Source organism: Schistocerca serialis, chromosome 5, assembly GCF_023864345.2.
Source record: "Schistocerca serialis cubense isolate TAMUIC-IGC-003099 chromosome 5, iqSchSeri2.2, whole genome shotgun sequence".
NCBI classification, from domain to species: domain Eukaryota; kingdom Metazoa; phylum Arthropoda; class Insecta; order Orthoptera; family Acrididae; genus Schistocerca; species Schistocerca serialis.
Genome location: NC_064642.1, coordinates 482504600 through 482744691, shown reverse-complemented (window position 1 = coordinate 482744691; position 240092 = coordinate 482504600). Strand labels below are relative to the sequence as shown.

General features: G+C 40.3%; 2 protein-coding genes and 1 non-coding gene across 9 annotated transcripts; 2 read left to right on the top strand and 1 right to left on the bottom strand.

Annotated features, from left to right (window-relative positions):
* Positions 1-3965: 3965 nt before the first annotated feature.
* Positions 3966-118640, bottom strand: LOC126482326 (actin-related protein 6). 6 transcript variants are annotated; one of them, XM_050106375.1, is made up of 8 exons: positions 118485-118618; positions 99912-100161; positions 89297-89414; positions 89017-89209; positions 61606-61798; positions 61309-61519; positions 6243-6508; positions 3966-4184 (listed from the first exon to the last, which is right to left on the bottom strand). In XM_050106375.1, the coding sequence occupies exons 3-8, from the start codon at positions 89393-89395 to the stop codon at positions 4055-4057; spliced, it is 1092 nt and encodes a 363-aa protein (XP_049962332.1). In that variant the 5' UTR covers positions 89396-89414; positions 99912-100161; positions 118485-118618; the 3' UTR covers positions 3966-4054. The 6 variants fall into 6 exon arrangements, with proteins under 6 accessions (XP_049962332.1, XP_049962331.1, XP_049962334.1 ...); XM_050106374.1 differs by lacking the exon at positions 99912-100161 and having other exon boundaries at positions 118485-118640; XM_050106377.1 differs by lacking the exon at positions 99912-100161 and having other exon boundaries at positions 89017-89156; positions 118485-118622.
* A 40-nt stretch (positions 118641-118680) lies between these two features.
* LOC126482325 (conserved oligomeric Golgi complex subunit 6) lies at positions 118681-239261 on the top strand. 2 transcript variants are annotated; one of them, XM_050106371.1, is made up of 10 exons: positions 118687-119015; positions 127469-127632; positions 143849-144068; positions 154288-154412; positions 155275-155495; positions 163235-163395; positions 171452-171688; positions 213782-213943; positions 223710-223871; positions 238935-239261. In XM_050106371.1, the coding sequence occupies exons 1-10, from the start codon at positions 118767-118769 to the stop codon at positions 239163-239165; spliced, it is 1932 nt and encodes a 643-aa protein (XP_049962328.1). In that variant the 5' UTR covers positions 118687-118766; the 3' UTR covers positions 239166-239261. The 2 variants fall into 2 exon arrangements, with proteins under 2 accessions (XP_049962329.1, XP_049962328.1); XM_050106372.1 differs by lacking the exons at positions 223710-223871; positions 238935-239261 and adding an exon at positions 222601-222683 and having other exon boundaries at positions 118681-119015.
* Trnas-cga (transfer RNA serine (anticodon CGA)) lies at positions 206306-206379 on the top strand. Its single transcript has one exon. It is a non-coding gene; the product is annotated as a tRNA-Ser (tRNA).
* Positions 239262-240092: the final 831 nt, after the last annotated feature.

Sequence of the window (240092 nt, the reverse complement as noted above, 5' to 3'; positions counted from 1 at the left end):
TAGTACCTTTATAACAGCAGAGGAGAATGCATTGCCCAGTCATCTTCCAATGAAAGACCGTCTCATATGGCTATTCTGTGTCAATGCAAGCAGCAATTTGAAAATTAAACCACTGTTTGCTTACCATTCAGAAAGTCCACAAGTCTTCAAAAAGTGTAAAGTCCAGAAAGCAGGTTAAATGTGATGTGGAGGTCCAACAACAAGGCTTGGGCGACATGTGATCTTTTTTGTGATTGGATCAATCAAATATTTGGTCCTTCAGTGAAAAAAATATTTGCTTGAGATGAATCTGCAACTCCATGTCTAGCTTGTTATGGACAATGCTACTGCCAATTCTCCAGGCCTACAAGACCACGTCCTTGAAGAATTTCAATTCATCATGATCCGATTTCTGCCTCCCAATACCACTCCGTTATTCCAGCCTATGGACCACAAGATTATTTCTAACTTTAAGAAGCTCTATGATAAATCACTCTTCGAGCATTGCTTTGAGTTGACTGAAGCTACCAATCACTCTCAGAGAGTTTTGAAATATCACTTCAGCATCATTGCCTGTGTGAAGATGATCAAAAAGGCATGAGAATGTGTTACCAAGAGAACTCTCACTTCAGCTTGGAAGAAGCTTTGGTTGGAGTGTGTTGTCGAGTCTGACTCTGAGGCATTTGAATCAGTATCCGATGCATTGGAATCAGTAACTGTGGAGCCTGTAGTCAATGAAATTGTGTCTTTGGTCAAGAGCATGCGACTAGAAGTGGATAACAATGATATTGATAAGCTTGTGGAAGATCAAAGCCAAGAAATGACCACCAAAAAGCTTAAGGAGTTGTAGTATGTTTCACAGCAGGAAGTTGTGGAGAGGAGGAGGAGGAGGAGGAGGCAGTAACAACAAAGCAGCAATCTTCTGGCACAATAAGAGAAATACTGAAAGCATGGGAATCAGTTGCACAGCACACTGAAAACCATCACTCCAATACAGCAGTGTCTACACATACTACAAATTTATTTGACAATAATGTTGTGTCACATTTTTGTCAAGTGTTGAAGCATTGGCAGAAACAAATGACTATAGACAGCTTCCTAATAAAAAGGAATTAGTAATGTACCATGAATAATAAAATACATAATACTGTATGTATACTTTACTTTGAATAAATGGCATGAATAAGATAACACTTTTTAGTACTTTTTCTTCATGGAATGCATTATTGTATTTTACATTAATTTATACGGGATTAACAATCACTTAATGTGTGTTTTGCACTACGAGTAAGATTCTGAAATGAATTATGCCTGCTATGCAAGGTTCCACTGTAGCTCCATATAACATTGCATAACAGTCCTCCAAAATAGTGTGTTCAATTAATGATTTGAGGCATAAGGGGAACCTGATGCTAATTTAAAATTTAATGTATTTCTTGGTAGCTTTGTGAGTATATTTGAAAACACTTTCCTAACAAAACAGTGTAAAATAACTGTCAGAAACTATCTAAAAAGTCGTGGCTTACTAATGGGATAAAACTATCTCAAAAGGGAAATGTACATAATAGCTAGAGGGAGAATAATCCAGAATCAGTCAAACATTATAAAAACTACAGCACTGTATTAATAAAAGGGAAAACAGGGCAACTGAGAGCACAGGAAAACTGTATTTCTATCAGACTCAATGAAAAGTTTGTTGACAAATAGAAGAATAAAATATTTTTAATAATCTTTTTTCAAGTGTTGTAGATAAAACAGGAACCTGTTGTTTATTAGTAAATGCAAGGAAGTATATGGAGAAGGCAATACCTAAGCAATTCGATAAAACTGAAATTCAACCCAACTCTCCTATTGAAATTAGGAAAATGATAAATTCACTCAAAAGTAAAAGCTCTCAAGGAATTGATGGCATTTACAGCAGAGTACTAAAAGCTTGTTCCCAAGAGATAAGTAAGATTCTCAGCCATGTATGTAGTAGCTCACTGTTATAGGCCATTTTTCCAGATAGACTGAAATATGCTATTGTTAAATTATTGCATAAAAAGGGGGATAGGTTTGATGCTAACAATTACTGCCCAATACACCTCTGTCCGCAGCTCGTGGTCTAGTGGCTAGCGTTGCTATCTCAGGATCATGGGGTCCCGAGTTCGATGTGTGGCCGGGTTGGGGATTTTCTCTGCCGATTCTCTCTGCCCGGGGACTGGGTGTTTGTGTCATCATCATCATCATCATCATCATCATCATCATCATCCGTGCAGTGGCTAAATTGGATTGTGTAAAAATTGGACTGTGTAAAAATTGGGTCTTTGTGTGAGTGCCGATGACCGCGGAGTTGAGCTCCCTAGAAACCAAACATCAGCACCCATACACTTCTGACAGCTTTATTCAAAATTCTTGAAAGAGTGGTGTATTTAAGAGTTGCTTCATATATCTATAAAATAAAGTACCAACAAAATGTCGATTTGATTTTCAGAAAGGCTTTTCAAGGGAAAATGCTATGTTTTTTTCACTGATAAAATATTAAATTCTCTGAATAACTGATCATCATTCATTGAGATTTTTGTGATATCTCGAGGGTTTTGAGTGTGTGAAACACGAAATTCTTCTAGATAAGCTTCGGTATGTGAGTGGAGCAGTTCACAAATCATTCAATACATAATTAACTGGAAGACTGCAGAAGGTTGAAATTAACAGTGCAGATAGGCTTCTAACTAGGGATGATATCAAGAACAGTGACAAACAAGGTTCAGTCGTGGGTCCCTTATTGTTCTTAAGATATATTACCAACTTGCCATTCTATATTCATGAAGATGCAAAGCTACTTCTTTTGCTGAAAATACAAGCATAGTAATTGCACCCAATAAACAAGAATTAGCTGAGGAAATTGCTAAAATGCTAATAGAAAGGATGAGTTTCACTGTTATGGGTTAAATCCGACTTTGGCACAGAAAGGGGAGAATTATGCTGCCACAAAAATGAACTGGGTGAATTTTGTTGCCACAAAAGTCTTTGGTTATTTATGAAACAGCATTAAAAGTCTGACAGATAGCCTACCAGCATTTAAAAATAAGGAACAAGTATTAATGTAATATAATGTGGTGTATAAACAGCGATCTCTAGTACCAAAGATCATTTCATATAAGTTACCACAGCCAAAGATATTACAAGATGATATCATAACATGAAGTCAGGTCTAGTGAGAAACAAACTATACACAAACGCTAGCCTTGACTAAAAATAACAAATAGTCACCTGGAAAATAAACAGTCGCCTGATACTCCAAAACAGTCACATGTTCAGTACTTTCTATTAAAAATAGTCATAGTGGTCTTAAGTAAAAAAAATATTAGCATTTTAATTGCATGTGGCAGCCCTGCCCAGTAATGGAGGAAAGTGCAGGAGCTATAAATTGTAGAGAGAGATCAAAGCTTGACTACAGTAAACATGTTCAAGGCTACACAGTTTGCAGCAGTTACACAAAGATGACGAGACATGTACAGAATAGATTAGCATGAAGTGCAGCATGCAGCATTAGTCATCATCAGACTGAAGACCACAACAAGATCACACTAATTCCCACAATTATTAAGTTGAGAAGATTAGCACCAAATGTAATTAATTATTAGTGTACTTTACAGAGGTAGCCTTCAGTGGCTGCTCCTGCCAGTTACTGTATAATTTGATGCATTCTCATCCTTAAAAACACTCTTTCATGATGGGCTATGCACAATGAAATGTGAATGAATAATCTAATTAACAAATCATCCTGAAATGATCAAGAACATTACAGAAATTTTCAGTAAAAGTAGCAGAATAGTTTTTGAAGAGTTCAATGAGTTATTTTTGGACTGCATCTTTAGCTGTAGTATAAATGAAAAATATATTTAAAGAACAATGTTTCAAAAAACTAAATATTCATTATTTTGTCAAATCTACATCACTGTTTGTTATTCAAGAAGATAAAGCGTACAAATTTCACATCAAAATAAAAAATATATAAAACCTTTATTCATCATTGTACAGATTTATAATCTTACTCAGTAGTTCACTGGACACACCACTTTTTATATTCACATCAAACATCAAATTTATCAATACAAACATTCATCCCTTCTTCCTCATATTCATCTCTCATTACAAGTGTAGTATTAAATTCTGGATCCTTTGTCAGCAGTGTGCCACCATACCATGCATACATGATAGGACTACAAAAGAAAATAAAAGGTAACTTTAGTAATGCTTCAGAAATTATTATCAGCATACAGTCATTGCCTGAAAATATACGAAACATTCACCATTAATGAAACAAAGAGAGAAATGAATACATACATAAATAAATAAATCTGAACATTTTTTTATATTACATATCCCTTCCAGATATCTAAAACATTTGTTTCTCAAATATTGTTTGTGTTTCACTACAACCTGCTAGTAAAGTGAATGGGAAACTCATTAACTCAAGGAGAACAAAGTCAGTGGTTCACTTTCATTTGGGCAATGGTTCAGAAAACGTTTAACAGTTTTGAACATAACGGATGATGTGTGTAAGAGTGTGAAATCAATGGCAAACAGTATGGCATGGGCAAGATTGTTTAGAAGTATGAGAAAATCATATACTAGGATTTTTGCAGCATCTAAACAAATTTCTACTACTACAACTACTATTTTGGTTGGATCTAGAAAGAAGGAAGATTAGGCTAGCTCAGTTGGCAAAGCAAGGGGAAAGAGATCAGAAATCACATCTTCCAAAGGACTGTCTCAACATCCATCTTAAACGTGTTAGTGAAAAAGATGGAAAAAAAATAAATCAGAATTACCAGGCAGGAATTTGGACCCCACTCAACCTGAGAGAAAGACCAGAACTTCAATGGTTGTGCAACTCCACTCACTACTTTGAAACTTGTGATGATCAGTGGAATTTATTTGATTAGATGTGCTGCTTGTGAAGTTGTTGTTGTTGTTGTGGTCTTCAGTCCTGAGACTGGTTTGATGCAGCTCTCCATGCTACTCTATCCTGTGCAAGCTTCTTCATCTCCCAGTACCTACTGCAACCTACATCATTCTGAATCTGCTTAGTGTATTCATCTCTTGGTCTCCCTCTACGATTTTTACCCTTCACAGTGCCCTCCAATGCTAAATTTGTGATCCCTTGATGCCTCAAAACATGTCCTACCAACCGATCCCTTCTTCTAGTCAAGTTGTGCCACAAACTTCTCTTCTCTTGTGAAGTTACAATGTACAAACCCTGGGAGGAAGACTCCAAATCTCATGTGTAGTGAAAGTCACATCAAGATCATGGTTATTGTAAGTAGTATACAGTCTCATTGTGAAAGTGAGACTGTGTACTACACATTATATTCTGACCACTGCTGCTGTTCCATGTCACTATGGCAAATATTACCCTAGTTATTGCGCTGCTGAATATAAAACAAGATCTGGAACACAGTTCTGCCAATTACAAGCATAGATCGGAGCCTACACACATTCACCCTTACTCAAGGCAGCTGGAAGGAATGAACCATATAACAAGAAAACTTGTTGAAGAGAAACATATGAAAGAACAATTATTTTTGAGATCAAAAAGACAACAAAAAGTTTTTACTGTTATATGAGGAGATCAGCAGGATCTATCATTACATAAGTAAACTGCCATCCTGATAGCAGTGAGCAATGTTAGCAGACACATTCCACATCAGATGAAGAAATGCCACATCTTAAATCTAGTAGTTCTTTTAGTTTCGTATTAGTGTATTGCTGTTATCTCATAAATGCAAGGTCTCTGCAGTGCAGTTGTAAAGATTGCTGTTCTGGTTTCCACATGAGTTTTGAATATAGTCTGACAATGTTACAAGGGAGACAGAAATGGAGAAATAATTTCTTGGTATACGTTTTTTTTATTACTGCCCATTTACACATCTGCCAGGACTATAAAATTAATAGTGTCAGGACACTTAAGCTTTGCAAGATGATTCAATAAAATTACAAAAAGTCTCATGTAACTGGTTATGCTGTGATTTACATCATCATCTTACTGACTGAAAGCCTGGAATGTCATCACAATGCCAGCTCCCCCCCCCCCCCCCCCCCCCCCAACACACATATTGCTTTCAATACAATCAAGGTCTTCATAAAAAGCAGCGATAAAAGTTTTTTTAGACTTAACATATGTAAAATAAATAAACAAAACAGTAAATGATTTTTGCTGGAAATGCAGCTTCAAAACAAACTGAAGAAAAAGTGGAATTTCAAATTTTTCAACTTACTCTGAAGGAAGTGTGACTTTAACATCGTAGTCAATAGGAGCTAGACAACGAACTTCCTGCTCCACACGTTCCCGAAATCCTGGGAACAGTGTACATCCACCGGTCAGCAGAATGTTGTTGTAAAGATGGGGATGTGTTTCTGGTGGGCAAGAAGATATACTATGCACAATAGCTTCTGGAATACCCATCTGGGTTATACCAACATCAGATGGGTGGAATAGAAGCTCAGGCACAGCAAATCGTTCATTGGTTAAACGGAGACATTGCTGTTGGAAATAAATGAATAATTGTGAATATCCAGAAAAATATTTTCATGAATACCAATATTAATTTCAATAGCAGATAAATTACAGCATTAAATGCGGAATGCAAATAACAAATTTAAGTTGATCTATTTTTACAGTTGATTTCAACAGGAAAATGAGTGTGCTCATCTATTTTTAATTAATAATAAACAATGTAGCAACAATTCTGTTGCCTAATAAGCTTATCTATCTTTTCAGTCCATCTTACTGCATCACACCAAACAAGTGAAAATGTCTGACACACATGCACCAACTTCTCTAAGGGTATATCACTATAAATATGTCAGCCAAAAATTTCTTTAAGTATTAGTGACACATCTCCTTGTCTCAAGTCTAATTTCACCTCCTTTGCCTCCACATACACTTTCTTGCCTGGACCACCATCATGTGGCAATGTCACAAGGTGCATAGATATTCTGTCAGCTCTTGTGGCACACCACATGGCAAATAAATTTTAGCCAACATTTTATATAAAGAAATATGTACAACAGATACATAAGACAAAAATGTTGTTTTATCAACATAGCATTTTCTTATCATGTACATCAGGATAGCTCTTACATGGTACCTTAAGAAAAATAATTTGACTCTCTCCCCTTCCTCCCCTCACTTTGATTCCATTTCATGATAAAATCAGTTTGTGTGGAATTTAGGCTGAGTAGGATACAGGGTAGGGGTGCCAATGCGTCTTCAAAATTGGGAAAACCAGAAAAATAAAAATCATCAAATTCATAAAATATTAATTCTGCCAGACAAATTCATTACCTATTACAAGTGGGCTATTTACTTTACTCTTCTGAAGTGGATGTGTTTTCATATCATAGGTCACATCGGTCAAGTACGTGATGGGTCACAGACAGAGAGTACTAATGTGACACAAGCCACTCTTTTTCAGAATCCAACCCAGATCATCTGTCATCTTTTGCTCTTGAGGAAAGGTAGCAGCCATACCAAATACAATGCCCTTGAAATAACTAGAAGCAATCTGCCATCTGACACAAAAAAATGTTAACAGATTTCTTTTACAATTTCTGGGCATGTAAATTAACAGTGTGTTAAGACATTAAGTTAGCTGTCACAGAAATGATGATTTGTTGGTAAAAGCGTGAATTCCAGAGTAGAAAGTGAGAAACTGCATTCCAAAATTAGAAAATTTGTAACAACACTGGAAACAATGAAAAAAAAAACATGGTGAATTGTTAAAATTAACTGTGATCTTTCTTGGAAAAGCACCACCTTGTGGAGCATCTTTCCATACTCCAGAGACAATCCACCATGTAAAAAGTGAATGGATAAAGCTGTAAGGCTTTGTGCCGATCTTTCAGCCAAAGCAAACTATCTGGATTTCACCATTTTTTCAAAATTTCATATACTGTATATCAGACTGTTGATTATGCTGTTTCTTGTCTGGCTTCAAATTGACTGAAAAAATAATTTATGTTATCTGTCACCTGAATCTACTGTCCTGGCATCAGCTCATTCTAATTTGTCATCCGAATCAAAACTGAAAACAGACTATGCATTCAATAGTGAGGCAGAATATCACACAAAAATATTAAAAGAGTTCAAGTAAGAACTGATTATATCCTAGAAATTTTTGATAAAAGGTTTGAACTATTTGTTTTCAACAAAACAAGACTAAATTTTGCCAGAATTGACTTGAGTGACATACTCCTTATGACAGTAGCCACATGCAAAATTGTACGAAAATTAAATGCCAGGCTGAGACTCATTGGAAGAATCATAGGCAATGTAATTCATCTAAAAATAAATAGCTTACAAAACAATCTATCAACCAATTCTTGAGTACTGTTCATTTGTCTGAGACCCTTAACAAGTAGGATTAATAGGAGAGGTAGAGAAGATCCAATGACAAGTGATACACTTCATCATGGCATCGTTTAGTAGGTGTGAGAACATTACAGAGAGCCTTAAAAAAAACTCCAGTGGCATTTGTTACAAGGGTAATGTTGTTTGTCATGAGAGAGTTACTTTTGAAATTATAAGGATGTACATTCGAAGAATAGTCAGATACATTACTTCCTCCCACATCTCTTGAGAAATTACCACAATGAGAAAATCTGAGAAATTAGAGCTCATATGGAAGCTTATTGACAGTCATTCTTCCCTCACACCATTTGTGAATGCAAAAGGAAGGGAGAAAGTGATAGTGGTACCAGCAATACCCTCTGCACACACGATAAGGAAACTAAACTCTGGCTGAACATGCCATGAAGGCCCAACAGTACTGACCAGCTGCAATGTCATCCTCCACCCACAGGTGTCAATGGATGCAAATATGGAGGTGCATGTGGTTAGCACACAGCTCTCACAGTCATATATCACATTACGAGACCACACACCTTAAGGAGGCTTGAGAAATATAGATGCACATGTAGAAAATGAATACTTCATCAATAATCTACATCTAGTTAATAAATTAATAAACCAGAAGTTGTAAATGATCTAGCTAGAGAGGTACCAAGCTAATGGAGGACCACAATAAATTATTTAAAAAAAAAACTAGGAAAAGAAGCAGTATATGCTTGAGGTAGTACTGAAGTGTCACCATGTGTTTCCAGAACATAAAAAAAAACTTTACTCACAAATAAGCATTTTAACAAAAAACGTGATTTCTTCATACTTATCTCTCAAATTTTGCATCTAGTAGTGTCATAGATTTTATTATTACAGCTAATGCAGCATATTAATAATTAAGTTTAAAGTAACTTAATAAAGTTCTTGATTAATAAATTACTTCTGACATTAAAAAGTGATATTTTTAGTTTTTTCCCCTAATATAGATAATGACACAACAATTTTTTCATGCAGCACAACCAAACAAGGGGTAGTGCAAAGAAACAAATAACCCTTTACACACCTACCCCCAAGATCGGGAGGGCCTGGTACGACTTCATACTATTTGTTCCCTGGAGCTAGAATGTAATTGCAGCCTGAAATGAACGATCGTGAGGGCTACTTTGGTTCATGTGGTACTGCCGAACGCCACTAGATCACAGCTCCGTCCACTCTGCTGTTTTGGCGGGCTTCTTTGTCTTCCAGTGTCGTTGCGTGATGTGTAGCGGGTTTGTCTTGCCTGCAGCAGTTGTGTTTGCGTGTGATTCTGAGGAATTGTTTGGATTCAGTCTGTTTCTGGACATCTCAAAGAATTTGTGTATTATTGAAACATGCATTTTGCGTGATTATTGTGGCTGTGGTGCTCGAAAGTGTCTCCACCATCACAATCGTGAGGGTTAGGCGTTGCTGCAGTTTTCACTTATTGAGGTTAGTTTTACTCAACTACTTTTTGTCGCATTCTTGCATGCTGATTAATGCAATGTATATGATGTAATGTATTGGAACATTTTTAGATAATGAAGAGACTTACTGAGGAAGATATTTTGAAGTTGCTGGATGCATCAGACTTAGAAGTAAGTGATGAAGACAATTCTAAAGATTTGTTTGTGCCAGAAAATATTGGTGCATCGAGTTCTGATTCTGCTACAGATGAAATGAAATACCAGTTCAAACTCCATCAGAATCATCAAGAAATAATAATCAACTGGAAGCAGACACTCTCAGTTCTCCACAATTTATAAAGAAGAAAAACCTATCAGGCGGAAAATATCTGTGGAAGAAGAAATTATTTAAAGCTAAGCATCACCCAAGACCACTGGACTTTTCTAGACTGCAGGTAAAATATATGCCTTCTCTCTGAGTTACTGTAATATATTTTGTTCTGTAAATGAAAATTGGGTCCATTGTAAGCTGTTTGTTCTGCTTTCAAATCAATTTTCTTTTCAGTTTCCAGATCCATTGCGTACTCCTCTCCAGTATTTTACCACATATTTTACAGATGAATTCTTTAAGATTGCTGAAGAACATACAAATCTGTATACTCTGCGGAAGCATGGAAAAAGCATTAAAACAGATGCAACAGAACTTAAGAAATTTATAGCTGCCAACCTGATTATGGGTTGCATCAAACTTCCTCGATTCAGATTATACTGGAGCACTGAGTATGGCTATACTCCAGTTTCGAGCATCAGGTCAAGAGACGGGTTTGTGGCACTCAGAAATGCTTTTCACGTGGTTGATGCTTCCTCTGCCCCAGATAATAGTAATAAAGTGTGGAAAGTACAGCCAGTTCTTGATGCAGTAAGAAATGTGTGCCTGAGTCTTCTACGGGATCATGTTACTTATTCAGATGACGAACAAATGATATACCATTTACGGGTCGCTGCCCACTGAGGCAGTTTGTAAAAAACAAACCTCGACCAGTTGGATTAAAGAACTTTGTACTTACTACATCAGCAGGTCTTGTATTAGACTTTGAAATATATCAAGGTGATTCAACTCCTCTACAGACTAAGGAGTTTGGATTAGGCCCTTCTGTGATATTAAGACTGGCACAAACTTTGCCTCAAGAAAGCTTCATCTACTCTAATAGATATTTTACATCATTGCCTTTACTGGAGAAACTGACTGAAATGAAGCTCTATGGAAGTGGAACAATAATGGCCAACAGACTAAAGGGCTTGCCTCTCACTGATGCAAGCAAGATGGTTCATGGACAGAGTATACAACATGTTGTTGAAAACTGTGATTTAGTAGTTGTAGAGTGGAAAGACAGCAACAAAGTAATTATGGCTTCAAACTGCTGTGGCTCCACACCGACTGAGCCTGTGCAACGTTGGTCCAAAATTGATTACAAACACATTGAAGTCGACTGTCCTTCTGTGGTGCGCAAATATACTCAAAACATGGGTGGAGTTGACGTTTGTGACCAGCAGATGGAATGCTACAGAACCTGGTCCAGAAGTATGAAATGGACATGGAAAGTAATTTTGCACATTGTGGACCTTGCTGTGGTAAATGCATGGAACCAATACACGAGAAGCATCAAAGGGAATAATATTCCAAGAAAAGAACAGAAAGATTTGCTCCACTTCAAATTGGAGGTAATGGATAATTTGCAATACCACATTATTTTATGTTTACATTAATGTTATTTGATATTGTGTTATTTGATATAGATATTTGAATTTATGTTATTTGATATTATTATATGTTTCTAGGTAGCAGAAGGACTGCTTGCAGTTCCACCTGAGGATATAAGGGTATTAAGTGACAGTGAGACTGAACAAGAAGGAGATGCACTTCCTGCGGCCAAAAGGTCTAAATTCTTTAATCAACCTGCAAAGCTTCCATGCAGTGACAATCGCTATGATGGATATGAACATTTTCCAATTTCTGATGATATTCCAGCACCACACACTTGCAGATACGAGTCATGCAAAAGTCGCAGCAAAAAGCGGTGCGAAAAGTGTAATGTATACTTGTGCCTGTCGAAGGACAAGACATGTTTTAAGGACTTTCATGTTCCTCCCAAATAGAAACAAAGAAGACAAACATCCATTTAAAACAGCTACAAGAGTTTTGTACATTTTTGTATAGTTTTACAAACACAATAAATGTTGTGTTCTCTAAAGTATTTTGTATTAGTATTTACCTGAGCCTCACGATCGTGACAGTACGCCCCCCTCCCCCCCCCCCCCCCCAAATTTTGAACTCCAGAAGTTTTTTCTTATTTTTCTAGTAACATTTAAAGCTAAACAAATATGGAAAAGCATTGGGAAATGAAATCACTTTTTAAAAAATCTTCAGGTCATAAAGGGATAAAAGTTGAAAAAATATGAGCCAGTATAATGTATGTAACCATGAGTTCTACCGTAGCAACATTAAGATGAATTAACTAACTGCCGCTACATATAGAAAATGTGCGCTTTTTTGGTTAACATTCAAGGCAGTTTCAATGAAGAAAAATATTCCAAATGTATCTTCTCATTCTAATAAAGTATCCTGACTTCTTGTCGCAGGCTACTACATTTCTCACTTCAGTGTTGCAATAAATCCTCTCTACATTTAACTGACCTTGAGCCGAGAAAACACCATTTAAGTGGGTGTGCCCAGAACAACATACTGCTAAAGCAAGAACAAACACAATTTATGAAATATAGTAATTTATAGAAAAACACTTAAGATACAATCGAGTGCAGGTTGTGCACAGCAATGAACACGTTAATTGGACTAACACGTGGACAAAAACCTCACCCTCACTCATCACCAAGTTTACTATAGCAAGAAAAAAATGTGACTTATGGAATGTAGTAGTTTACAGAGAAACATGTAAGACACAATGAAGTACAAGTTGTGCATAGCACTGACCATACACTGATCACACTGACTGGACTACAGTGATACAGGTTACAGAATTGGCCGAACACTCGTTTGTGTTCATTCACTTAAATAATACTTTTTCTTTGGCAGCTCACCAGAGGAGAGCTGGGGGCTGACCTTAGTGGTCTCAATAAGGCTGCGTTCACAGTGGCACCGACAACAGTTTCACACTCAGTCGCCAGAGGTTGACTGATAAGATCAGCCAACAGCATGGTCATAGTGCATCATTTCTCCTTTGGCAGTTTTTGACAGGATCAATGAGGTTAGGTTACGTTAGAATATATTCTATGTACGAAGGACGTTAGATTTTAACCTCTTGGGGGAGGGGGGGGGGGGGGGGGGGAGATTTCACGCTGCTTCTGTGCTTGGATGTGAGTGCTGCATAGTGGCTTCTGCTATTAAAGAGAAACTGAATTCATTTGAATGAGCTTTCCTGTCTTGTAAAGAACATGGCAAGTACTATACAGTCTGTCATCAGTTATCATAATAACCAGGCAAGTTTTATGAATATATAAGAAGACAGGAGAAATACTCAAGATAATTTGTGGTGACCTTGAAAAGGAGGTTATAAACTCTTCCATTTCACTGCATTTATTCAAAGTTGTGCAGACGTATATGAACTAACCTTCAATGACTATCATTTAGCACATGAGTGATAAACAAGCATATAATGTAGCATAAGACAGCCCAAAAACCTAAAGCACTTAAAGTGGAAATACATATCATACACAACATCTGCAAACCACTTCATATTAACAGAATCACTACCCTACTGACATAAAATGCCAGTAAGCAGTAATAATAATTTGTAGACAACCAATGATAAACTACCGCAAAAAAGATCCATTGCAGTAGCTATAAGCATATAAGATACACCAGCCTTTTCACTTGAACAAATTAATTGCCTATGCCTATGCCTAAAATTTCCAATAAAGATTTTGCCTATTTGAGGTTTCAAATAAACCTGTGATTTGAGTTCACAGACTCCTTACTATATCCCGATTACGATATTTTCATTCTCAGGATGCCACAAAGTCACTCTTTCTTAGACTAACTTATCAGTTTCTTATGCTTCATATTTTGCATGCAAAAACATTGGTCAATTTGACCAAAGAAAACAAACTGATTTGAATTTCACCAATTGTTGTCCATAGTGTGTACGTTCAGGATATAAGATCAGCCATAGTGTGACCGCACACATAGTGTCACATTGATTTGAAAACATCAGTCGTCTATGGCCAATGTCGGTCGTCGGTGGTATCTACCGATATCAGAGCCAGTGCGACCACAGCATAAGTGGAGCTATGAACTACACAGATGCACAATCTCTGAAATTGCATGTGTCATCAATGAAGGTACATCACGACTTTTACAGGAGTGGGAAAACTACATATGCACAGTATAGAAAAAATGCACTCGTACAAAATAAGTGCTGGTACTCTGGAGGGGGGAAGAAAGGGTTCCGAGGTGTGGCCCCAGGGTTTTTCCAGCCAACCGTGCTGCACAAAAGAGATCCAACTAAGTACACGATCTGCAGTGACAGTCAATGCTATCACGGCACTAGTGGTGGGAAAACCACTGACTGCATTATGGTTCTCAATATCTAAATAGAAACAAAGCAACTTATCCTGATCGAATGCCAGGTCCGGCCCGATCGGAAGATGAGATAAGGCATTGGCATTGGTATCTTGCGCCGTCAACTGGTAATGGGTTTGATGATGATAACGAGAGAGGAAGAGAGCCCACTGCTGCAAACGATGTGCTGCCTTGTCCAGCACAGAAGTTGAAGGGTTAAAAAGAGCAAAGACCAGCTTGTGATCCGTGACTGAATGGGTCTTAGAACCATACAAGAAGACATGAAATTTTTTGAGGGCGAACTCAGTCACTAAGCCTCGTTTTCAATCTGATAATACTGCTCCTGAGCAGGAGTTAAGTCTTAGGAGTGTAAGCAATGGGTTGTTCAGAGCTGTCCACGTATTTGCGCCCCAACACCATGCCAAGACCAATCTAAGACGGCTCTGTAGCCAACATGAGATGCTGACCTGGCTGAAAAGTGGCCAGGCACATGGCAGATTGAGGCACAGTGAATGCTTGGTTATAAGCTGGGGACCAAACAAAAGGCACATTTTTACACAAATGCACATGCAGGGGCAGAGCAACAATGGATGTGTCCAGTAAAAACTTATGGTAGTACACAACTTTATCTAGAAATGCCTGCAGATCCTTAATGGAGCAACAAAGTTTCACTTGCGTCAACATGGTCACACAGTGGCTTGATCCCTGTGTGAGAAACCTCAAAACCTAGAAACCAAGTTGACAGCTGAAAAAGTGGAGACTTGGCAAGATAGCACTTGAGACCCACAGACTGCAAAATAAAAAATAACCATCAGAGATTGCTAAGCTGGTCTTTGGTGGAAAACTCAAAACAACAGTATCATCGAGGCAATTGATGCAGCTGGGTACAGAGGCTGTCAGCTGTCCTAAAAAACACTGAAAAATTGTGGGCGCACTAGCAAGGCCCAAAGGCAAGCACTGATACTGGAAAAGGCCGAAAGGTGTATTGACAAACATTAGGTGCCTAGTGGCCTCATCCAAGAGGAGCTGGAAGTATGCTTCTATCAAATCAACTTTGGAAAAGTAGTGGCTGCCTGTCAGTTTTGTGAGCAAATTATCAGGTGGGTATGTATGCATCACAGACTGTGCATTAATCGTGAAACTGAAGTCGCCGCAGATGTGAAGCTTAACCACTGGCTTTGCAACGATGACCAGGGATGCAGCCCACTCACCGGAAGAAACAGGTTGAATGACATCAAGAGATGGCAAACAGTCCAATTTGACCTCGTCATGCCACAAAACAACTAGGGCAGGTGGACTCTCATGGTAAGGTCAGCCTGAAACGTAATAGCACAACCAAAGCTAGAGGAAAACAAAGATGAAAACTCAGAGCAGAGGGATTCCAGTTGCTGATACGGAACTTCATCTGATACAAAATTTACCTCATTGGCAATGGAGAAACCGGAAGCTTTAAACACATCTAACCCAAATAGGTTTGCAGTATGGGAAAGACCCATAACAAGGGAGGTGAGAGGCTCAAATGGTTCAAATAGCTCTGAGCACTATGGGACTTCACATCTACGGTCATCAGTCCCCTAGAACTTAGAACTACTTAAACCTAACTAACCTAAGGACATCACACAACACCCAGTCATCACGAGGCAGAGAAAATCCCTGACCCCGCCGGGAATCGAACCCGGAAACCTGGGCGCGGGAAGCGAGAACGCTACTGCAGGACCACGAGCTGTGGAGAAGGTGAGAGGGTGAACAACATATTTTAGGAGACAGGAGTGGAGAACCAACCTAGGATCGAAATCTGCAGCTTATTGTAGCTAACCAACTTCCATGAAAACTGTGTGAAAGGACTGGAGATCAAGTGCATGTATATTTGTGCATTTACTTAAGTCACAGCAGCTCCTGTATCCACTTGCATTTTTAGCAGTTTATTAAACACACACCAGTCAATAAACAATTTTTTTGGGAAATAGTCATTGCAGAGATACTGTTTATGTCCAACAGTACTACTGTGTGAGCCACATTTGACGAGGAGTTACACACCAATGCAATGTGGCCTTTCTTTTGATACCTGTTGCAAACTGCCCATTGCTTAGGGCACACAGCAGGCTCGTGTTGGACAAATCAGTAAGGGCAAGATGAAAGAGGGGCATGCTGCCACTGCTGTGATGCATCCTGTTACTGCTGTGGCCACAATAATCGACAGGGCCCCATGTGACACTGAGTCGAAAGTTGTACTGCTCCAACTTCCCTGTCATCCTGAACACATGCCACGTGCCTAACAGGGACTGACTGAGCAACTTTTAACATCTCCCCTCACACAGCAATCTGATCACCTGAGTCCCATGACACTTCAAAGGACTGTGCTATATTGAGCACATCTGTAGGCATTAGATTCTCACATTGAGTGCTTTTCCACTGACTTCCCTGTCTGGGGCCAGACGAAAAACAATATCACACTCCATGTCATCAGCGTACGACTCATGATGGGAACTTGTGACAAATTTATGACAACACATCAACCCATGTAATTCTGTAGCCTGAGCTTTGTAAGATTTTTTTGGGCATTTCTGACAATGGTAGCACATGTTGCAATGACATGTGTTGTGGCACAGTAATACGTTGAGAGCAGCTTGCACATTTCATCGAATTATAAGCTGGCTGGTTCTTGCAAAGGTGCAACTTGGCACAATAACTGAAAAATGCATGATGAAGGCCAGGAAAGAAAGAAAGCCCAACACAGATTTGCATTGTCCATGTGAAAAACCCAGAAATTTTGATGTAACCGTGTCTCGTAGGAGTCCCAATCTACAGCTGATCCATCATATGGTGGAAAGGGCACAGCTGCCCTGATAGGAGAGTAACCTGCCATGAACACAACACAGATGTTACTTGATTTAGGGCGGTGGTGAGAGCCTGCTGTTGTTTCGCAAAACCTTGCTGTTGGGTAATGATACATTGGAGTATTTCTTCCGTGTCGATGTTCATAGGGTGACTTAGCACTGACAAACACATGGAGAAAACCTAGCTCCCATTCATCGACAGGCTTACTATAGCAAGAAAAAATGTGATTCACTGAACACAGAAACATGTAAGATACAATGAAGTACAGGTTATGCATAGCACTGAACACACACTGAATGCATTTCTTGGACAACAAGAACACAGGTTACAGAATAGGTCGGGTGCTCATTTGCAATCACTTTAATAATACTGTTTCTGTGGCAGCTCACCAGAGCATGCCAAGGAGCCGACCCAGGTTGCCTCTACAAGCAGGCCTTTGTACTACAGGGTGTATCAAAAAGAATTATCCAATAAAAAAAAATCGTAACTATTATGTTATTTCAGATGGGGTGCATGAACAACATTCTGTTGGAAAGAGCAAACTCTCAAGTTTTATATGGGTCCTGCTATGTAGCAGCAGTGTGTGCCCACTTCAGTTCTAATAAAAATAATATCAGGGCAACACAGAGCATTTTGTGTTTTACGTTTTGTGCAGTCCAGGTCAGTATAAACTGTTCAGCATGACTTTCTTACTAGGCATGGTGTGGATACTCCTACAGCACAGAGCATTAGACAATGGCATGAACAATTCTGATAAACAGGTTGATTGTGTAAAGGCAAATCCCTGGGCCATCCTGAGTGTGTGATACAGATGTCGAATGCATCTGGCATAGTTTCACAAGGAGTCTACACAGATCCATTCGCCCTGCAGCTCGACAGCTCAATATGCCCCCAGTGTTCATCTGGCGTGTGTTGCGTCAACATTTACAAACAAAACCACACAAAATTCAGCTACTGCAAGCTCTTCGTGAAGGCGACAAACAACAATGTGTAGAGCTCTATAATTTTGTTCTTGGCAAGATGGAGGATGACAGTTTTCTACCATGCTTAGTGTTTAGTGACAAGGCAAAATGCCATTTAAATGGAAAGGTGAACCATCACAATGGAGAATATGGATTACGGAACAACTACATGAAGTTGTACAACATGAGAGGGACACTCCAAAATTTAATGTGTTTTGAGCAGTTTCACAAGAAAAGGTGTATGGTCCATTTCTCTTTGCTGAGAACAGTGTTACAGGAAGCTCTTATCTTGATACAGTATGTAATCAAAAGTATCCGGACACCTGGCTGAAAATGACAAGTTCATAGCGCCCTCCATCGGTAATGCTGGAATTCAATATGGTGTTGGCCCACCCTTAGTCTTGATGACAGCTCCTGCTCTCACAGGCATACATTCAGTCAGGTGCTGGAAGGTTTCTTGGGGAATGGCAGCCCATTCTTCATGGAGTGCTGCACTGAGGAGAGGTATCGATGTCAGTCAGTGAGGCCTGGCATGAAGTCGGCGTTCCAAAACATCCCAAGGATGTTCTATAGTATTCAGGTCAGGACTCTGTGCAGGCCAGTCCATTACAGGGATGTTATTGTCATGTAACCACTCTGTCACAGGCCGTGCATTATGTACAGGCACTTGATCATGTTGAAAGATGCAGTCACCATCCCCGAATTGCTCTCCAACAGTGGGAAGCAAGAACGTGTTTAAAACATCAATATAGACCTGTGCTGTGATAGTGCCATGCAAAACAACAAGGAATGCAAGCCCCCTCCATGAAAATCACAACCACATCATAACACCACCACCACCGAATTTTACTGTCGGCACTACACACCACTACACATGCTGGCAGCTGACATTTACCGGGCATTTGGCATACCCACACCCTGCCATCTGTTCGCCACGTTGTGTACCATCATTCGTCACGCCAAATAACATTTTTCCACTGTTCAATCATCCAATGTTTACACTCTTTACACCAAGTAAGGTGTCCTTTGGCATTTACTGACGTGATGTCTGGCTTATGAGCAGCCGCTTGACCATGAAATCCAAGTTTTCTCACCTCCCAACTAATTTCCATAGTACTTGCAGTGGATCCTGATGCAATCTGGAATTCCTGTGTGATGGTCTAGATAGACGTCTGCCTATTACACATAAGGACCCTCTTCAACTGTCGGCGGTCTCTGTCAATCAACAGACGAGGTCGGTCTGTATGCTTTTGTGCTGCACGTGTCCCTTCACGTTTCCACTTCACTATCAGTGGACCTAGGGATGTTTAGGTGTGTGGAAATCAGACATACAGACGTATGACACAAGTGACACCCAATCACATGACCACATTTGAAGTCCGTGAGTTCCGAAATGTGTTTGTAATCTCAGTTGTTACAAATATCTGTCTGTTTTTTCGGAAACATCACAATTTCTGAGTTGGTAGTTACGGGGTAGACCTATAGTTCAGATTGGCTGTGAATGAAATGAAATACCAACTACTTTGATTTATGAATGAGCAATGTGACTGGCTACCCACATCCGCCTTATCTCCATTCCCCCTTTTGATTCATCCTGTTCAATCCTTATTTTTCATAATATGAACCATTAACAGCAGCAGGGCATAGTGGGAAACACACAGATAACATTAGTGGAATTTTATCAGACCTCAAGTTGAACTGTAGATCTCCATATTTGACTAACAGGAACCAGTGAAAGAAGGTAAAGAATATGCTACACCTGAAGAAATACAGCCTCTGTCTTACAACTCCTGGAATTTTAATCATTCTTCATTAGTGTGACATCTATTGTATTGGATAGACCATACATACATTCGCAGGAGAGCTTCTGTAAAGTTTGGAAGATAGGAGACAAGATACTGGCAGAAGTAAGGCTGTGAGGACCGGGCGTGAGTCGTACTTTGGTAGCTCAGGTGCTAGAGCACTTGCCCGCGAAAGGCAAAAGTCCCGAGTTCGAGTCTCGGTCGGGCATACAGTTTTAATCTGCCAGAAAGTTTCATATCAGCGCACACTCCGCTGCAGAGTGAAAATCTCATTCTGCATACATACATTGTCAGGATGTTGTATGTAACACCAATGCCACATTAAACACGGAGATTTTGAAAAATCAGCAGCTGTTGAGTACTTCCTCATTTACAAGCATACAATTATGTTTAACAATATTCTACACACAAAGACACCAATGAGACCTGATTATGTGATAGTACCTTTACCTAATACAGCAGTTACACCCATTTTGGTGCATGGAAGTGGAGACTTGATCCTCCGAGAAATATTCAAAGTGCTTCACTTTCCAACCCAAAAGACGTGAAGAGCAGAACATTCTTAAGTCTGTTTACAGTAGCCAGTTGGTGAATCCTATGGTAGTGATCCACAAACCAAATCACTAACTGCTCATATGTGTAGAACTGGAAATTAACATTAGAGGAATGATTTTTTAAAATCAAGCTTGTTGTCATGCATGACCTGTTGAAACAGTTTTGTCAAAAACTTTGATATTTGCTGTGGTTATAGGTAACTCAAAACTGTCATTGTCAGTAAATAGTTTAAACAAAAATGATCATGACAAATTATTACTAAATATACATGATAATCCCATCATCAAAACACAGGAACATCAAGAAAAAAGTAAAAAGTAAGAATACAATTTCACTTATGTACAGCATATGTCTCAATATTTCAAACAAAGTCAGGGATGTTCAAAGACAGACCCTCAATTTTGGCCTATAAATTTCATGTAACAGGAAAGTTATCAGCTGAAAATTGAAGGGGAGACTTCACAACTACTGAAGATAAGGAAGTTACAAAAGCTATGAAGAAGGATATAAAAACACGCAGGTGTAAAGAGTGCCACAACTCAAGGATAAAGTCCAAAAGATGATATTTACCATTCAAGCTGAACACAATCAAACTGGAAAAATGCTGCCAAAAAAAGAAGACATTCTTTCACCCACTGAATACTATGACATCACCAAGATACTAAATAAAGATTTGGAAATAAAGAATCACCCATCGGATGCACTAAAAGTTCTAAGATCTAAGATGCCTTTCAAAGTAACTGTTCAACAAATGATTGCTTATGAAAAGTCAAAGAAAAATACATTGTCATCAGTTTAAGAAACTTATAATGGAAGTCCTGTAGAGGTTGAAGTACAGAAATCTAGAACTTGGGAACCTGGACATGAGGAAAGCAGCCACCTGAGGAAAGAATAATATTGTCAGCAAGGAGAAGAAAAACAATGGTTCAAAACACACAAGGCATTTTAATAGAGATGCCAGAAGGAGCAGAAGAGTTTTAGAAAGACATTATTCAATGTGATGAATAGATCTACTATTTAGTATTGGTGTAGCCAATATTTTGTATTGTATTTCAGTAATGTTTATTGTTACTTTGCACTTTTGCTTATCAAACATTTATAGAAAAATTATGATACTAAAGTGTTATATTGTAGTACATTTGTACTTCTCCACTAAATGAAGAATAAAGTAGCCTTCTTTGTAACTAATGTAAACATAAAAAAGAAACAATAAAAAATCACTCTGAATGTCTCCCTTAAAACCCACTTCCTTTCGTCTTTCCCTCTCCTTCCCTCTTTCCTGATGAGGCAACAGTTTGTTGCGAAAGCTGGAATTTTGTGTGTATGTATGTGTTTGTTTGTGTTTCTATCGACCTGCCAGCGCTTTCGCATGGTAAGTCACATCATCTTTGTTTTTTTATATACACACACAAACAAACACAAACATAATTCAAGCTTTCGCAACAAACTTCTGCCTCATCAGGAAAGAGGGAAGGAGAGGGAAAGACGGAAGGAAGTGGGTTTTAAGGGTGAGGGTAAGGAGTCATTCCAATCCCGGGAGCGGAAAGACTTACCTTAGGGGGAAAAAAGGACAGGTATACACTCGCGCGCGCACACACACACATATCCATCCACACATACAGACACAAGCAGACATATTTTAAATATGTCTGCTTGTGTCTGTATGTGTGGATGGATATGAGTGTGTGTGCGCGAGTGTATACCTGTCCTTTTAATATTTTAAATATGTCCGCTTGTGTCTGTATGTGTGGATGGATATGAGTGTGTGTGCGCGAGTGTATACCTGTCCTTTTTATATTTTAAATATGTCTGCTTGTGTCTGTATGTGTGGATGGATATGTGTGTGTGTGCGCGAGTGTATACCTGTCCTTTTTTCCCCCTAAGGTAAGTCTTTCCGCTCCCGGGATTGGAATGACTCCTTACCCTCACCCTTAAAACCCACTTCCTTCCGTCTTTCCCTCTCCTTCCCTCTTTCCTGATGAGGCAACAGTTTGTTGCAGAAGCTTGAATTATGTTTGTGTTTGTTTGTGTGTCTATCGACCTGCCAGCGCTTTCGTTCGGTAAGTCACCTCATCTTTGTATATAAAAACAAAGATGATATGACTTACCAAATGAAAGTGCTGGCAGGTCAACAGACACACAAACAAACACAAACATTCACACAAAATTCAAGCTTTCGCAACAAACTGTTGCCTCATCAGGAAAGAGGGAAGGAGAGGGAAAGACGAAAGGATGTGGGTTTTAAGGGAGAGGGTAAGGAGTCATTCCAATCCCGGGAGCGGAAAGACTTACCTTAGGGGGAAAAAGGGACGGGTATACACTCACACACACACACACATATCCATCCACACATATACAGACACAAGCAGACATATTTAAAGACAAAGAGTTTGGGCAGAGATGTCAGTCGAGGCAGAAGTGCAGAGGCAAAGATGTTGTTGAATGACAGGTGAGGTATGAGTGGCGGCAACTTGAAATTAGCGGAGATTGAGGCCTGGTGGATAACGGGAAGAGAGGATATATTGAAGAGCAAGTTCCCATCTCTGGAGTTCGGATAGGTTGGTGTTAGTGGGAAGTATCCAGATAACCCGGACGGTGTAACACTGTGCCAAGATGTGCTGGCTGTGCACCAAGGCATGTTTAGCCACAGGGTGATCCTCATTACAAACAAACACTGCCTGCCTATGTCCATTCATGCGAATGGACAGTTTGTTGCTGGTCATTCCCACATAGAATGCGTCACAGTGTAGGCAGGTCAGTTGGTAGATCACGTGGGTGCTTTCACACGTGGCTCTGCCTTTGATCGTGTACACCTTCCGGGTTACAGGACAGGAATAGGTGGTGGTGGGAGGGTGCATGGGACAGGTTTTACACTGGGGGCGGTTACAAGGGTAGGAGCCAGAGGGTAGGGAAGGTGGTTTGGGGATTTCATAGGGATGAACTAGGAGGTTACGAAGGTTAGGTGGACGGCGGAAAGACACTCTTGGTGGAGTGGGGAGGATTTCATGAAGGATGGATCTCATTTCTGGGCAGGATTTGAGGAAGTCGTATCCCTTCTGGAGAGCCACATTCAGAATCTGATCCAGTCCCGGAAAGTATCCTGTCACAAGTGGGGCACTTTTGTGGTTCTTCTGTGGGAGGTTCTGGGTTTGAGAGGATGAGGAAGTGGCTCTGGTTATTTGCTTCCGTACCAGATCGGGAGGATAGTTGCGGGATGCGAAAGCTGTTGTCAGGTGGTTGGTGTAATGCTTCAGGGATTCCGGACTGGAGCAGATTCGTTTGCCACAAAGACCTAGGCTGTAGGGAAGGGACCGTTTGATGTGGAATGGGTGGCAGCTGTCGTAATGGAGGTACTGTTGCTTGTTGGTGGGTTTGATGTGGACGGACATGTGAAGCTGGCCATTGGACAGGTGGAGGTCAACATCAAGGAAAGTGGCATGGGATTTGGAGTAGGACCAGGTGAATCTGATGGAACCAAAGGAGTTGAGGTTGGAGAGGAAATTCTGGAGTTCTTCTTCACTGTGAGTCCAGATCATGAAGATGTCATCAATAAATCTGTACCAAAGTTTGGGTTGGCAGGCTTGGGTAACCAAGAAGGCTTCCTCTAAGCGACCCATGAATAGGTTGGCGTACGAAGAGGCCATCCTGGTACCCATGGCTGTTCCCTTTAATTGTTGGTATGTCTGGCCTTCAAAAGTGAAGAAGTTGTGGGTCAGGATGAAGCTGGCTAAGGTAATGAGGAAAGAGGTTTTAGGTAGGGTGGCAGGTGATCGGCGTGAAAGGAAGTGCTCCATCGCAGCGAGGCCCTGGACGTGCGGGATATTTGTGTATAAGGAAGTGGCATCAATGGTTACAAGGATGGTTTCTGGGGGTAACGGATTGGGTAAGGATTCCAGGCGTTCGAGAAAGTGGTTGGTGTCTTTGATGAAGGATGGGAGACTGCACGTAATGGGTTAAAGGTGTTGATCTACGTAGGCAGAGATACGTTCTGTGGGGGCTTGGTAACCAGCTACAATGGGACGGCCAGGACGATTGGGTTTGTGAATTTTAGGAAGAAGGTAGAAGGTAGGGGTGCGGGGTGTCGGTGGGGTCAGGAGGTTGATGGAGTCAGGTGAAAGGTTTTGTAGGGGGCCTAAGGTTCTGAGGATTCCCTGAAGCTCCGCCTGGACATCAGGAATGGGATTACCTTGGCAAACTTTGTATGTGGTGTTGTCTGAAAGCTGACGCAGTCCCTCAGCCACATACTCCCGACGATCAAGTACCACGGTCGTGGAACCCTTGTCCGCCGGAAGAATGATGATGGACCGGTCAGCCTTCAGATCACGGATAGCCTGGGCTTCAGCAGTGGTGATGTTGGGAGTAGAATTAAGGTTTTTTAAGAAGGATTGAGAGGCAAGGCTGGAAGTCAGAAATTCCTGGAAGGTTTGGAGAGGGTGATTTTGAGGAAGAGGAGGTGGGTCCCGCTGTGACGGAGGACGGAACTGTTCCAGGCAGGGTTCAATTTGGATAGTGTCTTGGGGAGTTGGATCATTAGGGGTAGGATTAGGATCATTTTTCTTCGTGGCAAAGTGATACTTCCAGCAGAGAGTACGAGCGTAGGACAGTAAATCTTTGACGAGGGCTGTTTGGTTGAATCTGAGAGTGGGGCTGAGGCCTTTGGATAGGACAGAGGTTTCAGATTGGGAGAGAGGTTTGGAGGAAAGGTTAACTACTGAATTAGGGTGTTGTGGTGCCAGATTGTGTTGCTTGGAATTTTGAGGTTTTGGAGGGAGTGGAGCTGGAAGTGGGAGACTGAGTAGATAGGCGAGACTGGGTTTGTGTGCAATGAGAGGTGGTTGAGGTTTGCTGGATCAAAGGCAGAGCCACGTGTGAAAGCACCCACGTGATCTACCAACTGACCTGCCTACACTGTGACGCATTCTATGTGGGAATGACCAGCAACAAATTGTCCATTCGCATGAATGGACATAGGCAGACAGTGTTTGTTGGTAATGAGGATCACCCTGTGGCTAAACATGCCTTGGTGCACGGCCAGCACATCTTGGCACAGTGTTACACCATCCGGGTTATCTGGATACTTCCCACTAACACCAACCTATCCGAACTCCGGAGATGGGAACTTGCTCTTCAATATATCCTCTATTCCCGTTATCCACCAGGCCTCAATCTCCGCTAATTTCAAGTTGCCGCCACTCATACCTCACCTGTCATTCAACAACATCTTTGCCTCTGCACTTCTGCCTCGACTGACATCTCTGCCCAAACTCTTTGTCTTTAAATATGTCTGCTTGTGTCTGTATATGTGTGGATGGATATGTGTGTGTGTGCGCGAGTGTATACCCGTCCTTTTTTCCCCCTAAGGTAAGTCTTTCCACTCCCGGGATTGGAATGACTCCTTACCCTCTCCCTTAAAACCCACATCCTTTCGTCTTTCCCTCTCCTTCCCTCTTTCCTGATGAGGCAACAGTTTGTTGCGAAAGCTTGAATTTTGTGTGTATGTTTGTGTGTCTGTCGACCTGCCAGCACTTTCATTTGGTAAGTCACATCATCTTTGTTTTTAGATATATATTTCCTATGTGGAATGTTTCCCTCTATTATAACCATATATATATATATATAAAGGAAAAGCTTAAAGAAGGCAAACATACAATGAGAATCATGCCCACAAAAACAGTGTAAATGTAAAATTATCTCATTTATGTAATTAGTATTTTGGTATGAGATGTAAAAAATTAATATCCTACAATATTTACTTTTTTCTGTTTATCGACTTCCCAAAAATGCTTGTTTATTCTTAAAACACACCCTACTTCTTGACCAGAGGGGCTAGCCACCAAGGAACAACATTTATAGAATTCATGTCTACTCTCTGAAACATTACAGTCCAATGGACGAAATTCAACCTGAGTAATGTGGACTAAAATGCAACCTGTGTAATGTAGATTAAAGTGCAGCCTGTGCAGATGTGCATTTTTTCAACCACAGGTTAAATACTTCAGCCACAATCTAAGCTGAGAGGGTTTAAATTCCACTCGATAGCATGATGAGGCTATAACCAAGTTATCTAAACATATCAAACAATGGAAACTCCAGGATGGAATGTAACAATAGTATGAAATGGATAGTTGCTACTCGCAATATAGCAGGGATTCTGAGTCAGTTAGACATAACAAAATTGTCAGGAAGTGAACTTTCGGCCAACACGGATTTCGTCAAGTACACACACACACACACACACACACACACACACACACACACACACACACACACATCACGTCTGGCCTCAGGGGGCAGGAACTGTGGCTGTGGTCTTTTGTGTGTGTGTGTGTGTGTGTGTGTGTGTGTGTGTGTGTGAGACAAAGTCCTTGTTGGCTGAAAGCTCACTTATTGACAGTCCTTTTGTGTGCCTATCTGTGACTCAGCATCTCCGTTATATGGTGAGTAGCGACTATCCTTTTCATAATATTGTTATCTAAATCTATTAACCTCAAAGTACAACAGTCTAATAAGCGAAAGTTCCAATCCAACATGTCAAAACTTGCCCTGAAATTTTTTATTCAGTAAGAATGCACCAAAAGAGTCACAATTTCAAAATTTTAGCTGCTCAGACACGCTGCAAGTCTTTTTTTTTATGTTGAAAAGTGCCAAATTTGTATCTCTCCAGGCCGTTGAAGTAGTGCACCTTCCTACCATAGCTGCAGCAGACAGAGTGTGCATAACATGGCAGCACATACCCTTGATGACAGTAAATAAGTAAAATACAGGGCTATTACAAATGATTGAAGCGATTTCATAAATTCACTGTAGCTCCATTTATTGACATATGGTCACGACACATTACAGATACATAGAAAAACTCATAAAGTTTTGTTCGGTTGAAGCCGCACTTCAGGTTTCTGCCGCCAAAGCGCTCGAGAGCGCAGTGAGACAAAATGGCGACAGGAGCCGAGAAAGCGTACGTCGTGCTTGAAATGCACTCACATCAGTCGGTCAGAACAGTGCAACGACACTTCAGGACGAAGTTCAACAAAGATCCACCAACTGCTAACTCCATTCGGCGATGGTATGCGCAGTTTAAAGCTTCTGGATGCCTCTGCAAGGGGAAATCAACGGGTCGGCCTGCAGTGAGCGAAGAAACGGTTGAAAGCGTGCGGGCAAGTTTCACGCGTAGCCTGCGGAAGTCGACGAATAAAGCAAGCAGGGAGCTAAACGTACCACAGCCAACGGTTTGAAAAATCTTACGGAAAAGGTTAAAGCAGAAGCCTTACCGTTTACAATTGCTACAAGCCCTGACACCTGATGAAAAAGTCAAACGCTTTGAATTTTCGGCGCAGTTGCAACAGCTCATGGAAGAGGATGCGTTCAGTGCGAAACTTGTTTTCAGTGATGAAGCAACATTTTTTCTTAATGGTGAAGTGAACAGACACAATGTGCGAATCTGGGCGGTAGAGAATCCTCACGCATTCGTGCAGCAAATTCGCAATTCACCAAAAGTTAACGTGTTTTGTGCAATCTAACGGTTTAAAGTTTACGGCCCCTTTTTCTTCTGCGAAAAAAACGTTACAGGACACTTGTATCTGGACATGCTGGAAAATTGGCTCATGCCACAACTGGAGACCGACAGCGCCGACTTCATCTTTCAACAGGATGGTGCTCCACCGCACTTCCATCATGATGTTCGGCATTTCTTAAACAGGAGATTGGAAAACCGATGGATCGGTCGTGGTGGAGATCATGATCAGCAATTCGTGTCATGGCCTCCACGCTCTCCCGACTTAACCCCATGTGATTTCTTTCTGTGGGGTTATGTGAAAGATTCAGTGTTTAAACCTCCTCTACCAAGAAACGTGCCAGAACTGCGAGCTCGCATCAATGATGGTTTCGAACTCATTGATGGGGACATGCTGCGCCGAGTGTGGGAGGAACTTGATTATCGACTTGATGTCTGCCGAATCACTAAAGGGGCACATATCGAACATTTGTGAATGCCTAAAAAAACTTTTTGAGTTTTTGTATGTGTGTGCAAAGCATTGTGAAAATATCTCAAATAATAAAGTTATTGTAGAGCTGTGAAATCGCTTCAATCATTTGTAATAACCCTGTAGATAACAAAGCACAACACGATCATAATTTGCAAAGTAAATTTCAGTTTCCATTGATAATTTCACTGACAGTTGTTCACAGTTACAATTTGTTCTAATTTGCAGCTCATTTAATATCCACAATAACTGACAGCTGCCTTTGCAGTATCGCTAAATGTTACCAATGGAAGTAAAACTAAATTAATTTTCTTCGTGTTTCCTTTGTATATGCTTGCTAACGGCATCTGTCTTTGTGCAGGTTCCAGAGTTTCACAATAATTTGGGTTTCAACTTCACAAAGCTAAGAATGTGGTACACCATCGAATCACATACTTCTCCTAAAGACATGCATACATGCTATTTATTATTTCATTTCTTTAGCATTCATACAAATTATGATGACACTTCATTTGAAATTGTGAAAATATTAGAATAAAAGGAAACAACTCTGATGATTCCGTGAACTGGGATTCAAACAATGATTGTTGTGCTAACTAAAGTCTGCAGCAAAAAATAGTACCTTCCTAGCCCAAAGTAAAAAGGCTTAAAGGTTTTGGTTAAACAAGGAGAGGGAAAACACAAAGTTAAGCTGACTGCAAAGCTGGTTTTGCTTCGTAGAATCTGAATGTGAATTTTTAAATGGAAGATAGATTTACACGCAGTACAAAACACTCACCAAAATGAAACTCACAAAAATACAAAAGAAAAACTATTCAAAAAGTTTAGAACTGCTCATGAGAGTCAATGAATTGTTGCCAAGGGAGATCTAGAGAAATGGCCCTCTGAATTGCAAGTGAGATGAATGCTACTGATTTCCAGACTTCTTCGACATGGTTAAACAAATTCAGAAAATTATACAGAAAGGAAAGTCGCAAAATTACGAAGTTTACTTCAAGTAAATGTGTAGACAAGATAATGATAATAGATAATACTACAGACAAATTCACAGCCCCTCATTATCCCCTGAAATCCTGCGTGTAAAGACAATCATTCAGGTTTTGCAGATCTTGTGCAAGAACAACATGCAAGCTGCACTTTACCATTTTGAGTGAATAAAAAACAGAGTTGATTGTGTGGTCGATCAATACTGTGATATATTCATATTTAAGAATGGAAGTGATAAGTATCTATGGATTACTGTTTCCGAAGTTTTATATCTGTCTTTTGGGACCTCAAGACAAATTAAGCAATAAAGAGGAGAAGAGGGAGGGAGGGAGAGAGGGAGGGGGGGGGGAGAGAGAGAGAGAGAGAGAGAGAGAGAGAGAGAGAGAGAGAGAGAGAGAGAGAGAGAGAGAGGGAGGGAGGGAGGGAGGGAGAGAGAGAGAGAGAGGGAGGGAGGGAGAGGACTGTTTAGTTGCAAACATTTTGTAATTGATGTAGCAAAATCTGAAAAAATGTCAGAATATTTTTCAATACTACATCTGAAATGACTTCTTACCAGCTGTAGAAAATAATTCACTGCTTTTGTTGGATTCCTGGGCTGGATATAATGACACTGCTGTCTTCAGGAGGAGGCCGAAAAGACTGTTAATATAATTCAAATTCCACCCAGAACTAATGGTTAGAGTTAGACCCACAATACAGAAATTTTTAGACAATGTAAAGAATTTTTCAAGAGTTACCAATAACTCTTTTGTCATGTCAAGTTTTATCAGTGCAACATTACTGTTAAACTTCAATCATTTGTGCACTGTCAGTGTCTGTCATCATGTTTTACGAATTTGATCAAGAACGTCCAGTATGCAGCACAATGTGACCATTTCTTACTTCACCCCTTTTATGTCTAATAAAACTAGTAATTACTGTGATGTGCCTGAATGCACTGATTTTTCTTTTACCATGTGTACCTTCTGTAAGAATACACCCTTCGCATTTTTGTGACAATAATAAACATGGAACTGTTTCATTGTTAGTAAAATATACATTATTCAAAAATTCAAAATGTATCACAAGAACTGTGGTACTGGAATTTTTGTACAATATTTCATGTCAATAAATAAAAGTCCTGCCTGATGGAAATCATTGTAGTGTAACATAAGGCACCGCCAGTCATTTGCGTAACAATTTTATCTGCAGCAGGACAGCTGTCAATATGAACAACAAGTGTCCACTTGGCTAATTCTCAAAACAACCTACAAAAACTGACATCCAAAGTCAATGGACATCCCATTGTCAACAAGCCTTTCACCGTTTAACATGATCCCTTAAATCAGCAGCTAGTATGGGTATTTAGGATTCAGGTAAATACCTCAGTAACTGATTTATCAGAACATGAAATACTTGCTATCTTCTTACATAAAAATACTGATGGTTAAGGGAGGCCTGATGCTTACAAGTAAAAAAAACACAACTTTTTCACAACTAAATTACAGACAAATAAAAACCGGGTGGGGGGGGGGGGGGGGGTTCTTATGATATTTCACATCCACCTCCAACACTGGGCTCTTTGTCTATGCAGTTATCACCGTCACCTCTGCAACCATCCATCATAATAGCATGCACATGTGGATACCACGTCCTACCTGCCTAAGGCCCACAAATAGAGGTTCCACAGTCGGAGCACAGTGTTTTTACACCAACAAGGATAATTTTCAAACCCTGAATGGATTCCCATCACAGCAAAGGATATGGCTGAGTCAAACACAGTGGACACAGTTCTCAGAGCAATCATCTCTAGTGACCAACAAGGGGTGCCTTCAGACTTTCGAAGCACTCAGTACTTATAAAATTTACTTGGATAGATAAAAAATCTACTCACCAAGCGGCATAAGAACACACACATAAAAGATGGTTGTAATCGACAAGCTCTTGGAGCCAGTGGCTTCTTCTACAGGCAGAAGGGTTGAAGAGGAAGGAAGAGGGATGAAGGAAAAGGAATGGAGATGTCTAGGAAAAGGGGTCGATTCCAGGAAAGTCACCCAAAACTGTGTGTCAAGGGAGACTTACCATATGGGATCAGAAGGAAAGACTGATTGTTGGGGACTGCATCGGATGTGATTTTATTTGATTTGATTTGAAAACCTGAGAGCTTAAAGTATTTATTTTACCATCCCAACAGTGAAACTGTGATTGAGGTGTTCTTAGGACAATATACATCTGATAATGTTGTAGACCATTTTCCCAGTTCTACACAAACGCATCTTCAAGTTACTGCACCAAGATTACTAGAGGATAACCCGCATGAAAGAGCTGGCCCTTCATCATGACTACTGACAAAGAAAACATCTAGCAAGTAATCCGAACTTGCCAGTATGCAGCTTGCTAAACTTTGGCTCCATGCTGCAGCCACCCCAGCACCCATTGGTAATTGATTATACTAGCCATTTCCCAGCAAAATGTGGCTGGTGAATGTTGATGTATTCTCCAAGAGCTTACATACAGTTCACAACATATTTTCAACAACACAAGCAACACTCAAACTTATTAAGAAATTTATTTCCCCTGATAAGGACTCCATAAAGCCCAGGTATAGAATGGTGTCAACTTTTCACAGACCCATTGTAATTCTTTTACATCAGAAATGGGATAAACGTATCTGTGCACCGCCATTCCTCACTATTCACTACCTCAAATAGGGAATCAGAACGTGTTAACACCTTCAAAAATCAAATCAAAAATATCCTCACACCAACCCCTCCACATAAAGAAGATAGCAAAACACCTGGTATGGTGCTAGTGAATGGGCCTATGCAAATGGACCACATAAACAGGGGCTAGGATGGATACTGAGCATCATCACAGCTTGCAAGAGCCACTACGTGGAGACCAATTAGATGAAGCAACTGTGGCATGCCAAGTATCTTCATCCCTACAGCAGCTACATTCAAAGGACAATTTCTGTTACCCATGCCAAGCAGTTCTCCATAATAATCTTCAGCTATGTCTCAACATTTCATGTGAGCCTTCAAAACAAACATTGGAAGCCAATGGAGGTGAACCTCTGACAACCAGTCTCCAGCCAAGCCACTAGACCTCATCAGCTTCTGCACAATAACATGCCTCAACGAGAGTAATCTTTTACTTCTCAGGTTTTCAGTCACATGGCTTCATCCAGACGGCGTGATATTTCAGCAAGCTAACTTCTTATCATGATTAGACATTCCTGATGACTGACTGTTTTCTGTTGGACATCACCTTTATATACCCCCTACCTGCTAACAGCCTCCAGCTACGCAGACCTGGAGTGATGGTGGGGGAAATGCAACATCAGGGCTCAATTCGAGATCATCAGTCATGCCGTAGTCATCGCCAGATCTCTGCGGTGCAGTGACAATGTGGCAACGTCTTCTTCCGCTGCAATGACTGAAGTGGATTTCCATATAGATTGCCACCATGCATTGCCCGGGCTTGGATCTCTACAGTCACTTTTAGAATACAATCACAGAAGGTGTTGGATTGTTGCAACAACTTGGTGCCATAGCAATTCATGGCATATCTGTGAGAGATGCGGTGCTCTGCCACAGTGGACTTGGTCAGTGCATCTCTCCTTTACCATCCAGATAGCCTACAGCCTATATACATTTTACCACACAGGCACGGGATGCAGTAGCCTCCCAGTTTTCTCAGTCCTAGGTCTCCTTGACTGATCCCAACAAGGCTTTCATCATGACTGGTGAGCAGAACACGCATTCAATATTATGTTTCCAGGGTATTTTTGCTATTTTTGCTGATATGTTTCTAATGTATGGGATAATCCATCACAACAGGTTTCTCTTCGTCCTCAGTGGGCTGTGATCTCTGCTTCTTTGGTCTTAAAAGCCCAATGTATCTGGCAGTTGCTGTAACCATTCATACAGCCCATAGGTGCTGCAACTTGACTGCTATACTCTTATGGTCTGAGATTTCACATGCTGTGTGCACTAGTGCACTTAGAACACCTTCTCACTGTCAAGGGGCACGACGCTTGAGGCATTCAAGTACAAATCTGTTAGTGTCGATATATGATAGACGCTGTGATCTAGAGTGTCATCTGGTTTTTACCTCACAAATATATCCAGAAAATAGAAGTTTATTACTTTCTTCTGTCTCCATCATGACTTTGATGTTCTGGTGCAGTAAATTCAGGTGTTACGGGAAGTTTTTCAGGTGATGATGTCCAAGCAGGCACATCACGAATGTATCATATATGTTCTGAAAAAGAAACGAAGGCTTGTAGATTGCCAAATCGAGAGTTTCTTTTTCAAATTCCTCTATAAACATGTTGGCCACTAATGGTGAGAGAGAGAGCAACCTGTCGCTACTATATTGTCAGTTTGCAGTAATTTCTGTTGAACAGAAAGTATGTTGACAAGAGCACAACTTCAAACAATTTTGTTAGTGCTGACCCAAATTATTCTCCTAAGAAGTCTCTTACGGGTGATTTTGTAAAGAGGAGACCACATAAAAGCTCAACAAGAGGACTTCTTGGCCCAGCTGGAAGTTTGGAGCTACTGGATGAAATGGATGGAATTTCATATGTGGTACTGGCATTTTCTGCACAGAGTGGTGTACCAATGTTGCTGGCAACTGGGCAGAATGGCACTTCAGATAGACCATAAAATGAATGTGGTACAGCTGCTTGTGGATGAAGTCTCTTCATCATTGTCTTACCTGGCAATGTGTGTGTTGGAGAAGCTCTATGGTCTTCCTCTTCACTTGGTTGGTAGATTCATCTTCAGTTCTCCTGTAGGTGTCATACTCCTTTCCCAGTACCGACAAAATTCATGACGGCGATACAAAAAAATAATCAACTTCAATTATGCATGTGCTCATGACCAGACCAGATGGTACACTAAGACACAGCATCTACCATAACCTGACACATACAGATTTGTACTTACACACCTCCAACTGTCAAGCCCCTTCACAATGACAAGGTGCTGTAAGTACAACAGTGCAAAGAGCATGCAAAATCTTGGACCCCAACAGTCTAGCAGCTGATGATGATGATGATGATGATGATGATGATGATTGGTTTGTGGGACACTCAACTGCATGGTTATCAGCACCCATACAAATTCCCAGTCTTTACAGAGTCCAGTCTCACCAATTTCATGAATGATGATGACACCACAAACACCCAGTTCCCAGGTGGAGAAAATCCCCAATGTGGCCGGGAATCGAACCTGGGGCCGTGTAATCCAGAGTCAGCAATGCTAGCCACTACTCTAGAAGCTGAATTGCAGCTCCTACAGGCCTTGTTTCATATGAATTGTTACAGCAACTGCTAGACAGAATGGTCCTTAAGACCAAGGAAGCCTGCTGAGGATGATGAAGAAGAAGAAGATGATGATGATGATGATGATGATGATGATGATATGATGATGTTTGGTTTGCGGGGCACTCAACTGCACGGATATAAGTGCCCGTACAAATTCCCAACCTTTGCGCAGCCCAATCTCGCCACTTTCATGAATGATGATGAAATGATGAGGACAACACAAACACCCAGTCATCTCAAGGCAGGTGAAAATCCCTGACACCACCGGGAATCGAACCTGGGACCCTGTGCTCGGGAAGCGAGGGAAGAAGAGGAAAATGTTGCAAAGACGATTACCTCATGTGTCAGGAACACATCAGCAAAAGTTGGAAGAATACTCCAGAAACATAACATTAAGTATGTGTTATGCCCACCAGTCAAGTTTAAAGCCTTTTTGCGATCAATCAAGGGTGATCTAGGACTCCATAAACCAGAAGGAAAATGTATGTAGGCCAGACTATCCAGATGATACAGAAGAGATGCACTGAGCATTAACACCACACAGACAACGGACAGCTGACAAAGTCTGATCTGGCAGAGGACTGCACTCCCATGTGCATGCTACGGATTACGATGGGACCAAGTGTTGCAACAAACCAAGACCTTCTTGGGTTTATTCTAAAAGAGAATGTATAGATTTGACTAAATGCTGAACTAATAAATAAAGACAGCTGCTTTCAGTTAAGTATGTCCTGGGACTCAGTGTTGAGGATGGTCAAAGCATAGGGACAATCTATAAGGAAATCTGCTTCCATCACAGCAAATGAGGAAGACGAGGATCCAACTTAACCACAATGGCAGAGGTCTGCATCCAGCACTGGCTGCGACACTGAACTGAGCCCCAATGTCACACTTCCCCATCACCATACCAGGATTGTACCCAGAGCCAGCCGGCTGGGAGCTGTGGGCAGGGGGAAGGGGATATAGAAGCAGCACCCAGCAGAAAACCATCAGTCATCAGGATCGCCTGAAGATTTCAAAAAGTTGGCTTGCTGAAATATTGTGCCTTTTGGATAATGTTACTCAGCTGAATATCTGAGAAATATCCTATATTTTCCTAGGCTGCATAAACCTGAAAGTACACAAAGAGTAAGCTTACCCAAAGTTAGGACCAGAGTTTCTGCCTCTTCTATCATTTGATTTCACATTGGAGGAGCTACACATACCAGAGCCACTAGCTTTCATCCTCTCGCCAGTTCACCATCATTGTTACTTGACAGGACACTTCCAGTCATACAGGGACCTTCTATACCGGCTGGAGTAAAGCAGTGGCACAAACACAGATGTTAATACAGACAAGAAAGCCTCACGTCATGCCACTGTCAACACTAGGCAGTGAGCACTCAATCACAAGGGCATGATTTGCCTGCCACCTCAGAACAGTGTTCCACTCATATGCTATTATGACCATGTTGCCACTGTTAAATTCCAAGAGAGTATATGCCAAAAAGTGGTGGGTAATATATTACTTCACTCCCAGATATGAATCACAAAGGGATCAAAATGAGTGTGGTATCATCAGCGATCAATAACATGCAGGAGGTACCATTCCACTATGCAGAGTTGGCAATGGCAGTTATGCAGATTACTGTGAGAGGCAGCCATGACTGAGCACTTCTTCCAACTGTCGGCTGCCTGAAAGACATGCCCTTGGATCAGGGGTGCCAGCGTCATGTACCACGCCATACGAAGCTGCCGCAAAAAGTGTTCGGGCTTCAGCATTGTCAGATTTCAGTCTACATCTGAAGTCAGTTTAATTGAGATAGTGTTGCAAGTGAAACAGACTCAGGCCTCTGCTTGTTATCAGACAGCAATTAAAGTTCAAGTAGGACTTCTTGTTAGTAGTAATACCAGGACATACTTCACACTATTATCTGGATTTATGTAAGAACATTCAGTGCAATCACTGTACCAAACAAAAAGACTGTATTAAACTTTTACCAATAACTGTATTAAACTTTTACCAGTATAATTGTTTTTTCAATCTACATTTTCTGCTAAAGAACCCAATGTCATTCCTATGCAAACAACAATGAGAAAATTGCAGAAATTTGAGATAATATAGAGGCTTGCCTATGTTCATTCTTCCCAAGTAACATTTATGAGTGTAGGTGGGATTAGGATGAAGTGAAAGTGGTACCAGAAATGCCTTCTGTCAGCGGCTGTAAGGTGGCTTTTAGTCTGCCGGTGTAGCTGTTGATACCTCTCTGGGCTTTAATGATAAATGATTTACTGTTTGAATCAAATGCTTCTCTGATTAGAACACCAAGGCCACAATTCATGAACTCTTCTCTCACTCACTCTCTCTCTCTCTCTCTCTCTCTCTCTCTCTCTCTCTCTGAAGACACCAGAGAGCGGTGTAAGGAGTTGACAAATGTTAACTATAATGTAATAGTTTTAATCTGGTCTGTTTATTACAACACAAAGAATTAATATTTCTGCATACTACAACTTGCCTGACAGATCACTATTTAGTACTTGGATATCCTCTCCCCTATTTGGGAGTAGTGTTCTGGTCTTACCTTCATGGTTCACCTGGCATGCGCCATGAGAATAATCCTGTTGTGTCCCCAATGAGTCTGTAAGGCAATCACCGACATCATCGACAACAGCCAAGAGACCAAGAGGGTGCAGGATGATCTCCTATTCACTGCACTGGAGCAATGCTCTGATGTGTAACTATGAAGACTGACTCCCCCCACCCCCCACTTTCCAGCTGTTGAACCTCATTAGAAAGTTCCTCTTCCTCCATGGTTATTTTGACAATTTTACACACGACTCCTACATTAATCCATATTTACAGTGCTCTATATGACCCCTAGGTATCTTACGCTTTGAAGCTGGAAGTGTGGACAGCAAAGATGAGAGACAGTTTTCTCTCACTCGTTGCAATTAAGTTACCAACACTGCAACAAGTTCTCTCTTTGCATATGTAACACAGGATAATCAGTTTGCACTTCCAACTTTAGTCACACGTTCTGAAATGTGCAATGTCTTGCAAATCAAGAAAAAGAAAGAAAAAAAAATATTGTGGAAATTCAGTGAAACTACTTAGGGAAATTGCTTTATTTTCCCCATGTTGTTGTTGTTGTGTTGTTGTGGTCTTCAGTCCTGAGACTGGTTTGATGCAGCTCTCCATGCTACTCTATCCTGTGCAAGCTTCTTCATCTCCCAGTACCTACTGCAACCTACATCCTTCTGAATCTGCTTAGTGTATTGATCTCTTGGTCTCCCTCTACGATTTTTACCCTCCACACTGCCCTCCAATGCTAAATTTGTGATCCCTTGATGCCTCAAAACATGTCCTACCAACCGATCCCTTCTTCTAGTCAAGTTGTGCCACAAACTTCTCTTCTCCCCAATCCTATTCAATACCTCCTCATTAGTTACGTGATCTACCCACCTTATCTTCAGCATTCTTCTGTAGCACCACATTTCAAAAGCTTCTATTCTCTTCTTGTCCAAACTGGTTATCGTCCATGTTTCACTTCCATACATGGCTACACTCCATACAAATACTTTCAGAAACGACTTCCTGACACTTAAATCTATACTCGATGTTAACAAATTTCTCTTCTTCAGAAACGCTTTCCTTGCCATTGCCAGTCTACATTTTATATCCTCTCTGCTTCGACCATCATCAGTTATTTTACTCCCTAAATAGCAAAACTCCTTTACTACTTTAAGTGTCTCATTTCCTAATCTAATCCCCTCAGCATCACCCGATTTAATTTGACTACATTCCATTATCCTCGTTTTGCTTTTGTTGATGTTCATCTTATATCCTCCTTTCAAGACACTGTCCATTCCGTTCAACTGCTCTTCCAAGTCCTTTGCTGTCTCTGACAGAATTACAATGTCACCGGCGAACCTCAAAGTTTTTACTTCTTCTCCATGAATTTTAATACCTACTCCGAATTTTTCTTTTGTTTCCTTTACTGCTTGCTCAATATACAGATTGAATAACATCGGGGAGAGGCTACAACCCTGTCTCACTCCTTTCCCAACCACTGCTTCCCTTTCATGCCCCTCGACTCTTATAACTGCCATCTGGTTTCTGTACAAATTGTAAATAGTCTTTCGCTCCCTGTATTTTACCCCTGCCACCTTCAGAATTTGAAAGAGAGTATTCCAGTTAATGTTGTCAAAAGCTTTCTCTAAGTCTACAAATGCTAGAAACGTAGGTTTGCCTTTTCTTAATCTTTCTTCTAAGATAAGTCTTAAGGTTAGTATTGCCTCACGTGTTCCAACATTTCTACGGAATCCAAACTGATCTTCCCCAAGGTCCGCTTCTACCAGTTTTTCCATTCGTCTATAAAGAATTCGCGTTAGTATTTTGCAGCTGTGACTTATTAAACTGATAGTTCGGTAATTTTCACATCTGTCAACACCTGCTTTCTTTGGTATTGGAATTATTATATTATTCTTGAAGTCTGTGGGTATTTCGCCTGTCTCATACATCTTGCCCACCAGATGGTAGAGTTTTGTCAGGACTGGCTCTCCTAAGGCAGTCAGTAGTTCTAATGGAATGTTGTCTACTCCCGGGGCCTTGTTTTGACTGAGGTCTTTCAGTGTTCTGTCAAACTCTTCACGCAGTATCTTATCTCCCATTTCATCTTCATCTACATCCTCTTCCATTTCCATAATATTGTCCTCAAGTACATCGCCCTTGTATAAACCCTCTATATACTCCTTCCACCTTTCTGCCTTCCCTTCTTTGCTTAGAACTGGGTTGCCATCTGAGCTCTTGATATTCATACAAGTGGTTCTCTTCTCTCCAAAGGTCTCTTTAATTTTCCTGTAGGCAGTATCTATCTTACCCCTAGTGAGACAAGCCTCTACATCCTTACATTTGTCCTCTAGCCATCCCTGCTTAGCCATTTTGCACTTCCTGTCGATCTCATTTTTGAGACGTTTGTATTCCATTTTGCCTGCTTCATTTACTGCATTTTTATATTTTCTCCTTTCATTAATTAAATTCAATATTTCTTCTGTTACCCAAGGATTTCTATTAGCCCTCGTCTTTTTACCAACTTGTTCCTCTGCTGCCTTCACTACTTCATCCCTCAGAGCTACCCATTCTTCTTCTACTGTATTTCTTTCCCCCATTCCTGTCAATTGTTCCCTTATGCTCTCCCTGAAACTCTCTACAACCTCTGGTTCTTTCAGTTTATCCAGGTCCCATCTCCTTAAATTCCCGCCTTTTTGCAGTTTCTTCAGTTTCAATCTGCAGTTCATAACCAATAGATTGTGGTCAGAATCCACATCTGCCACTGGAAATGTCTTACAATTTAAAACCTGGTTCCTAAATCTCTGTCTTACCATTATATAATCTATCTGATACCTATTAGTATCTCCAGGATTCTTCCAGGTATACAACCATCTTTTATGATTCTTGAACCAAGTGTTAGCTATGATTAAGTTATGGTCTGTGCAAAATTCTACAAGGCGGCTTCCTCTTTCATTTCTTCCCCCCAATCCATATTCACCTACTATGTTTCCTTCTCTCCCTTTTCCTACTGACGAATTCCAGTCACCCATGACTATTAAATTTTCGTCTCCCTTCACTACCTGAATAATTTCTTTTATCTCGTCATATATTTCATCAATTTCTTCATCATCTGCAGAGCTAGTTGGCATATAAACTTGTACTACTGTAGTACGCATGGGCTTTGTGTCTATCTTGGCCACAATAATGCGTTCACTATGCTGTTTGTAGTAGCTAACCCGCACTCCTATTTTTTTATTCATTATTAAACCTACTCCTGCATTACCCCTATTTGATTTTGTATTTATAACCCTGTAATCACCTGACCAAAAGTCTTGTTCCTCCTGCCACCGAACTTCACTAATTCCCACTATATCTAACTTTAACCTATCCATTTCCCTTTTTAAATTTTCTAACCGACCTGCCCGATTAAGGGATCTGACATTCCACACTCCAATCCGTAGAATGCCAGTTTTCTTTCTCCTGATAACGACGTCCTCTTGAGTAGTCCCCAAAGCTTAAAGAATCATGGACTTCGGAATTTCCAAGTGCTGAGTGGCGCTGTATCCCGCCGAAGACAAAGACAGAGAAACGAAATTCCAAAATTGGTGGCTGCAAAAGAAGAATGCAGCACAATTCTCTATCAGGCTGGTGAACAGTGACTCTACAGGGTGCCTTGTTACAACTAATTTATTCAGTTCTTCAAAGTTTGTCAGTATCCAAGCCAATTCCCAGATACGACACTGCAATGTTTTGTGAAATGTATCCCCCCCATGAACCATGGACCTTGCCGTTGGTGGGGAGGCTTGCGTGCCTCAGCGATACAGGTGGCCATACCGTAGGTGCAACCACAATGGAGGGGTATCTGTTGAGAGGCCAGACAAACATGTGGTTCCTGAAGAGGGGCAGCAGCCTTTTCAGTAGTTGCAGGGGCAACAGTCTGGATGATTGACTGATCTGGCCTTGTAACATTAACCAAAACGGCCTTGCTGTGCTGGTACTGCAAACGGCTGAAAGCAAGGGGAAACTACAGCCGTAACTTTTCCCGAGGACATGCAGCTTTACTGTATGATTAAATGATGATGGCGTCCTCTTGGGTAAAATATTCCGGAGGTAAAATAGTCCCCCATTCGGATCTCCAGGCGGGGACTACTCTAGAGGACGTCGTTATCAGGAGAAAGAAAACTGGCATTCTAAGGATCGGAGCTTGGAATGTCAGATCCCCTAATCGGGCAGGTAGGTTAGAAAATTTAAAAAGGGAAATGGATAGGTTAAAGTTAGATATAGTGGGAATTAGTGAAGTTCGGTGGCAAGAGGAGCAAGACTTTTGGTCAGGTGATTACAGGGTTATAAATACAAAATCAAATAGGGGTAATGCAGGAGTAGGTTTAATAATGAATAAAAAAATAGGAGTGCGGGTTAGCTACTACAAACAGCATAGTGAACGCATTATTGTGGCCAAGATAGACACAAAGCCCATGCATACTACAGTAGTACAAGTTTATATGCCAACTAGCTCTGCAGATGATGAAGAAATTGATGAAATATATGACGAGATAAAAGAAATTATTCAGGTAGTGAAGGGAGACGAAAATTTAATAGTCATGGGTGACTGGAATTCGTTAGTAGGAAAAGGGAGAGAAGGAAACATAGTAGGTGAATATGGATTGGGGGGAAGAAATGAAAGAGGAAGCCGCCTTGTAGAATTTTGCACAGACCATAACTTAATCATAGCTAACACTTGGTTCAAGAATCATGAAAGAAGGTTGTATACCTGGAAGAATCCTGGAGATACTACAAGGTATCAGATAGATTACATAATGGTAAGACAGAGATTTAGGAACCAGGTTTTAAATTGTAAGACTTTTCCAGGGGCAGATGTGGATTCTGACCACAATCTATTGGTTATGAACTGCAGATTGAAACTGAAGAAACTGCAAAAAGGCGGGAATTTAAGGAGATGGGACCTGGATAAACTGAAAGAACCAGAGGTGGTACAGGGTTTCAGGGAGAGCATAGGGGAACAATTGACAGGAATGGGGGAAAGAAATACAGTAGAAGAAGAATGGGTAGCTCTGAGGGATGAAGTAGTGAAGGCAGCAGAGGATCAAGTAGGTAAAAAGACGAGGGCTAATAGAAATCCTTGGGTAACAGAAGAAATATTGAATTTAATTGATGAAAGGAGAAAATATAAAAATGCAGTAAATGAAGCAGGCAAAAAGGAATACAAACGTCTCAAAAATGAGATCGACAGGAAGTGCAAAATGGCTAAGCAGGGATGGCTAGAGGACAAATGTAAGGATGTAGAGGCTTGTCTCACTAGGGGTAAGATAGATACTGCCTACAGGAAAATTAAAGAGACCTTTGGAGAGAAGAGAACCACTTGTATGAATATCAAGAGCTCAGATGGCAACCCAGTTCTAAGCAAAGAAGGGAAGGCAGAAAGGTGGAAGGAGTATATAGAGGGTTTATACAAGGGCGATGTACTTGAGGACAATATTATGGAAATGGAAGAGGATGTAGATGAAGATGAAATGGGAGATAAGATACTGCGTGAAGAGTTTGACAGAGCACTGAAAGACCTGAGTCGAAATAAGGCCCCCGGAGTAGACAACATTCCATTGGAATTACTGACGGCCTTGGGAGAGCCAGTCCTGACAAAACTCTACCATCTGGTGGGCAAGATGTATGAGACAGGCGAAATACCCACAGACTTCAAGAAGAATATAACAATTCCAATCCCAAAGAAAGCAGGTGTTGACAGACGTGAAAATTACCGAACTATCAGTTTAATAAGTCACAGCTGCAAAATACTAACGCGAATTCTTTACAGACGAATGGAAAAACTGGTAGAAGCGGACCTCAGGGAAGATCAGTTTGGATTCCGTAGAAATGTTGGAACACGCGAGGCAATACTAACCTTAAGACTTATCTTAGAAGAAAGATTAAGAAAAGGCAAACCTACGTTTCTAGCATTTGTAGACTTAGAGAAAGCTTTTGACAACGTTAACTAGAATACTCTCTTTCAAACTCTGAAGGTGGCAGGGGTAAAATACAGGGAGCGAAAGGCTATTTACAATTTGTACAGAAACCAGATGGCAATTATAAGAGTCGAGGGGCATGAAAGGGAAGCAGTGGTTGGGAAAGGAGTGAGACAGGGTTGTAGCCTCTCCCCAATGTTATTCAATTTGTATATTGAGCAAGCAGTAAAGGAAACAAAAGAAAAATTCGGAGTAGGTATTAAAATTCATGGAGAAGAAGTAAAAACTTTGAGGTTCGCCGATGACATTGTAATTCTGTCAGAGACAGCAAAGAACTTGGAAGAGCAGTTGAATGGAATGGACAGTGTCTTGAAAGGAGGATATAAGATGAACATCAACAAAAGCAAAATGAGGATAATGGAATGTAGTCAAATTAAATCGGGTGATGCTGAGGGGATTAGATTAGGAAATGAGACACTTAAAGTAGTAAAGGAGTTTTGCTATTTAGGGAGTAAAATAACTGACGATGGTCGAAGTAGAGAGGATATAAAATGTAGACTGGCAATGGCAAGGAAATCGTTTCTGAAGAAGAGAAATTTGTTAACATCGAGTATAGATTTAAGTGTCAGGAAGTCGTTTCTGAAAGTATTTGTATGGAGTGTAGCCATGTATGGAAGTGAAACATGGACGATAACCAGTTTGGACAAGAAGAGAATAGAAGCTTTTGAAATGTGGTGCTACAGAAGAATGCTGAAGATAAGGTGGGTAGATCACGTAACTAATGAGGAGGTATTGAATAGGATTGGGGAGAAGAGAAGTTTGTGGCACAACTTGACTAGAAGAAGGGATCGGTTGGTAGGACATGTTTTGAGGCATCAAGGGATCACAAATTTAGCATTGGAGGGCAGCGTGGAGGGTAAAAATCGTAGAGGGAGACCAAGAGATCAATACACTAAGCAGATTCAGAAGGATGTAGGTTGCAGTAGGTACTGGGAGATGAAGAAGCTTGCACAGGATAGAGTAGCATGGAGAGCTGCATCAAACCAGTCTCAGGACTGAAGACCACAACAACAACAACAACATCCATTCCTGGAATGCAGTGAACTGAAAATAGAACCTCAAACACACGCAAGTAATTTCAAACTCTTAAGTCTCTGTTTTATTTCTGCAATTCTCGGTGAAAAATAATTGGGGGTTACTTTTAATGACAAAATTAAACTTCCGAATGTGATTCTTATGATAACAATTACATCTGAAGCAGATGAATTTTTCTCTGTTCTGAATACAACAAAAACTTTTACGCGAAACTAGTGAACACGTCAATGCTTCCCAATCGATAAAAATGCATGGAAATTGGATAACCGTCCTAATTCCCTTCTACCCCCCCCCCCCCCTTGCCACTCTGTTCATCTCCATTTGCTGTTCCTTCCCTCTATCTCTGTTCCCTGTACATTTCTTATCACACACTCATTCTATCCATAACCTCCTTCCCATTCTTTATACCCATTTCCTACCCCCTTTACTGTCCATCTGCTCCTCCCCCCTTTCTCTGACCTAAATTTTTTGGTATTTCAAACGGATCCATGCTTGGGAATAGAAGTCATAATGAATGGGTAAATCGGTTGGAATCATTAATACACGGGGTATCAGAGAGCCCACCCAGCAGCTGGATCTGTGAGGATAGTAGCTTTAATGGTGGCACTTTGCTTGGTTTTAATCTATAAACAGGTAGGTTTACAAAGTTAGCCATAAACATTTCTTATTCGATTTGCCTCCAAATGCTGTCTATGCTCTTCGTCAGTCTCATTGAATCGATGATCATGTAGTTGGCCTGCACTGGGCGTAAGCTGACCAACATTTCGATGCCTACCTGGTGGCATTTTTCCCAAATAAATAAACCACAAACTGAAATCAGTTAAATGTTTTCAAGACACCAAATTACCACCAACTGAGATCAATTCAATCATTGCAACACACCAGAGATATGACCACCACTGACAACACACTGAAATATTGTTTTCATTTGTACTCTCTTTTGCAAAATATCAATATTCAATGCAGAATTTGTTGTTATGAAAACATGCAACAGCAGAACTGTCCACACACACACAATCAGCCAAACTGGTTGAGCTGTTCTCAAGTGATGGTCTTGTACGCATGCTACAATTGACTTTTATTTATGTAGATACACTATCTGACAAAATAGTGAAACACCCAGAAGGGGAGGAGGTAAAGAAATGAAACTACATGGACTGAAAAGATACATGATGTTATTTTAGTGACTACAAAAAGAGTAAAATTTATGAACAACTTGGTAGTACATGCACACTTATCTATATGATGTTGCACTCCCTCTAGCTTGAATGTATGCATTGATTTGACTGGGAAGGATGTCATACAGCCATTACATCATCTACTGGGACAAGATGATCCACAACTTCTGTCAACTGGCTCTTGATATCTTCGATTTACCACAAGGATAGAGTTGGATTTCTGGTCATGAGAGTTCTTCAACGTCACACAGAAGGTTCAAGGAGAAATGTGCACTGTGTGAACAAACACTGTCCTGTTGAAAACTGGCACCACAATATTGACACATGGAGGTAACACATGTGGACGTAGGCTGCTGTGACATTCTAATGTGCCGTTGGAATTCCGTCAATCACTACCAGCTGTGACCTGCTGCTCCTTACACCAATCTCCAAGACACTGGAAGAATGAGATCTCCCATCAGCTCACCACTATACTCATCAATGATTGCCTTCCAGAGTAGTGCAGGACCACGATTCGTCACTGGACATAATGGAATGCCATTCATCAGGGGTTCACACTTTCTGTTTATGTAACCACCCAAAAGGAAACTATTTGTGTTGTATTAAGAGCAGCCTAGTCCCTGGTCCATCTGCTGCTAGCCTCAGACAGATGGTATGGAATGAAACAGAACATTGCAGGGAGTCCATTACTTGATTTCGAATGGTATGTTCATGTGTGAAGAAATTATGATGTGTTTTGTCCACAGTATGACAACTGGTCTATCTTGGTCAACCAGAAACTTGACGACAAATATTCCAGCCCTCAAGTTCCTGTGCTGTCCAACATACGGGCCACTGTCACATCCAAATGTCACACAAATCTGGATACTCCACAGTCTGATGAGATGGCCAACTGGAAATCCATAATGAGACTGCCCCCCCCCCCCTCTCCCCACACACACACACACACACACACACACACACACACACACACACACACAACACGTGCAAGCAAACACAAATGCAATTCACAAACACCACTGCAGCCTGTGGCAGCTGAAGCCCGGGCTGGGTAGGGTATATAAAGGGCACGAACAGCATCAGATGACAAGTGGTCACTGTGGAGATGGAGGTAAGGCACTTTCATGTGGGACACCATTATCAGCACCTAGCAGAATGCAGCACACAGAATACCGGACTTTGATCCGGAAACAGAAACATGGAAAGCTAATGATACTAAAGGCCATGTTTCAAGACCTTTGTAACCTTGAACTTGAGCAGGAGATAGATCACACTCATGGCAGAACTAATGACTGGCCATGGGAACTTTAAGAAACACCTACACACAATGGGTATAGAGGAAGAGGTCCCTAAAAGTAGGCTGTCTTCCACTGTGAAGCTCTGGCACAGATTATTTGGGTCCTACAAGGGAGCACTTAGGCATAAAATACTGAAAGTACATATCTGATCATAGCTTCAATTCCATGAAACAACTCAAAACACAAAAAAAATACCTAAACCCAAGGACTGCAATGCCAGACAAACGCAACAGATGTCCTGACACAAGGGAAAGCAAAACCCCACAAAAGGAGGAGGAGAAACACTTCAAATAAAAAGTGGAACACTCCCACAACACAACAATCAAACCAAAACAGAACAGCCAAATACAGGCGCACAGCTCAGACAGTGAAACTACTACACACGCCCCTCACAATAGCTGCCTCACAGATGTCAACAGATACAAATTGCACACCAAACACACAAGGCTGCCCACAGAGTGCATCTACACAAGAAAAAACAACCGAGCAGCACACACCCAGTAACTAACAAGCAGACACCAGCAAATCATCACTTCTTCAGAGTATTAGTGGCAACACTACTGCCCACCCTCAACTTGGAAACACTTCTTAACAAGATCATTGCCTTCGACATGCAGCTACTCATGGCCAGGAGTGGGCTGCCGCAAGGGACTTCCTCAGAACATTTGTACCACTTGTAAGCGGACAATATATTCCCCGCGCACGCAAACAGTACAACACAGCCACAGATCCTTTTCTGGAACAAAAATGGGATCTATCAAGAAAGGACTGAACTAGTGACATTCATGGAGCAGAAGGGTATCCGGATCACTCTTGTGGACAAGACACTGCTCAAGCCCCCACAAACAACAGACTATTGCATCTATCATACTGACCAACCAGGTGACAGAGCAGGAGGTGGGACAGCAATCACAATACACAAAGAAAATAAACACACAAACATCGAGCTCCCTGAAGTCTAAAGGTTAGAGGCCACTGCCCTCAGGGTTAAGTTTAGCGGAGCCTAGACAACACTGATGTTGCTGTACAATCTGCTAAATAACATCATAATGAAAGATATCAGCACCATACTCATTGTAGCACCACAAGTCATTACTGCTGGAGATCTTAACTCAAAACACCCTGACTAGAACTCACAAATATGAATCTCCAATGGTAAAAAACTGTATGAAGATTCTACAAACTGGAACTACATCATACTTGGGCCGAATGTACCCACACACGTGCCCAACCACAGGCAACAGAGGCCACACATGATAAACATAGACCCCATCAAAGGTATCACACAAACACTCAATGCTGCAGTTGAAAACAATTTGGCCTTCAACCACATGACAGTAATACTACACACAAAAGAGACACTGCAGAACACAGAACCATGCCAGACACTAAACTAAAAGCGAGCGAACTGGGAAATGCTTGATACTCGTATCCCAGAAATGCACAAAATTACTGAAATGACACAAATTGATGAAGCTGTTGGAGCACTTAACACAGCAGTTCAGAGCATAATAGCTGACGCCATTCCACTTTTCACACCATGACAACAGCCCCAAGACCAGGAGTGTAGGAGCTAACTTGACCCTTCACCAGAGAGTGACATACACCCACTCTCCAAGGACCAAACAGGCTGACTTACTCCACAGAGGAGTAAGTGGAACTATGGCCAGGAAATTAGCAACATTCATTTCTCCAACTGAATCTGGTACCTCACAGCCAATATTCACACTAGAAACGGACCAGGAGGTTACATGACTTGTAACCCAGACAAATCAGATGTGTTAGTGCACATGAAATCACTCCTCAGCTAGGGAAGCTCCTGCTCTCATGAAGGCATTCAAAACTATGTCCTCAAGTGGTTCACAGATATAGCCATAGGATACTTAACACACATCGTGAACGCCATCCTATGAAACCAATAATCCTCTGCCTTTTGGAAAGCAGCCGAGGTCCTGATGTTCAGGAAGCCAGTGGAAAACCAGTCCCTTCCACAAAATTACCGACCCATAAGCCTGCTGAGATGGTGATTCTAGAACAACTCACTAGGCACTGCATCAACAATGACATTCTGTTTGTTTGTTTGGTTTTGTTGTTTGGGGAAGGAGACCAGACACCGTGGTCATCGGTCTCATCGGATTAGGGAAGGATGGGGAAGGATGTCGGCCGTGCCCTTTCAGAGTAACCATCCCGGCATTTGCCTGGATTGATTTAGGGAAATCACGGAAAACCTAAATCAGGATGGCCGGACGCGGGATTGAACCGTCGTCCTCCCGAATGCGAGTCCAGTGTCTAACCACTGCGCCACCTCGCTCGGAATGACATTCTGATGCCAAAGCAATTCACCTTCGGGAATTACCTCTCTACAATGCAACAGCAATTCCTTGTAGTAGAATATATAACAAATTGTTGCAACACAAGCAAAGCAAAAGGGGCTGTGGTCCTGGACACTGGAAAAGTCTTCAATCATCTCTGACACAATGAGCTCATCCACTAACTCCATGATGTTGGTTTTCCTGACTGACTCATCTCTCATACACCTATATTATTTCACTAACAAAACTCCCCCCTCCTCGTCTTCTAGCACTAACAATCAACAAGACACATTATTCAAGCCAGAGCATCCCAAAGCAGTATTGTAGGGACCCTTGTGTTTAACTTCTACATTAATGATATTCCAACAACATGTAACATGATAGTTGCCATCTACACAGATGATACTACCATACTAGTACAAGACAGGAAACCATCAAATATTAACTTATGACTATAGACAGCACACAGAACCATCGAGCCTTGGATGGAGAAATGGTACATTGAGGTAAATGTCAACAAAAGTGAGGCAATTCTGTTTACATGTAGATTGAAACAACTGCACAAACAGCAATAATGTAGACAAATAACTCCACACACATGCCATGAAAAAGTCAGATACTACAGTGTTTGGATGGACTGGAAACTCACATGAGGGGACGACATACAACACATCATCAACAAGGCACACACAAGGCTCAAACAACTGTACTCAGGCACCGTACACTGAATATGGGGGTATTGAGGTCCTTATACATTACACTTATTAGTCCTGTGATGACATACATAGCTCCAGTCTGGAGTAATGCAAGTCCAACACGTCTGTGACACCTGCAGGTCATACAGACCAAGGTATTATATACCATAAGCAGTGTTCCAAGCTACAAATGCAGCATGGGTTTACATAATGAATTCCGCCTTGATATCTTGAATCTGGGAAACTACAGGTGGAAGCATAACCACGCAAAAACACTTTTCCTCAGAGAAAATTAACCACCTATGAAAGGTTTAATTTGAGCACACAAACAATGCTATATCAGTGTATCCACGTATTACAGCAAATGTGACTGGCACTTGTAGCTGTACTCCCAAAACAAACCACTCAGGTTAAGTAGGGAAGCCAAACATACAAGATACAAACAAACTTCACACAATGAGTGGCCAATTTTACTTACCACTCAGATGATGATTGGTATGTTACAGGTACGCTGATGCTGCAGCTGGCCCAGTAGATTTCATTGGAGGCCAGCTACAACAGTAATACTTTTCCACTAACATTTCGTAACACCCAAGCATGAGCTGTCATTACTGGCACAAATCCCCCAGTACCCCCACCAACCGACCAGATTAACAAAGATTTTTGTCCCCACAGGGCTTGCTGTGGCACCTTTTTTTTTCTCCTCTGCCCTTAAAACCACTACCTTTTAATTGCTTTCTGTGAACTATCTCCTCAATGGGATTGTATTAGTGGGTGATCATGTCCAGGCATATGGATATCATCACAAACTCACATCCTGTGACTACTCAATTGGAATGCTAACCATATTGAAGAGGTCACAATAGGAATTTTTGTGATGGTCACTACGCTAGTGTGGACATGGAGGAGCTCTCCACTACCTATTGAAAAAAACTATCATTAAAGCCTGAAGAAATCATATCTAATAAGGAACTATACTATTTTTTAAGGGTACTAATCATCTTTACTAGAATCACAGGAAGCAAAATAACACAATAAAATTAGTTTTGGTGTGGACAACAGTAGGGTAAGACCACTGTTGTTTTCATCTCCTTGCATTAATCAAAACAAATCAACGCTCTCTCTGTCACAAGCAGAACTTGAGAGACTCCATATTGTATGTGTAGTTTTCAGTTGTATTTATTTATTTATTTATTTATTTGTTTGTTAACTTATTTATGACTTATTTAACTTGACCAGATTAAGACCTCAAGGCCGTGTCTTACATCTGGCGGGTTTTATAATATAACATACACCCTATGAATATACGTTATTTCTAACCATTAGCACACTTAGGATCTCTAGAAAAAATGCATCACAATTTGTACAATTTTTGTAGTAAAGTTATGGGAAACATCATACTGGTGGTTAATGAATCATGTATTTTGTTATTTTTTTTGTTATAATTTGCATGTTATGAAAGTGTGCCAGTTTAAGGCAATGGCACATTGAACATTCATCAAATGCATTGTTCTTGGGAGAATTTGTTATTTTAACTGTGAGTTAATTACATTATCAGCAATTAAAACCTTCAGAAGATAGTAACTAAAACACTGGCTATGTGTCATAAAAGTTCAGCAAAGCATCGTTGCTCAAGGTGCCAAGTTACGGAACAAATTTTAGTGTTTTTGTGTCTTGCTGTATCGAAATCTATTTTCCAACCTTCACATTTTTTAAAAGAATGTGGGACCTTATTATATTAATAGAAATACTTTCTGTAGCATTCAATGTTATGTAATAAATATAAGTGTACTGTCTCTCAGGAGTGAATTTGTCTGCTTTTGAGAAGTTTCGTAAGCTAATGTCTTTGTTGACTGTATATGGGACTTTCCTTTTGTCTTATAATATGTTAATGGATATTGAAAATTTTATTTACATAAATTAAAAACAGGATATGTCTAGCTTATGGAGCATTTTAGCCAATGTAGGAATTTTACAGGCATCCATTTTCGTTAATAAATTGAGTGGCTTGGGAGCCAGATACAGCTGACAGCTGCCACTGGAGAGTGCTACAGTTGGAAATCACATAACTAGCACTGCAAATCACATTACTAGCCCATATAACTAGCACATCCCATGTGATGCTGGCACTGTGTTTCATGAGACTGGATATTCCATCCGTGTCCATATTAATATTAGATGCCTCATCCTGTGTGAGCATGGCGAGATTCCTCGAAGTTACTAAATATGAGTTTATAAAAAGATTTATTTCCTTTAATATAGTTCAAAATCCTCATTTCCCACGCCTTTTCACAATACGCACTTTTGACCAAATAATCTAATTAGAGCACAAGGACATCTATGAATATCTTTGGTCTCTCAATTACTGTAAACATGCTCTACATCAAGTGGCACAAAAACTGTGTATACTGTCTCCTTTCCCCACAACCCTACAATAAATTTAAGTCTTCCACCTGGCTCCTCCATAGTTAATTTTCTGTTCACTGGATTTCATATAGAGTACCTATCATCTGGTCACTGTAACTGACTACGGAGGAAGGTCAGTGAAGCCTCAATACAATATTAATACTTTTTAATCTGTTTATACAGGGCATTCATTTTAACTGAAGACATTGAAATGGCTTGAAAACTACCCAACACACCAAAAAAGTTAGAAATGCAATCTGTTTGTATTGGAGGGAGACATCCAATAAAACCATTCAACCCATTACCCCATCCCACACATGGGTGGTGGGGGGGAAACTTTGAAATCTTGAAAGGGAACTCTCATCTTTTATTGCAGATTATGATTCTATGCCAATATCTACATACATTTTCTCTAAAGCATTTTCTTTGTTGTGCCACAGAATGTACTGTAATTAGAAGAATAGAAATTTATGACATGCTGCTCAATGGTCTTGAATATCCAATTGCATGTGGTACCACACTTCCATGTTGCGAGATTACAACAGGCCAGTATTTCGCAACTTCTAATTGGAAATCCCATTTGCAGTGTTGTATTCCTCCAACATATCAAACAGGGGACTATTTGACATGCCACTATGGCCATGTAGCAAACTACAACTTGTCATAGCAGGCAGTACGCTGCAACTGGAACTCACGTATTGTGCAGACATAGAACAGATAGCGGCTCTAAACATTACAATACTTGTGCAATGTTTATTACCAGCACACCTACCTGTCATTTGGGTAACAGACTTGCAATTGGACAATGAATATTGCAACCACAGAAGAAAAAATTGAAATGATCCTGATTTACAGAGAATGTAGGGGAAATGTTGTGGCTGCTGTCGCCGCTATCTGTTCTTTCCAGAGAAAGCTCGCTCTCGTTCATTCTTCTACAAGGTTGTGAACATCTTTATGTTTGATGGCAGCGTACAGACCAGCAGAAGGAAATGAATTAAATGTGTTACAGGAGGAGATAATGAAATAGTTGTACTAGTGGCAGTGCACCACAACCCACAGATAAGCACCCAGCAAGTACACCATGATTCCAGTATGTCCTAGGTAGTATTGCCACAATACTGAATCATCATAAATATTATCCATACCACGTGTCACTGCATCAAGAACTGCGTTGTGCCGATCTCCATAATCCGGTAATGTTGTGTGAATGAGCACATCAACAAATGGAAATGACTCCCCATTCTTCACTGAGGTACTATTTTCTGATGCATCTATATTCACAAAGACTGGTAGCATTAACTGGAATAACACACATTACTGGAGTGTAGATAATCCCCACTGGTTACGGCAAGCTGACCATCAACATCCTTGGTTGGTTAACGCCTTGTGTGGCATCATGGGGAACAAACTCAATGGTCCATATTTTATTGATGGCATGTTGAATGGATACAAATATCAAATATTTTTGAATTGGAAGTACCAGTACTACTGCATGATGTTGCCCTGGACATTTGGCAATGTATGTGGTTTCTGCATGACGGCTGTCCAACATATTATACAACTGAAGCGGGAGAGGTATTAGATCGTGTTTACATTGGTCTGTGGATCAGCAGATGTGACCCTATTAATTGGTTCACTATGTTGCCAGATTTGATGATGCCGGATTTCTTCCTGTTGGGATATTTAAAAGGTAAGGTGTACCAGTAAGGGTGAATAGGCCATGAAGACATGTTCAACCCTATAAGGAATGCCTGTGCTGACATTCCCATAGATATGCTTCTGTCTTGTGTATGGTCAATTGAAAAGTGAATCATTAAGTTGCCTGGCTGGCTGGCTGGCTGGCTGGGTGAGTGGGTGGGTGGGTGGGTGGGCGGGGGAGGGGGGGGGGGGGGCTCGGTGGGTGGGTGGTAGGTTGATTTGGAAGAGGGGACCAAACAGCGATGTCATCAGTTCCAGGATCTAGGATGGCAGAAATCAAGGGAGGAACAACACAAACTGCACAGTCCAGTCAAGGGGAAACAAAGAGGGAAAAAAGGGACGTCAGGGCAGCAGGAAGAGAAGAGAACAAGAGGAGATGGATGGGAACAGGAAGAGGAGAAGTGGTCCAGAAACGCTGCATGCAGTGGGGTACCAGCACCACCACTGATCTGTCCCGACATCCACACAATACCATTATCACAATACAAATGGGACAACACCAGTTGAAGAAGACACAAGAAAAGAGGAAGCAAAACAGCACAACACATCAGACAAAATGTAGGGAAAAAGTGTGTGTGTGTGTGTGTGTGTGTGTGTGTGTGTGTGTGTGTGTGTGTGTTTGTTTGTTAGGGTTTACGGGTGCTCAAATTCGAGGTCATCAGCGCCCTGACACACATTAAAAGAAATGAATGTGGACAGACTTAGCAAAACCTAAGCAAACACGCAAAGAAAACAGGAAAAGAAGGAAAATGCCGTAGAAGAAAGTAAAACGTAAGGAAAACGAAAACAGAGCATCAAGAATGTCACAAGAAATTGTCATTGGCTGGGCGAGCGTCTCACCCAGTGAGCAAATTAAGACCCTCTCCATAAAATATTTGCAAAAACATTTGACAAGTCACAGAACTTGAAACTTTAACCACATTCATTCGAGTGTTTTCTAAAAGTGATGGCAGATCCACTGGCAAGTGAGCCACGGCCCACTGGTCAGAAAATAAAACACAATCCAATAAAATGTGGTGCACAGTGACCTGGACACCACAAGTACCACACATTGGAGGGTCCTCTCGTCGGAGGGAAAAGGCGGGAAGAACCCGGCAGGTGTGAAGGCAAGGTCAAGGCCTGCATAACCAATGTCTACAATAACTGAGGGACTCAAATGCCAGAGGAAAATTCAAGGACTTATACCTGTAAGTACAAACCACTTTCACGAAAGAAATTGAGGACAGACGTAACCAAGCAAGGGTCGTCCTCCAGCACCCAGGCCAAGGAATGTGGGAGGTAATATTTAGTGTGTAGGGCCAAAAGGCGGGGGCCATCTAGAAAAATATGGATCACCATGAGCGGAGCCCCACAACTACAGAGAGGGGTGGGGAGGTAGGGGTGGCCTCAATGCAGAGTTAAAAACCATGAGTCAACCTAGTATGGCAAATTTGAAGACACCAGAGGATGGTACACTCCTAGTGGGAGAGGCAGAGGGAAGAACAACACATCGTGGTAGTATCCTTCATTGTGCAAAATTTGTTGAATGAGGTAGCTTCCCAAGAGTCAGCCCATGATTGAGCAAAAAGTGATTTGATGTCAAGCTCCACGAAAAGGTCTTGGGAGGACGGGGGTAGGTGGTTGCCCACCCCAGCCAAATGATCAGCAAGTTCATTATCAGGAATACATACATGGCCAGGAACCTAAAGGAAATCATCCAAGCAGCATCATCACCAAGCTCAGTGAGAGGGTTGTGGATAGCAGAGACCAACGGGTAGCAGCAAAAACTCCGAGCGACAGACTGAAGGCCATTCATTGAGTCTGTACATAACAAAATTTAGGTGAGAGAAAACCATTTAATAAAATGGAGAGCCCAATAGGCGGCCATCATTCCTGCAGTAAACGCTCCACACTTGGCAGGCAAGAGGTGGTATTACATGCCAACAGAAGACATGAAGGCATATCCCATATGATCAGTGGATTCAGAGCCATCAGTGTAAAAAACAATGGCATCCTCGAACTCCTGTGGGAGTGTTCGGAACAAACAACGGAACACCATTGGAGTAATGGTCCCCAGAAGAGACCCATCCAAACCCATGGTCAAGGAACTAACAAAAGCAGGATGGTCAGGAGAGAATGTGGGAAAGAGAACAAGGAGCGGAAATGGAAGCCATGGTGGAGCGAAGCGAGACAGAACCCAACTGATAGACCCACCCAATGGTCGGAGATGGCCCAAAGCCGCGAAAGAAGTAGAAAAGGAAGGGTGAGAAGGGGAAGAGCAGGGTATTAATGGCATAAGAAAATAAGAGCTGGACTGCCAAATCTAAAGGGGACGGATCCCAGCGTCAACAAGAAGACTATCAACATGGCTAGTGTGAAAGGCACCATTGGCTAAATGGATACCACGATGTGAACCACGTCCAAGAGGAGCAGCATGGAAGGGGCAGCTGATTCATAAGCTTGACAACCATCGTCCAGATGGGGCAGAACTAATGCCTGGTAAAGGCGGAGAAGGCTCTGCACCTGCAGAGGTGTGGGCAAGAAAGTGGACAACATTGAGTTTATGAAGACAGCCAAACTTCAGATGGCGGATAAGGGACAACCAAGTAAGTATGCTGTCAAAAAGAAGACCCAAGAAACAGAACTGAGGGACCACGGTCAGGTGTTGAGCATCAAGGTAGAGCTTCAGATCAGGATGGACCGCCGTACGGTAACAGAAATGCACCACCCTTGACTTAAAGGGAGAGAACTGAAAATCGTGCAAGAGTGTCCATGTGGAAATGCACAGGATGGCACCCTGGAGCTGTCATTCCACAGAAGCCACCATGTGGGAGCTAGTGAACATAAAGAAAACATCCATTTAAAGAGCAGGGGGTGACCAACTGTCTGGCAAAGCCCACAAGACCATTAACAGTGATTAGAAAAAAAAGGACACTTAATATAGAGCCCTGTGGAACGCCATTCTCCTGGATCCATGGGGAGCTGAGATCAGTGCCAACCCAGACTCTGGGCAACTCTTGTGACTGGAACCTGTGAATAAAAATTGGGAGGGAGCCCCGAAGACCCCACTCATGGAGCGTAAGGAGGATGTGATGGCGCCAAGCTGTGTTGTACCTTATGAAGATCAAAGAAAACTGTGACAAGATGGCAGTGCTGGGAAAAGGCCTGCTGAACTGTGGTTCCCAACTGAAGCAGATGATCAATCAGAGACTATTCCTCCCAAAAGCCACACTGATAAGGAGATTAAAGGTCTCAAGATTCAAGGATCCAATTGAGCCGACAAGTCACCATTCGTCCTAGTAACTTGCATGGGACATCTGTCAGGCTGAAGGGCCAGTAATTATCATGGGACGACAGATCCTTGCCAGGCTTAAGGACAGGAACCACAATACTGTCTCTCCATTGAGGGTCGAAAATGCCTTGGGGCTAAATACGGTTAAAACCTTGCAGGAGATATTGCCATTGTGGAGGTTTGAGGTGTTTAAACCATTGGTTATGGATGGAGTAGAGGACAGGTGCTGAATCGTGAGAAGAGAGGACCAGAAGAAGCTCCCATTCAGTAAAAGGTTCAGTGTAGATTCTGCCTGACATGGGGTAAAACATAAGTGGAAAGCTTCAGTCTGCTGTTTCCAGTGGAGGAAGACAGCTGTGTAGGAGGCTGTCACCAATGCCGTTGCAAAATGGGTCACGAGGTGTTCCATGAGAACTGATGGATCTGTGCAAAGGCCACTTGAAAGGGCAAGGCCAGGACTGGAAGACTGCCACTGATAACCTTGGAGGGTACAGAGTGTAGCCAATACCCATGACAAAGGGACAAAAGAACTGGACAGGAGACAAAGCATTCCCAAAAGACACATCTGCTCTGTTTGATTAAGTAATGGGCTTTGGCACGAAGCCAACTACAGATACTAAAACCGGTGAAGAACGGGTGCCTCTTAAGATGTTGCAAAGCATGATAACGATCATGGATAGTGGTGCCAAAAGCCATGCTCCACCATGGAACTGGCCAACAGTGAACAGGGCCTGTCAAGCAGGGAATGGAAATTCTAGCCATGCAGATTATCTTATTGGACAGATCACAGATGACCTCATCAATACAATCTGACAAAGAAGGTGAAAACACGACCTGGAAGCATGATGGAAAGCCCAGTGGGAAAACCTGGTCATTGGGAGGCAGGAAGGAACAAGAGAATCAACCAGAAGTGGTCACTATCACAGAGGTCATCATGTGGCGACCAGTGTAAGGAAGGAAGAAAGCGAGGGGAAGATAGTAAAAGATCAATGGCAGAGAAAGTCCATATGCAGCACTAAAAAGAGTATGGGAATCATTATCAAGAAGGCACAGGTCATGGCCCACAAAAAATTATCAATGAGGAGCCTCCAGTAGATGAACAAACACTGCCCCACAAATGCTGATGGGCATTAAAATCCCTAAGGAGTAGGAAGGGAGGGGGATGCTGCTGAAGGAGGGCAGTTAAGGCAGTAGATGTAGGTGGCCTGTCAGGAGAAAAAGAGAGACTGCAAGCCATGACAGCAGATTCCACGTGGATCTGAAGAGCAAATGCTTCCAATGTGATGTAAAATGGGAGACATGTGCTCACATCTGTACAGGCTAATGTGCAGATGCCACTGGAAGCCCTCAAAGAGCTGAATGGTTCTGACAGAAAGCACAGAACCCATAAAGGGTCAATCAGTAAAATGAGTTCCTGGGAAACAACACAAGCTACCAAGTAAAAGGCAATAATGGATTGCAACTCTGGGAGGTGAAAGTAGTATCCATTACAGTTTCATTGAATAATCATGGAGCGGGTATCCAGATGGGAGGCGAACAGGCTGGAGCCAATCTTGCCACCAGAACACCGTCCATCACCAACGACAATGGGGTAACATCCACAAATAAGATGTCACACTCCGGTTGTGACAGGGGAGATGGCGCATCTGGGGACACTGGGCAGTCTTATCCTGGGACTTTTGTTTCTGCTTTCTCTCTTTCAAAGGTTGAGGAGGGCAGGGCACAGAGGGAGAGCAAGCTTCTGCAAGATCTGGAACCGAAAGAGAGTGGGCAACCTCGGGGTGCACAGACTGTGTGTCCCATGGCTCCATGGCTGAGTTCTGGTAGCAGGCCTCTGGCCTGAGACACACTGGGGGGGGGGGGGGGGGGGGGGTCGGGAGGAAGCCCCATCATCATCAGGTGCAGAAGAATGGGGGCACTTCTTCAACCAGAGAGGGAGATTGACAATCGGAGGGGAGATTGTGGGAACCGCAGGAGAGGGAGGGAGGGGAGAGGAATGGAACTGGGGTATGGAAGAGGGAGGAGGGGAAAGGATGTAACAGAGTCAAAAGTACAAATCATGAAATGGAGTCTGTCAGTGAAAAATAGATGATCCAAGGACTTATATTCTTGAGTCTTCTTTTCTTTCTTGTAATCTGGTGATTGTGACGACTTACACCCATTAGTAGTGGAACACAGAGGCTCCCCTCATGCAATGGGTGACCACAGTCACCACACGGAGGGTCCGCCATACATCGGGAAGACATTTGCCTGAAATGCTGGCAGTGAAAGCACCTCATGGATGGTGGGATGTACGGCTTCACGTCACACCAATAATACATAACCTTTGCCTTCTCTGGGAGGGTATCTCCCTCAAAAGCCAGAATAAAGGCACTGGTATTGGCATGGTTTTCCTTACGAGTTTTCTGCACACATCGAACAAAATGAACACCCAGTGGGAAGTTCCTCATCAGTTTGAGCGATGAAGTCCCAGTAAAAAATTACTCCCTGGACCAGATTCAGAGATTGGTGAGGTGCAATAGACACTGGGGAATAACCAAGACGATCATAAGCATAAAGAGCTGCAGACTGGGCCGCAGAAGCAGCTTTGATCAGCAGGAAATCCAATTGCATCTTACTGAGCAACTCCACTCCACTGAACTTGTCTTTCATATTTTCCACAAAAAATAGCGACTTCATGGAGGTGAATGTGTCCCAATCTGTCCTAGTACAGACCAGGTGGCAGGGAAGTGCTTAACTCCAAGCTGGTGAACCTGGACCTCCTTCCAGGGTGTAACCAAGGAAGGGAAGGCTGTAGGTCATAAGAAGCAGAGTTCAATGATCTGTTACCACCCGAAGAGATGGCCGTAGGAGAATGGCCAGATTTTTTGAGCTAGACACACTTCATGTGCAAAGCATTCACCCTGATACCACTCACTCCAATCAGGGGCTCACTCCATGGGTGCCACCCGGCCACAGCAAAGGCCATGTGGCACCGCAGCTGTTGCTGGGAATTCAATGCTCCAGAATGACAAGTAACCACTTCTAGGAACACATGGGGAGACAACAGTTCAGGTATCAGAAGTGCGATCCTTGTGTTGTCAGGGGGTAATCCAAATGGGTACATAACCGCCCCACAACACGAACTGGCTGCATGTGCTAGTGACCTAGTGGGGTAGAAGAGGGCTATGGCAGGGAAGAAAGTGGGGAAGGAAGGGAGGAGAGGAATCCACACTGAAGATATCAGGGAGGGAGTTCCTCACCAAATGGCTCACACTACAGACAGAATATTTAGAAGCAGATGTCAAATCCCAAAGAGGACCAAAAATGATGAAAGAGAAAAGGCAAGGGAAGCAAAACTGCAAAGAATACAGGAAATCAGGTGGATAACCAAGTCGATATAAGAAAACCGAGAGAGAGGTAGAAGGGGGCAGTGGGGAAGGAGCAGCAAGGATAGGGACAGGTGGGGAAGTGTATTGAAGTTGGTGGTACTACGTTTGAGCACTTACTCTAAATGGAAAAGAAGAGTAGTGTTTGTCTCAAGCCATAACCACAGTAGCACGTTGAGTCATCTCCTGCTCAATATGTTGGAGGAAAATAATGTTGTGAATGGGGTTTCCAATTACAAGTTATGAAATACTGACCTGTTCCACCCTCACAGCATGGAGGTGGGTTCCATGTGCCCTTGGATATTCAAAGGCCATTGAGAAGCATGTCATAAATTACAATTGTGTACCAATTTCTATTCCTTTGATAACAGCGCCATCCGTGGTGGAACGAAGAAAATGCTTCAGACAAAACGTACACACATTTTGTGTAGAATCATAATGTGTAATAAAAAATGCACAGGTTGGAGTGGGGGTCGAGTGTGGTATCATTGGATGGCCCCCCTTCGAGACAAACAAATTGGAATTATAATTTTTTGTGATCCAATGTCTAGTTTTCAAGATATTTCAATGTCTTCAGTTAAAATGAACATCCTATATACAAACATAAAGGTAATTAGAAATAGAATTCTAAGTAATTTTCCATCTTGTAAAACAAATACCATCAAAATGTTTCTGCATACCTGCTCTCCGTCATCGAGATTTTCACTTGGGGGCTTCAAGTAACCTCTTCGTAATGTTGTGTAATCAGGAAGCACATAGTCACGAATTATTGTGTTCTCTGGACCTCTTTTGCTTGCTATTTCCATATCTTTATAAAAATTTTGTGAGACAAAACATGAATCCTCTTTAACTTGATTCACAACATAAGTCTCATCCATAACATGAAGCTGTCTGTTGAAATAATAAGCAAAGGGATAATAACAAGTCAGAAATAAGGCCTTGCATGGAAATAAAAACCACATTCTGTATTTACTTACCTGTAAGAAATTATTTCCTTCAAATGATTTGTCAATACTTTTCCACCCACATCAATTCTTCTTATACCCTGCTTCAGTTTTTTACCCTTTATGTAAGGTACAACATGGGTAAAACTATAACCAGAATCTACAAGCAGGCAGCAAAGAGCAGCAGGGTTTTCTTTGCTGTAATGATAACTGCTCAGGTCACCAGCTGTAATACATGAATCAGTTCTTATCCAAGTAATCATAAACAAGTTGTATGCATTAAATAACCTAATCACTAAGTAGGAAACTTAAAACTAAATCTTTATCAAGGTGTTACCTAATTAAATGGGGTGTACCTCAAGGGTCAGTGATGATGCACCTCCACTTCATTTCATATGTTAATGATCTGTGATCTTAAACACAGATGTTTATAAAAAGCAAGGAAAAATTAACACTGCCACAAATCAACTGCACAACTGGGCACAGTGGAAAATAACATCCCCCCCCAATACATACATAAAAATTCACCAACGTACAAAACAGAGATCTCATTTATTTCTAACAATGATCAAGCAAATAGCAACAGTAGAGAAGCTAAAGTCTTAAGCTTATGCCCATCAAGCTGTTAAAATCAGAATGATATATAGACTAATGGAAAACAAAATAAAGCAAAAACTGTGATTTGCTGTCTATCTGGAACCCTGTAGTAATGGGAAAATGGTAATGGGTGCTTATTATGCTTACTTTCATACTCCGCTTAAATAGGGGTCATATTTTGTAGAAAGCAGCTACCAGCATTTCAAATTGTATTCGTTCACCATAGTCAAAAATTTTCAATCCCTCTTTCCAGCCATTGTGAAAACAGCGAAAGTTTCATCACTGATAGAAAAAAAAGTTGTTCTGATATAATATCAAACTACCAATCTGTGTCATGGGGAGTTTGTTTTAAGAAACTCTAGTAAAACTTCTTTATGGACGGCTCATAAACTCCATAAACAAGAATTCACGTCTTACCATACAACAACATGGCTTTAAAAAGTCTCAATCTATACACACAGCAATTTTTAGTTTCACAGAGGGAACCTTAAAAGCCCTCAATCAGCATAAAACAGCTGTAGGTATTTTCCTAGACCACCAGTGTCCTGGAATTTAAAATACTGCTTGAAAAACCAGAAAGACAGATACGAGCTGTAGCACACTACTAGTTGTGTTCATAACTAAAAAAACAGCAGGTGCAAGGGATGAATTCAGTAGGAGTTTGACACTCTGGATAAAACAAGAAACAACACTTTTCTTTCAGACTGAATTAGCAGTAATACATGGTGTACCTCAGGGCTCAATCCTAGAACCACTACTCTTCTTGATTTATGTGCACACCTTTTTTGAAACAAGCACCCAAAGAACTATCTCATTTGCGTACGACAACAGCATATTGGTCACTGGATCCAGCCCCACAAACACAAACTCATCCAAAATACTGGGAAAACTGTATGTGTTATTCTTCATTTACTTCCACTGTCTAACCAAATTTCTATTGAAACAAGATTAAAAAATGAACCTCTAGAAAACGTAAGTATATGAAAATTTTGATTCTGTGGGTTCAGCAGGACTTAAACTGGGTCATATGTGTAAATAACTAGTCCAAGAAACCATAGTATGTTTGATATGCTCTAAGAATATTAGAGTCTACAACAAGCAAAACAATAGCACTGCAGGCATACTATGTCCAATTCCAGTCATTGCTCCAATACGGGGTCATTTTTGGGGGACAATTTATGTAATAAAATTGTTATGTACCCAATATTTAAAACTAAACTGGAAACATTCCTCACAAAGCACTGTTTATATTCTGTTAGTAATTTCTGAAAAGGCATACAAAAAAGTTACTTAAGCAATTAGATTGCACACATAACAAAAATGAAAATTCCTAAAAGGAATAATATGTAAACTAAAGGAAAGGCAAACTCTCACTTGTAGCTGCCTTGATGTGTGGCACATAGAAACACAAAACATAAAACAGTATTTACACTAGCTTTCAAACTCTCACTCTTTCTCTAGCAAACACACACACAAACACACACGCACACACACACACACACACACACACACACACACACACTAGCAGCTGCAGCAAGAATGAAAGATGAAGGTAGAAAAAGAGTAGGAAACAATGCACGGGGCAAGGAGAGGCTAATAGGATAGTGTGTGGCAGCTTTTTTTGACAGATGACTCAGTGGTCGCACAAGATGAAAAGATTTCAGAGGGTAGAGCGTGCGCTGTTGTGCGACGACGACGTCGATATCTCCTGTAAGGCATGTTGGCGGCGTTCAATGCAGTTGCCTGTGCAGCAGCTACACACAGAATGAGCGTAGCGCGAGAGCGCTCACTTATATACTGTGCGTGGACTTAGCGTTTTCACAGTGGCCAGCGGGAGTGTTATCCTGGACGCGCATACTGGGTGTTCTAGGTATGCACGTCCCCGCTGGCGCGCCGCCAACGCCGAGCCAGAAGGCTTACGTAACCACCGTCTAGCCGATAAGCGGGCAGTCTGGCAGCTGGAGGCCGAGAATGGGGAACTATGTTTTATAATTTTTTCCAACTGTTGCATCCTTGAGCCCCCGGTTCAAGATGTACCCTTGTCCAATTAGTGGCTGACGCTACAGATCTTTATTTATGAAAATATACGGTACAATCACCAACAAATTTTACATATTCACATACACCTTTACCTTTAATCCAAATAAATACAGATTCATTAGGATTGAGTTTTCTTTTGTTACGTGTATACAATACATGTGCGCGGCTTACGTGCGTGCGCGCGACACACACACACACACACACACACACACACACACACACACACACAGAGAGAGAGAGAGAGAGAGAGAGAGAGAGAGAGAGAGAGAGAGAGAGAGAGAGACTGCATGGTTGGAGGGTGGAAAGAAGGATAAAGAGTGGTAGGAGAAAGCAGTACACAATGTGGACAGGGGAGGAGTGTTGTGCAGAGAAGGGAGAAGGTAATGTGAGGCTGCAGGAAACTGTCCCTGTCTGCCCTGTCTCTCCTTTCTTTTCCTCCTCCCCCCCCCCCCCCCCCCCATTCTCTCTTTGTTCTATATTTTCTACACTCTGAACTACTTTCATCTTCCTGTGCAATTAATGAGACATCTGTCAAAACACCTGCCCCACGCAATCCTGCTACCTCCTCCTCACTTCACGCATCCTTCCCTAGCCCCCATTTCCCCCTATCAAGGCAACAGCTCTCAATAACTATTAATCTACAGTCAGCCTCACTGTGGCTGCTGGTGTGTATGTTTGGGCATCTGTGCAATTGTGTCTACTTTTGCTACAGAAAGAGTAAGAGCTCGAAAGCCAGTTTAAATACTGTTTTCTGTTATGTGTTTCTTACACCAATACACCAGACATCAGTCAGCTACAGGCTTCAAGGACAGATATCTAATTTTAATCTGCCTACTAATTTAGGAGATATTGTGTATTACCATGACCTTACTTTGACATCTTCTAAACAGTTACTGATAAACTTAGATTACAAAAATATCCCACCTACATTCTTATTCTTTTTTTCTGATGTTGAATGTTAAATTGGAAAAATAAAAAAGTCAATCACAAATCAGCCACTTTATAAGTTAACCATCTTTAAACATGTATCTACATTAATGAAAAAAATTCTTTTAATTGAATGAATTACACAAGGGCAATAGTTCTATAAAATGTATTGTAATATTACTCCTGAGCTACTCTTTAATATATCTCTTTTTTTATTGCTACTGGTTTTGAGCATGAAAATGAGCAATGCTTGAAACCAGTAGCATTAATTAAAAGAGACATACAAAAAAAACAGCTGTGGTGGAATATTATTATACTGCATTTTATACGATTTTTAGCTAAGGGATAACATACACAAGATATGTATGGGTTAGAGACTTGGGACTCTAACCTCACAGTCAACAGAGGCAGATAGAAGTAGCAGACATGACACTCTTAAAACTGATACCTGATTACAAACCAATAGATCAGAAAAAGAATAGTAAAATTTGAAATGAATTGGGCATCAAAAGCATATTTCAGAAAACAGATGAGTGTGGAAGAAAAAGACATGAACACATTCAAACCATGTCAAATGAATGAATAATTAAATTAATAAACGAATATGAACCTAACTCTACATCTGTATTCCACAAGCCACCTCATGTTGTGTGGCTGAGGGTACTCTGCATATCCATGTCGCTTCTCGCTTTTCCTGCGCTAGTCACAAATTGTTCATGGGAAGAACAACTGCTGGTAAGCCTCCGTGCGGGATCAGATTTCTCCAATTTTATATCCTATGCCTTTTCGTGAGATGTAAGTATGAGTAGGCAGTATATTGGCTGACTCTTCCTCTATAGTCCGTGAGACGAGTGATTGGTACTGACAGTTCCGGCGGGTAGACGGCGCTGTTGCCGAACGTGGCTCACAGCACGCATTCTCTATCAGCAGAAATAAAAGCGAGACAAAATACAAGTCGTATTGGTACGCTTGAATCTATTTAAAATTGATGCTTGAAATATATTAACTCGAAAACTGATAAGAGCTATTTAGTACAAGTATCTAAGATGCTGAAACATAATAAAGTTATTTGTTTAACTTCACAACTGAAATGAAAACTATTTTCGCAAGTTGTTGAACATTAGCAGTTTTGGTTTCCATTGTTAAGTATTAGCATTATTAATTTGTCCTACTACAAGCTACAGAATAATTGGTCAGTGTATTAAGAGTTATAATCTGAAGAAAGTACTCACAATATGATGATCTGGTGGTAGATCGATAGCAAACTCCCTCCTTACATTCCTGAATACGTTGTAGTTACTGTAATGGAAAAACACTACTCACATCACTGTCAGAATCTGATTTGACATTGTCTTCCTCAGCACTACTCGAACTATCACTGCTCTCTCCCAGATGTATAATTAAATTTTCGATGCATTCTTCCACAACCCCTTTGGTTTTGGCCACCTCTCTGATGGCACTTGTAGTGCTGTTTACAAATTTAGCCCACCTCTCGCTTGTCACTTTATTGATAGCTGCTGGAAGGAGAGTTTCCACTTCAGAGATTGTGAATTTTTTATTGTTTGCAGTAATGTAATTTTTTATCTGCGCCCACACTCCTTCAATTGCATTGAAGTGACAGTGGTATGGAGGAAGCCGAACGATTTCATGCCCGTGCCTTTTAGCAATCTCGTCAATTACATATGTTGGAAATTGGGGTTTCTTTTGTGCCACAATTTCGAGCAGTTCCGCCTTCCTTAAATCTTCTCTGACATCTACTTTTCGCCGTTTCAACCACTGAATGATATCGTCTTTTTTTGTTGCCAAGGTTGGTGCCTTATCGTGAACAATGGAATGATAAGGCGCATTGTCCATAACAATCACTGATGGACTTGTCAGATTCGTCATAAGCGATGTCTCGAACCATTCTTGAAATACTACACTGTTCATTTCTTCATGGTAATCTCCCGTCTTTTTTGACCGAAACATTTTCAAGCAGTTTGGTACAAAACCTTTCGATGTTCCTGCATGTAAGACAATAATACACCCTCCTTTGCCAACAGGTACTGCCATTGTCCCCTCAGGCGTTCCATCATTCCAGCCTCTACGTAAAGAATGGCTGGCATTGACCAAGTTTCATCTAACCACACTATACTTTCGAATTCCACACCCACGATCCTGCGCAGAAATCTGCACCGCCATGCAACTACATCTGTCCTTTCCATTAATATTTTGCGTCCGTTAAACAGTGAATAGCTGAAGCCTATGTCTTTCAACACTGTACGCAATGAAAATTTGCTCCCTTTAAAAAGATCGTCTTTCTGAAGCGACACCAGTAATTTAGATAGAGTGGGATGTTCCCTTCTCTTATAATAGCTATATATATGATGACAAATAGCGTCTTTCTGAAAATCGTCCAAAGCTGTCACCTGCTTATTTCTCGGTCGCTTCTTTCCTGGTGTGTGCAGCTTTGTTGTGCCACTCTCGTCACAATCTACACTATACTGTTCTTTCCCTATCTTTACAACAGTGTTCTTACTTGTTTTCAATGCTGCTGCAGTTCTCTTCACAACCTGAACAACAGGAATTAAGGGCCCACCTTTGTCCTTTTCTTTCTCAAAGTAATCCCTCAAAGAGCACACGAATTCACGGGCCTGGATGTGTAGCACACTTTTCTTCCTCCGTTTCACTTCTTGTGTTGGGCTGGTACTACCCGCCGCACTAGACATTGTTTACAATGAAACATAAACAAAGAAACACTAAAAACAACAAAAACGAAATAAACTGCGAATTCAACTTCAGACAAACGACAAACGACCGCCCCGCCTGCACGTGAGACACTGGTAAGTTTCATAAGCGCGCGCGACCGGTTTTCAGAGCGGCAACGTGGCCCTTGCTACCCGCTCAAAGTCAGGCCGTCATTGGCTGCCTGCCTGCGGTCGCTAGGCAACGGAAAGATGCTACCGAGCTGTCAATACCAAGACTCGTCTCCCGAGCTATAAGAACACACACTCTCAGATCTTTAACAGTAAACCACACCATGAGGCACAATGCCTCTCTTGCAGCATCTGCCACCAGATATGGGAAAGCATATCTAAAGGCTTCTGCACTTGCTATATGAACCTGCAATGAAATGAAATAATGTTCTTTGCAATTTATCTATTTCCTCTATACATTCTACCTCATAATGATCCCAGACTAACAATATTCAAGTATGGTCAAATGAGTGTTTTGTAACATACTTCCATTGTCAATGGATTACGTTTCCCAATGAATTTCAGTCTGGCATCTGCTTTATTCAGGATTAATTTTGTGGTTCTTCCACTTCAAATAACTCCACACACACACACACACACACACACACACACACACACACACACACAAATATTTCATGGAAGTAACTGCTAAAAGTCTGTTCTGCAATCAAAGCATCAATCCTCTGTAAGTCTTCCTGCCTTTTGCTACAATCCACCACAGCCGCAAATTCTTTGTATAAAACAGTATTACCTGTAAAACGCCTTAAGGAACGTCCAGTGTTATTCACTAAGTTGTTTACATATACTGTGAAAAACAATGCTCCTACAGAGATCCCTCAGCACATGCCCAAGGTTAATTTCACGACTGAAGACCTCTCTCCGTTGAGAATGGCATGTTGTGTTCTGTATGCTACAAACTGTTCAATCAAGTCACACAGTTGGTCTGACATTCCACAAGTTTGTATTTTGTTCATTAGCTGGCAGTGCAAAGCAGCATCAAATGCCTTCTGGAAGTCAAGGAACACAGAATCTACATGTGTACCTGTTCCTACTTTGTTTTAGTCTCGTGGACAAACAGAGCGAATTGGGTTTCACACAATCATTGTTTTCAGAACCCATGTTGATTCCAACAGAAGAGATTTCTTGTCTCCAGCAATGCCATAATCTGTAGTTCTGTGTGTCTACCCAATGACTTTGCTTGAAAATGGAAATGACCTGTGGCTTTTTTTCCAATCAATAGGAATGTTTTGCTCCTCAAGAGACCTATGGTACATTGCTGCTAGGAGATGGGCAAGTTGTTTCACATACCTTCTGTAGAGTCAAACTGGCATCCCATCAGGTCCAGCGGCCTTTTCTCTGTTGAGGTATTTCCTTTGCTTTCCTGTTCCATGGTCACTTATTTCAGTGTCTGTCAATCTGTCACTCATGCAATGATTTAAAGGAGAAACTACAGTGTGATTGTCCTCTGCAAAACTGTTTTAGAGAAAGATGTTTAGTATTTTTCCCTTTTCTTTGTCATACCATTGTAGTCACAGAGCATCTGGACAGATGACTTCAATCCATTTACTGAATTAACGTAAGACCAAATCTTTCTAGGATTCTCTGTCAACTCAGTATACAGAACCTTACTTTCAAATTCCTTGAACACTGCATGCATGGCTCTCCTTACACTAATTTTGATTTTTTGTTTCGTTTCTGATTGTCTCTGAGGCTTTTCCTATGTTTAAATTTGCAGTGAAGCTCTCTTTGACTTCATAACAGCTTTCTAACAGTTTAGCCATGAGACGTCTTTTCCATCCCTCATAACTTTGCTTGGCACATGCCTATCTAAAGCGTATAGTAGAATGTTCTTGAATTTTGTCCACTGATAATCAACATTTTCATTCCTGGAGATGAAGTTTTCATGTTGGCAGGTCAAGTAATCTGAAATCTGTTTCTTGTAACTCTTGCTAAACAGAAAGATCTTCCTACCTTTCTTCCTATTCCTAGTTACTGCCATATTCACTGATGCTGTAACAGCTTTATGGTCACCGATACCCCGTTCTATGCTAAATGAGTTGGAAAGTTCAAGTCCATTTGTCACCAGTAGGTCTAAGACACTAACTTCACAAGTTGGTCCTCTGATTAACTGCTCAAGGTAATTTCTGGATAAGACATTTTTATATTTCACATGACTTCCTGTCCATATTTCCCACTCGAATCACTTGAGTTTTCCAGCCTATAGCTGGTAAATTGATATCTCCAACTAAAACTATAACATGATTATGAAATTTTTGCAAAGCATTCTTCAAGTTTTTCCTCAAATGTTTCACTTCTGCACCTGCTGAGGCAGGGGTTTATAAAAGCATATGTTGATCATGTTTTTTTTTTTTTTTATCTCATTTTGTTTGACACTGTTCACTGCATTAGTTCGAGGCGGATGTCCCATGACACTCGTATGAGTTCAGTGTTGAGCCATTGACTCAGTTTTTTATTTCAGAGGGTAGCTATCCCTCTGATCAAACACACTGAGCTACTATGTTTGATCAACCTTTAACATGGCTTCACCCAAATTATTTTGCATCCTGAATCTATACCAGTCTTATTAGATATTATTGTATTTTTTATGGCTATAAACACAACACCACCACTAATATTCACTCTCTTTTGTGATACACATTCCAGTTGGAGTTTAGAATTTCATTGCTGTTACATCTGGTTTCATCCAGCTTTCGGTTCCTAGTATTACACTAGTATTCTGTGGGCACTGTTATCATTGGGGCCTCTTCAAAGATGCTTCTGCATTTAACTAATGCTATATTAACATTTTATTTCTCTTATCTGCTATGATGAATGTTACTCTTCTGGAATTGGAACACATCTAATCAGGCCTGAGGAGGGATTTTTCTATTCTAACAAGGTCACACATGAATGCCACACCAACTCCACTACTCTAGTAACTACTACATGTAGTATATGCCTGACCAATAACAGGAGGTCCTACATTTCTCCATCCAATATTGGAGGTCAAGAAATCTGCATTCAAAATCATCACAGAGTCTTCAGAGCCTCTGGTTTAAGCCTTCTACTCAGCTCCATACCAAAGGACCAAGAACAGTTCTGGGAAATATGCTACAAAACGATAGCTCTGTTTCCACCCAGTAAGCAACACTAACTGTCTTCATGCAGCAGGTGTCATTCACGCCTAAACGAGCCACGATCTGTAGCCAAGTGCACCCAGTGCACTCAATCGCTACCAGCAATGCCTTGAATAGATATGTGTGGAAATGTAAATGGATTAATAATTGCTTGAATAACTGGAAAAATTTCAAAGGTAATTTATGAATCTGTGCACAATCTTGGTTGAACTTTAACTGATACCAATATCAACAGACCTTTAATATCATTACATTCAAGGTCAATAAACATAATATGCATTACATACTGCTGCACCACCGCAACCATTGAAATAGTCAATCTGTTACAAGATGCACAATATTTTTAGTATAATTAAACAAGTTCAGTAGGTGTCTATCAAGTCTGATTCATTACCTTCACATTAATTCCACTGTGTTTAGTCTTGATTGTGACAGTGTAGATGCGAATACAGTGTAAATTAGTCTTGTCTGCACCAAACCTCTCGATGCAGGGTCTTGTCAGCGAGTGAAATGATGAACAGATAGGAGTTACCTTATAACCATGTGAATAGATATTCCTTTTCTAATAACTTTTTATAATACAAGTATTTTTAATGAACGGTTAAAATACACGTTTTTAACAATGCTGGTATGACAGATCCAAGCATATATCCGTATGCTACCATTTCCCGGAAAAAAAAGGCGAAGATACATGAATTAATACATTGAAGAGCATATTTCTTACTTTGTTTCGTAGTGATATTTAACGATGTATCAAAACATTATCCATGCCACAAAACAACTCATTAATTTACCTTTGTCGGTGTCTATAACTCATTCAGTCAACATATAGCTTATATATAAGAAAAAAACGAAAAAATAATATGATTCAATACAATTGCCCCCCACTGTGCACTGACGTCATATGGAGGTGCACAGTGCCTGAGCTTATTTTCCTTTTTGAGGTTTAACAAACCTGGCTGGTATGGGCATAGCCTTTATTTTCGGCCACTGGAGTTATCCTGAATGGTTATCAATTTATATGGGCTTTCAGCTTCTTTTAAAGTTTTCTCTCCTAACAAAGTGCTTGCTGTAACCATATAGTCCCATTATTGTCAGTCAGCATCTGCAGTGTTTAGTTTGTGAAGTATGTGCGCGCAGCCCAACATCCGTTACTGTCACACAGTTCACACTCATGTTTAGTACAAGGCCAGTGTCCGTGTCATGCATTTGCATTGGCTTTCACTGGACAAATCTGTGAAGCTCGTTTTCGGCGGTGTGATCCTTTGTGAAATCTTCGATGCGGTGACAACTGGTTTCCACATCAGCAGCCCGAAGAATTTGTTTCACCTCGTTTCTCTCATTTATTCAGTGGGGAGACCAGCTGTAAGGTAAGTCCTTGCTGCTTTTACAATGTCATTGAGCACAGAAAATTCATATTACATGAAGTATTGCCATTTCTAGTTTACCATGCGAATACTATGTTTTGAGTGCCTTTGATACAGTTGCATTACATAAAGTTTCTGTAGTGTCCTTTTCACATACTGAACATGTAACATAATAAAATACAAATACAATTACAAAATGCATTTATCCTATTCATTTGCCGACAAGCCATTATCGTCATTCATATACATTATAGTCTGTATATATTCTCTCCCTTTTTATACATAGGGTCATTACTTGTCATTTGGTTTTAGAACATTTTGTCAGGTTTCATTTTCGTTACATTATGCGATTCCAGTTACATAAGTACACATTTTATTTTCGTTTAGTTACTCATGCTTCATATAACACTCATACAATAATGGATTCTGTTTTCATTTATAGCATAAAGTGATTCACATTTCATCTCAATTTACAGTGACTTCTTGTCAGAGCATATTTATCAATTAAAAAAGAATCAAAGAAGTAAACAATAGTCGCTACAATAGATTCTACATGCTGCTCAGATAACCACGCATGGCCTCGCCTCTCTAGCATTCTCCAGGAAGTATCTACACAATGCAGGGTTGAGAAAATTGCACGGAAAGGCATTTTGTGCTCAAGTACGTCTCGGTAGCAGACTTAACTGTGGTCCCAAGAACAAAATAGTTTGTTATTTATAAACACAACTTAAATGTGATGATACCAATTGTATCGAATACTTATTCAGTGTTTAAAGTTCAGCTCAATATTTACTTGTTATGTTGACTGCACAAAAGATAACCATTTCATATGCCGAGATACACAATCTGGATGTGGTTTTTAGGTGGTTTTCCACATCCCGATAGGTGAATACTGGGCTGGTCCCCACGTTCCACCTCAGTTACATGGCTTGCAGACATCTGAACACATTTGCACTATTCCATCGACTACATTTGACGCAGACAGTTGGGGTACACTAATTCTGTCCCGGGGGGGCGGGGGGGGCAGGAAGGGCATCCGGCCACCCCCTTAACCATTAACATGCCAAATCCGATTTACGATGGCTAGCCCTGCATAGCTGCGGGACAAGGCTCAAGCAATAGATAGATAGATACATATGGATATAATGTTTATAGCAGAGTAGCTTAAATAAATATCTCATAGTTTAGTGTCCCTTTCCTGTGTATATAATCCCTTAGCTTATTTTTATATGTATGTATTGTGTAGATAGTAATAGTTGTAGTATATATTCTCTATTAATTTTCTATTTCTCTATTTATTCAATAGGCTTTACACGTGCTAGTGGAGGCTGTAGCTCATCAGGTTAGTTTGTTCTGAGCACTCCAACATTTCCAGCTGTGGCTGCATGGCGCACACACACTTGCAGTTTGTTGACCAGCTTGCTTCCCAATACGCATGTGCTGCGTCGTTCTGATACCGTTTGTGTCATGGGGAGTTGTGTATTCCATTGCACGCTACCATGCATTTAAGATGTTCATTTATTTGTTTACAACTAGGCTAAGCGCAAGGTGAAGTGTTGTATTTAGAGTATCGTCATCTCTAGACACATAAAGTACAATTCTTCCTTCTTACAACCGCTCATCTTATCGTTTACATATTTGACATATAAGAAAAAAACATACAAACCATAGTTTTCCTTAACAACTAAAAACAGAAATTCTGGAATGTGACTTTCCAGCAGGCTAAATCTAATATTATTATACTTACATACAACTTAGAGGGTATACAGCCCTTCTTCATTATCTAAACATTCTCAAGTCTTTTGCAGGTAAAGGCCCTTGTCTTTACCTGTGTTCATGTCTATGCTCCTGCACAGGGGATTTTAGTAATTATGTATGGTCCAGTGTATAGTAGTTGCCACTTACGGTTCAGTTTTCCAATTTTTGTGGATTTGTGATGTGTTCTAAGTAACAACCTTTCATCCTATATAAAATTGTGTTGTATGTTTCAGCTTTCTGTCATAAATTCCTTTCCTGTATATCCTCATTACTTTGATACAGATCATCTTTCACAGCACTAGCTTGATCATATCTGATGAAGCAAGTGTCGATGAAGCAAGTGTCAATCAAGCTCGTGCCCCCCCCCCCCCCTCCCCTTTCCTCCCAGGTCACAGAAAGGGGGCCTACCATGACCAGTTTAAAGTTTTGTTGCACGGTGGCATCAGTGTCTGCGTTAGGTGTCACTTCTACTATGTGGACTGTTGGTGTTTGATTTTGCCAGTTAATATCCTGTGAGGCTCTCGACTGAAATTCTCTTTGCCTTTGCATGTTATTCGGCATATGTACGTTGCTTTGCTGGACGAAGTCCAGTGTCTGTGGATTATTCGGCTGTTTGGTATTGTTTTGTGTTCGTCAAGCGATCAGATGATTACTGCTGGTAGCTTGTGTCTGTATATATTGTACAGGCTGGCCATATGTTACTTGCCCATTATAGTTGTTTTTGTTAAATTTTTGCCTGTTTCTTTTATATCTGCCCTTGAATTTATGGATTTTGCCATTGCCACTGTGATTATCGTTATTATTACTATAGGTCCATGTACGGTAAGGTTGCCATCTGTGTTGTACTATGAATCCGTTGTTCACTTTTTGGTCTGTAAATCCCTGTGACACTACCTGCATATGGACAGGCTTGGGTTGTACTGATCTCTCTTCATATATCAAATCTATTGAGTCCAGGACACATAGAAAGTATTCGGTGTCGTGTTCCAGAATGGTAATGAGTTTTTCCCAAATGTGGGCAGGTAGACGGCTCTTTAAAATTTTCAGCACGTCTACTTGTGATACTGGGTTTGTCCCGTATCTGGTTTTTTCAAATATTTGTCAAAACAGCCCCTTAAGCTTCCATGTTTGCTACTGAATGGAGCTAGGTTGAATACTTCAGGTCTGAGCCTCTCTTGTATAGATTCAGACCAAAACTTATCCAGAAAGGCTCTCCCAAAGTGTTCATAGCAGTGGCAACGTTCCACCATGTCCGTAGCTCATAGCAGAACGTCACCCTGTTTGTATCCGACAACAAACCTAATTTTCTGATCTTCCGTCCAGGTATGAGGTAAAACATTTCGAAATGGTCTGATAAAGACCATGGGGTTTGTTCTTTTCCCAGAAATTGTCACCGAAGTAATCCTTCATCTGGTAGTAATATTGACACACACTCTGTGATGTCAGTGACAGGCGCATTTATGTTCGCTCGTGGCGGAACACTTGGCGACTGCGCTTGCTTGAAGAGTACAATTACCGGCAAGTGTTGTTGCATTCTGCAATCTTCACTCTTTTCCTTCGATGGTCTAGCCATGTATTGTAGGTAACCAGTGAAAATATCTAACTTCTCTAAAAGCATGGGTTTGTTTTCTGTCAAATATTGTTTTGGAATGTCAGTAGTTTTAGCAATACTGCCTCGTAACCTCTCCCATTCTTCCTTTAAACCTGAGTCTATTTTAGCTGGAAATTTACTTTCTTTCTCTTTTAGAGCTTGCTCCACTGTGTCTGCACAAATCCTGCACTCCAACACCACGCCTTCAGCAAGGGTGCTGCCCCTATCCAGCATCCCGGCTCCAGCTGTTTTGTTATTTCCTTTACATCTGCACATCTCTTATCTCTCTGTTTTTTGGTAAATTTTGACTCTGAACTTAACTGGGCCACTCTTAGACATAACTTTTGTAATTCTGTAGGCAAGTTTTTCCACATGTCTTGCAGCGCACTGACTGCGTCTGTCACACTTTTTATCAACGCATCCACTTGGGATTGCATCTCCTGAGGTTTTGTAACTCATCTGCAAGCTGCTCTTGTTTATCGTCCAAGAATGATACTCTTTCCATTAACGTATTTATATTGTGGGATATATTGCTAATTATTTCTTGTTTTAGTTGTTTACATGGCTCTGTCAACTTCCCGGATAGTACATCAGTTAATTCAGTGTGTATAGTTTTGCTCACCATACTTGAAATCGTTAAATGCCTGATTTTGCTGTGTACACCCATCTGATATTTTCCTGTTGTTTTGAGAACTGCTGTGTCATACCCTTAAGTAGTTGTGTCATTTATTGCACCAGTTGTTTCAAATTGTGTAGCTCACTAGTATTTACAATGTTTTTACGAACTGTTCCCTGTTCTTGTATTCTTAATGTTGTGAGCAAATAATCAAAGGAATTTTCTATGTTGCGCCCTTCAGTTTCACTATTTGGAAAAATGTTTCCTGATGAGAACTGAGAAACTGTCTCATCGAGTATCATAAAAGTGACATCATGATTAGTTATATTACCACTGTCATCATTTATTGATAGTGAAACACCAACCGTGTCGTTTAGGTTGCCATCGGCCAGTTCACAAGTTGGCGCATTACCTTCAACTGCCGCCAAGCTCAATTAAAGTAGGTTTAGCTGTGTATTCACAAATGAACCTGATTATTATCTGACACAGTCTTATAGAATATGAATGACTTATCTTGCACTTTAATGCTAACTTAGTACACATTTTCATCTTTTCTGTAGAAATGCACTTTCCGTAAAGGATATTAATTGGAAGGAAAAGAGATTATCTACTGCCAGAGAGACGGTGCCAAGCACGGCCGTATAAGCATACAGCATAGCAGCTTTCTACCTTTACCGCTGAAATCAGCATTCCCAGCTCGTCTTGTTTGTAGGCAGAATTTAATTTTAATTCGCTCCTTCAATGTTTTTATCATTCCCAATCTGGTGGTTATGTAACAGATACAACAAACATTTGTACCTTGTAAAACAATATGAATCATTTATCTCAAACATTTTATTTCAACAATTGAAAGATCTGTTCATATTTTGCTTGGCGCCGTCACTGAATAGGTATGTGGAAATGTAAATGGATTAATAATGCTTGAATAACTGGAAAAATTTTGTAGGTAATTTATGAATCTGTGCACAGTCTTGGATGAACTTTAACTGATACCAATATCAAGAGATCTTTAATACCATTACATTCAAGGTCAATAAACATAATTTGTATTACGTACTGCCGCTTCCAGTAGAGTGCAGTACCAAATAATCACCACTACCAATGGAACTGTCAATCTGTCACACAAAGCACAGTATTTTTTGTATAATTAAACCAAGTTCAATAGGTGTCTCAAGTCTGATTCATTACCTTCACCAATTCCACTGTGTTTAGTCTTGGCTGTGAAAATGTCGATGTGGGATGGTCTTCCGGATAACGCATAAACTATTCTTGTCTGCAACCAACTCCTCGATGCAGGATCTCAGCATCGAGTGAAATGATGAACAGATAGGAGTTGACCTTCTAAACATTTTACAATACTTTGAATGAATGGTTAAAATACACATTTTTAGCAATGCTGGTATCACGGATCCAAGCATACGTCCGTACGCTACCACTCAACGAAACAAGGGTGAAGATACATGAATTAATAAATTGAAGAGCGTATTTCTCCCTTTGTTTCATACAGATATTTAACAATGTATCAAAACATTATCCTGGCCACAAAACAACTCATTAATTTAGCTTTGGTGGGGGGTCTATAACTCATTCGTTTTACATATAGCTTATACATACGAAAAGAAAAGAATGAAAAAGTAATATGATTCAATACAGCCTCCTCCACACATTGAATGAGTCGCACCTGCAAGCAGAGTGGCCACTGAACTCCTTTCCCAACCTGCTCACAATTTCCCTGAGGGACACAATCACCTGCTTAACACTGGAGCTCTGAATGACAAGCAATCCCACCCTCTCTTCCTCACAAGGAAATGCATGTTGGGAATCTTAAGAAGAGATTGACAAATCAGTTGTAGTCTAACATGAAACTTGAACGCAAAGATGTATAAACCAAAACTGGACCTGACGATGATGGTAAGATCACCTGATTGCTAAACAATCTATGGTGTTGATTCAATGGGCTTAGTATCAAACATACCAAAAACTTGTATTTGGAATTTACAATGTAAAATAGCTTAACTCTCATTTCCACATGGGAGTTAAGCTGTATAACAAACTTCCCAAACAAATAAAATGAACTACTAGAGTAATAATCTTTAGTGTATTTCATGATTGCTGTTTATCTATTGACATGTACTTGACTGTATCATTAAAGCGCAGAAGCGCTGTAACAAATATGTATGAAAAGGTCGCGTGCTGAATCACGGCGGTTTTGGTTCGGGGCGGGGGGGTTGTCTTGGTGTTCAGTCTCTATTTGAACTAGAAACACAGGATAAAAAGTTCCTGGTTTACCCCAGACCAGCAGCCATTTCTATAGTCATTTGAGCATCTGTCTTACTGTACCTATGTTACAGTATATTAAGTAAGGTTTAACTGTAGAACCCGAGTTGCCGCAAAGCCAAAATGTGCAAGCTGGTTAACTCCTTTTGCAAAAGATTTTAACTAGGCTAAAATTAATGCTCAGCTAGTTGGACCATTTGTATGTGCATTGTTTGATTTTATATGCAAAAACAGATCCCCTTGTTTGGATTTTATGTGCAAAAACAGTTATCCTTAAATAAGCAAGGAATGGAGTGAGACCAACGGTTCAAATTTGGTCTACTGCTGTATCAGACCTTGGTCTACTGCAAGTTTTAACCATTTGAAAAATCTTGATTTGTTTAGAGTTTACGTGCAAAAAAGGATTTATATATATATATATTTATTTATATATACATATATATATATTTTTTTAAGCAAATTACACTTGTATGAATCAGTTCAAACTTTGTATAAAGTAGATGAATGTTAAGCTGAACCAAATTTTTTTCATCCAATGATCTTCATTTGTTGTCAAGCTACAATGGTTCAAACTAAAGCTAAATGTTGCACGTAAAATTCATTCTTATGAGAACTGAATACGCAGTAATGGTTCAAGTAAATCAAATAAATGAAAAATGCATTCTTATGATAAAACTGAAAACTTGCTTTCAGATATCTAGCTTTGTCTAAGATAAGTTTCAATCATTTGAAAAAACCTTGCTTCATTTAGATTTTATGTACAAAAACACATTTTCCTGGGAGGTTCTTAAAGCATGTCATTTCTGTAATTTATAATTATATTTTTCTCTGAGACATTTAAGTCTCTTCTTTATCTGTGATATTGATTGAAGCAGAAGAAATGGATTGAAGTTTGTGTTGGGGAGGGCTCTTAACTTGGGTAGTTCGTGCAGCAATATTAATCATCATGCTGTGGTGGTGTAATGGTTAGCATTTCTGCCAAGCAAGAAGACCCGAGTTCAAGTCCCAGCCGCAGCACAAATTTTAATCCATTTCTTTCTGCTTCAATCAATATCTGTAATTTATGCTTGTATGAATTGGTTAAAACGTATTGTGGAGGTAGTTAAATGGATAAAGTCAAAACGAATTTTTTTAATCCCATAACCTTTATCCATTGTCAAGATACAATGCCTTAAAGTCGAGATAAATGGAGTACATAAAATTCATTTTTACATGAAACATTAACTGAATGCAGAGAAATAGTTTAAAGTGAATCAAATCAATAAAAACATGCATTCTTACAGTAAAACTGCAAAACTTGCTTTCAAAAATCTAGCTTCGTTTGGATTTATGTGGGATTTTTTTTTTGAGTGCACTGCTTTTATGTTTCAAAGTTCTGCAAATCAGTTCAAATTCTGTAGGAAGGTAGATAAATACATGGAATTAATTGTCATAATGTTGTTTTGTGAGAGCTTTATTCATTGCTACGATCCATGATTTAGCTATCATAAGTAGGACATAAAATTCAGTTTTTCATGAATTGCACTTGCTGAGAGGGTTTAAAGTCATACAGATGATAAAAAATATATTCTCACAGTAATCATAAGAAACATTTACAAAAATCTTTCATCATTTGGGTTTTGTGTGTGAAAAATCACACGTTTGCACACAAAATTGTGCTTTGTACAAGTGTAATTCACTGTAAGTGCTGCATTTGGATATAATTAAAAACTAGTTATTATGGGTATCACTTCATTGTTTACACGTTTAAGATTGTATTTCCCAGTGGCTTAGAATCATTGAAAAATCTTTGGACAAGCAAAACAATGCCTGTACTAAACAAGAATTACATCCAGCCCTGTACAAAATGATGTACTGTTTGATCAAGCATTTACAACTTTATCAATGCCCATGCAGAAAAACTAACCTGAAATTTGCTACAAAAATAATTGTCAGAAAAAGGTCACCTTAATTCTAACCAGTAGAGAATGTTTTCTGTATTTTCTTCAAAAACTACTTGCTATCTTGTAGACATCCTATTTTCAGGCAAATCAAGCTTTAGTTCAATTTTTGTACAGCACTGAGAAGTTGAGTCATATTTTGTTGTGCACACATTGTTTTGTAGTTTCTCTCTTTATTTCAGCCAACCATATTCATACTTAATTCTGACTTGTTTTTGCAACAAAATGTTTGTGCCAAAATTACACACAAGAGGTTTTCTAGTGGCAGTTTCTTAATTTTCAATTTTTATTAGTGCATAATTTAAATAATCAATGGCAAGACTTTTAAGACAAGAGATAATAATTAAATGTATGCTTTTCAGTAGTTTATTACTTGTTGTGGGAATCATTCAGCTTGCAGTATAGCAAGTTTTTAAGGAAGTTCTCTAAGTAATACGCTCGTACCATAAGTTTATCCAGGTGATAGAGAAACAGTTGACACATTTTTACCATAATCTTCACATTATATTTAATATTTGATCAAATACCATATTCATGTTTACTGTTATTTTGCACACGGCATTAAGGATTTATGGTTATTTTTCATATGCATATATGAATAAAAATGTGTGTAACTATAAAACAAATTAAATTAAAACAAAAAATTAAAAAACAATAAAAAAATTAAAAAATATGAAATAAAAGAGCAAAATAATAAAAATAAAAATTATGAAAAACAAACTAAAAATTGTAAAAAAGGTCTCCTGCAGTTATGCGATCTGGACGTGATGGTGAGGCTTGCTTATGTGCTCCGAGTACTCAATAGGCTATACTGGACAGGTTCAATCATACCAGTCGGGTAACTGTACAGGAGCCAGACTAACAATGCCCAACCCAAGCAACACAGTTCAAAAAACAGTAAAAAGACCTATATCAGATCAGCCATCACCCGGGCCACCAAAAATCTACATCTGTTACCAAGCTATGGCAGTCTAATGTCAAAATTATGGCAGAGTAAAAACTGGGAACTACAATGAAAGCTCCTATCACAGTGCAAGAAAAGGTGAATATGTCCTGGACGGAGTTAGGGATGTGAAAGATGAGAACTAGCTTTTCGACTTATCTATATCTTACAATAAAAACATCTAAACATATTCACACCTTTTCATGAGTCAACACTACTTCCCTAGTACAGTGCGTCCTATTAGCTGCCAAGTGTTGGCACACCTGCATCTTGCAATGTACAGACAGGGTGTATACGAGGACAAGGAAAAAAATACACTTTCTCCCGGATTGAAAACACAGTTTTTCCGTGTTATTAAGTAACAGTATATTTTCCCTAGGAACCGTAAAATTTATCAATCCTTTGAATGGTTATGTTTTTATACACGGGCGTAGAATTTCCCGGCACTTTATAAAACGAAACTCTGGGAGGAAAACCCCTTTTGGAAAGATTTTTGATGTGCAGCAACATGTACGCTGCATATTTTTGTATTACGAAAGTATAAATTCGAATTCCACCAAACACCGCATGTTACTTTCCGAACCACTGTAATCGAGATTGCGACGCGTTTTTGTAAGCCTGTCATAGCTCACGTCACGTGATCCCGCCACCCGATGACAGCGGATATTCAGACCACAGGACAAGTGGTGTCAGTTAATAGTAACATCACTGTTAAGTAGCGCGGATACACAAACTGGAAAGGTAATGTTTTTAATTAATATAAGTTGTGTTGCAAAGCTTTCACACACAATATTGGTCTCTAAGGTTAATAAGCTGCATAAGAAGCTAAGCTTTCACATGTAATGTTGATCTTTTTGCGCGTGTTGCTCTTTAAGATATATCACACAAATGTGCCACTAAAATTTTTAGCCGAGCCCAGTGACTTGCCCTGAAAGTTTTCCACAAATTAGCTACCGCAGAAGAGAGAGCTTCCCGTAGCACTACATCAATTTGCTCATGATAACGACATGAATGTCTGGGCAAAAAATATTTCTAAATGGCTCGTCATCAAATGCTCTGTGATTTAAGAAGTTCATCGTACATTGTCGCACATGGTTCAACTTGCGTATAAGGAAATTTACTTTGAAAATAACTTTTTTTCAAACCACTATTCGCAAAATTTTCCCGTGACCCGTTGAAATAGGTTTCAGTAGTCGTCAGAGACCGCCAGATGACAGGCGCCGCCGCGCTTTGGCAGCTACTGTGACGCAGGAAGCCCGTATATTCGTACGTGTAAAACATTAAAAGATCTTACATTATGTCATAAAAGAAAAGACGTAAGAGTATACTCAAAGATCATCGGAATTTAGTGAATAGTACTAAAATGGCACATTTAAAGTGCATACTTAAAGAGCACATTCGTAGGTCCAGATTTCCAATGAAGTAGGCCTCGACCTGATAGTTTTCGGTGTGGGTTCCGGGATCTTAATTTTCTTAGAGTACCAGTACTGTACTAACTCATTTTTGATTCTATATTATGGCATAATGCCATACGTGCTAGAAGATGAAAACGTGCACTTGAAATGCAGCCAGCTGTTTAAATCAGCCAAGAGTGTGGAACTAAACACTTTGTTTCAAACACATTGACTGCCTCAGCGTAAAAGATTAATAAAAACCAAATTTCTTTAGCAAACCGACAAAAATAACTTCATTGTTGTACAAGGCGATTTATGCATGACTGTCAGAAACGTGGAAATAAAATAAAATCTGAAACTAATAACGTATATTAGCCTTCCGTGATTATGTGGATGTCTTAATTCACTTGATAGCTCCCAGCCACAGAAGTCCGTTTTGTTTTCATTTGATGTGAGCAGTAAACTAAGAGGAAACAGCAAACTTACTAGAGTGTAAACACGGGTCACGTGGAGACTACACACTTCCCCACTACAAATCAAGACTGCTCTGCGCATCAGCCCCGGATCTACGATAATTCCGAACCGGGGCAATACTACGATAATGGCGCCGCTCCTCCCAGCCCCTTCCCTCGAGCGTTTGAGATACGAAGTCAAAAATTTAAAAAAAATTGAATTTTCAAAAATGTTCATTTTGTACACACATCTATTTGAAGAGTCTGATACATAAAACATAGATGTTCGAGGAAATGTAAGAAATGTTATTTGGTATTAAGTGTGCCAGAGTGCAGTGCCACCCCTCTCCACACAGCATTCTTCTATCGCACGTCACTGTATTTCGCTCCGTGGAATTGTAAAGTGTATATTTTGTACTGGATGCGATCAAACTATATTCAGGACAGTGGAAGATGAAATGCCCTGTGGTGCCTCTCCTGCTCCCATTCAGACGGTTTGACAGCCTAACCCTCTTAAAAAATATCTCTCAATTAATACTGGATGGGAGTATTTGTAATCGTGAGAACGAGAACTCTTTAGAAAATTTGCACTCTGTATTGCCTGTTAGCTAATAACTTTGTTTTGGGTGACATACAGTTAAATACGGGATACATAAAACCAGTAAAGACAAGAGACAAACAAGACAGTAAACAGTTCTTCAATCCTTAGTTCCTAGCATTATTTTTTCTCTAATCTGCTACAGCTTTACATGGCGCGCTTTCCTTTCTGCGAAAGAATTCATTACCTCAAAGTTCGTGAAACGTTTTGCTGCATGAAAAATCGAAGTATTGTTGTCTAATACTGCGTAAGCTATTAATACAAATAGTACCCAAGACTGGTGTGGTTTCTCGATCTGATTACGGCTATTTTGTCACTGTCTGCTAGATAAAATAAAATAGGCCTTTCTAACGCTTGTAATTTTATAACACGACAGAATATAATTCACGAAGACCAACATAAAATGCCTATTAGGCCTACATCAATCAAAAAGCTTTGTTAGAAAATAGTTCCACATTTCATTCATACGCTCCTGTTTCTCGAGCATGAGATCGAAAAGCAGTAGCACGAGATTTTTATATAAATCTGGAATCGTCATATTCTTCCCTAATTTGTTTGATGTCCCCGTTTCTTTTCCTTCCTCGTTCTAACAATCAATCTTGTCATGACATAATTCTGGAACTATGTCAGCCTTTGTCAAAACTTATTCACCGGTTAACTTCACTAACCCTGCCAGAATCACCGGTTTAGTTATCTCTGATTATTCTCCGAATAAGTGTTATGTTCGTACAAACCATTTTCCGCGCTACTTCCAAAACAGAACTTCAGTGGTTGCTAGACGGGGACTGTACAAGTGCTAGTGTAGCGATCTGGGCAAAAATTTCCTGACAGTTTCATTTTCCCGAATACACCGAGAAGATAACACGTAATCTTTCTTACCTGTTATTCCTGTTAGTCGTTTATTTCCACTCTGGAAGTCTGAATCTATGGAATTCCCTAGTACGTACAACAACGCTGATCATTCGCAAACCCAATCAAGAACATAACAGACAGCGATTGCGTTCACTCGTTCGGCTTTACTCCGCACAGCTCGTATAGCCCGGTCTCCTTTTGCCTGCAGGAAAGTTTATTTCTAGATGCAACGAGGATTCCCCTGACAGAGACATCACGTACACTATGCACGCATTCAAAAATCAACTTATGACTCACTCAGAAATCAACTTACAGAGTGTGTCCGAAAACTAACAGGGATGCGTTTCAAAATCATATGAGTAATCGATAGACCAACGTGCGCTGGATGCTAAGCGCTTTGTGAACAAGGTTTTTCCTCCTCAAGAATATGAATTTGGGACCCCTCCCCCTTCCTCATAGATTCGGGCCTGCTGTGCATGCGTGAATCTGGCAGCTTGGGCGCGGCAGTAAAATTTTTCCCTGTTGCATCTAGCAGCTTGCTGCGACTGTTTACACAGCCAACAGCCACATTTCTGTAGCCAGAAGCGGGAGAAGGTACTACCCATACGCCACTTAACTGCGAATGCGCATGAGCCCGCTCGTAACTGCTGAAACGAATCTAATGTACACAGTTGTGACGTCACGCTCATCGGAGGCAATTTGTTGTTATGAAACATTGCATAGTCTTCCTAAAGCACACAATTTGCTGTTGGCAAACTCTTGTATGAGCACTGTGTTTTGTTGTACATGGCACATTTCCTTTGCAATTAATGTTTTATTTTCGTTTTTTTTCTCGTTCACGTTTTATTGTTGCAGTATTATTCTGCAATAGCGCGTTACAGTAATAACCTTTGTCAGAGTATCGATTCTTACCAGTCAAAATTACAACGAAAAATTCCCGGAATTCTAAAAAATTCCCGGTTTTCTCCCGGATGAAAAAATTCCCGGGTTTTTCCTGGATCTCCTGGTTGTCCCGGGTCATATACGCCCTGACAGACTAAAGTCCCTGAACTGTACCCAAATTCCAGAAGCTTCACAAGCTATAGTAGACAAAATATAATGCCATATGGCTGAAGAGCATACACATAGTAGCTAAAAGTTTTTATGGAGGTGAAATTGTTCAGGGGGGGGGGGGGGGGAGAATGCTGAAACTTTTTTTTTTATTCCTGAGTGGGGAGGGTTGATTTTCCCCCTATATGACCATTTCTTTCCCAAACCCACCCCATTACATGGTATGGTAGGGATGTAAGAACAAATGTGCTTCTAAAGAGTGGGAGGCACCTACGATAGGAAGTATCCAAATGTGGGGGTGCATCTGTAATAGGAAGTGTACCTCAGAAAGGGGATGTATGCATCCTAAACTTTAATGACACATTTTGTTATATTGCACCATAAGACAAATGATACACTGGTTAACATTATGGTGTGTATCATGTTACAGGATATGACACCATGTTTACTTGACATGACATATATGTCTGCTTGTGTCTGTATGTGTGGATGGATATGTGCGAGTGTATACCTGTCCTTTTTTCTCCCTAAGGTAAGTCTTTCCGCTCCCGGGATTGGAATGACTCCTTATCCTCTCCCTTAAAACCCACTTCCTTTCGTCTTCCCCTCTCCTTCCCTCTTTCCTGATGAGGCAACAGATTGTTGCGAAAGCTTGAATTTTGTGTGTATGTTTGTGTTTGTTTGTGTGTCTATCGACCTGCCAGCGCTTTCGTTCGGTAAGTCACCTCATCTTTGTTTTTATATATGACATGACATATAATATTACAGGGCATGGGTATTAATACTAACAAGTAAAAATGTGCGCATATGTCAGATGTTTTGATTAAAATGTCTTTGAAGTTACAAGCAAAATCCAAAGTAGGCACTGTAACATAAACATGGATTCATAAAAATATAATTATATGAGTAATTCATTGCATGTGTCAATAACTCACCTTTAGCTCTATTTGTGCATCTACCTTTTGTATAAATTAATTTGTCCAATATTTGATGCACAAGCTACTTATGTAAAGAATAGGACCAGTAACATAAAACAAAATATTAAAAAAAAGCATTCACTCCAACCACATTTATTTGGAGACCAAGTAGAATGAGCCACAATTAAAACATTCCACTATTGTTGGTTCACACTTCATGTTAAGCAAAGGATCTCCTCACAACTGACTAGATAGGCCAGTTATTAGGCTAGAGAAGCCAAGGGCATAGCAAACTGCAAACAGATCCATGTCTAGTAGTGTTGAAAACTAACTATATGTAGCTGAATGCTTGCTTTTACTGTAAAGTGGAAGGATATTCAATTCTGAAGAGACAAAGTCTATGAACAAACAAAAGTAAAAGGAGTGGCAGTATCGAATTTTGTCAGCTACTGACAAAGGGAGAGACTAAGAAAGGAAAAGGATAAAAAGTGAACATCAGCTATGAAGAACTAGATAAAAGCACTTACACACAATTATGATCTCTGGTGAATGGCTCTACATGACTCAACAACAATTTTTTTTTTTAAATGTAGCCCCTTATGGCCAGCTGTTCATTCTTGGAACAGTTTAAAACTCATCAACTACCTTTTATTAACACAAAACTTCAAAAAAAGTATGAATTTAGAAACAGCACCAGCTAAGGATTTGCACTAAATCTGTTACAAGGTATCAAATTCAAGCTGGACTCTTACATAACACAAGCCCTGCATAATTGGGCATTATTCTTCTAAATTCTTAGTTGTTTATACTGATGAGATCCTAAACTGGAAGTCATATGTTACATACCTTATTCAATGCCTAAGCTCTACAATTACTGCACTACAGATAATGTAAGATTTTGGAGATGAAAATGTCAAAAAGTTAACTCACTTTTCCTGTTTTTGCTCACTAACATCTCATAACTTCATGTATGGGGTAAATTGACATTGAGGAAAGAAGTGTTCATTGCACACAATCATGCAATAAGGGTGATACGTGGTGTCCATTCTAGAACCTCTTGCAGACAGCTCTTTAAATAGTTGGGCATACTGACAACAGCCTAACAGTAAATTTAATATCTTACAAAGTTTGTTGTCAATAATTAATCACTGTTTGAAAATAACAACAACATTCATTAAGGTAATACTAGTAGAAGAAATGACTTCCACTATTCATCAATCAGCTTTAGTGTGGCCAAAAATGGTCAGGTATTCAGACATAAAAATTTTGTCCACCTACCAAGTGATCTAAAGAATTTAATGGATAATAAAATAGACTTCAAATACAAACTGAAATCATATTGAATACTGTATGTCCAATGCATACAGTGCAATATCAAAACCACTTTGCCCACGACCACTGTCAATGTGCAGTGTTGCTGGCACACTGTGCACTCTTATACTGGCATGTTGCAAATCTCACGTTTCCATACTTTTCCACTACAGTATAGTCTGCACTGTACCATGTTTCACAGTGGACCCCAAAGATACTGTGATGGTGCAAAAAATCCTGTGGCGACACCAATGATCCTGTGATGGCATAGTTGTCAATTGCTCATTAAGAATCTCTCATATTATACACTTGCACAATACGAAACATACACTTTCAAAGAAAATTAGTAATCTGGTGCTGTAAGTAACATAGCACTCACAGTGCCTGAAGGGTTACTGTTACCTCAGAGCATGCGCAGTCGAAAACAGACAGTTGTGTACCTTCTCAAAGTTAATTGTAGTGGAGCTGACCATTTTGATGCTGGTTGCTTAATAGAAGAGAGAGGGTGCTGCGAAAATATGTGTTTTCTGTTTTATTTGCATGCAAGCACACACTTGAAGAGAAATGGAATAATTTTAATGTGTTTTATCCATAATTTTAGTGACATGTGCTGTAGCACATTAGCACATAACTGATCACCATTGATAAATATACTCAAAATCTATAACCAACCTCAGTGTTCCCTCGCTCTGCACACAACCCTCTCCACTCCCTCACTCCAACCAACCAAATGGAATAATTTTTATGTTGCACACTTTGTGCATACATACTAATAACAAAATTCTCAACACTCCTACATCACACGCAGCAAACCACAAAATAATAAGAAATTTCAAATCAGAACAACAGCAGCAATGTCACAAACACCTTATCTTACTACAAACCAACAGTTACCATCAACATGTAACCTACTAACTAAACAGTTCTTACACTTTTACATACCATTAATTCTCAAGAGAGCCTGGCACTCATATTCTTCAAAGAATATTTCAGTCATTGCTTCCTGGATGGAGCTAAAGTTCAGGTATGGTTCTGTAACTACCAAAGGTGTTTCACTAAAATTCACTGGGCAGCACTCATTACTGAAAATGTAATCCCACACATTCTTTTGTACATCCCAGTTGATTAAATATCCCTAAAAGATAAATAGCCAATGAAATCTACAAGCTAAAATTAAATGTAGACTATGGAATATCACATGTACACACAAATACTCACATACCTTTTGGAAAGGCAAAATATAAAAAAGTCCAGAAGCATCTCTGCATTCTTCAACTTGGGCACCAATAAAAGGCCTCCTTCGTTCACTTTTAGCCTTCATTATACAGTTTGGAACAATTCTGCAGATAGTAAATTTTCAAAAATTCATAAAATAATAGTGATAATGGCGCACAAAATTTAAAGTTTTAATTTTGAGAAAAATTGGTTAAACATGAAAACCCTTACACATGTAAAATATCTTATTCAAACAAAACTCTCACTTACTCACTCTCATTATCATCCACATTTCTCTATACATTCACAATATCATTCAAAATGTATAAACTACAACTATAATCATTGTTTTTAAAAGAAACCAGAAACCCAGATACAAGGGACGTCTTTTAAAGTTTTTTACATACAACCTCTATGTGGTGCTATTGAGATGTGATATTACTGCTGTTTTGAACTTTTGTCATTTGTATTATTAAAGTAATAGTATCTAAAAATATTGGCCAAATAGTTTCCTTATAGTGAGCATCTAAAGAAACAGGCTGTGGAAAAGTGGAAACTTCACATGAAGAATTTCATCAGATGATTTTTTTACAATTTCATACAGAACTCGGTCAACATCAATGTCTCAAACAACTTTGATCCATTTTTGATTCTCAGTCACCTTCGGGAAAGATAATTTACAATTAGTTTTCGAAAATTGTTGTGTCCGTGTTCTGCGAGTGGTGAATTTTCATGAAAGTCGACAAAAATCAGTTGTTCTTGAAAAATAAAAAAAATAAAACCCAATCAATGCTTCCTCAGGCACATTGAAGACTGCAGTACCTTCTTTATTCCCTGAACATTTAGCTATGGATTATTTCTGTTCCCAAAGGACTCCACATAATTTGATCTAAGCTCAAAACAAGCTCATGTTAGTTAAGTAAAAGTTAAAAAAATTAAAGGAAAAAAATGCAAAATCCATATACAATATTACACCAGGAGACAAAATTAGGATATAGTTATACAATCCTGAAAATACGCAGCAACCAAATGTTTCGATGTTCCAAGATGAACTGAAAACAAAAATAATGGTTTACTTGTCAAGCACTTCCAAGGAAATGATCACTTATTTCTTTGGTTATAGTGAACAGGTCACCATTGTTGCTTTACAGGATTGAAGAACAATTAATGCTGAACAGTATACAACATTGAAATCAGGAAAACCCATCAAAAATACATGTATCAAATTGTTCTTCAGTATAGTAATATCAGCTGGCACATAGCACATCAAACAAGTGATTATATGACTGCGAAAGACATCAAATTAGTCTCCCCCTGCTTGTGTACCCACTAAATGACTTATCTGATCTTCTATTCAGAATGTGTTGAAACATACCAAAAGTGTGTGAATTTCAAAGATGAATATTTGGAGAAAAAATACATACCAATGAAATGTTTTTCTTCCATCGTTCTTGTAAAAAAAAATTGAAAGGCTGCCCTCATGGAACAACAAACTGAAGGCAATGTGACAGTCTGGTCATTTATATATGAAAAAAAATCCAGAATGAACCCTAGTAGTTTAGCAGTAAGGTTGGACATTTCACAAAATATTAAGTTATACAACATACTTCTTTTCATCTTTGCACTTGTATCAACAAATGACACACAACTGTTAAAATTGGCATATTTAAATCTGTACACCACAAGTGGAAGATACTGGTGAGTCCTATCACTGGAGCATGAAGCCATGCATCATAATTTTATGCACTATTCATAACTGAGGAAGTACGACCATCTTGTCTGAGGAGCAGTGATGAGGTATGCCATGGCCAACTTGGTTCAGCCAGCCGCAGCTTAATGTCTGTCCACTTCCAACCAGCCACTATTCCTCCCAAGGCCATATGATTCTGTACTGCAACTGCAAGGTGATAGCACATACAGGACAGGAAACTGGGTCACAAGATTTTCAAATACATTTTTTCTTGGCCACCACATCCCAAATGATCATGCAGCCTGGTACCTAGCAAAATAACACCACCTCCCTCAGCCTTTGTAGACAGGGCCACCTCCATATGAAACCTCTGTGCTAAGGCTGGGGAGCTGCTACGCTAAGGTTGGGGAGCTGCTACTTGTCCTCATCAACAAATTCTCAAGATGTGGATCTGTTTATGTTTCTGACTAATCTAGACCCACCACCATATCAAGTCACTGCCTGTGCAGCTGTGAAATTGATTTTCACTACATTCTCCACAAGCAATGAGGGTGGCTGACAATTGTGTACAGCACACTCTAGTAATGGAGTAAGACCAATATCAATCCTAACCCATGGGTGGAGCAGATTGCTGCCATTCTTACTGAATTAGGCCCAGAGTTATTTGAGATTTATACAACCATTGAATGTTGCAGATATATGAACATTACAAATGTAAGATATTTCAAGAACCTCCCAGAAATAATAAATATGAAATACCTAACTGCCGATGGTCTGGTTTGAACCAGCAACCCACAGTGCGCCAGCAACCAACACTATCTATTACCCCACACTGCATTCACCAGAGCTCATGACATTGCTCCCTCTCCTGCACAAGCAATGACCCACTGTTTCAGAAGTCCACATTGCAACTGACTACAACACACTGGATCTAGATATTGTAAGTGATCCTTTGTATGGTAGCCCTGGAAGAGGTTTGTGTTCTTGTTCTATTGTTACATCCTCTTCACTATGATGATCATCAAAGGTAGGCCCTCCTGTCAAAGCTTCATGATCGATGAGTGGGTCTTCAGTTTTCCTGAACCTCCTATCATTCACCTGCACCCCTGGACTGTAGTAGTGCTTTATACAGAAAACATGGACAAAGTCTCTGCACTTTTGCCTTCTTGATGAAGGATCATAATCCTCGACGCAATAAGTGAAGTCTGACATGCAATGAAGGATAAGATAGAGCCCAAAGGTGCCACTTTTTGCACAGGCATAAAAATCCATACAAAGTCTGATGTGCTGTATTTCACTGGCCAATGCATTACAGTACCTTTGATCTTCCTACCGGGAAAATATATTTTTTAAGTGCAGCAATCTATATCATTTCTAATGTCCCGATCAGTTGTTTAGCACCTCCTCTAAATGCTATTGGAATCTTTGTTCTTAACTTTTTTTAACTAGCTTCCAGCATTATAAATTTTCTTAAGAATAAAACGCAGCATACAAATAGAGCTGTATTATCATCAAGCTGGCAGAAGTAAAACCATCCTCTTCAAATGATTATATTTTATCGGTTCCTCCATAACTTATGTATAATAATTAATGCAGAATTACTGTACATGATTATGGAATCACATGTCATGGACACCAATACAATATTTTGCTCGCTGTTTTGGTAAGCAACAGTGCAGCGCATCGTTCAGGAATATACATTGTTTTAGCTTAAATCAAACAATGAAAAGTCTAGGATGGAATAACAACCTCCTCTATGCAGTGAGTAACAACCTATCTTTATACAGAAAGGACAGATTATTACTCAATGTACAAAGGTGGTATGCCTGACTGCAACTCAATGCCTACTCTATGTGATGAGTAGTGATCAATCCTTTTCATATGGTTATTGTTTCAGTTTAATGTATAACTGTATGTCTTTATCTGTGGGGTAAATACAAACTGAACTGAAATGTGCATGGAGAAGCTTATCAAGCATAAACAGAAGATGAAAATTAAAGTAAATTTTTGTTTACTTTCTCTAAGTATTAGAGGGAGCAAAAGGTTATAAACAATTTGTATGGAAATCAGACTGTGGTTATATGAATCAAAGGGCACAAGAAGAAAGCCCTGGTTGAGGAGGGAGGGTGACAGGACCTTAGCCTATCCCTGATGTTATTCAACCTGCAGATTGAGCAAGCAAATTGGAAATGGAGGTGGTGTACTTGTTGCAGTAGACAGGAAACTCAAATACACTGAGACAGAAATTGAAGTCGCATGCAAGATTGTTGGACGAGACTTTGTATCAGGGTGGATATAAAACGATAGTTGAATCCTTCTATTGGTCACCAGATACATCTCCTGATGTAACCGAAAACTTTAGAGAAAACTTGTACACAAGTTCCCCCATCATACTGTAATCATCAGTGAAAACTTTAATCATCCAACAATCAAGATGGAAAATTAGTTTTTTTAGTGGTAAGCATCACAAGAAATTCTGTGAAACTTTATTAAATGCCTTCTCTGAAAAAAATCTAGAACAGATAGTTAGGAACCCCACTTATGTTGGAAATATATCAGCTCTAATGGCAACAAATATGCCTGACCTCTATGAAGATGTCCAAATTGAAACTGTGACCATGACACAGTTGTGGCAATAATGATAACCAAAGTACAAAAGACAACTAAAACAAGCAGAAAGATATATACACGCAATAAACTATATAAAAAATCAGTAGTGCCATATGTCAATGAGGAACTTGAAACTTTCAGCACAGTGCAAAAGCATGTACAGGAACTCTGGCTCAAAAAACTTACAATATTAGTTGACAACGCACTGGGTAAATATGTACCCAGTAGAACAGTTCATAATGGCAGGGAACCACCATGGTATACAGTCACTGTAAAGAAACTTCTAAAAAAAAAAAAACAGATTACTGCACAATAATTTAAAAACAATGAGTGGGGCTGTAGATAAGAGAGATGCTGAATGAAACACATTTGGCTGTCAAGAGAGCAATGTGTTATGCCTTCAATGACTGAAGTAGCAGAATATTGTCAAGTAATCTATCACAGAACCCAAAGAAATTCTGGCTGTATGTAAAGGCCGTTAATGGCACCAAAATTAGTGTCCAGTCCCTAGTGAAAGAGACAGGAACTGAAATTGAGGGTAGCAAAGCAAAAGCTTATCTCAATTTTCAAATGTTCCTTTACGATGGAAAAACTAAGAGAATTGACCCCATTTAATCCTCACACCACTGGAAAGATGAATGAAATATATATTAGTGTCAATGGTGTTGAGAAACAGCTGAAGTCTATAAAACTGAAAAAAGCTCCTAGTCCTGATGGAATCCCTGTCAGATTCTGTACTGGAATTTGCGACCGAGTTTGTCCCTTTTCTAACTATAATCTATCACTCACAAAAAACCATGTCTATTCTTGGAAAAAGGAACAGTTCAAACCTATCTGCAAGAAGGGTAGTAGAAATGATCCACAAAATTACAGTCCAGCATCCTTGACATCGGTTTGTGAAATCTTAGCACATGTTCTGAGCTCAAAAATAATGAGACCTCCTCAATGTCAACCAGCATGGATTCCGAAAACATTGATCATGTGAAACTCAACTTGTATTTTTTTTTTTTTTTTTCACATGACATAATGAAAGCTTTGGATCAAGACAATTAGGAAGATGCAGTATTTCCCGATTTTCGAAAAGCATTTGACTCTGTACCAAACCCACGCTTATCGTCAAAGGTGCAATCATATGGAGTATCAAGCAGAATTTGTGGCTCGATTGAGGACTTTTTGCGTGGAAGGACACAGCATGTTATCTTGAATGGAGAGTCATCGTCAAAGGTAGAAGTAACTTCGGGTGTGCCCCAGGAAGTGTGAGGAGACCCTTGCTGTTCATGTATTATATTAATGACCTTGCAGACAGTATTAACAATAAAATGAGGCTTTTTACAGATGATGCAGTTATCTATAATGAAGCACTATTTGAAAGAAGCTGCATATATGTTCAGTCAGATCTTCATATGATTTAAAAGTGGTGCAGGGATTGGCAACTTGCTCTAAATGTTCAGGAATGTAAAATTTTGCACTTCACAAAATGAAAAAAAAATTGTATCCCACAACAATACTATCAATGAGTCACTGTTGGAATCGGCCAACTCATACAAATACCCAAGTGTAACACTTTGTTGGGATATGAAATGGAATGATCACACAGGTTCAGTTGTGGGTAAAGCTAGTGGTAGACTTCACTTTATTAGTAGAATACTGGGGAAGTGAAAGCAGTCTACAAGGTAGATTGCTTAAAAATCATTCATGTGACCAGTTCTAGAATATTGCTCAAGTGTGTGGGACTCATACCAGACAGGACTAAAGGGGTTATTGAATCAATACAGAGAAGGGCAGTATGAATGGTCACAGGTTTGTTTTATCCGTAGGAAAGTGGCAAAGAGATGCTGAAGTAGCTGAACTGGAACACTCTTAAAGACAGGCGTAAACTATCTCCAGAAAGTCTGTTAACAAAGTTTCTAGAACTAGTTTCAAATTATTGCTCTAGGAATATACTACAATCCCCTATGTATCGCTCACATAGGGATTGTAAAGATAAGATTAGAATGATTACTGCACACACACAAAGGCGTTCAATCATTTTTCCCGCACTCCATACATTAATGAAACAGGAAAAGAACATACTAATTGGTACAATGGGATGAACCCTCTGCCATGCACCTCACGGTGGTTTGCAGAGTATGGATGCAGATGGAAATGTACACAAAAGGAAACCAGAGGAAAATATGAAGAAGAAATTAAAGTTCAAGGAGAAGAAAAAAAACTTTGAGGTTTGCCAGTGACATTTTAATTCTGCCAGAGACAGGAAAGAAGTTGGAAGAGTGGCTGAGTTTAACGGGCACTGTCTTCAAAAGAGTTTATAAGATGAACATAAAGAAATGCAGGGGATCAGATTAGAAACCGAAACACTAAGCATACTAGATGAATTTTACTGTTTGGGCAGTAAAATAAGTGATGATGGCCAAAGTAGAGAGAATATAAAATGTAGACTAGCAACGCCAAGAAAAGCGATTCTGAAGAAGAGAAGTTTAACATCGAATCATAGATCATTTCTAAAATGAAGCAAACACAAAAAAAAACTGAATCAGCAGTGTTATTTATTCAAAACACAATGAAAGAGATCTGAATAATCTAAAAGCAGTAGCCACTGAAGTAAAATAATTTCTCTTCAATGCAGCTGAAAATGTGGGGACAAGTAATTACACCCACACGAAAGCCATAAATGTTATCCAGACAGATAAACCAAACACGCAAATATTACTGTAGTTCTAACATAAAACTCCAAAATAAAATTACTGTATTGAACTCGTCAAATTGTGAAAGTCCTCAATTCTACTGGATTTTATGGTGCGCCATGCAAAATTATACAATTTCATGCATACCATGTTTTAAGGACTGTAAGACGCTATGGAATTTAAGACACACATTAATTTTTAAGCATTTTTTAATAGAATTTTTATTATTGGATTTCAAAGCCAGACTACAAGGAAATTCTTTGCTTAAAATACTGGACTGCCCTTAAAATTCCTGAATATCGTCATCTGAACTTCCTACTACTTCCACATTGTCATCATTGCTGTCCTCTTCACATATAAGATGGTCTTCACTGCTGTCAAGAACATTACTTATGCTGCACTTCTTGAAAGATTTAACAATAAAGTTTTCTCTCACTCTAGATCATGACACTCTTATCCACTGACACACTTGTTTGATTGCAGGTCATTTTAAAGCTCCCTTTGTGTGGCTTGATGTTGGATTTCATCCATTGCCCATTTGTCATATTCCTCTCTCATATACATGTTAAATGGTTTATTTATCAACACATCACGAGGTTGCACTCGTGAAGCAAGTCCTCCCAAAATAACAGCATGCTATCTATTTCCCTGACTCAGTTTCTCTTTCTCAGAATTTTTCAAATGACTACTAAAATTATCTGGCACAAGAAGAGAACTTTTCTTCAATAGAGCACTTTTCCTTCCCTCCCACACACTGTTACTCCACAATTTTATACCGGCCTCATCCATCCAACTATTTGTCATGTACGTGAACACCACCACCTGATGGTATTCCAGAAGGTTTTACATTTGAAAATGATCATTGGATTAAGTTTAATACCATCAGTACAACATGAAAGAACAACAGCATAGTGCATTTTTTCACGTCCATTTGTTTTTATAGTTACAGTTTTAGCACTGTTCACGGCGACATTTCTGTTACTCAGTACATCAAATGTCAGAGGAGTTTCATTCACATTGGCTATTTGGCTTAGTTTCACACTGGTTTTCTTTCGATGTTGACTGATAAAGTGATGGATAGATATCTTCTCTTCATACTCTTATGGCATTTTGTGAGGTGTTTTGGTTCGCTTGCTACCAAGTCCATGATGCTTCATAAACGTGTAGCACCAACCGACTCCACCCTTAAAGTCTGTTAAGTTCCACTGACCACTAGCTAGCTTAAATGTGCGTATTTGAATCATTTCTGTATTAATTCCAGTGTCACTTTAATGGTGTCCTTGACTCCATTTCAGTATGTTGTTACCTACTTTCGGCCATTTTGCATTCGGCCTTCTATTTGCACATTTAGTCTTCCTTTTTTATTCTGTTAGCGGAGGGCCGAAATACTGCTCAGCTGCTCTGCTTCCATAGAGTTCTGCATACGCTATTATGCATAGCCCATATCATATGAATAAGTTATTTTTTTTCCATTACGAAACTAACTACAAACAAAAGTATTGTATTGTTATCGATAACATTAATCACTTTCAATTCAAGTTCATTAGCACTGTAGACTACAATGACACATCATAGGTGAGAAAATGTTCAGTTTGTGATGACAGGACAGTAGGAAGGCAGCGTTAGCAGCTTGTGGATCCCTGCAATTCATGTTCATCGCATCGGTGCACTGCTGCTGCCAGTTGAATCCAATGTTGCCAGACGGAGAAGGGTTTTTCTGCAGCATTGAATATGTGACCATTTTTAAGACTGGTAGAAATTTTACATCAGAAACTGTACATTTTTGTATTAATTTCGAGTATGAGACACCTGAATTTTGGAGGCATTTTTTAGAAGAAAAAATGTGCCTTATATAATCCATAAAAAATGGTAATGTTACCTCCTTTAACATTAACTGAAAACTAGTATATTTTCTGATAGATTTTTCTGTAATGTAGCATCTTGTGCACCAAGCAATCCATTGGCATATTGTTTGAAGTATAACATCATTTGTTATGTAGAAGGCATCTGCAATATTTCTATTAGTGTTTTTCAGTGGCAAGTGTATCTGCCCATTTTGTTTTCAATATGTCATTTAGTACCTTTGTTTGTGCGCTAGTCCTTTGATTACATGATTGGTTCGTATTTGAATTATCACTTGCACTGGTTATGTGTATAAGCCATAGAGGTGAGGGGGCAGGGGGACTGTACTGTGGATGTGGCAATCCTCCTAAGCATTATTTTGATGACTTCTGAGTATGCAGAATATGGTGAATTGCAAGTTTTTGTTTATTCCTGCCCAAAACTCGCTATTACAATGGATGTTTCATTTGTTTATTCATGGTTGTTTTGAAAATATGTTTCTCAAAGCTATCAGCCACAGGTTGTTACTCAGGGCCATGTTGAGGGCTTCCTTGATATGTCGGAGCAGTGTCATGTTGGTTACCAAGATATAATGTAGTATTCACAACACTCAAAAGTTGAAAAAAAAGCATTAAGGATCCATTCAGTCATTAATTCACAGTTGTCATCATGTAGGACCTTTAAGATTGTGAAATTATTGACTAGTTAAGGGTTCACAGGCAACATTTAATGGCAGAAAATAAACTGTATGCAGTGCATTAACAATTAACCCACCTAATAAGATTAAAATGATGAACACGAGTTACGGTTCAAATGGCTCTAAGCACTATGGGACTAAACATCTGAGGTCATCAGTTCCCTAGAACTTAGAACTACTTAAACCTAACTAACCTAAGGACATCACACACACCCATGCCCGAGGCAGGATTCGAACCTGCGACCGTAGTGGTCGCGCGGTTCCAGGCTGAAGCGCCTAGAACCGCTCGGCCCCACCGGCCAGCTACAATGAGTTATGCTGATGTCCAGCAGAACTCTCAACATCTCAAGATATCAAGATTAAAATTTGTTACACATTCGATGACATTAAAAGACAATGTGCAGCTTCGTATTTAGATGATAACAATAACAATTAATTACTTCAGTGTCTACCCTTATCAAATATTAATAATAATTTAGTGTACTTTACTCCAAGTTTGACAATACTCCAATTTATGCGAAACTACAGGAGAGAAGGCGTAGTTAAGCCATATTTTCACTTTTAATTATTTTAATGTTTTTGCTATATGCTTAAAACAAAACCAAAACTGTCATGATAAACCTTGCTTTTTCCCATTACATTATGTGTTTAAAATATGAATACGAAAGTATGTAGCCACAAAGAAATTGTTGACAAAAATGCTTTGCACAATAGCACAAGGTTCTCCATAGTGGAGATACTTGATCCAGGTAGTGCGAATACCTGAGCGGGAAATAACACATGTAAACAATTATTTGTTTAGGACTTACACTCTCACGTTTAAACATTATAATATTTTTTTAAAAAATTAAGAAACAGGAAGTACTTCAGAAGTAGTTATAAAAGTGAAAGTAGTCACACGGTCATTTTTTATATTGATATTACGAGGCTAGAGAATCATTTCTGTTTTATCTTTGTCAACAACAGTGGAGTCTTCAATTGGAGGCTACTTAAACAGTCTGCAGTTCTCCTTACAAACTTAAACTTTCACTCCTTTTCTGGCCTATACTAATAAAATTTCCAACAAACTGCTTATTACTTTACTGCCCTCTAAACTTACCAAAAACCAATCACTGATGCTTGGCTTCCTGTCCACAAGCACTCTTCACTGCCCCTTTGATTACTCTGTGCCACTGAAGAGTTCGAGCTTTTTGTGGAATAATTGTTAGCTTATATATCAGATGTTTTCACTTTGGTTTTGTGTGGGGCACACTTCACTTTGACTTTTTTCTGTTCATGTGTAGACAGAAGTTTTTTCATTGACTTTTCCTGTTTCTCTTTTTTTTCCCCCTGCTCAATTTGTAGCCTTTCTGGAATAGAAGTCAAACTGACGATTTAGATCTTTCCACAAAGCCTTTCATCAATTGAGGTAAGGCTTTAGGGTAAGGTCTCAATTTCTGGCGAAAAAATGTTTCACATCCTGAGGGCTCATCAATGTACAACTTACAGCAACAAAAGGCTTAGGCCCGCCCACCCACCCATTGGCATCAATTTCCTCAGAATCTTTTTGGTTATTTGAAGAGACCTCAATACTTTCCACAGGGACATGTGAATGCCAGTGCCCTATCAGTTACATATGAGCTCAGAAATTTATAAGTGAAAGTATTTCAATTCAGGACAAAAATATCATCTAACTTGTAAGCCTTTGCAAACATTCACACGCACGAAAACTAGTGGATAAACCTTAGCTAATAACAAATTATGCAATTAAGTTATTTATAATTGCCTAAATGATTGTAGGAAATGTGGTAGCAGTGGGAGCGCATACGTAATAAAGGTACACGGAGTGTGGCAGACAAATCGTTGTATTATTTTGCTGGACAGAATTACATCATGGTCTACACTGCTCAGAGGTTAAACACCTAATAAACTGTCACAGATATTATTGTTCACTGTACTGAACAGAGCAGCAATGTTTATTTTGTCAATCAGAGGCAATGTAAAGTCTCTTCATCACCACGGGGCACCCCCCTCTACCCACCGTCGCCCCCCCCCCCCCACTGCCACTGTACGGAGCACAGGAGAAGGGAAAGTAATGAAAGGATGCAAGGAGGTGGTGTGCCAGTGTTGTTATGTGGTGGAAGTGACGGTCAGAGTGATGCCAGAGATCCTGTAGTCTGAGGTGGGCAGGAGGCTGGAGGGCACATCCATAGCAGGAAGTAGCCGGTACCAGTGTGCTGTCGTTGGCAGCAACCTCAGCTGTGGGCATTGAGGGCGGAGTGGTCAATGTTGTAGTTCTATTGCCTGCTGTAGCTAGGTCGAAAGCGCAGTAAACCGGGGCAGTTATGATGTGGGAGCCCATGGTATTGAGTTGGGACATCAATTCCACTGTGTCCACATTGGCTTGTATAGGCGAGGTGTGGTAGTAACAATGCGATATTGTGCTGGGTCTGGATCTCACCTTTGTGTTGGGCGAAGATGTCCAGGTTTTCATCAACAAGTGTCACAGACATATTCTCAGTGAGAAAGTCAGAGAGGTGGAGCTGCAGTGTGAAAGGATTAGAAGATGATTGGTCAGATGTAGGGCTAGATTGTGGCTGCGGATTCCATTCTGCAATGGTCCAAGCTGACTTCAGTCTACTAACAGATACTGTAAATTATTTGTCTCTGATCATGGTGTCAAATGTGTTTGTGCAGCGAGTAATTACTGTGTGAGGGCCTGTATACAGCAGGTACAGCACTGGCCTCACAGTGTCAATGTATAGCATCACATGCGAGCTGGTGGAAGGTCCTTGTGGACAAAGACCCATGACATTGCATGGTGTGATTAGGGGTGGGTGGGGCAGGGACAGTACGGCAGTCGTGATGGTGTGGGATATAGCCTATACGACAAAATCGGTTGGAAGAGATGATGTCCCACTGTACAGGATCTCGGTTAAAGATGCATCGAGGTCTTCCTTATGGACAATGCGGATGCCATGCAATACCCAGGGAAGGGCTTCAGTCCATGACTCAGGATGGCACACGAGCACCGTTTTTATTGTGCGGTGCCATCTTTCAACAAGACTGTTCAACTGCAGATGATACGCAGTAGTATGAAAACAGCGACAGCCGCAAAGATGACACAGTTCATGGAAGAGAGAGGACTCAAACTGCCTGCCCTGGTTGGTAGTGAGCAACACAGGGCAGCCGAAAGGTGCGATCCATGTGTTGATGAAAACTTTGACAATAGTCTCGGTGGATATATAAGCAGTATGTGTGGCCTCAACCACCACATAACTCTATCAGTCAGTGATGGAATGTAACACTGTCCGTCTGAGACTGGAAGTGGCCTTATTATGTCCATGTGCACATGTTGGAATGTGCCCTTGGGGATCAGGAATTTGCCAAAGGGTAGCAGGGTGGGGGGACTGAGCGTGGCAGCCTGTTTTACTATATTCGCATGGGATGTACATTCTCGCCCATGTGGCACAGTCTTTCTGGATGTCTACCCAGATGAAACATTTTGACACTAAATGTGCAAGATTGTGGCTGAGATTGAAGATTTGTTTACAAAAAGGTTCTAGGACGACCGGTTGGACCCGATCATCGCCAAATTAGTTTGGTGAAGCCAGGGAAGATATGTTGCTCAAGTTTGAGGCCTGTGTCGGGGTCATGAGGGAGGTTTTGGAAATCTTGATCCAAGTCTTGCACCTCAGCGCTCTGGTCATAACTGAGCCAGGCGAAGGAAGAGGTGATGCATGACAAATAGTTCCGACAATGTTTTCAGCATCTTTGACATAGGCTCAGATGGGTTGTGTAATGCATCAGCCAGGGGATGGTGATCTGGGTAAATAGTAAGAGGTCTGCCCTCTACCTCTTCTTGAAAGTAACAGATGGTGTCATAGATGGCGAGTAGCTCACAGTCTGAGTGAGCACTTAACTACGTGTCTTAAAGTTTACAAGAGAAAAACTTCGAGGGCTGGGGAATACTGGCTATCTACTGTTGTAACGTGGCACCAATAGCGAAGTCACGGGTGTCCACTGTTATAGTAAGGCTGGCATTGGGAGCCAGATGAGCCAGTGCAGTCACTTGCAGTAAGTCATCCTTGATTTTATCAAAGGTGGATTGCATAAGATGTGTCCACTCGAGGTGGCGTTTTCACAGAATATTCTTCCCGCACAGACTTTGGTCAGAGGAAGGAGAGTCTCAGCTGCATGTGGGATGTGTCTCCTGTAGAAATATGACACCTAAAAATTTGGGTAACTCTTGGTAGGTGGAAGGAGGTGGCAAGAGTCTTATCTGATCGGTCTTCTCTGGTGTTGGGCAAATGCCTGAGGCATCTACATGCTGGCTGACTAATGTCATGTGGCTTGCCATAACCAACATTTGTCTTCATTAATGATGACCCCATGGGCAGCTAGTCTGTCAAGGACTTGTGGTACAAGGTGTACAACTTTGCTTCCACCGTTTTTGCACCCAAAGTTTGAGGCTTTAGTGAAACAAATTGGTTACACATGTATCATTCAAAGTATTTTCCATCACTGGCCACTACTTTCTCCCATGTTTTGGGCAGTGTACGAATCCCACAAAAAATTGTTCATCTTTTGAAGCCATCCACAAATTGATCCAATTTGTGGCTTCTTCATGAGATTGGAAGTGTTTGTCAGCCAGGCCATGCGCCATTGATCTAAACAGGTGATAGTCAGAGGGAGCAATGTCTGGAGAACATGGTGGATGGGGTAGGACTTCCCATTTTAATGTTTCCATGTATGTTTTGACCTCTTCTGCAACATGGGGTTGAGTGTTGTCGTGCTGCAAAATCACTTTATCCTGCCTCTCGCTGTATTTTGGCCATTTGTCTTTTAATGGTCTGCCCAAACACATAAATTGTATTCAATAACAAGCACCTGTGATTGTTTCACTTGGTTTTAACACATCATAGTACACACGCCGAGCTGGTCCCACCAAATGCAGAGCATGATCTCAGAGCTGTAAATATTCATTTTGGCCGTCGACGTGGAAGCATGGCCGGCATATACCCATGACTTTTTGCATTTAGGGTTCTCACAATGAACCCTTTTTTCGTCCCTGGTCACAATGTGATGCAGAAATCCCTTCCGTTTTTGCCTCTGAAGCAACTGTTCACAAACTCACAAATGCCGTTCAACGTCTCTTGGTTTCAGCTCACGCGAGACCCAAATTCCTTTTTTCTGAATCACGCCCATAGCCTTGATACATTTTGAAGTATGGCTTGCTGTGTCACTCCCACTAAACGTGCCAATTCTTCTTAAGTTTGACGCGAGACTTCACTAAGCAATGTCTCGAATTCTGCATCTTGGAAAACATTCTCTTTTCCACCACTATGCCGGTCTACAATGTTAAAATCACCGTTCTTGAAGCGTTGAAACCACTCACGACACGGACTTTCACTAATAGTGTCCTTACCATATATACTTGAGAGCATTTGATGAAACTCGGCCACTGTTTTCTTCATAATGAAACAAAACAGTAACACCTCCCACAAATGACAAGAATTAGGCTCGTAAACTGACATTTTCAAACAAGAACAACTTTATGATGCAAACACAAATTGACTAATATTTGAATGAGATTATGTTGACCAAGGTCCAAGCTAACTGCCTGACGCCTACAATTTGCTTCTTTCGCCACCTATCAGCAAACGGCGGAAGCAAAGTTGTACACCTTGTACGTGAGCCTCTTGCTCTTCCACTGACATCAGACATTGGTCAGTGTGATTAATGCTGCAAAAGTTCAAGCCTGCAAAGCATGTTCGCACTGTACACTAAATGCACCCAAGACCCAAGGTGTGTGACGCTGGTTAGGTTATGCACGGTATGCAGCGCAGGAGGTGCAACTGGAATGAGCGTGACATCACTGTTCAATGCACCGAGACCACTTTTGAGCAGAATGAAGAGTGCAGAAATAGTTGTCACATAAAATTCAGACAATGTGGCGGGACTGGCCATCATAATTTAGAGTCCATACATTGGAGCAGACAGCGGCAGTATTTTTTGACAGTCCATTGTCAATGCGCTGTAAATGCACCATTAGGAGCATCCGTACAGCAATGTGGCTGGAGTATATCACTTGAAAAGTTGTGGAAAGATCCGGAAGTCTGCGGACAGGCACAGGAGCCATAATAGAGGAAAATCTAGGAACATGTGAGATAACAGCTGCAGGATACCCTAAACAGAGCGCCATTGTTTGTTGTTCCCCTTGTCATTTTTTCTATCTAAAACACTGCCTGAAGTTCCTCTATTCCAGATCAAACATTACATTGTACATTGTCACACAGTATGGGTGTATCACATCGTGGCTAAATATCCTTGGTGGCAATGCTGATGCGGAGAGATGATGCAGTGAACAATGGCAGCATTGTTGAATACCCAACCAGCATGGCAGATTTGCACAATATCACAGCACAGTGCTGTAAATGGGGGCACCAATACAGGAAGTGCAGTACCAGTGGGAGAGCCTAAGTAACAACGGTACACATGGTGTGGCAGACAAGTCCTAAATTAATTTTGCTGGACAGAATTACATCGTGGTCTACACTGGTCAGAGGTTCGTCACCTAAAGTGTCACAGATATTATTGTTCAATCTACTGCACAGAGCAGCGATGTTCATTTTGTCAATCAGAGGCGACACACAGTCCCTATGTTGCTACAGGATTTTACAAACGTGTTTAGGCCCACAAAATGTACCCTTGAATGTAATTTTGTCATAGGGATAGTTGAGCCATAGCTTAACTATCTCCATCCTGAGAGTCAAAAGTGTCACTTTCACCATTTAATTCCAAGTGTTTCTTTCTAGGTTATGTATGCAACTAAGCAAACTGCTACAGAACAAAAATAAGGTTCCAACTGCAAGTCTTTCCTTCTCATCCTCTCCCATAAGTCTCCCAGTATTCTGAATGACTTTTCTAAACTGTAACTCGTTCCCTAAACTTCTTTAGTCCTTTCCCTTCACCCGTCTTCCTTCACCTTCAACTCTTCTGCCAGAAGAAGGAGCCACTGGCTCAAAATGCTTGTGAAAGTTAAATCCTACTGCCACTTGGGGAGTAGATTTTTTTCTGTCCATTTATATTATATTATAATTAATTGATTATTTTCATTGTTGAATATTTATGCAGCTTTTTTCAGATAGTACTTCATTATAGATAACTGCATCACCTGCAAGAAGCCTCATTTTACTATTAATATTGCCTGTGAGGTCATTAATATAATACATAACAAGCAAGAGTCCCAACACACTTCCTGAGGCACACCCGTAGCTTTTTCTACATCTGATAATGACTCTGTGGGAGTCGCCAGCCGAACATCCGTAGATGCACAGTGAAGGATAGTATTATTCTGTGGCGGTGCGCACAAGGGACAGATTGTTTATTCTTTGATTATATATAATAGTTCTGTTGTTATTGATTCAATGTTAATATGAGCTTTTCGTTGCAATAAAAAAATTAAATATTATAGCCTAACTACTTCGTGAGTCTTTCTGAAGATTGTAATAAGTAGTATGTGGCTAAAGTGGTGACCCCCGTATAAAGAATTTCGTTGTGGACGAACAAATGTAGCCCAGTTCAATTACGTCTACCAGGAGATCGGCGAGTCCGCGTGGCACAGAGTGTTAAGGATCAGCGCGAAGTTTTGCTAAAGAACATTGAGGAATTACGACGCGAGATTGAAGAACAAGAAAATGCTGTGTTGAATTTTTCTGCACCATCAAGTAATGGCCTTTCGACAGAGAACAGTAGCAAGTTAAAATTACGCCCACCGCAGTTCATACCTGATAAACCTGAACTGTGGCTTGCAATGCTTGATCTGACTTTCCACCATCATGGCATTGTAAATGAAGAGACAAAATTTATGATCGCCATTAGTGCACTTGACAATAAAACAGCAACAATCAGTGCAGATATAATACTTCAGCCGCCTGCCATGCAAAAGTATATGCGTTTAAAGCAGTTACTCATTGAGCGACTACGTCGGTCGGTGGAACAATGTATCCAGCAAGTATTGCACAGTGAAGAGAGAGGAGTTAAGTCACCTTCGGAATTTTGGCAGCACCTGCGAAGTTTAGTCAAAGACATCGAGTTGTCAGATACGACACTGAAACATGTATGGCGTGTGCAGTTGCCAGAGGCAGTTAGAACAGCTGTGGCGCTCTGATGCACAAGATATCTCGTCATTGATCTCATTAGCCGACAAGGTCTACACCTCGTTAGACGCAGTGCATACGTTGACAGTGATGTTCGGACAACAGTACAGACTCACAGGAAACGGTGGCGATATGACGCCAACAGCCGGACATTTCTCAACAACTGGATGACCTACGAAAACAACTTGAGGGATTGAAGTAGCAGATATTGACGTTGCACGGAGGCAAGACAGGCACAAACAAGAAGAGCAAGGATGACGACATTGTGTCTAAGGAGCGTATCTGCTGGTACCATCGACGATTCGGAAGCAAAGCAACATGCTGCACATCACCCTGCAATCACCCAAATGGTGACAGCGGCCAGCGTTAGGCGCCGCCGGTCGCGAGTTCGAGCACCAGCGCCTACTGTTAAGAGGTGAGATCGACAAGGGGCAGCTACGGGTGAGTAACCTTTCTTCTTTACCTTCACTGTCCCATCGGCTGTTTGTTACAGACATTAAGTCTGGCCATGCTTATCTACTCGACTCAGGTTTGGACGTTAGTGCATTTCTTGTTAGAAACTGTGATGTGAAGCTCCCTCCATCTCAGTCGAAACTCACAGCAGCAAACCAGACGTCGATAGCAGCTTATGGAAAACGTCAGATACAGGTAGACCTCGGGTTCCATGAAAGTTTACCATGGACTTTCGTAACTGCCGATGTGTCAGACGCAATATTGGGTGCAGATTGCTTGTTTCATTATGCACTTGAGGTATCTATTAGCTCAGTGAGCATTTGACGGGGGACACAGTGCATTAGATGCATCCTAGGATGAATCCCTATGTCCACGTCTGACTGCAGACAAGTAGCAAACTGTGAATCCATGTCTGGTGGGCAGACAATAAAGCACAATATGGTACATCACATCAGGACTACACCCGGTCAAGAAGTGTCTCAACGCCCACGCCGGTTAGCTCCGGATCGTTTCGCTACAGCGAAGGCAGAGTTCGAGGAATTATTATGCTCGGGAATTGTCCGTAGATCCGACAGTCCGTGGTCATCGCCACTTCACCTCGTAAAGAAGAAAGATGGGTCTTGGAGACTATGCGGAGATTACAAGGCACTAAATACTCGTACCATCCCCGATCGTTATCAGATACCACATACCAGGGATTTTACGCACACAATTGCAGGCACAACCATTTTTAGTGTCACTGATTTGCAAAAAAGCGTATCACCAGATACCGGTCGCACCTGCTGCTATACTGAAGATGGCTGTCACAACACCATTCGGTTTATTCGAATACCTTCGTATGCCGTTCGGGTTAAAAAAATGCGGCACAAACTTGGCAGCGTTTCATTGACGAAGTCCTCAAAGATTTACGATATTGCTTCACGTACCTCGATGACATCTTGGTTTTTTCGTTGTCTGAGGAATTGCACGAACTACATCTAAGGACTGTTTACTAATGTATTGAGGCATATGGCATTTCGGTCAATGAATCAAAGAGTTTACTTCGACAACGTCAGGTGCCATTCTTGGGCTACTCAGTGACAGCAGCCGGTATCAGCCCACTGCAAGACAAACTCGACCTTATCGAAGAGATGACTCGCCCCATCGACTATCGCCAACTACGCCGGTTTCATGGAGCAGTTAACTTCTACAGACAACATCTTCCTAATGCGGTGGCCATTCAAGCACCTTTGATGTCAGCACTAGTCAGCAATGATGCAGTAGGCAAACGACCTTTACAGTAGACATCAGAGATACAGATAGCATTCGACAAGATCAAAACCTGTCTACATCAGGCAATAATGTTGGCACATCCGGTTCCTCAAGCTCGACTGGCAATTGTTGTGGATGTGAGCCAGCAGGCAATAGGTGCAACTCTACACCAGAAGGTGGGAGACAATTGGCAGCTCCTAGGTTTCTTCTCCCGCAAGCTTACATCATCAAAAGTAAAATGGAGTGCCTATGATAGGGAGCTACTGGCAATTTATGAAGCCATCAGACATTTCCGACCACAAGTAGAAGGCAAACCATTCACTGTTTTCACAGACCACTAGCCAATTACCTTCATCTTCAGTAAGAACAAGGATGGTTGCTCACCACGACAATTTAGACAACTCGAGTTTATCGCCCAGTTTATGACAGACCTGCAGCACATAAAAGGAGTTGAGAATGTTGTGGCAGATTTCCTGTCTAGGTTGGAAACAATCTCTCAGACTATTGAATACAAGGAAATAGCTGCAGCACAGGAAACAGACCAGCAACTTGCTAAATTCTCTCGTGATAGTACATCCGGGCTACGCTTGCAACAAATACAACCTACGGGTGAACACTTCAGAGTTTGGTGTGACGTATCGCAAGGAAAACAGAGACCGTTCGTACCTGAAAGACTGCAACAACAATTATTTGATACCATCCATCGGCTGGCTCATCCGGGAATAAACGTCAGCATCAAACTAATGACACAGATTCGTGTGGCCCGGTATAAATAGAGACTGCCGTAATTGGGCAAAAACGTGCCTGGACTGTCAGAGGGCCAAGGTGGTACGACATGTGCACAAAGCGGCAGGAAACTTCCCACTTACCACACAATGCTTCACACACGTGCACCTGGACATCGTGGGTCCACTTTTGCCGTCAGGAGGATACCGTTATCTCTTCACTGCGGTGGACCGCTTCACCAGATGGGCAGAGGCGATTCCATTATCGGATATTTCAGCAGAGAAGCCAGAGAGAAATTCTGCTGAAATTTTTACAAAGGCACAGGTGGTGTTTAGAAAGGATAGATTGCATGCGACCCGTGGTGGCATGTTTGTCGCTGTTAGTAGTACTTTATCCTGTAGTGCAGTAGCAGTGGATACTTCCTGTGAATTATTATGGGTGGAGGTTACACTCAACAACCGAGCTAGGTTAATAATTGGCTCCTTTTACTGACCTCCCGACTCAGCAGCATTAGTGGCAGAACAACTGAGAGAAAATCTGGAATACATTTCACATAAATTTTCTCAGCATGTTATAGTCTTAGGTGGAGATTTCAATTTACCAGATATAGACTGGGACACTCAGATGTTTAGGACGGGTGGTAGGGACAGAGCATCGAGTGACATTATACTGAGTGCACTATCCGAAAATTACCTCGAGCAATTAAACAGAGAACCGACTCGTGGAGATAACATCTTGGACCTACTGATAACAAACAGACCCGAACTTTTCAACTCTTTAAGTGCAGAACAGGGAATCAGTGATCATAAGGCCGTTGCAGCATCCCTGAATATGGAAGTTAATAGGAATATAAAAAAAGGGAGGAAGGTTTATCTGTTTAGCAAGAGTAATAGAAGGCAGATTTCAGACTACCTAACAGATCAAAACAAAAATTTCTGTTCTGACACTGACAATGTTGAATGTTTATGGAAAAAGTTCAAGGCAATCGTAAAATGCGTTTTAGACAGGTACGTGCCGAGTAAAACTGTGAGGGATGGGAAAAACCCACCGTGGTTCAACAACAAAGTTGGGAAACTACTGCGAAAGCAAAGAGAGCTTCACTGCAAGTTTAAACGCAGCCAAAACCTCTGACAAACAGAAGCTAAACGATGTCAAAGTTAGAGTAAGGAGGGCTATGCGTGAAGCGTTCAGTGAATTCGAAAGTAAAATTCTATGTACCGACTTGACAGAAAATCCTAGGAAGTTCTGGTCTTACGTTAAATCAGTAAGTGGCTCGAAACAGCATATCCAGACACTCCAGGAAGATGATGGCATTGAAACAGAGGATGACACGCATAAAGCTGAAATAGTAAACACCTTTTTCCAAAGCTGTTTCACAGAGGAAGACCGCACTGCAGTTCCTTCTCTAAATCCTCGCACAAACGAAAAAATGGCTGACATCGAAATAAGTGTACAAGGAATAGAAAAGCAACTGGAATCACTCAACAGAGGAAAGTCCACTGGACCTGACAGGATACCAATTTGATTCTACACAGAGTACGCGAAAGAACTTGCCCCCCTTCTAACAGCCGTGTACAGCAAGTCTCTAGAGGAGCGGAAGGTTCCAAATGATTGGAAAAGAGCACAGGTAGTCCCAGTCTTCAAGAAGGGTCGTCGAGCAGATGCGCAAAACTATAGACCTATATCTCTGACATCAATCTGTTGTAGAATTTTAGAACATGTTTTTTGCTCGAGTATCATGTCGTTTTTGGAAACCCAGAATCTACTCTGTAGGAATCAACATGGATTCTGGAAACAGCGATCGTGTGAGACCCAACTCGCTTTATTTGTTCATGAGACCCAGAAAATATTAGATACAGGCTCCCAGGTAGATGCTATTTTCCTTGACTTCCGGAAGGCGTTAGATACAGTTCCGCACTGTCGCCTGATAAACAAAGTAAGAGCCTACGGACTATCAGACCAGCTGTGTGGCTGGATTGAAGAATTTTTAGCAAACAGAACACAGCATGTTGTTATCAATGGAGAGACGTCTACAGATGTTAGAGTAACTTCTGGCGTGCCACAGGGGAGTGTTATGGGACCATTACTTGTCACAATATATATAAATGACCTAGTAGATAGTGTCGGAAGTTCCATGCGGCTTTTCGCGGATGATGCTGTAGTATACAGAGAAGTTGCAGCGTTAGAAAATTGTAGCGAAATGCAGGAAGATCTGCAGCGGATAGGCACTTGGTGCAGGGAGTGGCAACTGTCCCTTAACATAGACAAATGTAATGTATTGCAAATACATAGAAAGAAGGATCCTTTATTGTATGATTATATGATAGCGGAACAAACACTGGTAGCAGTTACTTCTGTAAAATATCTGGGAGTATGCGTGCGGAACGATTTGAAGTGGAATGATCATATAAAATTAATTGTTGGTAAGGCGGGTACCAGGTTGAGATTCATTGGGAGAGTCCTTAGAAAATGTAGTCCATCAACAAAGGAGGTGGCTTACAAAACACTCGTTCGACCTATACTTGAATATTGTTCATCAGTGTGGGATCCGCACCAGATTGGGTTGACGGAAGAGATAGAGAAGATCCAAAGAAGAGCAGCGTGTTTCGTCACAGGGTTATTTGGTAAGCGTGATAGTGTTATGGAGATGTTCAGCAAACTCAAGTGGCAGACTCTGCAAGAGAGGCGCTCTGTATCACGGTGTAGCTCGCTCGCCAGGTTTCGAGAGGGTGCGTTTCTGGATGAGGTATCGAATATATTGCTTCCCCCTACTTATACCTCCCGAGGAGATCACGAATGTAAAATTAGAGAGATTAGAGCACGCACGGAGGCTTTCAGACAGTCGTTCTTCCTGCAAACCATACGCGACTGGAACAGAAAAGGGCGGTAATGACAGTGGCACGTAAAGTGCCCTCCGCCACCCACCGTTGGGTGGCTTGCGGAGTATAAATGTAGATGTAGATTCTGGACCTTAGAGTGCTCTCACAGGATGAAGATACCATGCAGATAGATCTAAATGGAAAGAGTCAAATGGTATCATTGGAATGGCACAAACCTGCACATATGTTACCGACTGAAGAGGGCACAGAGGTCAGTCACCAAGCGCCACCTTCCACACCACTGGACCAGGATGACACCACCTCCCCACCACAAGAGGAAGCTGTACCGTCACTACTAGCAACAGAAGCTGAAGAAGTTCAACCAATGCCTTCAGTACACACACGAGCTGGGCATCGGGTGAAATATAAATACCCCTACATTCCCGGAGCTCCGCTCTATCGGAGGGGGGCTGTGTGGGAGTCGCCAGCAGAACATCCGTAGATGCACAGTGAAGAATAGCATTATTCTGTGGCGGTGCGCACAAGGGACAGATTGTTTATTTTTTGATTATATATAATAGTTCTGTTGTTATTGATTCAATGTTAATATGAGCTTTTCTTTGCAATTAAAAAAGAAATAATTATAGCCTAACGATTTCGTGAGTCTTTCTGAAGATTGTAATAAGTAGTACGTGGCTAAAACTCTCCATCCAAGATAACATGCTGTGTCCTCCGTACCTAAAAGTCATCAACCCAATCACAAATTTCACTTGATACCCCTTATGATTGTACTTTTGACAATAAGCATAGGTGTGGTACTTAGTCAAATGCTTTTCAGAAATCAAGAAATACTGCATCTACCTCAAAGTCTTAATCCAAAGCTTTAAGTATGTCACATGAGAAAAGTGCAAGTTGGGTTTCATATGATCGGTGTCTTTGGAATCCATGTTGGTTGACATTTAGGTCATTCTGTTAAAGATACCTCATTATGTTTGAACTCAGAATAAAGATTTCACAGTAATCAATGTCAAGGATACTGGATGGTAGTTTTGTGGATCACTTCTACTAACCTTATTGTAGCCAGGTGTTACGTGTGCTTCTTTTTAAAACTGGGCATGGTTTTTTGTTCGAGGGATGTATGATAGATTATAGTTAGAAGTAGGGCTAACTCAGCCGCAACTTCAGTATAGAATCAGACAGGGACTCCATTGGTTCTTGGAGCATTATTCAGTTTTAACAATTTCAGCTGTTTCTCAGCACCACTGACACTAATACTTATCATTCATCTTTTCAGTGGTATAAGGTTTAAACTGGAGCAGTTCTCCAGGGTTTCCCTTTGTAAAGGAACATTTGAAACTGGAGTTAAGCATTTCTGTACCATAACAGTTCTCCAAACATTATCATCATGGTAATAGCGTGCTGAAGTTTGGAGGATGTAGGTTCAAATCCTATTTTAGCACCCTGTTTCATATCTGAAAAGTTTATAAAGAAGGGCTCTAAGTTTTGTCCAAGAAAATTTTGAGCAATGTAATAGTATCACTGCCATCATAAAGAAACTGACATGGAACTCACTGGAAAGCCACAGAAAAATTTAAAGATTAGTTAACGTGTATTAGGTGGTTGTAGACTGTAGTGTGTGGGCTAATATGAAGAAGTAGTTGAATATGGGGTATGACAGAGGTTTGACCATTCCCATTAAACTAATGGGCAATTCCATGTCAAATCAACAAGTGCTACAACCTGACCCTCTCAGATTTTTTGAAATTAAGTAGGCATATGTTACTCTTAAATCATGACACAAATTAATTTTTTCACATTTTTCTGACGAAAAGTTACCAAGTAATGGACCTTCAAAAATTGAAAAGACGACAAATTTTTGACTCGCGGAACAATGTTTTTTTCCTTTACAACTCGTGTTCTAATTAAGCTAAAATAATAAAATTTACTTAATTGGAAAGCTCTTTTGAAGAGCTTTTGTACGATACCAAACATCATTAGTTTAATATATATACACAAATTGTTAAAACATTGTTGAATTTACCGAATTTTGAAAAACTGTATTTTTAAAATTCTCAAAAAAATATATATGAAAGATACACTTTACATCTACATATTCTGAAAGTTTCAACTTGGGATGAGCACGGGATCACTATCAAAAGCAATTTTACGTTAAGGGTGGTGCTTTAAAAATTCGTAAAAACTAATTTATTTTAGATATTAGGCCTAATTCTCACCAGCTGTATGTTGTTGTAAAATGTGGAAATTAAAAATAACTTATAATTGACAAAAGAACATGTTTTATGCTTCTGTAATTAATAAATACAAAATGAAAAGTTTAAAAAAAAATAAATAAAACACAGGAAAATGAGTGCCTGAGATCAGACCTAAATTCAGTTAGTAATTACTATTATTTACAAATAGGCATCCTATTAGTGCACTTCTTCATACTTCGAGCTAATCAGTCTGTTGCACATAAACATTTCTGCACTGGATAACTTAGTCCTATATGTTCACCCTGTAGCAGTTTGAGGGCTCACGATTGCCACTACTTCCTTACTGCTTATGGAAAGAATGTCTGAATGACTCGGACTGTCCACATCTTTTACATTTCCATGTGGATGTAAGAAACTAAGTGTGATTTCATCCTTCTCCTGATTTTTTTCAAGTACACAGGTTAACCATCAGTGTCCATTATAATCACAAGCAACATATCCTCTTATGCTTTTGAACGGTATTGTATCACTGTCAGAAACTGTCACCAGTTCAATTTTACTATCACCAGAGTCTGAATACACTTTTGTTATTATTTTGTCCTTGCTAAAAGGAATAAAAGTGTGAAGTTTCTGTGTCCCTACAATTTTACAGCATTTCTCAAATCTCTCCACAAGTTTCATTTCTTCATTTTTGTAATCTTCTTTTGTAGCATACTTGAAGTTCATTGCTTCTATGTTATCCTTGGCAAACATATAAAGTTGTTTTGGTGTCATTATTTGATCACTGTATGGCCTTTGCAGACTTGCTCGAGCTGCAAGTCGTTTAACTGTTCCACCAACACCATCACTAGTTCCCTTCCCATGCGAGGTGGCTGAAAACTGCCACTCAGCTTCAGTTTGGAAATCATCTTCATGATGGCACAGGTTGATAATGTTCTTCCTATTTTTATAATGAGCTGCTGCTCCATCAGAGAAATAATATATTTTTCTTGGTTTTCTACCGAATTTAACAGTCAGGAAGTCCATAAAGTACGATAGGAACAAATGCACAGCAACAGTGTCACGTGTTAGGCATTCTGATATGATTACAAGACTTGTGTGCTCGAGTTTGTTCCCATCCTTGTAATAAGAAACAATGGGATGAATCGTTGCTTGCATGTTTGTCCGGTAATAGCCTTGAACTTCGTCCTGGATGACAAAAGAGTAATTCTCAGAAAAGTTACAGATCGCTAAGACCTCGCCTTCTTCAAGTTCATTTCTCAGTCTCTTTTGGAAGGTTGATTGTTGACTAGCAACAAATGAATGTCGTGTAAGCGATTTTAATTTAACAAAACACCAATCATTAAAGTTGTCAGATGATTTTATTATTGTTTCTAGAGATGTGTGATCAATGGAAACCCATTGCTGATAAGTTATATTATCAATATCATTAGTATCCAACAAATCTTGTAATATGTCTTAAATGTTTCTGGGCCAGGGCAGAATTTACATTCACCAAAATTACAAGCAGGTAATGACGGATTACATACAACTCTTGCAATGCAGTCTTTGTAAGTTTTTATTGGATTATCTTCATACTTTTTCAGCTGAGGAATGTTACATTCAGTCAGCATGAATTTGAAGTTTTGATGGGCAGTACACACACACACACACACTCACACTCACACACTCTCTCTCTCTCTCTCTCTCTCTCTCTCTCTCTCTCTCTCTCTCTCTCTCTCTCTCTCTCTGTGTGTGTGTACCACTACTTCCAGCTAAAACACTATTTTTGGGATGTAGGTCTGCAAACTTCGAAAATCCAATGTGGAGCTCTGGGTGGTTGTCTTTAAAGTTCACATAAATTTCTTTCAGATTACTTAAAACTAGCCGCTTTTGTACTTGCAGTTTTTCTCCGTTATCTCTCACAAGCACAAAATCTTTTTTCCCAGGCATTGCCCTGCTTATCTCATCAGAACAATGAAAGTTTCTAACAAAATCAGCAGTTGTTTGATGAAGAGTCTTGCCAGGTTTTGGGTTTGGTGAAGACAAAATTTCTTGGCCTTCACCAAATCTTTTACTCTTTGACCCATGTAATTTGTTACATTAAATTCATCTTGAAGCTTCTTAACACTCCAGCTTTTAGGTAAAATGGTAAGAATTTCCATCTGTTTACTTAGAGATGTACATGTACGAAATTTATCTTTTAGCTGACTGATCATCTCAGATTCTGCATGATCATGTACCTCTTCTTCTTTTCCGGAAGGAAGCAATAATAGCTTTGTTTGAATTGTTGAAGTTCATTTAATTAGCTTCTCCTTCGGATATTTTGCTTCAGAGTCGTTTCTTCTTAATTGGTGATCCACCAACGGACTGCAAAGAAGCATTCAACCCTACTAAGGCCCCACTTGCTGCAATGTCTTGTACGTCACTATCACATAAAACCTTTTCACTTTCTTGTTTCACCACAGAATACAGTAGATCATCATCATTTTCTGTGCTAGACGTATCACAAATTTCTACATGTGCAATTCTTTTAAGGAAGTTGTCACACATTTTTTGATTTAAAGTTAAGAAAGGTTTTCTTGCTATCATCCATTGTGAAACAGGTCGTAAGTTTTTCTTGTGGTTTTTGTGATCCTTTTCATTAAATGTATTACAGCACAAAGCTGAAATTTTAGGCACTTTATATTTCTCAAGTGAACAAACTAATTAAAAAAAATGTTTTTGAAGTTGAATGCCCCAGCTTTCTATATTCAATACTCCACAATATTACTTCTCTATTCCTGCACTTCCTGAAAAAAAATTTTTTTTCATTATATTAATAGTATGCAAACATTAACTGGTTGTAGGCATACAAACTTAGTCTCTTATGAGGTTTGTACAGAAGTACCTTTACGCTAGATTCAAAACACATTTCAGATCACATAATTTCACTACAGCTGCCTCACAACAAAAGAATGTGTGGGTCACTTTCAACAATAGGTGAAAATTGCATACAATATTAACCAGAGATAAAATACTGAATAGATTGCAGATAGTAAAACCAAAGAATTATTTTACATGTTATCTTTAAAATGAGAAATAGTTTCCTTTTTTTCCCCCGTGGTTTTACAGCTATCAATAAGTAGTTAGCACCAAAGTTTAATAAGCAGTTATTCGTTTCAAAAGTACAATTTGTGGGCCATGTAACAAAATCTAACACTGTAATATTTTTATGTGTCGCAAAATAATAGAAATTCACCTAGGCCTATCTGACTGTGATTTTGGAGAATCGTGGTAAACGTAAAATTGCTTTTGATAGTGATCCCATGCTCATCCCAAGTTGAAACTTTCAGAATATATAGATGTAAAGTATCTTTCACATATATTTTTTTGAGAATTTTAAAAATACAGTTTTTCAAAATTCGATAAATTCAACAATGTTGTTTTTATAAACAATATAAATATTAAACTAAAAGAGCTTTCTAATTAAGTAAATTTTATTGTTCTAGCTTAATTAGAACACGAGTTATAAAGAAAAAAACATTGTTCCGCGAGTCGAAAATTTGTCATTTTTTCAATTTTTGGAAGTCCATTACTCGGTAAATTTTTATCAGAAAAAGGTGAAAAAATTAATTTGTGATACTATTTATGAGTACTATAGGCATTCTTAATTTCATTTAAATCCAAGAGGGTAAGGTTGAAAACGATGGTTTCATTTGTTGATTTGACGTGGAATGACCCTAACATACAACACTGCAACAATTCTGCGGACAAATTTTCAACAGTGCATGACGGGGAATGGGAATGAAAGTAAAGTAGTAGTTCATTGCATTTGTTTTTGTTGTAACACGGAGAAACAATATTCAGCGGTAATTTACATTCAATCCAGATATAATTTTGCTGAAATTTAGAAGTTTCACCGTTATTAATTCTTCATAATGGATCTGCGTAATTAAATCGGATGTTGACAAAAATTATGAACCGAAAACTAGTACTAAATCACATGAATTCAGACACCACTCTCACATGACAAACTTTGCAGTGCAAAAACGCCACGCACATGTCTACATCACGATTGAGAATATACAAATACTGAACAACCTAGTACCTTGGTTTCTCGCTATCCGAGAATTCTACTTTCGTGCTACATGCTCCATTATCCAATATATAAACACGATTTAACATTTTCCCCTACTCTCATCCAATCACTCGTTGATAATCGCACAGTCGCACACCGCTCGCGCTCACACTCAGTGTCACCAACTCACAGTTAACACACAATTGTTTCCAGTCGCAGCGCTCCTTTGCTGTAGAAGTGGAACTACTGGACGACAAAATACTGTCTGATGTTTTGATGCGTGGAAGCTGTAGCCGGGAGAAGTTCTGACTTATGAATATGGTTTCTGTTATTAAAGAACCAACAACAGGCAGTGCGGGTGATAGTCATAATGAATCGGACAAGGCTGTAAATAATTTATTAGCAAGACGTTTATCTAAAATTTTAGACACTCGCCTGGAAAATGACAAAGATACACTCGAAGCATTGAAAGAACTGTCATCGTTCTTCACTGAGAATACTCTTAAAGCTAGGCGTAATTTAAGAAGTAAAATAGAAAAGAGGAGCTTGGCCATAAACGAAGTAAGTACTTAATTTTATTTGATTATCGCGTATGGAAATTATTTCACTATCGAACATAATGGAGTGTTGATATTGCTGAGAATTACTTAGCGAATCAGTTAACCCACGCCAGCAACATGCGATGTAAAAACTGATTCAGGTATTTTGACATTTCTTTGTAGGACAAATGTCGAAACTGGCTTTGTTAAACGAAAGTACAATTATAGAGGCAATTGTTGTTGCAATCAAATAATCACTACCCAGTCTGACCTAGGCGTCACGCTAGGCCACAGATCAGTGTCTTACTATAGCCAAGACTTGAGGACACACACACGTTCTAGCCCTTTTGTCAATTTGACACTTAGTTTTATTTTCATGTCAACAGAAAGTTCCAGCAGATTTTGTAAATTCTTTGGTTTGTTAATTATTTACGTATGTACATTCCGGAAAATATGAATTTGTAGAGAATATGTATCTCTACCAACATACATATTCCACAAGCCACTCTATGATGCATGGCAGAGGGTTTCTCGTACCACTACTCACTTCCTTTCCTTTTCCATTCACAAATGGGCTGAGGGAAAAACTGTCTGTATGCCTGCATACAAGGTCTAATGTCTCTTATTTTTGTGGTTGGTTGGTTTTCATTGATTTGGGGGGAGGGACCAAACAGTGAGAACATCAGATTAGGGGAGGATGGAGAAGGAAGTAGGCCTTGCCCTTTTAAAGAATCTGTCCCAGCATTTGTCTGAAGCGCCTTAGAGAAATCACATAAAATGTAAATCAGGATGGCTAGACACGGTTTGAATCGTCGCCCTCCCAAATGTGAGTTCAGTGTGCTAAACACTGCACTATCTCACTTAGTATCTTTGTGGTCCTTATGTGAAATGTTTGTTGACAGCGGTAGAATCATCCTGCCATCAGCTGCAAATGCCATTTCTCAAAATTTTGTCAATAGTGTTTTGTGGAAACAACCTCCAATGACCTTCCTTGAGTTCCCATGGTGGGGATGCCAAACATTTGAGCAGTACTCGAGAATAGGTTGCACTAGTGTTCTATATGTGGTCTCGCTGGTAGGTGAGCCTCACTTTCCTAATCTTTTGCCAATAAACTGAAGCTGACAAGTCGCCTTCCGTACTGCTACTTCTAGGTGCTCGTTCCATTTCATATTGCTTTGCAGTATAAGGCCCAGATATTTAAACAAGATGACTGTGTCAAGTAGCAAACTGCTCTAATACTGTATTCAAACATTACAGGATTGTTTTTCCTCCTCATGTTCATCAACATTAATGTTGCTACATTAAAAGCAAGCTGCCATTAATCACAACAAATGGAAATTCTTAGTCATCCTATGTATGATGATGTAATGGGAATCAGGACCTAATTTCTCCCATAATTGAGAGATGCCATATCACGTATTGCATGGCCCCTCCTGCCAGAGGTTTGAGTCCTCCTCCTGGCGTGGATGTGTGTTTTGTTCTTAGCATAAGTTACTTTAAGTAGTTTGTAAGCCAAGGGACCGGTGACCTTGGCAGTTCAGTCCCTTAGGAATTCACAGGGTCAACGTAAAGGTGTTGTTGTTGTTGTTGTGGGGGGGGGGGGGGGGGAGATTGAGCTGGCCGACCTAGTTTGCAGTGCCAGAATTTGTTGGCAGTAAATTATTATTATTTTATTCTTCTTGAATTGTGATGTTTTGTGTATTTATGGTGTACTGAATGTGTTTTAATTTGTATAGGGGTGTTTGATTTGCAGATATTTGAGGTTGTGGTTTTCTTTTTCGTAGTTCTAGGTGTTGGTGTTTTGCTATCAATAGTTGTGGTTGACCTACATAGGTCATCGGAAATGACTGATTCTCATTTTCGTGGTTGTTGGTGTTGGTATTTTGGTATCGTAATCTGTGGTTCATCTGAATTGATCAAGGGAAATGTCAGATTCCAATTTTCATAGTTTTAATTGTAGGTATTGTGTTTTGGTATTGTCACCTGTGGTTGACCTATATAGGTCAAGGGAAGTGTCAGATTCCTGCAGATTATATTGGTGTAGTGGACTATTGTAATTTTTTTTTTCTTTTTGTTCATCATTTTGTGTTTTGGGATTGTGGTGTGTTTTTTTTCTGTTATATTTATCCTGTCCTCACCCTAAAACCCCCAATTTTCCGTGGTTGCCCCGTTAGTTTGATTGTATTTTTGGAGGGAGATGTTATTGTCTTATTTATATGTATTTTCGTGTTTGTTGCCGTGTGTATGTAGTGATGTCATAGGCGCCATATTGGAGATGCTTAGAATAACTTACAGCACACCCTGCCACAAACTCAAGATGCTACTACTGTCACAAAGATGGAGAGCAAATCAGTTAAGAAAAGTTATATGAATAGTTTGTATATTAGTGATCTTACATTCAATGGGAATGAAGCATCATGGTATAGAATGAGCATTATAAACATTACATTGAACTCAAATTATAATTTCGATAATATTTAGTCATCTCCTAATACCATTTTAGTTTCTCAAAAGACTTCTTGTGCAGGACAATAAGAAAGACACCATTTGTGGGAAAGTGATTGTACAGAATTATTTGGTTACGATCAGAGCAATAACTATACTGAAATTGTCGAAATAAATATAGTTGTATATGTAACTGAGAATAATATGCAAATGTCAACACATCACTGATTAAGCTACAGCTCCATACATCCAGTTCATTCCTGCTGTTTGAGGTTCAGCTGGGGGTATTGTACAAAACTTGGAGAAATGCAACTTTTTTTAATGAAGATCAGTGCAGAATATTGTAGTTTTTAGATAAAACCATTTGCTAATACACAATATGCATTGAAATATATATCATGCAAGGCCCACATCTAATAGAGTGCCAGAAGGGTGCAGCAGATTTAAGCCTGAAAGGGTTAAAGTGCACTTAAGGTGTCAGTGGCTCTTCCGCAGTGTGCTGCTGTTGGCGATTTGTTTCCATTGACCATAGCCAATCAAGTGATCAGATACAGTGGCCACTGAGAATCACTGAATCAATTACTTATTTTGGCAGAAGGTATGAATTGATTACTTTTGTTTTTGACATGAGTGGGATGAGATTTGCAATTATTGATTTGATTATTATAGATTATAAAGTCAGTTATTCATTTTCATATATATTTCTTGTATTACAAGTTAACTGGAATATGATAGGATTCCTTGAGGTATACTTTCATATTATAATGTTATAATTTGGTTATGTGTTGGCGGCGCCAACAAACGTGGCTGGCTGTGATAACTGACTGATCTATAGCATCACAATGAGAAAATGACTTGTGGAAAACAGACAGAAGTAATGATCCAGAAATACTTTCTTATTGTAAACAGAACTTTAATGCATTAAGAAAAGTTACAAATAATTTCAGGAGTATGCACATCTTAAATGAATTTGAGAAATCAGACAACAAAATAAAATCAGTGTGGAATATTGTTAAGAGACAGGCAAAGCAGTCATAGAAGTTGATATTATTTCTGTTAAAGAGAATGGAAACATTATATAAGACAGTTGATGTGTAATACATATTTTTAATAATTATTTTTTAAAAATAGGTGAAAAATGTGTGCATATAGTCAGAGAAGAAAGAAAATGTACAGTGAAGAAGTAATTCAGAGGACATCATTTCCTCAAATTTTTGAGAAGTTAATTACTCCAGGGTTGTCACCCACCTGTCTAGTTATGGCATACATAGCCAATCACAGTTTGGATTTCAAAATGGTTACTCTACTGAATCAGCTATTTATATATTTACTGAACAATAATATTGTATTACAGAAGTTTAACTTTTATGGAATACGTACTTTAGCAAATGCCTTGTTTAGTTCTTATTTAAGAAACAGAATGCAGGAACCTACTCTAGGCTGTTCAAATAATGCAAAGAGGGACACCACATCATCTGCATCGGGAAAAATACAGTGGGAGTCCCACAGTTTGTCATAGGGCCACTAGTGTCCTTGCTTTTTATTAATGATCTGCCATTTTATTTGAATCAATAGGTAGAATTAATTCGTTTTTTTTTTTTATTTATTTATTTTTAAAGTTATACAATCCTTGTTGTAAAGGCGAGCAAAGAAGCTTCAACAGAGAAAATTGTAAATGATGTATCTGTGAAAGGTACTGAATGGTTTTACACAAATAAGCCAGTTTTAAAGTTTGAAGAAACACAGTTCGTCCAGTTTTAAACAAAAAAAGGTATACCACCACCTATTAACTTAGTACCAACAAGAAGTAATTAATAGGGTAGAAAATTGTAAGTTATTAGGTGTTTATTTTGATGAAAACTGCATTGGGATATAGAAGTTAGCATATTCAAAATGGTGCACCCTGGGCAACTTCCTTCAAGAAAGGGACAGCGAAAAGTCTACCCAAACAACAACCATACTGGATCAGCGATCTCCCACGGTCCCCACCAGCAGCTGCAAAAGCAAGACAAAAACTGCATTTTTAAATGCCAACTGACAAGGCACTTTAGTTCCAAATTAAATATCTTACAAGTCGATGTAGAAGGAATCTCCAGAGACAAATGCAGATACCTAAGCAGATTGGCAACTGATAATACCATCGACATAATAGCTCTTCAAAAAACTCGCCAACCACCAGAAGCTCCTGAGGCAAGAATTTATATTACAGGATATAAGCTGGTAGCACACATACCATCTGCTAACCATGGGTCAGCTATATATAATAGGAACACCCTGTCACCATAGAAAAATTACAGAACAGCAGCATCATGACATTGAAACAATAGCCATCGAAGTTATGGTATAACTATCACGGCTACTTACAAACCACCCAAACAACCTGATGATTCCAAGGACCTGAAAACTTTCCAATCTGCAAGATGGAATACAAACACCAACCCAGACTTGTGTATGGTTAGCAAGGACACTAATAACATCCCTGTACCCCATACATAGAAAGCACTAAAGAACTTCCCAAACAGTCGGCACAGGCTTACACTAGTCACATGAGGATAGAATTCCCCCTAGTAAACACCATCAGGAATCCATGATGGAACTTTAACAAAGCAAATTGGCCATTATATACCAAAGAAATTGAAGACAATATTCAATGCATCAAATCTGAAGTAGAAAACTTTAAATGATTTATCAGGATGATTATCACTGCTGCTAAGAGAAACATACCCCGAGGCTATCATAAGGATTATATACCTTGCTGGGATGAAGTCACTGAAAAGCTATACCAAGAGCACAGCGAGAGCAGTGATAACAAAAAGGGAAAACAAATACTAAAATCATTAAACCAAAAATGGAAACAAAGATAGAAAACATTAAAATCAGAGCTGAACTTTACTCACCCAGCAGAAAGGCATGGTCACTACTATGGAAATTGGGCTCTGCTTCTACTAAAATCATCAGTGAATCAACCTTAAGGGCCTCACAGATAGCACACCACATTAAACAATGAGCTGAAAATGTTCCTCTCGACCGAACAGCTACAGCTGAAGTAAAGAAAGGGTTAAACGGAATGGCTAGAAATCTGTAACCTCACCCCTGTTACTCAAACACTTTCACAGAGTTAGAAATAAAGCCATTAGGAGCCTCAAAAATAGGAGAACCGCTGGCATGGACAAGATCTTCCCAGAATTCATCAAACACCTATGGAAGAACGGCACCACTTAGCTAAGAGATTTTCACAACAACTTTCTCAACACCGGGATGATCCCACAGCAGTTTAAAGTAGCTCACACTATAGCAGTATTCAAACCAGGTAAATCACCCAAAGATCCAGCAAGCTATCACCCAGTAGCATTACTGAGCATAAGCTACAAATTGCTGGAATGACTCATACACAACCGTATCTATATGGCTGTAGATGAAGTGATAGCACCATTCCAGGTAGGCTTCCACAATAACCGTAGCTGCTGCGAGCAAGTACTGGCTTTGACACCATACATAGAAGCTGGCTTTCAAAGAGGACTGAAACCATCAGTGGCATTCGTAGACTTAACAGCTGCCTACGATACTGTTTGGCTGGATGGGCTCATGCTGAAACGAAGAAATCGATCCCATGCCTTCGGCTCACGACTCTTCTGAAGAACACGCTCACCAGTCGCCACTTTAAAGTGACGAGTGGAATGGTCGTAATTAACTTTTTTAAAAATCAAGAATAGACTACCTCAAGGCTTAGTTCTAGCACCACTACTATTCAGCCTTTATATCAACAATATGCCTAACACAGTGAGCATAAAATTCAGATACACTGACAACCTGACCATAGCACTGCAAAGAAAATGTCTTGAACAAGGGGCAAAGACTTTAACAGGTGACCTTGAAGTTCTTAACAAATACTACATAAGGTGGCATCTGCATCCAAACCCTTCTAAGACAGAAGTCTGCGCTTTTCACCTCGACAATAAAGCCGCCAAAGAAAGTCTGACCATGTTATATGACCAACAGAGGGCGAAACACAACTTCCGTTCTAAATATTTGGTTGTAACACTGGACAGGATCCTGACCTACAAAGGACACCATAAAAATGTTGGTCAGAAGCTCAAAGCACAGAATAATATTACTAGGAAATTGGCGGGTAGTTCTGGGGGTCCAGATGCATCAACTGTGCAAACAGCAGCGACATGAATAGTCTACACCACTGCAGAATACTGTGCTCCTGTCTGAAAGAAAAGTCACCATACCAACCTGGTAGATATGCAGCTCCACAATACCATGCGTATTATCACTGGGACATTAAAATCTACCCCAGTACCATGGCTCTCCGCCATCTTCAACATAGCACTGCCAAAACTAAATGGCAAAAAATATCTGTTAAAGAATGGGAAAAAATTAACACAAGTAGATGACACAAAATACCTACCTATTCAAGACGTCATTAGAAATTTACCAAATCACTGATTGAAGACCCGAAACCCAATGTGAAATAACCACTACATAAGAGGAAAGGATAGCTTCAACCTTACAGATCCTTGGAAAAAGGAGTGGACGAACTCAGTCAGTAATTATCACTTTATAGTTCACCCCTCAAAAGCACTAAAAGGGTTTGACTTTGCGAGGAAAGGCTGGGTTAAGCTCAACTGTATCCGAAGTGGCCACACTAGATGGCAAGACCACTTTCTATAAATGGGGATTCGTAGATAACCCAAGCTGTCACTGTGGCGCACCTGAACAAACTCTGGACCACATCACAAGAGTGTACTCTACTACGAAATTCAGTGGATCAGAAGAGGGCTTCATCGAATCCATACCTCAAGTTATGAAGTGGATCCAAGACCTGTACATCAATGTGTAACCAATAGCTTCTTGTCTCGCATGATACGTGTCACGTACCTGTAATCATATCACATTGACCATTTGCATGTATAAGAAATATTCTATTTACTAGTTCATTATTTTAAATATTTGTGTATATATTCCTTTGCATTGTAATGACAATTTGTGCATATATGCTGCTGGCATGTCATACAATATATAGATCTTGCACATTGATGTCTTATGGAATAATATTCTGCAGTTACTCCTCACATGAGGAAACAGTATTCACCACACAAAAGAAAGTAATTATAATCATGGGTGGAGTTCACATGTGTACAGCTTACAGGTACCTCATTAATCAGCTGTGAATATTAACCGTGGGCGTAGACTACATTTATTCTCTTACAAAATTTGTTATCAAGAATCCATTTAAGTTTGAGAATAATAGACATTCAAAAGTACAACACTAGAAGGAAAAATAATCTGCATTACCCTTTTAGTGAATCTAACATAAATTGGTGAAAGATGCAATTATAAAACTCTTTAGCAATCTACCCATGGATATAAAATATCTCATAGATTGCAAAAATGTTTTCAAGTGTAGAAGAAAGATATTTCTCCTTAAGAACTCCTTCTATATCATAGAGAAATTCATGAGTAGAGATAATGAGTCATTAAAAACTCTAAATGGCCAGCACATTGCTATATAAATATTATTTTTTATATATTTTTAAATTGTGTAAAAGTGTTTAATGTTTGTCCTGTTGATATTTTCCAAATCATAATATTTATCATGAATATTAAGTATTTGACAGGGTACTAACTACATGATCTATGCAACATTTGCTCAGTTTGTGTTTCTTAGGACCTTTATACTCTTTAACCCTAAATAAACAGATAGAAAGATGAAAATAAAATACTGGCACTTGGTGATTAGTATTAGAGAGACTGGAGTAAAGTAGGGTGTTAGTAATTGTTTTGCGTATTTCATCTGTTGTAATTGTTTGTCGCTTGAAAGGGTGAAGTTTTCAGTTTGGATTGCCACCATTGCATAAAAAGGTCTCATGAACACTTTACACCAAAAAGCAGTTCCATCTGTTTTCTATATTTAGAGCTGAAGGTTGAATATGTGTCATACTTGTTAAAGAATTCTCAATAATAGCGCAAGTTGTTGACTTGCTTCTGAATGTGGGTTCCTCTTTTTTTTTTTTTTTTTTACAGGACTTCCTTTCATCATTTAGGGAAGTGAAAGAAGCATTAGATGCAATCCATAATGATGTTTCGGCTATGAATGATGCCGTTCAGAACATGACAGACCGTCTAAAAGCCACCAAAACAAGAACCCAACAGCTAATTGACCAGACTACAAAATTGCAGTCAGATAGGTAAGCATGTTCTGTATTCACCTCAAATTATTCACTGTAAAAGTAATGATACTCCAAAGATATAAATGTAGCTATTTAGATTAAGATCTCTTTAACGTGTTTTTCTTGAGTTTTTGTTCCAGTAATAATGTTGGGCAGGTGGGAAGTCTTTTTACAATATATCCTTCGTTCCCGTAACCCCCCTAGCCTCAACTTTCTGTATGTGGTGGACCAGCATTCTGAATGAGACGAGATTAATTTTTAAATAGAATATTTAGATTTTCAATTTTTGTTCTTGGTACAGAGTATTTGCAGTACACTAAAGAGTCATGACAAGGATTTGGCTTGTGCATTGCTGAATAACACTGCCAACCCACACCTGGTTCACATGCTCACCGTTCTCACAATCAGTTATGCTGATTTGGTAATGCATTGGTGAGGCATTGCTGATTTCAGTACACTTCCAAAGTACCCTCAAATAATAAATCAGAGAGCCGTAAATGGTAACGGGTGGCCGCAGGGCGGCCTGATGAGAGTTAGCAGGGACAGATCTTGGCCCCTCTTAGCACTCAGTCCTCGACCTACTCAGATATTCCTTCCCATCCCTTCACAGTCTGTTGGCAGCCTCCCTGGTGTCTCACTTCATACCCCTAGTGGAAGATTTTTCTGAATAAATGTTGCACACAGCCAATATCTGAAAAGTATCCTACCATTCGTATTTAGTAATTTTATACACTCATAGAAGATGCCCACTTCCTGCAGTATCATTGCCCTTGTCCAGTGCTGGACAATCTGGTATCAGACTGTGGGATCCAAATGCACTGTTCGATCTGGTATAAGAATGTATTTTCCATGGCAGTTGATTGCCGCACTAGAAACTCCCTCGGAGAGAGCTGATTTCACATCGTTGAGCCCTTAGCATCACCTACTTGCTGTAGATAGTGTGGAAAGCTGGGCCACACTATGCTGCAAGATGTTTTCCTCTTTTGTGTGGCAGTTAGATGCACCTATATATGCTGTGCTGCATGAAGATGTGTGCAGGTTGCAACATCCTTTGGCCGCAGATAGCCCTTTTATCACACCAGCAGATTCTTTTGTCAGCCAGACAGTGCCATGCTGTATATGCCATTTCCACCCAAGCCAGTGCCGCAGCTACCATGCCTGAAATCAAAGACAGTTGGAACCATTGCCATGGGTCAACACCAGACACTGTATTATGACCAAATCTATGAGAGTCCTGGCTGTTGAACCTGCTGTTAGTGCACCATCGTCAACTACCAATGCTGATGCAGTGCGTCAAGCATCAACAGCGTTGCTGTTCTCTTCGTCAAAAGTTAAAGTAAATCTTGCTGACCATATGTATTTGCACTTTCCACCGCTTCACTGCAAGCCATTGTTGGACATCATTGTGGTTAGGGTGTGGCTTTTGTTTGAGTACCATGATTTTTGCTGAAGTTTTGTGGTCTGTAAGTAACAGTTAATCCCATATTTTGTAACAATGCCTGACGTACGTCCTTAGCTGCAAAAGAAGCCAGAAGCTTCTGCTAAAAGTTTCAACACATACCCTGTTGATACTTTAAATGAACAAAGTAACAAACTTGCCCTCCAGAAACTGGACTTACAAGAATTGCGTTACAGATTGGAACAAAGGCACAAAACCAGACATAAAGCTAGCCAGACTAAAAGTTCCCCAGGGGCCTCTTCAGCTAGTTCTGCAATATCTGTACCAACCATTGTAAAGAGCTTTCCTGCTGTGACTTTTATCCCTACTTTTTCAGGAAAACTGAATGACATTGTCACTATTTTCGTACAGCGTTAAAGACTTAAAGCATAATTGCTCTTTGACATAGGGTGTAATTGCTCTTTGGCAGATGGGTTTCTGCAAGACATAGCGAGGTTAAAGTTTTCGAGTGACACATGCTCCTATGTCGAATCTGCTGATGCATTAAGAGATGCAGAAACATTTGAAGCCTTCGTGCTCAGTTTAGCAGAACACTCTTCACTCAGAAGAGAAGTCGATTACTATAGAGACTGTTTATCTACGCTATAGCAAAAGCCAAATGAAGATTTTGCCACGTCTTATCACACGTATGTACTGAGATAGGAGGCTACTTGGGATCAGCTGACAATTGAGTCAGCATCTTCATACACAGACTAAACCCATAGATATGTAGAGGGTGGCCTCACATGCTTCACTGCACAAAGCTCTAAGGTTAGCTAAGCGATGCGAGGAGGCAGGACAGTTTGTTTCTGCTCCGTCACAAAGCAATGAACCACACTCTGTTTTTGTAAATGGCATGCTCTGCAAACATTTTGGAAAACCTAATCATTCAACCAAATATTATTGACACTATATTGTACTATAAGGGGCATTCAAAAAGAAATGAGCCGGAGGCTAGAGTGCACAAACCTGTGACAGGAGAGTAATATCGTGGCGTGTGGAATGAGGTGTGGTTCCGACCAGAGCATGGAAGTTGACAGCCTGTCCGTAGAGGGCACACTTGCACATTACGTGACTATATAGAGCAGCTAGCAACAGCATGCATCAATCATCCAAGCTGCATTGCAAACTGTGATGTGGAGGCATAAAAAGAAGAGCAAAGAGGTGTTATTCGTTTTCTGACAGCGAAAGTAGGTGGAGGAACGGACATCCATCAACAAATGTCACAAGTGTACGACAAACACTGCCTGTCCCTTGCTAGGGTCAAGGCGTGACACAAGCGCTTCAGGGAAGGACGGGTGTCATTAGCCGATGATGCACTGTCTGGAACACCACACTGCCTTACCGATGACCTCACCCACCTGGTGGATGCACTCGTTACCCAGGACCACCGAGTGACAGTGAAAGCCTTAGCCACCGTGGTTAGATTGAGCATCAGAAGTGTTCACACCATCGTGAAGGAACAACTGCACATGTGCAAAGTGTGTGCCCAATGGGTGCTCCATAGTCTTCAACCACACCAGGAAGCACGTTTAATGGCCCACTGTCTTGCTCATCTGCAGCACTATGCTCGGGAAGGGAATGCGTTCCTGGCACGAGTGGTGGGCTCGGGATGCGTCATGGTGTCATTACCATAATCAAAACGACAAAGTCTCCAGTGGAAGCATCCAGGATCACCACATCAAATAAAGCTAAGGCCATCCACATGAGTGAAGGAAAGGTTATTCTAACATTCTTCTTTGACCAAATGGCCCCCTTCTGATTCACTTTGTATTGGTTCTGCCTGCTTTCTTTATTTCGTTATGTTGTCCCCAGCGTCGATGTACTACATTGCTACACTGGTTGAAATGTGGGTTGTGGAAATAGAACATAGGCTACTTTAAATAATGTAGCCGATAGATGCACAGTTGAGTTTCACTGTCTTTTACTTTCACTTTTCACAACCCCCCAGTAATAAACAGTTTTTATGTGGCCAGTGCACTATTGTTCTAACTTCCCATAAACCTCATTAATAGTTTGCAGGCAAATGCCCACATACTGCTACAATAGTTTAATGTTGAACATCTACGAGCAGTAAAAGCATAACCACATAATTCAGTTCTTTTGGAATAATCAGGTACGTATGGAACAGACACAGTCATTGCTTTAACACATGGCCTATTGTTGTAACACTTATTTCACTGTTAAGCTGATGCATTGTTGTTCTAACCAACACAGGCTTCTCGTCTGAAACTCAGTCGTGGACTGACTGTCTCTTGATCAAAAATCAGGCCCTTATATATCATCACAATAATAGGTACTGAAATTACACATTGTTCGAAGTTAAATTTACAGAAATGGCAATTAAAACGTAACTCATTAAATTAACTGAATACAACAAAAAATTTATTCTTTTTAACACTTTCTTCTACTACAAGAGTTAGGCCAAATTATTTGTTTAAATCATGAAATTAACAAATATAGTTGTGCAAACAATACTTTTGACAAAACTGTTAATTACTTTGGAATTAATTAAGGGCTGGTTTTGCTAACATGTTTCCAACTAGAACCAAATAGATTCTTTAAGAATACTAGCACTTCGTCTTCCAAATGTTTACAGTTATTACAGACTTTATATTTGTTTATATATCAACAGTAGAATTTAAGTTACAAAACAATTACTGATTTCACCGTATAATGAGACACTAACTAGGAATAGTCAAAGTAAATTAGAAAATCAATTACATACATAAAACTAAGCACAAAACTAGATCTGGTGCTCAATTCTTCAAAACTGAGGGCCTACCTTTCTCTTATACGAAAAGGCATATCACACTCGTGTATGTTAGTGGTAATTAGTTCAAATTAAAATAATTAATTTAAGGAGGCAGATGGTAAAACAAGAGGGGAAGTAAAAACGCATATCACACTCGTGTATGTTAGTGGTAATTAATTCAAATTAAAATAATTAATTTAAGGAGGCAGATGGTAAAACAAGAGGGGAAGTAAAAATATCCCAGCTTGCTTCATCACAACTTCCTGCAGCACGGGACAACAGTGAATGCCCAGCATTACTCACAAACCTTGACCACCCTTCGCCAAGCAATCAAATCAAAACGATCAGGCAATCTCACCCGTGGGGTCATTCTGCTCCACAACAATGCAAAGCCTCATACAGCTAGCATAGTCGCAGCACTCTTGCAGAAATTCAAATGGGACATTCTTGGCCACCCTCCATATAGTCCGGACCTCTCTCCCTGTGATTACGCCGTCTTTGGTCCCCTTAAAAAGGCTCTAAGGGGGGCAAACAATTCACCTCAGATGACGATGTCCACCTATATGTGGAGAACTGGTTAACATCACAACCTCGGGAGTTTTTTGAGACAGCCATTTACTGCCTAGTGTAACAGTGGGACAAGTGTCTTTAAGAGCCAGGGTCAATACTTCTCACATACGGGTACTGGTTTCTGTAATTATGCCTCCGGCTTGTTTCTTTCTTTAATTTTTTTTTTTTAACAGCTGCTCACAGAATTAGCAACAGTGGAATTTTCTGCAAAACAACACACAAAATGCAGGTGTCAGAATAAAATTTTCACTCTGCAGGGGAGTGTGCGCTGATACGAAACTTCCTGGCAGATTCCAACTGTGTGTTGGACCGAGACTCGAACTCGGGACCTTTACCTTTCGTGGGCAAGTGCTCTACCAACTGAGCTACCCAAGCACGACTCGCGCCCCTCTCCTCACAGCTTTACTTTTGCCAGTACCTTGTCTCCTACCTTCCAAACTTTACAGAAGCTCTCCTGCAAACCCTGCAGAACTAGCACTCCTGAAAGAAAGAATATTGCGCAGACATAGCTTAGCCACAGCCTAGGGGATGTTTCCAGAATGAAATTTTCACTCTGCAGCGGAGTGCACTGATATGAAACTTCCTGGCAGATTAAAACTGTGTGCCGGACCGAGACTCGAACTGCGGATCTTTGCCTGTAGGGTTCACAGGGAGCTTCTGTTAAGTTTGGAAGGTAGTAGACAAGGTACTGGCAGAAGTAAATCTGTGAGGATGGGGCGGGAGTCGTGCTTGGGTAGCTCAGTTGGTAGAGCACTTGCCCGCGAAAGGCAAAGGTCCCGAGTTCGAGTCTTGGTGCAGCACACAGTTTTAATCTGCCAGGAAGTTTCAAAATGCAGGTGATTTTTGAAACTGGAGATATCAGTGATCCAAATATAATATTTGAAAGTAATTATAACAGTATAGGTCACAAGGCATGTTTATTGAAGGGTGACCTGTTTCAAACCACATGATCATCATCAGACCTACGGCTGTAATATAATACAGGATATAAATTAAATGGATACATTATAAGAATTTAAAATTAGCTATAAAATTACAAAATGTAGATATACCCATCTGATGGACAGCAGTTGTGTATGGAGCAGGAACCACTGAATGACGATAGTAAACGGCTGGAGAGAGCTGTACAGCTATTTCTTAAATACTGTAGGCTCCACCTACAGCTGACAGCATGATGTGGGTGTTAGCCAATCAGGTATAATTCAAGAGAATTATGTGCAAAAAATGTACTTATTAGTAAATTAAACGTCAAAATTATCTAAAATAATTTTACATTAAAGCAGAAACAGTTCGTTAACATAGCTATTGTAAGGAAATATACTAAAAACTTTAAAAAGGAAACAAACTAACCACATTTGCTGTCTATAGGCTGCCCTCTAGGGGCACGCTGGAAAATAATAACAATGTTGTTGATTTCTATGGAGATCATGGATACCATACCAAAGATCACTGTGAATTCCAAAACTTTTTCACAGTAGAGCATGAAAATAAAAAGAATATCTATTTTCTAGTGCTTACAATTTCAGATCAAAACAGAAAACGCTGTTTTGCTATTTGCAGAAAACCAGCATCAACAGATATAATAATTAATGCTACTTCATGTCATATTACTGAAAATAAAAGCATCCTTCAAAACAATGATACATAGGTTATTAAAATTCTCTCTTCAACTTGATGCAGTCCAAAAAGAAACTGGTACTTCAAGACAATTTCTGTTGTCAATAACTGTAGTGCTAGTCAAGTCAGCTTTTTATGTCAAAAATTACAACAAACAAATAGCATTGTTACAAGTTCCAATAGGAAATATACTAAAATGACTTACATGGGACTTTATTGGCGAATCTAATAAATATCAAAATTCTGACATCTGTAAAATACAGTGCAATGACTGCAATAAGCAATATATTGGAAAAACTGGTTGTAACATTTTAATATATTTTAGATAGCATACTACTGGTACTGCACTTATCAAATCCTTGTTTGGACAGTGTCTTGATGAACAATATCACTCTGAAGGTTGCATTTCTAGCAATTTGAAAATTCTACATAATCTACCTAAACAGAAACTTCGTAATATGTTAGAAGAAACCAAAGTTACTTTCTTACATCTTAGTACATTGTTATTACAATTAAAAATAATTGGCATATTAGGTCAGTCATGGCAACGCATTTTTCATTATATTTGTTCTTCCAGAAATCATTTTAATTTATTTATTTTCGACATCACTCAATTTCACCAGGTTATTTTAGAAATATAGGCATATATTTTTCCTGTAGTGTTGGTAGCCTCTCATACCACTCTTGTTACTATTTGCTACAACATTACAATCTACAGGTATTAATATAGATTGATTCGTACATTAAGGCTACTGCTTATTTATATCCTGGGCCAGCATCTTTGGAGCATTATCTACTTCATTTATCAATGTTTATGGCTGCTTCAGTGGAAACCGCCTATCAGCATCCTCCGTCTCCATAGTAACTAACTGCTTCGTATATCTATGGAAAGTCATCTACTGGACATCACCTATCGATATTCACAGCCATCTCTTTAGAAATTTCCCTGATGCTACATCTTTGGTATGGCGTCCATCATCTCCGTACAAACCAACAACATCGTAATTATTTTCCAGCATACCTCTCGAGGGCAACCTATAGACAACAAATGTGATATTTATTTGTTTCGTTTTTGAAGCTTTTAGTATATTTATTTGACAATAGCTGTGTTAACAAACTGTTTCTTCTTTAATATAAAATTATTTTACATAATTTTGATGTGTTATTTATTAATAAGTGCATCTTTTTGTACATAATTCGAATCATACCTGATTGGCTAACACATCATGCTGTCAGCTGTAGGTGGAGCCTCCAGTATTTAAGAAATAGCTACACTGCTCTCTCCAGCAGTTGACTATCGTCATTCAGCAGTCCCTGCTTCCTAAACAACCATTGTTCATTAAAATGGGTATATCTATGTTTTGTAAGGTTATAGCTAATTTTATTACATTACAGCTGTAGGTCTGAAGACAATCATGTGATGATTGAAACTGGTCACCTTTTAGCAAATGTGCCTTGCGATCTAGACTGTTATAATTATTTTCGAAAATGCAGCTCCACTGTGGGAAAACATTAGTGGAGCAGGCCTCGCCAGCTATCCTCTCCTCTCATCAAGAGTAATTAATCCTGTCCAATATGGAAATGCGTATGAGGTGGCTAATGTCATTTTAAAAGGTAGGATGAGGGGAAGGCCTGTCAAAGTGTTTAGTAGGCACAGGGCTCAAATTAGAATATTGTTTTCTTATAGTGACAAGTGTGCACACCGGCTGCTTCTGTGGGCCACTTGAGAACACTGGTTCGTACCGATTCGGAATAGTATACTGTACTTGGTACCATAACCTACTGTGGTTACGCTTTCTGCTATAATCGTACATTTCTCTCAAAATTATCAAGTTACTTTAACTGACAGCAGACTTCTATTCAACAATTCTTCCACACCCACTATTAGGTTCATTTTACTTACATACATAATAAAAATTTTAAATCTTTTCTTCTGTATTTGCCTGAAATGCCTTTTGTGCTGCCATAATCGACAGCTTGCCTACGCTACCTAATAAACAAAAGCTTGCCTTCTGCAATCAATTGATAAATTATTAGTTCCAGAGCAAGGCCAAATTACTCTTAATCATCCCTCTGTGCACATCGCCAATTGGAATACACAAGAATACATGCATGGATTGATTATACCCAGTTTCATATCTGTCCCATCAACTCTTGTTTTCTGTGGACTGGCCATATGGATCACATATAACACGGGATATTGTTAAGCGATTCAAATCACCAAAACCAGCTGTACCCAAGCAGCAGTCATTAGGTGACTCTCATAACTAAAGACATTTTGAAATATGTTGCCACACCTGGGATCGTCTCCATGCCACCACACCATCCATCAGCACACCACTTCAATTGACCACATATTACCATTGTTGTTAACTAAAATTGCCCAGTTCAGATATCAAAATTTATTGTAATATTACTTGTAAAGAAGATAGAATTACTAACTTTGTACCCTTGCCCCTTGTTTTCTAACTTCAGAAATTATAATGTTTTTTAGTAAACACCAAGGGAGCACTTTCCATATATTTAATCATTCCAATCATTTGAATAGTTCAACCATTTTATTTGCAGTCTCGAAAGGAAGTAAACTGCTCCTATGGAAAAGTATGGAAATATACATGGTTGGCTAATAGGCTGAATGGAAGCAACTTAATTTTTCATACAATATTTCAATTTTTGTTTTTCTGTTTTTATACTCTGTACAGAGTAACTGCATTTTACTGAAGAGTCATGACCAGTCTCGGACTGGTATGGTACCAGATACATCTGCCAACCCATGCCTTATTCACATGCACACCATTCTTATAGTCGGTAATGTTGATGGAGTGAAGTCTTGTTTAGTCATTGCTGATGGAGGTACACTTCCAAATTACCCTCCAGTAACAAATCAGAGGGCTGCAAATTGTCACGTGAGGGCCCGCGAGATGTACTAATGAGAGTGGCCTGGTACAGACTTGTCTTCCCACCCCTCTCTCGGCAATATGCATCTCAGTCTGTTGGTGGGTCATTCCATAGTAACTCACGTTACATATTGATGTTTATATTATAAGTTTTGGACAACTAACAGAAGAAAATGTTTCTATTGAACAATTTATATGCCTCAAAACAGAGTTTATACAGAATGCTCTATAAACCTTCATCACAATAATTGTTACATTACTATATTTATAAAACCAAATCTTATAATTATTGTTGGTAACTGACGTTACATTTCCAAGAAATGGCTTTTGCATATGATAAAGAAAATAAACAGTCTACTCTGTTTTATGTGAACATCAGATCTGATAAGTACTTTAACAAAGTTCCAAACATTTAATCTCCAATAGAATAAATATTAAAACATAATGAACAGGTAACTCACGTTACAACATCCGGTAACTCACGTTACAACATCCGGTAACTCACGTTACAACATCCGGTAACTCACGTTACAACATCCGGTAACTCACGTTACAACATCCGGTAACTCACGTTACAACATCCGGTAACTCACGTTACAACATCCGGTAACTCACGTTACAACATCCGGTAACTCACGTTACAACATCCGGTAACTCACGTTACAACATCCGGTAACTCGCGTTACAACATCCGGTAACTCGCGTTACAACATCCGGTAACTCGCGTTACAACATCCGGTAACTCGCGTTACAACATCCGGTAACTCGCGTTACAACATCCGGTAACTCGCGTTACAACATCCGGTAACTCGCGTTACAACATACGGTAACTCACGTTACAACATACGGTAACTCAAGTTTCATTGTCACAGATCACAGTCAAACTTGAAATTACCATGGGAATTTACAACACATGGAGGGTTAACTTTTCTGACAACCTTGTCTTTAGTGTAGTATATCTCATCTTCAATTTCAGGCCACTTCCAAAACTTGCCATCTTTCATCATAACATCAACTTTAAACTCACCGTTTTCAATTTTAGTAACATTACCAGGAAAATGTGAATTGTCATATTTTACCACCACCCAGTCATCTACTTGTATATCTAGTGATTTTTCTGTTCTTTTAGTGTTTTCCTCTGCAGCTGATGAAGTGGTGTGTCCCACAACTTCATTATTATAGAGTTCCAAGTGATGAATTTTAGAAATGTTCAAGAAAGGCTTGCAGTTCTTGATTAAGGCCGAGAGATGTAGTTTTTTGCTTCTTTAGCTAAAGTCTTCTTCACCCATAAGAATTGCTCTCGTGTTAGAAGAAGAACTCAACAATGCTTTTACAAAATCTATTGCATTGTTTACAACACATTTCTGGCTTTTCACAAGAGACCAAACTTTGCGTTTGACAGCCCCACCAATTCCATCCACTGGCCCCTTCCCATAAGAAGCTGCAAAGTACTTCCATGTAATTCTTTTGGCATGACTCTTACTTAGAACTTTTATAGCCTGTGCAATATATCTGTTTTTAAACTGGGAAGCAGGGCCATCTGACCAGATTGTAAACTCTCTAATATTTTTTGGTAGTTCTTCAAGGAGTCTATCAACATAGAGAACGATAGTGTTATTTGTGTGTGGTCCAGATTATCAGATACCAACACATAGGGGTGAGAAGTACCTGAATGCCAAATAATGGCAGTAAAAATACTAATTTGATTCTGCTGCCAATGTGATTTCATCTTGACTTACACATGTAAAATTTTCAGAAAAATCAATTTGCATCATGGCAGTTAGCATCACAGAAGACAGTGATTCCTTATCACTCTGATAGTTCTTTGATTGTTCTCTCTTAAAGTAGCAGTGCTCTAAAAATTTAGGTCCTATGGTAAGAATATGATCAATAAGATTCTATAATGTACCTTCTTCCTCTGCTTTAAAAATTCTGCCATTACTCTCCTGCCACAAATACCATTTCACACCCTACTCTTGTACACCAGTACATAAATCAAGAAGTTTAACTGTCAATAAATCTTTACATTTCATGCACTTTCCCAACCAACAATTGGCTGTAGGCTCTGCACATAGAAAAAATTCTGTCCAGTTACTGGTGTACTTAGTTGTTTGAGGTACTATGCTATGAAGAGAGTTAAAAGCACAGATGAAATTCTTGTGATATCTGCAGACACACATGTTGTGTGGAAGTTTATTGGCAAGCGTGACATGTTTGGGTCTTAATTCTGCGAATTTGCTTTTACCGGTCACTTTGCAAAACATTACATGGGCTTCTTTCAAAGAAAACATAAAGTGTCATACTTGCAACTTACCTTACCTTTCTCATCTTTTACAGTCACAATGTCTTTGCGTCCAGGGGCCTGTCCGCTAATGTCATCCCTTTCATAGAATTTGGTCACTGTGCTGCTTATTTCATCACTTACTTTTTGTTTAGAGACTCTTTCTACTACTAAAGGTTCAACATATGTATGATACAACCTTCTAATAGCACATTTTTGTTTTATGGGTGATGCTAGAAGTATGTGTTTCACTTTTGATACAGCTTTTCCCAATGAAGACCTATTTTTATATGGTGGAGAGACAGAACTACTTGGTGTAGCTGAAGGAGCTTCCTTTAGCCACTTCCTGTACTTGGCAATGCTTTCTTTAACATTCCGTTTCCTGTCTGCAGCAATCTTTTCTTGTTCTCTTTTACTAAAACAGTTTTCCTGTTCCTGCTTCTTTTTCCTGAATTTTTGTGTAGTTTCCTTGTGTTTGATATTTTATACTCTTCGTACCTGCCTTCATCTTTCATTTTCTGCCATCTTCGTCTCATCTTTTCAGCTGCACTTGGTCATTCTGCAAAAATTGCGAATTGTTGTAACATAGAAATAGCTATTCCCTATGGGATTTTATGTGGCATATGGAGATATTTGTTGCAATATATTGTTAGTTGTGTTGTATGTAATTCAGAACCAATGTGACTGCTCAGAATTATAACTAATCCTACAAAAATTATGGTAACTCACATTACATACATAAAGGTAACTCACATTACATGAATTAAATATTCTATACCAGGAGAAGACTTCCAGGAGGAAATTTATTTGAGATACCAAATTGAGGTACACTTATGTGAAGGACAGCATGGCATATAAGCCTCTGTACTTAAATGTATTTTGTGAAAATCTTTAAAAAATTGGCATTTGATAACTCTTGTTATACATTTTGGGTTAGGTTATATAAATGTTTTTGTATTTATTATGCTTAAATTGTTTTTTTTCTAGAAATATACCAAAAAGAAGACGAAGTTATGCACTTTAAAGTGATGTACAAACCTTAAAGAATTATAATAAATTTCATGATTTTTTTCTTACCTTGAAATAGATCAAATCTTCTGCTTGAACAAACTCAACAATTTAATCTTCAAAACAATGGCTCCCACAAGTAAACAAAAGGTTTTAGAGGGAAAAAATCAATCTTGCCAACAAAATTCAATGCCCAACCTACATAAGTAACAGGGGAAAAAATTCCCACAGAAAAATTATTTTTTTTATAATGATTCCTCGTTTACATTGAATGACCCTGGTGCCTCCCTAGTGCTACACTTTGTACGTCATCCTGGTAGTTTTTTCTAAATAAATGTGGCACACCAGCCAGTTTCTCAGAAGTACACTACTGTTCTTATTCAGTAATTTCGTGCACTCTCTGGCACCCACTTCCTGCAGTAGCAGTATCCTCATCTGGTCCTGGATAATCTGAGGTCAGATCACAGGGTCTGAATGTACCGTTGGATCAGGTATAAGGTCTGTTCATAACATTCTGGAACTATGGCCACAAAATTTTTCTCCCCTTACCTTTTACTTATTGTGCAACATCTCCTTTGAAATACTCTCCTACAATTGATACACTGTGCCCAACACCATTTCCACTTCTAGAAACAATCTTGGTACTCTTTTTGCTGGATTGTGTGAAGCGCCATCTACAAATTTTCTTTTATCTCATATTGCAAATCTTCGTCCTTTCAACAGGGTTTTCAACTTTGGAAATAAAAGAAAGTCTGCAGGCGCCAGGTCTGGAGAGTATGAAGGATGAGGCAGCGCAATGATTTTGTTTTTTGTGCAGTAGTCATGCACCAGCAGGGATGAATATATATATATAGTGTGAATTGTCACAGAGGTACACAGTAAAAAAAATGGATGACCAGATGATGAGAGCATGATTCCCAAAATATGTAGACAAATGTTAAAATTTCTTTATTGTGCAACTGTTATTCACTAATCTTTGATAACAAGTAAACCTTTTGCATCAGTGAATGTGTGTGGTTGTGAGTACACAGAGATGAAGCTCACAGCTCTGATTATTTTCTGATGATATATTAAGAGAATACTGAAATATTTGTAATACTATGAAAAGATTACATTGCTACTCACCATATAGTGGAGATGCCGAGTCGTAGACAAGCACAACAAAAAGACTGCTAAACAAGTAAGTTTTCAGCCAAAAGACCTTCTTCTGTATTTGATAAAACACACACACACACACACACACACACACACACACACACACACACACACACACACACACACACACGACCACTGTATCTGGCTGCCAGAGCCAGACAGAAGGCCTTTTAGCTGAAAGCTTACTTGTTTAGCAGTCTTTTTGTTGTGCCTATCTGCGACTCAACTTCTTTACTATATGGTGAGTAGCAATATATCCTTTTTGTAATATTTTCATTATTCCATTCTGAATTTTCCATTGTTTGAAATATTTTTAGTTGTAGATAACAAGTAAGTGAGATGTGGTCAGTGTACCTATCACCTTCAAGATGAAATGATTGGTAGAGAAGCACTCACAGTGTGTTACAACTGTTAGGTTTATAAGCATTTCTTTTTCTCTAGAGTGGAAGAAGACACTATATATATGTAGATATCCGGGGGTGATAACTATATTTAGGGTCCATCAAAAATATTTGCGTACATGTGAATGGTAACAGAAAATTTATTTTTGTACCTACAAGTGTACTTTCTGGTTAAACTAAATGTTCCGTATGGTGGCTAATAGAAATAGTCATAACCATTGACCTTCAGCACTGATACATTTCTGAGTATGAGTCACAACAGATACCTTAATTCACACTAAAGTGTCCAATGGAACATCTGTACATGTTGCTTGAATCTCATTCAAAAGTGTGTAGAGGCTACAACATTTGACAGTATTCCTTCTCTTTTAACTGTGCCCCATTAGGAATAAATTGAGTAGTGTAAGGTCTAGGGAGCATGCAGGAAACTCAATTTATCCCCTGTATCCTACAGACAGGGTTGGCAAATTTTGACTCAGATACTCACTCTGCTTCAATGTCTACGGCGATGATGACAACAACAATAATAACAACAACAACAACAACAACAACACAGATTCTATTAAACACAATATACATACAAATGAATCACAGAAAGTAACAGTTCCTGACTCTTCTCAAAACACACAAAACAAAAGCTTTCTGGTGGAGGATACCTTTTAGTCAATACAGTACTCTGGAAGTTTTTTGGCTAACTCGCACAATAGTGCAGAACACTGTAGATGCAGCTGGGAAGCTCTCAAATACAAACCACACTCTCTGTTCTCACTTGACTTGGGTTCATTCACTGAAAACACAACAGTTGATTGAGTGATGCGTGAAGACAATACCGAATTAGGTAGACAGGCAAGTCTGTGTGCTAGCCAAACTTTACAGTATGTAACAACAAAATCCAAATCGCAGCGTAGCAGAAAATCACGTAGGGCTAGGATGACATCAGTACCCGCACCATAGGGCTCGCAGTGAACATTGGCTGGTTGTGACTTATGGATGTGTGCATAACTGTATCTGCTGATCAATTAGTGTGTCCCAGTATGATTAAAAGACACACATATCATATGTCGTTAAACAAATAAAGGAGAAAATGTAAACTGCAAGCATTGTTAGGTATCTTCTTCCAGTTACAGCACCTTCATAAAGGAAAACCCCAACAAGTCCTCTAGGAGCTAAGCCGCACTAAATCTCTGCTCAAGACAAATTCACAGCATTTTCAACTGTGGTCTTGGCTTGTTGATTGTATTTCATTTGACCAACCGCGCCCTACTACCCATAATACGTAGTTCACTTGTAACCATCCCTGAACCCATCCACAAAATTGTACCCTGGAATCTGGTTCATCTTCACTTAGCTGTTGCACTAGTCTTCAAATGAAATAATGTGATCTTCTGCTATTCAGAATGCGTCATGTACTGTTAAAGCTTACATCACTTTCATGTGACCCTTGCCGTGAACATTTTTGTGGTGAAAAGCTAAAACCATTTCAGTACTATATTTGAGAATTAATCATTTGTAAACATGTTGGGTCACCTTGGTGGGCCTTACTGCACATCACACACTGTTTGATCCACCTTGTTTTAGTCTCATAGACACACGCTTATTAACTTAGCAATCGCTAATCTTGACTTGTTCTACATTCCGGAAGGTACCCCTAAGTGGGATCTAAAGAACATGATGACTGGATGGTTGGATCAGCCCCTTATCAACTTCTCCTCTCTCTCTGAATTGCATCATCAATTTCAAACTTCCAGTACTACTTAATAACCTCCTTCCACTCTACAAAGCTTAAACAGACATCTGCCATATTGATGTTAAAAAAATGTAATGTTGTCAGTAGGAAAATAAAATTTCTGTGACACTTAAAAGTTTGGTTATATTTTTCCACATGCCCCTTATGTATCTTGATATTAAGCTGAATTCATACTGTGTCAAAGACTTTACATTATCATGATGTAGAGTAAAAAAGTACATTATTGTAATGTCAGTTATTTATTAGTGGATGTTCCAAACCCATTCACCAGGTGTCATTATTCTTGTTATCATCATCATCATTATTTTAATTACGACTTGTGTTTATTTTAGTACCTTGAAATGTCGGTGTCATTCTGCTTTCAGCCAGAAGTTGACTCTTCAGCAGAAAATGGCAGATGCATTTCTGAGAAGTTTCCAACTTTCATCTTCAGAGCAAACTGTACTGAGAGATGGTGCAATTACTGAAGAATTTTTTAGTGCTTTGGAGCGCGTGCAGTCTATTCATGGCAGTTGCCGTACCCTGATGCAGAGTGGCCACCAGACTGCAGCACTTCAGATTATGGAACAAATGGCTTTATATCAGGTGCTGTTCCATCATTTTCAAACATTTTTATATACAGTAACAACACTGGCAAAAAAGGTCACATGTGCAGCAAGAATGACCCGGTCACAGGATAATATTGTCCAGTTGCATATCAGGAATAACATGTAACTGATCAATTTTTTATAAAATAATTTAAATGGATACATAAAAATCTACTCACAGAGTGGCAGCAGAACACACACATAAAAGGAGGTTTTAATTAGAATCTTCTTTTAAGTATCTGTTCTGCCACCACTTGGTGAGAAGATTTTTTTTAATCTATCCAAGTAAATTATATAAATGATCAAGATTACTGCAATCTGCACTTACTGACAAACACCAGAGAACACTAGTGGCTCCTAATAACATCATTAGTAAGATTTGTGCAGATTCACAATGTCAGCAAACACAGCTATGGAATTCATAATGTGGCTCATAGACATGTAAATACCAAAAAAATGTCAAAATGCTCTCTCAGAAGTAACCTGAAATCATATTAATGCCTTCCCAAATCATTATAGCAGGTCCGGCTGTGGCTCTCTTCATAATTTCCTGGAATTACTTTGTATATTATGTACAGAATGCAACCTTACTGCTTACCATTCCAAAACAATATCCTAGTGCAGCCTTAGAACAATACATTTTCAGTTCGTACAATGACAGATGTGATTTCATGCTCTGGCGTAGGTAAGTAGTTGGTAAACTTTTGGCATGAAAGAGCTGTTACTGTCCATTGTAACAACTTCAGAACTATTTTGAGAGCCATAAATAAATATCTCCAAATAAAGAGGTAATTAAATAACTTTTTATAAAGTAGTGGTAATAATTATATCATTATTAAAGTGAAAGTTTGGTTAAAATATATGTCAGCATATATTTAAACAATGTGAACAATAGTTTTTCATTTACTTGGAAAGTTTCTGTATGTCCAGTTTGTAAAATGCCATTCTTAATTTTAGGAGTGGTCCTAAATAGGCATCAATAATTTAGTTCCTCAATTTGTATTTAATGTAATCACATTAGAAAAAAATACATAAATGCCTAGATCTCACGAAATTTCAGACAGAATGGGAAGATTTCTTTTAATTGGAAATGTTCTCAATAGGAGGTAGAGGACCTCTACAAAAACCAACAGAAACTAAGAAATTACAGTAAATTAATAACACGCTTCCAAGTGTTCTGCCAAGCTGTTGTTTCCTGTTCATGCAAAATATTTCAACAACCAACCAAACCATCTTCTTCAGGTCCCTGAAAGTTTTGCTATTAAATGTACTGCCTGGATTCCAATTTGGATTGTGAATTATTGTTTGTCTCACTCCACTGTTTACAGCAGAGTTTGAAGTCCGATGCCCAGTTCACCCTTTGACACTCTTTTGGTTTTCAGAGCTCACACTAATATTCCGTGAAACGCAAATTCTCTCCATGTTTTTCAACACTGGTGGATGTGATGTCAAACAGGTTTTTGATAAATTGAGTGCCTGACCCCAAGTATTATTAAAACTGAAACCAACCCTGATTATTAGGTTTTCTGATATCGTTATTTCGATACACTTATTAATTATGCTGTCCCAGAAACTTTGTGTGCGCTCAGTGACATTGGTCTCATCATAATTCATTTCATGATTATATTCAAGACAGTGCTCGGTGACAGCTGATTTGCTTGGTTGTTTTATTGAGGTATGTTGCTGATGTTCCCTGGCTCTCTCGACTCTTCTGATGACATGACACATTCACATGGAATGCAATATCCATCTGGCATAAAATGGAAACATCAACTTGGCAGAATGAAAGCACACTATTGATCACTCTCTTTGAGAAAACCTGAGACAAAATGGGAATGGGGAGTGTTAAAACAGAAGTAGGGGACAAAAATAACACTATACTTAAGTGGGGAAATTTTGTGGATGACTGCAGAAATAAGAAGACATTCATTAGTAGATAATGCTGAGAATAAAATATTTACCTCCTGCCTTCTTTCAGAACACAACAGTCAAAAATTGACTTGGCAGGGAACAAATGGAACTAAAACTAAAGCTGATTACAATTTATCAAATGCTAATAAATTGCACCTGATATTACAAAGTAGCCAGTATCTAACTTCAGAAGGCCCTGTCCCAGTATTGTGATAGAAGCACTTGAAAGAGAAAATAGTCCTTCTAGGTTTCAAAACTATACTTTCCTTCTACAGGAAGGGAATAGGGTCTAAGTAGAGGAGGTTGAAAGTTGGAGCAGGTCACTTGGATAATAGATTGAGAGGAACCCTTCTGTTGTGAGGATGTGAGTAGGAAGAGAGGCAAAGATAAAGATGTCGTCAAGTGGTTGTACGTCCATTAGCTTTCATCATTGTGGTCCTTGCCATTATTAAATGGTAACTGACAGCCATGCGATTGCTGCCCTGATCCTCACAGCTACTTGAATGGACTGTAGGAATCACAAGGCATGTGTGCAGTAGCAAGCTCTGTCGGTGAGACCACAGCCAATGCTGCCACCACTCTGTAGCCCACCACTGTTATAACCAATTGTGTTTTGAGTAAATACAAGGTTGTTTGCATAAGTTCTCGTTGGTGATAAATGATTAAGTGCAGAGTTATACTATGTTATCAAAGTATTGAGGGGCTCTGAGAGTATGTTCTAAATTGTTTTTGATTAAAAATAATGGTTCGCTGTGTAGTTGTCACTGCAGACAAGGAAAAAAGATGGAAATTATGTTTCATATGATTCCTTGGAATAATGATACGAAACAAGAGCAAATAAATGTTGTTAAATGCTCCGATTAATTTTTGATTGCTAATGCTTGTGTGTGTGGCAAATACATTTTGCTAATTCGGATTATGAAAGGAATCTGAAAAGTTGAATCTTTTTCTGAATCACAAGCTGAAGCCTGCGACTGTTCCAGCTCCATATTCCCATCCTCCTGAGTTGATTCACATGGTAGTAATGTGCATAACAGTGATAGAGAAATCATTAATTATGAATACAAACATTGCTGCAAATGCAATAGTGCTTATTTGTGTCAACAATTAGAACTTAGGAAAAAGATGTAGAAAAACTAAGACAGAAGTATACAGATGTAAAGGATCGTCTCTCTTCACATACGCCGAGTTACTTAAAATAAAACATTTTCAAAAAGTAGTTGAGGATTCTTTTTCTTACTATCAACAGTTGATATGAATGGACATAGTCCATTGTGGTTATCTGAAGGTATTCTACATCTACATTGATATTCCGAAATCCACCATACAGTGCATTGTGGAGGGTACTCTGTACCACAACTAGTCATTTCCTTTCCTGTTCCACTTGCAAAGAGAGTAAGCGAAAAATGGCTGCCTATATACCTCTGTACGAGCCCACATTTCTCTTATCTTCACGGTCCTTATGCGCAATGTATGTTGGCAGCAGTAGAATTGTTCGGCAACCAGCCTCTGTTGTCAGTTCTCTAAATTTTCTCAACAGTGTTTCTCTAAAAGAACATCACATTCCCTCCAGGGATTACCATTTGAGCTCCTGAAGCACGTCTGTAACTTACACATTGTTCAAACCTACCTGTAACAAATCTGTGAGCCGTCCTCTGAATTGCTTCAATGTCTTCCTTCAATCTGACCTTGTAAGGATCTCACACTTGCAGTACTCAAGAACTGGTCGCACCAACGTCCTGTATACGATCTCCTTTGCGGGTGAGCCACTCGTTCCTAAAATTCTCCTAATAAACCAAAGTCAACCATTCGCCTTCCCTTCCACAGTTCTCACATGCTTGTTCCACCTCATATCCCTTTGCAACTTTTCACCCAGACTTTTAAATGACTTCACTTAAAGCAGGACACTAGTAATACTGTATCTGAACATTGAACCTGCATCAACTTATACATTTTTCCACATTTAGGGCTAGCAGCCCTTCATGACACCAACTGGAAATTTTGTTTCAGTCATCTTGTATCTTCCTACTTCCTACAATCACTCAACTTGGAAAACAGCCAGAACACATCTTTTAAACAATTTGAAAAAAATAACCCAAAGGGATGTGGAAAAGGAAATATTGTCTCTAAAAAACAAAACCTCACATGGGTGGGATGAAATAACAACATCTGTAATCAAGTATGTGTATGATATTATTTCCCAACCACTGTCAACTATTATAAATCAATCTTATGAACAGGGATGCTTTCCAGAGGTATTGAAATATGGTGAGATCAAACCTCTATTCAAGAAAGGATCGACAGAAGATATGGGGAATTACCGCCCTATCTCTCTCTTGCCGGTCTTCTCTAAAGTGTTTGAAAAGATTGCAGCAAAACAAATTAATAACTTTCTTACTGTAAATGATATAATTTTTAAAAACCAGTTCGGATTCCAACAGGGTAAAAGCACTGCGAATGCTATAAATGAGTTTATCCAAAAAATATGCTCCACGTTAGATAAAGGTAGAAAGGTCACAGGTATTTTCTGTGATCTGACTAAAGCTTTTGATTCAGTGAACCATGCATTACTCCTCCACAAATTACAGATGTATGGAATCAGAGACACTGCTTTAAAATGGTTTAGCTCTTACCTGTCAGGTAGGAAACAAAGAGTAATTTTAACTTCAAATGGAACCAATTATTCATCAGACTGGAAAACAGTTCCCCAAGGAGTCCCACAAGGTTCGATATTGGGTCCCTATCTGTTTCTTTTTTACGTAAATGACCTACCACTTGCTATTGATGTTCATTCAGTCTTATTTGCTGATGATACATCAGTTCTAATTGAAAATGAGGTATCTGAAAATATTCCAGAAAAAGCCAAAAACACTTTAGAAAAACTTGAATCTTGGTTCTATCAAAATGGACTAAAACTAAATGTAACTAAAACCAAAATGATGCAATTTGAAGCTAAATCAGTAGAGAGGAGTGAAATAAAGATAACTTGCAATGATCAGGATATCACAGAAGCAAACCACGTGAAGTTCTTAGGCCTAAATCTTGACAAAAATTTAAATTGGAAGGTACACATAGATTTCTTAGCAAATCAATTGAACAACTTAGCATTTGCAATGTGTATTTTGTCAGGTGCCACAAACATAGATACCAGAAAGATAGTTTATCACTGCTACTTTGAGTCAGTTATTCGTTATGGCATAATCTTCTGGGGAAATTCAGCTAATGTCACTAGGCTCCTAGTATTACAAAAGAAAGTAATTAGAAACATGTGTGTTGCAAAAAAACGGGCATCCTGTCGACCACTGTTAAAAAATTTAAAAGTACTATCTATCCCCTCACTTTACATATATGAGATGGTGGTGTTCCTATATAGAAATCAACATACACTAGACAATTTCCATTTTGACCACAACTACAGCACTCGCCACAGAGATAACTTCAAACTTCCAACACATCGTTTAAAACTTTATGCCCAAATGCCAGAGTATATGGGGTTAAAAATTTTCAATAAAATAAAAGGCAGTAATATATTTAAAATGGAGATTGGTTCACTGAAAAGATTGCTCTTTACTCTCCTGGTGGAAAAGTGTTATTATTCTGTCGATGAATTCATTGAGGACAGCTTCACAATCTGAACACAGGGATTGTAATACATTTATTATTTTATGTACATGTGTAGCTGTAACTTAGAAATGTAAAATATAATGTAAACTTTTGTAGTTCTCTTAAAAAAGTGAAAAAAGTTTCTTTTGTAAACCTTGACATGTCTCCTGTACATCAAATCAAATGATTTGAAAATTGTATGTAATGAGATGAATAAACCACATAACATAACATAACATAACTTTGACACCTTACTGTACACCATGGCATCATCAGCAAATGACTGGAGCTTGCTACCCACTCTATCTGCTAAATCATTATGTATGTAGAGAACAACAGTGGTCCTATCACTCTTTCCTGGGGCAGTCCTGACGATAGCCCTGTCTCTGTTGTAAACTCGCTGTCAAGCACAACTTGCTGGATTCTATTACTTAAGAAGTCTTCGAGCCACTCGCATATTTGATTTTATTCCGTATGCTCGAACATTCATTAAAAGCCTACAATGAGGCACCATGTCAAATGCTCTCCAGAAACCTAGAAATATGGAATCTGCGTGTTGCCCTTCATATTTCTCAGTATATCATGTGAGGAAAGGGCAAGCTGAGTTTTGCATGAGCGGTGCCTTCTAAAACCATGCTGACTTGTGGACATAAGCTTCGCAGTCTCAAGAAAGTTTATTATATTCGAACTGAGAATATGTTCAAGGATTCTGCAGCAAACAGAAGTTTGGGATATTGGTTTGTAATTTTGCAGGTCCTTCCTTTTACCCTTCTTACATTTTGGAGTCAACTGCACCTTTATCCAGTCACTTGGGTCTTTGTGCTGGGCAAGAGATTAGCAATAAGTGCAAGATAGGTAAGGGGCCAATGACATAGAGTACTCTTTGTAAATTCGAACTGGAAATCCATCCAGACCTGGTGATTTATTTACTTTCAAATCTTTCAGTTGTTTCTCTATGCCAGGGATGCTTATTACTATGTTGTCCATTCTGGATTCTGCCTGATGATCAGATGACATTATGTTTGTATGATTTTCCAGTATGAACGAGTTCTTGAATGTTAAATTTAAAATCTCTGGCTTCCATTTTGCTGTGTTCACCTGCCACACTAGATTGGTCAACAAGGGACTGAATGGAAGCCTTAGACCCACTTAGCGATTTTACGTAAGACCAGAATTTCCTTGGGTTCTCTGCCACATCTTTTACTAAGGTGTGACGGTGGTAGTTGTTGTATGCTTCATGCCCAGATCTTTTCACGGACGTACGAATCTCTACTAACCTTCGCTTGTCATCATTTGCGTGTTCCCTTTTGAACCGAAAGTGCAACAGCCTCTGCTTCCTCAGCATCCTCCAAATTGTTTTATGAAACCACTATGGATCTTTTCCATCCTTTATCCACTAGGCACACAAGTCTCCAGACCATGAGTTAGAATCTGCGTGAACTTTGCCAATAATTCCTCTACATCCATCTTACTGGAAGTAAGTTATGCCAATTCACTGTCCAAGTGAGATGGTAATAACTGCTTATCTGCTCTATCTAGTAGAAACACACTCCTAGCCTTCTTGACTTATTTATTAACTTTTGTAATCAAAGTTGCTGTAATGACATCATGTTCGCTAATTCCCATTTCTATACTGACATTGTCGATAAGGTCTGACCTATTTGTAGATAAGGTCTGGCCTATTTGTAGCTACAAGGTCTAAGATATTTCTGTGTCGTGTGTAATGCTGAGCTAGCTACTCAAGACATGTTTTCAGAAAACATTTTCAAAGTATTTCAGACAACTGTCTCTCTGTACCCCCTGCAATGAATCCATAGGCATCCCTGTCAGTTGGTTAAAGTAGCCTCCAACTAGTATTGCATGATCTGGGTATTTACGCGCCATTGACCGTAGACTTTCTTTTAATAACTTTAGAATTGTCACAGCAGAATCAGGTGGCTGATAAAGCATCCAACAATTAACTTGGTTTCACCCACACCTCTGTCACATGCAACTTTGACTTCACTAGAGATAATATTTTTGTCAGCTGCAATGAACACTCCCCATCCTATAGCCTCTAATCTGTCATTCCAATATACGTTCAATGACTCAAAATATGTCAGAGCTTTCCAGTTCAGGTTTCAGCCTGCACTCGGTCCCAAGAATAATTTGAGCATCTTTACACTGCATGTCTTATAAAGCGTTATGTTTTTAAAGACAAATTTATTTGTTTATAAACTGATAAATAAGTTGATACTAATAATATACTGTGATATTAAAATGGTTGATTGCACACTCAACATTATGTGTGCGCGATGTGTCTATAAGCTTCCGTGTGGTGTGGTGAGGAGAGACTGTCGGTGGTGACAGCACATTGGCATGTGATACTACTGTGCATTCTGGTAACAATGCTCATCCTTATATAGCCCTGGTAGTGGTGTGATGTTACCAGTGCTCATTCCATCGCTATATAAGACAATGTTTTCATCCCGTGTCTGCTGCACTATATCATGGACATCACAATTCCTACTTGCTCTGTTATGCTATGCTCAGCTGCAAACTGCTGTCTTTATTGATGGTGTCATCATAAATTTTGCTTTTTTAGTCATATGAAGTTAAAAGTGGGTGCAGCAGACATAGGATGGAAACATTGTTTTATATGGCTATGATTCCAAAAACAGGGAGTGGGCAGAATTGTACTTTTACTTGCTGCAGCCAGTAATAGTTCAATGATCTGCCATCAATGCCAGAAACAATTATGCTTGTGCGCTGCACTATTTGAACACTGCGGGTGACTGACAGTTTGTGATGGCGCATTGGCAACACTGGACAGTTGGCATGTGAAGTTGAGAACTGTGATAGGATAAATTAAGCCCCAAAGTATGAAATGCGAACCAACAGGTAATATAAACCAAATTTTAGTGTAAAATCCTTCACCAACGAACTGAAGTATTTCATAGAACAAGTTTATAAGCAGGTCTAAAAACCAGGGTTAGGGTTAAAACAACACATAATCAAAGTATTTTAACAAAATAAATAATTAAAGAGTGAAATTAATCATGAGTGCATTTGGTAAGATATATACATTGCTTGTTTTCCAAATCCAAGCTTCTGTTGTATCTGATATAAGAAATGTACCACCAACTTTTAGTTGTATCTGCACAGCATTGGCTTTTAATACAAAAACCACCAAATATTATATGGGTTGATCAACCATTGGTGAAATCCTTTTTGGAAATTGCTAGAAACAATAGGCAAACAAATAAATAGTGAACAAACTGGAGTGGAAGACATATTTATGACTGTAATGAAACCAAACAGAAGGTGGGCAAGACCTGTTGCCATGTGAAGGGGTGGTTGATGAACCAATGAAGTTCTTCTTTGTATTCCAAGAGATAAGGAAAGACCAAAGTGATGGCCTAATGGAAAAAAGAGTAAATGACATTAGAAAACATGCAGAATCAATACAGATAAATTTTGTTGCAGTGCGTAATGTATGGAGAAGCCTGGAAAAGGTGATTATCAAGCAGTTATTGTCAGCTGGCTGGTAATGATGATTCAAACATATCTGATATGGGTACAAGGCATTTAAACTTAAATAACAGTTTGGAAGGCTGTAGTAACAATCTAAAAAATTTGGCTGTTATCTGTGGGTGTTTACAACAGTCTGGCTACAGTGTAAAAATGAGACTGCTTTCTTTCCTCTCTACTTTTTTATAGAGTTCCATACCTCAGTCAGTAAAAATGGAACCTTTACGGGATCACTTTGTTGTCTGTCTGTGTGTCTGTTCAACTATTTAAAACCCTTTTTTGCAGGAACAGGTAGCTATATCAAATTGAACTTTTCCATACATTGCGGTCTACAGTCCCTTGGTGGTGTAAAAAAATTGAAGCTTCTAAGTCAGTGCACTCAGAAGATATGGTCATTTATGTCATGTATTTTGATACTTGCAAACTCGCTCATGAAAATCTATAGGCTACTTCCTATTGACCTAGAATCATGATATTTAGCAAGAAGCAAAGTTTCACAGTATGAGCAAAGGAAAAAATCCGAAAATAGTTAATTTGTGACTATATAACACAATTTTTTTCTGCCCTTAAGACCCATCTTGCTTATGTTGGCACTGATAACAGGCAAAAATCATTGATATTCTTAATTGCTGGGGTGGATGAGCAATCTTTACACATAGTTAAATTTGTATGGAAACCCCAGTGCTCGAGCTCTACTTGCACTTACCCAGATTCTTGTACTAGTGCTAATATTTTGGAATTTGGGGATCCATAATTGTGTGTGTGTTCAGCCTAGCAACTGTGTTTCACAATTACCTCTTTCAATATGAAATGGACAACAATTCAGCTCTTTCTCATTGATAAGTGCTGTACTAAAAATTAGTTACTGCATACATTATGAATTTTTAAATACATTAAGAAAATAGTTGCTCCAGTTTTGAATTACTATATTGGAACAATGTTAGTGTTATAAGATAGTCATTTTATTGGTGATATTCATCCACTTTTGGGGATTAAAGTATGATTCCACTCTCTTAATCATCGTCAGACAAAATCAGTTTCTTGTCATGATCAAATATCTTCGTACGTTCGCAAGTATTATATGAAATAATGTGTTTTGAGATTGGAAGTTCCATTTAGAGATTTATAGTAATGAATGAATGAATATATGCTGTCTGTGCTGGAATTGAAACAGATTCTTATTATGCTTATAGGAAGCAGCATTAGAGAGGCTGTATCGGTGGGCACAAAACAATTGTCGAAGTATCGAGTCTCCAGAAATCAGTCTTTTGCTAATGCAGGCAATGACACGTTTGCAAGACAGACCTGTTTTATTCAAGTAAGTGTTTTATTCTAAATTAAAACTGTTACTCCATTATTATAGTTTTGAGCTTAAAAAATTACTTCCATTTTTAATTAAGTGATAGGCTTTGGTAACTACAGCTTACAGACTAATGTAGTACATGAAAAGAAGTATTACATGAGAAGGAAAGAGTTCAGTATTGCCTGAAGAATGCCATTGAAAATAAGGGTTAAGAGGTAGCATACACACCTTCGCTGGCATGAAAAGCTGTGACAGTGTGAGAAAAGGTGAATATGTTGAACAGCAGTGTCTTCATAGGTCTTCATATATAGGATTTGCATCATAGTAATTTGATATACTGTTAAAACAGCAATCACCATTGCTAATCATTCAGAGCTATTTGATCTTTACTGCCACTGTTATTTCCATTGCTCACACTAACAGACACGCTTTATCTGAACATCTCTTCAGTTTAATGTGGTTTCTAACTCCAGTGTCATTCATTTGTATACTGAATACTACTATTGTTGGGAAATGGTTGAGGCAACTGTTAATATTGCAGTGTTATTGAATAAGAAAATGTTCTTTGAAACTTCTTTCCTTTCATTATTTATGTATCTCATAATGACAGGAATTAGAAATTCGAAACCTATAGCACTTTCCCTCCCTCCCGAGTATCAACTTTCCTTTTCATAATATTTTTACATTCCATCCTGGATTTTCCATTGTTTTATTTGATGTCGATAGTATTGTGAGGATGTAGGCTGTTCTGTAATTCTTTTGTTTGTAATTTTGTACCAGTGTTCTGTATATAAACCTGCAGAGTTCATTAAATATATGCTGAATGAAAAAGATTGTTTTAATCAGAAGTTCTGTAAATTGAATTTGGAATTTGCAGATATATTATTGATGAGTACTGCACAGCTCGTCGATCAGTGTTAGTCCGCGCCTTTCTTGATGCTCTTACGCAAGGAGGTCCAGGAGGAACTCCAAAACCAATAGAAATGCATGCACATGATCCACGCCGATATGTAGGTGACATGCTTGCATGGCTGCATCAAATGATACCATCAGAGAAGGAGAATATGCTATCCCTACTTAGAGGTTGTGACAAGATAGGTATGAATAGGTTCTACTATTGTAATCTTAGCTTTGATTTATAATTTGTAATGTATTACCATATACTATGGATAACTATACAACAGTTCTTGGTTTCTTCAGAAATATATCATGGTTCAGCTACTTACTGCACCTTGTGGTGCCCATCTTTGGACAGTAGTGAACAAAGTGTTGAACATACGTTTGATGCACAGTTTATCTTGTTTGTGGTGTTCTTCTGTATATCTGACATTGCATTTAACTTTTACTTTGTATTCATCAAGACCTTAAGCTCAAATTTCTTGTATATTGTTTGGAACAGTACCCGTTCTTAGTTCATTAATATTAATTACTTTATCATCATCATTGAAGTTAGCCCCTGGTAGCTGAGTGGTCAGCGCAACAGAATGGTAATCCTAAGGGCCTGGATTTGTTTTCCGGTTGGGTCAGAGATTTTCTCTGCTGAGGGACTGGGTGTTGTGTTGTCCTAATCATCATCGTTTCATCCCCATCGACACGCAAGTCGCCAAAGTGACTTCAAATCTAAAGACTTGCACCCGGCGAATGGTCTACCCGACGGGAGGCCCTAGTCAAATGACATTTACATTTATCATCATTGAGCTTTTGTTATGAAGGTCAATCTAAGGAACTACTCTTAGGATTTTGATTTGGTTTATACTAATAAATAAATTCCCTCACAAGAAAGGTTTGCTTATGTAAAGCAAAAAATATTTCATGCAAATTGGCTGAATTATGATTATTACAGTCTGTATGTGAAGGTTAATCTCAGGAACTACTATATGGATTTTGATATTGTTTTCACGAATGGGTATCAACACATGAAATATTTTAAAATATTATACATGTTGTTGTTGTTGTCGTTGTCTTCAGTCCTGAGACTGGTTTGATGCAGTTCTCGATGCTACTCTATCCTGTGCAAGCTTCATCATATCCCAGCACTTACTGCAACCTACATCCTTCTGAATCTGCTTAGTGTATTCATCTCTTGGTCTCTGTCTACGATTTTTACCCTCCATGCTGCCCTGCAATGCTAAATTGGTGATCCCTTGATGCCTCGGAATATGCCCTACCAACCGATCCCTTCTTCTGGTCAAGTTGTGCCATAAATTTCTCTTCTCCCCAATTTCATTCAATACCTCTTCATTAGTTATGTGATCTACCCATCTAATCTTCAGCATTCTTCTGCAGCACCACATTTCGAAAGCTTTTATTCTCTTCTTGTCCAAACTATTTATCGTCGATGTTTCACTTCCATACATGGCTACACGTCATACATATACTTTCAGAAACGACTTCCTGACACTTAAATACCCCTGCGGGTCTGGGGTAAGAATAGGCCCGAGGTATTCCTGCCTGTCGTAAGAGGCGACTAAAAGGAGTCCCTCCCCCTCAAGGGGGTAGTTAGCGCCTGCGTCCAGAGACGGACGGTTCCACGACCTCTATTTGCGGTCATTTTGCTTTTTCACTTCTCGTTTCTTCCTTCCTTTGGTTGGTTCCTTTCTTTGCTCTTCTCCATCTCACTGTCTTCCTTACTCTTTCCCTTGTCTTCTTCTCCTTGCCTTCTCATTGCCTTCTTCTCCTTGGCTTCTCATTGCCTTCTTCTCCTTGCCTTCTCTGGTCACCGCCTCAGCGTTTGAGACAGTCTGTCCTTTCTCTCCCTCTCTTCCTTCTTTTTCCTCTTCTTCCTTCCTCCCTGTGCGCGCCTGAAGGCCGACCCACACGTTCGCACGCGTAGCCGGTGACGGGGTAACGCGTAATTCCCCACCCTGGGTAGACAAGTAAGGCACGCACGTACCCCCTGGTAAAGGCCAGGCCCGGGCAGGGGTGATTGCCTGAGCTGATACCTTCTGAACATGCCGATTGGTCCCTCCGTCTGTTTCTCGGGAGGTGTGACCTGAGGTGTAAACATTCACCTAAGGCGGGAGTACCCTCTGAGAGGGTCCCCACAAGGAAGGAGCGCACCATCGGAGACGCTGGCAATCGTGGGGGATTCCTCCGCAATGGATTTCTCTCCATCTCTCTCGACTTCTGCCCAAAAAAGGAAACTTGACCAGCCACCAGTGACAAAAGTACTACCGCCTGCCCCACAGTTCCTCTTCGTTTCTCGATCTGAGGACGGAAAGGATTTTTCCTCTGTCAACCCTTTCGTTATCCAGAAGGGCATAGATCATAGATGCCATAGCCGGATCTGTCAAGTCATGTACCAGGTTGCGTAATGGTACCTTGTTACTCGAAACTGAGAGCGCCTTTCAGGCACAAAAACTTCTTCGGGCCACACTCCTGTACACGTTCCCTGTCCGGGTGGAGGCTCACCGCACTTTGAATTCGTCTTGTGGTGTGGTCTATACTCGATCACTTGACGGATTGACTGACGAGGAGATTCAGTCTTTCCTCGCTGAGCAGGGCGTGACGGCTGTCCGTAGGGTCATGAAAAAGGTCAACAATGACCTTGTACCGACCCGGACACTTTTCTTGACCTGTGACAGTGTTCAGCTGCCGTTGCGTATCAAAGCGGGCTACGAGGTTATTTCTGTTCGCCCCTATGTCCTGACACCTACGCGCTGCTACCAGTGTCAGCGTTTTAATCACACTCGCCAGTCTTGTTCCAATGTGGCTAAATGTGTCACTTGTGGCAGGGATGCCCATGAGGGTGACTGTCCACCTCCGTCTTCTCGTTGTGTGAACTGTCAGGGTGACCATGCAGCGTCCTCCCGCGACTGTCCTATCTACAAGGAAGAACGCTGTATCCAAGAAATTCGGGTCAAAGAGAAAGTGTCCACCTCGGCTGCTCGCAAACTATGTGCTTGTAGGAAGCCCGCGCTGCTCCCAGCGGGAAAGTACAGTACTGTCCTTGCCTCTCCTCGGACTACCAGGGAGGTGGCGACGCAGACATGCGATCTGACCTTCGGCACCACGGTCGTCCGTTCGGCCAGTGCTAAGATCGCGCGGTCGACGTCTCCTCTTCTTCCCGTCACCCCTCCAACACAAGCACCTTCATCAGCTTCTGCCAAGATGAAGACCCAGAAATCAGATGCACGGGCCTTCAAGAAGGAACCGTCCCGTGCAGACTTCCTACGTACCTCGCACTCCCAGCCGTCGACCAGAACTTCCACTAAAAGACCTTCCAAGAAGGCTCATAGGAAGCACAGTTCTCCTTCTCCTCCACGGCGCATTTCTTCTCCTGCGCCACCCAGCGGTTGCCGCCCCAGGCCGTCATCTTAAATCGCCTGGCCGCACCGCTGGTAGCAGAACATCTGGCCATCCACCGGTGGAGGAAGCTCCTCCTCCCGGCCATCTTAACGAGATGGCCGATGAACCTATAGAACCAATGGACGATGGCTGTCTGCCTACTGATAGCAGCGGCAGTACTCGCTCGAAGCCAGGCCCTCAGCGGCCTTCGAGGTGACCCCTTTTTTCATCTTCCTTTTCTTCTCACGATGGCACTTATTCACTGGAATATTCGCAGCATTCGCTCCAACCGAGAGGACTTGAAGTTGCTGCTCCGCTTGCACCGTCCGCTCGTCGTAGCCCTCCAGGAAGCTCCGCCCATGCGATCACATTGCCTTGGCACACTACACCTCTGTGCGTTTTGACCTACCCCCTGTGGTAGGTATTCCGGCTCATGGAGGGGTTATGTTGCTGGTCCGGGATGATATTTACTACGATCCCATCACATTGCACACCGGTCTGCAGGCAGTTGCCGTCAGAATTACTCTCCTTGTGGCCCCTGAGGATATCTCCAATGCCTTCGGCCGGTTTTTCGCAGAGGTTTCGAGCTCCGCTCATTACCACCCTGCCTTCCTCCCCCGCAAACAGGCAGAGGAGGCTAGGCCACCTAACTTCCGCTCCTCGAATCGTGAAAGTTATAATGCCCCTTTCACCATGCAGGAACTCGAAAATGCACTTGCCCGGTCACGGTCCTCCGCTCCAGGGCCTGATTCTATTCATATTCAGATGCTAAAGAAGCTTTCTCCTGCGGGTAAAGGTTTCCTTCTTCATACTTATAATCGCATTTGGATTGAGGGACATGTTCCTGCATGCTGGCGCGAGTCTATTGTTGTACCGATTCCTAAGCCGGGGAAGGACAAGCACTTGCCTTCCGGTTATCGACCCATCTCGCTTACCAGCTGTGTCTGTAAGGTGATGGAGCGAATGGTTAACTCTCGTTTGGTTTGGCTGCTCGAATCTCGGCGCCTACTTACCAATGTACAATGCGGATTTCGTAGGCGCCGCTTTGCTGTTGACCATCTGGTTACCTTGTCAACCTTCATTATGAATAACTTCTTGCGGAAGCGCCCGACCGCGGCTGTGTTCTTTGATTTGGAGAAGGCTTACGACACCTGTTGGAGGGCGGGCATTCTCCGCACCATGCATACATGGGGCCTTCGCGGTCGCCTCCCTCTTTTTATTCGTTCCTTTTTAATGGATCGACAGTTCAGGGTACGTGTGTGCTCTGTCCTGTCGGACACCTTTCTCCAGGAGAATGGGGTGCCACAGGGCTCAGTTTTGAGCGTCGCTCTCTTCGCCATAGCGATCAATCCAATAATGGATTGCCTCCCAGCTGATGTATCAGGCTCCCTTTTCGTGAACGATTTTACCATCTATTGCAGCGCGCAGCGTACATGTTTCCTGGAGCGCTGTCTTCAGCGTTCTCTTGACCATCTTTACTCCTGGAGTGTCGCCAATGGCTTCCGTTTCTCTGCTGAGAAGACGGTCTGTATTAACTTCTGGCGCTACAAAGAGTTTCTCCTACCGTCCTTACAACTCGGTCCCGTTGCTCTCCCATTCGTGGAGACAACAAAATTTTTAGGTCTTACATTTGACAGGAAACTTAGCTGGTCCCCACATGTCTTATTTGGCTGCCCGTTGTATCTGTTCACTAAATGTGCTCCGTGTTCTCAGTGGTATGTCGTGGGGAGCGGATTGAACCGTCCTACTTCGCCTATATCGGTCGATCGTCCGCTCAAAGCTGGATTATGGGAGCTTCGTATACTCCTCTGCACGGCCGTCCATCTTACGCCGCCTCAACTCCATACAACATTGGGGTTTACGTCTTGCGAGCGGAGCGTTTTATACTAGTCCCGTCGAAAGTCTTCATGCTGAAGCCGGTGAATTGCCACTGCCCTACCGGCACGATATACTGCTTTGTCGGTATGCCTGTCGGCTACTGTCAATGCCCGACCACCCGTCTTATCGTTCCTTTTTTGACGACTCCCTCGATCTTCAATACGGGTTGTATGTCTCTGCACTGCTACCCCCCTGGAGTTCGCTTTCGTCGCCTCCTTCAACACCTTGATTTTTCACTCCCTGCAACCCTTAGAGTGGGCGAGAGCCACACGCCACCTTGGCTCCAGGCTCAGGTTCATGTTCACCTTGACCTCAGCTCGCTCCCAAAGGAGGTTACCCCCGGTTCGGTATACCGCTCCCGTTTTGTCGAACTTCGTTCGAAGTTCATTAATATGACCTTCATTTATACAGATGGCTCTAAGACCAATGACGGGGTCGGTTGTTCTTTTATTGTCGGGGCACAAAGTTTCAAATACCGGCTCCATGGCCATTGTTCGGTCTTCACAGCTGAGCTCTTTGCCCTCTACCAGGCTGTTCTTTACATCTGCCGCCACCGACATTCTGCTTATGTCATCTGCTCCGATTCCCTGAGCGCCATCCAGAGCCTCAGTGATCCGTATCCGGTTCACTCTTTCGTGCACCGGATCCAACGCTCTCTTCAGCAGCTGGTGGACGACGGTTCTCCGGTTAGTTTTATGTGGGTTCCTAGCCATGTCGGTATCCCTGGGAACGAAGCTGCTGATGCCGCGGCCAAGGCTGCGGTCCTCCAGCCTCGGACAGCTTTTTGTTGTGTCCCTTCTTCAGATTGTAGCAGGGTCATTTGTCGGCGCATTTTATCGCTGTGGCGTGCCGATTGGGCTGCACTTACGGACAACAAGCTTCGGGCCTTGAAACCTCTTCCCGCGGCTTGGACGTCCTCCTCACGCCCCTCTCGGCGGGAGGAGGTAGTTTCGGCCCGGTTACGAATTGGACACCGCCGGTTCAGCCATCGCCATCTGCTGACGGCAGCGCCGGCGCCGTTCTGCCCATGTGGGCACTTGCTGATGGTCCGCCACATTTTAACGTCCTGTCCGGATTTTACTACACTGCGTCTTGATCTTGGCCTGCCATGTACTCTCGATGCTATTTTAGGAGATGACCCAGGAGCAGCTGCTCGCGTTCTTAGTTTTATCAAATTGACCAACCTGTCTAAGGACATTTAATTATGCCGTTTTTTTAAAAAATCCTATGCCTGTCGATCTTTTATTGTGTTTTCCCTTTTAGTTGCTGTTTTAAACTTTTGCCTCGCGGTGCATTCCTAACGTAATCTGGGCGCTAATGACCGTTGAAGTTGGGCGCCCTAAAAAAAAAAAAAACTGACACTTAAATCTATACTCGATGTTAACAAATTTCTCTTCTTGAGAAACGCTTTCCTTGCCATTGCCAGTCTACATTTTATATCCTCTCTACTTCGACCATCATCAGTTATTTTACTCCCTAAATAGCAAAACTCCTTTACTACTTTAAGTGTCTCATTTCCTAATCTAATCCCCTCAGCATCACCCGATTTAATTTGACTACATTCCATTATCCTCGTTTTGCTTTTGTTGATGTTCATCTTATATCCTCCATTCCGTTCAACTGCTCTTCCAAGTCCTTTGCTGTCTCTGACAGAATTACAATGTCATCGGCAAACCTCAAAGTTTTTATTTCTTCTCCATGGATTTTAATACCTACACTGAATTTTTCTTTTGTTTCCTTTACTGCTTGCTCAATATACAGATTGAATAACATCGGGGAGAGGCTACAACCCTGTCTCACTCCTTTCCCAACCACTGCTTTCCTTTCATGCCCCTCGACTCTTATAACTGCCATCTGGTTTCTGTACGAATTGTAAATAGCCTTTCGCTCCCTGTATTTTACCCCTGCCACCTTCAGAATTTGAAAGAGAGTATGCCAGTCAACATTGTCAAAAGCTTTCTCTAAGTCTACAAATGCTAGAAATGTAGGTTTGCCTTTCCTTAATCTATTTTCTAAGATAAGTCGTAGGGTCAGTATTGCCTCACGTGTTCCAACATTTCTGCGGAATCCAAACTGATCTTCGCCGAGGTTGGCTTCTACCAGCTTTTCCATTCGTCTGTAAAGAAGTCGCGTTAGTATTTTGCAGCTGTGACTTATTAAACTGATAGTTTGGTAATTTTTACATGTGTCAACACCTGCTTTCTTTGGGATTGGAATTGTATTCTTCTTGAAGTCTGAGGGTATTTCACCTGTCTCATACATCTTGCTCACCAGATGGTAGAGTTTTGTCAGGAATGGCTCGCCCAAGGCCGTCAGTAGTTCCAATGGAATGTTGTCTACTCCTGGGGCCTTGTTTCGACTGAGGACTTTCAGTGCTCTGTCAAATTCTTCATGCAGTATCGTATCTCCCCTTTAATCTTCATCTACATCCTCTTCCATTTCCATAATATTGTCCTCAAGTACATCGCCCTTGTATAGACCCTCTATATACTCCTTCCACCTTTCTGCTTTCCGTTATACATATGATCTGAATTTTCTCAGAGTTTCTTCCTAGGTTCATTTGTAACTTTTTTTAAATTGTGTATGAATTAGCAGTAGGAATTTATTTTAAAATTTTTAGTTTCATTTAATGAACACAGTTCATTAGTGTATTGCTTTTGTTTCCATTTCAGATGTGATGGAACATGTACAGCTGGCACTTTCAAATATAACGGAAGGTGTATGCTACCCTCTTAGAGTTCGTGTAGAACAGATTTTATCAACGGACTCAAAGGCAACTGTTTTTTATGCTGTCTATTGCTTAATCTGTTTCTACCACCATATAATTGAGCAGGTAAGAAAATAGTTCAGTTTTCGTGCAACTAACTAAAGATATAGCCATTTAAAAATTTTATTTTGAATAGAGCTTAGTTGATTAAGATGGAAATTACCCATTGGACTGATGAAAATCTGAAGTTTTGCATGTATTGTGGGAGTATGTGCTTTTGTGTGGGCACCACGTTTAACACAAAAAAGTGACATTATGTCAAGAAAACTAGTAAATTATGAGAGAAAATTTCTGATCAGTACTTGCTTTAGTACTGCCTGTAGGGGCATTTAAAAGTAAAAATGATGACACGGTCCTGCCTTTCGAAATTATTAGTTCCTTCTGAGGTAGGAGACAAAAGTAGGTGTGGAAGTTTAAAAAGAAAGGATAAGTCACTCAGACTCCAGAATAAGAGGGCTCCTGCTGTAGTAAGGATAAGGGAGACAAAGATGATCTGCAGTGGTGCAGCAGTCATTCTCATAATGGCACTGAGCCATTGTTGATGAGTTGGATGTTGAGATGGCGCAACTAGCATTATTGTAGAAGACCATGCTATTTTTACAATAACAAATGAGGAAAATAGATAATGCCTTGCCACAAGAGATGAGATCAGTCTCAAAGGCCTCACAAAGAATGGAGTAAAAGAAATTTTGAGAAGAGATTTTTAAATTGGATTCTCGAGTGCTAAAAGTCAGTTTTGAGCTTCTGGAGTTAGAGAACTCCAGAGTGACTCAAAAATACACTGCACCCATGCCCTTGTACTTAGCTTCATAAAAACAAGCTCATTGTAGGAGACACTTGTAGCTATCTTGCATGACACTACATGCACGAAATTAATCAGTCACACTACTGCACTACAATAACTTTATTCTCTCTTCAGTAATTTACAACTGTCAAAGCTGAACAAAAAAATAATTGGCCGACAGAATAGAGACCACTCAAGATGAAGCAGCTGGGACATATATGTGAATAATTGGGGTGAAAGCAATGGAAAGGAAATGGAAGAGGAAAGAGATAGGAAGAAAATAATGACTTCAAGCTGCACAGGGCATTGCGGCAATGCAACAACAAGACAAAAAATTTGTGCTGGACTGAGACTCGAAACCAGATGCTCTGCTTCCTTAACCGCCTTGGCCATCGGGACACATTTTCCATCAGTTACCAACTTCCTGCTCTCTGTACCACCACAACCCCCACATATTAATCTCCTACTCGCAGATTTCTAATTCCAGTAATAGCTCAGACATTGCTTGTGCGTCTGTACTGAAACTTTTCCTCAAACAGCTGTCACGCCCATAGAATTAAACAAACAAAAATCACTTTGCAGTTTACTTTTCTGCTGACAATTTCCACTCAGACCCTGTGCAGTAGAACAGAGCTTCAGCAGTGTGCAGGCATTTAAACACTCATTGTCCTGCTCTGGTGTAAATTGCTGGAGTCTTAGGTGTCACCTCTTGGCTTGTCTGGAGCGGTTGTAGATGAAGCACCTCTGTGTGCTCCTTGTCTTATGAAACCTGTTTGGACATGGTAGATGCTAGTTTTTTATGGTTCTTTTGAACTATTTCATTGTCTGATGCTTCCTGTTACATTGTATGCACATAGTGTGTTCTTCCTGTCGTTAACTCTTTGTATGGCTGTTGCAGAGGGAGGCATACCACATCGGTCCTTAGCACTACATGTGAGCATGTTCACAAGTCCTTGTGTATGAAAATCTTGTTATCCTTATGCTGTAATATTAGATTTGCGCATAAGTTTTTAATTTAGCATTCCATTTTCTGAAGCAAATGTGGTAGTTTTGCAGCTTCTGGTCTGGGCCATGTGAAAGAAAACTGACGGGAGGCATAAAGCCTCTCCATACACCATCACCACTGTGGAAGTACCGATGTCTGACTTGCACATGGTTTGGATGCCCAACTAAACCAGTGGCTGCATAGAGGTTTTCTGTTTTGCTATTTTCATTTCTACTAAAAGCAAAAGTAATCAATTTGCAGCCCAAATATATGGTGAACAGTTTGGCTTCACGTATGGTCGGAAGTTCATAAATAGCTAGAAGCTTGTGGTCATACGTGCTCCGTATGACCTGCACCTCTGTGACCTTGCTTGAGGAAAACCCAAATGGTTGCCCTTTTGCACCAGCCGATGGAAAGCAGCTGCAGTTGCTTGTTGGTTGGCATCTACCACCAGTTGGAGCGTTGCATCATGAATGAATGGGATTGGCCAAAATAACTGCTTTTTGCAAGCTGGACTTTGCCTGGTCACAAGATCATTGCATTTTTGATGTCAATACCAACAGTTGTCTTGCCTGCTAGCACAGTCGTCAGTAGTGCTAGCACCTTGGCTGTTCCCAGTAGGTGTCAACAATAGAAGTTGAGGACTCCAGGAATCCTCTCAATTGATGATAATCCATTGGTTGAGAAATGTTCTTTACGACATTGATATTGCCTATTAGATGTCACATGCTGGCCAGTGACACTGAGTGACCTGGGAACATCACTTTTTTTTGCCAAAAATTACATTTTGCCTTGTTGATTACTATGCCATATTTGCCTATCTGGTCAGATACCACCTTGAGATGTTCAAGTACCATCAGGTTAGTGAAGAATACCATTATATCTTTGAGGTATACAAAACAAGAAGCTAGCCTTTAGAAGACATGACGTACGAAATGCTGTCATGTTTGTGCTGCTGTTTTCAGCATAACAGCATTTGTAACTGTTCAGATGACCCAAATGGAATTGTTACAGTGGTCTTTGGCACATCTTCTTCTGCCACAGGTATTTGATTGCAAAACTTCTAGCAATCTATGACACTAAAAATCATGGCTTCTGCTAGCTTACTGGTGAAATCTCTAATATTCAACACTGGATACCTGTCTGGAATTGCATATGCATTCAAATTGTTGTAATCCACGCAGATCCTCCAGATGCATCTTTTTTTGTGACAAAATGCAGTGATGACACCCACTGGCTGTCTAACCTGTGTGCAATCCCTGGTTGCATCTTATTCTGAAATCTCCTCTTTGCTATGGCAAAATGGTCATGTGCTAACCTTTGTGGCCACTGTGAAACCAGTTCCCAGTACAGTCCTAATGTGGTAGACTGTTTTTCCCCCGCACTCTTACTTCGACTCCAACTACTGTGGTCCTCCGCCTGTTTATCCACACTGCAGCTTGGTCCCATGGTGCTCACAGTGCTCTGTCCTAATGAACCTGTCTTGACCCCTCTATCCATCATAATGTGCCCTCCACTGAGGTCCGTCTTGAGCTGCTGGTGACTGTCGGAATCTGCACCTAATATGGGTTCCACCACATCCACTAGCACAAACTTCCTCTGGCACTTTCTACTAAACCCGAAATCCACTTCTTTCTTGCACTCTCTATAAGTTGCTATGGATGAACTGTTGGCCACCTTGAGATGGGCAAGACTGGTTGGTGTTTTGCTCATTTCATGAGTGGCTAGTGGGACAGTGCTAACATCTCACCCAGTGTCGACCAGAAAGCAACAACCTGTCCTACTGTCTCTCATGTACAACCTCCATGACCATGTTAACAATTGGATTGGTTTCTCACTTGGGTGGCAGCTGTAACATCCTCGATTCTCTCTTTGTGTTACTCCCATTTGCTCCTTTGAGCCACCTCACCTATTGTTGGCCACATGCCATTTAGATAAGTACACGGGGACTCACATCTTGTGGCCCATTCGCCAAAACATAGGTGGTGACAATCAACTGATTCTTGTTGCTTCTTTTGAATAATGTTATCTCTGTTCTTAATGTCCTGCTTGGGTGTAGCCTCCTTATCCCACACCATCATTGTTCTCTCTTTCTGTAGTGCATCTACCTGCTCTTTCAGACTGCGTAATTGCTTGATGTCTGTTTTTTTTTTTTGTTCTTAATTGATTGCTGCAGTCTCTTGGGCATTGCCTTCCCTGGTCATTTTCATCACACTCAATGTGGTCGCTAAGTCCAGCACTGCATACACCTTGCGTGTGAATAGGATTGTGATTTTCCTTTCCCTTTTTTATATATATATCGAATTGTCACTTGCACTCAGCATAACATAATACTTGCAAATCTATCATGACTCAAAAATCGGCTTGGAAATCTTGTTTATAAAAATGGGTCATTTTACCAATAGTCAGTAAGTTTTGGCAATACCACAACACACATGAGCAGAACTGTTAAAAAATAATGTACTTGTACATGAGACCATTTCTGCTACATAGTTCTTCTAGTTGATGCTGCATTACATTTCCGCAATTTTTTATGAGCATATCGGTTTCTCTCAGACTTTATGCTTCAAATAACACTATCAGTAAAACAGTTCAAGAAGAAATCCTAAATGTTTCTTCCTTTTACTAAACAATTGGTTCCAGAGACAGACTGAAATACTGGATGCTGAGGTTGTTCAGTGTGTTCTTGCCAGTCACCTGTATTAATTGGTGTAACACTACAGTTATACATGTTGCCGCAATACTTGTTGCTTGCTGCAGCTAGTCATTTAATGAAAACTCGTGAAACAAATTGGACAATTCTAATGTGTTTATTTTGTGTATTCTATGTCTAGATTTGTAACAAAGCTGAAAATTAAAGTGGAAATTGTTACTATATTCATTAGTTGAAACACTTTCTGGCTCATAGTTACTTCAATAGCAGAATCATTTTCCCAAAATAAAATGTCAAGAACTTAGCTTTCTTGAAAGCTTCTAATCATCATTTTTACTTAACAAGCTCTTGGAGAATTAATGAGGTTATAGTGCATGCCAATTAAAAATGTGTTCAGAGATTCTACATCTACATCTATACTCTGCAATATGCTATGAGGTGCATGGCAGATGGTATGTCCCACTATACCAGTTTTTCGGGTTTCTTCCCTTTCCATTCATGTATGGAGCACAGAAAGTTGAATGCCTCTTGGGTACAATAATTATTCGAATCTTATCTTTGTGATCCCTATGTGACAGATACATAGGGGATTGTAGTATATTCCTAGAGTCATCATTTAAAACTGGTTCTCGAAACTTTTGTTAAGAGACTTTCTCAGGATAGTTTACGTCTATCATCAAGACTCTGCCAGGTCAGTTCCTTAATTATCTCTGTGACATTCTCCCATGTATCAAACAAACCTGTGGCCATTCGTGTCACACTTCTCTGTACACAATCAATATCTCCTGTTAGTCCTATGTGGTAAGAGTCCCATACACTTGAGCAATATTCTAGAACCCGTCACAGGAGTGACTTGTAAACTATCTCCTTTGTAGACTGTTTGCACTTTCCAATATTGTACCAATAAACTGAAGTCTTCCACCTGCTTTCTCCATGACTAAGCTTGAGAACCCGTCACAGGAGTGATTTGTAAACTATCTCCTTTGTAGACTGTTTGCACTTTCCAATATTGTACCAATAAACTGAAGTCTTCCACCTGCTTTCTCCATGACTAAGCTTGTGTGATCATTCCATTTCTTATCCCTACAAAAAGTTACACCCAGATGTTTGTATGAAGTGGCCAGTTCTAACAGAACTCATTGTTATTATGGTTGTAGGATATTACTTTTTTTTTATTTTACATTTCTTAACATTTAAAGCAAGTTTCCAATTTTGCACCACTTTGAAATCTTATCAAGATATGACTGAATATTTTTGCAGCTTCTTTCAGATAGTGCTTCATTATAGATAACTGTATCATCTGCAAAAATTCTGAGGTTAGTATTAATATTGTCTGCAAGGTCATTAATACACAAATGAACAGCAAGAGTCCCAACAAACTTCCCTGGGGCACACCTGAAGTTACTCTATATCTGATAGTGACTCTCCATCCAAGACAACATGTTGCATCATCTCTACCAAAATGTCCTCAATCCAGTCACAAACTTCACTTGATACCCCATATGATTGTACTTTTGACAATAAGTGTAGATGTCGTACTGAGTCAAATGCTTTCTATAAATCAAGAAATACAGCATCTACCTGCCTGCCTTGTTTCAAAGTTTTCAGTATCTCATGTGAGAAAAGTGCAAGCTGGGTTTCACATGATCGATGTTTTGGAAACCGTGCTGACATTGAGGAGTCATTCTGTTCAAGATACCTCATTATTTTTGAGCTCAGAATATGTTCTAAGATTCCACAACAAATCAGTGTCAAAGATATTGGATGGTAGTTTTGTGGATCCCTTATACTATCCTCCTTGTAGACAGGTGTGACCTGTGCTTTTTTCCAAGAACTGGCAGGGTTTTTGGTTCGAGGGATCTTCGATTGAGTGTAGTTGGAAGAGGGGCTAACTGAACTGCAAATTCAGTGTAGAATCTGACGGGTATTCTGTTGGACCCTGGAGCTTTGTTCAGTTTTAACAATTTCAGCTGTTTAACACCACCGACACTAGTACTTATTTCATTCATCTTTTCAGTGGTACGAGGTTTAAACTGGTGCAATTCTCCTGGATTTTCCATTGTAAAGGAACATTTAAAAAGAGAGTTAAGCATTTCGGCTTTTGCTTTGCTACCCTTGATTTCAGTTCCTGTCTTATTCACTATGGATTGGACACTAACTTGGGTGCCACTAACAGCCTTTACATACAACCAGCATTTCTTTGGGTTTTGTGAAATATCATTTGACAGTATTCTGCTATGGCAGTCATTGAAGGCATCATGCATCACTCTCTTGATAGCCAGATGTATTTCATTTAGCATCTTGCTATCTATCAAAGTTCATCCCCACAATTCACTTAGCACTTCAGTAGCCTCAGAGAAGTTAGAAATTCAAATAAACTGACCTGTAATGGAGAGTAAAAAAGGTGTAAAGTAACTTCGTAACTTAGCAGTTGACACTTATGGTTTGGTTGGTGAAAATTGTACATTCCTGTGTAATGATACAGCCAAGAGTGTCTGATAGACTCTGAATGCTGCACATAAAAGGTGATGTTGAACAGTGGAAGGTAGTGAGTAGATAAGTGAAAATATTATTTACTGTGTTACCATCCCTATCTACTCTTCCAGTTGGCTGTTCCAAAAAGCACACTGATAAATTTTAATTGTGATGTCCTCTGTTCCAAACATTCCGGCACAGGCATAATAAATTAACATGTCCCTATTAGTTGATCGTATTCAACTCATCAGCTTCCATTTGGGAATAAGAGCACTAATTGTAGTTGTACTGTTGTAACTGCCTGTTAATTTGAAGTTATTTTGTGTGTGGCTGATCTCTCATTTTACCAGTGTTATTTATTCTAAAGTATGGAGCTGTGAAGTAAATATATACACAAAATTAATGCGGCTTTTGATAACAACAACAACAACAACAACACTGACAGTGCAGTGACAAAAGTCAGAATCCGTGACTACCATTTATAATTTTTTCTCAAATACTTTATTCCCTACTTTTAACTTATTAGAAATATGAAGAATCCAAGCTATTGGTGTTTTGTCCTCTGACTATTGTCACTCTTAGAGATCGAGCAAATGTATATGTTTTGGGAATCAATACATAATTTGTAGCAATCAGAACTACTATTGAACATGACAAGAAGGCAATATCAGTTACTTCAAACAGTTAATACCTCTGTGTGTGACTTGAGTTTTCAAGGATACTGTGGTATAATGACTGTACTGCTTGAACAGATGTTTTGTCCCAGCAGTGTAACCCCAGAGCTTCATTTTCCCAGCACAAACCCCCTCCTAACATACACATACACCCCATCCACCTCAACCCATGTTAGCACCAACCAAAGTTCACAGATAGTATCCATCTCCTTTTGCTTTTTAGTAAAAGCACTACTAGTAACGGTAATGGCTTGTGCCATGCAATCAAATTTTGGGCGTTTAGTTTAGTGACAGATCCACCATATTGGGGACAGTTTTGTGAAAAACATTTATGAAGGAATTGATGCTTTCTTTGAAGTGGAATGGCTTGCAATTAAATATCTGGCATTTAAAAAGCAATAGTATTGATCTCTTATAAACAACTTGGTTTGAACTTCACTCTGAAAACTGTTATTGTCAGGTGGCTCTGAAACTGAGTTTTATTTTAGTACAAATTACTGTTAGGGAAACTCATCCAGAGATTAAAATATCTATATAATTTTTTATTTCAGGTTGTCCAAAAGTGTACACTGGAGGGAACGTTGAAAGAGCTGCAGGAGCAGAGCCAGCAGGTGTTTCTGAGAACATTACAGAATAATGTTCAGAGCCATGTGAGGGAGGGTGTGGAGAGCCCACCATCTGATTTAACACCTAGCCCCGGAGTAAAGCAGATACTTGGTTTACTGAAGGAAGTCCTCTCTGTGGCAAGTGTTACAGAGACTGAAGAACGTCAACAAGACATGGCCAAAGTATGTGAAATGTGTCTGTGACACTGTGCCATATCAGTTCTTTGTGTTATTAATTTCCTTTAAAATGACAATGAATAGTGCTAGAATGATTATGACTGTATTATACAGAACAACGAGGTTTTCATTTGTTTCTCAACTGATTCTGATTAATTGAGAGTAGAATTACCATATGTGCATTTGCATTCTCCATTTATGACACCACATTATTTTTGACAAGTCTTTATTCTTTCCTTCAAGATTTCTGTCATATGTTTATTAGTTAATATTGACAATGGAATAACAGTGACAACTGTAATTGGAGTAGATTGTTACCATATGCAGGATGCATTGAGCAAATGATAGGTTACATTTAAAGTAGTCTGTTTGATACTGGTCAACTTTTGGACAGTCCTCCACAAAATCAGCAACAATTAAATTATTTTTTAGTTTTGGGTTAATGTACTTAGAAGCAAATACACTATGTGATCAAACGTATCCGGACACAGCTAAAATCATAAGTTTTTCATATTAGGTGCATTGTGCTGCCACCTACTGCCAGGTAATCCATATCAGTGACCTCAGTCTACATTAGACATAGTAAGAGAGCAGAATGGGCCACTCCACGGAACTCGCTGACTTCGAATGTGGTCAGGTGATAGGGTATCGCTTGTGTCATACGTCTGTACATGAGATTTCCACACTCCTAAACATCCCTAGTTTCACTGTTTCTGACGTGATAGTGCAGTGGAAATGTTGATGGGACACATTCAGCACAAAAGCATACAGGCCAACCTCAAATGTTGACTGACAGACTGCCCCAGTTTACGAGGGTCATAATGTGTAATAGGCAGACATTTATCCAGACCATCACACAAGAATTCCGAACAGCATCATGATCCACTGCAAGTACTATGACGGTTAGGCAGGAGGTGAAAAAACTTGGATTTCATGCTTGAGTGGCTGCTCATAAGCCACACATCACGCCAGTAAATGCCAAATGATGCCTAGCTTGGCGTAAGGAGTGTAAGTAAACATTGGAAGATTGAACAGTGGAAAAACGTTGTGTGGAGTGACGAATCATGGTACGTGATATGACCATGTGGTGGCAGGGTTTGGGTGTGGCGAATGCCCGCTGAACGTCATCTGCAAGCATGTGTAGTGCCAAAAGTAAAATTCGGAGGTGGTGGTGTTATGGTGTGGTCATATTTTTCACAAAGGGGGCTTGCATCCCTTGTTGTTTTGCATGGCCCTATCATAGCAAAGGCCTACATTGATGTTTTAAGCACTTCCTTGCTTCCCACTGTTGAAGAGCAGTTCTAGAATGTCAATTTCATCTTTCAACATGATCAAGCACCTGTTCAAAATGTATGGCCTGTGGTAGAGTGGTTACACGACAATAATATCCCTGTAATGGCCTGGCCTGTGCAGAGTGCTGACCTGAATCCTATAGAACACCTTTGGGATGTTTTGAAATACTGACTTTGTGTGAGGCCTCACCAACTGACATAGATACCTGTCTTCAGTGTGAAGAATGGGCTGCCATTCCCCAAGAAACCTTCCAGCACTTGATTGAATGTATGCCTGCGAGAGTGGAAGCTGTCGTCAAGGCTAAGGGTGGACCAACACCCTATTGAATTCTAGCATTGCCGATGGAGGTCACCACAAACTTGTAAGTCATTTTCAGCCAGGTGTCCGGATATTTTGATCACATAGTGTAACTAACAAAAACATTCATCATATTCACATTCACTCCTGGAAAATGGAAAACAAATCCATTGATGCAAATGAATAATACCCGCCGTACTTGCACTGGACACTACGAGAGAGCAGTGCATCGGATGATCAAATACACAGCACTGCAGACACACCAGGAACCACATTATAGGTCATGGAATGTTGCTAACTGCGCCGCAGTTGTTCTCTGCCAAAGCCAGTGGCAGCCAGTTTGCTCTGGCATACAGAGCTCTGTCTGTGTCTGCAGCATTGTTAGCATGCTGTGACAGCATGTACATGAACCGTGTGTGCAGTTGATGGAGTTTGAGCGAGAGCGTGTAGTGGGCCTGCGGAAGGCTGGGTGGACATACTACAGAATTGCGAAACACATGGGGCACGAGTTCTCCACCGTACATCCACATTGTCGCCAGTAGTCAGCAGAAGGTGCACATGCTTGTCAACCTGGCTCCAGACGGCAGCAACATACAGATGCATGCCAAGACCATCACATCCTACAAAGTACCATACTGGACAGCACCACAACTTCACAAAACTTAGGGATATTGTTGCTCCAGGTGTATCAGCGAGAACCATTCAAAACCATCTTCATGAAGCAGGGCTACGGTCCCATGTACCGTTATACGGTCCCATGTACCGTTAGGGTGTCTTCTCCTCATGCTGCAACATTGTTCATCCTGTCTCCAGTGGTGTCACGATAGGCATAATGGAAGGATGAATGGAGACGTGTCGTCTTCAGTGATGAGTCACTTCTGCCTTGGGACCAATGATGATTGTATGCATGTGTAGTGTTGTGCAGGTGAGTGCCAGTGTCAGGAGTGTATACAACAGAGGCACAAAGGGCCAGGATCCGACATAATGATGTGGAGAGTAATATGCTACGCTGCCCGTACTCCTCTGGTGATTGTCGAGGGAACATTGAAAAGTGCACAGTACATTCAAACCATCATCCAACCCAACATGTACACTGTTCATGGACCAGCAGGATGATGTACTTTTACAATAGGACAATGCAGTTCACGTGTATCCTGTGCCAACTAGCATGCTCGTGAAAGTGTACGTCAACTACCCTGGCCGGCACGATCACTGGGTCCGCCCCCCATTAAGCATATTTGGGACCGGATGAAATATCATCTTGAGCAGTCTGCACGTCCGGCACAAACTCTGGCCCAACTGAGGCACCAAGTGGAAATTGCATGGCAGGCCATTCCACAAGACTACATTCAGCAGCTCCACGATCGTCTCAATGGGAGAATTGCAGCCTGCACTGCTGCAGAAGGAGGGTGTACATAGTACTAGCAGTGACATTGTGCACACGCTGTTAAATGTACTTACGTGCATATGGCTCTGTCTGTGTGGTTGTTCTGTACATCATCAAGAATGTGTCACTAAAATTTCTCCCTGTTGGGATGACAAATTCATGGTGTTCATTTTTCATTTTCCAGGAGTGTACATTGCTACATGTTCTCAGATGGCTACATTGTCCCGGCACAGCAGCCTGAGTAGGCTGCAGGAATGTGTCATATGGAGTGGATGAAAGGAACAAGTTGGAGGGGTCTAACAGCTGAAAGGTTGGGGTACCAAGGGAGTGGGCTATGAATGTGGCACTGACTGGCCTACCCTAGTGCAGGCATGGGAAGTTGCTTGTGACACAGGAAGTGGAGGACTAAGCTGAGAAAGTGACTGGCACGAGGAGGGGGCACATAACAGAAGAAAAGGCAGATCATAGGAAGAATACTGAGTGTGTATATAAATGGAGAGAAGTAGGAAGCAAAACACGGGTTGATATGGATGGCACTAGTTAAAACTAGAGTCAGGTGAATTGGGGATCAAAGGATGTGGTTTAAGGATGTGTGTTATCTGCTCTTTCGGAACTGTCCAGAAGAACAGACACCACTCAGTATCTGCAGCTGTGAAAAATTGTATGTAAATTGAAAGGGACCACTGCTGTTAGCTGCAGTGGGACATTACGCGGAATTAGCAGTGCTGAGCGAAAATCTGTACCGGACCAGGATTCGAACCCGGGATCTCCTGCTTACTAGGCAGGAGTGTTAGCCACTGTGCCAGATGGGATACAGCATTATCGCAACTGCACATTCTATCTTGACACGCCTCAAAGCCGATCCACATTCCCACTGAGCGCTACATTCCACAATCCCTGTCCAGTAACTCGCTGTTCTCTATTCTTAAATTCCCACAGGAGGTTGGACGTATTTGTGCATCCGTACTGAAGACAGTGGATCCATAGCCCAACTAGGCATATCAGTTATATGAATGTGTGGTATCTGTACTTTAGGACATGTCCAAAAGAACAGACACCACACATTCATATAGCTGATATGCCTAGCTGGGCAATGGATCAACGTTCTCTTCAGTGCAGATGCACAAATACATCTGACCACCTGAGGGACTCTCATAGTAGTGAAAGGTAAATTAATTTGCAGGGTCTACAGATAAGTGGTACTCAGTGGGAATGTGGATTGGTTGTGAGGCATGCTGAGATAGTCCACGCAGGTGCTGTGTCCTGGATAGTGCTGTGTCCTGGATAGTGCAGTGGTTAACACACCTGCCTAATAAGTAGAAGATTCTGGGTTCGAATCCCAATCCGGTAGACATTTTCCCTTGTTGCCGCTGATTCCACATAATTTCCCCTGCAGCTGACAGAAGTGATTCACTTAAATTTACATATAATACAGATAAGTTGGTATAAGGAGAGAGTACAGAGATGGCAGGTATTATGGAGCAGCCATCGAAGTTCACCATGTTGTGTTCAGCTGCAAGTTATGCCATTCTGGTCAGTATTTCTCTTGCCTATAGTTAGACAGTGGCCCTTAATTCGGGTGGGCAACTTCTTAGTGGTCTTCCCTGCATAGAAAGTAACATAAGTCACAGCAGAGTTTAAGCAGTAGAAATTCCAGTATGGAATAACAACAATACAGAAAGGATACATTGCTGGTCACCAAAATTGGTTGTTGAGATGAAGATAGGTACAGTGAAAAAGAATGCTAGAAATATTTCAGCTTTTGAACAAAATCTTTCTTCAGAAGTAGAAAACTCAGACACAGGCACACTTCACACACATGGCCGCTGTCACTGGGCACTAAGCCCCGACTGCAACAACATCTGAAGTGACCAGCACTCTAGCTGAGGTGGATAGTGGGGTAAGGAAGAGGCACAAGATGTGGAGGGGCAGGGATAACAGGAGTAAGATGCAAGTGCTGCCTGTAGGAGCCTGCAGGGACATTGTAGGAGCAAGATAGGGCTGCTAGGTGCAGCATCAGAAGATTGTGCTGGAGGGGGGAGGGGGACAGGGATAGGAGAGAAGTTGAGAGGCAAAAAAGGAGTATGTAGATGTATTGGTGGGATGAAGGCTTATGTAGTACTGGAGTGGGAGCAGGTAAGGGGAAGGGGATAAGGAGGTGGAGTACAGCAGGGACTCGTGAAGTATGAGGGGGGGGGGGTGGGGGGGGGCTGTTCGGAAGCAAAAGATATGCAATAGGCAGAGTTGCCAGAAGCACATTGTCAGACAGCATGTTCAGCAACTGGGTGGTTCAACTGTCTGGGGCACAGTTTGGCAGTAGCCACTTATGTGGACAAACAGCTTGTTGTTTTTCGTGCCCAGGTACAATGTGACACCGTGGTTGCAACTAAGTTGGTAGATCGCATGGCTGCTTATAGAAGTGACCCTGCTCAAAATAAGAAATGTCTGACAGGACTCTGGAGTAGATGGTAGTGGGAGGACATATGGGACAGGTCTTGCATCTAGGTCTCTTGTGGGGGTATGAGCCATGAGGCAGGTGGTTGGGAAAATGGATGTAATAGATATGGACAAGGATATTGCATGATTGGGTGGCAGCAGAATACAACTGAGGGAGGGGTCGGGAGAATAGTATGGAGGATACTTCTGATTTCAGGGCACAATGAGTGGTAGTCAAAATCCTGGCAGAGAATGTGACTCAGTTGTCCGTCTCAGAGATGGCTACATCAGTACCTCCATCCATATCAAACCTACTAACCACCAGTAATACCTCCACTTTGACAGCTGCCACCTGTTTCATACCAAGAAGTCCCTTCCGTACAGCCTAGCCACCCGTGGTCGTTGCAATTATCCTGCCATCCTTGTACAAAAACAAATCTCCCATGCCTTATCTTTCCAGTCTCCCACCACCTCCCAAAGTCCCTCAGTCTGGCCACAGAGGAGCATTCCCCTCGTAACTCAGTACCATACAAGACTGGAGCAACTGAATTACATTCTCCGCCAGGGTTTCGATTACCTCTCGTCATGTCCTGAAATGAGAAATGTGCTACCCACTATCCTTCTTACCTCTCCTACCGTGGTATTCCACCATCCACCGAACCTACACAAAATGCTCGTCCATCCTTGACACAATCCCTGCTCCCAGTCCCTTACTTCATGGCTCATACCCCTGTAATAGACATAGATGTATTGCGAATACATAGAAAGAAGGATCCTTTATTGTATGATTATATGATAGCGGAACAAACACTGGTAGCAGTTACTTCTGTAAAATATCTGGGAGTATGCGTGCGGAACGATTTGAAGTGGAATGATCATATAAAATTAATTGTTGGTAAGGCGGGTACCAGGTTGAAATTCATTGGGAGAGTGCTTAGAAAATGTAGTCCGTCAACAAAGGAGGTGGTTTACAAAACACTCGTTCGACCTATACTTGAGTATTGCTCATCAGTGTGGGATCCGTACCAGATCGGTTTGACGGAGGAGATAGAGAAGATCCAAAGAAGAGCAGCGCGTTTCGTCACAGAGTTATTTGGTAACCGTGATAGCGTTACGGAGATGTTTAATAAACTCAAGTGGCAGACTCTGCAAGAGAGGCGCTCTGCATCGCGGTGTAGCTTGCTCGCCAGGTTTCGAGAGGGTGCGTTTCTGGATGAGGTATCGAATATATTGCTTCCCCCTACTTATAACTCCCGAGGAGATCATGAATGTAAAATTAGAGAGATTAGAGTGCGCACGGAGGCTTTCAGACAGTCGTTCTTCCCGCGAACCATACGCGACTGGAACAGGAAAGGGAGGTAATGACAGTGGCACGTAAAGTGCCCTCCGCCACACACCGTTGGGTGGCTTGCGGAGTATAAATGTAGATGTAGATGTAGTAGATGTAGATGCAAGACCTGTCCCATACATCCTCCTACTACCACCTACTCCAGTCCAGTCACTAACATCACCTATCCCATCAAAGGCAGGGCTACTTGTGAAACAGTCATGTGATTTACAAGCCAAGCTGCAACCACTGTGCTGCATTCAATGTAGGCATGACAACCAACAAGCTGTCTGTCCGCATGAATGGCCACCGACGTGCACGGGCGCGCGCGCCTGCGCACACACACACACACACACACACACACACACACACACACACACACACACGACGTAGAACAGCTGTTTAGTGGGGAGCCAGTATAAAAAACCTTGTCCTTAGGTCATTGCTTTGTAATGTAACACACTTTATAATTTGTGTCAGATCTCGGAATAATATTGAACAATGATTGTTGATTACAAAATTATTACTGAATGTATTAAACACCTTGCATGTGTTTCTTTTTGATAAATGTATTGTTAAATGTTAAACCGTTTTCAGTGAAAAGGTGCTTCATTGTCAGATGTAGCAACTTTTGAGACAGACGATAGTTTCCTATCCCGCTGCATTCTTTACCTGCTTTCATATGCACTGCTGTGAAAATACAATGACATAAAAAAGATTTAATAACAAAGAATCAGTGCCCAAGATGCTGGAATTGTTAGATTCAGATACTAGTCGATTCCTAGAGAATTGGTGATTCTTGAAATTGTGGAATCAGAATCGGAACATGACCCATCCCTAATTAAAATCTTTATGGATAAACCTTTTTACTCTAATTTTTTGCAGTAGTACAGTATAAATAAAAGTACTACCTACACACTAGCTATTTCATATAAAATATATTTCAAAAATAACTTTTAAACTTGGATTTGTTTTCTTTTTTTTAGTATGTACTACCCCGAGAATTGACATCATTAAAGATGTAAAATGTTACGTTTACAGACCAGTTTATTTCCCTTAGTAAGTCTCCCCTAAACCTCAAGCATCTTTTTCAAATCTGTTACCCAACCACCAGAAAAGCAGTGTTGCAAAACATATTTTCCAATACAATATATCCGCTTAATTTTTTTTTATAAGCATGGCTTATCAGTTAATCTTTGAAATTCATAGATGCCTGGTCAGTTATTAATTTTGGGAATTTGCCGAGGCATGTATCCTGGGTATTTGTCGCAACTTAAGTGCCCAGTCATTTTACACCACTAGTGAGGATAAGTTGGGCATAATGACCAGAAAGGAGATTGTAGGTTTGGAGTCAGTCAGGCATTGGGAAAGTTAGTGTTGAATAGTAAAAGGACCAGATAGGTGACCATGGTCATACCTCAAATTGATTTGTGTATCTTGCTGTCAAAGAAGTAGTAAGTATGGTAGGATATAGTGGATTAGCAGTATAACGAATGAGGGGGTGGGTTTGGTGATGGTAGGTTGTTGAGAAAGGGTAGTGTTTGACAATGACGAGCATGGGAGCTTGGTGTATAATAAGGTGGTGGCGGCAATAGTGGCCTCCATAATGGGGTAGGGATGATTGAGAAGTGATGGAGAAAGGAATTTGTGCACTTTATGTGGAAAGATAGGTCGGGGGCCGTGGATTGAAGGTGTTTTTCAACAGGGACAAGATTCTTTCCATGGAATCACAATAACCAGCTACAGTGTGTCACCCAGAATATAGGTTTATGGATTTTAGGAAAACTCCATCTGTGGAAGAGGGATGTGTTTGTTTTAGTTTATGAAGTAGAAATGTGGAGACTACACAATCAGTGGTAAAGTCAGTTGGTATACAAATAGGATAATTCCTTCTAATTCAGCTCTCCCAGGACATCATTTGTGTCGTCTCATAAAGCTATCTCACTGGAGAATCTTTTATGAAAGCCACACTGAGAAGCAGTTGACAAATTCTTTTCAGTAAAATGAATCTGTATTTTGTCAGTCTACTTTGTCTGAAACTTTTGAAAAGACTGGATGGATTGGAATCAGTCTACAAGGTGGTCTGCTTTTGTCCAGTTTTATAGACAGGTGTTACTACATCATATTTAAGTCTAGCAAGAAATATGCCCTGAGCCACTGATTAATTACAAAGATGGCTTGAGGGTAGCTCTATGAAATCAGCACAGGATTTTAACATTTCACTAGAAACACCATCGTAGCCAGTAGAATTACTACTTTTTAATGATCTGATGAATTTTGTAACATCGGTAGGAGTCATATGTATTAAGCCAGCGTCTGTTGATGGTCCATGCAAGGTCTGCACAAGTAAATCTAATCCATCTCTTTTGATTAACTATTAGTGTATACAATTTTTGTCACCATTGTGAGTATGTTATTGGATTTGGTGCCCTATGATTTCACTGTGACATCATTTCAGCCAAATTTATTTTTGGGAACTCAGTGTCATTTTCATTGCTATTCTTAATTTTCCGGGGATCAGTATGTGTGATAGAATACATTCTAAAATTCTTCATATGCTGCATATTGATTGGCAACATGTTTTACTCTAGTTCACTACTGCTCATGTGTTATATGCACGGTATAATTTTTCAGTGATATTCTGAATGTATGAATGGCAACTCTGAACTTTTTCACGAAATCAACTAGCTGAAAATATTTATGTGGCTGAATTCTTTAAAGTCATCTCATAAGATTTTAGTAACAATGTCCATTTAAGGGGCAGTCAAATGAAAATGAGATCAATGAAATAAAGTAAGTAAACTACTTATTATTTTGAAACTTTCCTGGCAGATTAAAACTGTGTGCCGGACCGAGACTCGAACTCAGGACCTTTGCCTTTTGTGGGCAAGTGCTCTACCAACTGAGCTACCCAAGCACGACTCACGCCCCGTCCTCACAGCTTTACTTCTGCCAGTACCTCGTCTACTACCTTCCAAACTTAACAGAAGCTCTCCTGCGAACCTTGCAGAACTAGCACTCCTGAAAGAAAGGATATTGTGGAGACTTGGCTTAGCCACAGCCTGGGGGATGTTTCCAGAATGAGAACTTGCCGAGTCTCGGTCCGGCACACAGTCTTAATCTGCCAGGAAAGTTTCATATCAGCGCACACTCTGCTGCAGAGTGAAAATCTCATTCTACTTATTATTTTGTCAGTAGCTGTAGTATATATTTCAGAATAAAATTCAGTCATCAGTTGCACAGATATTTTTATTTCACTTTACTGGTTTTGGCAAACTAATTTGTGATCTTCAGAAGCCTACAAGATTAGAGATATAAATTTTTAGAAAATTTATAAATTTATGTAAAATGTAAGAAGTGCATTACAAAAACTTACTTGGTATTTGTTTAGCACATATCAGTACCTTCTTCACACAAGCGTATGCCATGTGGTGTCCAAAAATGTACATATTATACGTGATTACTGTAAAAACTGATTGAAAATTTACAGTAGAAAAAAATCACAGCCATTTACATGTCAAGCTGTGGTGCCAGCAGCAAGACACGCATATAAAAGCATATAAAATGTATAATTGAGGTATGAGAAAGGTATACATAATACATCTGAGAAAACATTACACACAGTTCTAATGTATAAAAGTAATGGGCAAATTTTCACATTTTATAATAGATACTATACAATCAAAATAGTGTCTGTTTTCAGTGCAAACTGATCATATCTTTTGAATTTAGGTGGGAATGTCAATATATTTCAGATTCTTCTAAACATTTAATTTTGTAGCCCTTCACAAGTATTTCCAAAATTTCCATGTTAAGCAAGGATGGAGGAGGAAGAATATGTTTTTCAATTTTGAGATGTTCTACAAAATTAGGCTTAAATAAATTCTCACCATCTTTGTTGAACAAGTGCTCACTAAATACCATGGATATGAGAAACTAGTCAGTTAGTGTTTTCTCGTTATGTATAAAGAGCAACTTGGTGACATTATTGGTGGTAAAGGACACAGTGATGTCAAATTAGTTAAACAATATGAAGTTTCACCTAGAAATGGGATTGCTGTGGATCTCTTAATTGTAGTGGATCTCTTAATAGTAAAGCCATTTTTATTGAGTGTAGAGGAATATATACTCTTGTTGGTTTTATTTTTATAAGACTTTTGTACAAAGCTTGCTTGATATCCAATTTTGACCACTGTATACTTTAGAGTATCAATAGTAAAAAGGGTGAGGAACACCTCAATATTAGGCTCAATCGTAGTATGTAAGAATCCCAGTTTGTGCATAAAGGGATGACAAGAAGAGACATGAATGATGTTATCTCTTGTGGTGGGTTTCCTGTAAATGTAGAAGTTAATTTTACCATCTACAAAATACTTTACATAAATGCATAGCGAAGGTCTAAAGACTTACCATAACCCTAATTTTGTAGGCTTAGTGAAATGAAAATATCTGTGCAACTGACAACTGAATTTTATTTTGAAATATTTATTATTTCAAAAGTAATCATCATAACTGTTAATACATTTATCCCACTGATACAAAATGGTCAGTGCCTTCTTGCAAAAATGTTTTCAATTGCCTACAGAACCATGATAGTAAGCAGGTGTGCACCTCTTCATCCGAAGCAAATTGATGGTTACGCTTGTCGTCCTTGCAGAAATTGCATGGGGAGAGAGTGACACTGTATGGAGGGTGTGTACCGGTAAGTGCTTCCCAGCGGCACAGTCAAGACAACCTGCCAATGTAGTGCTCGTCCACATGTTGTCAAATTCGTTTTAAATATGCTGCAGAAGTTTCAGAGGGAATCCTTTAAACATCCTTCATACAGTCTCAAACTCTTCCCATGCAATTTCCGTATTTTTGGAGCCCTGAAGAAAGGCATTCGTGGCCGTTGACTTGCTTTCAGATTAAGAGATGCATTGCAATGAAGGCATTGACTATCTCAACACACAGTGTAATAAATGTATGAACAGCTATTTTGATTAATTTTGAATTAATAAACAGTTTACTTACTATTTTACATCTGACTGATTTTCATTTGACAGCCCCTTGTACAACAACACACAGTATAATTGTCTTTTACTGCTGCACTTACATCCGTAGTCAGTATACAAGAGCCTTTTGCGAGCTGTTGGGATATACTTCCCACTAAATGTATTTGCTTACTGTGTTTAAGGGAATATGTGTTACCACTTCTGTACACTCCTGGTATCTAGTGGCAGTCGGCTGCACTAACTGTAGTTTGTGTTTGTTATGAAATATAGCTTTCAGGAGTGTGGGAAGTAGATATCCCACAACACAATGGTGTTTTAATGGTTATTGGGAACTATGGTTACAACCAAAGTAGTTTCTGGAATTGGCTTGGGATATTACAAAAATCTGCCATTTGCGGTCCTTGGGAAGCATACTTACACCAACTTAGGGGTATCCCAAAGCTTTTGGGAATATGTCTTACCACTTCTGTCTATGCCTGACATCTTGTGGTAGTGCACTGCACCAAGTGTGTGAAAACTGCTACAGCAATCAGTTTCTGTTTGTCGTGGGATTCCGCCTTGCTTCTGCAATATACATTACTGTGATCTTTATCAGCTAATATCTTTATTGCATGATAAAGTTTCAAGGATTGTTTTCACATTGTGGTTAGTAAACTTTAATACCAGTAACAAATATTTTTTAAATGAAGTAAAAGAAAACAAAGTAAAACCAGAAAACACTTTTCATAATGGCAACACATAACAACTCACAAGAGGGAAGTGGGAAATCCATTTACCACCATAGCTTTAATACCTGACAAAGGTGCTGCGGTAACATATGTACCACCATTGTATTGTATTGTACTGTATGTAACTGAGGACCTAGAAACGACGGAGCGGCTTCATCCCCACCGTAGCCCTCAGTGGTTCACAACCCCACAACAGGCTACAGCAGCCCACTCGCTCCACCACCGCCCCACATCGAACCCAGGGTTATCGTGCTGTTTGGCCCCCAGTGGACCCCCCCGGGAATGTCTCGCACCAGACGAGTGTAACCCCAGTGTTTGCGTGTTACAGTAACTATGGTGTATGCGTACGTGGAGATTATTTGCGCAGCAATCGCCAACATAGTGTAACTGAGGCGGAATAAGGAGAACCAGCCTGCATTTGCCGAGGCAGATGGAAAACCGCCTTAAAACCATCCACAGACTGGCCGGCACACCGGACCTCGACACTAATCCACCAGGTGGATTCGTTCTGGGGACCAACACACCTTCCCTCCCAGAAAACAGTGTGTTAGATTGCACGGCTAACTGGGCAGGGTATGTAACACCATAGTTTTTAACCATAAATCACAAAAATAAAATTATCAAAAAATATAGTCAGTTGATCACGATTCTAATAGGATAGCAAACAAATTATCTTCGCTGAGTTGCAACAGAAAATGTGCCCACGAAAGGGTTAAAGTATCTTTGACAGCTTTATCCAGTACTGAATCTTTAACTCTAAATTACTAAGTTGCTTCCCATTCATTTCAATTTGTTGGTACTGTATTGATATGCCATATTTCATTTCTAGTCTTCAAGAAGAATATAATAATTCCAATCCCAAAGAAAGCAGTTGTTGACAGAATGATTTGAAAATTACCGAACTATCAGTTTAATAAGTCACGGCTGCAAAATACTAATGAATTCTTTACAGACGAATGGAAAAACTGGTAGAAGCCGACCTCGGGGAAGATCAGTTTGGATTGTGTAGAAATGTTGGAACACGTGAGGCAATACTGACCCTACGACTTATTTTAGAAGAAAGATTAAGGAAAGGCAAACCTACGTTTCTAGCATTTGTAGACTTAGAGAAAGCTTTTGACAATGTTGATTGGAATACTCTCCTTCAAATTCTGAAGGTGGCAGGGGTAAAATACAGGGAGCGAAAGGCTATTTACAATTTGTACAAAAACCAGATGGCAGTTATAAGAGTTGAGCGGCATGAAAGGGAAGCAGCGGTTGGGAAGGGAGTGAGACAGGGTTGTAGCCTGTCCCCAATGTTATTCAATCTGCATATTAAGCAAGCAGTAAAGGAAACAAAAGAAAAGTTCGGAGTAGGTATTAAAATCTATGGAGAAGAAATAAAAACTTTGAGGTTCGTCGATGACATTGTAATTCTGTCAGAGACAGCAAAGGACTTGGAAGAGCAGTTGAACGGAATGGACAGTGTCTTGAAAGGAGGATATAAGATGAACATCATAAAGGCAAAACAAGGATAATGGAATGTAGTGGAGTTAACTCGGGTGATGCTGAGGGAATTAGATTAGGAAATGAGACACTTAAAGTAGTAAAGGAGTTTTACTATTTGGGGAGCAAAATAAGTGGTGATGGTCGAAGTAAAGAGGATATAAAATGTAGACTGGCAATGGCAAGGAAAGCGTTTCTGAAGAAGAGAAATTTGTTAACATCCAGTATTGATTTAAGTGTCAGGAAGTCGTTTCTGAAAGTATTTGTATGGAGTGTAGCCATGTATGGAAGTGAAACATGGACGATAAATACACCCCTGGAAATGGAAAAAAGAACACATTGACACCGGTGTGTCAGACCCACCATACTTGCTCCGAACACTGCGAGAGGGCTGTACAAGCAATGATCACACGCACGGCACAGCGGACACACCAGGAACCGCGGTGTTGGCCGTCGAATGGCACTAGCTGCGCAGCATTTGTGCACCGCCGCCGTCAGTGTCAGCCAGTTTGCCGTGGCATACGGAGCTCCATCGCAGTCTTTAACACTGGTAGCATGCCGCGACAGCGTGGACGTGAACCGTGTGTGCAGTTGACGGACTCTGAGCGAGGGCGTATAGTGGGCATGCGGGAGGCCGGGTGGACGTACCGCCGAATTGCTCAACACGTGGGGCGTGAGGTCTCCACAGTACATCGATGTTGTCGCCAGTGGTCGGCGGAAGGTGCACGTGCCCGTCGACCTGGGACCGGACCGCAGCGACGCACGGATGCACGCCAAGACCGTAGGATCCTACGCAGTGCCGTAGGGGACCGCACCGCCACTTCCCAGCAAATTAGGGACACTGTTGCTCCTGGGGTATCGGCGAGGACCATTCGCAACCGTCTCCATGGAGCTGGGCTACGGTCCCGCACACCGTTAGGCCGTTTTCCGCTCACGCCCCAACATCGTGCAGCCCGCCTCCAGTGGTGTCGCGACAGGCGTGAATGGAGGGACGAATGGAGACGTGTCGTCTTCAGCGATGAGAGTCGCTTCTGCCTTGGTGCCAATGATGGTCGTACGCGTGTTTGGCGCCGTGCAGGTGAGCGCCACAATCAGGACTGCATACGACAGAGGCACACAGGGCCAACACGTGGCATCATGGTGTGGGGAGCGATCTCCTACACTGGCCGTACACCACTGGTGATCGTCGAGGGGACACTGAATAGTGCACGGTACATCCAAACCGTCATCGAACCCATCGTTTTACCATTCCTAGACCGGCAAGGGAACTTGCTGTTCCAACAGGACAATGCACGTCCGCATGTATCCCGTGCCACCCAACGTGCTCTAGAAGGTGTAAGTCAACTACTCTGGCCAGCAAGATCTCCGGATCTGTCCCCCATTGAGCATGTTTGGGACTGGATGAAGCGTCGTCTCACGCGGTCTGCACGTCCAGCACGAACACTGGTCCAACTGAGGCGCCAGGTGGAAATGGCATGGCAAGCCGTTCCACAGGACTACATCCAGCATCTCTATACAATCGTCTCCATGGGAGAATAGCAGCCTGCATTGCTGCGAAAGGTGGATGTACACTGTACTAGTGCCGACATTGTGCATGCTCTGTTGCCTGTGTCTATGTGCCTGTGGTTCTGTCAGTGTGATCATGTGATGTATCTGACCCCAGGAATGTGTCAATAAAGTTTCCCCTTCCTGGAACAATGAATTCACGGTGTTCTTATTTCAATTTCCAGGAGTGTAGTTTAGACAAGAAGAGAATAGAAGCTTTCGAAATGTGGTGCTACAGATTGCTGAAGATTAGATGGGTAGATCACATAACTATGAGAAGGTATTGACTAGAATTGGGGAGAAGAGAAATTTGTGGCACAACTTGACTAGAAGAGACAGTGCAGTGAGCCTTGAGCAGCCGCTGGTGAAGTATCAGTGCAGCAGTAGTGCAGCAGCAGTGCAGTAGGGAGTCGCATATTTAGCTTTCATATTTGTTTTGTAGTTTGATTCTTAATTTCTTTCCGAGTGTTTGTCCGCTTGCATATTTAATTACATAAAATCCTTGCGTATTCTCATATTTGAGAGGAGTTATATTGCTTATTGATAGCTGTAAAGTATAAATTCATGGAGTCATTAGTCAGTTGTTTGTTTTGGATAGCCAGTGCTTTCTGTTTATTTCGTAGAGTCAGTCAGCAGCAGGCAGAGGCCAGTGCAGTTTCATCTGAGCTTGCAGAGTGACGTGTGCGAGCAGCAGTAGCAGAAACTTGTCGTATATTCAGTTTTTTGTATTAATTCTGCATGTTTAATTCAAATTACTTTGTGTGTTTGTGTGCTTGCATTGTGAAATTTTCGGATCTTTGCGTATTTTCGAATTAGAAAGGGGTAGTATCAAATTTTAATAATGGTAGAGTGTAACGTAGCATAGGCGGTTGTCATTTGTACTAAGACAGGGGTAGGATCGCATTGTAATATCTGTATAGTGGCGTAGTCGTGATCGTTTAATTGCTTAGTTCGTAAGTAATTGTTCATATATCGCAGCTCAATCTGGCACTGGTGACGCAACTGTGCAGTCGCATAGTGCTGTTTTGTTGCAACTCTATATGCCTAAATATTAGCAGTAGGATGGATAGGGTGTGTGCGTGCGAGCGCAGGAGAAACTGGCCGCGGTTCACGAGCAGCTGAGCGTGCTGTTGGCCATGGTCAGCCGCGTTCAGGCTGCTGCCTTGAGGTGCAGCAACAGCGGAGGGTCTGGCGGGTCACTTGAGACAACCCAGGTGTCGCTTGCTGCGTCCGCTGACTTGGCCACTGAGGCACCTTCTAGTGTACCCGGCGCGTTGGAGCCGTCCTCACCTCAGGGTGAGTGGCAGACTGCAACGCGTTCACGTCGCTCGAGGCGGAGGGTCAATGTGGAGGCTGTCCGGCTGGCCTCACCCGTTCATCCTGTCAGTGGGCAGGTGGCCGCTCCTTCAGCAGGGCTCGAGCAGGCACATGGGGGCTAAGGCTTGCTGGTTATTGGGAGCTCCAAGGTTTGGCGGGTGATGGAGCCCCTTAGGGAAATAGCGTACAGGGCTGGAAAGAATTCCTACGTGCACTCGGTTTGTTTGCCGGGGGGCCTCATCCAAGATGTGGAGGCGGCCTTGCCTGCGGCTATCGAGCGTACGGGGTGCAGTTGTCAGCAAGTAGTTGCTCACGCCAGCACCAATAATGCTTGTCGCTTGGATTCTGAGGCTATCCTCAGTTCGTACGGGCGGCTGGCGCATTTGGTGAAGACCGCTGGCCTCGCACACGGGGTGCAGGCAGAGCTCTCTATTTGCAGCATTGTTTCCAGAGTGGATCGGGGTCCTTTGGTTTGCAGCCGAGTGGAGGGTCTCAACCAGAGGCCTCATCGGCTCTGTGATGGTCTTGGCTGCAGATTTTTAGACTTGCGCTATTGGTTGGGGAATTGTAGGACATCCCTAGATAGGTCAAGGGTGCACTACACAAAGGAAGTGGCTACTCGGGTAGCAGAGTACTTGTGGCATGCACATGGGGGTTTCTTAGGCTAGGCAGTAGTGCGAGGTGTCCTGATGAACACTCACCAGTCAACGTGCAGGCAGGGAAATCAGGACGCGCTCAGTGTAAAGACACTTAAGCTATCAAGATATTAGCAGTAATTTTCAGTGTTCGGAATAAAGTTCCTGAATTTACTGCCCTCCAGGAAGCGCGTGCTGTGCAAATTATTCTCGGGACTGAGACCTGGCTGAACCCTGAGAAAGGAAGTTCTGAAATATTTAGTGAGGGTTGGAACGCGTATCAGAAAGACAGATTAGACACCGTAGGAGGTGGTGTCTTCATTACAGTTGACAAAAATATTGTGTCTACTGAGGTCGAAGTAGAGTGTGTTTGTGAAGTTATCTGGAAACGTTTAACAGGGCTAGGAGAAATAAAGTTAATTGTTGGGTGTTATTACCAGCCAGCAGGTTCCAACGTGACAGTCCTAGAATCACTGAAAGGGAGTCTACACTCTGTATCACAGAAGTACCTGGATCATGCTATATTAGTCGGAAGTGACTTCAACCTACCTAGTATAGACTGGGATGTCTATGGATTCATTACAGGTGGTACAGACAAGCCGGTTGGTCACAGTCAGTGTGCTCCCTGCCGCCGTTGGATAAGCAGCTGAGCAGCAAGTCGTATACTCCTAGCTCACTCGTTTGTTACATAGTTTAATTCTTAATTTCTTTGCCTGTTTTTGGTAATTGCATTTTTTAATTCATAAATTTCGGGCGTATTATAGTATTTGAGAGTTGTAGCATCGCGTTTTAGTACCTGAATAGTGTAAATTCGCGTAGTCGTTTGTCTACTGTTTTTGTTTTGAACGGCCAGTGTCGGTTGGTCACAGTCAGTGTGCTCCCTGCCGCCGTTGGATAAGAAGCTGAGCAGCAAGTCGTATACTCCTAGCTCACTCGTTTGTTACATAGTTTAATTCTTAATTTCTTTGCGTGTTTTTGGTAATTGCATTGTTTAATTCATAAATTTCGGGCGTATTATAGTATTTGAGAGTTGTAGCATCGCGTTTTAGTACCTGAATAGTGTAAATTCGCTTAGTCTCCTTCCGCCGCCGAGCAGTGTCAGCAGTGCGCAAGTAGCAGCATTACTGCATTTACTAGGCAATCTTGTATTTTAATAACCGTTTAAATTTTGTCGATTTGTTTGCGCTCTCTGTAGATTAGTTCAGACGTTCCTTGCAAAACAGTTTTTAGCATGGATAGGGACTGCAACTGCTGTGTTCGGATGCAGGCTGAGTTGGCATCCCTTCGCTCCCAGCTTCAGGCAGTGTTGGCTTCGGTCACACAGCTTGAGGCTGTTGCCAATGGGCATCACTGGGGGTCCGGATGGGGGTTTGTCGGGGACGACCAGCTCGTCCCACGCATCCCCTGATCGGACTACGACTGTGGTTGCCCGGGATACTGCCCGCATTGAGGCTGATCCCTCACCTGTGGTAGAGTGGGAGGTCGTTTCAAGGTGTGGCAGGGGGCGAAAGACATTCCGGAGGGCTGAACGGAAAGCCTCTCCAGTTTGTCTGACGAACCGGTTTCAGGCTCTGTCTCAGGCTGATACTGATCTTCGGCCTGACATGGCTGCTTGTCCTGTTCCAGAGGTTGCCCCTCAGTCTGCAAGATCCGGGCAGTTGCAGAGGGTGGGCTTACTGGTAGTTGGGAGCTCCAACGTCAGGCGCGTAATGGGGCCCCTTAGGGAAATGGCAGCAAGAGAGGGGAAGAAAACCAATGTGCACTCCGTGTGCATACCGGGGGGAGTCATTCCAGATGTGGAAAGGGTCCTTCCGGATGCCATGAAGGGTACAGGGTGCACCCATCTGCAGGTGGTCGCTCATGTCGGCACCAATGATGTGTGTCGCTATGGATCGGAGGAAATCCTCTCTGGCTTCCGACGGCTATCTGATTTGGTGAAGACCGCCAGTCTCGCTAGCGGGATGAAAGCAGAGCTCACCATCTGCAGCATCGTCGACAGGACTGACTGCGGACCTTTGGTACAGAGCCGAGTGGAGGGTCTGAATCAGAGGCTGAGACGGTTCTGCGACCGTGTGGGCTGCAGATTCCTCGACTTGCGCCATAGGGTGGTGGGGTTTCGGGTTCCGCTGGATAGGTCAGGAGTCCACTACACGCAACAAGTGGCTACACGGGTAGCAGGGGTTGTGTGGCGTGGGCTGGGCGGTTTTTTAGGTTAGGTGGCCTTGGGCAAGTACAGAAAGGGCAACAGCCTCAACGGGTGCGGAGCAAAGTCAGGACATGCGGGGACCAAGCAGCAATCGGTATTGTAATTGTCAACTGTCGAAGCTGCGTTGGTAAAGTACCAGAACTTCAAGCGCTGATAGAAAGCACCGAAGCTGAAATCGTTATAGGTACAGAAAGCTGGCTTAAGCCAGAGATAAATTCTGCCGAAATTTTTACAAAGGTACAGACGGTGTTTAGAAAGGATAGATTGCATGCAACCGGTGGTGGAGTGTTCGTTGCTGTTAGTAGTAGTTTATCCTGTAGTGAAATAGAAGTGGATAGTTCCTGTGAATTATTATGGGTGGAGGTTACACTAAACAACCGAACCAGGTTAATAATTGGCTCCTTTTACCGACCTCCCGACTCAGCAGCATTAGTGGCAGAACAACTGAGAGAAAATTTGGAGTACATTTCACATAAATTTTCTCAGCATGTTATAGTCTTAGGTGGAGATTTCAATTTACCAGATATAGACTGGGACACTCAGATGTTTAGAACGGGTGGTAGGGACAGAGCATCGAGTGACATTATACTGAGTGCACTATCCGAAAATTACCTCGAGCAATTAAACAGAGAACCGACTCTTGGAGATAACATCTTGGACCTACTGATAACAAACAGACCCGAACTTTTCGACTCTGTATGTACAGAACAGGGAATCAGTGATCATAAGGCCGTTGCAGCATCCCTGAATATGGAAGTTAATAGGAATATAAAAAAAGGGAGGAAGGTTTATCTGTTTAGCAAGAGTAATAGAAGGCAGATTTCAGACTACCTAACAGATCAAAACGAAAATTTCTGTTCCAACACTGACAATGTTGAGTGTTTATGGAAAAAGTTCAAGGCAATCGTAAAATGCGTTTTAGACAGGTACGTGCCGAGTAAAACTGTGAGGGACGGGAAAAACCCACCGTGGTACAACAACAAAGTTAGGAAACTACTGCGAAAGCAAAGAGAGCTCCACTCCAAGTTTAAACGCAGCCAAAACCTCTCAGACAAACAGAAGCTAAACGATGTCAAAGTTAGCGTAAGGAGGGCTATGCGTGAAGCGTTCATTGAATTCGAAAGTAAAATTCTATGTACCGACTTGACAGAAAATCCTAGGAAGTTCTGGTCTTACGTTAAATCAGTAAGTGGCTCGAAACAGCATATCCAGACACTACGGGATGATGATGGCATTGAAATAGAGGATGACACGCGTAAAGCTGAAATGCTAAACACCTTTTTCCAAAGCTGTTTCACAGAGGAAGACCGCACTGCAGTTCCTTCTCTAAATCCTCGCACAAACGAAAAATGGCTGACATCAAAATAAGTGTCCAAGGAATAGAAAAGCAACTGGAATCACTCAATAGAGGAAAGTCCACTGGACCTGACGGGATACCAATTCGATTCTACACAGAGTACGCGAAAGAACTTGCCCCCCTTCTAACAGCTGTGTACCGCAAGTCTCTAGAGGAACGGAGGGTTCCAAATGATTGGAAAAGAGCACAGATAGTCCCAGTCTTCAAGAAGGGTCGTCGAGCAGATGCGCAAAACTATAGACCTATCTCTCTTACGTCGATCTGTTGTAGAATTTTAGAACATGTTTTTTGCTCGCGTATCATGTCATTTCTGGAAACCCAGAATCTACTATGTAGGAATCAACATGGATTCCGGAAACAGCGATCGTGTGAGACCCAACTCGCCTTATTTGTTCATGAGACCCAGAAAATATTAGATACAGGCTCCCAGGTAGATGCTATTTTTCTTGACTTCCGGAAAGCGTTCGATACAGTTCCGCACTGTCGACTGATAAACAAAGTAAGAGCCTACGGAATATCAGACCAGCTGTGTGGCTGGATTGAAGAGTTTTTAGCAAACAAAACACAGCATGTTGTTATCAATGGAGAGACGTCTACAGACGTTAAAGTAACCTCTGGCGTGCCACAGGGGAGTGTTATGGGACCATTGCTTTTCACAATATATATAAATGACTTAGTAGATAGTGTCGGAAGTTCCATGCGGCTTTTCGCGGATGATGCTGTAGTATACAGAGAAGTTGCAGCATTAGAAAATTGTAGCGAAATGCAGGAAGATCTGCAGCGGATAGGCACTTGGTGCAGGGAGTGGCAACTGTCCCTTAACATAGACAAATGTAATGTATTGCAAATACATAGAAAGAAGGATCCTTTATTGTATGATTATATGATAGCGGAACAAACACTGGTAGCAGTTACGTCTGTAAAATATCTGGGAGTATGCGTGCGGAACGATTTGAAGTGGAATGATCATATAAAATTAATTGTTGGTAAGGCGGGTACCAGGTTGAGATTCATTGGGAGAGTCCTTAGAAAATGTAGTCCATCAACAAGGGAGGTGGCTTACAAAACACTCGTTCGACCTATACTTGAATATTGTTCATCAGTGTGGGATCCGCACCAGGTCGGGTTGATGGAGGAGATAGAGAAGATCCAAAGAAGAGCGGCGCGTTTCGTCACCGTATTATTTGGTAACCGTGATAGCGTTACGGAGATGTTTAATAAACTCAAGTGGCAGACTCTGCAAGAGAGGCGCTCTGCATCGCGGTGTAGCTTGCTCGCCAGGTTTCGAGAGGGTGCGTTTCTGGATGAGGTATCGAATATATTGCTTCCCCCTACTTATACCTCCCGAGGAGATCACGAATGTAAAATTAGAGAGATTAGAGCGCGCACGGAGGCTTTCAGACAGTCGTTCTTCTCGCGAACCATACGCGACTGGAACAGGAAAGGGAGGTAATGACAGTGGCACGTAAAGTGCCCTCCGCCACACACCGTTGGGTGGCTTGCGGAGTATCAATGTAGATGTAGATGTAGATGTAGATGTAGACGGTGGCAGTGTTGACAGGGATTAGTGATCATGATGTTATCATTACGACTATGGTTACAAAAATTAAAAAGTCGGTCAAGAAGGCTAGGAGAGTAGTCTTACTAGAAAGAGCAGATAAGCAGTTGTTAGCATCCCATTTAGTAAATGAATCGACTTCATTTACTTCCGGTACGATGGTCATGGAAGAATTATGGGCAAATTTTAAACACATTGTAAATCACGCATTGGACAAGTACGTGCCAAAAAAGTGGGTTACGGACAGAAAAGACCCACCGTGGTTTAACAGCGCAATTCAGAGAATACTCAGAAAGCAAAGACAGTTGCACTCACGGTACAAGAAAGATCGGGAGAATGAGGACAGGCAAAAGTTAATAGAGATTCATGCTGCTGTAAAAAGAGCGATGCGCGAAGCATACAACCACTACCACCATCATACCTTAGCAAAAAATCTTGCTGAAAACCCAAGGAAATTCTGGTCTTACGTAAAATCGGTAAGTGGGTCGAAGGCTTCCATCCAGTCACTCACTGATCAGTCTGGCCTGGCAGCGGGAGACAGCAAAACGAAAGCTGAAATTTTAAATTTAGCATTTGAGAAATCTTTCATGCAGGAGGATCGTACAAACATACCGCCATTTGAGTCTCGTACAGATTCCCGTATGGAGGACATAGTGATAGACATCCCTGGGGTTGTGAAGTAGCTGAATGGGTTGAAAATAAATAAATCGCCAGGTCCTGATGGGATTCCAAATCTGTTTTACAGAGAGCGCTCTACTGCATTGGCTCCTTACTTAGCTTGCATTTATCGCGAATCTCTTGCCCAACATAAAGTCCCGAGCAACTGGAAAAAAGCGCAGGTGATGCCTGTATATAAGAAGGGGAGAAGGACGTATCCTCAAAATTACAGACCAATATCCTTAACATCGGTTTGTTGCAGGAACACATTCTCAGTTCGAATATAATGAACTTCCTTGAGACAGAGAAGTTGCTGTCCATGCATCAGCACGGCTTTAGAAAGCATCGCTCCTGCGAAACGCAACTCGCTCTTTTTTCACATGATATATTGCGAACCGTGGATGAAGGGTATCAGACGGACGCCATATTCCTTGACTTCTGGAAATCGTTTGACTCGGTGCCCCACTGCAGACTCCTAACGAGCATAAGGGATTGGTTCCCAAATATGTGAGTGGCTCGAAGACTTCTTAAGTAATAGAACCCAGTACATTGTCCTCGATGGTGAGTGTTGATCGGAGGTGAGGGTATCGTCTGGAGTGCCCCAGGGAAGTGTGGTAGGTCCGCTGTTGTTTTCTATCTACATAAATGATCTTTTGGATAGGGTGGATAGCAATGTGCGGCTGTTTGCTGATGATGCTGTGGTGTACGGGAAGGTGTCGTCGTTGAGTGACTGTAGGAGGATACAAGATGACTTGGACAGGATTTGTGATTGGTGTAAAGAATGGCAGCTAACTCTAAATATAGGTAAATGTAAATTAATGCAGATGAATAGGAAAAAGAATCCTGTAATGTTTGAATACTCCATTAGTATTGTAACGCTTGACACAGTCACATCGATTAAACATTTGGGCGTAACATTGCAGAGCGATATGAAGTGGGACAAGCATGTAATGGCAGTTGTGGGGAAGGCGGATAGTCATCTTCGGTTCATTGGTAGAATTTTGGGAAGGTGTGGTTCATCTGTAAAGGAGACTGCTTATAAAACATTAATACGACCTATTCTTGAGTACTGCTAGAGCGTTTGGGATCCCTATCAGGTCGGATTGAGGGAGGACATAGAAGCAATTCAGGGGCGGGCTGCTAGATTTGTTACTGGTAGGTTTGATCATCACGCGAGTGTTACGGAAATACTTCAGGAACTCTGGTGGGAGTCTCTGGAGGAAAGGAGGCATTCTTTTCGTGAATCGCTACTGAGGAAATTTAGAGAGCCAGCATTTGAGGCTGACTGCAGTAAAATTTTACTGCTGCCAACTTATATTTTGCGGAAAGATCACAAAGATAAGAGAGATTAGGGCTCGTACAGAGGCATATAGGCAGTCATTTTTCCCTCGTTCTGTTTGGGAGTGGAACAGGGAGAGAAGATGCTAGTTGTGGTACGAGGTACCCTCCGCCACGCACCGTATGGTGGATTGTGGAGTATGTATGTAGATGTAGAAGAAGGGATCGATTGGTATGTCATGTTCTGAGGCATCAAGGATCACCAATTTAGTATTGGAGGGCAGCGTGGAGGGTAAAAATCGTAGAGGGAGACCAAGAGATGAATACACTAAGCAGATTCAGAAGAATGTAGGTTGCAGTAGGTTTATTTTATTTAGCATATGGCTATACATGCAACATTAATACATCAAGTGTTAGACATTAAAATCTTATAACAATCATAAATATAATTTATGTTTATATTGGTCAGTTGAAAGGTTATATCGAGGTTTGAGATCCATTCTAGCGCCGATGGGGATGCCTCCAGGACGTCGGATCAGTTCCCTGCATATGCTCACAAGGAGCATTCACCATGGATGTGTTGGATCGTCTGTCTAGGGGCACCGCAGTCGCATTCTGGTGACATCGCTCTTCCCCATTTGTGTAGTGAATCCGCACACCTGCCATGTCCAGTACGTATTCGATTTAATGCGGACCATGTTTTCCGCGTTAGTTCCATTCCAGAGATGTTGCAGTTATAGCTCTCAAACCAGGTCTGTAGTTGGTCATTTGTCTGTTGGTTCCAATCTAGTCTCCATTGTTTCATGTGGTCATAGTTATTATTTTGAAGCTGCTCAGCTGTGCTTATGGGTGGCTTTCTTGATTTCATTCGAGTGTGTCGCAGTTGTGAGAATTCTTCTTTAATTGGTAGTTCTGGTTTTGTCTCGATCTTCCTGAATTCGTGCAGTAGGGCCGCTTTTCTACGCAGTTCCGGGGGCAGGATATTACATAGCATCGGTAACCAGTACGTGGGCGTTGATTTAACAGTTCCAGAAATCAACCTCATTGTGTTATTTAATTGTCTGTCAATAAGTTTGGTGTGACAGCTATTAATCCAGACTGGAGCGCAGTACTCAGCCACGGAGAACACTAAGGCGATAGATGAGGTGCGTAATGTTTTTGCATTAGCTTCCCAAGTAGTACCGCTAAGTTTTTGGATGATGTTATTCCGTGTTCCAAGTTTTGCAGTGGTGTTCTCCAGATGTTTTCGGTAAGAAAGAGTGCGATCCAATGTTATACCTAAGTACTTTGGAAACTTATTATGTTTGAGGTTGGTGTTTCCGAGTTTTATGTTAATAATTTCATTTGCCATTTTGTTATTAAGATGGAATGTACATACTTCAGTTTTGTTAGGGTTTGGCTTGAGTCTCCATTTCTTGAAATAATTGTATAGTATTTCAACGTCATTATTAAGGACTTCCTCTGTATTGAAGAGATACTTGTCTCTGGTAGCCAGTGCTATGTCATCCGCATAGCAAAATTTTCTTGACTTTGTGTTTGGGAGATCTGCTATATAGAGGTTAAACAGAAGAGGGGCCAATACGGAGCCTTGCGGAAGCCCGTTGTTAATAAGTTTTGTTTTGCTTGTCTTTCCGTTTAGGGTGACCTGGAAGGTTCTGTTACTCAGCATATTATGTATTAAGGATGTTAGAATCTGGCAAGGAATCACTCTTAAGAGTTTGTAAATTATTCCCTCTCTCCAAACAGTATCATATGCAGATGTTAAGTCTAGAAATACAGCACTTGTTTTCAATTTCTGTTGAAAGCCAGCCTCTATGTAGGATGTTAATGCCAGAACTTGGTCACAGCAACTACGGCCAGGTCTGAAGCCTGCCTGTTCTATAGGTAAGTTCTCCATAATAATGCTGCTAATTCAATTATGGACAAGTCGTTCGAGAAGTTTGTATGTACAGCTATTGGTCTGTAGCTTAGCGGTTGGTCTGCTGGTTTCCCTGGTTTCAGCAAAGCTATTATTCTTGCCTTTTTGAATTCTCTAGGGAGATGGTTTGTAGTCAAAATGTTCGAAAAGAAATTTGCCAGCCATTTGACTACGTTCTTTCCAGCGTAGGTTAGAAATTCTGGATGTATGTTGTCAAAACCTGGGGCTTTGCCTGGTTTCATATCCTTGAGGGCAGTAATGACATCATCCTCAGTGTATGGTCTGGAAAGCTCTGATATATTTGGAGTATTCTTTTTTAGTGTTCTGAGTTCGCGCTTAATCATCCTGGTATGTGGTTTGTCTCTCGGAGCTCTTGACATTTCGACAATGTTATTTGTAATTTTCTCTGGTGTTATGGTTGGATTTTTCTGGGCTGGTCTTGTCGTACCTCTGAGTTTACGTAACAAACTCCATGCCTTCCTACTTGATTGAGTGAAATTCATTCTTTCAGTTGCTTCAGTCCATCGTTGTCTTCTTGCGGAATCTAGATTGTGGAGGAGGTCATCAGCTATTTCGTGGTCACCACTACTAAAGTGCGCGTCATATATCTTGGCGGCCGAGTTTAGGTTCGTTCTGCGCATCTGACGTCACAAAACACAGTCAGCCAATGAACAGAGAACGACGTTGCCAGATCTCGACAGCAGTGCAGAGCACGGACGAGTGTCTTCAGTTTTAGAAACGTTCAGTCATAAATAAAGTAATAGAACAAAAGCAATCTCTTGATAGCAGACTTTCTTTTGCAGAAAGTTTAGAAAAAGCATTCTTTATACCAATTGCTTTATATTCTATTAATTAATTAAACCAAACAAGCAATAAGACTCCTAATTCAGGCGATAGCAAGGAAAGGTGTTTGTTTCAATCTCACGAACTGCTTTTTCCTATTGTACTTCGACGAAACGTGAGTATTTCATAGTCATACCAACAGTGTTTATAAGTAGTTGCGTGAGGTGTTAGAGTCCTTATGGAGTTACAATGTTTGTTGAGCTGAGGTAGCGGAACGGTTAAGGTGTTGGGCTGCCAAGTGAAAGGTTATGAGTTCAAACCTTGTGTGGTGCTTAATATTTTCTTTATTAAAAAACAATATTGGAGTGCCTTACTTCACGAATTTTATTCGTTTGAATGAAATTTCTAGTGCTTTGCCTCTTCATGAACTTTTTCGCTGCTGCAGACACGTGCTCCCCGCATTCCGCGCTGTGCACGATTTTTTCATCACTGCACTTCTCGCCTGTGCAGACACATGGTGTTCCCACTGCTTTGACACACTTATCATTCGATTTCACAAAAACTATTTGGCCAAAAAATTTGATTTTTACACGTCTTCTTGCCTGATACCTTCCCCCCATAAATGACTTAATTTTGTTTTGATGTGCAGCGTTAAATGTAGTAAACCATTGCACGAAATTTTGAAGAGTTTGCAGAGGTAAAAGTCCATAGCGTACGTATACTTTCCGTGTGGTCGATTTTAGTTGCCACAATGTTGAGAATGAAATGTGGACAAGATACCTAAATTTCATATAACATTTACTGTATAACAATATCTCATTTAATTTAAGTACCACATAGGTGTCGTATGTAATATTGAGAGATATTCCGTCTTTCGCGACTGTAATAAAAGTTTTATATACACACGGCGCGTTTGGCTTTATTTTAAAGCACTTCCATCGGTGAAAGGTATGGCACATACACAATGGTGTTCATGTTCTATTTCTTGTTTTTGTTCCACAGTCACAGTTTTACCAATGGTATTGAAATATATCCCTCTTCTGCAACTGTAATAAGCGACTTATTTAGACCAGACGCGTTTCTCTCTTTTGAAGCATCTTCAGTGGACAGTATTTTGTCTCCTCCACTGTCAAGTCACCTTTCGTAGTTTTGTGCTGCGTAACACAATATTCAACGTTTGTGTTGGCTCATCAGTGTTTTAGCAAATAAATGCTGTTTGTGTGTGCCACACACAAAATTATATTTGACATAGCTCGGAGCACTTCACTGACAGTCGGTATATTAAAGTCCTAATGTTTTTGTAAGTCCACAGTTTTGTTTAATGTATTTTGTCTACTTCCTTTTGATTGATGGAAGTGCTTTAAAATAAAGCCAAACGTGCCCAGTGTAAGTAAAACTTTTGTTACAGTCATGAAAGGTGGAATATTTCTCAATATTACATACGACACTTATGTGGTACTTAAATTAAATGAAATATATAGGTATCTTGTCCACATTTCATTCTCAACATTGTGGCAACTAAAATCGACCATACGGAAAGTATACTCTATGGACTTTTACCTCTGCAAACTCTTCAAAATTTCGTGCAAAGGTTTACTATATTTAATGCTGCATAATAACTGCGTTGAACATCGAAACAAAATTAAGTCATTTATGGGGGGAAGGTATCAGTCAAGAAGATAGGTAAAAATCTAATTTTTGAGCCAAATAGTTTTTGTGGAATCGAATGATAGTGTCAAAGCAGTCGGAACACAATGTGTCTGCACAGGCGAGCAGTGCAGTGACAAAATCGCCCACAGCGCGGAATGCAGGGAGCACGTCTTTGTAGCAGCGAAAGGGTTAATGCGGCCGTGGTGGCTTTACTTCATGAACTGCGCGTTCCCTCCTACACGTAAGCTTGCGAACTATGCTATACTATGGCGCTGCTTCTATTGGCGCGTGCGTCGTGTGCAACTGGCAACGCAGCAATCTCCAGCGTCTGGGCGGGCATGCGCGAGCCACCAAGATAAAAGAATTGAACTATAGTAAAATCCTCATATAGCTGATGGCATTTTGCATCCCATCCTGGGATGTATTCTTTTCGAAACCCTCTAGGGATGTGTTTTTTAGCTGTGGTAATTATAGCTTTCCTGAAACGATCGTAGCATTTAGGTAGTGACGGTATAAACCGGATGCATTCATCAAGGTCCGCTGAATATTTCTCCCAGTCAGCTTTTTGGAAATTCCATCTAGGTCAAGGGAAGGACCGTATCAGGGGTATAGTGACACCCATGTTTAAAATAACAGGCCTGTGCTGGCTGTGTGGGAAATCTGTGGCAACCCTTCTATGTATTGGCACTGGTTTTCCCTCAGTATCGGTAGTGACAAAGCAGAGGTCCGGATTGTAGTCCCTGCACCAGGCGGCCGAGTGGAATGTGCCCCTCTCCTTGGCATCGAATATAAGATGTAGATTGTTCTCGTCAGCCCATTCCACCAGTGCTTCTCCATGTTCATTATTTTGGGTGTATCGCCACATTTCATGATGGCTATTAAAATCACCGGCATATATCATTGGGTGTTCATGTACGGGTAGTACAATACTTGGCCAGATTTGGTTTGGTGGTTTGTAGACATTTATAAGTCTTATGTTGTCTACTTTTATATCAACAACATGGATGTTGTTTTCTGTGCTTGTGGACAGCAGGTGTGCATGTTCAATATCGGATCAGGCATATGTGGCGGTGCCATAGGCGTGATGATATGTTGCGCCTATTTGTTGGAAGCCTTGAATACGTCCTCTTCTTTGTAAGTCTCCCTGCGAGTCGGTATGTGTTTCCTGAAGGAGTACCACATCGATGCTATTGTCCAATAGAAACTTTGAAAGATATTCAGGTTTGGATCAACTAATTCCCTCAATATTTAGCTGGCAGATCCGGACTGATGGTCCCAATCTTCTAATCGGATGGTTCCCAAAGGAATCGTTCGTTTGGTCACTTCGTTTGCAGTAGGTACTGGGAGATGATGAAGCTTGCACAGGATAGAGTAGCATGGAGAGCTGCATCAAATCAGTCTCAGGACTGAAGACCACAACAACAATATTTAATTGCTGTAACTCTTGAATATGAGCCTCTTAATTTTTGGTTATCTGAATTCCTTCCCTCATTGGCTGATATTATCACTTCATCTCTACACTCAATTGTAGCAGAAGCCGTATTATTGCTATCCCCAAAACCAAATCTTGTGCCTACATAATGGGATAGATTCATTTGCAAACACATTATTAATGGTTGGTAGTTCATTAATGTACAGTGTGTTCACATTTGTGTCACTTACGCTAATAGTTATGCTAGCTCTGCCATTAGCGTCAGGTATTTTTGCCTCATAACTACACACACACACACACACACACACACACACACACACACACAAAAATAACTTAATTCATAATAACGTATTATTCACTCCAATGCAATGTTGTTCTTCTTTATTACAATGTGCCACTGAAAGTTACACTCCAGATACATACCATCAGATGAGACTTCCTAACACTTAAATTGATATTGGGTGTTAACAAATTCCTCTTTTTCAGAAATGATTCTCATGCTATTGCCAGTCTACATTGTATATCCTCTCTACTTTGGCCATCATCAGTTCTTTTGCTGCCCAACTAGCAAAATTTATGCACTATTTTTAATGTCTGATTTCCTAATCTAATTTCCTCTGCACTGTCTGATTTAATTAGACCACATTCCATTGCCTTTTTTATGTTCATCTTGTAATCTCTCTTCAAGACTATCCATCTTGTTAAACTGCTGTTGTAGTACTCTGGTGTCTCTGACATGTCATCGCCAACCCTCGAAGTTTTTATTCCTTCCCTTTCCATATTTCTCCTTGGTTTCCTCCACAGTTTGTCCTTAGGCTCTTATAACTGCAGTCTGGTTTATGTGCAAGTTGTAAATAACCTTCACTCCCTGTATTTTATCCTTGCTACCTTCAAAATATCAAATAGTGTACTCCCGTCAACATTGTCAAAAGCTTTCTCTAAATTTGCAAATGCTATAAATGTACGATTGCCTTTCTTCCACATATGTTCTAGCATAAGTTGTAGGTCAGTATTGCCTCACGTGTTCCCATATTCCTCTGGAACTCAAACTGATCTTCCCCAAGAATGCCTTCTAAGAGTTTTGCCATTCTTCTGTGAATGATTCATGTCAGTATTTTGCAACCATCACATATTAAGCCAATGGTTCAGTAGTATTCCTATCTGTCCACATCTCCTTCATTTCTCTGTCTTATCATTATAAACTCAGTCTGAAATCTTCTAACATTTCCAGTCCCTTCCTCATATACAACTTTCTTTCACAGTTCTTGAACCAAGTGTTAGTGACAATTGATTTATGCTCTGTGCAAAATTTTACTGGGTGGCTTCCTATTTCATTCCTTTTCCCTAGTACACATTCTACTGTTTCCCTTCTCTCCTTTGTTTTTACTACTGAATTTGTCACCCATGACAAATAAATTTTCATCACCTGTAACCATCTGAATAATTTCCACTATCTCATCATATATTCTTTCATTCTCTTCACAGTCTGCAGGGTTAGTTGGTATATAAATTCTTGTACTACTGTGGATTGTATTGGCTTCATGTCTGTCTTGGCTATGTAGTGCATTCACTGTGCTGTTCATAGAAGCTAACCTGCATTCAAAATTTCTTTTTCATTATTACTTCTGCATTGCCCTTAGTTGATTTTGTGTTGATAACCCTATACAGACCAGACCAGACCAGACCAGACCAGACCAGACCAGAAGTCCTGTTCTTCCTGCCAACACACTTCACAATTCCCACTATATATAACTTCAACTTATCCATTTCCCATTTTTAATTCTGTAACCTTCATACCTAATTAAGCATTCTAACACTCCGCATTCCAACCTGTAGAGAGGCAGTTGTGTTTGTCCTGTTGATGACTTCTGAGTATTCCCAACCTGAGATTTGAAGGAAGGAAGATTGAGGCTTAATGGCCCTTCGACAACTAGGTCATTAGAGACATAGCACAGGGTCGGATTGGTTCAAGGAAAGGTATGGTAATCAACTGTGCCCATTCAAAGGAACCTTCCTGATGTTTTCCTGGAGTGATTTGGGAAAATCACAGAAAACCTAAATCAGGTTGGTAGGACACGGTTTTGAACCATCGTCCTCCGAACTGAGAGTCCATTGTGTGAGCTACTGCACCACCTCACTCGGTTCCAGAGATTTGAATGAGAGGACTATTTTACCTCCAGAATATTATACCTAAGAACATGCCATCATCATAAAGCCATATAGTCACTGGGAAAAAAATAAACAGCTGTGATTTTTCCCCTTGCTTTCAGCTGTTGGCATTACCAGCATTGGGGATTAATATCAGACTTGCAGTTCAGAAAAACCAATCTAAAAAGAAGCATCAGAACATACAACAAATTGTGATCACAAATTTGTTGTAGCATAGGATGGTCTTGTAAAATTTGCCCATTCAGGTATGTATAAGATAAAGTGTAATAACTGTGAGAAAATTTACATAGGACAGACTGGGGAAAAATTCAAAAGAAGATTTAAAGAACATCTGAATCTCACTGGCACAATATCTTGATTTAATTCACATTTAAAAGAACAAAATCACATGGCTAGTGATATGACACAATGCTTGACAGCCCTACACATTGCTGAAAAATGTGGCTTACTAAATATTTTGGAGGAAATAGAACTTCTCACATCTTTGATGAAACATCCTGAGATTACTTGGAAGGGAAGGATCGTTATAAAAAAATATTGTAAGAATTTCACCAGTATTCTTTAGCATACAACACATTTCTTTTTCTGTTAAAATATATAATTCAAATTATAAGTAACATCGTATGTAGTCTATGGTATACAAAAGATTATCTTTGCCACTGACAAATATATAATCTCATAAAAATTTCTTATTGTTGATTGCATATGTATGCATGTATAAATCATATAATCACATTATTATAGATTTTTACAAAACATCATTCTTGGCATATGCTAAAAAGTGGTACAAAGGAGGCAAATCATATTACGATAATGTAAAATAAGCACATACTTATTAAACACTATATACTGGGAGTATTATAAGAAATATTTGTCTTCTGTAATACATACATTGCCAGTGGCGGAAGAATATCTAAAACTAGTCTGATAAAATAAACTGTCACCACAAAAAGCAGCTTATTTCAAGTAAATAAATAAATATTAATAATTAATATGCAATATTTGTAATGTTGCAAAGCCAGATCAGTAATTCAGACTGCTGCCCCTCATTGGGAACCACATATTAGTCTGACCTTTCCACAGATACCACTCTGCTGTTTTTGTAGTTGTAGCAGTGGTATGGGTATCTGTATTGTCACATCACCTCACACCTGCCATCTAGGGGATGGTCTCTCTCTGTGTGAGGGGGGGGGGATACAGTCACTGATACTTCTTTGTGGCAATCCAGCTGCTCCTCTGAAGACTGATGCAAGGTGTATGTCCTTGCCACAGGTTTGCCATGTACAATGTCTCTGTTGTGACACAGTGGTGTTCCTTCTGCTGTCCCATGGCAGGTCAGTGAGTTTTCTGTGATGACTTGGATATTGAAGGTTTAGCTACAAGAACTTTTTAACATTTGGAGTCTGCAACTTTTTCTTAGTTGATTTATCATCCTGGGCCATATAAAGATTCAAAACAAATCCCAAGAACATCATGAGATACTATAACGATTTTTCACACTGAAATTCTAGATTGTGTGTCAGTTCTCATTATGGAAGCATAACTTCATTTTGCAATATGGTTTTCGCACGATCTGTTCAGAGAAATAATCATATCAACAGCAGAGAAATAATCAAACCATTAGTTCTGTATGGTAAGACAAATATCCTCCATGAATGTACAGTACTGCAACCCGCAATGAAGTACTGTAAATGTGGGCAGCTTTTTACACTGCTTCTGTATGTCTTGTTGTTGGCTGTTACTGATACGCTTCCAGTAGCTAGAATTTGTTTAACTGCTATTGCATACCTGCCAGTGATAACCAGCTAGATTGCATGTTAAATAATAAAGAAACACACAAAAAAAAGCTGTGAGTACCGGGCGTGAGTCGTGCTTCGGTAGCTCAGTTGGTAGAGCACTTGCCCGCGAAAGGCAAAGGTCCCGAGTTCGAGTCTCGGTCGAGCACACAGTTTTAATCTGCCACGAAGTTTCATATCAGTGCACACTCCGCTGCAGAGTGAAAATCTCATTCTGGAAACATCCCCAGGCTGTGGCTAATCCATGTCTCTCCAATATCCTTTCTTTCAGGAGTGCTAGTTCTACAAGGTTCGCAGGAGAGCTTCTGTAAAGTTTGGAAGGTAGTAGAAGAGGTACTGGCAGAAGTAAAGCTGTGAGTACCGGGCGTGATTCGTGCTTTGGTAGCTCAGTTGGTAGAGCACTTGCCCGCGAAGGGCAAAGGTCCCGAGTTCGAGTCTCGGTCAGGGCACACAGTTTTAATCTGCCAGGAAGTTTCATATCAGCGCACACTCCGCTGCAGAGTGAAAATCTCATTCAAGAAACACAAAAATTGATAGCACAGCCAAAGAAGAGCAGCAGGTTACATCTCGAAGCATGACTGAAGCGGGCTACCTTAGTTGTAATCCTGCTGAGGCTTATGAATCGACCTCCAGTAAAGATCATTTGATTCAGCATGTGGCAAGTTCGATCTTGGAGAGGTGGTAACCAATCTGCCAATGTCAAAGGTGATGTCAGTGAGCCACTCCAATTGATCCTGGGGCACTCTCACCAACTGCAAGAGACTGAAAATTAAGGAAGGTCGTATTTTGCTATCTTCAACATTAAATCTGTCCACAAAGATAGAAACTTAAAATACTTTACAGACACCATTGCCAAAATCATTATCGTAGTCCTAAAAGCCATCAGATACATGGATGAAGCAGTATTTGAATCAGAAGGATATCGGATTCTGAAAGGAGAGACAGACAAGAGTAATGAAGAATGTACCTTACCTCTGCACAGGTTTTGATCAATAACAGTATCCTGGGAACCATCACTGATTTTTATCTCCAAGAACAGTAGCCTCTTCACACTTACATTTAGGGCATCAGTGCAGTCAATTCACATGCCCCTACAAATGAGACTAACAGAACAGGTCCAGAGGAAGTAGAAGAATTTTGGGAAGACCTGGAGCAGACATTATCCAAGATCCCTACCAAATATGCTATCATACTTCTTGGAGACTACAATGCTCAACTGAGGAAAGAAAAAAAATCAAGATCATCCAGAAGTACCCAGCCTACAACAGGAATCAGAATGCCGAATGACTTGTAGAAATTTGTAAGAGTTTTGATCTGATAATGAAACTGCCAGCATTTCAAATCTTCCAGAAAAACAAAACTTATGGGTATCTCTGAAAACTCTACTAGAAGGCTTCCAGAGTGATCATGTATCGATATCGAGATATGCAGAGAAGGAAATTCAAAATGTCAGGGTCCTTAAACTAAAAGACGTGACCCATATCATAACATTTGATACAGAGAAACTTAGAATTAGCACAGATTTTAAGATGAGCCAGAATCAGAAGAACTATCATGGATGAGATGCAGTTAAAAGATGTTCTGATTGACAGTGTTCAAACTGGAGAAAAGGAGACGACAAACATGGTGGTCTTCGAAAGAGATACGGCAGTTAGTGTTCGAAAGTGTGATTTGATTGGTGTTCTCAGAAACACAAGAGAATGTAAAGAACGTCCAAAAACTAAGGAAAAGTACTACCAAAATTATCAGGTATCTCAAAATAAAATATGACTAGGAACACTTAACTCAAACTGAAGAAAACTTCTGTAAAAACTTACTTTAGGATTTTATAGAAAATTCAAGATTAACTTAAGTAGATATAATCCCCCAAACCTTAGCTTTGAGAACAAAGAAGGAAATTTAGTGTATAGTGACATGGAAAACAGTCAGATCTTTGCCAAGCACATTGAAGAGATCATAAACTACGAAGCACCATATGAGACATTCAGCTACAACCAGAAGAACCATATCCCAACTCATAATCCCCAACTGTAGACAAGGTTAGGAGCATCATATATATCTCAAAGGACAGTAAAGCTATTTGAGCAGGTGGGATTATTTTAGGACTCTTGAAGTATGCTAATAAGAAAATGCTTATTGAGCTGAAACACATTAAATGTAAAATTTGAGAATAAAAGCATCTTCCAGAAGGGCTGACTTCATCACAGATATATCCCATGCACAGTAAGAGATAAGTTGAAGCCTGGGAACTACAGGGGAAATTTGTTAATACCAGTGACCTATATGCGCAAAAGCTCTGCTGAGCAGAGTGTAAAAGCAACTAAGTCCATAAATTATTGAGTACCAAGGAGGCTTCAGAAACATCAGATCATGTGCAGAGCAAATCTTTAATCTGGAACTAGTAATAATTTATCAACTTATCAAAAACAGAGGACCAAGAATTTCATTCTGTCATTCGATGACTTACAGAAAATCTGTGATTCAGTACATAGACGAACACTGTTTCAAATTTTTGGGGAGATTAGTTCAGATAAAAATCCAATGAACTGATTAAATGGACCTTAAGCATCAAGACAACCTAGATTACATTCAGAGGAAAACTTTCAGAGCCTTCAATATCAAAACGAGTTAGACGTGGAGATGGACTCCCTCCTTTGCCATTTAACTGTTTATTTGATAACTTTATCAGACAAGCAGTAAAGCAGGCTACAGATCTCTATCAAGAAAATACAGTATATGAGAAACATCAAGGCAGCAACTAGGTAGATGGCAATAGGAGCAGGGAAACTTTGAAGGTGGAGAGTTTTAAATACCTAGGAAAATGGATAGAAACTAGTCTGACAGAAAAAGAAGCAATGGGCTGATGAATAAACAAAATTGCTTTAGCGTACAAGCTAACTATGAACATCTACAAAGGTTCAGTGGAATTGGCATTAGTAGCAACATAGACTGTAGAGTGGAAGTGGCTGTGAAGACATAATGATAGTTTAGCAGTGATTTCATTTATTTTTAACACTACTATCCAACACAATCACTAAACTATCAAATAAAATTCTTCTAAAATAATTATTTTAAGAGCACAATAATGTAAGCAAAATTTCACTGGTGCGAAGTCAATAATAATAATAATAATAATAATAATAATAAATTCCCAAAACAATAATACAGACGTGTTCAGTGAGATAATGTACAATTAAAACTTAAATTACACACAATAAATATGACATAATGAACCACGTACATTGCAATGTTGGCTTAAGCCAAAATATTACACTAATTTGAAGCCTTTGTTGCTTACGCATGTTATCTGACAATAAGATTAACATAGATGTTACAAATAGAACAAGCTCTTAAATAGCTAAACCTTAATCCTGAAATGTATCAAGATACCAAACTCAAACTTAAGAACTTGATCAGTATAGACATGATTGTGCCCTAAGCCTTCTCACAAAAAAATAACAATGAGGTTGAATAAGAAAGGTGAGGTCACTGTGCTAATGATATTGATTCTGCCTGTAGTAGATAATGAGCCAATCAGCCGTACAGTTTCAAAAATACAGGAAGCGTACAACTAATCCATTCTTCTGTGGTAAACCATGAAATCAATAACAAGTAGCAAAAGTTGCTAATTGCAAACTGCAAAGCTTGAAAGCTTCCTGGAGCAATCCTGTGTACAGGGTACACAGCACTAATCACAGGCATGTCTGTGCACTTAAGGTACAGACTTTCCATGAACCAATAAAATACCGTGCAGCCCACTGTTCCTGTTTCGGTGCTACTCTCTCAAGGTCAACAACTGCCATCTGCCAGTCAGTTCCGCAGATGCACATTTCCATACTAGGCTGTGCTGCTTCCCCACAACCAACTCCCTTCCAGTTACTGTGACCTATCACTCTGTCCTCCTCTGTGTGCAGGGCTGCTACCACAAGTTGCCCGCAGCCAACCGCCACTTGTCTCCAATGTGCACGCTCCAAGACTTTGAGGTTTTGATGCTCCTCGATGTATTGCTGGACAACAAGACAGTAACAGCTGGCCCAAGCTCCTTGCATATGGCACCACTCACTTCGCGCGTTCTATGCCTATATAAATAGCTGTGTTCTACAGATAGTGGGTCAGTTCTCTTCTGGGTATACACTGGTGTCAGTAATAAACATGCTTTCTGTTCTAAGTGTTGTACTTCTTTGATGGCCCTGCATCCTGTTTTGCACTAGAGTGTGGTTTCGACTTTATAATATAGAAGGTGAGCAAACCAAGAAGTGTGTATCCAGATTGAGAGAATCTTTCACATAATCAGGAAAAGGTGCATGTTCTTTGGACACATCATTATAATGGTCCAGTGGAGACTGGTACAGCAAATAATACAGTTTCTTGTGAACAAGAGAATGCCCGATCAAAGAGATACAAAGGGATCTGAAAGAAATGGGAATACAGATACAGGAGATATACAATAGGGTCATTTTTAGAAAAAAAGTTCAGGCATTTCCAGGTTTCCAAGTCCGAATTTGATCAGAGCAAAATTGTCATGGGCAGAAGAGTAAAGAAGATTGCAACGTATGAGTATGAAAGAATATTGGACAAGGATAAATAAATCTGTCCTGAATTAACATGGTCTTCAGTTGGCCAAAAGGAGGAAGAAGAAGAAGAAGAAGAAGAAGATCACATAGAAATATTACGCATAAGGGTACATAAGACTGTCCTTGACTCCAGAAAGTTGTAAGGATGGATGGGTATTAAAGAAGGAGCATGAGCAGATGATTTTATGCTAAGGGAGTTATGGCTGCCTTGCTGAAGGCAGCCGTCGCACAAGAAATGATAGAAGTTGATGGTATTGGTATTCTGCAAATTGTGGATGAAGAACAGATTTTTAAAAACAATGATGTAAACATTCATTCGGAAATGAGAGATCGATGTTATTAAAATGTAATGTAAAGGTATTGATATTGAAATGGTGGTGGGAGACACATGGAGGAAGTTAAAACAGGTGATATAATTAATGTAAACCCATGTAAGTAAGCTGTGTGTTTGTTTCAGTCAGAATTTTGAAATACTTGTGCTGTATGTGGCGGCTGATGAGCTTCTGCTCTGTAAAGTATTTTAAGATCTAATCTGGAAAAAATTACACAAGCCCATGAAAACAAAAAAATTTCAAAAAACTTTTTTTACTTTGTAGGCGGATCTTTATAGATTTTTATGAGCTGAATCCAAATCTTGCCTTAGTTTTTTTGTACCACCCATAGTTTTTGAGCAATATGCTTTTTATTATACAGTATAAAAATCCTATGCTATACAGTAAACAGGGAAATTAATGAAACGCTTTGTTACAACATAAGCATGATTTGTATTTACAGTAAGCTACTTAAAACAATGATAGGTGTTAATAGAAGCTACACTTGTCAGCTGGAATGGATTTGTATTTTCTTTCTCTTTTTTCTTCGAAGCTACTTGTGTAGCTTTTTCTACAACGAGTCGTTTTCTACGATGAGTCGCTTGCTGAACTTCTCGGTAGTTGCTTGCTGAACTTCTCGGTGAAGTGAGCAACAGTAGTCCCCCATCATGTTGGTGTTCCAGCGGCCTTGGTAGCGTTTTTCCATCACTAGTTTCGGAAGGCTCAATAAACAACCTCCAGTCTTCCTTTTGGTATTCAGTACCAAACTCATTCATCAGACCAGGAATGTCCAAGCAGTTCACTAAACCACCACCTTGTTGAAAAAACATGGAAAATTGCTGCTCTCTCTTTCTATACATGTACACACTGGTTACAACTGCCAATAAGTTCTTTTCTTTTAATCTAGAGCCAAGCAAATCAGCTTTTTCTTTTGTTAAGCCCAGATCCCTAACCAAATCGTTAAGCTCGGTCTGAGTAAACAATTTGGGCTCTAGACTTTCTGTATTAGATGGAATTCATCATCATCTGGTTCATCTAAACCAGATTGTACATCAGAAAATACTTCTGTTGGAATAGAATTCAAATCATCTGGTGGTTCAAGAACCGGCAGATCTACACCATGCCCTATTGGTCGAATGGCAGACAGAAGGTTAGGGTAGCTGATTACCTTCCTGTTTTTCGAATTAAGACCAGTATTATCAACACTGCAAAAGTAGCAATCATCGCAGTGATTTCTTGGCTCCCTCCGTATAAAAAGAACAACAAAACTAAAGGCTTCTTTCTCCTTTTTGGACCATTTTCTCAGATCTACAACACTCACCAACTTTAGATCCAAAGTATGACAGATAAACCTTTTTCACAAAATCTGTAATGTTTCTTTGGTGCTTTTTTTAATCACAAATTCACCACAAATATAACAACTGTCAGCAGAGATTTTACAACCACAATTAGACATTGTACTGAGCACATGTATACGAAACTGGAAAGTGAGGTTAGGTTGACAGTAAACAAAACACCATCTGTTAACAAACAAATAGAATCAACCTTTTTATGCCAGCAAATGTTTTTCAGCAGTGCTACCAATGTCATCTACATTTATTACACTTCCTTTTTAAATTATTTTAACTGTATAAAAGCTGTTAAATTCTTTAAAAAATTGCTTAATTTAATAAATTTAACTGTAAAATATGAAGAAATGGTGGGTGATATAGTTTTTGAACTATCATATGTGGATTTCCCACCCTAAAAAACATAAGAATAAGGTATTTTCAGCAAAAACGTTTTTCCATCATTGGCTTGTGTTATTGTTAGTGAGAATTTGTAACATTGAATGAGACAGGAAGGATATCAAAAGGTGGTGTTACACTTAAGTGCTTTGTGCATAGAGATTGTAATTTTGTGCAGTTTGTGATGGGCATATCAGGAGGATTATCATGAATGGTAACTTTAGCTGTGGAAGTAACTTATCAGATTAGAAAGATTTAAGTGTCCCACGATAAAACAGTACTGGATCATAAAGTGAGCTCCAACATGAACATTTCAATTTGTATTAGATGTAGAGGTCATGTGAAATAGTGGTTTCTGGATGATGAAATTTATGTAGCTGCAGTTTTAGAAAGCACCAATAATATTATTACACTAAATAAAGTACATCACAGACAGGAAAGTAGACTGATTGTAGAACACATCCCTCAAAGAGCTATGACCAACATTAACTCATGTACATTTGGTATAATTTTTTTACTTGTGACTACAGTCAAAGTAGATATGCTACTGTTGCTGACAGCCATCATTAGCAGTGTCCAGCAGCTCTGCTATTCCATTCATTAGATTTCAGCCAAATTTTTGTTACAACTTACAGCAGTAAGATAGTTGTTAAATGAAAATGCCAAAAACTAAAAAACATGAACCTCATCCAAGAAAGCCATAAATGTTGATATATGGGAAGAGTTTGTTATTTCAGTGTGTGATCATCATATACTAGCCAGTTTCATTAGAAACTATAGTTAAAAATGTCAGAGTACGATATAGAAGTATGCCATTACTTCTGTGTACATTTGTCGCATCATTTTATTTGAATGCCATGGGTAAATTGGACTGCATAATCCAAGGAGACGTGCTACTCCTCTTTACCACACCTACTTTCTCTGGAGTTCTTTCTCTTTTTTGGCTTCCTTTCTTCTTGTGTTTCAACATATCAGCTGAGAACGTAGAAAGAAGTAAATTTTGCATGTGTTTTATTTTAAAGGTGGAATTCTGTGGTGGTATGTCACAAATATGCAAATTTTGTAAAATTTCAAACATATCAGCATTCCATGTAAGTAAACATTTGCATGTAAATACTGTAAACTGACTTGGGCAAATTGTTCTGGCAGTGTATGTACCATGTTAGAGGCAGACAAAAAGATGTTAAAATAATGTATGAATCTCTAACAAGACTAATGTGTTGCTTTATGGTATTTTAGATTGTTACATGTGTCGTGGATCCACTCCTTCAGGCTGTGAATGAAAGTGCAGCAAGATTGCCAACATGTGATATGGCAGTTTATCTTCTGAACTGTCTATACCAAATGCAGTCTACACTCTCTCTGTATGAATTCATGGATGAAAAGCTGGAAAAGTTACAGGTGAGTGTTAATGATATAGGACATAACATTTAGTCTAGGTAATCCTGAGAACATTTCAAGTGTCCAATGGCATTGTTATTCCACCCATACTAATATATGGGTCCCAAAGTGCTGTCTACAGTGATAAAAATATGGGACAGTGGCTTCCTTACTCATAGTGAGGAAGTGATTCCGGATAATATGGCAACTCGAGGATTGTTGTGCAAATTAAAACTGATATGTATAATTTTCTGCAACTGTGGTCCTCCTACCAACAATTATAGCCTTCAGTGCAGTCAACAGTAGCTCTAATCATCATATGGAAGTTAACACTGACGGCAACTGTTTTCCCCATCTTGAAATCGTTTCAGGCAAATGCCGGGATGGTTCCTTTGAAAGGGCACGGCCGATTTCCTTCCCAATCCTTCCCTCACCCGAGCTTGCGCTCCGTCTCTAATGACCTCGTTGTCGATGGGACGTTAAACACTAGCCACCAACCAACCAACCTACCTACCTTACCCCATCTTGAGATTCTTGCAGTTCGCCATTGACATTGTGGCAGGTAAAGAAACCCGATGTCTGTGCAACCTTTTGCATGAAGTGGCTCAAGTATTGGGCATCTGTGATCCCACTGTAATCACATGTGCTGACATCACATGACTTGGCCATCTTCCTGTGCTTGACTGTAATATCAGCAACCAGTACAAAGTGTAACAGTATCCCAGTCACACAACAGACCAAACTACTCCATTTGCTGTGAAAAAGGAGTGCTTACTCCAACACAGCAGCTATAAGTTCTATTGTCAGCTTACGAAACAAAAAGTAAGAGTCTTTAAATCAGAAGAACTATAGTGAAAGTTCTTGAAAATATTAATACTATTCACTGCTAGTTTCTGAAAACCAGGTAGAATTTTTATTATTGGAAAGCCAAAATAGATACTAATCTGCTGTCATTGAGAAAAAGTTTCTAAAATATCATTCGTTCACTGTGTTCTATATATTTCAACAAAAAGAACCACATTCAAGAATCTAGAATGAGTCAAGGAATTAACAAAAGACAAACAATAATAAACACTTAACTTTTACTCGGCTGAAACAGTAAAAATCCATATATAACAAATATTATTGTGAGAAAGCAGCTAAATGTAATCTAGTATATTAGAGAGAATGCAAAAGTCTGCTGCTTCCCCAGTTTTATTAAGGAGCTGCTGTGTATCTTCTGTTAATTGCTTACCATTGACTTGTTTGCATTGGTATTTTTCAAATAAAACATTTACCTACATCTGTAACAATAAAGGCCTATTTACAATACACTACAAATTGTTATGCATCTTTATAATGAAAACTTCTGTGAAACTTGAGCTTCTCCATGTATCTAACGTTAAAATAAATTATGGATATGTAGCTGCTTAGTGTTCTGGAAAACCACTCATTTTTCAACATGTGAGCGATAATGTGTGATGTACCTTTGGTAGTGTGTGTTATCTTTCAGCATATACCATCTTTTGGCCGCATGGTTGGTGCAGTCGTGTTCACAGATGGTTTAAGTTACCATGCACAGTGCTCTCTCATTTCCTTTGTACCTTGAATGTGATAGAATATTCACCTATCAAAATGTCGGTAGTTGTCAGTCTTGTTACCAGCTGCATTCCATAAGTTATTTGAACACTGCTACTTGCCATTTAGCTGACAGGAATTTTCAACTCAGGAATCTTAGATACCATGTTCACACAACTATAATAACTTCTTTCCGTGAAGAGGCTCATTGAAATTTTTACTTTCAACATATTCTGACTAATCAAAGTTACAAATTGTTTTATTGATCTCAAGTATATGCTCAAAATAGTTAACACTGAATCCTTTGCAGACTTATGCTGTTTATTGATTGTTCATATTTTGACAGTACAAGGAGGAAAAAAAGATGAAAAAAGGTTTAGATTCATTTTTATCTGTACTCCCTTTTTTTAATATCTAAACCAGTAGTCAGTGGAACTATGAAGTTTTAATCATCACTACCACGGGCGTCATCATCTTCATTTGTAAGCCAGTTGCCATTTCTTTCTTCCTAGCAAGTGTCCCGTATTATGTCATCTTCTGAGCCATCTGTGGCAATTGGTATGCAGCACCTTCTTGATCACTTCCATTATAAATTCACTTTAGATTCTCCAGAAGGTAGTAAGGATTAAGTGGCCCAGCATGGGTATTGAGGATTTTTTTTAGGTCACCCCTAGGAGTGAAAGTGTATTCTCTTTGAAGAAGCCAGTCACTATAAAGTTTTTGCAGGTGAACCTTTGAAGGTCTTTCACTTTCCACAACAACTTGCATTAATCGAAACTGTGAGGTCATTTTACAGGATTTCTGTGTTGTTCTTTGATATTAGATCAATAACTTCTGCTGTGAGAAAAATCTTGGTGATAGTTTCTTTTTGGGGAAAAAAATGCCATCACCAAGATTTTCCTTCAGATAAGCAGATAACCTGGTATTCTGTTCCAAACAATCTGCAACCACTCTTGCATCAGGTCATTAACCATCCATCTCTTTTCTGTATAACTAAATCAGCACTAAATATAGGTCATTCAGGCAATTTCTCTTTTGGCAAAGCTTTCCTGGGAAGAGTCTCGCATGAGGGCACTTTCCTTCCATCTGTCAGCACATTCAGCATTACTGTATTGCCAGAACTTCTTATAGAAACACTTTTTCTTTGTAGACAATTCATTACAAAAGACAGTGTGGGAAATTAGTTAAGTCTGTCTTAGAGAAATAAGTAATTCTGTTGAATGCTAATTTCTCTAAAATTATGAAGAGTCTGGAAGAAGTGATATAGATTTGTAATTAGAAATGGATTTCTTATCTCCAGTTTTGTAATTACTGTTAAGATAGCATATTTAAGTCTGTCAATTTGTTTCCTGATTGAAAGGATAGAGTAGTTTTATGGAACTAATGTTTGTTGGCAGTGTATGCAGTGCCATCTGAAGTAAATCTAATACCACCAATTTTGTGTTTTCTGTCATTCCTTACATGCTTATAAATTATCGTCATTTGTGTGATCCACCTATGCAACTAAATAAGAGTTTGTTTTTATGTCATATACATTTTGCTTCCTTTCATTTATAAAGCTTCATCAGTGATTGTAATAATTGTTTGTTATATGTATATAATAAACATGTTGTGTAATGTTTACACATATATTTCTGTTTCCCCCCCCCCCTCTGCAGCTCTTATTCTTAGGTAAGAAAGAACTATCTGGATACTTGCACTCCAAATCATGTTCTTTAATAACCATAACTCTGTCCAAGCTGTGGTAGTTTGATTTGATAGTAGATGTTTTCAACTGTGCCCATATTTATTGTGCAGCTCTGTCTTTCAGATGAATTTGCACTAAAAAGACCTACAGTATGCATTGGAAATCACTAGGATGTGATGGATGCTTCTGACAGTCAGCTGTGCAATTAACCACTTCTTGTTTCATCAACATAATAGCACTCATTTAGAGAGTTGAAAGGGTTGGAGCAAGGGAAGTATGAGGGGGAGAGCCAGAAATAACCATAAATTCTTTATAAAAAGTATGTATTTTAATGTTTTCCCAAGCACAACTTGAATCTTCTTCAAAGTTCTCTCCATTATCACTAATGCACTTGTCCAAATGTTCATTCTTGCGTTAAAAGATCTTTTAATTTCATCTCTTTCATACCTGCTAATGCTCTTGTGGCGTTGCATTTTACATCATCAGCAGCAGCAGTAGCAGCAAAACACTTTCCTTTAGATTCCCTTTTCATCCTAGGTAACATGAAGAAGTCGGAGGGACAAATAGGGTATATGAATCAAGGTATTCAACTTCGTAGATGCCAAAAATGGATGGAACACTAAGAGCCATATGCATGGGAGTGTTTTTATGATGCTGATACCATTCAGCAGATTTCTACAAAGTAGGACGTTTCTGTGCAAAATTTGTGCATAGCCTTTTCATTACCTCCAAATAGAATTTGTTTACTGTCCGTTTTTGAGGGGTGAATTCTGAATGTACAATCCCTGTGATGCCCCCCTCTCCCCCCCCCCCTTTCAAAAAAAAAAGGGGGTGAGGGAGAATAACTAAATCAGCACTGCATTTACATTTGATTTTACTAACAAACTGGGGTGTACATCTAGCTCACATCTGCAGTAAATACTGCACCACAGGTTACGCTGAATGACCTAGAGAATCACAGCAGCCATACTTTTATTTGACTCACTGGCTACGAGCATGCAGACTAATTTAGGCAACCAAACACTAGCAAAAGACCCTTCTCAGGATCAAATGACTAAAAAACTGGGATTTTCAGTCATTGTTTGCCAACTAAATATAGAAGGAATTAGCAGAGTTAAGTGATTATTTGTCAAAATTGCTTTTATGTAATGATATTGATGTGGTTTCAAGCCAGGAAATCCATGCATAAAACAAAGACGATCATAAAAGAGGAAAGATATGTGGCTATGAGTTTATTGGTGTAATTTACCACAATTTTTATGGTGTTGCTACCTACATAGAGCTGACGTTGATTATGCTCACCTGATCTCAGCAAATACAGCTGACAGAATTCATAACATTTCAATAAAGCTTGAAGAGCTTACTATCTGTAATATCTACAGACCACATGATATAGAGTGGCTACCAAATGTTCTACCGATTACTGTCCATTCCTCAATATATGCTGGTAATTTTAACAGCCACCACGAGCAGTGGATGTATGCACGGAACGATGACTATGGTAATGCACTTTTTTATTTGGGTGAAAATAACAATCTTTACCTAGTTTTTGATGCCAATGAGTTGGATACATTTAGATCAGCTACATGGCAGAGACACTATAGCCCATACCTCTGTTTTGTCTCCCATGATCATAAAGACCAATCAATTCCTACATCAAGAAATGTCCTTTCACACTTCCCACATAGCCAACACAGACCTGTTATTCTCGGTATTGACTTATCCATCACACTGGTTCAGTCAGTGCCATGACCTTGATGGAATTATAGAAAAGCAAACTGGCAGTGTTTCTCGGACCATCTGGAAAATACAGGGTGTATCAAAAAGAATCACGCAATTAAAAAAAAAAAAAAAAAAAAAAAAAAAAAAAAAAACACGCATAACTATTATTTTATTTGAGACATGTGCATGAACAGTGTACTGTTGGAAAGAACAAACTCTTTAGTTTTACCTGGTTTCCGCTAGGTAGCATCAGTGTGCATCCACTTTAGTTCTAGTCAGGACAACAAGAAGTGTTTTGTGTTCTACATCTTGCACAGTGTGGTTCAGTAATAACTGTTCGGATAACTTTCATACTAGATATGGTGTGGCTCCTCCTACATGACAGAGCATTAGACGATGGCATGAACAGTCCTGAGAAATAGGTTATTTGTTGTAAAGACAAATCGCTGGGCCGTCCCCGAGTGTCTGACACAGACATCGGACGCATCCACCATAGTATCACATGGAGTCTGCAAAAATCCGTTCGCCATGCAGCTCAACATGCCTCCGATGTCCATGTGGCATGTGTTGCGTTGACGTTTACACACAAAACCATACCAAATTCAGCTACTGCAAGTTCTTCGTGAAGGTGACAAACAACAATATGTGGAGTTCTGTAATTTCATACCTGGCAAGATGGAGGATGACAGTTTTCTTCCATGCTTGGTGTTTAGTGACAAGACAACATTCCATTTAAGTGAAAATGTAAACCATCATAATGTGAGAATATGAAGAGTAAGAAACAACCACCCGAAGCTGTACAACATGAAAGGAACTTTCCAAAATTTAATTTGTTTTTGCAGTTTCACGGGAAAAGGTGTACGGTCCATTTCTCTTTGCCGAGAACACTTTTACAGGAAGCACATATCTTGATATGCTTGAGAACTTTATTTTCCCACTGATTCGAACAACTTCATTCACCAACAGGTCACCAGACTTGACTGTATGTGATTATTTCTTGTGGTGGTTTATAAAAGACTCTGTTTATGTGCCTCCACTACCAACAACAATGAACCGAGACATCTTAAAACAACAGCTGTGGAAGCTGTAACTCGAGACATGCTCGCTGCAGTGTGGGAACAACTTGAATACCGCATTGACATATGCCTTGTGTCTCAAGGGGGGAGCGGGGCGGCATATTGAACACCTATGAAAAGGTATGAAAACAAACTTTTTGAGTTTCCATTTCATCAAAAAACTAAATTCATTGTATATGTTTGTTAGTTTCAGAAATATAGATGTGCTAAATTGGATGATTCTTTCTGATACGCCCTACGTATTTGCTTCATTACACCATAAGGAGCTTTTCTTGTATCTTGTAAGACCCACCAATTCCTATATCAAGAAAAGTCTTGTCACACTTCCCACATAACCAACATAGACCTTTTATTCTCAGTATTGACTTTTCCATCCCACTGGTAAAGTCAGTGCCACAACCTAAATGGAATTTTATAAAGACAAACTGGCACAGTTTCTCGGACCACCTGGAAAAATGTATTTGCTTTGTTCCATTGGATCCCCAGAGTTACAGCTGTTTTATTGAAGCTTTTGTTGTATCTGCTAAGAAACATATTCCTCATGGATATAGGAGAGAATACACCTCTGGGTGGGACAAGAGATGTGAACACCTATATGAACAATTTAACAGAAATGGGGACAGTGCCACTACAGATGCACTTTGTCATAATCTTGATAATGAAAGGAAAGTGCGCTGGTCTGAGAGAGTAGAAAACTTGCATTTGAAACGTTCAGTTAGGAAGGCTTGGCCCTTGCTCCAGAAATTGGGTGGCTTCTTATGGTATTTCAACCGGTCATATTCCTAACTATATAATAAAAACGTCCAGATTGTCCAGTAATAAACAGCACACCCCCAGGATCGAAAAAGAGCTATCAAATCTAAAAGCTCAGTCTGCAAGAGATTGAAAATTCCCTTTCCCATCCATCCTAAATGAAATAGACATGGCCTTAGACATGGTCTTAGCAGAGGCTAAAATTTGTAACGCTCTGGGGTTTAATAATATACATCCAGACTTTTTATCCCATCTTGGGAATAATGTCAAACACTGACAGACTCGCTTATTCTGTTACTTTGAAGACAGGAACATTTTCTAAAGAACTGAAAAATACAAAAAGTGTGGTAATCTTAAAATCTAACAAATCACCTGGTCTCCCCCAGAACTTTTGGCAAATTTCCATGCTTAGTTGCTTGTATAAGCTCTTGGGGAGACCTATTGACAATAGAATTAGTTGGTGTATTTTAGAACACATTCTAATATAACAAATGGCATTTAGGCCTCACCAAAGCTCCAATGACCAGGTACTAGCTACGACAGCTTTCATAGAGACTGGTTTCCAGGAAAAATTAAAAACACCTGTGGTTTTATCGGCCTTATGGCAGCATATTACACTGTCTGAAGGGAAGGAATGATTTACAAATCACTGAAGATAATTAAATGCCGAACAACAGCATCTCTTATTAAAAAATAAGCAATCGATACTTTCAGGTTTGCTTTGGTGAAAATAGCTCAATAAGGAAACTAAATAATGGCCTGCCACTGAGCTTAGTTCTCGCTCCTCTCCTGCTCAGCCTTTATATTTCTTATCTTCCAAAAACATCTTCAGTGAATTGTACTACACACACTCTCACTCTGGCTCATCAATCAATAGAGCTCGGTCAGTCAGTGAGAACATTAACTCATATTTCAAAAAATGGAGACTGGAGCTCAGTACCAGTAAGAGTGAGGTTTGTGCCTCAGCTTAACAGCAAACAAGCTAACACTGAGCTCAAGGTACAATTTGATGACAACATTCTCCATCACAGGTACCCCAAGTATCTTGGCATCACACTCGACCACACTCTGCTTTATAAAAAACATCTGGAAAACACATCACCCGAGATAAAAACTCACAACAACATCATTCAGAGGCTGTGTGGTGCAACCTAGGGGCCTTCAGTGTGGAGACATTTCATACATCGCCTCTTGCACTGGTTTTTCAGCTGCAGAATATTGTGCTTCAGTGTGGTGTAATAGTTATCACACCAGCCTCATCAATACATAGCTCAACAGCACACTGCATGATTACTGGTACAATCAGACTAACTCCTGTCTACTGGCTTCTGCTGCTAAGCAATATCTACATACCACAGTTCCACAGAAACAAGACCCTGCTTAGAGATTTTCGCAATATACAAGAGAGTAAGGAACTATCTATTCATCATGACGTAACTATCTTATGAAGAAATAGGCTTCATTCAAGACACCTGCCACTTCTGTATGCTGAACAGTTAGCTACAAGTAACACCAAAGTAAGAGATTTTTGGAACAAGAATTGTCAACACACTGGATATTACCAGCAACAGGAATGGTTCAAGAAATATAACTGTGATACTGTGTGTGTCTAATCTGACAGGAAACTGAGGGTAAAATTAAACATAATTCACACTGGAAGTGGTCAGTACTCTGACTCACTCTATAAATGAGGTATTGTGTAGTCTCTTTAAGTTGTGACTGTGGTGCACTGAAACAATCTTATCAGACACACAAGAGAGGAGTGTGTTCTACAATACTGTAAGGGCACTTGGAATGTTGTTATGAATGCCAATGCCACAGCAGTGGAATGGATTAGAAACCACAACATTAATATTTAGTAGATTTATTTTTGTTTTATGCAGTGACACTCATTACATGTAAATGTACTGCATCCATGTACCATATGGATGATGATGATGATGATGATGATGATGATGATGACGACCTGACAAGTTTATTTTGGAGGATGTGAGCCAGGTGACTTCCATCGACTAACTGTTGTTTACTTTTTGGATTGTACCAATAACACCATCACTCATTGTGTGTGATGATTCTTTGAAGGAATTAAGATTGTCCTTGAGCGTGTCCTACATTTCATGATGATAGGCTTGAATGTGCTAGTCCCTTTAATCACCAGTGAGAAGTCTGGATACAAATATTGCTGCTGCTCTTCAGATCCCCAAATCCCCAGATGCAAAATGTGTTGAATTGTGCTCCTGGACAATCCATATAAGCTTTAGAGTTGGTCAGTTGCCCTGCATCAGTCTTCACTGATGAGGTTGCAGACTTTGCCAATGTGTTCCTCAGTTCAAGCTTTTGGAAGGAAAACCATCTCCAGTAGCTGGTCCTCCCTTTTTTAACCGAGAAAACTATTCTTATACTTGATATTTACTAGGAGAATGTTAATTTATGCTGGTCATGTCATAATGACTGTTTCTGCTACATTCTTGCCACATAAAAAAAACTTAAAATGAATGTTGTTCGTGTGAATCACATATGCACTACAGGCGCACATAAAGAACTGCCACGGCAGTCTGATGCAGCACAGCTACAACAGTTCCCTAGCAGCACAGTCTGTTACTACAAATATATGATGTGCAGCATTATGATTGTGGTTACTTTTGGTTTCCACCTTATAGTTGTATTTAAATGTAGGCAATTCCTTTTAGTTTCACAAATACAATCTCCAAGCAAATGATTGAACTACACTGGATTCCTGTCCCCTTCACAATCGGAAAACTATTCAGAGGAAAAAAAGTTCACACATTATGTGTGCTGTCAGATATAAGATTTAATAGGCTATCAATAATTTCACAGAAGTCGTATTAAATATTAGGAATGAGTACTTTAAATGACAATAATAAATTCTTCTTTTATGTTCTAAATGTTTTGTTAGCATAGATTTTAGATCTAAGAACTCATCTTTATGATGTGCAGATTCCATGTAGAACCCTTCATTTTTATTTTGCAGGCTCATTCAGATGCTCAGATTGATACTCTCACTTCCGAACAAGCAAGCTGTTTTGTTGCAAATTTGAATCTTGGACCGATATACACCATTCTTCAGGAACAAACCAAGGGTCCATTGTCATCAGTGCCAGGAATGGAACAATCCAGTCTGAAAAATTTTTTGGTATGAGTAAACAACATATTTATTTAGTCAATATTATGAAATGCCACTCACCATGTAGCAGAGTTGCTGAGTTGCAGGTAGGCACAACAAAAAGTGTCAAACAAGTAAGGTTTTGGCCAAAAAGGCCTTCATCGTAATTAGACAACACACACGTGTGTGCACAACTCACACACTTAACAATAGTCTCTTGCTGCTTAGGCTAGACTGCTCGCAATCTGTCCTTTTCATAAAATTTCATTATTCTAACCTGGATTTTCCATTGTTATATTTATTTAGTCATTTAAAGTTAAGGCAATTTTCTGCATTTGTGTTATGTTAATGAATGAATTTCTGAACATAATAAGTAAAAGCTGTGTGGATTAATAGAAAACAGTAGTCATGTTGTTAATTGTTAAGTAATATTCTATCTTGAACGTTTACATTAAGATTGACAAAGCAACTTTGACAGGAACAGTTATCACAATTACATGTACAGCTGCAGACCCTCCTAAGCATGTAATGCACCATCGTTACTATTAAATTACCACAATCAGTAAACTGTTGTCTAGAAATTCATTCTTTCACTGGACAAAGTAAATGAATTGTTAACTGTTATTAAGTAAGTTAAAGTATGATGACACTCAAACCACCATAGCTGCTACATCTATTTCATCATTAGCTTCTTCTTCTTCTTCTTCTTCTACTACTACTACTATTACTACTATTACTACTCATACTACTACTCAGTCCAGTCACATTCATGTGACCACCATGTATGTTAGACGTCACATGCAATAACCACTCATGGGCAGCACTAGCAGTGGAGGCACTTGTATTGAAGTTCAGTGAGTGAACAGACCAACGAAAGTTACTGTGGGATTACAAGCATACGTCTCACATCAAGTTCCCCCTATAATTTTCTAACAAAGTTTTTAATCTGTCTCCCTTGGGGGGCGCGCGTGTGCCAGTGTATACCTGTCCTTTTTTCCCCCTAAGGTAAGTCATTCTGCTCCCGGGATTGGAATGACTCCTTACCCTCTCCCTTTAAACCCACATCCTTTAGTCTTTCCCTCTCCTTCCCTCTTTCCTGATGAAGCAACCGTTGGTTGCGAAAGCTTGAATTTTGTGTGTATGTTTGTGTATCTATCAATACGCCAGCACTTTAGTTTGGTAAGTCACATCATCTTTGTTTTTAGATATATTTTTCCCACATGGAATGTTTCCCTCTATTATATATATATTTAGTTTCACAGGTTTTACTCCCATAAATGTCGGGCCCTTCCCTGACTTAGTTTTGGCCAATTGTGTCTTAATTACATAATTAAAGTCTCATTTGCACATGCGGCACCTTCTAATTATACAACAATAGTCATTTTGCAGTATAACCTAACCAACTAGCAACAGTCTCACTCAGATGAACAATCATGTGGCACTTTTATATTAAATCAGAAATCATTGTTAACTGTCCTACTTCACTGTCCATCTTCTCATTCACAGCAACACATCATCTCACCATTACATTATTACGGTTCAGACTAACAGGGGTTCCACACTTGGAATATAGGCTTTGACTGTCTTTCATATTCAAGTTAATCTGCGCATGCATATGGTTTCATATTAAGTTACACACATTACTGCACAAGTGCATTGTGGGTATTTTGACTGACATGGCTTCCACGCTCGAAATCTTGAACAGACTGACTTAAAATGGCTTCAGTCCCAGTGCTTGTATAGCTTTGCAAAAATGGCTACTAAAGTTTCACATTGTTAAATATGTAATTTCAATAATTTACAAAATTAGAATTTTACATCTCAAATTAATTGAATGGTGCAGAAAAATTGGTTTTGGTCTGAACTTTTTTACAATAAGAGTTCCGACTGAAATAAGCCTTCTTGATGAAGAAATGCAAGAACACCTAAATAAACAATACCATAAATAAAAGTGTTAATTACCCAGAAACTGATTAAGTGCTGATGTTCCTACCATGTTTTGGAAATTAGCTACAAGAATACTTTAAGGATTTCTGCAGTTTATTTTCCTAACATTATCAGTAATATATTAATTACTTCTGTTTACAAGTCAACAATGTGACTGGAATAGGAAATAATTACTATTAGTTAATTGAACAGAGCTTCCAAAAAAACTAGTCACGTGAAAGGGTTCAAGTTAATTAGGAAATTATTCTGACTAACATAATTTTGCAAAGTTGGGCCTGGTCTTATACTCAGAATTACAGAATGACAGCTTTATCTTATGGCACATCTCTCACTAACACTAATGACACTAACACTAAAAAAAATGTAAGGAACCAAATAACAAAACAAAATGGGAATGGTTCCCAGCTTGCTTTGCTACAAGTAAATGAATGAGTGGCATAGCCCGGCTTTACGTGTCTTAAAGAAGAAACCAAGTATATTGAAAATTACCCACGTCTTGGTAACCTAGAACACAGAATATTGCTTTCTGATTAGTCTTTCATTCTCACCGCATGACGAAAAGAAAATGCAAATAGCTGTAATTTGATGTGAAAATGCTGTGTCAGTCTCTAATTAACTAGTAATTCAAACTTTCATGTGTGAGGCATGAATCTGCATAAAGTAGTGTATGAATAAGACAAGCGGAGGCATAAACTTAATTAATACAGTCTGAATAATTAATTGTGTTGTGCACATTTAAGACCTTTGATGGAAGGGAATGTAGTGTTGGACAGTAGTAGACAGTTTTTCAAATAACTTCCGGGAATTCAGCCAGGTAACACTTTCAGCGACCGCCGATATTTCGGCGGCAGAACACCCCGTCATTTTCAAGGCAAACTGCAACGGATAGGCGGCGTACATGCAAATTTAAAACCTCGGTTCTTGGACTGAAGCAGGAAAGATAACACACACACTGAACACTAGTGCCACCAAAGATGACCAAAGTCAGAGCTATCAATAGTGAGACTATGAATTCGTATGTGAGGTAGCATTGACTCTGTCCCTCTGTTTTTTGACAAGGGAGAGAGCCGGATTCCAAACAGAATTTAAACAGAAACCTCCATCCCTGCTAATGAGGTTGCTCGCTAATTTAATCTCAACTGCCTCCCTAATAACACTGTCCCAATAGGTGGACATTCATGCCAATATCTCGGTGTTATTATATAACATGGGGTGACCTGTATCCAAGCAGTGTTCGGCAATAGCAGATCTACTTGGCTGCTGTAATCTCGTGTGCTGTTTATGCTCAGTACGCTGCAACTACAAGGAATACAATATACACCCGCTTACGCAGTCCAAGATCATCCTTAACGGAACTCAAAAGTGCTCTAATTTTAGATGGAGGTCGGAAAATACATTTCACATTTTATTTCTGTAAAATACGACCGATCTTGTTGGACGTGTTTCCTACATAAGGCAAAAAGGCAGTAGACTTAGATGTTGTCTCAGAATTATCATCAATCACCCGATGTACAGTCGGTTGATAGCGCAACGCACGTTTAATCTGTCTATCACTATAACCATTTTGATGAAATGATTGATTGATTGATTGATTTCTTTATTAATCCACGTAACAATTTACATTGTGTGGATTTCGTCAGCAACATCATATACAGTACAATATACCTACAATTTATACACATAATATTAATATTTACACAAATTTTTAAGGTATCTTACATTAGTTTTACATCCTAATGTAATTTTCTTGTAGTACTGAACAATTCTGGATTTCATATTATAATTTTTCCTTGTGTATTACAATGCAAGCTTAATTACATTACGTGTTTTAATTCAGATAGTCCATTACTGTGTAATAACTTTTATTGAATAAAAATTTTTTAGTTTTGTTTTGAACCTTCCAATTGTGTCAATATCTTTTATATTTTGTGGTAATTTATTATATAATTTAACGGCATTGTACAACAAGCTCTGCTGAGTTTTAAATTTTTTTTTCCTCTCTAAGTGCAGATTGTATTGGTTTCTAGTTTCATAACTGTGTACTAAAGAATTTTTAACATAGCAGTCAATGTTTTTTTTTTTACGTGCATAATACTTTGAAAAATGTATTCACAGGGGACAGTTAGGATTTCCAGCTTTTGGAAATGTTCAAGGCAGTGAGCCCTACTGCCGCTCTTGGTTATTATACGAATTGCTCTTTTCTGTAATTTGAAAACTAGTTGAATATTTTTACAGTTGACTCCCCAAAATCTTATTCCACAGGTAATGACAGAGTGGATATAAGAAAAATATACATATCTGACACATGTAGTATCACACACTGCAGTCAGAATTCTAAGAGCATAGCATGCAGTAGCGACTCTGTTATTAAGTATTTTAGTATGTTCTTCCCACTTTAACTGACCGTCAACATGCATACCAAGAAATTTTGTGTAGTCTACACATTCTGTAGTTTCATCATTTAACTTAAGGTTGTTATAGTGTGGTTTTTTGCAGACATAGAAGTTAACAGCATTTGTTTTTTTAAAATTTAGTGTTAGTTTATTATTGGATGCCCACTCACGTACACTGTTTAGTGTTTGTTCAGCATTTTCTTTCAGTGCATCTGGTGATTTGTCACTGATTAGAACATTTGAGTCATCTGCAAACAATATTGTTTGTCCATGCTTGATGCTCTGAGGGAAGTCATTTATGTAAATGAGGAATAGTATTGGGACAAGGACACTACCCTGTGGGACACCTATATTTACATAATTTGGGTCTGAAGTATACTTTACAATATAGTTTGAGCAACTTGAAATATGTGAGATTTCAGTTATCTGTCTTCTATTTTTTAGATATGACTGGAACCACTTTTTCACAAGTCCCCTTATTCCCAGTTCATCTAACTTATTTAACAATATGTTGTGGTCTACTGTATCAAACGCCTTAGTTAGATCAAGAAATATACCCGTTGTGTAGTTTCCTTTATCTAATGCTTCTAGAATGTGTATTGTGAGGTGTGCTGTTGCTGATTCTGTGCTTTTCCCTGATCTAAATCCAAACTGGTCAACAGACAGTAAGTTGTATTTATTTAAATAATTCATTAGCCTATCTTTCATAATAGTTTCTAATATTTTTGCAAAGCATGAGAGTAGAGAAATTGGCCTATAATTTTAAACTTCAAGATGGGACAGCTCAGCTGGCAAAGTCTCAGCGTCAGAAATGACATGTGCCCTGTGTACCAAGGTACAAAGTACCCCTTCACGCTGAGCCGGATGGTGACAACTATTAGCCTGCAAGTACAGGTCGGTGTGAGTACGTTTCCTGTAGACTGCATGTCTCAATGATCCATCATCTTTCTTCCTAACCAACACGTCAAGAAAGGGAAGGCAACCATCCTCTTCCACCTCCATCGTGAAACGAATGTTCGGGTGGATTGAGTTCAGATGTTCTAGAAAGACATTCAAATTCTCCCTATCAAACAACGAAGGTATTGTCAACGTAGCTAAAGAAACAAGCGGGTTTCAAAGGCGCCGACTCCAATGCACGCTCCTCGAAGTCTTCCATAAACAAATTTGCGATCACAGGAGACAACGAACTACCCATCGCAACTCCATCTGTCTGCTCATAATAGTGGTCATTAAATAAAAAGTAAGTGGATGTCGACACAAGCCAAAAGAGATTAGTTAATTCAGCACCAAACCTGGCCTCAATTAACCACAACGAATCAGACAGAGGAACATGAGTGAATAGAGAGACCACATCGAAACTCACTAAAATATTAGTCATTCAACCACAGTCCCCCCCAAATGACGTAAAAAATCAGCTGACTTCCTGATATGATGTTCACACTGACCTACTTGTGGACTCAACAGAGAAGCAAGATGCTTGGCTACATGATATGTCAGAGCGCCGATGATACTCACTATAGGACGGAAAGGAACCCCTCCCTTGTGAACCTTCGGAAGGCAGTATAACCTAGGGGGAACAGCACTATAGGTGTTCAGACTCTTGATAGTGTCCTGCAACAAACCACTTTACTTCAGGAGTCCACAAGTAGATCGGTGTGAACATCATATCAGGAACTCAGCTGATTTTTTTACGTCGTTTGGGGGGACTGCGGTTGAATGACTCAGATATTTTAGTGAGTTTTGATGTGGTCTCTCTCTTCACTCATGTTCCTCTGTCTGATTTGTTGCGGTTAATTGAGGCCAGATTTGGTGCTGAATTAACTAATCGCTTTCGGCATGTGTTGACATCCACTTACTTTTTATTTAATGACCAGTATTACGAGCAGTCAGATGGAGTTGCGATGGGTAGTCCATTATCTCCTGTGATCACAAATGTGTTTATGGAATACTTCAAAGAGCGTGCATTGGAGTCAGCACCTTTGAAACCCGCTTGTTTCTTTTGATACGTTGACGATACCTTCGTTGTTCGGCCTCATGGTAGGGAGAACTTGAATGTCTATCTAGAACATCTGAACTCGATCCACCCGAACATTCATTTTACGATGGAGGTGGAAGAGGATGGTTGCCTTCCCTTTCTTGACGTGTCGGTTAGGAGGAAGGATGATGGATCATTGGGACATGCAGTCTACAGGAAACGTACTCACACCGACCTGTACTTACAGGTTAATAGTTGTCACCATCCGGCTCAGCGTGAAGGGGTACTTCATACCTTGGTACACAGGGCACATGTTGTTTCTGACGTTGAGACTTTGCCAGCTGAGCTGTCCCATCTTGAAGTTATATTTCGTCAAAATGGTTATAGTGATAGGCAGATTGAATGTGCATTGCGCTATCGACCAACTGTACATCGGGTGATTGATGATAATTCTGAGCCAACACCTAAATCTACTGCCTTTTTGCCTTACGTAGGAAACACGTCCAACAAGATTGGTTGTATTTTACCGAAATACAATGTGAAATGTGTTTTCCGGTTGGTTGGTTGGTTTGGGGAAGGAGACGAGACAGCGTGGTCATCGGTCTCATCGGATTAGGGAAGGATGGGGAAGGAAGTCGGCCGTGCCCTTTCAGAGGAACCATCCCGGCATTTGCCTGGAGTGATTTAGGGAAATCACGGAAAACCTAAATCAGGATGGCCGGATGCGGGATTGAACCGTCATCCTTCCGAATGCGAGTCCAGTGTCTAACCACTGCGCCTGTGTTTTCCGACCTCCATCTAAAATTAGAGCACTTTTGAGTTCCGTTAAGGATGATCTTGGACTGCGTAAGCGGGTGTATATCATATTCCTTGCAGCTGCGGCCTGGCATATATTGGTAGAACTATCAGGACCGTGAAGGACCGATGTACTGAGCATAAACGGCACACACGATTACAGCAGTCAAGTAGATCTGCTATTGCCAAACATTGCTTGGATACTGGTCACCCCATGTTATTATATAACACTGAGATATTGGCATGAATGTCCAGCTATTGCTACAGTGTTATTAGGGAGGCAGTTGAGATTAAATTAGCAAGCAACCTCGTTAGCAGGGATGAAGGTTTCTGTTTAAATTCTGTTTGGAATCCGGCTCTCTCCCTTGTAAAAAAACGGAGGGACAGAGTCAATGCTACCTCACCTGCGAATTCATAGTCTCACTATGGATAGCTCTGACTTTGGTCATCTTTGGTGGCACTAGTGTTCAGTGTGTGTGTTATCTTTCCTGCTTCACTCAGAGAACTGAGGTTTTAAATTTGCATGTACACCGCCTGTCCATTGCAGTTTGCCTTGAAAATGGCGGGGTGTTCTCCAGCCTAAAAATCGGCAGTCGCTGAAAGTGTTACCTGGCTGAATTCCCAGAAGTGATTTGAAAGTTGTATACGCCAGGAGAAACTCGGGTCTCAGTAGTAGGTAGTGATGCAAGAAGACCTGTGCCATCTACTTAAAAAGAAATTAATAGACAATGGAAATATGTTTCACTCACCAGCACTGGAAATGTTGTGAAGACAGATACTGGATTCACAAAAGATCTTCATTTCTTCCAGACAAGTGCACCAACAGTTACAAAATTGCTTGTCAAAGACACACACTTGGAATATTACAGACATGACACAACATGACGTGAACACTGACTATTTACTTAATGGCCAACATGAAATTGTTACACAACCAAAACCTGGTGTTGTCTAGATCAGATTGTTGTTGACATGTTATGAATACCTGCATTCTTAGTGTTTGATGGACTTATACAAGGTGTTTAGAACTTGTCAAAATGATATGCAGAGACACTAGGTGCTGTGCTTGTGAGTAACTGTTTTCAGAGTGATCCCAAATGAATAAAGCCAATATGAATACTACATGTGAGTCTATTATAGATAAATTACATTAAGATTAAAGTTGTCATAGTTATGAAATAAAATTACAGCCTCACATAAAACTTGTGAGAATTCTAAATGAATTTTAAGTAAAATAATAATAATTTGTATTAATATTAATGGATAACTGCCTGAGACTCCATTTCATCAATGAGCTACCCGTTTTTCCATCTAGCACTGTGCTGTGGTGGTGAGGTGCGAGGATTTCAGTGTGTACCAGAACTACAGCCACGTACTCTGCCTGTCCAGAGACTTCTGGGACGTATTTCATTCCTGGTGCACAAGCGACATCAGCGCAGAACTACCACAATAGCTTTAACTAACAACTAATGTAAAACAACTGCTGTGCATACATCCAGTCAGTTGGGAGCAGGGGGTGTTAAGCAGTCGATGTGTGGCTGTAACGTGTCACTTGTTGTCACAAAATGGAATGGAGCAACAAAGTGAACATTTCTCAATCAAGGGTTCAGGCATTCATCAGAATGCTTTGAAGAAAAGAAAAGTGTGTGCAAAGTTGTCCCACGCACCTTGACTCCTGAACAGAAACAGTGATGCACGGATGCCTGCCATTACTTAATTGAAGTGTAAAACATGGGCAGTTCCTTTTTAGAAAAAAATAATTTCTGGTTATGAGACTTCCTGTTAGCTGTATGGGTGCAGAAGTGGTAGCCTGGTCCGAATGGTCGAAGATGGACATCAGAAGGAAGTGGTTTCGAAATGAAAGAATGAAATCAACTGAATTTTGGTTATATTCTGAAAGTACGAGTTACAGATGGGCTCCTGTGTGATGGGAGTAGAGGGTGACAGCCAATCTGGATGGTCAAGTAAAATAGAGGGAATAATAAGTGTGAGAAGAGGTGGTCCATGTTCAAGTTAGCTGGTGACCGTTTCTGAAGAACAGAGTCAGAGATGGGTGACATAAGCCAGCCACCATATAGCAAATTAGGGTGACATAAGCCATCCACTCTGTAGATGACTAAATATTAGGAGAGACAAGAGGCAGACAGCATAAAGTTGTCTGCACTGTAAAAAGGCTCAAACACAAGAGAGCACCTGAGCTGTGCCCTGCCCTCACAGCCAGTAACCACACACGAGTTGTTTCCCACCTATCCTGTTGATAACGTGGGTGGTATGTGTAGCTGGTTTTGTCAGCAAAAGATGAAAGGGTTGTATAATGCCAATGCCTCAGGCACTGTACAGGAGCAAGAAGTGGAGCTGGGAGAGTGTTTGGAAGACACAGCTGACACATTCAAATTAAATTTTTGTGTAAAAATCCTAAAGTATGCTCAGACTTGCTAGTAGTCTTGTACATCCCTGCCTCCTTTGCCATGGGGATCTGTGGTTCCTCACAATTTCATGGATAGGCTTGCCCAGGAAGGATACCTACAGCTCTAGAGGGTAAATTTTTATTGATACTTCAGATTTGTCAAAAGGGTTTGTTACAATAACACTCTTTTTGGTTGAGACAGTTCAAAAATGAAATAATTTTTACATGTTAACAGAATCTTCTGTCGGTTCTTGGTAGAACAGCATTATACACTCCTGGAAATGGAAAAAAGAACACATTGACACCGGTGTGTCAGACCCACCATACTTGCTCCGGACACTGCGAGAGGGCTGTACAAGCAATGATCACACGCACGGCACAGCGGACACACCAGGAACCGCGGTGTTGGCCGTCGAATGGCGCTAGCTGCGCAGCATTTGTGCACCGCCGCCGTCTGTGTCAGCCAGTTTGCCGTGGCATACGGAGCTCCATCGCAGTCTTTAACACTGGTAGCATGCCACGACAGCGTGGACGTGAACCGTATGTGCAGTTGACGAACTTTGAGCGAGGGCGTATAGTGGGCATGCGGGAGGCCGGGTGGACGTACCGCCGAATTGCTCAACACGTGGGGCGTGAGGTCTCCACAGTACATCGATGTTGTCGCCAGTGGTCGGCGGAAGGTGCACATGCCCGTCGACCTGGGACCGGACCGCAGCGACGCACGGATGCACGCCAAGACCGTAGGATCCTACGCAGTGCTGTAGGGGACCGCACCGCCACTTCCCAGCAAATTAGGGACACTGTTGCTCCTGGGGTATCGGCGAGGACCATTCGCAACCGTCTCCATGAAGCTGGGCTACGGTCCCGCACACCGTTAGGCCGTCTTCCGCTCACGCCCCAACATCGTGCAGCCCGCCTCCAGTGGTGTCGCGACAGGCGTGAATGGAGGGACGAATGGAGACGTGTCGTCCTCAGCGATGAGAGTCGCTTCTGCCTTGGTGCCAATGATGGTCGTATGCGTGTTTGGCGCCGTGCAGGTGAGCGCCACAATCAGGACTGCATACGACCGAGGCACACAGGGCCAACACGCGGCATCATGGTGTGGGGAGCGATCTCCTACACTGGCCGTACACCACTGGTGATCGTCGAGGGGACACTGAATAGTGCACGGTACATCCAAACCGTCATCGAACCCATCGTTCTACCATTCCTAGACCGGCAAGGGAACTTGCTGTTCCAACAGGACAATGCACGTCCGCATGTATCCCGTGCCACCCAACGTGCTCTAGAAGGTGTAAGTCAACTACCCTGGCCAGCAAGATCTCCGGATCTGTCCCCCATTGAGCATGTTTGGGACTGCATGAAGCGTCGTCTCACGCGGTCTGCACGTCCAGCACGAACGCTGGTCCAACTGAGGCGCCAGGTGGAAATGGCATGGCAAGCCGTTCCACAGGACTACACCCAGCATCTCTACGATCGTCTCCATGGGAGAATAGCAGCCTGCATTGCTGCGAAAGGTGGATATACACTGTACCTAGTGCCGACATTGTGCATGCTCTGTTGCCTGTGTCTATGTGCCTGTGGTTCTGTCAGTGTGATCATGTGATGTATCTGACCCCAGGAATGTGTCAATAAAGTTTCCCCTTCCTGGGACAATGAATTCACGGTGTTCTTATTTCAATTTCCAGGAGTGTAGTAAATGAAGAGCACCAGTTTGCTTTTGTTATACAAACAAAGGCAAACTGGTGCTCTTCATTTATTAATTTTTACATTTTATGTTTCACATAAAACTTCCTGAAAAAATTAATAGTAACACTTCAGTTATTAAACATTAAACTAGTGGGTGGCGAATATTTGACATCACTATTGGGACCTCTCGTAGGCAAGTGCAACATCATATTCGAAACTCTGAAGTTTTCATAGGTCACCTGAAAACTCTGACAGCAATTGTCGCATCTCTTAGTAAGTTTAGATGTTGTGTCCTTATTTACAAAGGTGCCCTTGCAGGAGTCTTTCAAACTCATTAGCAACAAGTTTGAGGAGCACATAGTGGCATTATTTAAACACGTGCTTACTTCAACATACTTTTTATTTCATGACCAATATTTTGAACAAGTGGATGGTGTCAGAATGGAAAGCCCTCTGTCTCCTGTGGTGGCCAATTATTTTATGGAGGACTTTGAAGAAAAAGCTCTACAGTCAGCCACTCTCAAACCTTCTTGTTTTCTGCAGTATGTAGATGATACATTTGTGGTGTGACTACATGGACTTGATGCCTACGTTTCTTCAGATTTTAAATTCGCTCCATCCAAATATAAACTTCACAGTGGGAGTGGAAAAAGATGATACTTTAACTTTTCTTGATGTTTTGATACAAAGGAAAGCAGATGGAACCTTGGGACACAGTGTCTACTGCAAGCCAATGCATACAGATCTATATTTGCAGGCCACAAGCTACCATCATCCTGCACAATGCAGGAGTGCATTACGTATGTTAGTTCATGGAGTGCATGTGGTATGTATTCCAGAAAGCCTGCCAAATGACATCCAACATTTGAACACACTGTTCTGACAAAAAGATCTTTTTGAGAGACAGTTATGCAATGCATTTAGGCCCAGGGGCATTCAATCCATGGAGCAGAATGAAGATACGAAGACACCCACCACTTTGGTCTTTTTGCCATATTTTGGTGCCATGTCAAGAATCGTTGGAGTTCTCAGAATATGTGACATTAACTGTGTTTTTTGACCAACTGCAAATCTGAGGAACCTGTTGGGTTTGGTTAAGGATGATCTTGGCCTGAGGAAACGTGGAGTGTAAAAGATTCCTTGTCAGTGTGGGGTGGCATATATAGGCCAGACATGTCGCACAATACAAGAATGCTGCAATGAACATCAGCGTCTTTCATGCCTACGTCAACCAGAAAAGTCGGCAATTGCAGAACACTGTCTGAATACAGGACGTTGCATGATTTTTGAAAAGACAGAAGTTTTATCCCCAGCATCGTCTTTCTGGGATTGCGTCATTAAGGAAGCAATACATATCTGTACAGCTGATAATCTCATCAACAGGGATGTGGGATTTCAGCTTAGCATAGCCTGGAACCCTAAGTTAGCTGCTATTAAATCATGACAAGATGATCAAGATTTTTTTCGATTACAGACCCATCATAATATTGGTGTAGTATGGCTTTGTAGTGAGTGATGTCTGGCCACACTGTTGGTAAACATAGCATAAAGCGTACGTGCATGAGGGCCTCTCTGCGATTGTCAGCAGCGGGCATTTGAGTATAGCGCCATCTATCTGCAAATCCAGAATGAAATTTTCACTCTGCAGCGGAGTGTGCGCTGATATGAAACTTCCTGGCAGATTAAAACTGTGCGCCCGACCGAGACTCAAACTCGGGACCTTTGCCTTTCGCGGGCAAGTGCTCTACCATCTGAGCTACCGAAGCATGACTCATGCCCGCTCCTCACAGCGCACACTCCACTGCAGGGTGAAAATTTCATTCTGGAAACATCCCCCAGGCTGTGGCTAAGCCACGTCTCCGCAATATCGTTTCTTTCAGGAGTGCTAGTTCTGCAAGGATCGCAGGAGAGCTTCTGTAAAGTTTGGAAGGTAGGAGACGAGATACTGGCAGAAGTAAAGCTGTGAGGACCAGGTGTGAGTCGTGCTTCGGTAGCTCAGATGGTAGAGCACTTGCCCGCGAAAGGCAAAGGTCCCGAGTTCGAGTCTCGGTCGGGCACACAGTTTTAATCTGCCAGGAAGTTTCGCATCTGCAAATCATTGCATATGCAGGATTTTCACACCTGCACTTTCTTTGCACATGTGTTCTATACACAGGGTTGTTGAAGTCCAGATACTGTGAGTCACACCTAGCCACCAGCTAGGTTAACCACATGAAGATGTCGGACAGTTGCTGAGGAAGTATTTTGGAATTTGCACAACGTCATTTAATGGCAAACCTTTGAAGAATATTTACAGGATTAGGGGGGTCCCCCCCCCCCCCTCCTCCCCCGTTCTCCAGAGATTACTTTGATTGTGTTATCTTAGGTGTTCTGCAAATGTAGATTGGTTTGGCCCATACTTTCAGGCTCTTATATGTTCTTTGTATCCGACATGAAACATTTTGCCTGTTTGTCTTGTGTATCTGCCATCACAAGTATTACACTGTAATTAATATACAACTCCTTTCTGGTATATGACTATGAGAGCCAGCAGGTATGAGACAAACCACTCCACATTTGCAGAACACAATCACAACCCATCCCCTAGAGAAGATGACATGAAAATAATTAGAATCAACAATAAAAAAACACCTTCTAACTATACAAGAAAATTACCACTGCAAAAAATCAAAGCAGAAAAAAATACCTGCTTGAATGATGAAGTACATATGGCAAACAACTCACTGTTTATAGTAACAGATAAAATAATGGAGTAAAACTCCAACAGAGGATTATTATCACAATAATACCACCCAAAAACTTTCTACTCACTTGTCCCATGAAACCCTCCACAAAACATTTAAACCAAACCTCAAATCAGCTGAACATCAAAACTCAACCAGTCTCTGACAGCTATTACATTTGTGTTCAGCTATATGTAACTTGCCCTAAAATAAACACACACACACACACACACACACACACACACACACACACACACACAGACAGACAGACAGACAGACAGACAGACAGAGAGAGAGAGAGAGAGAGAGAGAGAGAGAGAGAGAGAATATGCAGCTATTCATTGATTTAGCCACAATTCTGTTCAGTGCCCTTTGTCCACCATTTTCTAGTGAGTAAATTCCATCTCTGAAGTGCAGTTCTGGAATGTCTGGTAACAGCCCTTGTTTAACTACCATAACTTCTTCATTGGACTCAAAATGTTTTTCAACTGCAAACAGCTTCAGGTGTGAGAGAGCATAAACCTGTTGAATGAGGTTGACGTAATATTGTTTTGCACATGCCATTGCCTTCCAATCTCTTGAGTATAGGTAGATTGTTGTTTTGCTATCTAGAGCTTATGTTTTTACAATCTGTCTCTCTGTATCTCCTCCATGTCCAAACAACATTGCTTAGGTTCACTCAGAGACACCTGGACACTTTTACAATCCAGAGCTTATGTATTTTTATGATCCAGAATCAACAAACCTACTGTCCATATTTAGCTTCCCACAGCTTCATCTTGTTCCCTCGGATCAAAAGATACCAATGAGGACACTGTTTCAGGTCAGTTCAGGTGATAAGTGACTTTTACATGCTGCTTCAATAGCCTTTGCATTCCAGGGGGTATATGAAGACAGGAAAGAGTGCTTGCAACAGTGTGTTGATGCAGAAGGTTTCTGTGTTGAAGAATATAACTCACTGTACATTTATCCTTATTTATTTTTTACTCATTTCAGTACTTACTTGACAAATATAGTGTGCACCACCATTCATCCTTTTTATATTTTAAAAAAAGTGTTAATTATGTCAGATTTACACTCTCTTAGCATAGTTATATATTGATGTATTTTTTAAAATTATTATTCCACATTTCATGTAAAATCTCTCTTTTTTTTTCCTTGCAGAGCAAGCTGGAGAACTTTGTCAACCTGCCAGATGTGTTTGTTTTACCACAGGTCAACATGCTTCTTAGCAGCAGCCATCGAACAGCTGTACAGAGACGAGCATATGAAGTAATAGCTGCTATTTATCGCCAATTATATGAAGCTGTTCATAATCCAGCTAATGAGTACCAAAATCCAGATGCTTTAATGTCCATTCCACCAGAGAAGATACTTGAAAAACTTCTGGGGTGAAAACACTACACAATTTTCATATTGTCTTTTGTAAACAGATTTGTATAAACATATTTTGTGTGCCACTGTATATAAATAAAGTGTTTATTGTAGCAACTGATTTGTTTTCTACTTGAGTTGAAGTGTGGGTCTTTTCCTCAAGTAGGTTTTGATCATTGTTGACAGCAGTGAAAAATTATAAATGAATCTAATGCCAAGGGTGATGCATGGTGCCCACTGTTGCCTCTTGCGCTGCGTATGGGATAGTTCCTCCATTACTGTGGCAGACAGAGTTAGAAGTGCAAGGGTGATTTGTACTTCATTTATCGACCAATTACTCCAAATATCAGTACAGTGAGAGGTCCTTTCCTATCCTGAAATCATGTTACAGCATCTGTCTCTAATGGTATCACAGTGCCTATGGCTTTCACTAGCTTCTTAGGGAACTCTGTCTGTATCATTCTTGAAACATCAGGTGGCAGCTCTCTTAAAAATGCAGCTGGTGCCTTCTGTGCTGCCTCTTGTAAGAAGACCCTGTTGGTATTATTGTTGTCCATAAACTGATATGTGCTGATGTTTAGCTTCCTAATTCTGTCTGCAAAGTTATCAGTGAACTTATTTTTGCAGCACATTGTTCAATTGCTCTATGTAATATGTAGAACTATTTTTCCTCCTGTAGCACTGCATCAAATGTCTGCACATTCCTTAATTTGTGATACACTTTATTGTCTCCCACTAAATGTAACTTGTCCGTGTATAATATTCGCTCTTCTGACCAATACCATAGCTCTTTGGCTGTTAACAGATTGATTATGTATGCCATCATGCCCCTTCCTGCATTACCTGAAAAAGGAGAGACCAGTATTGTTTTTGCTAGAGTCTTGGAGAGGTACGAACATACTATATAAGGATTTTTCCCTCCTATCTTCCTTTAGTCCATCCAATCGC

What these genes read in the sequence shown, in the direction of transcription:
- LOC126482326 (XM_050106374.1), bottom strand. Translation starts at nt 118,561, where the DNA reads ATGTTAAATCGTGTTTATATATTGGATAATGGAGCATGTAGCACGAAA. An exon ending in TCGGATAGCGAGAAACCAAG is followed by an intron (nt 89,415 to 118,484) that starts GTACTAGGTTGT and finishes TACTATCTGCAG; the next exon opens with AATTGTTCCAAACTGTATAA. An exon ending in AAGGAAATAATTTCTTACAG is followed by an intron (nt 61,520 to 61,605) that starts GTAAGTAAATAC and finishes TTATTTCAACAG; the next exon opens with ACAGCTTCATGTTATGGATG.
- LOC126482325 (XM_050106371.1), top strand. Translation starts at nt 118,767, where the DNA reads ATGAATATGGTTTCTGTTATTAAAGAACCAACAACAGGCAGTGCGGGT. An exon ending in TAGAGGTTGTGACAAGATAG is followed by an intron (nt 155,496 to 163,234) that starts GTATGAATAGGT and finishes TTTCCATTTCAG; the next exon opens with ATGTGATGGAACATGTACAG. An exon ending in GTCAACAAGACATGGCCAAA is followed by an intron (nt 171,689 to 213,781) that starts GTATGTGAAATG and finishes ATGGTATTTTAG; the next exon opens with ATTGTTACATGTGTCGTGGA.